General features: G+C 32.7%; 8 protein-coding genes and 1 long non-coding RNA gene across 18 annotated transcripts; 3 read left to right on the top strand and 6 right to left on the bottom strand.

The window, feature by feature from the left end:
* Window positions 1-16,097: 16,097 nt before the first annotated feature.
* LOC139493201 (probable ATP-dependent RNA helicase ddx17) lies at window positions 16,098-38,282 on the bottom strand. Of its 3 annotated transcripts, none has more exons than XM_071281402.1 (5): window positions 38,130-38,282; window positions 25,918-26,013; window positions 24,181-24,315; window positions 20,693-20,758; window positions 16,098-18,805 (listed from the first exon to the last, which is right to left on the bottom strand). In XM_071281402.1, the coding sequence occupies exons 1-5, from the start codon at window positions 38,155-38,157 to the stop codon at window positions 18,621-18,623; spliced, it is 510 nt and encodes a 169-aa protein (XP_071137503.1). In that variant the 5' UTR covers window positions 38,158-38,282; the 3' UTR covers window positions 16,098-18,620. The 3 variants fall into 3 exon arrangements, with proteins under 3 accessions (XP_071137503.1, XP_071137504.1, XP_071137502.1); XM_071281403.1 differs by lacking the exon at window positions 38,130-38,282 and adding an exon at window positions 30,805-31,067; XM_071281401.1 differs by lacking the exon at window positions 38,130-38,282 and adding an exon at window positions 27,548-27,645.
* Window positions 38,283-41,751: 3,469 nt separating this feature from the next.
* On the bottom strand, window positions 41,752-48,626 carry LOC139493200 (uro-adherence factor A-like). Its single transcript, XM_071281400.1, has 2 exons — window positions 47,788-48,626; window positions 41,752-44,602 (listed from the first exon to the last, which is right to left on the bottom strand). Exons 1-2 carry the CDS (start codon window positions 48,337-48,339, stop codon window positions 41,795-41,797), a joined length of 3,360 nt encoding a protein of 1,119 aa, XP_071137501.1. The 5' UTR covers window positions 48,340-48,626; the 3' UTR covers window positions 41,752-41,794.
* An 8,795-nt stretch (window positions 48,627-57,421) lies between these two features.
* On the bottom strand, window positions 57,422-59,218 carry LOC139493199 (DNA polymerase III PolC-type-like). Its single transcript, XM_071281399.1, has 3 exons — window positions 59,015-59,218; window positions 58,542-58,664; window positions 57,422-58,217 (listed from the first exon to the last, which is right to left on the bottom strand). The coding sequence occupies exons 2-3, from the start codon at window positions 58,615-58,617 to the stop codon at window positions 57,430-57,432; spliced, it is 864 nt and encodes a 287-aa protein (XP_071137500.1). The 5' UTR covers window positions 58,618-58,664; window positions 59,015-59,218; the 3' UTR covers window positions 57,422-57,429.
* A 587-nt stretch (window positions 59,219-59,805) lies between these two features.
* On the bottom strand, window positions 59,806-60,537 carry LOC139492282 (uncharacterized). The gene has a single exon (XM_071280501.1). It carries the CDS (start codon window positions 60,535-60,537, stop codon window positions 59,806-59,808), a length of 732 nt encoding a protein of 243 aa, XP_071136602.1.
* A 1,479-nt stretch (window positions 60,538-62,016) lies between these two features.
* Window positions 62,017-63,690, bottom strand: LOC139493198 (uncharacterized). Its single transcript, XR_011656944.1, has 3 exons — window positions 63,539-63,690; window positions 62,642-62,734; window positions 62,017-62,097 (listed from the first exon to the last, which is right to left on the bottom strand). It is a non-coding gene; the product is annotated as an uncharacterized lncRNA (long non-coding RNA).
* Window positions 63,691-66,849: 3,159 nt separating this feature from the next.
* LOC139492281 (cilia- and flagella-associated protein 45-like) lies at window positions 66,850-68,400 on the top strand. Its single transcript, XM_071280500.1, has one exon. It carries the CDS (start codon window positions 66,850-66,852, stop codon window positions 68,398-68,400), a length of 1,551 nt encoding a protein of 516 aa, XP_071136601.1.
* A 7,538-nt stretch (window positions 68,401-75,938) lies between these two features.
* Window positions 75,939-84,913, top strand: LOC139493203 (A-kinase-interacting protein 1-like). The gene is made up of 5 exons (XM_071281406.1): window positions 75,939-76,026; window positions 80,349-80,483; window positions 81,776-81,856; window positions 83,542-83,643; window positions 84,293-84,913. Exons 1-5 carry the CDS (start codon window positions 76,015-76,017, stop codon window positions 84,434-84,436), a joined length of 474 nt encoding a protein of 157 aa, XP_071137507.1. The 5' UTR covers window positions 75,939-76,014; the 3' UTR covers window positions 84,437-84,913.
* A 2,912-nt stretch (window positions 84,914-87,825) lies between these two features.
* On the bottom strand, window positions 87,826-108,940 carry LOC139493202 (protein phosphatase 1 regulatory subunit 12A-like). The gene is made up of 6 exons (XM_071281404.1): window positions 108,283-108,940; window positions 104,184-104,384; window positions 100,004-100,047; window positions 95,936-96,668; window positions 95,270-95,374; window positions 87,826-92,812 (listed from the first exon to the last, which is right to left on the bottom strand). Exons 1-6 carry the CDS (start codon window positions 108,601-108,603, stop codon window positions 92,720-92,722), a joined length of 1,497 nt encoding a protein of 498 aa, XP_071137505.1. The 5' UTR covers window positions 108,604-108,940; the 3' UTR covers window positions 87,826-92,719.
* Window positions 108,941-115,571: 6,631 nt separating this feature from the next.
* LOC139493197 (acetyl-CoA carboxylase-like) lies at window positions 115,572-191,349 on the top strand. Of its 8 annotated transcripts, XM_071281392.1 has the most exons (56): window positions 115,609-115,737; window positions 126,516-126,704; window positions 128,121-128,138; window positions 129,882-130,011; window positions 131,967-132,105; window positions 132,551-132,742; window positions 134,142-134,240; window positions 134,990-135,201; window positions 135,696-135,905; window positions 136,148-136,321; window positions 137,947-138,108; window positions 138,463-138,626; window positions 139,702-139,956; window positions 140,327-140,408; window positions 140,950-141,020; window positions 142,207-142,347; window positions 142,931-143,059; window positions 143,760-144,066; window positions 144,834-144,953; window positions 145,263-145,363; window positions 145,925-146,013; window positions 146,423-146,547; window positions 146,933-147,046; window positions 147,917-148,030; window positions 149,483-149,572; window positions 152,180-152,298; window positions 153,039-153,083; window positions 155,323-155,343; window positions 160,095-160,244; window positions 160,520-160,637; window positions 161,661-161,774; window positions 162,482-162,538; window positions 163,384-163,425; window positions 163,725-163,862; window positions 169,616-169,693; window positions 170,178-170,267; window positions 170,694-170,765; window positions 174,353-174,444; window positions 174,667-174,778; window positions 175,328-175,483; window positions 175,904-176,050; window positions 177,097-177,228; window positions 177,553-177,690; window positions 178,385-178,505; window positions 178,880-178,977; window positions 180,116-180,226; window positions 181,114-181,257; window positions 182,936-183,059; window positions 183,900-183,996; window positions 184,383-184,479; window positions 184,708-184,843; window positions 186,291-186,468; window positions 187,891-188,158; window positions 188,734-188,904; window positions 189,502-189,632; window positions 190,017-191,349. In XM_071281392.1, the coding sequence occupies exons 2-56, from the start codon at window positions 126,526-126,528 to the stop codon at window positions 190,129-190,131; spliced, it is 7,029 nt and encodes a 2,342-aa protein (XP_071137493.1). In that variant the 5' UTR covers window positions 115,609-115,737; window positions 126,516-126,525; the 3' UTR covers window positions 190,132-191,349. The 8 variants fall into 8 exon arrangements, with proteins under 8 accessions (XP_071137495.1, XP_071137497.1, XP_071137496.1 ...); XM_071281393.1 differs by lacking the exon at window positions 155,323-155,343; XM_071281394.1 differs by lacking the exons at window positions 128,121-128,138; window positions 155,323-155,343 and having other exon boundaries at window positions 115,572-115,737.
* The last annotated feature ends 20,861 nt before the right edge of the window (window positions 191,350-212,210 follow it).

The raw sequence follows: 212,210 nt of genomic DNA, 5'->3' as shown, positions 1-212,210 counted from the left end.
TTGGTAAAACCACGAAATGAAACATCCACGAAAATGCAAGTGTTTCTCAATCCACAAAAAACGGGTACACGAACATAACTGAATCCACTATCGCGAAAGCAGAATTTGGACGAATATCCATGCATGCAAAGATACGTGTAATAATAACTGGATATCTTTTACAATATATTTATTTTCTTTTAAAGAATGTCTCTATAACTGGATACAATTGCATTAGGATGTTCGATACTCTGTTTCAAAATAACAATTTGATTAAAAGACTTTTAAATGATATTATATAGATAAAGAAATTAGAAATCAATAAAATATTAAACGTCTGTGTGCTTATTTTTGAGATATAAGCCATTGAAACTATGGTGGACAATAATTCTCTCGTGATTTTTAATTCGTTTAACATGTACCAATTTTCTTTCAAACACTGTGAAAAAGTAACAAGGATTTTATAAGATTTTAAAAATGTCTTTTGAAACTACATGTTACCAAATAATGAATAAATAGTAAGAGTTAGCAGACAAAATTTTGTTGAATAGCACTACATGGATAAAACTATACCATTGTGGATATCTCACAAGACGTAAAAAACCAGAGAAGCGAACATCCTTATTACGATAATAAATATATAAAATATATACCTGCACAACATTGTGTATTGCAGTATGATGAACTGTAGTCAGTATACCTCGACCCAAAAAGACACCACCCAAAAATGTTCCAGCCACTACAGCATGTCCTACTCCTTGTTTTTGTACCTGTACCACATGCCATTGTGCAGGTACTCCAGCCTGTCCATCCTGATACTTCAGAACATCCTTCAACTTGAACTTTAAGAATAATCTGAACTATTATGTTCCATTTATTTGTATATGCAAACCTTGCTTTGCCTAATTCAAATATAATTCAGAGAATGTTTTTAATTCAAACTTCAGTGACATTTCTTATCCTGGGATAGGTAACCTCTCGAATTTTACGTGCGAAATACTCATATCGGATTGAAGAACCAACTTTATAGAAATAATATTGTTTCAGTGAGTCTTGCAAATTATACGGGGCTTGTACATATATGGATTTTGCCCGGACTTCGTCAAAACGTAACTTGAGATTATAAACGTAGGGCATGATAACACATCGTGTTTCTTTTAAGGTAACGGAACAGTAAGTGGGCTATGTCGCAGATTTTTCTTAAATTTTGCATACATCCTTAAGGAGGCTCGAGGGTATTAAAATTTCAGAAAAAAATTAAACATTTGTTTTTCATTACAAATTTTATTTATTACCTTTTGTAGTTGTTATTTTATCATATGGTACAAAAATCATTCAAAACAATCAATTCGTGTTGGCCCAAGATAACTTTTAAAATGTATACATCATTGAAAACGTTCCAAATTATCTCCCTTTGGTGGAAAAATGCCATTTTTTGAAATATCTTTTTTAACTCATCGGTGACCTATATTTTTTAATATAATTTCCATATGAGCTGTACTTAAACTAAATTATTGTAAAATTTGAGCGAGTTCTGTAATAAATTTCGTTTTTTTATTTCGATATTAACTTTATTTCTCCTATTACTTCAACAGAAAAAACCACCTTTACAAAAATGTATGCTTCTTTCGAAGGCAGATTGTGAGCGAAAATGAACGGTGACCCCACTTTTTTATTTAATTTTTCTATTAACTATAAGATAAAGTTCATTTATAGAAAAAATATAGAGAAATCCTATATAAATGATTTATACCCGCGAACCCCCTTAACTCGTTGAACTACAAATGAAAATCAAAAAAAATAAGGCATTTATCTCTTTTATTATCTGAAATATTAATGATTGAATTCTTTCAAAATGGGTGAACATTTGTATAGAAAGCACATAAAATCGGCTAAAAACCTTCTATTGATTGATTGTTGGTTGCTTTACGTCGCATTAGCACAAAGAGCTATATCGCGGCGAGTAAAAAACAAATTAATAAAAAAAAACCTTCTAAAACTTGTCTTAAAATTGTCCTATCTCTAATTCTACTCCATAGATATTTATTAAAACAAAACTATATGTTGTTGATACATAAATGTCCGTTTCAATGGTGCAAAATAAAGATAGGGTCACCGACTTACACCAACGTACATGCATTTTAACGGCTTATGCCCCTTTATATCGATCTAAATTGTTCTACTTTTTTGTAATTACATACCTTTTTTTTTTACTTTTTTCCGAGTTGATTTCGATAGATTTTAAAAATAACACGTAACTATTATAATTTCAAAATTAATCAGAGAAACGCCTCAAAAAAACGTGCCGGTGTTCTCCTATCTTTTTAAAAGCAGAATTTGATTCAATCACATTTCGATGAATTGTTGAACATTGGAGAAGAATAAGGAAGTATTTGTTCTAAAAAATATATATACTTTGACAATTTATCACTTTGAAGGTTCCATTACATATAAATCCTAAATATTTATACATATTTTTTTCATTATTTGTTTTTCTTTTAAAGGTAAATTAAGACATGCATTTCTTACGCATTTGTTTATTTTATTTTTACCTATCACGAAGTTAAAACTGCTGCTGTGAATATCACGTGACTGTATAATTGTTCGGTGCATTTTCCCTAACATAATTTATTCGTACAACAGTAATATACTTATGTTCAACTTTCGTAAATCGTTTACGAAGAGTCAGATGTACCATTTTAAAACAGGAATCGCAGTGACTCCAAAAGTAGCGAGACCCAATAAAGCGACAGGTTACATACTTTTCTCTTTTGATAGATTTTTTTAATATACTTTTTATGAACAAGTAAAACTAAGGTTCCCACTCTCTCAGGCAAAATTGAATACTTTTCGAGAATTGAAAAATAATGATATGTGTATTTCATTATATCAATACGAATAAGAATTATGTATACTTACTATTAAATGTAAAGAAAACAACTAATACACAACACAAGTGACAAAATAGTGTCGTCATTGCGAAAACAATGCTAGAACTAAATGTTAAAACTTAAACCAGAATGTACTAATTTACAAATATAGATTTATTTCATCTTCCAGCCATTGTTCAACTACTAAATTGTCTGTTTTACTTACTAGTACACTTGGTACAATAAAAAACCTGATAATAAATTGTTCAAATAAGGCCTTTGAAAATAGTGGAATTAATTACTTTTGGAGTGTCAAAAACTCGTTGGAAGTACTTGATAAATTGCATGCATATATTGGTGATTTTGAATCTGTTCAAAGTTTTGATTTTTCTACCCTATATACCACTTTGCCTCATATTCTTATTAAGAAAAAATTCACATCCCTAATTAACTGGGCATTTAAAAAGTCGGAATGCGAGTACATATGTTCAAACTCTTTTAGATCATTTTTTAGTAGCAATAAACAAAAGAACTATGTCAATTGGACATGCTTTGATACTATTTATGCACTTGAATTTTTACTTGATAACATTTTTGTTCGCTTTGGAGATTCCGTATATCGTCAAGTTATTGGAATTCCAATGGGGACTAACTGTGCACCACTTATTGCGGACCTGTTTTTGTATTGTTATGAGTTACAATTTATGACTAAAATTAGCAAAGACCCATCAAAACAACATTTGATACAAAAATTTAACAATACTTTTAGATATTTGGATGATATATTGGCTCTAAATAATGACGACTTCAGTATGTATACTAAAGAAATTTATCCTGTAGAACTTACTTTAAATAAAGCTAATGATAACAATGACCACTGCCCTTTCCTCGATCTTGATATCTATATCATAAACGGGAAGCTTAATACAAAAATTTATGATAAAAGAGATGATTTTTCATTTCCTATTGTTAATTATCCATTTTTAGATGGTGACGTTCCCTTGTCACCATCTTATGGTGTTTATATATCTCAACTTGTACGATTCGCTCGTGTATGTAACAATGTATTAGATTTTAGCGAGAGAAATTTATGTATTACTGAAAAATTATTACACCAGGGTTTTCGATATCACAAACTGGTCAAAACATTTACTAAATTTTATCACCGGTATAAGGAAATAATTCGTAAATATAACTCAACATGCAGACATCTTATACGTTCAGGTATTTCACATCCAAAATTTTATGGAAATATTCTTTATAAAGCACAAAAATGTCAGTATTCTCCTCAGAAACTAACAAAACCTTTAAATAGACTTATTAAAAGGGGATATAGTTACGATACTGTTGTCAGGTCATTAAAGATTGCATATTTTGGCTTTAACATTGATTCACTTATAGGGTCTTTGCATCGGAACTAAACACATTTATTTCTAAAAAAAACAGTTGTTGGCATGACACGGGTTATGTTCTTCTCATATATTTTATGATAGTATGATACTAAACCCCTAACGGGAGGATTGTACCTGATATTCATATGATGAAGACATAATCTTTCAATCAGTTTAATTGAGGTCTGGAGCTGGCATGTCAGTTAACTGCTAGTAGTCTGTTGTTATTTATGTATTATTGTCATTTTATTTATTTTCTTTTGTTACATCTTTTGACATCAGACTCGGACTTCTCTTGAACTGAATTTTAATGTGCGTATTGTTATTCTTTTACTTTTCTACATTGGCTAGAGGTATAGGGGGAGGGTTGAGATCTCATAAACATGTTTAACCCCGCCGCAATTTTGCGCCTGTCCCAAGTCAGGAGCCTCTGGTCTTTGTTAGTCTTGTATGATTTTAAATTTTAGTTTCTTGTGTATAATTCGGAGTTTAGTATGACGTCCATTATCACTGTACTATTATGCATATTTTAGGGGCCAGCTGAAGGACACCTACGGGTGCGGGAATTCTCGCTACATTGAAGACCCATTGGTTGCCTTCGGCTGTTGTTTGCTCTATGGTCGGGTGGTTGTCGCTTTGACATATTCACCATTTCCTTTCTCAATTTTAATATATTTATTAGAAATACCAGTTGACCGAAAAAAATCAAGTAAGTTGTTGGACATAATTATGGTAATAAAGATTCAAAGCAATATTTTGAAAATTGAATAAGTGTTATTTCTTCATCATAGTTAAATAAAACCTGTTTCGATTGTATTTCTAGGGCTTATTAGTGAGACAAAAACCTTGCGTGTCTTTTATAACCACAAATTAAAAATCTGTTATATCTTTTTAAAATCTCGGAAATTGCTTCATACTAATGAATTACAGTTCAACATGGGAATTTTCGTAAATTCTGTGTTATTTTTAATTTTCAAATGATCTTTCAGATATACTTTAATTAATCTTTTAGTGAACATTTTAAAGATTTCTATTAAATTGGATAAGTTTTCGTAATTTTATTTACACTCTCTTCAAGCTACCATGATTTATTCTGAAACCTTGAAAACATGTCTCAACACATTTGCTTTTAAGCTCAGTTACTTTATTTTTCTAATTCCCGTTCTTAAAAAGGAGACTTGTAACACCGATGAAATATTATCCGTAAGCGACGTAAAGTACTTTATATTTCTAAATTTAAGTTATAGCAGTTAATTTAATCATTTGCGGTCAAAATTGTGTTCTCCATTAGTAACGCACTAAATTTTGAAAAACTAAGGCTTTTCTACCTCAGGCATAGATTACCTTAGCTGTATTTAGCACAACATTTAGGAATTTTGGTCCTTAATGCTCGTCAACTTCGTACTTTATTTGGTCTTTTTAACTTTTTTGGATTCGAGCGTCACTGATGAGTCTTTTGTAGACGAAACGCGCGTCTGGCGTATATACAAAATTTAGTCCTGGTATATATGATGAGTTTATTAATATCTCAGGTCTAAGGCTACTTTCAGCTATTGTTCTGATTATTAATGTATAAATTGGCCACCATTAGGTAACAGATCTAGAATCCTCCTAGCAAATATTGGAATCCTACTTGTAGAAATTCGGTTATATTCATATCAGAAATAAGATGGGAATACTCATAACAGTATTACATATATATAATAAAAACGGAACAACACAAAACAATGAGATTAAAAGTTTCACTATAAGCGATTTTGGTCGTTCATTCGATAAATAGATAATACATACAAGAGGTTAGCAGATAAACACAACACAAAATAACACTGTTGCGACATGTCGGCAGGAACGATTAAAATAAATTCATTTTGTCGATCCCTCTTAGACAAGCTGCTGAAAACGTTTTGATGCAAATGATGTTGCTTCTATAAGAGAAATGATACCGCATGTTGATCGCGAGATAGCTAACAGTTAAGTAATACTTGATACATAATATTACATTTTGGTCATTTGTCATTAAATAAAACAAAGTTGATAATCAGAAGAAATACAGTTATTTCTTTCCATTGATTTTTAAATCTAAAGATATTAATAAATAAATACGATCTAGATTCAGACTAAATGAGTTTCATAGTCTCTATGTCTAGTCATTTTTATAAATTTACTGTTTGCTAAAGTATGAATTATTCGAAATACTAATGATTTTTCTTATTCCAGGAATAGCCGTATTTTGCACATCTTTTTTAGGTATTTTGGTTCCTCCACGCTCTTAATAGTGATATTAAGATGATAACACAATATTGACTGCTGTACCCCTATTTTTGACATTTTTACTCTTTGAGTATGTTTGTTTTGTTCATGCATCGTTGACAATGTAATGGAATTTGATGCGACTGTCATACAAGTGAGAGGTTTAGCTAGCTATAAAACCAGGTTCAATCCACCATTTTCTACATTAGAAAATGCCTGTACCAAGTCAGGAATATGACAGTTGTTATCCATTCGTTTGATGTGTTTGGACTTTTGATTTTGCCTTTTGATTTTTGATTTTCCTTTTGAATATTCCTCGGAGTTCAGTATTTTTGTGTTTTTACTTTTTTCAACTTTGTAATTATTTGGCTTTCTTGCTATATGTTGATCTGAGTGTCATCTGAGCGTCACTGATGAGTCTTATGTAGACAAAACGCGCGTTTAGCGTATCAAATTATAAACCTGGTACCTTTGAATACTATTCTATGTATTTTGGCGTTAGTTTTTGTTGCACTCCTTTTGTTCCTTTCCTTCCCTCTACTAGTTGATGTATTTCCCTCTGTTTTAGCTTGTAACCCGGGTTTGTTTTCCCTCTGTCAATTAATGACTTTTAAACAGAGGTGAACAACTGTTGCTTTTATTAAAGTAAGAGTATACCTGGTATTCTACTAAAATAATAAAAAGTCAATAATATCTTAATTTTATAAATCTGGATTTCCAACCAACCAATATTTAAAAAAAAAGTGTAATCCACCATTTTCTACATAAGGAAATGCCAAAGACAAGTCAGGAATATGACATTTACCATTCGTTTGATGTGTTTAAGCTTTTGATTTGTGCCTTTGATAAGGAATCTTAACAGCTTTAAATTAACCACTCTGTAGAAGGGTTGGCAATTTAGAAGTAGTAATTTGTCCATGTGTGTTAGTCATTTAATCCAAATAACGTTTCTGTTTAAACTGCAGTTTGTATTTTGTTTAAAAAAGAAATTACCAAAAAATGATTCCTCTCAAGAAAACAAGATGGCAAATATCATGTTAGTAGTTGTATCATGTATAAAATACTAGTTCTCGGATTCCGTGTCATAGCAACAATTGACTCGTCAAGTTACCCATTTATCAAATCAATAAAACACATGGAACTGTTCATAACAAATTGTCCTTGTAATGACGTGAATGCATTTGTCCATGAAAAAGTGCAATTAATATTTTGTTTAGCAATATTAGCTTCCAAATACGTTAATCTGTAAACAAAATTCGTTGATCTTGAATAAAACATGGCTCACATATAAGTTGTTTTGCCAATACACCAGTACCAAAAGTACTTCCATTTGAATACCTCATCATTTCCCTTGTCGTATTTGTAATATACTGAACCGCCAAAGAAACGTCATAGTAATTTAAGGCAAACATAATGAAAGAATAAATGCTATATTTTTTTATTGAATAGGCGTATAAATACCCTTGTTATTTCACAAATACACATCATTTCAGTTCATTCACTGTTCATTGATACAGTTTTTCACCACCATATCACAGATTTAATTAATTCAGGTCACCATAAGCGTTGAGTACTCGGACGGTCATTTGTACTGTTTGTTGCATTGTGGCGTTCACGTAGACGTTAGATGGTGCGTACATTGCAGTTAAATGCATTTCTAACTACCTCAACGTCCTATTGTCTGTTCTCTTTGTCGTGGGTTAAGTCGTGGCATCAGTACTGCATCAAACAGATCATGGTGAAACAAAGACTTCGCACCTCTAAAAGGCATACGGATAATTTTTCATCGATGTTACAAGTCTCCTTTTTAAGAACGGGAATTAGAAAAATAAAATAACTGAGCTTAAAAGCAAATGCCTCTAGAGGCACGGATTCAAATCATTATGAAATTTGACTGCAAAACGTGTCTCACGGACCCAGCGAAACCACAATTAGAACGCCCGAATTAATGAACGTAACGGAGATTTAAACATAATCTTAGCATCATTTGAAGGTAATTTACATAAACCAAAATAAATAAATATTTGTTTTCAATGCATTTGAAAATTTGAGTTTTCGAAAAAAGAAAAAAAAAGACGTTATATATACAATCATATAAATACTCTATTTCAATTATTTATTGTCAAAGGTTTCCGTAATGTCTTTTTTAAACATTCATAAATGTTAGATTCTACTGGTGCTAAGAGTGGTGTGGTGAGTTCGGTTTGGTAAAAATAACTTAAGAACAAATTAAACGGAAATACATTTGTTATTCAACATAATTGAAAGAATTGGGTTTTTTTTTTTGTCGTTTTTTGCATGAAAAAGGAATTATTTCAAGCTACTTACTCCACCAAGTGTTGAAGTTAAAATCGTCCCTCGTTATTTTTACTGACGCCACCACGTGTTGATTTACAGTTATGGTATATCTCTTTCAAAGATGACGAGGGATATATTCCAAATGTTGCAACTACAATACCACCCCCTGTTCCCCTGATGTAACCTACCGAATTAGTCTTTTTCAACGGGTTTTTACCAACATGAGCAATACTATAGGTATTCAATATGCAGCAGGATAAATTGAAGTTTTTAACGACTTTGACTGGCAATACAGCCCTCCCATGGTCGGAACGACAAGGACAACGATGTATGTCGTACACCGAGTGATGAAAAAAGCTCTCTTAGCCCTTTGTGCCAAGTGATCTAAAAATGTATTGTATAGTTTAATTAGAAATGAGGCCAAATTTTGTCCTTGTTTAAAATACCGGATAGAGCTTAAGATCCAAAACTGTCAGGCAAAACACACAATAATTTTCAAGTTCTTATTATCCAAGGGAAGATAAGATAAAAAGTTAGATTCTTTACAGTTTCAGATTCATTCCATCTTATCTGGGTGAATATAGATTGTAATGAAGAGTTTGTTAAAGCAAAAAGCTTTCATTTTAAACGTTGGTGGTTAAGACATTTTTTTGTTTTCTGTACTACTTTCAGAATTCAGAAATTATTGAGACATTTTAACTAATGTGAATAATGGGACTGTGAATTAAGAAATTCATTATTGTGAAAAAATTGTGTCAGGAAGTTTCACTAAAGTAGAAATTCACTTCTCAAGTTTAGATGGTATAATTTGTATATACCATTACCTGAAATAATAATAATTCACAACACATTTTTGTCCATTGGCCAACAATCATAACACTAAATGCAGTAAAAAAAAAATGAATTCTTAGTTACACTTACTCTTAACTAAATGAAAAATACCCTGTAACAGATACATAATTGAAACAATCAACCATTCAAAACTGTCAAGATTTTATCCATAAAACTTATTTATAACTGTGACTTTCTAACTACTTGATGGATGCATTGCATGAAATGTATACACTATCCATACTCCTGTTTCATACAAGTAAAGGTGTTGTCACTCCAATGTTTGTGTTTGTATTTCAATTAACGTTTACTAGCAACTGCTTATTACTTTCATATTGTTTTATGTTGGCTTCATAAAACAGCAAACATGGAAACATTATAGAAATGACTCCATTAAATTTTAGAAGCTTTACAGACAAACAGACCATCTACTTCAGTTCTAATAGTACGGCGGCTTTGTGAAAAATTGTGCACATTCTAGGCATGCATGATTTTCCACATTTACCGTGGACCGTGGTATTGTTTCTTACATCCATAATGTACAAGCACATGATAAGATGAAGAGGCCTCACAAAGATATGCCCAAAAAGGGTTCCCATGGATCATTTTTTTCCTTCGCCATTCATAAGCGTCTGGACTAGGTAGCATAGGGACCAATTCCAAGTTTGTTAAGCAATCACTTCCATGGTATATTGCACGTTTTACATGCTGAAAAAGACTTGACTGAGTCGTGGGAATAGCCTCAATAAGTCTTTCATCTTCCAAAAACACATGTTTTCTTGCTTCGTTATCCCCGTCTGGTAAGTTTGTTCGATCTTACAACAAAACCACGTATAGTTTTATCAATAAAATTATCAAATCCATATCTGGTGATGTTGGCTGATCAATCATCATTCTAAATGATAAAGTCCCATCTTCAAACGCAGTTCCTTTTCCAGCAAACGTGTAATCTCTCAATGCCTAGTGCATTTGAAAGGTCATGGATAGATATATATCTAAAGCTTTTCTCACTTCCAAATGCAATCCAAAGTTCGTCTGCCCCTATGTCACGGAATACCCAAACAGCAATGACAGCAACATCAGTAACAATTGTTCGAGTCATGAATCAGTTAAATCTGTGTTGCACTGCATTAGACACATGCATCTTGATTCTAGTGTCAGCCTCTTCATGTAAACATGGTGCTAAACTTGAAACATCATCATCATGTGGTGGATAACACAGAACATCCTGAGCATTTGTTGCTACAACTACCTTTTCCTCAAAATCTATTGAGCAAGCTGCTGTGAATGAAAACTAAAAAGTTCTTTCTTATTGTCGTCATCTCTCGGAAAAATTTGCCAATTTTGAGGAGTATTCCATTTCCCCTAAATGTAGCTCTTGCTTCTAGTAGCAGCCTTCAAACTACCTTAAACAAGAATGTGTCCTCAGTACACGAATGCCCCACTCGCACTATCATTTTCTATGTTCAGTGGACCGTGAAATGGGGATAAAATCTCTAATTTGGCATTAAAATTAGAAAGATCATATCATAGGGAACATGTGTACCAAGTTTGAAGTCGATTGGACTTCAACTTCATCAAAAACTACCTCGACCAAAAACTTTAACCTGAAGCGGGACAGACGGACGGACGGACGGACGAACGAACGGACGCACAGACCAGAAAACATAATGCCCCTCTACTAGCGTAGGTGGGGCATAAAAATACCTTGGAACTGTTACAAGAGTAGACGAAGTCTTTGATGAGTATGGTAGTTGTAGCAACATATGATCAGGATAGTCTATCTTATCCACCACTGATGTATTTCAAGTTTAGCACCATGATTACATTAAAAGGCTGACACAAAAATCGTGCTGCATTTGTCTGATGCAGGGAAACACGAACTTAAACGAGTCATGATTCGAACAGCCATTACTGAGGATACTGTCATTACTGTTTCGCTATTCCATGACATAGAGGTAGAGGAACCATGAATGATGTGTGGGAGGGCAAAAGGCTTTGGATAAATATCTGTCAATGACCTTTCAAATGCACTAGGCAATGAGTGATCACACACACTTATTGTGATCCGTGTCTTTACCAGTTGTGATACGGTTCTCTGTTTGAAAAGGAAACAAGACTGCGTGGGAAACATTGATGGCGTTTGAAGATGCGACTTTAACATAAATAATGATTGATCAGCTTAAATCTAAAGGGTTTTACTATAAGATCACACAAACGTATCAGATGTGGTTAACATGGTTGACGAAGCAAGAAAAGAACTATTTGCCCAAAAAGGGAAGGCTAATTGAGGCTATTCCCTCAACCTGGTCCAATATTTTCCAGGATGTAAACCATGCAAATTTACTATAGCAGGTGTTGAGGGGGGCGAGCTTGGAATTGGCTCTTATGCTACCCAGTTCAGGCACTAATGGATGGCGAAGGGACAAAGAGGGTCACTTTTAAAAAACTATTTCTGTGGGCTCATCATTTTGTCAGAAGCTTGTACATTGTGGATGTAAGAAAGGATGCTGGGGTCTTTGTTAATGTTGAGGATCGGGTCTCCCTTACACTGCTTTGTGTACATGTGGTGCTACCTGTGAATAAACATGTATGTTCGGCCAAATAGTAGTAATGTCAAAAATGTTTTAGTACTTTAGTAATTTTATTTTGTTTTAATCAATCTATCCAAAACTCGAAGATATGGATTGAGGACACATCTTTGAAATTTGCACCATCTTGTTTTTTTTTTACCAGTAGTGTTATCTTTGTATTTAAACATTTACAACATATTAGAATAAGTGGATTTGAGGATGAATTAAAGCCAAAAGTTTAACGACCAGCACAAAAAAACACCATTTTCTTTACATTTTGAAGCAAGAATGTGTCCTCAGTACACGAATGCCCCACTCGCACTATAATTTCCTATGTTCAGTGGACCGTGAAATTGGGGTAAACCCTCTAATTTGGCATTAAAATTAAAAAGATCATATCATAGGGAACATGTATACTAAGTTTGAAGTCGATTGGACTTCAACTTCATCAAAAACTACCTTGACCAAAAACTTTAACCTGAAGCGGGACAGACGGACGAACGAACGAACGGACGGACGAACGGACGAACGGACGCACAGACCAGAAAACATAATGCCCCTCTACTATCGTAGGTGGGGCATAAAAAGTTGAATATTAAAATAAACAAGAATGTGTCCAAAGTACACGGATGCCCCACTTGCACTATCCTTTTTCATGTTCCATGGACTGTAAAAATTGGGTAATAATCTAATTTGGCATTAAAATTAGAAACGTTATACTATAGGGAACATCTGTACTAAGTTTCAAAGTGATTGGACTTCAATTTCATCAAAAACTACCTTGACCAAAAACTTTAACCTGAAACTCCCACTTTTATTTCTATGTTTAGTGAACCGTGAAATTGGTGTCAAAAGTCTAATTTGGCTTTAAATTAGAAAGATCATATCATAAGCAAAAAGTGTACTAAGTTTCAAGTTGATTGGACTTCAGCTTCATCAAAAACTACCTTGACCAAAAACTTTAACCTGAAACTCCCACTTTCATTTTCTATGTTCAGTGGACCGTGAAATTGGGGTCAAAAGTCTAATTTGGCTTGAAAATTAGAAAGATCATATCATAAGCAGAAAGTGTACTAAGTTTCAAGTTGATTGGACTTCAGCTTCATCAAAAACTACCTTGACCAAAAACTTTAACCTGAAACTCCCACTTTCATTTTCTATGTTCAGTGGACCGTGAAATTGGGGTCAAAAGTCTAATTTGGCTTTAAATTAGAAAGATCATATCATAAGCAAAAAGTGTACTAAGTTTCAAGTTGATTGGACTTCAGCTTCATCAAAAACTACCTTGACCAAAAACTTCAACCTGAAACTCCCAGTTTCATTTTTTATGTTCAGTGGACCGTGAAATTGGAGTCAAAAGTCTAATTTGGCTTTAAAATTAGAAAGATCATATCATAAGCAACAAGTGTACTAAGTTTCAAGTTGATTGGACTTCAGTTTCATCAAAAACTACCTTGACCGAAAACTTTAACCTGAAACTCCCACTTTCATTTTCTATGTTCAGTGGACCGTGAAATTGGGGGGTCAAAAGTCTAATTTGGCTTTAAAATTAGAAAGATCATATCAAAAGCAACAAGTGTACTAAGTTTCAAGTTGATTGGACTTCAGCTTCATCAAAAACTACCTCGACCGAAAACTTTAACCTGAAACTCCCACTTTCATTTTCTATGTTCAGTGGACCGTGAAATTGGGGTCAAAAGTCTAATTTGGCTTTAAAATTAGAAAGATCATATCATAAGCAACAAGTGTACTAAGTTTCAAGTTGATTGGACTTCAGCTTCATCAAAAACTACCTTGACCGAAAACTTTAACCTGAAACTGCCACTTTCGTTTTCTATGTTCAGTGGACCGTGAAATTGGGGGGGGGGGGGGGGGTCAAAAGTCTAATTTGGCTTTAAAATTAGAAAGATCATATCATAAGCAACAAGTGTACTAAGTTTCAAGTTGATTGGACTTCAGCTTCATCAAAAACTACCTTGACCAAAAAATTTAACCTGAAACTCCCACTTTCATTTTCTATGTTCAGTGGACCGTTAAATTGGGGTCAAAAGTCTAATTTGGCTTTAAAATTAGAAAGATCATATCATAAGCAACAAGTGTACTAAGTTTCAAGTTGATTGGACTTCAGCTTCATCAAAAACTACCTCGACCGAAAACTTTAACCTGAATCTCCCACTTTCATTTTCTATGTTCAGTGGACCGTGAAATTGGGGTCAAAAGTCTAATTTGGCTTTAAAATTAGAAAGATCATATCATAAGCAACAAGTGTACTAAGTTTCAAGTTGATTGGACTTCAGCTTCATCAAAAACTACCTTGACCGAAAACTTTAACCTGAAACTGCCACTTTCGTTTTCTATGTTCAGTGGACCGTGAAATTGGGGGGGTCAAAAGTCTAATTTGGCTTTAAAATTAGAAAGATCATATCATAAGCAACAAGTGTACTAAGTTTCAAGTTGATTGGACTTCAGCTTCATCAAAAACTACCTTGACCAAAAACTTTAACCTGAAACTCCCACTTTCATTTTCTATGTTCAGTGGACCGTTAAATTGGGGTCAAAAGTCTAATTTGGCTTTAAAATTAGAAAGATCATATCATAAGCAACAAGTGTACTAAGTTTCAAGTTGATTGGACTTCAGCTTCATCAAAAACTACCTTGACCATAAACTTTAACCTGAACGGACGAACGGACGCACGGACGCACAGACGGACGGAGGCACAGACCAGAAAACATAATGCCCCTCTACTATCGTAGGTGGGGCATAAAAATGATTTTTCTATGTCCGCCATTTTGGATATTACCGGAAGTAAGGGTTTTAAAGATATATGTATTATAAATTGTATCCATGAGAAGCACCAAAGAAAGGTTCCTGCACAATGTAATGATAGTAGTAATACGTTAAAACACATTTCAATAGTCCATTTACCAATTACTGATTTGATTCTGTTATTACACACTTTTTAACTGAATTACTTCCCTTTGTCAATCGTAGACTGGTTCCATACTGGACAAAAATAGCTTTTGCCAATGCAAAGCATGATAAGTTCAAAGTGTTGTATCGGCTGTTAAACTAATTTTTCATGAAAAATAATTTCTGGTGACAAAAGTATTTAGCTAAATCACAAATTAATGTAATTAAAAGATTTGAAAAAAATAAAGGTTACTCACATTACGCACAGGTAAATTTGCTCTTTCCCCTAGCTCTCCATTGTCAATAAAAATGTGTGTCCCTCATAAGGGAGACAACACAAAAAATGGATCTCTAATTACAGGGTCAAAAACTGGAATTGACAAATAGACTATTACCCTCCCTAAAAAAATCGCTTATTTTAGTACAATGTCCGCCAAGTTGGATTTTACCGGCAGTAGGGTTTTTAAAGACATCTAATCTATATAATATATCCAAAAGTAGTACATAACAATGGTTTGTACCATATATTATGATAGTAGCATGATTATTACACCTTTTTCACATACTAGCCTTCCATATTCGGCTGATTTAAGTATGATGTCCGCCATTTTGGATTTTACCGGAAGTGAGACATTTTTTTCAAATGCCTCCCTATCTGAAATCAAAGAGTAATAGTCGAGAAAGTTCTATGCCTAATTTCATGCTTGTAGCAGGATGTGCACATTTCATCTGAAATATGCTTGTAGCCGCTGCACTATAAGAAAAGACTATTTAAAGTTTGACAAACTTGAGGCAGTCTTTGAAAGTTATTTAAATGAAATTATCCAACCTTTTTCCCCTTTTAAAGCTATTTGAATCATAATTTTTTTTTACATATTACTTATGTTTGATTGCAGTGAAGGAAACAAAAAATAATCATAAAAACAAAAATAACAACAGAAAATGGTGTCATAATTATGAGAACTAAATGCAACTAAAATAAAATAACTAAAAGTAAACTTGAAATTCTGTTTTATTTTCTTTCTACTACTCATGCAAAAATTTCAACAGAACATAAATTAAGTTTGATACAACAAACTGGAACAAATGATTTCAACAAATGCAACTAAATTATGCAAAACATCTGATAAGAAAAATATTTCTCAAATCATAAAAAATTTAGAATGACTTGTCAGGTTTTTTGTGTGAAAGCAACTATTGATTTGTAAATATATATCATGAAATAAACCTTCCAAACAAAAAACTAATGTAAAGCAACATAAGTTTGACATTTCTGATATGCAGAAAATTATTTGAAGGAAATTATGTGTAAAATTTTGTACAAATGCACTTGGATATCTTTTTTCTAAATATCTGATCAGTAAATCTAATTGATTTAACATCATACGCCAATATGTTTAACATATTTCAATATCTTACTTTATATTCATATTATTACTATGAAAATATCATGATTAAAACACAAAAATTTAAACAATTTCATTTCATATTTCTGAAAATTATTCCTGTAAAATAGATTTAATTATCATAAAAAATAATTTGAAAAAAGTTTTTAAATAAATAAATTACAACTTTAATCCTGGGACACAAGAAAAATGCAAAAAAGGCAGAAATAACAACATTATGCATGTAAAATAATTGCAACTATTACAGATAATTGCAAGTCATGAGTAGTATATTTCACATCAAGTGAATGTCTACCAAGAAGAAAAATAAATGCACTTTAGTTATCTATAATTTATTCATAACAATAAAAATAGTCGTCTACATGTTGTACCTACAACTATCATCATATCAAATACAACACTTCTTATTCATTATTTAGCAAGATTTCCAGTGACTATTGAAAACATTCTTAAACTTAACTTGAAAACTTTGAACAATTATGACTTAAGTTTCAACATTGCTTCAAAATCTTGTCATACACGACAAAGAGAAAACATATCTAAAAAAAAATAATTTCTTTTTATCGAGCACTTCAACATTAAAGACATACATGTCAACAAATAACATTAAATACTGAGTACTCACACTTTGAATTATTTTCATTTGAGGAACCAGGACTGACTATGTTTGTAAAACATGCCTTTTGAAACAAAATGAACCAGCCATTCTCGGTTTCAAATTATTTATTTTTAAAGAAACAGTCCTATGTCTTGAGCATAGCACTTTTAAAGAAGTTTTGGCAAGGGGTGGGTAGTTAATGTTGAAAGACATTAAAATTCACCTTTGTAAAATATTAAAGACTACATGTAACAAACATCAGATAAAACATTCAGATCTCTTTCCTAATATCTATGATTATAAAAATCCTCAATTAAAAATATCAATTTTATCAAAACACATGAAAAAACAAATATAATCATTATTTAAGCATAACCCAGGTAATAAACAATTGAAGCTTAACTAAATGAAAAGCAAATAATAGAACAAATAAGGACTTCAATCCAATTAACGACAGCTAAATAAATAGATGATGATTCATACGAAAAGAAACATTAAGTCATGGTTCAGAAATAATGTCTTGCTTATCGAAAAGAAGCATATCACCATCTTAAATCATGAAACCAAATAAATTGTTTTGCATAGGACATCAATTTGTGAATTGCCTCTTTATTGAGGAACTCACAAAAATAAGTACCCTTGAATGCATTCAAAATAGATGAAAATGAAGCAATTCAAAAAGGGACATTACAATATGGGATTGGCATTTTTGTCTCGTCAAACTGATTAAAACTGGCAATATCTGAATGGAGGTTGAAACTTCTCAATACAATGTAAACAGATTAAAGTATATTTTCTGTGGTTGTCTTTGGTTTGTGTGTACAATATTGTTTGTTTCTTGTATTGTTGCAAACATTGAAAATGTCAAATGACAATAAATAAAATTGAATTTAAAAAAAATATATATATTTTCTGTGTAAGACCATTTAATCATTCATTATTTGCACCTTGACATTTTCTTGAAAATAAAAATTGAATGTGTAAAATAACTGGAAATACATTTCTCTAAACTTTCAATTTATTGCAGGTTTTATCTGACAGTATAAGAATATTACTATCATGCAAGACAGTTATCTATCATATTTCATTACAAACCAGGAAAATGTAAACATATTGCCATTAAAACCAATAAAATTGAGAATGGAAATGGGGAATGTGTCAAAGAGACAACAACCCGACCATAGAAAAAACAACAGCAGAAGGTCACTAACAGGTCTTTAATGTAGCGAGACATTCCCGCACCCGGAGGCGTCCTTCAGCTGGCCCCTAAACAAATATATACAATGCCCATTAACCTACTCTGTGTTTCAACTCGTCATTAAGCCAGTTCTTTAAGTATAGCACATGTAAAACACTTTCCTTTTCTTCTGCTAGCATAGTAAATAGTAATTGTAATGTCAAGGCAGAAAACTGCCTACATAACTTGGTTCACTTGGCATCAGAAGTACAATGAAGTATGTTAAAGTGAACAGAAATGAATATCTGACAATATTAAAGCTACTACATGCATGGTTCACCATAATGAACTGTCTTGGTTGCCTCTTGCATTGCCGAACGGACTAAATGGGGGAGAGTTTTTTGTACTGTTTGGTGAACCATTATAAGAGTTCATGCCATTGTTTGCTGTTCCAAATGAAGAATAACTAAATCCTCTCTTTTCATAATTCCAGGATTTGTTTGTAGAGTTTGCTGTAGATCCTGTGAACATAAAAATATATAATTATTGCAAAATGTCTTTGAATTTAATTTGATTTTTTGGTGTTTTAACACCACTTTTTAGCACCACTTTTCGGCTCTTTAGTGGCAGCCAGTTTTTAATAGTGGAGGAAGTCGGAGTGCATGGAGAAAACCACTGACCTTCAATAGAACAACAGACAATCCTAGTCAATTAATATTGGAGTCCAGTGCACCCACATGAGTGGGGTTTTAACTCACAACCTCAGTGTTGACTGGCTAATAATTACAGTAGTAACCACTTAGAACACTGGGCCAACAAGTCCCCCAAATGTCTTTGGACAATAAGGTTATGATGCAGTCATTTGTTATACCCTGTTATGGAAGAAATGTTGTTCAAATATGACATTGATTATTAATCTAAGAAAACTGAAATCATGCTCCATATATTTTGCCATGAATCATAATTTTTTTTAACACAAGAGCGGCATTTTGACAAATTATGTCTCTTCAATGATGCTAAAAGTCTGAATATTTGAAAATCCTAATCCCAATGAAAAATTTCTAAGAGCTCATCATAAAACTAAAAAGAACCTAAATAATCTATAGCTAAATACAGACAATTGGCAAGGAATCAGAGCTTTGCATGAGGGAAATAAATTCCTGAATTTCAAATGAGTTTTATAAAAATTTCATAACAGGAACAATATCCTTTAAACATGTAGGTCATAAATATTAATACATGAATTTAAATATGAAATATACACAAAGAAATGAAAAGGTAAACATGATGTCATATTAACACAGTGCACCATTTAGTGAACCAAGATAAACCTCTGTATTGTTTTTAATATCCTCAAGATATCACATATAACTGTCCTAGGTTCTCTCCAAAACACAGATATCAAATCAATAACTACAGGTATTGTTTATACTTGACATATTATCAGGATTTTTTAATCCAGACTTTAAGTTTTAACATAAAAAATTCAATGGAAATCTTATTTGCAAATATACATAGAAGATTATCTAATATTCTGTTCACTATAATAAAACTGCTCTGCATGACAAAAACAATGGTTTTATCATTTGAAGCACATATAATCTTCATTGAACTTTCATTTTATTTATTGCTTATAAACAGGAAAAAGGAGGGAATTTTAATATTTAGCTATAAAAGTGGACATAATACTGTGGATCCATTGATTTTCCTGGGTATCAATTTTTGTGGATTGAGAAAAACTTGAATTTTCCTGAATATTTGATTTCATGGTTTTGCCAATCTCTCCATAAAAAATTTGTAGTTCTTCAGCATTTGATTTTGTAGTTCACCTTTATATATACCAATGAAACCCACAAAATGTGGTACTCAATGAAAAATAATGACTCAACAGTACTTGTTAAGATAAAGAACATATAAACTTTGTATTGTAATATTTCTCATACATGTCGTCATACATGTGTAAGGCTAAATAAAAAAAATTTAAGAGGGAATATATAAATTGAAGTATACTTATTGTTTGGGTTTGGTTTTTACAGGTTGCACTGTACCTTGAAGTTTAATACATGTATTTTTTTTCCATATTGATTATGAAGAACCTATACATACAAATGTATTTCTCTTCAAGACACAAATTAGCCAGGTATATGCCAAATACCACTCAAGGTCTATCATTTACCTGTAATTAGCTGATTGTATGTCTTATCTAATATCATAATATTAAGGTGAATGACATAGGTTTTATATCTCCAGTAAAATAACAAATAAACGTAACAAAAACACTTGATACAACCTTTCTTTTTCTTTTATTTCTGTTTCATTATTTATATTTCCTTTCATGTCTAACATGTCTAATGAAGCATGATAGATAATAGAAGTTATAAATCACAGAGTTGTATCATTTCACTCACCAAATTGGTTTTCATTTCCAACCTTAAAGTTTGATCCTCCAAAGTTTGACGTCAAGTCATCTTTACCTGAAAAAAATAATGAATTATTAATAGGATTGAAAAGGTCAGTCTTATAACATATTTGCAACTTCAGCATACGTTGATACTTTTTCTTCATACCTTATAAATATTATATAACTTGTAAGAGGTACTTATATGCTAGTCCCACCCACCTAGTGAAAACAACACCAGTCTGATAATGAGGACCTTCATGGTGATTCTTTGTGTTGATGATTTTCTTTGCAATATATAGTTTACATGTTTAACCTATCTCCTACTGTTGCTAGTCAAGACTAAAAGGTTTAAACATCAACATTTCAGGAAAAATAACTCCAAAACAGATTGTCCAATTTTCAGATCAGATTTTGTTATGATGATTATTTTTGAAGTTCAGACTTTTCACCTAGCTCCTCTAGTTTCAAAAATAGATAGCAAAAAAAAATCACAGAAAAAAATTTAATTTCAGGGGCAATAACTCCAAAACAGTTTGACAGATTTTTGCAACTTAGAGGTCCCATTCAATTTGTTTATCAATATTTCTAGTGTCTGCCTATAGAAGACATATTAAATAAACGGATAGTCATTTTCAGAATGGCTTTCAGCTCATTTTTCGTACATGTAATATTAGTTTAACTTTCTATATTTACAACACCTGTCTTTTCACAAACTACTTACTATAAATCATTTTCTTCTTAACATGTTGTAATCAAATTAAAATCTAATTAAAGGATAAATACTACCCAGCAGGGATCAATAAAATTCATTTCTTATAAAATTGTAATACCATAGTTTGTTAAGGATTATTCTGCTGATAATATGCAGGCCAATAATGCAGATTAAATTTTATTTGAGACTAATCCTTTCTACTGACATGACTGAGTTTCTTTCACACACATGAATGAAGTAGAATGTTCCTTCACATTGGATAAAGTGAAAAATGTTAAGAGAAATGTTATTCAACATTATAACTGTTAACTAAATGTCACCAAGAGTTCCACTTATACATTTTTGTATGAGACATATAAAAAATAAGTAATACTGATGCAAACAAAGCAATATAACAAATATCTACATAGAATATGTCCACCAGCAAACCATTGTTAGTCTAGTTAAATTATGATCAGTTGTAATACATGAATAGCAAAATAAGGAGTTATCAAAAACTTCATCCTAGTTCTAAAAATAACATCGAGAAATTTAATATTATGTTCAAGTAGTGCTGAATCTCCAAAATATGATTTTGGAAATGTCCGCCAAAAGCTGATGGATACTTGTCATTTCAAGACTTCATATTCTATTTAGATTTTAAGTTTGTCTGACTATTTTTGGCACCCATTTTGAAAATGTTGGCAGAAGAATAAATTATGACACCCAAGTAATTGACAGTATATTATTCTATGCAGTTATCAGATTTCTTAAAATTCTTGTTCTATGAACTTGTTTTATGTATTTGGCATCCATTTCAAAGATGGCAGCCAACAGATGATTTATCAGTATGATACAATGAATAAATTTGGAAAATATATAAATATGTATAACATATTACTCCTATATATGATATTACCATTGCCTTTAGTGTGATACAATTATTCTCAGCTCAACATGCTCAAGACAGCTAAATTTTCAAATTAAAAACACAAGGCTCACTGAGTTTTAACTTTAACTGTTGAGAGTAGAGACATATCACATAGCACAAAATTTGGTGGTGGAATATGTTATTCTAGAGATTTTACAGACAAGTTCATCCTTCTTTTCCAATGATCTGCAAAAAGACTTCATTCAGCTTTCTGTAACGTGGCAATAGAAGATTCAGTAGACGCAGAAAAATTTGATGGTACAAGCAAATTTTTACCAATGAAGAACTGAGTTCAAACAAACCACACTTGTGACAAAAAATAAAATTCAACAGGTCAGGAAAAGAAGGATAAATCAGCTAAGAAATATTTATACATCAATAGAATATATGCTAAAATCATTTCACATAAAGATGTTTCTCAGCATTTGTGAACTTTTATCTCAAATTTTTAAAAATGGTCGCCAACAGATACAATCTTATACTGGGAATCAATTTAGAATTGCATATCTAACCTCATTAACAATTTCCATTGATATTCTATTCTTACCGCAAAAACTTGTTTCTTTTAAAAAAATCTTAGATTAAAATAAAACAACTGAAGTTTATATCCCCAAATTTAAGACAAGAGTTATAACTAAAGGACCCTTCATTCTTTCACCTTTCCTTTGCAGAGGATTTTAATCAGTATGAGTTAATACTTCATTTCCATTCTTCCCTTTACATATATTATCAAAGTGGGGTTCTAAAACCTTTTCATGATGGTGTAGTGTATATTTCTGTTACTGGGAATCCCCTATCTGATTTCATTGTTTTATTTTAATACCAAACAAAAATAATCTGTTCTATTGCAACAAGCTTTTACTTATCTTGGTGTCATGACAGTACTATAATTCACATGATAAAATTAAAATACACCTCTCATTCAGATCTGTGGATTGGTGTTCACACCATGTATGATCAATAAGTTCATGTTAATGTTCACAATTTAAATCTCGGTCTATAGTTTGGTATATATTGTGATTTAAGACAGTGAATCTTTATGTGTACTAAGTATAATGTATGGCTTGTAGTATGAAAGTAAAGGTGACAAAAGATAACCTTTAAAACATGCAATAAGCAGAGAAAATATATTTTAATTTTGATTTAAAAAAACATTCAGTCAATAATATTTGTACAAACTTTGAAGTTGTCTTTAAATGATTTGTATCTTGTATATTACAGATTAAAGATAAGAAATAATTCAACACATAAATGTCCAAATGTTTGCTTTAAACATTTGAAGTAATTTGAAAGGGAAATCATAAACAAATATTGTTCTCACACAAAGAAAATCAGCCAAATTGATCTTTTCAAGGACTTTTTACATAGTTGTCCCGACAGAGTCCAATAAAGACTATGATTTACCTTTTATATATATATATATATACACCAAAAGAAATGGTATATGTTTGTACAGTTATAACTTGCCTTTTAACATGCACCAACCAAGGAACTTTGAAAAGTGGTTTCCTACTAGAGAAATGGAACAGGCAGTTCAAGTCTTTTTTACAGTTTTCTGACTAATTACTTATAGATCAAACTAACAAAAAAAATTAACTTTGACCTGTGAACCTTAAAATTGAGGTATATATGTCAGATGAAACATTGGATAGGGTAGAAATTTGCACTGCAAGAGGCAAGCACCCCAAAACCTTGCAGAGAGTTGTTGAATGGGTTCTTCAATATACCTATACCACAGGCACAGCACTCTCCTTATACAAGACAGAAAACAGTCGAAACCAAACATCACACCAAAAATTTATTCTAGAACTCATGTGTTACTAAATTTCTGCATATGGTTATTTTGAGAAATAACCAGAGTGAAAATTCCTACCTTTAACATTCCCATATCTAGAGTAATAAGTATTGTTTGCTTTCAGATTAAGTCCATCTGTAGAAGGCTTTATATTTTTTCCTAAAGAAACGTTTTTCTGTATACTCCATACATCGTCAACACCAAACTGTGTTTCTGAAATAAATTAGCACAGTTTATTATAACTTTATACATAAATTTTATTGTTCCTTACACTGAAATCAAACAATTGAACAAAGACTTAATATGAATACTTAACTTAATAAAGGCTAAGTCTTTGGTTTACCTTGCTGGGATTGTACCAACCCAAGATCCATGTTTTGGAAAGTATTTGGTCTAAGTTAACAGAATCTAACTGACCTTTTTTTCCAAATAGTTTAACTTTAATTGCTTCTTAAAGAAATCTTTTACAGATATCGAACTGGAAGACAAAATCCCTGGCATAGGAAGCCATCATAAGCTGGCATATCTCTATTTTAAATATCTATAATTTTGCTAGGCTTGCTCTTTCTTGCAACAATCCTTATCAGAAAAAGTTGATCCCTTTAATACTAATTGACTAACACATTTATGCCTGTCAGTGATATTTATCATTACTAATGTCTTCTAAAATCATAACACAAGCATTTTTGTAATTTTTTAATCAATGATACACCTTATCGCTATTTAGTTTAATCCTGGAAAAACAGTCATATATACAACTTCCTTTTTGGGTCATGCCGCTGAAAATAGAGATCATCAGTAGAGAGCTGAGGGAGGAAAAACTTTAGAAAGCGATCATCAAGAAACTTTAATAGAGTATGATCCACTTTTTTCGAAATGGAAATTGAAATAAAAAAAATATTTTGTTTGGAATATTTACGGTAGTTTAAACAGGTCACATTAAAAAGTATCATGCATGGTGAATTGTTTAAACAGGGTCCCAGATAGCTTCAACTGGATGAAAAAGTTGTGTAATTTTAGAACTTGTCCGGAATGGAATAAATAGGGATTAGGTATATTCAGCGACATTAGAAATTTTCAAGTTTTTTGTTATTTGAAATATGCGGGTTTTTTGGGGTTTTTTTCACATATAGATATATATAAGTGTGTGTCAAAGTGTTAAGGGGGCTTGCTGGGCCTAAATCAACTTTTTTTTCTAATACAGAATTTTGCTATTTTTTTCTATGATTAAACTTTTTCTTATAACTAATGGAAATATAAAATAAAAATATGGGGTCACCGTTCATTTACGCTTACAATTTGCGTCAGTCCTAAAGGGAGATAATTTGGAGCTTTTTCATTGATATAAACATTTAAAAGTCATCTGTGGCCAAACCAAATCCATTTATCTGGGTGATTTTTATACCATATTATAAAGTAATAACTAATAGTGTAATAAATAAAATTTGTGATGAAAAAACAAATGTTAATTTTTTTTGCTGAATTTTTGTACCCACGAGCCTCCTTTAGGTAAATTGTTAGCTTTGGGTAAATATTTGTAGGTGGGTTACTTGGTTATTTTTATCTTCATCTCATTTTTCATCAATTTCAAATACTGATCTTCTGTAATCATGGATATTTTAACAGCTTCTATAACCTATGGGGTAATGTAAGGGACATGAAGAGCTGAACTGGCTTTATAATGCCTACTAAACGCATCTTATGACTTAAAAGAGATCATCACTAAATATCTGTCTCATTAATATAACTCCATATTTTATTCATTTTTATGTAAATAAGTATGTCAACTATCACAGTATGACATAATTAAAGTACCTCTAGGAGAGGCCTGTTGTTTACGTGGAGAAAATGTCCATTGTTCTTCTTGGTCTTCTTTCTTTGGACCACTGTACAGAAACTTCTTTGTATTACCTGCAAAAAACAATTAAAATTTTATGAATCTGGAACTTCTGACCACATGAATAACCATTAAATTAAATAATATTCCAAGGTTGTTTTTTTTTGTAACAACCTTGACTACCCAAGAGGGTCTTGCATGGTTGCTACAAAGCAGATAACATAGAAATAAATTAGAAATAATTAGAGACTAAAAATGAAAGGAAACTGAGTTAGTATGCATATCTACTATCATCAATTAACAAAATGATTTGAAGGAAACATTATTTGAAAATATAGTATAGAGCTGTCTGCAAAGACAAACATTGAATTACAATATTGTATTTTAAAAATTGCAATATTAAATATATACAAAAAATTTTCCATTATAAGTTGGTGAAGATTTATATTTTCACATTAAAAGAATGGAAAAGAAACTCGACCAAAGTTCTCAAAACAGGCTATAGCAAACACACAAATAAATATATTGGACCTATTTGTTTGATTATAAATGTAGCTAAAGCTAATTTAACAACACGAACAGAATATAATTGTATGCTTTGTCAGTGAATCAATATCAGTTCTTGTTTTCCTTATATAAAACTGATAACATTATTTTGGTTCATCATTGATTTTTCCTCTTGACATAAAATCTATATTCTATACTTTATAAAGTTGTTATTGAGTGGCTATGAAAACACTCACTTCAAATATCTGCATTCTTTCTTTGACTAGAAAAAAAAATCAGTATTTTTCTTTTCCCTAATACATGTACATAGTCAAATGTAAACCAATATATATTATAATCTTAACTTCTTAAATTTAGAGTACAGCCATGTAAACGGTTACAACTCTAGATTTCAATTATGTGGAAAGGAAGCACTAGCTATAGGCCACCATAAGCTGAAACTTTAGTTCAGTCTAGGTGTCCAAGTAATCTAAAGTGCTTGACACCATATCCCAAAACCATATGATATGTTCGAATCCCAGTGAAGGAAGAACAAAAATTTGTGTCCACATATTTCATGTATTTGCAGATTTATATATAAATCAAAACAACAATACATCAACCTTTTATATGAAAAAAGCTTAGGGTATAACTAGTACTAGATACACAAAATATGGGTTTAACAAAAGGAATGGTGCTTGCTTCATTTGAAACCTTTCATTATAAAATAATGAGAAATTTTTAAATCATATTCTCTGATCCTTTTTTTTAACTGAGGTTGAATTGTAGGTCCTGGACTTTCAAAGCCAATCAAGACTTTTTAAAGGTTCATAAAATACTCTGTTATGCTCAAGCACTTTTAAAGGGAAACAAATCAATATTTTTTTAATAAAAAATATATTAACATGAAGTACATATATTGGTTATTAATTTCTGACTATGAAAGCATTGTTTAGTAAAGTTAAGATCTTCAGTACAAATAGGAAATGGCCTTTGTATGGACTAAAGCTCATAAAAAGAAAATTAGCAACAGTAATTTCATGATAAAAATCTTTAACTGATAATGAGAACTATAACAATGGTAACTTTTTTCGATAATGAGTTTTTAAGAAATCAATTTACCTTTATTATATCCTGAGCTAACAGTCATTATCGACATAACGAGTTTAACAGGAACTACTTTGCTAAACCATGTCCGTGTTTAATAATTATTACTTCAAACTTTATAACAAAACACTATTTATAATTCCTTCTCAACATTTAAATGTTTATGGATTAAAATCAATTTAATACCTATAACCTATGACTAAACAATTATAAATATTGCCAAAAACATTCAACAAAGCCTGTTGTCTTCAAACATGAACCTGAAGGATCAAGTACAGCAAGACTTACTTTACAGTTTGTCCAATAAGATTTATATTAAACCTTTGGTGAAAGCTGATGGTACATATGACATGTCTCTAATACAACTTTCTCAATTGTTTAACTAGGAGTAGGACACATGCCAGGCCTTGCAGTCATAAAAATTTGGAATACGATTATCATAAGTTATAACTAAAAATTCAACCAATCAAAATGTTGGATTTTGTGTTTAGAGCACAAATCTTATACTCCTATTCCATTTTACTTTATAATTTTCATTATAAATTAGTAGGTCCAGATCTTGAAGTTCATTTTGCAAGAGTGCAGGAATTACGCCTACAGTAAACTATTGTAAATTTATACAGCTTTTTCAAAAACCACACCTTTTCAGGAGATATACATACATTGTATATATATACATAAACGCCTAAATAGTGTACATATATATATGGAGAGAGAGAGAATATCATGTTTGTATGAATTTTAAGGACAAAAAATAGACCATTAATCGCTTAATTTCCTCTTTCAATAAAAGTATCTATTTATGTTATTAGATATATTAAGACACTAAGACCCGTTCACACTAGGACATTTTTATCGATTTAAACTAGACCGGTTCACTTTAGATTGGTTTAAAGGCTAATGTGAACGCTTTGAATCGATCTTCAATCGGTCTAAAGTATACCGATCTTACTTTTTAAAAATGTGAACGCAGGGATCGGTTTAAAATAGTATGATTAAATCTAAAATAATTTATGCGCATGTATAGCAGCAAAACTATCTCAAAGGTTCGTTGTTTAACCCATATTTCTCTGTTAAAAGACCTTTAAAACAAACTGAGAACATGTTGTCTTGGCCGTAGCATAGATTTGCGAAATATGTGCCTTCTTTTCTTATGTTGATTTATTTTCTTTGCAGGAACCGCTGTATTTCCAGCGTCATGTTGTTACTTCGTTGCTCCAGTTATTTTTTTGAAAATGAAACAAAACTGCAATAATGCCAGTATCAAAAATTTTAACTTGTGATTCAAGAGAAACAATAACTTTTTCAAATTTTTTTGTGTGTATCAGTGTATCAACACACGAACTTGATAAATCAGTTCAATTTATACACAATGTTTACACGGCTTTTACTGGTAAAAAGGTTAGATAGATTGCGTTTTTAATTGTAGTGTGAACGCAGTGGTTCAGATTAGACCGATAGAGATCGTTTAATATGATTAAAGATAATGTGAACGCTAACTGGTTTTATTTAGATCGATTCAAATTAGATCGATAATAAAAAATGCTAGTGTGAACATGGTCTTAGAACCCTTACAATAACTATTAGCCTACTCTAAACTGATTCCTTTTTTTCTAAACTGTGTCAGATTATTCGAGTGTTAGAGAATTCCTAATGCTGACTGGAACCATTTTACAATAACATCATTTACTGAATTTGAGAAAATCTGAAATGAGCATCAAATTTATGATAATTTACATACTTGCATATAGAAAGTTGATAAAGTTTATCATGTTTATAATTTCAAATTGCAAGTCATTTTGAGTTTAAAGTACAATTATCATGTGTAATATTTAACACACAGGATAGTCATTTTTTTTTTCATTTTAATTTCATTTAAATTCATTACATTGTTGTAAATATTTATTACAGTGTTTACTATTCTAGTACATTGTGTAGAATGTCTACATGCAATAAATTTCAGGCTATTGTAATGGTTTCACAACAATACTGGAGACAGAATTCACAGTACAGACAAATACTCAAAAGGTTCATGTGTTCTCATTGAAATTAACATTGTTGTCAGTTACATATTATATTAACATAACATGTACAATTGATTTCATACAACTTTTACTATAACCATAGATGGGTATTACATCTATGCTATAACCATGACCACATCATCACAAGCATATTGTTTTGTTCCTATTTTAAAAAATGTTGAGTTTGAAAATTCTAAACGACATGTATTTTGATATTTATTAAAGATAAATTAGTTAAAATACATGTTCTTATCATAAAGAAGCTTATTATAAAATTTTCTTCACAACTAAGACATGTAAGAGCTTTGACATCTGACCTAACAGTTTTGAATAAAAATAAGCATTTTCTAGATGTGGTATCATCATGATCATAGCAAAAGTCTTAAATGAGAGAACTATCCACCATAGACCAAAGATGTAACAGTTTACAATTTGCTCCAAATACTTTCCTCAACTCTTATCTTACAATCAAAATCTATACTTATAACCATAGATACTAGGTATACATCTATGCTATATTATTTATACTGAAGAAATTGTCAACGGTGTTAGGGCTAGTGGAGAGGGCTGTATCCCTCACCCACATTATTTTCTAGTAAATTACCATACTTATACTTGCATTAATACCATTTAAGTTTAAATATTTTAATGGTATTAAATATCAACATTTAAGCCTTAAATCTTTTCAGGACAAACATTATTTTAGAATTCTAGTTATACAATAATAAGTCTGTAATTCATGATGTTGCACTTTTATAATCATGATAATTATAAATGCTAAAAGCTATAGCTCAAAATTATTATCAATTTTTAGTGGTTTTTTTCCAAAAAATTGATATGAACATTCCATATTAATACTATTTTCACTTAAATATAAAATCATTAGTTTTCTATTACTATTAGATATATTGGCTAAATTAAGACCAGACCCTAAAAAATTTGAACTATTATAATCTCTTCAAAAACACATCATAACATTTATTGTAAGCCAGTTTTTTTTTTAATGGAACATTAGTACACCAAATTCATAAAAAGCAACAATTACTTGTTATTAAGCTCAAAACTTTTCATTCTTTTCCAACATTCTTTTCCAAAGACTACACTCAAGTCTTTGATAGAAGAACAAATGAAATCATTTGCCTTCCTGTTGAAGTAATCAATCAGAAACTGATTTTCACATTAAAATTGATCAATAAAAATACTGACATTATAATTATATCAATTAAAGTAAGAAATTGTTAACTTTACCTTCAGGCTCCATCATAAGATGAGTTTAAACATGTTACAATTATTCCTTTTTCTCCAATTATATATATATATCCTTTGTGACAACTATCTATTTTCATTTAACACATTACGCTGTACCAAATTTAATATGATTAATATCATAAATATGACACAAAATACACAATTCTGTATTAATCCAGGTGTTCAAATGCTTCAGAGTTTCTTCTAATCAGTGAAGCACAAATGGATGGACACACTATGACGTTCCTGTTCCGATCAATAAACGTGATCACGTTTACTTTTGTGATATATATAAGTATATAGGTAAATAGACCAGTTATATCAACAACTTTAGAGAATTTATAACATTTAAATTTCCAACAGGTAAAATGATCAATGGACTATTTCAATATGTTGCTTTGAAATTTGTGTAATTAAATTACAACCTTATTGTACAAGGATCTATAAACTTTGATATCAGTAGTTTGTTGACAGGAGAAAACAGGATGTCAAAGTTCATCATTACAATCATTCTTCAATGTTCTTATAATTAATTGATTATTAATTTGATGTTGAATAGATATATATTAAATTTTCAGTGTTTGATTTTTTTTAGTGATTTCCTAATTATGTGATCATGGCTTCCCCATTTATAGCTGGCTATGCGGTATGGGCTTTGCTCATTATTGAAGGCCGTACAGTGACCTTTATAGTTGTTAATTTCTGTGTCATTTGGTCTCTTGTCATTGCTTGTGGAGAGCTGTCTCATTGCTGATGAAAATTTTCGTTTTGTCAACAAAATTTCAAAATACATGTAATTAATTGAAAGCCAATAAAATTCCCAATTTTTACTCCTCATTTCCTTCAGTGGTTTATGTAACATAGTTCTAAACAACCGAACAAAATGTTAAATGAGGCGCACAAGAAATTCTAATGTCGAAATCATAGAACAATGAAAGCGACATAGGCTCTTTGAGTCTCTTGTTTGTTAAGTAGCAGGAGTATATTAAAGTAAGATAAAGATTACCCTGACCTTTTGCCTGTCCAATGATATATGTTTTAAATATCTTTTTCAGACTTTAAAATTTAAAAAACAAAAAAATGTCAACAAGCCAAAAATTACATTGTTGACCTGTCCTTTTGTCTTTTAATAACTTTAACTTTCACATTTTATTATATTATTTGAAGATACAAGTTTTCAAGATTTTCATAATAATATGAGAGGATGTGCTAAAATTGTAATGAGACAACTTTCCACCATACGGCATAGAAGAAACTATATGTGACTGTTAGGCCTTCAACAATAGAATACACCTTATTGCTACATTTGTATCTGTTAGTTTAAATTATCATTGACCATCACAGATATTCCTGTTATTTCATGACGTCATATGTTTGACCTAACAATGCAAAAGTGATTGTAGAATGTAGTATGACATCAATAGTTCAAATGTTACAGATTCCAAAATGGTGATTAGGTTTATCAGCAAAACCATTCAAGTATAATAATACTGCTACGTATCACATCTATAGAAAGATCTTGGGAAGCTTATATGGACATAATCCTTTATTCCTAGCATATAAATGAATATTGCATATTTAACATTCATTTATTTATTTTCACAGTAAATCAAATTATTAATTACATGAATTAATAAGGTCTAGTCCAAAGTACAGGAATACAATTCAAAACTTATATAACACATTAGACTATAAACTGTGAGGTATCAGGGTATAAATACTAGTGTTAAATTCTACTGTTAGATATATCTCTGATAAGAACTTGTCAGGTGAATAACACTAGGTCTAGTCAGAAATTCAATCAGATTGAATACAAAAAAATATCAATTTAAATCTGTAACATTAAATGGTTCTTTTTAAATGACAGGAATAATTGTGTTTGAGTAACAGACATATCTGTTTACGAATCTTCATTTAAGACTTAATGGTCATATAAACTAAACCACACTATCCTTTTTAATTCATATAAATATGCATTGCATTAGATGTCAAAATTATTATATACATTTGTACATGTATTAGGCCAAAAAACATTATATGTCTGTTTACGGTTACCCGACCGACCCTATTTTGAGCGCCGACCCTAAGCCATCTTATTTCCGTGGTAAAGTGAAAAATAAACTGAACTCGTGTCAGAAGTGAAGATAAGTGTTGCCTGATACATCCCAATGTTCATAATCGTGAATATGATAGCTGTTTTAAGGAAATTCGCAACTCGTGTGATGTGATAAACATTTTGCCGCCATTTTTTTTTCAACCAATAACAAAGGGAAATAATCCAATCATTAAAGTTACAATAAACTCGGCACATGATCAACTCCGACCATAACAAGACGAAACCGCACTCTCAAAATCATGTCACAAAAAATAAAATAAAATGGAAATACCGACTTACCTACCCTATCCTTTCAAAGCATGTAACTTTAAACAGACATGTATCTTTTTTGGCCTTAGATACGGTTAACAGTTCAAACTCCTAAATATAAAAAAGAAGATGTGGTATGATTGCCAATGAAACAACTGTCCACAAGAGACCAAAATGACACAGACATTAACAACTATAGTTCACCATACAGCCTTCAACTGATATGACAATGTAAAACATTTCAAACAAGAAAACTAAAACCCTTATGTAAATAAAAAAATGAACGAAAAAAAAATATGTAAAACATAAACAAAATTCATCATTGTTCATACTGTAAAATATAAAGAGCTAATTTTTATTACAACACTTGAGTGGCATCAAATTACTTTAAAAGGATCGTGATGAAAATGAATCATAGAATTGCACAGATAAAGCACTCTCCCATGTGATGATGTGCATGAGAAAGAAATTTCAAAAGCGATGCAAAATCTGTGTTGTTCACCTAAGTCTATGTGTGTCTTGAACAATGAACAGTTACACTATTAAATTGAACTAGCATAAATGCATTGATCAGTCAAAAAAAGGGGGGTCCAACCCCAGGACCCCCCCCCCTTGATTTGCCACTGTGTGGGCAGTATTTGGAAGAAAAACTGAACAAAGTGTCTAGGCCAAAAAGAAATATATGTCTGTTTCCTGTTCCCGACCGACCCCAACTTAAAACCTCTGACCCTAGATCTTTTTATTCAATTCTGGAAAAAAATCATTTCCGGTCCAATCCAGATCCGTATCTTCCTATGCCCAAACAATCAGAATAGCTGCTCCCAGCACAAATGTACTACAATTAAGGGAGTGTATCAACAAAAAAAATACGAAAAAAATTAAAATCCCAACCTACCGACCCTGATTTATTTGCCTTGGCAGCAGAAAACAGACATATATATTTTTTTGTCCCTTTCATGACTGTGATATCATTATGACAAAATATGTCCATGAATTTAGATTACTCAGGGTCTTCAATTTTCTTTAATGATTATTGAAAATAAGAGGACTCTTTTATAACATTTGTTCAATATACATGTATAGGGTGCACATGCAGCCTATGAATCTGTGCACATAAGACCTATAACTTCACTTCATTCAACTGAGAAAATGATAAAGCCAATAATTGAAAGACATTCATAACATTAATTATTTCATAAAATCATCTGTTTGTATGGTTGCACCCTCAAGATTTGTGAAATGGGTGTTCAAAATTTGGGAAACCCCTGTTTTGAGAGTTCATTTAATTAATTTGCAGATGTCTTTACTAATCATTTAAGTGTAATTTCATAGACGATGAAAATCCCATTTGTCTGTTATCTTCAGAACACTGTTCATTTACAAGCACCCAAGGAGCAAATTTTGAAGGCCTTGCGCAAATACTTGAGATCTTTGCGCAATCAGTTTCTTTGTTGAATTAATGAGATGAAACATTGAACTCTAATAAAAAAAATTGAGCAAACCTGGGAAAAATCATTAAAGGCATGAATTTACATCTCAAAACTTGAGAACTTTTGTGGGATTGTAAGAAAAGTTTACTTATACAAGTAAAGTTTTGAGAAAATTAAGGGGAGATTATTCAAACATTATTTATTTACTTATAGTTATTATGGTTATATGTGTTTATTTTTATTACTTCTTCAAGTAAATAAAAGTAACTTGTACAAGTAGTACCCCTGACTGAATGTAGTGGAATTTGAACCAAACATACTAGACACTGCTAATGATGCAGAACAAAATTTATTTCATTCTGATATAAATATGACCTAAATAAAACAAATTTTATATGATAATGTGATTTTTTTAATGGAAATTGGCTAAATATGGTACAATTGTAAATCACAGGATTGCAGTTATAAATAAACTCTTGAACTTTTTCTATCCCTTCAGAAGGCTAAAACAATTATAAAGATAATTTTATTTGTGTTACTGTGCGGATATGACAAAATCAGCTAATGCACGACCTCACCTGCCGCTCAGACACTGGGGACTCCACTGTAATAAATTTCATCTAGAAAGTTAACATAAAAAAGTTTCCTTTTTCTTTTCTGAAGAATCCATGCCCCACTGGCAAATCGCCCCACACCTTATTGCCCCACTTTTTCACAAACTCGCCCCACTCTTGTTTACAAACTCGCCCCACTTATGAAAAAGGGTAAAATCCCATTGCAAATAGGTTGAATAACATACGCCACTCATGAAAAGAGTTAGAATCCCGCTGAAATAAGGTTTGCCAATTCGCCCCACTCATGACAAATAGATAAACCATGATGAATTTGTTAGTGCCAACTTGCCCCACTTTATATGAAAAAAGATGGAATCCTGTTGTATATCTACATGTTTATGTCCCTGCCCCACTTCAATACCTATACAAATCTTAGTGAAGTGCTATAACATCAAATTGCTATTAATTGAAATCCTTCAATTGAATGATTATAATACAACTAACATGTTTCTTTTCAATAGACAACTTTCGAGTTCGATGCATTTCCGTCAAAAACTCTGAACGTTGATAGTGCAGGGATACAGCATAGCCAGAAATTAGTAGTGGTTTTGCTAATTAATATTCATAATATGTAAATGAGAATTGTAACACGTGATAGTAGTTTGAACTGGACTGGCTTGATCATGTTGATATCATTAAAACCATTAAAATCTTTAAAACACGGATATTATAAGTTGCCCGTCACAGAGTCCTTATTTACAATCACTTTGATATTTCTGTAAAGTTGTCAGGCGGTCAAAATCAAAACAATGAACGCGAATTTAGTGAATTTTTTGTGCTTTCGTGAGTTTACTCTTCTTGAAATAGTGACATTTTAACTTTACGCGGGAACCTAGAGTTCAACGACTACACATACAAGGTTTGGACTTGCTTATTCTTTGGAAATTCAAGTTTCAAATTTCACCCCGGCAACCTGTTTTTGTAATGACCTCAGTAGCCAATTTTCAACACGAAGTCTGCAAATTGGACGTTTCAGCCATTTTAGCCTGTATTTTACACTGCAATATTAAAAGCCTTTCGCTTCGATTTTTAAAATACCTCAGGAACCTGTATTTTTGCAACAACAGTCATTATGCTTCGTTTAAATGGTGTATATTGTTGTGTATATTCATTTTCTGCCCCGGCAACCTGTCTATCCCTTAAATTAAAATTAAAACAGACATTTTTTTCTCCCTATCATTTTAATGTAATTTCCGTGACCCGTATCCGATTTCTTTAGTATAGAGGCCCCTCATGGGGGGGGGGGGGGGTCCTAGTAATCACATAATCACCATTTTTTTGCCAATATAATCACATAATCATTAAATATTTGCTTATCTTTAGTAATCAAATAATCATAAACTAAAAATACAGTCCTAGGTAATCAAATAATCATGAAATATTTGGCTTAATAATCAAATAATCATTAAAAAAACGGCCAAGTAATCACATAATCAAAAACCCCATGAGGGCCCTCAGTATAATATTCAAATAAGCAAAGTGGCGTTGATTTCTGGATATGGGCGATCCCCTCTACTTGTAAACGAAGTCACAAAGGTGCGCCTAATTGACGAGTTTTTTCCGGTGACGGATGAACTCGAAAGTGGTCTATTGTTATACAACTAAAGCTTACAAGTATAAAGTTATTCTCCAATGATGATACGAAAATGTATTTGCAATTATATTTTAATAATGTTAAACATCATTTAACTTAAAAAATAATGGTTCAATAAATTTCGGGTTTTTTTTGTATTCTGTGTAAATTAGTTTTCATTTTAATAATTGGGGCTAGTTGGAAGACCTGAAAATTTTATATTGAAGCAGATTTTACCTTTTTCAATAAGTGGGGCAAGTTGACTGGGGAAAAATTAACGGGATTTATCCCTTTTCACAATGCAAGTGAGGCTATTTTTTGAAAGTGGGGCGAGTTGGTAAACCAGTTTGAGGCTCTCTTAAAAGTGGGGCGAGTTGGTGAAAAAGTTGTTGGTGTGGGGCGTTCTGCCAGTGGAGCGACTTGTCCTGCTTCCCTAATACAACCCATATTGGAGGGACTTTCCCTTACCTAAGGGCTATCCCTTTTTTTGAGTAGTGTTTTCAGCCTGCATGATATCAGAATCAACATATTTTTTAAAAGAAAAAACAAGATGATGACCCCTCTGTTTTTACAGAAACAGGTGCCTGTCTAAATTATAAATGTGGTGTATTTTATAGATGTGTATAGACCGAATAATCTGTCTCTTGTGTGGGTACATTTGTCATTTCATATTTTCTTTTCATCATTTGGCTATTTATTAATATGAGGCAGGCATTACCTGTAAATGGGGACGAAGTCTGTATAAATTATTTTTTTGTAACTTGAATAAATATTTGTTAAAAAAAGAAACGGAAATACCGCAACGTTTCCGATTTTGGTTCTGTTGTTAGGGATTTTAGTTGTGACGTTATTTATGTTATGACGTCATATGCAATGTAAACAAAGAAACGCTATCATCAAGTAACGTTTTTTCATATCAAGGAATTATTAAAAATGAAATTGGTATTGCGTTCCTTCCTATTTTATACTAGACTGATAAATATATATTTTACTCAAAGTTTCATACAAACGAGACCGGGAAAAGGAGTACATTGTAGATTTCTGCGCAGATGCGGGAATTCAAAACATGACATCAAAAAAATTGAACGATTTTGAGTTCATTAGTACAATGAAAATTTCGGGAAAATTTTCCCAATTTTCTTTCTTTTTTTTTTTTATTGATTTTTCTACTGTTTTTGGGGACTTCGTCCCCATATTATTTTTTTTTTTTTTTTGTGTCCATAAATAGCCAAATGATGAAAAGAAAATATGAAATGACAAATGTACCCACACAAGAGACAGATCATTCGGTCTAAGATGTGTAGTGTTTCAATGTGACAAAAAAAATCGTAATATGATCATACTATACGAGGGATTGCCGTCGTTCCTCATTTATGGTATAAAAGTATTTCGTTAATCTGTTAATTTGACATTATCAACAATATATTCCAATCGTCTGCCAAAAAGTCCCAAAAACTGTCCTTGTCATGAGAACGAGGCAAATGGAGTTACCTACCTTTCAGCAATAGCGGGAAACTGCGCAAACTAATTACCAACATTGTAATAATCATATTACCAGACTATAACGTACAAAATCAAAAGAAAGCCAAAATGATACCTCATAGAAGTCAAAGGGGTCTCTTCCTATAGAAAGGTTTACAGACTTCCAACCTGTATGGATAACTTATTGAAATGTCATATGTCAATGAGGTAAAATTTCAGTAATATATCAATGTAATTGGTAGAAATTCAATTGTATTATATATGTCTCTGGTCATCCGAACATTATTCAATCCCCTGTTTGCCGACTTGTCCATTTGGTCAGTTTATTTTCTATCTATGAATTTGACTGTCCTTTGGTATAGTTCGCCCCTCTTTTCGTACGGGTTGTTACTTGAATCTATCCTATTTAACTTGAAACAGAAGTTTCAATCAAGATACGGCCTAATGCATGTATGTAAAGCAAAATTATATCCGGGTGAAATTTGATCCGGAGGAAAAAATGTCACAGGAGTTGTTGTTATTTTTTTTATCCGGAGGAAAATGTTTCCCTGTGAAATTCTATCTGGGTAGTTAACTTATTGAATAATTATTAGAAAAAATTTATCCTTTACAAATACTATGAAATAATAATTGTGTATTTGAATTAAAGCTAAATTGTCATTGAAAAAATTTCCTGAAATATTCAAGTTAATATCATGCTTTTAAAAAGAAAATTATCATGAAACAAAAGAAAGAATTTCAAAAATCGTAATTGTGAAATAATAGCATTATTAAATAAGGTACCGGAAAGTGAAACGCATGTAAAAGTGAGTTGTTTTCAGATTTCAGTACAAATATCAATTAAAAAGTAAAGGTAGAAATATAACAGTGTGCACCACATTTTTTATGTTATTTCGAATAGACAGAAAAAATATTACAGTCATTTCTTATAATTTAATTCTAAATTCCATTTCAAACCGTAGAAAACCACGAAAAAACGTTGATGACGTCACGGCCACATGGGCTGATAACAAAATAACGTCACCCATTACATCCAAAATTAAATTATATTAAAATATCTGAAATATAAATTGCGTATAATTACCTCCTTTTGATAAATTATGCAAGTTTGTTCTACCTTTGTGAAACATTTTATAATTTCAGGTAAATATTGATTGCGAGTAACTTCCATAATAGGTAATGGGACTCTATTACACAAGGTTTTGTAAAAAAAATCTATTACACAAGGTTTTGTGAAAATACGGTACGGCAAATATATACCGGTACATACTATCCGCAAAACACAGATATATTTTCACTCCTAAGGAAAAAATATACCTGTGAAATACCATGTCTGAGAAAAAAATACTGTGACAAATTATCCCCAAGATAAAATATCACAGAGGAAGTAATAAACCGTTACATGTACACGTCATAATTTACGCTAAATTCATCAGGTGTAATTTTTTTTATTGTGTCTTTAAACTAGCTGTCAGTAACTGCTAGTACTCTCAGATCGGTTCTTAATGTCTTTTTGTAAATTGATGTGCAAGTTCGATTCCCTGCCACGTCCGCTCTGTGTTTTTGATATATGTACTTCTGCTTTCTATAGATCTTGTGAGGTAAGTCCTTTTCAACTGATTTTTATGGTGTGTTCTTATGTTTTATTGTAATACCCTTTTCCCAGGTAAAGCTAGGCCTTCAAACTAGTTTAACCCCGCCGGCGAATACTATATATACCTGCATGCCCCAAGCCAGGAGCCTATAATTCAGTGGCCGTCGTTTGTTGCTATATATAATTATATATATATCATTTTTTTTATATTTATGCATGTATACACAAGTCAGTCCGTTAGTTTTCTCGTTTGAATTGTTCTACATTTGTCATTTCACGGCCTTTTATATAGCTGACCATATGGTCATTGTTGGCTTGAAGGCCGTACATACATGTAGTTGCTACTTTCTATGCCATGTGTGTTGTTGAGAGTTGTCTCATTGGCAATGATGCCGCGTCTTCTTATTTTTATACCTACAGATATAGTTTATTTTCTAGTAAAACCGGTACTGCATGGAGTAGTCTAACATGATTGTATGCCGCGTACATTATTTAACATACCAATACTTCCAAACAACCTTATATTCCATTCAAAGAGGAAATTCTCAATATAATTGTTTCACACTTTTCATGTCGGGGCCTTTAATAGCCGACCATACGGTATTGGTTTTTTCTCATTGCTGACTGGGCCGTGCGGCTGCATTGGCGGACCCAGGGCGAGGGTGGGGTCCGGAACCCCCCTTCCCCCTATTTTTGGATGCCTATAATTTCTTACATCCACTTTATTTTAACTTTGGTGAATAGTAGTGTCACCGGGGAAACTGGGTGACTTGTGAGTTGTGTAACAAGAGCCTGACTGAATGGCCTCTTGTAACTGAAAATGTGTGATGCACCTGATCACACAACGAATGGTTGCTGTGAATAGCAATGAGAACTCTGACACCGAAACTCTGGTGAAAACAAACTCTTGAGACTCTGGAACTAGCGATGAATAAACCAGTAATTCAGTAAGGAATACGAATACTTTTATTACAGATGGACTGTGTTCAGTGTAAAGTCTAGTAGTCTTATTGGCGATCATACCACATCTCTTTATTTTCAATTTTTATATTTCTTGCTCCAATTTAGTCATGTAATCTACATATACCCGTCAATGTGATCTAAATATTTTTAAATTATGTTCTACTTATACTAGTATAGGACTTATATAGAGACTCGTAGTGTTTTGTATGACGTTGGTGACACGACAGCTTGTACTTTTCAAATTTGAAGCTTTATAGGTATGAACATCGAAATACAGTAACTTCTAGTAAGAAATGGTACATTTTACTCCTCTCCACTTCACTATATAATTTAAAATAAGTCAGCAGTGGATCAAGAGGACAGCGAACACTTTTCAGTACCAGTTTTAAGCACTGGTACATTTTTATTCACTGTGTACTACTCATTTTTTTTCCGGATGGTCCCTGCGTTCTTACTTTTTAACCTCCTTGATTTGATCAACTGGAGTATACGGATATGTAGTTCGTCACAGGTAATTTAGTAGGAATAAAATATAATAGAGAGTAAATTTTCCCCTTAAGGATTGTATTTCATGAAAATGAGTTAAATGTTTAAAATGCTGATGTGTAAGTGGTCAGTGAACGTCTTCAGTATTTAAAAAAAAGGATTTTGGTGCAAATATTTCATATATATTCAGTCGGGCCTTTATCTCGTCTAGAGTAACACCCGAGGACTTTAGGCTATATCGAATGTTTTAGTTACTTTATCCGGGTTGAACACTCAAACTGATCTCATGTTTAATTCATTTGTGAGCTTGAGTCAATAGAATTGCTGTCGCATAGAACTTGTCTGGCATGTTTTCATTAGTGTTACCAATGCACTAAATGGATGCAAGTTTAAGGGTTGCTTTCACCACAAGTTTTTAGATTCATGATTAACAAAGCGAGTTTAAATAAATAACAAGTATAATTGACATCTGAAATTGTAAATTTACACTGAAGATTCGCTGTTAGTATCACTCTTTTCGCTGTCTGAATCGGTGTCGTCAAAGTTAATTTTGGGACTAGCGATAACTTTAGTGCTTGTTTCAGCGTCATAAAAGTTTATTTTGGGACTACTAATAACTTTGGAAAATCTTTGCTCTACCTCTGCATTCGTGGTAGAACTAGATAACGCTGTATCTGTCTGGTTTTCATATTCACCGAGTTCGCTATTAGTATCTGAGATAGAAACGACATCGGAACCGACATCGGATTCCTCTTCAATTTTTGTAACCAGCTGAGGATTTGCAGGAGTAACGTAGGACGACCCGGGCATGAGTTCATCTGGATCTGATGAAACTGGTATCAAGTCATCGTTAGTGAGAACATCGTATTCATCGTCCGTATCAGCCATAGGCGAGCCATAGTGTTTGGTTTGAGATTGGTCCTCAGTATGGATGTCACCTGACTTCGTCATTACTGTGAACGAATCGTACGGGAATTCTGGTTGGTTCTGCTGGACCATTGGCGGCGGGGATCCTGGTATTGGAGGTGTAGGTGGGTTTTCACTCGGGTCAGATTTGTTGTCGCTGTCAACGTTTAAAATCGAATGGTCTTCAAAAACATTATAACTAGCGTTTGTGTTCGTTCCATTTATTATTTCGAATGAGTCACTGGACGCTGGATTTTGTTCAAATGTTGGGGGAGGTTTTGATAACGGTAATGGAGGTATAGAGGTGGTTTCAAAAATTAGTGAATCAGCATTTATTTGTTCTTGCCTTTTATTGGAAAAGGACGCTGAATCGTCGCCTGAACTGGCATCTGCTACGTCCTTCGGTGTCTCTGTAATAACATAATCAGGAGAAATCATCGATTGAAAATTTTGTATATCTGGAGGTGGAATATTTGGCAATGGCGGTATAGATGATAGTTCTTTATTGTCATTTTCTTTGCTGCCATGTTGTCCAAAAGTCTCATTCATATTATTTAGATTTTCAAATTCACCCATAGACCCGTCTTCCGATGAATCAGAAGTACCAACTGATTTTACACTGGGTTCCGAAGAACCTTCATAAGTATTCAAATATGTTTGATTAATACCCGTGTCGTCCGATTTGTGACTATCTGTATCATTTTCTGATTCACTATCATCGGAAACGACATTAGATTTATTTTGATTCACGGCAATTTTCTCACGGACGTCCGATTGAGTAGGAGCAATTGGTCTGTTTTCTGTATTTGCGCTAGCCTTAGACCCAGGACGTGATTCAGATTTGGCCAATGGTTGAAGCAATAAAGGCATTTCACTTATTTTTATGACTTTCGGGGTTTCAATAATATCATTTTGATTAGTTTCTGAACGACCACTTCCATGATTGTTTGTTTCAACAACATTTTCATCTTTGACGGCAGACAAATCAATACTGTCAATGCTTTCCTCATCTGACTGAAGTGTTTCGTTTTCCTCAAATGTTACCTTGACCTTTTTCTTCTTTCCTCCTTCAACAAATGGACTATGAATTTCATTGCCGTCAATTTCGTCTAACTGTATTCCCCCGATAGATATGCCCTGTTCATTGTTTTCTGATCTCATTTCAAAATTTTCGTAATCAGCATCGGAATTGTCTGAATTTTGTTCTGTTGTTTGATCGATGATTTGAGTTGCATTACTTGTTTCCGATTCATCTACATTAACAATATCGTATTCTTCATTTTCATCTGACAAGTTTTTTTCTGTTCTTACTGTTTCCACTTCCTCATAATTATCTTCGTCATCGCTTGATTTCGTTTCCACATAAGATTCTTCTGGTACCGAATTCGCTATTCCTTTCTTACTTGAAATTGTAATATTTTCATAAGTTCGTTCATCAGTGCTTTCTTCGTCACTGGTATGCAAATCGTTTTCACTTTCAACACTTTCTACAGAAACTCGAGAAACATTCTTTCTCATATCAACATCAACTGATATTTTCTTCTTAGTTTTATTGCTTTCGTTTGTAGAATCACTTTCTGAATCGGCCTCATTTATTGCCTCTTGTAAAAACGCAGACATGACTCTACCGTCGGTAGACTCCGTTGACATCGCGGACGCTCTTTTCTTCGATCGTGGAGGTTTCTTTGGGACGTCGTCTATTTCCGTTATAGACTCAGCATTTTCATAATTTGTACTGAAACTTACAGGTTGTAAATCTCTATATTCCATATCTAATGCTGGATTGTCATGGCCGCCATCTTGATCAGTACCTGAATACGGAGCGTCATACGGAACACTCCTGACCAATGATAAGGTCGATGTCTTTTTGTTATAAACAGGATTTTGAAATTTTGAAAAGTTTTTACCAAGGACCATGCGAACAGGATATTTTCGCCTGTACCATTTATAAACAACAACTCCAATTATTGTTAGAATTAGAATAGGAACGACAACCCCGACAGCAATGGCGACTGGAGAACCACCTTTCTTGCTTTTCGGCAGAGTGGCACCAATCTGCTTTGTAGTGTTTTCTGTTTCGCTTGTAAATTCGGACTCTGTCGATAACACCTGGGGATTGTTTGTTGTAATTATTGTGTTTTGGTGATTATTTGTTGTAATTATTGTGTTTTGGTGACTTGCTTGAGCTTTCTGACTGGTTACGGCTAATTGATTGTCTGTAGTTGTCACATATTGACTAGTTTTTGTTGTAAGATGTGGTAATGTACGTCCCTGTTTAGTCGTTTGTGTTTTCCTTCCAGTTGTTTCGGTTGAACCCTTTGAGAGTATGGAGGTCATCAGCTTGGTTGTCATTTTATCAGTTAGTGATGTGGTTTCAACTAAAATCTTAAAAAACAAAAAATAGAAAATTTAATATACATGTAATGTTCTGAAACTTCAAAGCTTCTTACTGTTAGAAAGCATTATTACAGGAAGGGTGTAAGAACACATATGATCGTTATGATCTATAGTTTACTTGATCCTTAATCCCCTAGATAGAAACATTTATGTTAATGCCGGTGGAGTAAAATAACTTTAATTTTACTTTCCATTTATATATTTGCAAGCTATGTGACAATTGCATGATACTGCTTTCAGGATATAAGGTTATTTGTCAATCTCACGGCATGAAAAGATTTAAAAATCTTTATCCTTTTTTTTAAGTCTCTCTTCTGTATGTTTTGTCGATGTTTCTGTCAGTACATATGAATATATATATACGATTTTGAGTATAAAAATCGTCCTTAAAATAATTCGCTCGAGCGGTATATATGTCGTGTACATGTTGCGATTTTGTACAGGTTATAACATGTACAAAAATATTGTACATGTTATAACTTGAATAATGCAAAAATACAAGTTATAACATGTACAAAAGTACCTCATACATGTTATAACCTGTACAAAATATTGCTTAAAAATGGTTTTAACTTGTACAAAATTTAAGATAAATCTTAATGAAGTAAAATATACATTTAAATTCACCAATGCATAAAGAACAACAATAAATAGGCCAGAACGTGTCTTATTCTGTAGAGGATAATGCTCACAAAGTTTCAGAAATATATGTTTCATGACTTATGTTGGCAAAATGTGTTTTCATGTAATTGTATGTTTTATCCAGTCAATCATGGCTTAAATAAGTGTGACACTATTTACTAAAAGCTTGCATTCCCTCAATGACAATTACATTAGATACTAGTAACTAAATTCTTCCAAACATTTTAAGAACGATGCCTAATAATTTTTGGTAATACTCCTCCCTCTTGTTTTATAGCATGCAAAGACTAAAACAATGTCTTATATGCTTACTCTGTAAAAGCAAGAGAGAGCTGAAATAGTTTCCATTGGACCACGCTTCATTATCAATATCTTTGGATCTACTCTTCAACATTTTTGGCCTTCAGCCTGACTTATGTAAATTTATAACTCAATTTTTTTTTATAAACTATAAAATCATTGCATGAGGCGAATGTCATTTTGATGTTTTAAATATATATCCTCTACTTTGAAAGCATGTATTTGTGGCCTTTGGATGTTATGTGCTCCAAGGGCGGTTGTTGTCTTTTAAACACATACCCCATTTCCATTCCCAATTTTATTTGTAGACACATCTATCCTGGCTATCCTCTTATGTCTTTTAGTGTCACAGCACTAGAATGAACGTATTTTACTATGCCTTTAAAGGGGACACTCACAATTATAATTCATCAAATAAAGATATGTCCATAGATAGTCATGAGAGGATCATAAGACATGTCCCAAGATATATCTTATGACAGGTCTTAGGAATGCTTCGTAATACCAACCCCCGGACATTAACTGTATCAAAAAAGGACAAAACACACTAACAAAGTTACACAAAAGAATAATAAAAAAGTTATGAAAATATTATTGAGGTCAATAACATCTGTTGCAATAATAGAAACATATCCTTATTTTTCGATTTTGTACAAGTTAAAACCATTTTTAAGCAATATTTTGTACAGGTTATAACATGTATGAGGTACTTTTGTACATGTTATAACTTGTATTTTTGCATTATACAAGTTATAACATGTACAATATTTTTGTACATGTTATAACCTGTACAAAATCGCAACTTGTACACGACATATATATTATATAAACGCCTTAAAAGTGTACAAAACAACACCAGTAACAAAAAAGGAAACTAAATATGCAATTATTTATAAATATTTCGGATAACAGATGTATGATTGTGATGTTAAATGAATCATATAAGTCTACTTTGATTACTAGTAAACTATAACAATCTTGAAATTTATACGACAAAAAAGTCAAACCGAACATAAGTTACTTATAAGACGCTTGCACCATTCTAAAAAAAATGTTAACCATAACCAAGGATTTGTATACAAATCCTTGTTAACAACAGAGACTGCAAATATATGCTTCAAATATACATTTTTTTTCTAGAATTACGCTGCCTCTTTCAAAAATCATGGATCCGCCCCTGTTTGCTGAGTCTCTAAAATATAGCCAAAAGACCTTCTTTTGTGCATGCTTTTTCGTACAAGGTTTGTGGTTTCTGTTTCTGTTAAAATTACAACTTTATGTTGTCACTGATCGAAGTACATGTACTTAATTTCATAGAACTGCAGTACACACATATATATTTATACGATGCATATCTATTGTGGGTTGAGGATTTATCTGTAAATCTCTTTTCTGACGACATAACAAATAAAGGTAGGCGTATCAATTATAGATATCTGCCTGCTATCTTTTATATCAAACATGAACTGATTGATCCCTTATAAGTATATCTTATTAAATTCGAATCTGCCCATTCTTGTCAACCGCTGAATTCACTATAGATTTTATCATCCTATTTTTATTAATTTGAAATCATAGTTTCCAAAACAGCAACCAAACAACATAAATGATAAATAGACTATAAAACAGCAAATCAAAGTCCAGCATTGACCACATCTGTCTATTGGCAAAGACCATATTTAGACATGTGTGTCTTATTTTGTGTGTAGTTGGGTTGCTGTCTCATCGACGTTTAATCCCATATCTCCTTTTACTCATATTAAACGATTCTATGCGCATTTTCTTATTGAGAATGAATATCGATCAATAAAACTATATTATTATTTACTCTAATACTCATATATCAAGGATTCAATTATTAATTATGTCATAACTAAAAATTGTTGGACTAAAGCATCATCACTTGAAATGTCAAAATATAATTTGTTTTGTCAGGTTAATGCATAGTAAATGTTTTTCGTGTTGTTTCAAAAATTGTAATGGTGAAAACATGTTATATCGGATTTATTTTACCAAGCCTTGTCAAAGCAAAAGAAAACAAACCCAATAACTGGCACTGGACAGGTTTAATAGAGGAAAAAAATACCGGTCGCTGGGGGTAGGGTCAAGACGTTATAAAACCCCCATTACGTATTCTTTAATTATAAAAAAGCATATACATTCCTGCACTAGCTATCGATTTGCACGTTAATGGATAAGATAATTAGCACATATATGTAATCAATATTTACCTGGGTAGTATTAACAATATCATCAACATCTCTCTTCACCCTGTCATTCCGCGGCACCAATGGAGATTCCTGGTTTCCATTGTCACTCAATGTTAAATCCTTAGAACTCACTGAATGCCCAAGTTGATTGTCCACTGGCACATTACACTTACATTTTACTCCAAGTCCATATCCTTTACAGAACAATTCAATTCTATATTTTGATACTCCCTTATAGAAAGACAAAGAGATGCAAGAACGATTTAAATAGACTTCGTTTGTGCTTTTATTTTTTTCCAAAAGAATGGTTTTTAAATTACTGTCTTTACTGGAGGAATGTTTGCAAACAAATTCCATCCAAACATTGCGATCAGTTCCAGCACTTTCACATTTGCATTTAAACAATTTAGTCGTTTTAATTTCATTTGAAGTTATGCATGAGCAATTATCTATAATTTGGTTCCTGGAAATAATTTTATTCATGCATTGAAAACTGTAATGATCTTCACGTCCATGGATTTCAGATATAGCTAAAGTCTTTAGAAACAGAAGAAACAACCATTTCGGGTTCATTTTTGAGGTCCATCCAATTCATTAACCATCCTATGTACAGTATATGCTGACGAAAAGTGTAAAGTTCGAATGATATCATGTTTAATGATAATATTAATTTTATTATCAATTAAGACCACATTTTACATTTACTTATATGTGTACACGCACATGCATCCGGAAGCAATATAAGTAACATTTCAAGTACATATGGCACTTTTTGCTACAACTTTTGTGGGGTTTTCTCTGGTTTTCTCTTAGACACCTGGTTGTCCCGTCATCGGTTAACATATTGTAAATCGAATCATAGTGTTATTTTTGTGTTATTTGTCATGTAGACTAATTACGATAATAAATAATGTTTACTATATTTAGTTTTAAACATGCTGTGTCAGACTAAATTTTGTTTAGCCAGCAATGATTAAACTAGAAAATGAAAGGGCGGTGTGTATTTTGCATTACAACATGTTGGTGTACACTACAGAACTATGCAAGGTAACCGATAAACTTTACTTGCAAAGAAAGTTTAGCAATCGCCTTCCTACACGAGGTGTCGAATTAAGTGTCACCGTTTGGACGGGTCATGGCTGAGGATTTGTATATATATCTGTTCCAGACCGTATGAGTATTTGGACCGTACGCGTACGGTCTGGACCGTATGCGTATTTTTTCAAAATACTCATACGGTCGGACCGTACGCGTACGGTCTGACTAATATTAAAAAGTTGGTCAAGTTTATTAGTTACAAATGCATATAGCAGATCAACATAACTTAACTATTAAATTAATATAAAAAAGCTCAATTGTACTTGAAACAAAAACTTTATATATTAACTTCTTTTTAAATTCACGCTAATTAAACCTGTTAGTCTCTTGAATTAAGCATGTCGATCAGTAATACATTAATTGAATTATGATCACTGAAATTGAAGATATTGGAAGTAAACATAATGTGGGAGGTCAATTGTTTTAGAATATTTAGCAACTTTACAAAAAATGCAAATGCTAAGGAACATGCATGAACTGCATACATGAAAATGTAAAAAATATTACGTTACTTGACTTGTGTCCCCTTGGGCGAGAGTACCAAAATAGGGTTCAGATATAAAATTAAACAAATACTTAATTTCAAATGTTCGTTTGTTCATTCTATCTATCATTGTAATAAATTATCAATAACAATTTGTAAAACTAAAAATAAAGGTTGTGATAAATGCTTGTTTCAATTTAACCCATATGATCAAATAACATGTATGGTCAGCTCGTACTGGACCGTACGCGTATACTCATACGGTCCGACCGTACGCGTATGGTCGGACCGTACGAGTATACGTATACGGTCCGGACCGTACGCATACGGTCCAAATACTCATATGGTCTGGGACATATCCACCCAGTCAGAATGAGCGCCTTTATCAGTAATTTGGTATATCTGTATTTGCATGGTTACGCAGTACGGTGACCTATAGTTGTTTTAAAATTTCTGTGTCATTTTGGTCTCTTACAGTTGTCTCATTGGCAACAACATCTTCTTTTTTTATATTTACGCAGAGCAGGTTTGAAAGCAGAGCAGCAATACTTATACTCCAACTGCATGTAATTCACGGGGACCCCGTAACTTTCTTTATAAGAATACTATCCAAGTGGTTCCAAATCTATTATAATTTTTGTATAGAACGAGTGTTTCTTTTGGGGGGGTGTGCAGGACCTGTTTCGGGACGTCGGGACGTCGGGATCGGGTGTTTTTCAGCTCCGGAATTGGGGATTGATTCTTTCTGGATCCGGGATTTCTTTTTTCAAATTTCGGGATGTCGGGGATTTTTTTTTTTTTAAATTCGGGACCTCGGGATTTCATGTTAAGTTTTTAGCCCGGGATTTCGAGATCAGGACCCTTCCGACCCCTTCTTTCTTTGTTTCATTGTGGTACTGCTTAGTTTGATATTAAAACCTTCGATTTTGTTTCTTGTCGTTCTTCAATGTTTGAGCTTCTGTAGTAACTAAAAGATTTTGACTTGTTCGGTTAGTTCCACAATCATCTTGTAAAGCATAACAAGGTCTTGTTGATTCCCTTGGTCTAATAGGACTAGTGTCATGCAAGCTATCCAGCAATTCTCATACTGCAAATCTCTTTATAAAAAGCTATCCTGCAATTGCGTTTGGAAAACTACTTGAGCGACAATTTTATTTTTCTTTAAAATCTCAGCTATAGTTTTTGATTCGAAAAAAAGATTTATGTAGTCTAGGATGTAATTCGGATTAACGCATATTTAACCTTTATTGGAGATTTTCACAACTCATATTAACCAGTGGCAGATCTAGAAGTTTTCATAAGTGGGGGCCCACTGGCTGCCTAAGAGGGGTCCCGCTTCAGTGATTCCCTATATAATCACCCAAATTTTTTTCTCAAAGAAAGGAGGGGCCCTGCTCCCTAAATCCGCATCTGTTAACCATTGACTAGAAAAATAGAATTTTGATGTGAATTGAAATTTTTCATGGTATACCGACAATACAACTTCTATTTGAAACTGGGTCACTCACCCACTTTCCAAAGCATTGCCTCAGCAGTTCTGTATGGCTAGGGATTATAGACTCTGCTCTACTGAATAGCTATTGGATGGAACTACAGCGGGAGGATAAAGAAATTCTGGGGTAAGCATTTTTACAGGCAGAAAAATTCGCCTGTAACACGAAAAACAGTCAAATTAGAAAATTTGATTATAGACTCTGCTCTACCGTCTACTGAATAGCTATTAGATAGTACCATAGCGGTAGGGTGGTGAAATTCTGGGGTAACTTGCGGCATTCTTAAAGGCCGAAATTTCGTCCGAAATATGGAAATAAAGCCATATTCGATCAAATACGCATTGGGACACCCTCTTTCCGACCCATTGTCTGGGCAGTTCTTTATAGCTAGGCATAATGGAGTATGGCGGCTGTCCTAATTTATAGCTATACACCTTATCGCTATGTGTCCGCCATTGCTGGAAATCACACAGGTTCCCGTAAAATTTTGACGTCATAAAACAAAATGTCTGACGCCACAATGGAAAAGTGATTGTTGTTGACGTCAAGAGTTCAAGCGGACGGGTCAGCCGGGAATAGCGATAAGGTGTATTGGACAGTACTACAATTTGAGGGCAAAGAATTTCTGGGATAAGCATTCTTAAATGCCGAAATTTCGTCCGAAATATGGAAATAAAGCCAAATTCGATCAAATACGCATTAGGATCACCCACTTTCAAACCCACTACCTCGGCAATTCTGTTTGGCTAGGGATAAAAGACGCTGCTATAATGAATAGCTTTATAGTGCTACCGTTGAATATGAGGGTAACAAATCTCTGGTGTAAGTATGTTTTAAGGTGGTATAGGTGTCTAAAATAAAAATGATAGATTTTTCCAAAACTTTGCACAGTTGATCCCTACAAGGTAAATAGTGAAAATATAAAAAAAAATGGGGGGTCACCGGCCATATAAGAAAATTACGTGAACTTCAAAAAACCATAAATTTCGGCTTATTTTGTATAGATATATAGGGAAATTAGTCACCTTCTATGCTTCAAGTCATATTTTCATTAAAAAACAAATGATAGAAATTTGATATATTTTAGAGATGAAGTGCTGATACCATAAGCTTTAAAAAAACACGAAAAAAAATATAGGTCACCGTGCATATAAGAAAGAAAAATATCATTTTATTTCGGTTTCCATGGAAACTTTACTGATATTTCTTGAAAATATTCAATTAAGGGATAGTTACAGGCTCAAATGATGGAATTTTATTAATGTTTTATCAGTTATGTGAAGGTGCAAGAGTATAGACTTTAAAAAACACTAATAACAAACGGTTGCCATGGAAACAAATGAAACAATCACATTTAAGTTGGTAATTTTGTCCCTATATTAACATGCAAAATGAAAATACTCAATTGAAAATGCCGTTACATCAGGCCTGGAAGGATTTTTTTTAAGGAGTTCTAAAAAACAATAAAATAAATGCACTATCGAGGAAATATATCTGTATTAATGCTTTGTTAAGGGGGGTGGGGTGGGGTCAGACTAGTCCTGATCCCGAAATCCTGGGCTTAAAAACATGAAATCCCGAGGTCCCGAATTCAAAGAAATTTAAATCCTAAAATTCGAAAAAAAAATCCCGGATCCCGAAAGGATCAATCCCGAAATTCTGAGTTTAAAAACACCCGATCCCAAAGTCCCGAAAAGGGTCATGCCCCCTGTTGTTTCTATGTAAACAAAAAAATATAAAAACCAGAAAACGCGATTCTATGAAATTTGATGATTTTCTGCATTAGATTTTTTTGGTTTAGTTGAAAAATTTATATATATCAGCTGCTTTATTTTTCGTATAAATTGTTATATTTCGGCCCTATATAACTGATTATGCCACATGGATTTGGCTCATTGTTGAATGCTAATTATGACCTTTATTGATAACCTCTATGAGAGTTGTCTATATGACAGGATTTTTTCCTTTATTTGAATATACTTAGTTATCCGTAGGCCGTTGAGCTTAGGAAACTAAAAAACAAAGACTGACTTTTGTCACAGAGGTCTTGGGTTTGAGTCCATGGGGAGAAATCGATTTTGAATGTAGAATTGCTTACATGGTGGATAGTTGTCTCATTGGCAATCATTCCACAACTCCTCATTTTCACATTTTTCTGCAAGGTTCCCAATTCAGCATTGTGTAGAATCATGCTCTCTGGTTACATATTCTAATTGAAAATCATACCACATCTTATTATATATATACTGCACAATAATAGAAATGATGGTTCAAATTTAAATACAGGCTTCAGATGTATCAAATTGTTAAAATAAAACAAATTGAGTATTTTGTTCGCCATAAATGAAAACAAATATGGGTATAAATACTAGTTTTTATGATTATGATTATTATCAATTTTGTTATGTCGAACATTTACATTTAGATGCACTGGTATATTTCCAGGTATAGGTTCTATATCTTTGTTGTATATTTGTGTTGCTTGGTTGCTGTCTCATCAAGCTATTCCAACATGTCCTGTAACTTATATTTCTAAGTGTAAATAACTGCACATATATTTGTGTGAAGGTTGAAAACTGACAGGTTGTGTTATATACAACCAGAGCAGACAAATTATGTATTATTTGGAGTAAAGTGTTTTTTGTCGAGCCTGCGACTTTTGTGGCAGAAAGCATGCCATAGGGGTAGTGATCCAAAGACCGCAGCGGCATAAGATAACTTCTTAAAAGCTTTATATCTAAATTTTTAGAAGGTGGATACTTCATACTTTGTATATAGATACTCCAGTCTTCATGATTTTAAGTTTCCGTCTGTCCATTGTCCTTGACCTCATTTTCATGGTTCAGTGACTACTTGAAAAAAAGTTATGATATTTGTAATGTTAATTACTTTTATTGTGAGTAACTATATTTGGAATATGCGTAGCTTTGCAAGGTCCTCATGTCTGTCACATAGTTTTCACTTGACCTCGACCTCATTTCATGGATCTGTGAACAAGGTTAAGTTTTATTGGTCAAGTCCATATCTCAGATACATTATCAAATAGGTCTAGTACTATTTCCGGTCTATGGAAAAACTGTAAGGTGTACATGAATAAATGAAAGGTGTTATCTGACCTTGACCTCAATTTCATGGTTCAATGGTTATAGTTCAGTTTTTGTGTTTTGGTCTGGTTTTTTTTTATACTGCAATAGATTTACTATATTTGTTGTATGGAATGTTTGTAATATGTACTGTCATTCTCACAGGTTGTATTTGACCTTGGCCTCATTTTCATGTTTCATTGCTGAGTGTTAAGTTTTTGTGTTTTTTGGTCTGTTTTTTCTTAAACAGTAAAGCAATAGGTCAACTTTATTTGTTGTATGAAGGATTTTAAGCTGTACATGTATGCCTGGTGGGATTCATCTGACCTTGACTTGTGTGTCTGCACTCTTGTTTTAAAGAATTAAGAAAATATAGAATAAGGCAAAAAGAATGATAATTTCTTTTTTATTGTCAGTACTATAAACACAGGTGTAGTCCAACACAAATATGACCAAGTAGACAACAGACTGTTAGTACTCAATGTTATAACTACAAACATAAAAATAAAAAATGTATATGGTTCTGTAGCATTTTTTTATGAATTAAACATTATAAAAATGCTACAAGTAAGTTGTCAATGTTGGATAAAGCATGTAAATGTCATATTACATTAAAAAATTTACCAAGCCCAAACAAAAAGACTAGTAGCTGAAAAATTAAACACCTGCATATAATTCCAATTTACAAGAAAAAGAACTGACAATGATGATTCAATGTATTAACAGTTAAAGTTGGAATAAGTTATTTCTTAAAAGGTCGTGTGAGAATTAAATTTGTTTTAATTATCCTGTACCGAGACTGAAAGTCACTGTATGTAGTGCTATTATATTCTTTATCATTTATAACCAAAAAAAAAATCCTTAAAAATTCATGTTTGTGTATAGAATAAACAAAATTATCTATTTATGTACCAGTATACATTTTCTCCAGCCAGTTAAATATTTTAAACAGCATCAAATACATGTTAGAAATCTACTTAACACATTTCACAATATTTTAAAAATAAGTTTTATAATCATTTTAACAATTCAGACCTGGACATATATAGGCCAAATGAAATAATTGATATCAACATTCTACAATGCCAATGGACAGGCAATTAATTACAGGCTAAATTAGATAAAAATATTATATACACAGTCTTATATAACTATCCATAGTACATATATTGTCCTATATATAACCAAATAATTGATGTAGGCCAAGCAAAAGAATTATCTCATATCCACTGTCTTATATCATCATATCTGCCTCGTCATGCAAGTATTTAGTATTTATGACTGATGTAGGCAAAGTAAAAAAACTCGACATACACTTTTTTTTATCAATCTTCTCTAACATTGTGTTACATAAACAAATAACTAAGAGAAAAAAAAATCATATCTAATCTGTCTTTTATCATCATCTCTTAGTAATGCAGTCCAATTAAAAAAAAATCATATCTAATCTGTCTTTTATCATCATCTCTTAGTAATGCAGTCCAATCAAAAAAAAATCATATCTAATCTGTCTTTTATCATCATCTCTTAGTAATGCAGTCCAATTAAAAAAAAATCATATATAATCTGTCTTTTATCATCATCTCTTAGTAATGCAGTCCAATTAAAAAAAAATCATATCTAATCTGTCTTTTATCATCATCTCTTAGTAATGCAGTCCAATTAAAAAAAAATCATATCTAATCTGTCTTTTATCATCATCTCTTAGTAATGCAGTCCAATTAAAAAAAAATCATATCTAATCTGTCTTTTATCATCATCTCTTAGTAATGCAGTCCAATTTAAAAAAAATCATATCTAATCTGTCTTTTATCATCATCTCTTAGTAATGCAGTCCAATTAAAAAAAAATCATATCTAATCTGTCTTTTATCATCATCTCTTAGTAATGTAGTCCAATTAAAAAAAAATCATATCTAATCTGTCTTTTATCATCATCTCTTAGTAATGCAGTCCAATTAAAAAAAATCATATCTAATCTGTCTTTTATCATCATCTCTTAGTAATGCAGTCCAATTAAAAAAAAATCATATCTAATCTGTCTTTTATCATCATCTCTTAGTAATGCAGTCCAATTAAAAAAAAATCATATCTAATCTGTCTTTTATCATCATCTCTTAGTAATGCAGTCCAATTAAAAAAAATCATATCTAATCTGTCTTTTATCATCATCTCTTAGTAATGCAGTCCAATTAAAAAAAAATCATATCTAATCTGTCTTTTATCATCATCTCTTAGTAATGCAGTCCAATTAAAAAAAATCATATCTAATCTGTCTTTTATCATCATCTCTTAGTAATGCAGTCCAATTAAAAAAAATCATATCTAATCTGTCTTTTATCATCATCTCTTAGTAATGCAGTCCAATTAAAAAAAAATCATATCCCCTGTCTTATAAAATCATATCGAACATTGTCATACATGTACTTATAATTGATGTAGGCCAAGTACAGAATTCTTCATGTATACGCATTCATACATGGTCATATCTAACATTATGATACATTTACTAATATTTGATGTAGGCCAAATAAAAAAATTCTTCATGTATACACATTCATACATTGTCATATCTAACATTATGATACATTTACTAATATTTGATGTAGGCCAAGTAAAACAATTCTTCATGTATACACATTCATACATTGTCATATCTAACATTATGATACATGTACTAATATTTGATGTAGGCCAAGTAAAAAACTTCACATATGCATTCATTCATTGTCATATCTAACATTATGATACATGTAGTAATATTTGATGCAGGCCAAGTAAAAAACTCCACATATGCATTCATTCATTGTCATATCTAACATTATGATACATGTACTAATATTTGATGTAGGCCAAGTAAAAAACTCCACATATGCATTCATTCATTGTCATATCTAACATTATGATACATGTAGTAATATTTGATGTAGGCCAAGTAAAAAACTCCACATATGCATTCATTCATTGTCATATCTAACATTATGATACATGTAGTAATATTTGATGTAGGCCAAGTAAAAAACTTCACATATGCATTCATTCATTGTCATATCTAACATTATGATACATGTACTAATATTTGATGTAGGCCAAGTAAAAAACTTCACATATGCATTCATTCATTGTCATATCTAACATTATGATACATGTAGTAATATTTGATGTAGGCCAAGTAAAAAACTTCACATATGCATTCATTCATTGTCATATCTAACATTATGATACATGTACTAATATTTGATGTAGGCCAAGTAAAAAACTCCACATATGCATTCATTCATTGTCATATCTAACATTATGATACATGTAGTAATATTTGATGTAGGCCAAGTAAAAAACTCCACATATGCATTCATTCATTGTCATATCTAACATTATGATACATGTACTAATATTTGATGTAGGCCAAGTAAAGAATTCTACATTCAAATTCATACATTGTTATATCAAAAATTCTCATTTACATGTATGTCTGTACTGAAAGTTGAAGTAGGCCAAGTAAAAATTCATTGTTTTTCAAAGTAATCAAATATTCTTTGTAATATTTTCTTGTTTTTTGTCACTCTGACATCTCCTGTTTTAACTGACTTTTCTGACAGTAATGCTATTAGCCCCATTTTACCACCTCTATCTATAGACATTTTCAAATGGCATAATTTCAGATTTGATTTAGCTGCTTTCAGTGCCATAGCTTTTGAAATTACTTTTTCCTTTATTACTTTGGAATATGTTTTCAAATTGCACAACTGCAAGTGGTACTGGTCAGGATAGTTTGGTGAAAAAGCTAAATCATCAAGGTAATTTGAAATATTTCCCTTGTCAGTTATTAGTTTAAGCAATAATCTTGCATCATGGACAGCATTATGTGACTCATACTCTTGTCCTAGTAAGTTATTAACTAAAAAAGACTGACTGTATGATGCTAAACCAGGAACAACCTGTTTAAACAAATTCAAAGAATCTATAAAACAAGATATTTGGGAAGAAAAATCATTCCACATATTTAGAGAGCACAATGTATTAAATAAAACATGGCAATCAAATCTCTTAATGTTATGTCCTATTAATATAGGTTTGTCTTTAAATTCGGATATATAACTTAAAAAGTCAGTCAATCCTTCATGGGGTAGTTTGTACGGAACCAATGAACCATTGTGATACATCTTATTACCAACTACAGTTAATCCAGTAATTCTAGAGGCTTCTGCTGATATAGGCTGGTTAGGGAAAATATAACGACTGAATATTCTGTCTACATTGCAAGCTGCAATTTGAGTAATATCTGAATATCTACCTGAAAAAAAAAATTTAGAATAAGAAACAGTTTTTAATTTCAGATTTTCTTTTAAAGCATTAAAATTCATTCATCATAAGTTTTAAAACTGCAATATTAAGTCATGAATATATAATCAAATGTAAGAAGTTCTAGTTCTACGTTGAAAAACTTATTTACTCAAAACTATATTTTAAAATGACTGATTTTCATTAAAAGGGAATCTTGACATATCATTTAACAAAACAATGTTGACCTACAGATAAGCATAAAGAATGCATATGACTAATGAGAATATCTCCTTTTAGTCAGACCAGTGATATGATTTCTGGGCTTTCTACTTACTGAGACCAGTCGTCTCCAAATCAAAAACCACTAATGGTGCATCAGTAGTTACAACTTGGTGGCTATCATCTGGCATATCTGGTATATTTTCTATGTCTTCTTTCTTCTGATCAACCTGTAAACCTGGTTTTAAAAGCAAATTTCATACTATAAAGGTATATTGATTTTAAAAGAATCAGATTTTTTTCAAAATGCTTCTTTCTTCATACTCTTATCACCAGAATGTTAGGTATGTATTTCACATGTGGCATGCAAATGACCCTGTAGTTAAATGTTTTCATATCTTTCAGGTCAAGGCCTTTCATAGCAGACTGTAATGTTTGAGTTTTTCTCATTGTTGAAGGTCATAGATTGTTAATAATTGCCTATATCAACATGGCTTTAACTTTGGTTGATAGTTGTCACCTTGGTGCAAATAAAAAAATGTAAATATTCCAACATTTTTATATGTGTTGAAATCTTTCTTAAATTACCGATTGAACTTTGGTATGTTGTTCCTTCCTTCGTTTCAGACAATACTGTTCTTTTAGCTCTTTTCTTTTTCAAAAATATTCTCTTCTTCTTCCATTCCTTACTTTGGGTCTTTGCTTTCTTCTTCGATCTCTGCAGGTTAAGCTTTGAACCCCTTCGTATTGTCTCATTTCCTGGTGATAGTCCTATAGATGTATTTAACTGAAATTAAAGAAAGGTAATCCATACTCACATCATATATATGTGTCAATATAAGTACAAGACACCAAACAGAATATTTTGTTTCTTGTCCATATGATTACTTTATACTACTTACAAAATTATTATATAGTGTATACATGAATACGGTTTAGATAATGTGCACATTATAAAGCATCATATGATGGGCTGACTGCTTATAATGTTGTGTGAACTATATTGGTAATTAATTTTAATGATGCCTTAGCTGTACTTGATATGGCTTTTTTTTCTAAACTTGATATTTGAAAAAGTTCTGTAATTTGTATAGATCTTGATAAATTTTATCATTATTCAGAAAAAATAATTATTGTATGGAGATATTTAGGTTCAGTTGACAATTTCAGCCCAGCCAACAAATCTGTGTGGATCTTGTTAATTATGTTTATTTGTTGAAAAAGTAAGTATTTCAAGGGCAATAACTTTTATAATTGAAAATTCCTCCATTTTAACATAATTTAAGATAATATTGGTTGAACTATTTTTATTAACCAAAGGTACTCTCTATCAACTTTAATTTAGGTTTAGTTTCCTCAAAGAAAAAAAATTAAAGGCATCAACTCCTGTAAGAAGATATCTTCAAATGAAGGTCATGTGTGCTAGAACTAAATGTAATACAGGATTTAAATAATTCTATTACCTCTGATATGTAATGATATCCCTCGTTCTTTTGCAGTACAGCAGAGCTGACTCTGTAGTTAAGGCTGGAAGATGAGGAAAAATGTTTAGTTTTTGGAGCTTTTAAAGCTATTATATTGTTAACGCTCTCATTTGCCTGTGAAGACCCTAATTGGGATAATTTGTCCGACTGTGGTACCATCTGCTGTATAAATAGCTTTTCTAGGTCTGATTTAAGTGATGCGGAAGATAAATCTTTTCCATAAGGAAGGTTTGAGTGGACATAGTTGTGTTTGTTTTTCAAATATCCACACCAATTTTCTGTGCAGTATTGGTGGTCACCATACATATGGTTGACTGTGGCATGAAAACCTTTTTCAATTCCTTCAGGATTACCAATATTCTGTTCCAATACATATGACACATTCTTAACTATTGATTCTGCAACCATCCCTGACAACTCTCTATGCTTTGACTTTAAATCATTTACTTTTTTTATTATATTGTGTTTTATATGGTTTTTGTCACTGATTTTGACCATTGAGGAACTTGGCATTAATACTTTTGCCCTGTCAAAGCCAGTAGAGTCGTCATCACCTACAACCTGTGAAATTACTATGTCTTTGTCATCCAGTCCTTTTAGCATTTCTACCACCATATCTGGCTCCATACCCTAAGAAAAAAATTGCAAGAACGTATACCAGAAATTGTCTCTCTTGTATATATTTATTCAAACAAGAGAAAACAACCTATGGACAAGTAATATGAAGAAATGTATCCATAATCTGGGTTTCTTATGTTTAAAATCTTTTAATGTAACTCAAAAAATCAAACCCAACCTTGTGTTTAAATTTCATAGATTTCTATTCACTTATACTAAAGTTATGGTGCGAAAACCAAGAATAATGCTTACTTTGGCCCCTTGTTGGCCCCTAATTCCTAAACTGTTCAGACCTCAACTCCCAAAATCAATCCCAACCTTCCTTTTGTGGTCATAAACTTTGTGTTTAAATTTCATTGATTTCTATTTACTTATACTTAAGTTATAGTGCGAAAACCAAGAATAATGCTTATTTTGGCCCTTTTTTGGCCCATAATTTCTGAACTGTTTGAACTAAAACTACCAAAATCAATCCCAACCTTCCTTTTGTGGTCATAAACCTTGTGTCAAAATTTTATAGATTTCTATTAACTTAAACTAAAGTTATAGTGCGAAAACCAAGAAAATGCTTATTTGGGCCCTTTTTGGTCCCTAATTCCTAAAATGTTGGGACCAAAACTCCCAGAATCAATCCCAACCTTCCTTTTGTGCTCATAAACCTTGTGTTAAAATTTCATAGATTTCTATTCACTTTTACTAAAGTAAGAGTGCGAAAACTAAAAGTATTCGGACGACGACGACGCAAACGACGACGCCAACGTGATACCAATATACGACCAAAAAATTTCAATTTTTGCTGTCGTATAAAAATCTTGAAATTGAAAGAGGTAGATACGTGAAAGTTAACAGAGAAGAAAGATTGTGTGCAAATTTCATGGTTAAAAAAGTGCCCAATGATATGCTACATGTATGTAGTATTGTTTAATTGCTGCATCATTACTATTTGTATACTAGTTGTATGGGCTGTTGCCAATTATTGTAATTGAGTTTGTGCCAATAAAATATTTGTATATATGTATTGGTATAATTAACTAGGGAAAATTAAAAGTGAGTTATCTCCCTTTGAACAGAATTCTATTTTAAATAGTTAATAAGTATTTCATCAAAAATTCAATTATTATGAAAGGGCTTTAACTGAACAAGGAGAAAAGCTAAAATCAGGAAAATAAAATTTGACCTTTATTCTTAAGCTCTATGAAAGTTACGACTTCTATAAAAAGATGACAATCCCTATATATATAATTCAAAATACACATCTGAGCTTGTGAATGACAGTACTTCTAATTTTGATGTGTACAATGTCTGTATTTTTTATAATTTATTTCAAAGTCATAATTTTGCAATTCTTGAACTTCTGAAAACTTAATTCTGAACATCAGTGTTATATAATGATATTTGTTTTGTATTTTTGGGAGACTACCTTAGCAGATCCACTCCAATTTTTTCTACATTGATGTATCCTTGGAATCATCTCCTTTGATTTGGCCTTTTCACATATTTTACAGGAGGAAATTCTTAACCGATGATCCACCACTTTTCCTGTTTTCGTCCCTATCAAAGTTGAAACACCTGTAAATAGTTAAAAAAAAATCTCCATGTGTATAAACTTATTTTTGAAAACAGGGAAGTCGTTGTTAGAACAACAGTAATCCCTATTTGTCATAAATGCAAACCAATGTAATGTTATCGCAACCAAGTCAAGGTTCATTTATGTGATTCAGAATTAAGTGTACTTTCATTTTCACTCAACTAGTATGGATAATGGTTAGAAGACCAGCTAAATCCCTATCTGCTGTGTTGAAAAATTATATAGGTGGCCTTGGGCTGTATTTGCTCTTTAGTCATGTTGTTGTCTACATGATACTTTTCCCATTTTAAATCTCAATTTTATGTTCGACAAACAAAATTTTGTCTATGAAATTTCCTATGGACACATATTTTTTAAATTATATATTAATTAGCTAAGTTATTGATAATTATGAAATCCAAAATCCAGGTCAGTGGAATATTTATAGATGTAGAATCTCAATTGACTTCATTTTGTACATAATTCAATAGAAATAGTTTATGAGTATTTGTACAAGGAGGATATTACTTGTCAAACCATATATACCTGACAAACTATTGTAGGATCTACCAGAACCTTTCTTCTGCCAGCATGTGTCGGTTGATACAGATATACCTGTTTGTGTGTCACCATTTTCCTCTGCACGAAAATACATATATTGAAATCATGATAATTAAGAGAGAAATTTTTTTTTTCCTATAGCTAAGATATATAGTGGTTATATGATCACTGTTTGTACTATAGTGTAATTAACAGTCACTTCCAAATTAGACAACTAACATGACTATGAGAATAACAGTACCGTAGTAAATTAGATAAATAAATATTTATTAAAGAATTTTGGGAACAATAATATGAAAGGTTTAAAATAATGTACTGCTGAAAAAGAAAACAATGAAATTCATTTAGCAATATTTTATAACACTTAACTCATAAAAATAGTAAAATTTCTGAACCATGTCATGACTGAAGGAATATGGACAATAATATTCAATAATAGTTTAGAAATATGATATGGCAATAATAATTCTACTGCATACTAAATATCATAGACCTACAATTAAGGGTTCCCTGTAAAATGAACTTTAATATGTAAGATATGCAAAAGTTTCAAAGTCAATGGACCATGCCCAAACACTCTCCATGGAAAAAAAATGTAAAGGCTTCTTAATCATGTGAATAATTAAATTTAAACACTGGTTAACGTTCCATTTTGAAAAATCTAATGACCTTTGTCTGAATTCACTTCAAAGTCTGTATAAGATGTAAAAATGCTGAAGTTCCTTTTTTTTTTATCAATTTTCATATTAAAATTATAATACATATAGGTGAACTTTTTTAAGTATTCAATTTTAAATTCAAGTAAATCTTAAAATAAGTAACAATTCAACACAGATGTCCAGTTTAACATAAGCTTGTATCTGGCTAATTTAAATGTTAAACCTGTAAATGACTGGTTTATTTCTTCTTGTAAGTATCTTTCCTCAGATATTTCTGCTTGTGCTTCTATAGCAGCTCCAGTTTCATTTTCTCTCTCTTTTAATGCCTTGAAATCTATGCTATGTATGTTGAGTACAGACAAAAAGTTGCTCAACTGTGTTCCTCCGATGCCGGAATGTATCATACCTGGATATTTTGAAATACAATGAATTACATGTATCATGATTATGAGAACTTTATATGTAATCATTTAAATCTGGACACATTTCAACTTTTAGTTGCACTTAAAAAACATAAACCCACTTTTTTCATTCATATTAAATTCAGCATAGTGAACATGTATGTATTTGCCTGCCCCAAGTCAGAAGCCTGTAATTCAATCATTATTGTTTGTTTATGTGTTACTTATTTGTTTTTCGTTCATTTTTTAAATAAATAAGGCTGTTACTTTTATCGTTTGAATTGTTTTACATTGTCATTTCAGGGCCTTTATAGCTGACTATGCAGTATAGGCTTTGCTCATTGTTGAAGGCTGTACAGTTACCTATAATTGTTAATATCTGTGTCATTTTGGTCTCTTGTGGAGAGTTGTCTTATTGCCAATCATACCACATCTTTTTTTTATATTCAAACATACCCATGAAATTATGGCATATAATACACATGTATAAAAAAAATTGGGATCTCTTAGACATTAGGATGTATATTGAATCCATGAAGAATCATCACACTGGCAAACCGCCCCATTTTTTTAACTTGCACCACTTTCTGAATTGACCAAATTAGATTTACCAAATGGCCTCACTTGTGAAAAAGAATTGAAAATGGTTTGTTTAACTTGCATCATTTATGAAAAGGGTAAAAATCACTCTGAAATAAGGTCTGTCAACTCGCCCCACTTGTGAGAAATAGATTAATCCTGATGAATTAAGTATTGTCAACTCGCCCTTCTTGATTAAAAAGATGCAATCCTGTTGTATATTTATCATGTTCCCATCCCACTAGTTAATAAAATTAATATCTATGAAAACATTAGATAAATAAATATTGACTCTGTCATGTCTGTGGTTAAAGTTTGTATTTGTATTTTATATTTGTATAATATAATGTTACTTATATATATATATGGACGTAGCTGGTCTTCCAGTAAACATGGTAAATATTACATGCAATCTGCAGTAAACGTTCCTCAACTTCATAAATTAGGCGAGATACTGGGTTCTGTGAAGGGATGTCATCATTGCTCAACATACCACATCTTCTTATATTTAATTTGTAGTTCTTTTCTTTTTGTTGAAATAAAGCATAAAGAAGTGACTATCAGTATTTATTTGACTTGAATGCCAACAAAAGTTGGAGAGTTAGCAGACATCATCACATGAAAATTATATACATCTAGCATTTGCCTTTTTCATTAAGTTGGACAAGTTGGCCGAAGGAACATTGACATGATTGACAGGATTTAAGTTAACACGTTTCACAAGTGGGACGATTTGTTCTGCTCAATGAATATCATTACAATTAAAACCTGGTAACGGGAACTGGTGTCCCTTGGCCTTACTGTTATAAACATAAAATTAAACATTTTTAAATGCATGTTAACCTGTAGCTATTTTAGTGTTGACATCAAATACACCTATGCCTCTCTTGTTTTCACCAGGGTAATGTGTCTTCCCTAATTTAATTTTGTTTAAACGACCACATATTGGTCTATGGCAGACAATATACAAAATTCCTGAAACGCCATAGCATCTAACACCCCTGGCATCGTGCAAATGAAGGGGTTTGTTACACCCGATACAGCTTTTCAGCTGACTAGCCAAATACTCCAATTCACACAGGAATCTACAATGGTCTAGGGGGACAAGATCAGATGGAATATATTCATTAAATAAATCATCTCTGTCATGTTCGTGATAGCTTTTGTTGGTTTCAGGAGGATATTTGGTTAATGTAGATGATGTTTGCAGTGATGATGAAATAAAATAAGGGTGGTCTTCTAAAACTATGTCTGAGACAGAGAACTTCTTTGGTTGTGTTTTAACTTTTCGTCTACTTTCAATAAAGTTATGTATTCTTTCTACAGGTTTCTTAGTTGAAAAGCGCCCTTTAACACTCCTAATGGTAGGCATTTCTAGGAGGCAGACGACATATAAAGATATTACGATAGTCGCATTAAACATGAAATTATACCTTTTTCTTCTTCTGTCGACGGATCAACACGACTGTTTGAGGATTCGTTCTATGTATGTGACTTATGTGAAACTGCCTCATAGTACACCAAAATGCTGCTCATGTTCTATATTTTCTGAGCAGCAAGTTAGTTATTGTAAAAAGCAGTTCACCGTTGAGCAATGTAAACATCTCCACGTCTTTTGTTGTGTCCATTTTTGCATTTCCGTGCATGCCGGAAGTGATCACTGCCAAATGTTATTATAAAAAGATGTGTATTTGAATTTTTTTCAATAAAAAAAGTGAACCCGATTAATTGAAGGACATAATGAAGAGAATTATGTTTTATTTTCATCTTGGTACAAAGTATTGTAGTAAATGTCCGGAAAGTGATTGCCACAACCAGATTTGTTACCGGAACTTCAGTTAGTATTTACTGCGCAACCTCGCAGAATATATCCGGAGCTCAGACGACCCACTTGTGGTGAACTCCAGCCCTGGGATTCCTGCCCTATCAGTATATTCTACCAAGACAACATCTTATATTAGGAAAGGTATATCGAATTATTGCACCTTTACAACATTGGTGTCAGAAGTCGGTTCGAATTTACTTTAAATCGACTCGAGACATTCATTGTTTCCTGACATTTTGGCGGCAAAACTGAAAAATCACAACAAAGAAAACAAACAGTTATTGTACCTATAGAAAAGAACATTACATATTTCATGAGTATAATAATCATGGAAATTTAATATCAGAATTTCTGATAACCGATTGCCCATACATCCATTTGTTTTCATAGAAATATCTACTTTGAAAATTTTTGAAAATTTGGAAAATTCCTGGTGTCAGTTTTACTGACACTCCGCAATACGGCTAATCACTGAAAAATTATTGCATAGTTATAAAACAGTGTCAGTGTTACTGACAATCCGCTACATTGTTATTCAGTAAATAATAAACTGCATATTTATATTATTGTGTCAGTGTTACTGACAAGCCGCTACATTGTTATTCAGTAAATAATAAACTGCATATTTATATTATTGTGTCAGTGTTACTGACAGGACCGCGACAAATCGCTACACGGTTATTTTGTAATTAATAAATCGCATAATTATAAACATTGCGTAAAGATAAAATGGCAAAACCTATTAATATAAACAAAGCTAACTTTACACAGTTAAAAGCGATTAAAAAGATAGGTGAAACTAGAGCCTTAGCAATAATTGCAAAGAGAGAAGAAGACGGATTACTTAATTTAGATAATTTAAAGGAGATTCCAGAAGCACCACAATCATTGTGGACTGCACTGTTGAATGAGAAAATAATTTGTTTTGAGGACCCAGAGGAGTCTGATGAAGGTCAAGAGGTCCTGAAAAATACCATTGAATCATTACGTCACAAGATTTTGTCGGTAGAAAAATCCAGAGATGATATGGCAGAGACTTTTCAAACAAAAATAGAGAAAATTTCTGAACAGAGTAAAGCACATATAGAAGAACAGAGGCTTATGTTTGAACAACAAAGAGACGTTTATACAAAACAAAAACAGGAACAAATTGAACAAATGAAAGAAATGATTAAATCACAGAATGAAGAGATTAAAGATATACATGAATATTCAAAGAAAATTCAGACTCAACTACAGCAGAAAGAAACTTTGCTTAAAGTAGAAAAAGTAATAGCCGAAAAAGAGGAAAAGAGTAGTCCTGTTCAATTATTGAAAGGAAAATATAATGCTAATGATCATAAACACTCAGATTATGGTGGTCCCACAGCACCAAAGATGTCAACATATGATGGCAGAAATGACTGGCGTCCTTATTATCTACAATTTAGCACTATAGCTGATAGATGCAAATGGCAGAGTGAGCAAAGGTTGTATAAATTGATTGAATGTTTGCGAGATAAAGCTTTGAAATTTTACAGCTCAAGACCAAAGTTAGTACAAACTAATTATGAAAGCTTATGCAAGAAAATGGAAGAGCGTTTTGGTAGAAAGGAACCGCCACACATTGTAAGAAGACTTTTACAAGATCTTAAGCAAGAGCAAGAGGAATCGTTAGAGGAATTTGCAGAAAGAGCACAGGAGCTGGCTACCGATGGCTACCCGGATACACCAGATAATTTCGTACAAACTTTGGCAACAGATGCTTTTCTTAAAGGTTGTGTAGACAAGCGTGCAGCTTTGACTGCTATGGACAAAAATCCAGATGCTCTGGATCAAGCGGTACAATATGTACGAAGTGCAGTGGCGAATCAAAAAGTCATAATGGGTACACGAAGAGCAGAAATTAAAAGGGTTTCTTTTATGGAGCAAAATGATGAGAATGAGGATACACAGGAAACATCAGTCCGTGCAATTATGAAGTCTGACGAAGGAACAAATAAGATGAATGTGTTCGAGAAAAGATTACAGAAGACAGAAGATGATTTATTAGAAACTAAGATCATGGTAAAAAAAGTATTGAGCATAGTAAGTCAGAATATGAGGTCAAGGTCACCACAAAGAACAGATCGAGCTTTTTCGCCACAAAGAAGGTACAATAGTCCTGCAAGAGGTAATTGCTACAATTGCGGGGAAGAAGGTCATTTTAGTAGGGATTGCAAGAAGCCCAGAAATAGTTCTCCCTATCGTAATAGATCTCCATCACCAAAAGCTTTAAACGACTCAGGGCCAAGGATGTAGGCCAATCCTTGACCTTTTCAGATGATACAGGCCAACCGCCAACAGAAATGTCTGGTCAAGAACAGAAGTTTTCGATTCAAGAAATTTTTTCATTTGATAAAAGCAAAAAATCAAAAACTTTGTTCATTGAGATGAAAATTTTAGGAAGAACATTTAAGGCTGTAATAGATAGTGCAGCACAAATATCTGTTTTGAGTACTTCAATTTTACCACTTTTACAGTCAACAATTAAACTAAAGGAACATTTAGTTTTGCGAGGAGCTGGAAAAAATTCTAAAATTGATGCTAGATATACAGAGGAGATACCTATCGAAATAGGGAAGTTAAAATCAAAATGGAGGTTTGTAACTGCTAACATAAATGATAATATCATTCTGGGTATTGATTTCTTGGAGAAATTTGGAGCAGTTATTGATATGGCAAACTACACAGTCCACATAAACAATGAGGCTATACCAGCGGTCTGTTTTGTTGGGAACGAGGGAGAAGAAATAAACTTATACAGGATTAGTATAAAAAAGAAAACAGTTGTGCCACCTCATAGTTTAAAAATAGTTGATATGGAAATTGATCATCCCCAAGCAGATGATATCATCATTCAGCCGAAATCCAATTTAAAAGGTCTTCTGTCCCCAAATGCTTTAATTGCTAAGGATGAATCCGTGAAGGCTGTATTTCGAAATGACACAGACACTTTTATCACATTGAAAGGAGGTCATAAATTTGGTATTGGTATGGAGATATACAATGTTGTAACTGATCAGGGTGATTTGGCTGAAGACCCCGAAGTACATAGTGACAGAGTTTCTGTCAATGTCGATAATGCAAATTCGTGTAAAACGTCAGAAAACATAAGTGACAGATTTTCTGTCAGTTCGCCAACTGGTAATTTCGAGACATTGGAAAAGGTACGTGTAGGTGACAGGGTTTCTGCTGGTCCATCCCAAGGTGACAGATTTTCTGTCAGTCCGCCTCAAGGTGACAGATTTTCTGTCAGTCCGTCCCAAGGTGACAGATTTTCTGTCAATCCTTCCCAAGGTGACAGATTTTCTGTCAGTCCGCCTCAAGGTGACAGATTTTCTGTCAAACCGCTCAAAGGTGACAGATTTTCTGTCAAACCGTCCACAGAAATTCGTACTATACTAAAAGATGGAAATTCTGTAAATAAACTAAACAAATTAAAAGAACTCAATTCTAAGATTCCAGAACACCTAAAAGATTTGTATACTCGAACAGTAAAAGATTTTGACATAGATCGTAGCATAAAGATTGCTGAAGTACTCATTGAATTTCAAAATATTTTTTCTAAAGGCGACATGGATCTGGGATTGTTTAATGGGGATATTAAACATCGAATTCACACAGGGGAGGCAGCTGCAATTAAACAACAAATGCGTAGAACTCCACTGAAATTTGAAAATGAAGAAGAAAAACATCTTAGTCAAATGTTAGATAAGGGGGTTATTAAACCTTCTATTTCAGATTGGTGTTCCTGTCCTGTTTTAGTAAGAAAGAAGGACGGCAGTCTGAGGTACTGTATTGATTTTCGTCCCCTTAATAAAGTGACAACTAAGGACGTGTTTCCTTTGCCAAAGATTGAGTCTTGTATGGATACTTTGAGAGGAAGTGCCTACATGAGTACGTTGGACATGGCTGCAGGTTATTGGCAAATAGAGATCGATGAGAAAGATCGACATAAAACGGCTTTCGTCACGAAATATGGACTTTTCGAGCATGTCCGACTGCCTTTTGGATTATGTAACTCACCAGCTACTTTCAGCCGAGTCATTCAGTTGGTTTTGAAAGGTCTGACATGGAAAGAATGCCTTGCATATTTGGATGATGTCATCGTTTTAGGCCACAGTTTTGATGACCATTTGATTAAACTTCTGCACATCTTAAAAAGATTTCAGTACTACAATTTAAAACTTAAACCGTCCAAATGTTTCTTATTTCAAAAAGAAGTCAAGTTTTTGGGGAAAATTGTAAACAAAGATGGTATTTCAGTAAATCCGGAGAATATGCAGACTGTAAAAAGTTGGCCAAGACCAAAGAAAAAAAAGGAGCTGGAATCTTTTCTCGGGTTCACAAACTACCACAGGGAACACATAAAGAATTATGCTGAAATTGCTGTGTCTTTGCATAAATTAACAGGAGGAAAATCAGAGTTTGTATGGACTGAAGAACAGGAAAATGCTTTCGAACAACTAAAAATAGCACTAGTAAATTCTTCTGTTTTAGCCTATCCTGATCCGGAAGCTACCTTCATACTTGATACTGATGCCTCGGACAAAACCATTGGTGCTGAACTTAGCCAACTACAAGATGGAAAAGAAAGAACGATAAGCTTTTCGAGTAAGGTTTTAACACCAGCTCAGAAAAAGTATTGCACAACTCGAAAGGAGTTATTGGCTATTGTCACTTTTACAAGGCAGTATAGACATTATTTACTAGGTAACCAGTTTGTTGTCCGTACAGATCATAATAGTCTTACTTGGCTGTTAAATTTCAAGAATATTGAAGGTCAACTAGCTCGGTGGATTGAGGAACTATCACAATATAACATGTTAGTTCAACATAGACCAGGTAAAAAACATGTAAACGCAGATGCTCTTTCACGAATCCCAGATACACTTAATGAATGCAATTCATACTTGCCAAGTATTCCACTTAATAATCTTCCATGTGGAGGTTGTAAATACTGTACAAGAGCCCGGAGTCAGTGGTCCACATTTGAAGAAGAAGTAGACTTTGTTAAACCACTAACCGTACGTGCTGTAAGCATTAAAGATGTCACATCCACAAAAGGGAAGATATTACAGCCTTATACTGAAAATGAATTAAGAGACGCACAAAAAAATGACATAGATCTGAGTACTGTTATTGCCTGGTTATCTACTGATTTCTCTCCTTCAAAACAAGACTTACAGATGAGTAGTCCATTGGTAAGGCATTTGTGGCAGTCAAAATCTCAACTTGAGTTTAGAAATGGTATACTCTACTATTTTTGGGATGATGCAGTTGCACCAAGGCTCTTGTTTATAACACCAAGGAAATTAAGACAGGAAATGCTTCATCTTTGTCATGATTTACGATCAGCTGGACATTTAGGACAAGATAAAACCTTGGCAAAATTAAGACACACAGTTTACTGGTATGGAATGACAATGGACTGTAAACTTTATGTTTCAACATGCCATATATGCAATAGATACAAAAAACCTTTGAAGAGAGCCAAAGCAGAATTGGGTAGGTACCATTCAGGCGTTCCCTTTGAACGTATTCATTTGGATATACTTGGACCATTGCCAGTCACTCAACAGAATAATAAGTATGTTCTGGTCATCATAGATCAATTTACTAAGTGGTTGGAATGTTGTCCCTTGCCAAACCAAAATGCTGAAGTGGTAGCAAAAGCTTTGATGGATAGCACTATATCTAGATTCGGTTGTCCCATGGAGCTACATACAGACCAAGGCAAAAATGTAGATGGGAGGGTTATTAGACAACTATGTGATCTTCTTGAAGTTTCCAAGACAAGAACATCTGCATACCATCCTGCTTCCAACGGTCAGGTGGAGAGATATAATAGAATAATTACTCAATTAATCCGTTGTTTCTTAAAGAAGAATCAAAACAGATGGGATATCCACCTACAACAACTAGCAGGTGCTATCAGAGCAACAGAGAATCGACAGACTGGTTTTACACCGAATTTTATGGTTTTCGGACGAGAGGTAAATCAGCCTATTGATCTGGTTTTAGGACAAATAAAGGAACGTTTTCCAGATCAAGATATTTGTAAGTATGTTCAAAGTTTAAGAAATTCTTTAAAGGACGCTCATGATATCGCCAGAGATAATCTAAAATCTGCGCAAAAACGTCAAAAGCAAGATTATGATTTAAATCTCAACTTTAGAAAATATTGTGTAGGAGATATTGTACTAAAATTAGATACAGCCAGGAAAGTAGGGATATCCCCAAAATTAAAAGCTCCATGGAAAGGTCCATATGTGGTCATTGAAGTTAAGTCTCCAGCATTGCTAAAGATTAAAGACAGAAAAAGAGAGGAAGTCGTGCATCATGATAGACTCAAGCTGTGCATTGACAGAGAAATACCGTTATGGTTACAGAGACTTAGAAATGATATTCTTGGACGAGCTGAGAATAAATTGGAGCGAGACACTAATATGGAGCTGGAGGATTTATATCTGGATATTTTATTTAGTGGTGAGAATCAGAATACTCAAAATGGTTTGAATCCTCTGTCAGAATCTCTGACTGACGATCTTGATAACAATGATCCCTTCTTGGTGTCAGATTCTCTGACAAACAATTATAATAATGAACAGATAATTATTAAAGATCTTCATTCACTTATTGATATCCCGTCCGATTTAGACGCAACACTCGCTTATGACTTGAGTCAAAATTCGCTGCTTCCGAATAGTGATGATATAAATCGCGATACAGACAAATTAGATAATGGGTCCAAACAGGGACAAGTAGGTAGGCGCAAAAGACAAATGCCATCCTACTTACATGATTATGTACAGTAGATATTTTGAAATAGTGTAAATAGGATTATTATGTATATATTTACATGTTCGTTAATTTATTTTAAGTATGGAGGATGAGCTTGATTATGGTCCATTTGATGGTGAAATCCCTGAAAGATTGGAGGAAGATACCAGGATAAAAGGCAGTAGTAGGAATCTGAGTAAGGCAAGACTCTGTCCGGTATGTCCAGGTCGTTTCACTAATGTAAGAAGGCATGTATTTCACCAACATTTGCCCTGGTACACTAATCCACTAACTGCATGTTGGACTTGCCATAAACAATTTGGTCAGAACAAGATGTTAGAAAATCATTGCCTTGAACTCCACAACTGCAATATTGCTGATAATATTTTCAAAGAAGAGTACCAGTCAGTATGGACAGAATTGATGAATGGTCTCCTATTGGAACTTTGCCAGCGCTATGACAAAAAGACCCTTGATCATCTGGTGGAGTATGTACGAACAGAAGCTGTCTTTAAACAATGTCAATCAGCTGTATTCCATTGGACAGATATACCCTTATTGAATTTCTACAATAAAAAAAACAGATTTGATGTGGAAGTCATTCATGCTGTATTTCCTCCATCTGCAATATATTCTTTGGTACATTGGAAAATTTTGGCTTTATTATTAAAAGGAACTGAGGATGCCGAAAATCTTATTACATTTGAAAAGGAAATATCCCTCTATCAATGCAGTATCCAAAAGGCTATTATGGTTACTGATTCTCATTTCCATTTGGATAAGATGAAACAACAAGCCAGATTTTCTGGCTTACCGATCTACAAATGGAAAGATGGAGAATCAGTATACCAAATAAGACATCTGATAGCTAATTATGCCTTCCCAAGACGCTGGCCAACAATAGAAGAGATGGGAGAAATCAGGAGAGATCGACGTATAAGAAGTACTGCTGGTATACATCCACGGATAGTGAAGGGGGAGGAGATGAGTGTACTGAGTTCATGGATTACCGATTTAGAGATGTTAATCTGTGTGAACAGAATGATTGCAGTTGGAGAATGTGGGTTAGACTCCTCTGATAAACCAAATAGCAAAGAACTCAAGAAACAGGTCCACGTATTTGAGGAGCAGCTTAAACTAGCTAAGAGGCAACATCTTCCTGTGGTGATTCATTGCAGGGGAGACAAGAAAATAATGAATATGTGCAGGGATTCATTAACCAATTTCCTAGAGGAAGATCATCCAATACATTGGCATTGTTTTAATGGTGACACTGAAGAATACAGACAATGTAAAGCCATGTTTCCAAACGGTAAATTTGGTATCTCTCCGTTCCTACTCATGGATAACAAGTATCCAGGATATAGAGCAACCGTTTGTGAGATGAAGTTGGAGGATCTAGTTTTGGAGACCGATTCACCCTATCTTAAACCTCAAGGACACAATGAGGCATCTCCTGGACTACTTAAGGAAATCATCTGGAAGCTCGCATCCATGTTTGACGTACACTCCGAGGAAATAGCTAGGGTGACAACTCGGAATGCCAGTCAACTGTATAATATAAATTAAATGCAGGATGAAGGAATTTGTATATATGCTTTTAACCAGATTATTGATTGATTGACAGTTATGAATTTGTTTTTTGGTTCGGTGAAGGATTTTAGCATATCGTTATTAGTGCCAGCATTGATGGCTGACGTTTTAATAAAACGGGGAGGAATGTAGTAAATGTCCGGAAAGTGATTGCCACAACCAGATTTGTTACCGGAACTTCAGTTAGTATTTACTGCGCAACCTCGCAGAATATATCCGGAGCTCAGACGACCCACTTGTGGTGAACTCCAGCCCTGGGATTCCTGCCCTATCAGTATATTCTACCAAGACAACATCTTATATTAGGAAAGGTATATCGAATTATTGCACCTTTACAACAGTATTTCATTTACGACAACAGATCGAATGTCGATATCAGATGCGCAACTTCTTGCGCAGAAGGCGCGAAAATTTAAACTCCTATACCACCTTAAGGCTGAAAATTTCGTCCGAAACATAGAAATTAATGTATGTTCTGTATCTCCCTCCTTTAATAGGAGCACCACCCTGGGTTGTGGTGTAAAAGGGAAGACATTTAGCACACTGTATCGGTACAGATTTAATGTGAGCATTTGCCTATCCAGTTTCACTGCCTGGCCGTGACGGGTCTTACTACCAGAAAGTTAACCTTCCCCAAAACAATAAGTACAATGTAATAAAGCATACAAACACACACACTCACCTGACTTGCTCATCCTCAAAAAAAAAAATGCATAATATAAAAAAACATATACAAAATAAAGGATACGGTCACCCCGGATGCCGCACAAATGCCTAGACAACGAACGGGAAACCGGAGAGGACATACTTGGAATCAAACCGATACCGCTAAATGCCCAGCTGTATTCCTGATAGAGGAAAGCCGAAAATCCTATGATAAGGATCTCGGAAAGAAACTACCGATCGATTAGGGGAACAGCTAAAACCTTCAAACATCAAATAGATTGGTCTGATAGTTTCCCACATGGAAACTACTGATGGATTCCATCTGACTACATGTCTCAAACAAACCTGAAATTATCTGCCGAAACCTCTCTCAACAAAAAAATATAATACAAATGATAAAATATACGATTTAAGGATAATAGTATTTATCCATGAAATCAATTTGACAAAACAATAAATTTCAATGATGTTGAAGGATTGTCTCTGCAAAAATTTTCACGTCCGCTCTCATCATGCGCTATGCTCGACTCATTTGACTTAACAATCGACATAATGCCAACTTCGATAAAATACGTATTGGGATCAACTGCAACGGAAATAGAATTATTTACCAACTAAATTTTATCCAACAAAAGGGCAGCCGTGCCCCTCAGGGCCTACTTGGATCCACCTATGATAGTGCCAGAAAAAAAGGAGGCCATATTTTGTCAGTGAACTTTTAAAAAATACCGCCAAAATTACTATTTCATGCGCATGACAGAAACGCCTAATTTCACTTCCTGCAATTTGAAAACAAAAACATCATGCTTTTTTAACTTTTAAAAACATCACATGGCGAAGCAGGTGAACACATCTAATCTAACACAAAGCTTACACATAAATAATCAATTTTTTAAACAATGTTACTCTAAATGATGAAACCGACTCGTCCTTACCTAGAAAAAAAAGTATTGTGTCAGAAGAGAATCAGTTTGAGAAAAAGGGGGAGGCGCTGATAAACAGTCGGGGGTACTACTTGTACAAGTATTTTTATTTACTTGAAGAAGTAAAAAAAAAATACACACTTAAGGTAGCACAATACAAAGATTTTATAACTCCAACTCCCAAGTTTTAAAATGCTGTAACTTTCTTAATAATGCTTGAAAATTTATAAAAGTGTTAGTTTTGGCAGAGACATATAATATATGTCTCTGGTTTTGGATAGCTAACAGATTACTCTTTCAAATTAATGCAATGTTAGTATTATGCAACAATTATGTAACCAATTATAATATTAACTGTGTCTAAAATATTTTTCACCAAATTTCCACTTTCAAATGAAATTAGCTTCTTCATAGGTATCCCTAGAGGGTCGATTTTATTATATGTTGTTCTTATGGCCATTATCTACAAAAGGGTGTCTCAGATTTCAGATAGAATGTATAGAACAAATTTTACACCTAATTAAACATTATCTTCTTTTATGTGGTTAGGATGTTTACACTAATTAGAGATTTATGAGAGAATGTAATACCATAGAGACAATCTGAGACACCCTTTTGAAGCCCATGATGTGTTGATTAAGATTTCGTTAAAATTTTCTGTATAGTTAAAAAGATGATAGAGCTAAATTCATTCAAGTGAACTTATCCACATTTTGCAACTAATTACATAATAATTGATTACATAATGATTGCATAATAAAAATATTGCATTCATTTAAAAGAATTATCTTTTATCTATCTGTATATACCTCTTTTGTTATTTTCTATGCATTCATAAGAAAGTTACAGCATTTCAAAGGTTAGTGATTGGAAGTAAAAAAATCTTTGTATTGTGCTACCATAAGTTAATAAATAATGTTTAAATAATCTCCCTTTAATTTTCTCAAAAATTTACTTACAAGTAAATTTTTCTTACAATCCTACAAAAATTCTCAAGTTTTGAGATGTAATATCAGGGCTTTAATGATTTTTCCCAGGTTAGCTCATATTTTTAAATTAGAGTTCAATGTTTCATCTCATTAATTCAACAAAGAAACTGATTGCGCAAGGCCTTCAAATTGCTCCTTGGGGGGCTTGTAAGTTGTAAATGAGCAGTGTTTTGAAGATAACAGATAAATGGGATTTTCATTGCCCATGAAATTAAACTTAAATGATTAGCAGGGGCGGATCCAGGAATTTATTAGGGGGTGGTCACCTTTTGAAATCTTAAATTAAATTTTTTTTTATGGCCCCTTATAGGAAGATTCTGTTTGCCACAAAGCAAAACACACTTGCATATAGATTTCAAAACAGTTCTGTTTGCTTTTATACGTTCATTCATTGCTTTATCAATACATGTTTGAATATCAGTAGTCCTTTGCATGTGCCAAATCTGTTAGTGGTTTGCATGATAATGTTCCCAAACTATCAACCACAAACAGAGCACAGTATATGCAGTAAGCTCCTTCTTGTGAAGGTGAGTACACTAGCCCATCATAGCGATTTAGCCAATTCAGCTGAAACAGTCTGTTCTTTCCTGCATATTTTTGTATAGGAAAGTTATAGTTTATTCCAGGTTGGAAATGATTTCTTATCAAATTAAATTTCTCTTCGTTTGTTAATTTACGTGTTGGTTGTTTTACAAAACCAATGTCGTTTGTACTTATATGCAAGCCGGGGGTTGTTTCTTTAATCTGATCACTTTTATTCGTATCAATGCTAGGTCCATTACAAGTCGTTGGTACATATATATGTACTTCAGAGGGGGCTGATTTGTGGCGTTTCCTGAAGGAAAGAGGGTATAAGTTACTAAAAAATTGGAATGAACGAAACTTTTAGACAAACAGATGATGGAACGGGGTATTAATTCAATATAGAATATTTATGTGACTTTTAAACTTTAAAATTATTTTTGAATTTTGGCATCATATACATGTATTATATGTCTCTGGCATCACAGTAAAAAAAATATTATTGGTCGAGAAAAGTTATTATACAAACTTTAAAAATTTAGATAAAAGTAATGTAAAAAAAGTATAAATTACCTGCTAAAAACATCTAAGATTGAGGACTGTCTCTTCATTTTTACACCTTAACATCAAAGAAATCGACCAAGTAATTAGCGATTGATGATTACATGTTCATTGTATAAACATACCTGTCAAGGTACATGTATTTAGCCTTAATGTAAGTAATGACAACTTTATGACTGGTGATTACGATAGACAAATTGATTTGATCGACGAATTTATTTTTCAAAATGTTCAAGGTGCACCATTTTTTGGTACATGGTGCACCATTTTTGCAAACCCAGGGGGTGGTCACCGGCACCGGATGACCACCCCCTGGATCCGCCTCTGATTAGTGAAAACATCTGCAAAGGGCAGATAACTTAAAATTATATAAGAGAAAAGAAATCTTGAGAATTCAATAAAGGAAGATAGGATGACTTTTTTACTTATACAAGTAAAAAAATTTGAAGGTCTAAGGGACATAACTCAGCCAATGTTTTTTTTACCTATACAAGTAATTAAAATTCACTTGTATAAGTAGCCTACAAATTTACTTAATATTACTTCTTCAAGTAATTAAAAATAACTTGGACAAGTAGCACCCCTGACTGATAAATAGGATTACCTATAATTTTTGCATTCAAAACATTGATAGAACTATAATGAACCAAAATAATAATTTGTCCGAAAACATATTTCAGAAATCAATAGACACAGAAAAAAATCACAGGTCAAACAATTGGAAACATGCAAATGACACAAATGACCGAATAACACTTAAAACATTGATTATTAAATAATAATATATAATCGATGTATTTTATAACTTGAAAATGATTTCAGATAGCAGATAATTTCATAAAGATCATTTTAAATTTATTATTTAGTGTGTACATCGAACATGGGGGCCATTGTGATTTCCGGTATCAGGTCCGTTCGCACCCATTTTCGATGTGCACACTAAATTTAAAAAGTTTTTTATGAACTTATCTGCTTTTTGTTAATCATGTTAATCATTTTTAAGTTATAAAATACATCATTAATATATACTAATTCAATAATCAAAGTTTAAAAGTCACCAATGTGTGCCAATATTAAAAATGTAAGTGTTATTCGGTCATTACAAGAATACAAAGTGTTATTTGGATAATAACTGTTATTCGGTCATTCGAGGTACCGGTTTGTCTAGACCGAAATTATTAATCTGTCTCTTGAGTCTTGTGCGGCTACATTTGTCATTTCATATTTTCTTTTTATCATTTGGCTATTTATTTATTTTTTTTGTCTCCACACTTGTGTCCACAATTTTTTTTAGCCAAATGATAAAAAGAAAATATGAAATGACATTTGGCTACTTTTTGTTTATTTTTTTGTGTCCACACCTGTGGCCGCTCCAGTCATGCTTCAGTAATTCCCTATATAATCAAACAAATTTTTCCCACAAAAAGGGGGGGGGGGGGGGCTGGATCCGCCTATGGAAGACTAAGAAAATGACTGAACTTTTATTTAGATATATATATATTTAACTGTAAACATGGTAAATAAAAACTAAATACCCCACACATTGTGACATAGTGACAGCAGTGCCCAGCACATTATCAGTATGTTAATGGAGTGCTGAACTATAAAGCAGATTGAAAAACGACCAAGGCTGAACTGGTGACAGTAGTGTACAACTGAAACAACATACTGCCAAACAGTTTCATGGCCCATTGGCCCCAATACTTCTTGAAAGCTTGTCATTTTACATTATAAATCTTAACACTTTTACAATTGTCATTTTACATTCTGACATTATATATCTAAACACATTTATAATTGTCTGTATTCATATTTGTATTGTAAATACGTCAAAGTTACCAATTCTGGCTACAATGGGAGACCACTTGTCAATTTACATTATAATTCTTATATAACTGGAGGCCAAGATTCTTCATACAAAATCATCTTTGTCTCCACCAGGACTAGAACCAGGGCCCTCTGTGCTACGAGGCAGTTATACCGACTGAGCTAAAGAAGTACTTCCTTAGCTCAACTGCTTACGACTGACAATGTATCTACCACATTTTCTAAGGAAAGCAATTGTGTCAAACTTTTGCTGTAATACATTTACATTTGTTATTTTTCATCTATAATTACAAATTTGAACACAACTTTCATTTGTTATTTTATATTACACATTTATATTTAGTACCCCGTTGGAGATGTATGGGCTCAGAATGCATTACATAGAGCTGTAACAGTAGGTCAGAATGTTTATCTCAGAGCTGCTTCAAGGAAAGTTAATTGGCCAGAATATAAACCAAGAGGTCACAGACCTATTGAGGTAAACACTGTCAAAATATTTTTTATGCCCCATTTATAGGCATTATGTTTCTGGTCTGTGTGTTCATTCATTCGTCTGTTTGTTTGTCCATTTGTCCGTCCGTCTGTCCCGCTTCAGGTTAAAGTTTTTGGTCGAGGTAGTTTTTGATGAAGTTGACGTCCAATCAACTTGAAACTTAGTACACATGTTCCCTATGATATGATCTTTCTAGCTTTAATGCCAAATTAGAGACTTTCCACTGTTTTTATGGTCCACTGACCATAGAAAATGATAGTGCGAATGGGGCATCTGTGTACTGGAGACACATTCTTGTTTGAATGTCATTTTTTCCAAAAAAAAATGAAAATTGGTTTAAATGGACAGGATGTATCAAATCAAGTTTGCCTTAAAAATTCAGAATGTATTAAATATTAAGTGGTCTAATATTTCACCATGAACAATACCTTTTGAAAATCTTTTAAATTGAAAAAAGAACATTTGACATTTTAACAAAAAAAATGTCATAATGGTACAATCAAACACATGACAAAATGAAATTATGGACATTTTCTTTCTAAAATTCTTGTTTCAAAGGAAGGTATTGCTGATTAGGCTAAATTTAAGGGGGAAAACACATTCTCATTAACAACTGAAATAATTGATTACATACATGACATGCTTCAAAGAAAGGAGTAGGTCCAGTAAGAACCCTTTTTGGCCCCAAAATATAGCATTTTTACAAAATTGTTGAAATGTAAACTTTAAGTTATTTATTGGACAGTAGAATGCCTCTGCTACATAAATATGGGCTGTTTTTGGCAATACAATGCACATATATCGGGTACTAGCACCATAAAGTCATGCTTAATTACTGAAATCTTCACAATCTAGCGTTTTAGTTAAATTTTAGAAGGTTTTTGTGTAAAACGAAAGTGGCCGGATTTGTGTTCATCCTTAATATTGAAATGTAAGCTGCATTTTATTATAATACATAACATATATAAATGTTTAGGATGAACACGGATGCGGCCACTTTCATTTTTGACAAAAACCATCTGAAAAGTGACATTTTTCGGCATATTTGATTGATTTTTCATATTTGAGCTTGAATTGGATCGTTTTTAATGACTAAATCAGTTATAAAATCTTTCACATAAACTGATTGATTCAAATGAAATAGACACATAAGGGTTTAAAAAGTTGTCAAAATCTTTTGTCAGATGAACCTGAAATTTGAGGCCAAAATCGGTCCTTACCTGACCTACTCCTTTGTCACAAAACTAAGTTTATCCTTTATTGACTTGATTTTGTAGGAATCAGACTCATACACCAGTATAGATGACGCCTTTAGTACTATTGTACAGTTCATGTCACACACCTCAAGGCAGTGTAAGGTGAGTCCTTGTGTTTTTTTTAGAGAGAGCATGCTTTAAAGGGGTATTAGCTACAAGATATAAACAAAAATAGAATATGATTTTTAATGCCCCATTTATTGGAATTATGTTTACTGGTCTGTGTGTCCAATCTCCCACTTCAGGTTGAAGTTTTTGGTCAAGTTAGTTTTTGATGAAGTTTAAGATCAATCAACTTGAAACTTAGTACACATGTTCCTTATGATATGATCTTTCTAATATTAACGCCAAATTAGAGTTTTTACCCCATTTTCACGGTCCACTGAACATAGAAAAGGATAGTGCCTATGGGGCATCTGTGTACTAGGGACACATTCTCGTTCTAGTTTTCAATCATTAATGAACAATGATGAAAGGGAATAATAATTTTGGTTTAAGAAGCCAGTTTGGTTCAATTTGTTGTAAATAAGCAAAGAAACATTGCTGATGAATTATTCACATGCAAGAGAAATTCAACCTCTTTGAATCTGTTTTTATGTGACCTTCAATATAACCCCTTAGCTAGAGATGGGTTACGCATGAATATGGCATGTTCAGTTTTTAAAAGAATAATAGTGTCAACATTGAAAGTAAAACCAAGGATAAACAAATGATTGACTGGTTCTAACAACAAAAAACCTCATTCACATACAGGTAAAACTAATTCTTATACAGGTAAAACTCATTCTTATACAGGTAAAATGATGATTAAAATATATTGTTTACCGATAATATGAAATCAAACTGATCTAAAATAATCTAATTGCACAATTTATCTATTCATGTTTATATTGCTTATAAGACCATTTGACAACAGTCATCCGAGGTCACCTCAATGGTTTAATAACTAGATTGTGTCTAGACAACATACAAACCAATGCTGATACATTTTATGTTAATTAGTTTTTTTTTTCTTTTTTTCCTATAATTTGGATATACATTTTAGTACAGGTACACAATGTATGTAATAAATCAAATATGAAAATTTTAGTCAAATTGGTAAACATGAATTTGACAGCTATTATAAATGCTCCATTAATAATAATATTTTATAAGCTGTATTGCTTCTGAATAAAGTATTATTATTATTAACTGATTTATATACATCAGAAATTATTTAGTGATAGAACCAAAATAAATGTAATGTTTCTGGTATAAACCTTTAAAAAGGATTTCAGCTTGCTGCAATGAAAGTAGAAAGATCATTTATCTGTTTATATACTGTATGCCATAATTGGTTCTCGGGGGCGGATCCAGCCATTTTAAAAAGGGGGGGTTCCCAACCCAGAGTAAAGGGGGGGTTCCAGCTATATGCTCCCATTCAAATGCATTGATCGGCCAAAAAAAAGGGGGGGTTCCAACCCCCGGAACCCCCCCATCTGGATCCGCGCCTGGTTCTCATGCTACTCTGATAATAGGGGGGAAATGATAATTTATTTGAGTTGACAACTTTTTCTTGCCTAGAAAATTTGTAGAACTAGTCAAAAATTGTTTATAAATAACAAAAGAAAAGAGAATTTCACCAATCCAACCAATATACTTACCATTCATACAGGTTGTATTATTGTGACTAACAATTTCCAACCTCTACATGTATATGATAGATTATTTGTTATTTCATTTTTAGAGATACATGATAATCTATATAAATGCTACATGTACTAAACTATGTTTAATTTTATTTTCAGAAATACTATGATACTAACAAAACAAACAGAGACCATTGTGATTCCCAACACTGTAGAAGATTCCACAATCCAGGATATAGTGAAATACAGAACAGTAGCCCTGTATGTAGTCATTATAGGTTAAATAGTCAAATATAAAAAGTTTGTAAATTTTAAAAGATTCAACGAATTGTACCCATTTTGTGTAATCAGATCTTTTTCTTAGTCCATCTCATCAATGATCATGCATCATGTTTACTTATAACTTAAATATTTTAAATTGAATCCAAACAGTTTTTCAGGAGGACATTTGGACTTGATTAATATAAACCCAACCATATTTAAAAAAATCGAAACACCAAAACACTACATGAATCTGAAAACTTGTTTTTGAAGGGTAAGCAGTTTGTATTTCACCTATTTATACTAATGTGGGTCTCATTGGGGTCTAAGCGTGACACGGGATTGCCGATTTTTTGTAAGCGTGACACGGGAAAGTCAAATTATTGTGTCGTGAAAACGGGAAATGAGGTCTTGTGGGACCCGGGAAATGACAAAAAAATAAGAATTGCTTATGTACATAGTGTAAGCGGGATACGGGAATCTGACAAAACAGTAAGCGGGATTCGGGATCTGAACCCCCTATGAGACCCCCACTAATTGCACCCATTGTTACACATTAGAATCAAATATTGTTTTGTTTTCTGTTTACAGTTTTGAGAGATACATATATGTTAAAGACCAAATGAATAAATTTTTGTTTATTTTTCAGTTACAAAGAACAGAAGACGTACATGTAGTTGTTCAGCCTGGGACATACTCTGTCACTGCAGGATGTTGGGGTCAAGGTCAACAACGAAAACATGTAGTGCATGTCGACAAAGGACAGTCAGTTGACCTTGACTTTTGCTTGTGAAAATATTTTCCTTATTTTGAGATATATTTATTTTAAACCATTGTCTACAAGAAAGATATTATTTTCTCCCATTAGCAATATTTAATGGTATGAAATTTAAATCTTGAATGTAATGAACTGTTTGAAAATTGTGCAATGGTGGAAGGGTTTAATGTTAGATATTCATTCAATGTACTTTTGAAAGCAAATAATTAATGCATTTTTATCTAAAATTCTTACTTGCAATATATGTGGGGTCATATTCTAGTCATATGGGTTTTGCACAACAATAGAACACAGCCCAATTGTTTTATTATTAGCTATCACATGTTTATCTTCTCTACATTTAACCATATATTCTTTTTATATGTGTACATATGTATGTGTTCAGTAAAACAACAATCTTTTTTGAAAAGTTTTATATATTTTATGTGGTTTTCACGTTTATTGTTTTTATATGCATTTAAATGAGATTAAAATAAAAGTGTTTGTTTATTATTTGAATGTTCATTTCCAGTCCATTGTTTATAGAATGAGGAGTGGTTTCACAAAAAAACTTGTGACTAAGATTGACTAAGATGCTTTACACCTTGTATGCAGATGCCTGCCTTATGATAGGAAAATTCTGTTTGTCATATTGTCCTTAAACTCATTTTCACGGTTCATCAATTGCTTGAAAAAAAAAGAGATTTTATTTTGTCATGTGAGGTACTCACTTATGAGCAATAAAATAACTGTATTTTGTATATGGGATCCTTGCTAAGTCTATATGTCTGTCAGACAGGGTTCAAGTGACTTCAGCATCATTTCATGCATCAGTGATTTAGGTTGAAACTGACCTTATTTCAGTTTCAATGTTAAGTTTTTATGTTTAAGTCTGTTTTTATGCCCCAGCCATGGTGGTGGGGGCATTAGTTTTACCCTTGTTTGTCTGTTCATACGTCCGTCATGTCCGTACTTTCCAAAGTTGGTTTCCATTCTCTAACTTTAGTCTCCCTCAACTAAATTTTATGAAACTTTTACACAATGCTTATTACCATTAAAAATACAGATCAAGTTTGAATTTTGGTGGTGTCAATTTTCCCGATCTAGAGTTATGCCCCTTTACAAATGGAAAAATCGTTCTTAACTTAAGTTTGCCTCAACCAAATGTTATGAAACTTATACACAATGCTTATATTATTCCACAATATACAGATCCAGTTTAAATTTTGGTGCCATCACTTTTACTGTTCTAGAGTTATGCCCTTTACCAATGGAAAAATCATATTTTTTTCATTTACCATAAGCAACTAAATTTGATGTATTGAATTGTTCAGTGAATGTGTCTGTCTGACAGGGTTTATCTGTCCTTGACTTCATGTTCATAGCTATTTAAAAATGTTAGTTAAAAGTCAACTAAATTTGGTTTGTAGAATGGTTGCAAGGTGTCCATATATTAAAGAAGATGTGGTATGATTGCCAATCAGACAACTCTCCACAAGAGACCTTGGCGGTATGACTGGCGTCACTTGACCTTGAATCTATCAATGATTGTTATCTATTAATCCTAAGGTCAGTTTCTCATTTACTCTGTGCACAAAATGTCAACTTCATGGTCTTTAGTACTGTCATAATATGTCATTGTCCACCTATTCAGAATAACCCGACCATAAAGTTTTGAAGGGTTATTGATCAATGTTCATTACTTGTGCTCGAGACATTTCTTCACTCAAAATGAGTAACAGGTAAATTTTATTTGATATATAGAACGGTTTTGTAGGTGGCTGAGTGGTCTTTGTAGTCCATGTAATGTGTCACTAGCATGTCAACTTGGAGGTTGAGACTCCAAGCTCTGCACTTATCAGGCATTTTATTAGGATTTCCAATTTTCCAACAAAAGTTCATTGTTTCTATCTAAACATTTAAGCTTCCTCCACCAATATATACTGGCAATCATTCATGATATTACCAATAAAATCAAGAGAAGATGAAATGAATTTTATTGTGTTAATAATGCAGTGCCAATGAATATCAAATAACATTGAATTATCATAAATCATTCTCTTTGAACAAAGCTAAACACCAACATTTACTTGTAATTTATGTTAATTTTCAGTCAATGAACCATGATTAGGGGGTTGAAGTTGTAGATTTCAGCTGTCCAACAACTAATTAGCCTTGATTAAAATTAGAAGTATTGAAGTAGATGTTGTTTTGATAGTAATTAATCATCATGTCACTTTTATGACCGGAAATGTGTGGATGATAAAGGCAAAAGGTTGAGTCAAAAAGATTATTATGAATTGTTTAAATGACAGAAAAAGCCTTGAAAACTAAAAAGTAGATGACCGTTTCATGCTTTGCCCAGCCGGACTTTTACCGGACATTATACAAATGACCAGAATATATGACCGTTTTGGAAGCCCTGGGTTGGACTATATAATCTCAATGGAAAGGAGACTTACAAATGCAAATAAATTGGCACACCAAATACCATTGACTTTATAACACTAGTGGTTCCTCTGATCATATCACAAACCAGTACATGTAAACTAAGCAAAAGTTTAAAAGTCAATAGACTAAATGACTAACGAGGCAAGGTCAAATATTCTCCATGGAAATGAGATGTGCTAATGCCTATACAACTGCATACCAATCCACATTAGCCTACCAGTAAGGGTTTGCCTTGAATTGACCTAATCACAAACTAATACACAAGTTTCAAAGTCAATAGACCATAACTGAGGTAGCGGAGCCAAATAATATCTAAGGAAATGAGATATACCAATGTTCATACACCTGCTTATAAAAATATCACTGACATATACCACTAGTGATTCCCCATAAACTGACAGAATCATTAACTAAGCAAAAGTTTCAGTCAATAGACAATAAAGTACGGAAAAGGGCCAAGTATTCTCCATTGATATCTGCCAAAGCTTATTCAACTGCATACCAAATTATTGACCTACCACAAGTGGTTAACCATAAACTAGACGTAATCACAAACTAATACATTGCTGATGACCCTGCTGCTGGAGACACCAGTCTCATATTTTAATCTGTCAAGGATAAACAAAAAGTGAAGATAAAATGAGTTTTATTGTGTTATTACAGCTGTTTTAGGGAGTTGATAGACCAAAAAAACAAGAGAAGATAAAATGAGTTTTACTGTGTTATTACATCTGTTTTAGGGAGTTGATAGACCAATAAAAACAAGAGAAGATAAAATGATTTTTTTTGTGTTATTACAGCTGTTTTAGGGAGTTGATAGACCAATAAAAACAAGTGCAGATAAAATGAGTTTTATTGTGTTATTACAGCTGTTTTAGTGAGTTGATAGACCAATAAAAACAAGAGAAGATAAAATGAGTTTTATTGTGTTATTACAGCTGTTTTAGGGAGTTGATAGACCAATAAAAACAAGAGAAGATAAAATGAGTTTTATTGTGTTATTACAGCTGTTTTACAACCTGAACACATTCTGTATCACAACCATCATTTATCACAAACATCAAGTGCTACACAACATCGTCTATATATCTATATATAGTGATTCACATTCATTGTTTGAACACAACTAAATTGTTATAAACTCCTTTTTTCACATGTATCATATACTACATTTATGCCATTAATACACTAATTGCCCACAGCTGTTAGCATATGAAGCTACATGATTAAAACCTTGTGTTTCCTGAAATATCTGAGATTAATATGTTTGTACAACAAGCCTGTTGTCAAGTCTGGTTATATAAATTTTGGAAGTTCGGATTTAAAATTTGTTAAACCTCACAGAACAGAATTATATTAAATAAACATTTCATTTAACTGATAATGAAATTTTGATATTTTCTGTTATAAAAGGAGTTTATCTAAAATCATTATAAATAAATGAGAAACAGCAGGCTTAAATTATTGAGGTAAATTCTAAATACTGAGATTTAACAAGTCATGGATGAATAATACCAACATAGATGACCCTATAAATCTAGTTCTGATTACATTACACATTCTCACTGGTTATTAATGGATTGGTCAAATTTTTAAACCAATATTTCTCTGCACAAATAAATCCCTGTCGGAGATCAATTCTTATTTATTTATATGCGAATCCGAAAATCCTATAATCTGTTTGATTACTCCATTTTAAGGGTCATATATTCAAACATTTGTTAGCCAAATTTGTATGCAAATACAGATGAATATAAAGCCAAGATAAATATCATATTAATCATTCATATTAGAGGAACTTATTGACTATATATATCACACTGAAATTTTTTCATCCCAAAAGATTCATTATATAAAAAGAGCATTTGTTTCTAAGTCAATAGCTACACATACCTCATTCCAGAATTTCAACATGTACAAACTTAGTTACAAATATGTTATTCCAGAGGTACCAATGTACAAACTGAGCAACACATATGTCATTCCAGAGGTACACAATGTACAAACTTAGCTACACATATGTCATTCCAGAGGTACACAATGTACAAACTTAGCTACACATATGTCATTCCAGAGGTACACAATGTACAAACTTAGCTACACATATGTCATTCCAGAGGTACACAATGTACAAACTTAGCTACACATATGTCATTCCAGAGGTACACAATGTACAAACTTAGCTAAACATATGTTGTTCCAGAGGTACACAATGTACAAACTGAGCAACATATATGTGTTCCAGAGGTACACAATGTACAAACTTAGCTAAACATATGTCATTCCAGAGGTACACAATGTACAAACTGAGCAACACATATGTGTTCCAGAGGTACACAATGTACAAACTGAGCAACACATATGTGTTCCAGAGGTACACAATGTACCATCTTTCATTGATTCTGACAAAATATTATGTTTTCAAAATATACACTTAACGATTGTAGGCCAAAAAAACAAGGATTACAAGTTAAACAAAATTATATCCTAAATAAAAGTGTTTTTACCGAACTCTATGTTATAATAAGTAGATACAAAGTGAGTTTGATTTGATATTAGACGTCTTATATATTATCACAACTATTAAAATCACAGTGCTTGTACATCAGGTATATCTGAATATCTACCGTTCAACAGAAACACGCAAACTTAACATTTAAACAATAATAATTACTGTAGATTGCATCATTCAAGAACACATAATAATGTAAATTCAGAAATTATTGTGAGGTTTTTATTATTGCAAAAAATGCGACAGAGTTGTAAACACAATTTAAACTAGCATATGAAATATTTGTATGAATTAAACAGGATTTTTCTCAACATCGTAGAAATTAAAATCGCATTTAAGTCAAAAATGACAAAATCACAATAATAAATGCACGCAATTATTAATGCATGCAATAATTTCTGAATTTACAGTGCTTGCGTTAGTGATTTCTTGGTTAAATAGACATTTTAGATTAAAAAATTTCACCTTAAATCCTATGCTGGTATATGTTAATGTTACATTAGTCAAAAATTATAGAAGTTCAGGTTTCTTACATTGTAACATCTTTAAAATCTCAGATCAACACAAAAACTGTTTCTTTTAAAAATTTTAAATTTGTATTTGAACTCAAATCTGTGAACAAAATTTGGAACTACTCTCCAGTGTTTCATCAACAGGATGGTAGATATCTTATACTTTCTATACATCATTTTTGAAATGGTCCTACCATGTAAACATATTTTAGAAAAAAACTCAAGTGCAATTATACACTGTACAGGTATTAAATACTTCTATATTTTGATAAAAAGCAGTTCAAAAATAAGCATTATTGATTCATTCTCCCAGTTTCACAAAAAGATACAACATAAAATACTAGTTAATACAAAGAAGGTTAATTAAACAAGCAAACAAAACAAACTAGCACTCAATTTGGAACAAATTTTATATGTAAAATCAAAGTAAACAAAAATATGAAACACTGATTAAAATATCTAGTTCCTATACTGCTATTAAATGAAAATTGCTAAGCATCTGACGAGCAGATTATAAACCCTGAAAGCTACTAGGTAGCAGACACTCTACAGGCAGTTCTAGAGCTAATAACCCTACAGGAGTTATGTCCCCTTGATATGTAATGGTATCTAAGGCTTAAAGCCAAATAATGAAAACAATCTTAAACTACAAATCAGAATGAAAACAAACAAGAATAATGCTCCTAATGTTTATGGCTAAATGTTTTAGGTATTAGACATGCCACCAACATAAATAAACATGCTGATTTGTATACCTTTTTTGTAGATGGACTAAGAAAGATAACATTTTATTTGTAAAATATGTGCAGATAAATATAAACAAACATTTCTATACACTAAACAATCTAATGCCTGTGTATCCACAAAGTGAATGTTACAGAGCTTCCTCTATAAATCTTTCCATTCTACAGGTGTTTATTGAGCTTCCTCTTAAATGTCATATTCTGATTAAAAGGTGAAATACTTTTGTTAGGACTCTATTGTTATCAAATATGATAAATGCCATTAATAAGATGTATTGTGCCAATGCCGATTGTTGGAAGATATGTTTGTCAAAATGACCAGTATTATGAAGGTTTATGGATTTTATGAACAAACCTAAAAAAAAAAAAAAAACACTGTGGATTTATTTATATTTTGATGGTATAAAAGTTTTTGTTTAGGTACATGTCTATTTGAAGGGTTTTCAATTAAGGGGTAGAATCATTTTTAATCAAGTATATGAATATTTATATTTTGTTGAGTATTTTAATTTACAGTTTCCCCTATTACCCCTCAAATCCACAAAATTGACGAATGAATCCACAAGTATTTTAATATCTACGCTTTTGCACTGTGTAAAGAAACACCTGAATTGTTTACAATAAAATGAAAATATGACTGTTTTAAATAAATAAAAAAGATTAAATGCATTTTCCACTTCTACGTTTTAACAAATATATCTATCAAATGGACCCTTAAAATACAAACAACAGAAAACATATTTATAATACAAGAAAGTTTACTAGAGCAGAAGAGGCTTTATTCTGACAGTATAAGAGACAGTTACAATGACTAGTCAAAGATTACAATATAAGGGTTCAGTCAGTGTGTACAAAATTATCTTCTGACTACACAAACAAATAAATTCATACTGCTCCTTCACTCAAATTTTGATTAATAAAAAAAAAACATATTCTTTTTTGGTTTTAATGATAATGTATTAAAACATATTGATGAATCCTAATATTATTTTATAAAAGCACAAACAAAATAAACTGGCTTGCAAGAAACTTTCAAAAAGCAATAAATTTTATTTTCAAAAGTTTTAAGATCAATTTCTTTTTACAGAGAATACAAAAACAAAATGATCAATAAACAAGAATGTGTCCCCAGTACACTGATGCCCCATTCACACTATCATTTTTCTAAGCTCAGTGGACCATGAAAATAGGAAAAAATCTCTAATTTGGCATTAAAATTAGAAAGATCTTATCATAGGGAACATCGTTTACTAAGTTTCAAGTTGATTGGACTTCAACTTCATCAAAAATTACCTCGAACAAAAACTTTAACCTGAAGCAGGACGAACGGACGAATGCACAGATCAGAAAACATAATGGGGCATAAATGGGGCATAAAAAAAAGTCAAAATAACTCGGTCAGATGTGTATTTACCATTACACCTAACCAGTATTCTTTACACCAAATATAGTTGTCTTTTACTTTTAGAATCTGAACAGCCAACATTATCACAAAAAAACCACATTAAACAAAGAACCAGGATAAATCATGATCACTTTTTAGCGGGATATCAATAACACCTCTCAACCATCATATAATAAGGTCAAAGTCAGATGAACCCTTAGTCTCTGACCGACATTCATGAGGTCATACCTTAAAAATGCATTTATAAGCTACTGCCATAAAATATCAACCAATATTTTTAAAACATCAATAAAAAAGCAAAATGGAGATTCATGATAGAGATTAAAAGGGTACAAGAAATATCATTCAAAATTGAATCTATTGATTCGGTTATTATATTTGAAAAAAGCTTGATAATCTATCTTCCATCTCTTCTAGGAAGTTGATAAAACTTTCAGTACGTTTGAGAAACAATGGAGCTATTTTGCTCATGCTTCAAATATTTTAATTATTTGGCTGAGGCTGTGGAGCTGTTCTTGAAACAGAAAGACAATAGTTTGGTAACATGATTTACATTATCATATACATGATACATGTATAACTATTCATTAAAAGCAAATATCTTAAAATAGATAACCAAAAATGATTCATAATAAATGGGAATAAAAAGTATTTGTTCTGTGAACTGGTATATATCTACTGGTCCCTCAACTGGTATCAAACTCTTGTACTAAGCTGTGATACTGTTCTAATCAATGCATGGTTCTCTACTTGTAGTTTCTGATAGTCTTCATCCAAGTCCTCAAGATCCTAAAATAAATGTTTTTAATTTAATATGTTGATCAATAAACGTATTTACACTTTTGGTATTTAGCTGAATCTTGCCTCCGAATGACCTTAGATCTACTCCGAATCACCTTTTGACGTCAAGCAACAATCACTTTTAAATTGTGAAGTCAATTAATTTAAATTATGATGTCAAAGTTTACGGGAACCTGTGTGATTTTACGGAATGGCGGACAAATTTGCATACAAGTGTAAATACGTCTATAGATAAATAATAAATAAATAATTAATCATTTTTGCTCAGTCGACAACTGAGCTTACGAGGGACTACCTTTAGTTAAAGGCTTTAACCTTCATATGTGGTACTGACCACATATATTAATTCATAAGAAGAGTTATTAGTAATACATCCTGAAGAAATGTATCATTATTGATAAAGTACAGAGTGTGGCCATAAGTATTCCTGACTTGAGATTTTTCACTGTATAGTTCATATAAAACTACATTTTTTCACCAAATTATTTTGGGGTCATTTCTGGATTGACCTTAAGCAACTGGTATCAATAGAAGCAGAATTGTCACAGGTTTATTTGGTTGTATTTTTGTTGTTTGTCATTCCAGTTTTCTCAAGATAAAAATAAAAATATTATTTTTTGTTCAGACATTTGCTATAAATTATATCTCTTTTTATTTGTTTTGCATTTTTTTTTATGCTTTTATAGCTAATTAAATGGCATACCTGTAAACTGTCACTATTTGTGGGGGATTTCCCCCATGGAGGTTCCCAAATTGAAATTTTGAAAGAGCAATTTTGTCCACAATTTTAAACAAAACAATTAATTTTACAATGACTTTAGACTTATTGATGTTATTAAAGTATGAAGAAGCCAAAAAACAACATTTAAATGTATTTGAAGGCCCCCTTGAAGGTTTTTTAGGACTAGGACAGCCATCTTGCACGCAAAACCCCCATGGGGATTTTGAAAAGTTGGCAGGTATGAAATGGTATAGGTTTTCCTAATTGTTGAAGGCTGTGCATTATCACCTACAGTTGTTTATGTCCTCATCCCTTCGTCTCTGGTGGACAGTTGTCTCATTCTCAATCATACCACCTTCTTAATTAATATTTTTTTGTCTGTATTATTTTTCATTCTCATATGACACTTTTGTGTGCTTTGTAAAAAAATCTAACAAAACATGGTATTCTTGTTGTGCCTCAGATGTCTCCATTAAAGTTATAACATCTATAGTAATCTAAACAACTCCTGAGATAAAAATAAACATTTCTGTTTGTTTAGAAATTTAATAAAATTACATCAATTTATAGTTATTTCAATCGATTAAACTGATCCTTTTTTCAGAAATGTCAACTAATTTGTACTTCATTACAGAATATGCAACACACAATATTACATGCTGGGTACTGCGTAAAAAATGTTACAGGCAAATCAAGATGCACATTGATGTTTACAAAGTAAATGGTTAGATAATAAACCCTCATTCATGAAAATAAGCATTTTAATTAATAAACTAAGGAACAAACTGAAGATTAAACAATAATTTATACATAAAATTAAATATTATCAAAATAAAATTCTTCAAATAATAAGATAAAATACAGCTCATTTAAAGAAACTTTGGTTGCAAAGCTTTTTTTTAAATGTGTTGGTTATTCATATCCCTGATATATGTTGCCACTAAAATCTAGGACGAGTATTAAAATCCATGACAACTGATGTTTACTTTAATATTAAAATCCATGACAAAAGGTGTCCACTTAAGGATTGATCTTATATGTGTCAATATAGAAATCAGAAGATGTGGTATGATTGTCAATGAGACAACTCTCCACAAGCAGGGGCAGGCAGATTCAGGTGGATGTGTGGCCCCCCCCCCCCCTTTAATTTGCAAAGCATGGGTTGTCCCCATCCTAATAAAGGATATTTCTATAATCTTGCCTAAAAAAAAAAAATCTCTGCTGTGCTAACATTTATGTTTGCTCCCCCCACTCTTAACCTCAAATCCTGTATCCACTGCTGACAAGAGACTAATATATGGGTGCAGCCTGATAAACAAAAATTTCAAATAGTCTAAACAGATTCTCTTGCAATCTATTAAAACAAAGGGGGGATAATTCAAATGATAATGGTCATGCTGAAGCTGACAACAGGTTTTCTTACCAGTTCACATCTGCTGGAATTTCAAAGCAAAACTAGACTTAGTTTGGAGAGAATATTGATTATCACAAACTATGAAAGTTTTTCCTCTTTTTGATTTAAACAAATTTGTATTTAGAGATTAATTATAATGTTTTATGTCCTGCTCCAATGGTATTCCCAATTAGTCAAAGCTAATGGTGTGCTCACTTTTGAATTTTGTATGTTTGCTGCGCTTCCTATCATTAATTTTTTTTAACAATCATAAATTTATAAATGGTTGCAAATATTTAACATAATAAAGTGTGATTTAAATATATTTTACCTTGTTCAGACAATAAATTTCTCGTTCTAACTCCACTATTTTCTGATCTCTGTTTTCTAGCATAGATTTCAACTGTCTGTTTTCTTCTCTCTCTTCATCAAGTTTCTAAAAAGTGTTGGCATAATTTAACATTCAATTACTTTAATAAGAATTAAATATTTTCAATGGATTAAACTGTATAGATTAATTTTGAGTAGATAACACAATATACATATATAGATATAGGAAGATGTGGTGTGAGTGCCAATGAGACAACTCTCCATACAAATAACAATTTAAAAAGTAAACCATTATAGGTTAAAGTACGGCCTTCAACACGGAGCCTTAGCTCACACCGAACAACAAGCTATAAAGGGCCCCATGAATGTTTTAAAATAGATTAACACCATTAAATAGTGTAGATACATTGTCAATGGACTAGAAAATAACTTCTGCAAATAATGCCAAATAAGTAAATATCTAATGTTTAAGTATTCTTTGCAAAAAGTGTAATAACAACATTACTGAACTCTGAGGAAAATTCAAAATGGAAAGTCCCTAAGCAAATGGCAAATTCAAAAGCTCAAACAAGTCAAATGAATGGATAACAATTGTACTACTCCTGACTTGGTACAGGCATTTTCCCCATTTTCTCATTTGAAAAATAGTGTTTTAAAGCACACCAACCTTTTCTAACTTAGTCTTTTCCTCTTTGAACTTTGCTCTTTCCTCGTCTAATTTTGATGAAGAATCCTCAAAATTATGTCGAGGATATCGTCGTTGATTAGAACTGTTCAAATTTTCCATGAACTTTTCACGGTGATGAGATCCTGTTTGGTTTTCTGTGATACCATGGTTACCACGATATGAAGGTGGAGATTTAGTTTTAGTCTCCACATCATGTGTCCTTGATTTGCTATCAAGGTCACGATAAGTGGATCTAAACTGACTGGAATCATGATATGACTGTTTTTGACTGTCTTTTTCTATATTTGACTGTGACTTGTTCTCTTGGTCATGATTTGACTGTGGGAATCGTGAAAGCACCGAGGGAAATGATTTTGGTTTATTTGATAGGTCAGAATCTTTGTTCTGGTTTTGATTAGCCGCAAATGGGAATCGATTTAACACAGTATGAGTTGTTCTATTGTCATGATCACTTGAAGGAGATGATTGTTTATTTGTGCGTGGTGACTCCCATAGAAGATTGTTTCTTGGTGAACTTGGTTTATACGACAAGGTGGGATCAGAGGGGGAAATCCTAGAATATACAGAATTAGGAGGACGAGAAGTTTTTGGACTATAGGTGTTAGAATCAGTTGATTCAGATTTTCCAATGACAGATAAGTTGGTTTCTGAATGACTGACTGTACTGTCATAGTCCTGGTTATCTTCTAAATCTGCCTCAAGATCGGAAGGACTGAAAAATACAAAGTAATTCAAACTATTTAATACAAAAATATCATGGATCTGCAACAAGGTCTTGAGAACAGAAAGATAAAACTACGGGTATCATACAATACATTTAGATTCAGGGCTGATAACTTAATATAAGGATGTTGATAATTGATTTACTTTATTGAACAATGGAATTATTATTTGAGCATAGTGTTGAAGTCTAATGATGAAGCTGTATGCTTTTTTACTTATATTTCATTTTTTCTTTATGAAAAGCTATTGTTTGTTATAGTACATGTATCAACTATTCTAATGTTTGCATGGCTAAAAATCTTTATTAGACTGCTGAACAAATGTTATTTTCTGAACCATATTGAAAACATATAAACTATAATATTTATTATATTCTTCATCAGACAGTTGACCAAAGTCCTCATGGTCATGGCCAAGTGTAAAACGCTCTATCAGTCCCTTGACCTAGTGTTAATTTATTCTCATGTGTATAAATGAAACTTTTAAAACAAGTAGATCAAAGTGTACTTCTTTAAAGTAGAATACAGTGTTCTTCACTTGAAAGACGTACACTGTGATCTACTTGAAAGAAGTACACTGTGATCTACTTGAAAGAAGAACACTGTGATCTACTTTGATCTACTTGAAAGAAGTACACTGTGATCTACTAGAAAGAAGTACACGGTGATCTACTTGAAAGAAGAACACAGTGATTTACTTGAAAGAAGTACACTGTGATCTACTTGAAAGAAGGACACGGTGATCTACTTGAAAGAAGGACACGGTGATCTACTTGAAAGAAGGACACGGTGATCTACTTGAAAGAAGGACACGGTGATCTACTTGAAAGAAGGACACGGTGATCTACTTGAAAGAAGGACACTGTGATCTACTTGAAAGAAGGACACTGTGATCTACTTGAAAGAAGGACACTGTGATCTACTTGAAAGAAGGACACTGTGATCTACTTGAAAGAAGGACACTGTGATCTACTTGAAAGAAGGACACTGTGATCTACTTGAAAGAAGGACACTGTCATCTACTTGAAAGAAGGACACTGTCATCTACTGGAAAGAAGGACACTGTCATCTACTGGAAAGAAGGACACTGTCATCTACTGGAAAGAAGGACACTGTCATCTACTGGAAAGAAGGACACTGTCATCTACTGGAAAGAAGGACACTGTCATCTACTGGAAAGAAGGACACTGTGATCTACTGGAAAGAAGGACACTGTGATCTACTGGAAAGAAGGACACTGTGATCTACTGGAAAGAAGGACACTGTGATCTACTGGAAAGAAGTACACTCTGATCTACTCGAAAGAAGTACACTATGATCTTTTTTCAAGGAAGATCATTCTTCTTTCGAGTAGATCAGAGTGTACTTCTTTCGTGTAGATCCCAGTGTTCTTCTTTCAGGTAAAACAGTGTTCTTCTTTCGAGTAGATCAGAGTATACTTCTTTCGAGTAGATCAGAGTGTTCTTCTTTCGAGAAGATCAGAGTGTTCTTCTTTCGAGTAGATCAGAGTGTTCTTCTTTAGAGAAGATCAGAGTGTTCTTCTTTCGAGTAGACCCCAATGTACTTCTTTCGAGTAAACCACAGTGTACTTCTTTCCATTAGATCACAGTCTACTCCTTTCGAGTAGATCACAGTGTTCTTCTTTCCAGTAGACCACAGTGTAATTCTTTCCAGTAGATCACAGTGTACTTCTTTCCAGTAGATCACAGTGTTCTTCTTTCCAGTAGATCACAGTGTTCTTCTTTCGAGTAGATCACAGTGTACTTCTTTCGAGTAGATCACATTGTTCTTCTTTCAAGTAGATCACAGTGTACTTCTTTCAAGTAGATCAGAGTGTACTTCTTTCGAGTAGATCCCAGTGTTCTTCTTTAGAGTAGATCATAGTGTTCTTCTTTCGAGTAGATCACAGTGTACTTCTTTCGAGTAGATCAGAGTGTACTTCTTTCGAGTAGATCCAAGTGTTCTTCTTTCGAGTACTTTCAAGTAGAACACAGTGTACTTCTTTCATGTAGAACACAGTGTTCTTCTTTCAAGTAGAACACAGTGTACTTCTTTCAAGTAGATCACAGTGTTCTTCTTTCAAGTAGATCACAGTGTTCGTCTTTCGAGTAGATCACAGTGTTCTTCTTTCGAGTAGATCAGAGTGTACTTCTTTCGTGTAGATCCCAGTGTTCTTCTTTCAAGTAGAACACAGTTCATTCTTTCAAGTAGAACACAGTGTACTTCTTTCAAGTAGATCACAGTGTTCTTCTTTCAAGTAGATCACAGTGTTCTTCTTTCAAGTAGATCAGAGTGTTCTTCTTTTGAGTAGATCAGAGTGTTCTTCTTTCGAGTAGATCAGAGTATACTTCTTTCGAGTAGATCAGAGTGTTCTTCTTTCGAGTAGATCAGAGTGTTCTTCTTTCGAGTAGATCAGAGTGTTCTTCTTTCGAGTAGATCAGAGTGTTCTTCTTTAGAGAAGATCAGAGTGTTCTTCTTTCGAGTAGATCACAGTGTTCTTCTTTCCAGTAGACCAGAGTGTACTTCTTTCGAGTAGATCACAGTGTACTTCTTTCCAGTAGATCACAGTGTTCTTCTTTCCAGTAGATCACAGTGTACTTCTTTCGAGTAGATCACAGTGTAGATCTTTCCAGTAGATCACAGTGTTCTTCTTTCCAGTAGATCACAGTGTCCTTCTTTCGAGTAGATCACAGTGTTCTTCTTTCGAGTAGATCACAGTGTACTTCTTTCAAGTAGATCAGAGTGTACTTCTTTCGAGTAGATCCCAGTGTTCTTCTTTCGAGTACTTTCAAGTAGAACACAGTGTACTTCTTTCAGGTAGAACACAGTGTTCTTCTTTCAAGTAGAACACAGTTCATTCTTTCAAGTAGATCACAGTGTTCTTCTTTCAAGTAGATCACAGTGTTTTTCTTTCGAGTAGATCACAGTGTTCTTCTTTCGAGTAGATCACAGTGTACTTCTTTCGAGTAGATCAGAGTGTACTTCTTTCGAGTAGATCCCAGTGTTCTTCTTTCGAGTACTTTCAAGTAGATCACAGTGTTCTTCTTTCAGGTAGAACACAGTGTTCTTCTTTCAAGTAGATCACAGTGTTCTTCTTTCAAGTAGATCATAGTGTACTTCTTCAAGAAGATGTTCATCCAGTAAAAATTGTGTCACATTTTATATTGTCTTAGAAATATCTTTTAAATAATTTGCATTAGTCACTTGTGTGTGTAATCAGGTCATGTTGCCGTATAAATTAAATTGACTACATAGCCAGTGGCAGTCACATCTTACGAGTCAAACTTAAAATAACAATAAGAATTCTTCAGTAAAGAAACTATACCTCTTATTTCTGACCGCATTATATGCACTTCTGCCACTAAATCTCTGTAAAAACAAGTTCATATATTAAAATATGGCATACATTCAAATATCTGAATCTAATTTTACTCAACATGCTCAACATTATAATAAATTGATGTTAGTGTAGTCTGTCTATGTGACAAAACTGAAATCAGGTACTGAAATCATGGAAATACTGTGCATTCATAAATATTTGTTGTATACCAAATTTTCTTTGATTTCATTGGTACAGGGGAACCACAATGCAAATGTTCTACAAATAACAATTTTGTTATGGAATGTGTGCAGACTTGGCAAAAAACCATGAAAGCAAAAACCGCGAAACTAAATATCCACCTATATGCAAGTTTTCCTCAAACCAAGAAAATTGGAACCTACAAAAATAAATGAATCCCAAAGACCAGTTTAAATAATCAGCATAAATATTTTAATTCCTGGCTGCAGCTATTCTGGTATGCTTCACATAAAAATGCCAGATTTAACTTTAAAGACATAATGCTCCAGTGTAAACCTTATTCAAAGATCATGAAGATTGTTTTCTTCACTTTAGTTCCTTTTCTAATGACTGTATTTGCCAGTGTTAGGTACTTGAAATCTTATTTTATTTATCTTTCAATATAAAATTTTAAGAGACAATAATGACAGAAAAATTAAAACAGTCATAGGGGATAAAGCAGATTGTTCCCATTTAAAAGACATTATTTACATTGGCTTCACCTCAGTTTACAATGTTGTCTTGGGTTATTATGAGAAGATCCTTACCCAATGACTGGCCCATTTGAGATAGTTAACTGATCCAATAATACTCATAGCAAGGCCAGCTCCAATGATTAAATAACAATCAGTCAGTTCAGATAGAAGGAAAATTATACATGATATAGGGCTTAAATTAAAATATTGTTTGTTTGCAGTTTACCGACCGACCCTTGAAAATCCTCCCGACTGTGAAAATTTTATTGCTTTAAATTTGAAGAATTTTTTTTTAAAACTTCTATTGACGCAATCCGGAACTTTGGGTCCTTTCCGGAAATGATTTAAAGTCTGGGTCAATTACGCATTTCAAGTTCGGTTTTTCTTAGCTTCCCGTCAAGCGTTCATGTGACCATTTAATGATAAAGCACATGGAAATTGTTTACAGGTATCCATGAAGTCACGGAGGAGTACTTTACGCTGTCGTCTCGTGTCAATTTTAAGACAAATAAAAAACAAAAAAGTTTATTAGTAAACTGTTTATACAGATTCAGGCACATGTAATGATGTGTGATGATATCATTGACGATGATGCAGCGGATATTCATAACTGACACAATAACCATTCTGTCTCAAACAAATCGGGTACAGAATCTGTGGAGCCTGACTTTATGGAACCAATTTCAGTGGTTAAATAATTCGACAGCAGCTTGAAGTATGGCATATTTTCTACAAATCGTTGTGAAGACGACAAAGATGAAACCACTCCTCCGTGACTTACATCTTCATGGATATCTGTAAACACGCCTGTACGGAGGAAGGGCTCATTTGAAATGTTAATGGATATAGATCATGCCAAATCAATAAGAAGCAACCTTAACTACACAAAGATGTAGAGAAAATGAATGGTTAGCTTGAAAAATAAATATACTCTCTCTATATTAAATCTATCTTCGATTGCAATGAGTATGCTCCTATAGGATAAGGGGGGGGGGGGGGGGGGGGGGGGCTGGCCCACTCATTGCAATTATTCTCTTTCTTACAATATTAAATATACCCAAACTGTGTGGCCTGTGTGAATTCAATTAAAACATGTACTTAGGAGCTATGCTGCCAATTTTTTTTATGCATTAAAAACATTTCAGTACAGACCATTTACTTTTAATGGGGTGCTATGGATTTCACCCCAAACTTTAGATTTCTTTGGTTTTCATTAAAGCCTGGCAAAAATATAACCTTATCACATATAATTAAATATTGTTAGAAATATGAAAACAGTCGAATGTCTTAATACTTTTTTTCAAGTTGCCTTTTTTTCAATTGAGGAAGATTCAATGGTTATTTTTTTTTTATTAAAAATACACTCTTTAATACATTGTTTTATAAATCTTTAATATCTACATTTTTCTGATGAAAAAACTCTACTCATGAAAACATTCTAGTCAAGAAGCATACATGTCTGAATATATTTCTTTAAAACAGTTCTAGTCATAATGACATTCCTTGTTTATAAGTGTTCCAGTATTTAATAATTATACCATATTTTATGTCATAAATTGGATAATGACACTATGTTAAAGTTTCAGTTTTGGTTAAAAAGTTTTTTATCTGAAAATGCCTGTTCATTTGATGTTGGTTTTCAGCATGTCCAGTGTTTGTTGTTTTAAAATGTTTTTTTTTCTTCACAAGAAACTTGGTTTAGTGTAACTGCTTGTTTAAACTGTATTTTGGCTGATAAAATAAAATATTTTTCCTACCTACCGACCCTTCAGTCTGAAGGTACAGTCGGAAAACTGCAAACAAACATATTTTTAAGGTTGGCCTAGTCAATGGTGGATCCAGGAGGTGTCAATAGGTGGATCCAGAACTTTTCATGAGGGGGGCACTTACTGACCTAAGGGAGAAAGGGGGGTGGCCCGCTCCAGTCATGCTTCAGTGATTTCCAATATAATCAACCAAATTTTTCCCAAAAAGTGGTGGACAGGGCTCCCCAGGGCCCTCCCCCCTGGATCTGCCTTGGTATATTCAGGGTGTTAGAACCTCCACTTCCTTTCTTCCCATTTTATTTTAGTATTTATTTTATTTTTAAATTATCTGAACATTTCATGGTGTTCGAGGGTTTGGAACCACCCTATTCTCCCTCTTTGAAAAAGACTGGATCTGCCTTGGTAGCAATTACAAATGAATGTTTTCATTATTAACTCTCCTCACTTGCAACTTACAGGACATTTTATTTTTCAATTTTTTACTACCAAATAAGTTATACATTTGAGTTAATTATTCACCCCTAAAAACATATCCCTATGTGACACAATAAGTGACTAGGACAGCCTTGTATTCAGTTTTGTGATGAAAACCTTTACTTAAAGATCCAGATGTACTTATAATTTAACACTTGTGACCTGATTTTATCAATGACCATTTAACATGTTTTACATATGGACAGTTTTCAATGGTTAGCTCATTACAGGTAGACAGATACAGGTAAACACACCTTCATCTGTTGTTTCACTTAGATAATAGTATTAGTCACACTTGTTTAACATATTTAAATCCATCAATTTAGGGCTATTTAAAGTATAACTTACATTTAAAGGCATCAACAAATATTTATTGAAAAAAAGGTCATGTCAACAGTTTTGTAATTATTTCTTTGATACATTTATCATTATTATAATATATAGCATGCATATGATACTTTTGGATTTAAAGGGTTGTCATATTTTACACTAGTATTTCAGTAGGGTTTTCTGAGTTGATTTTCATTGCGAAAGTCTTCTAATTTTGCATGCCTCCATAATAAGTTGCCATCAGTTATTAAAATGTGCTTCAACATACAAAATGCTTAATTTTTTTGCAAATGCTTTCATATTCTGACATGTACTGTTAAACCAATTTGATGACCTTCCTCCGTCATGTTCATTGTGCCATGAATTTTGGATACTGAACTTCAGCAGCATCAGTACAATAACAAGTTTAATTTGGATTTTTAGACTTTGTTCCCATTAATGTTTTGTATGCCCTTTTCATCTCTTTAAAACTGAATACCGGTCATATTAACCTTGAGCAAAATAATCATGCATATGTGTTATAATTTCATCCAGAATAGATACAAAGTGTACAACGTTGTTCCACATGAGCCATCGCTCCATGTTGTAGTTGTACTTTGGCCTATAACTGTTTACTTTTTTACACAGTGTGACTTGGATAGATAGTTGTCTCATTGGCACTGACATTCCACATCTCCTTATTTTAATGTATATAGTTTGCTGTCAATCATGGTCAACATAGTGCAAAAGGGAGATAATAATTTAATTACAAAGTAAGTATAAAATAAGGACAGGAATTTGCATAAATGCTATAATTTTAAATTATATTATGACTTAGACAATACTGGATGGAGAGTTGTCTCATTCATGTCATTGGCACTTAAATCTAATAACCATGATAACAATCTCCAAAAAACTTACATCAGAAGGAGATTGAGGCTGATTATCATCTACTCTTTCATTGTACAATGCTGCCTTACGAGCCACATCATTGGTCCTGTGTCGTCTTCCCTCAACTGAGAAAGCCTCATTATATGAAGTATTTTGTTTTGTTTCTGATACAGTTTTCAGTTCAGTTCCCTCTTCCACTATATCCTCATCATCTAGTGTATCATCAGTGCTCTGTAAAAACAATCACATAACAAATAAAACATAGCAGGTAAAGCATAAGCAATGTCAAACTGAGTATATTTTTCCTGGTTAATAATAACTGTGTACCAATGTCCATCCATATGCAAGTTTAGGGGAATGGGAAACATACTGATTAATTTGACTTCTTTTTGAACATTTTGGTTAATAATCGAATGTCAAAAATTGAGAAAAAAAAACATTACGTTGATATGTGTCAAATGCAGAAAATTTGCAACTGGGTGGGGGCTTTTTGGGGTTCATGTTTAACTATAAATACTTCTTACCCCACTATTTTTTTTTTTTATTTTGGACAGCATAATAATAATGTTCTTTAAAAAGAGTAATAACTTTATCACTGATTTGGTGCATTTTTATAAATTATAGCCTTAGAAATCCATTCAAAATTTGACATTTCAAAAAAATGAAAAAGGGGGGTGATCTTCTATATTTTTTTTATAGTAAGGAAATATCGAAACTTACCAATAAATGTATTTATGTCATGATTAAACTTTATTAAGTTCATGTTTTCTTTGTTACTCGCAGCCCTATCAGTTATGCATAATGAGAATTGTATTACAGAAAATGTCAAAAAAAGGGGTTTTTCCATGTAAAATGGACGAAAATAAGCATGAGTGGTTACTATGGCATCCATACTGAAACTATGATTTTTTTTTAATGTTTAAGTTATTGTAGGGTGGTAATAGATTCTGTATACAAGTTTGACCAAATTCTGAGACTATGCATGTCTGGCCCCCCCTCATCAAAATTCTGGTCCTTACAGCATGTAAAAAGAATTCAAATTAGCATAGATCTGTAACTCAATTAATGGTACATTCTACATTGTTCTATGATCAAAGAACCCTAATTATTATATCAATAGGACAATAAATGTCCATCAATTCTAATAAGAATTCATTTCCCAAGAGTAACAATGTAGGCAATGCATCAGTATTATATTCAATAATGGATGATCTGAAAATGTTGTATACTCATAGAGGCTGCTTTATGACATAATAACGAACAAAATTTAAGGCCCCTCTCTGACATGTCTGAAAACAATTTTGTCAGGCCATGCAGGCCAAATACATTTTTTTTTAAATAAATTACAAAATATTTTGGTTAGGCTTGAGTATTACTATCAGGACTATCATGACTATGGAACAAATTGCAAACACATATTTAAACATCTACATCCATGACATCTGTATGTTTTTAAAAATTATTATTATAAACAAGTTTCAGATATCTCTGTCAAGTGATATGTACTTTTAAAATTATACAAGACAACCAAACATCAGCTACAAAAATTAACAATTACAAAATCAGAATGCAGAGAATTAGGACCAAAGCCAAAGACTGAAATTAGGTCAAAAGTAGGTCATTGTAGGTTGAATGGTTACTGTTTGCTAAGTGTTCAGTAGCAAATATTTCATGCATGTTATATAAGAATTAAGTGTAGGGAATTTGGACTGCCAGTAGATTTTGATGGTATATTGGTCCGATACCACCATTGTTGTCCCTTGATTTTCGTTGTTCTTGATTTTCGTTGTTCACAAATATAGTCCCTAGTGTTGACAGTGGGTTACTTGCCATTAATTTTTATACCCCTTCCAAATTTATTTCTCCATGTTTAATGCCTCAAATTGCAAGTAGGGGGGTGAAATTACACTGTAAAAAAAATTGGGTCCAGAATTTTAAAGGAAAGTAGTGATTTGGTCCAGCTGAAAAAGGTTGAAAATTAGCACTTCGGAAGCTGTCAAAAGATTTCAAGACGCCCTTAACATAAAATTGTCCATATTTTGAGTTAGAGACGATGAAGTTTTCTATAATTTTGATATAATTTGTCCCAAAAGTAGTACAACACACTGTAAAAGTTTCCTTGAGAAAGCGCAGGTGGGATTTTTTTTATTTCCATTTATGTTCTAAAAGAAATGCACTACAAAATAATTGTGGTCTCGGACCTAGGCATGTTAGATAGAGATAGAAATTAAGCAGGTGCAACAATCTACCTACCATGCCTACAAACTATTTGAATAGTTCCTGTAAGGGTTCTTAAAGTGCAGAGAAAGTGGCACAGCCTCTACTCGAATCATCAAATTTTATGCCCCCTTCTGACCAATCATGGCTTCATATTTATACATTGTATGAAACCAAACAGAAGTGACAGGTCCATCTACAGCAAGAGTTTTCATACGGTCAGTTGACCACAAAAAAGACCAAAAGTGGCCATATATATGTAGGACTCTAAAGTGCAATGGTCACGCTAAAGTGCGATGGTCTATGCTAAAGTATGATGGTGTATTACACTAAAGTGCGATGGTTGTTTGTTTGCTAAAGTACAATGGTATATCACGCTTAAGTGCGATGGACCAATATGATAAGGTTCGACAGCTTAAAATGTACATGGATAAAAAAAGAAAGTCTTTTTGCAAAAGCTAGTATGCTAAAAGACGGAAGAAAGATACCAGAGGGACAGTCAAACTTATAAATCGAAAATAAACTGACAACAACATGGCTAAAAATTAAAAAGACAAACAGAAAAACAATAGTACACATGACACAATATAGAAAACTAAAGAATAAGTAACACGAACCCCATCAAAAACTGGGGGTAATCTCAGGTGCTCCAGAAGGTTAAGCAGATCCTGCACCACATGTGGCACCAGTCGTGTTGCTAGTGTTGTAACTAATCCGGTATGTTAAGGTATAACATATGTGATGACTTAATGATTTACCGGTAGGCTTAAGTGATAGTTTCTAAATTCAGAAGATCGACCACATTGTCAGAATAAGTAACATTTGTATAAGGCATTAAGCTTTAATCTAAAATGCGAGAAAACGCGATATTCGTCAAGCTTTCTCATTTTCCGTGAAAAATACATGTTATATTTTCCTACACTGTACAAACTATGTTTTAGCCGACAATTTATAATTTACGCTTAAAAGCACTAACCTTTATTTTACTGACGTTTTTTTTCAATAAAATCGATATTATTTTAACTGGGACTGTTTTCTACCAATAGAAGCAGGATACACGATACCTATGCGTAATTCTATTTTTATCTATATAGTAAAATGGTCGACTACAGGACACACGGTCTTCTTCCAGCATCCGAAATAAATAAACATAGTTGCTTCAGCCGACGAAGCACGATTAGGTCTGAAATTAAGTCATGGACATTTGGTTTAACAGTTGTCAATCAAATATTCTTAATTTATCTTCCGGCATATTCATTTTTGATTTGTATAAATAACTGTTAACGTCATAATCCAAGTACAATTCTTACGTCTATACTTTCGCGGACCATCGAACTTTAGCGTATGGAGGCATAGCACTTTAGCGTAGACCATCGCAGCGTGACCATCGTACTTTAGCGTCCCCATCGCACTTTAGAGTCCTACATATATATCATGTATATTTTCCCTGTAACTACACATCATTTAATATCAAACATCTGCTGTGGCAGATCAAGAACATTTTTATAAATAGGAGGCCATTACAATCATGCTTCAGTGATTCCCTATATAAGCAACCAAATTTTTCCAATGCAAGGGGGGGGGGCATAGGTCCCAACCCCATCCCACCCTGGTTCAGCCTTTAATCTGTGAGCTGAAAATTGAAAATCAGGTAAATTAACTAAGAAATTCATGAAAATACCTTTACCATTTTCGTCCTCATTTTCTGTATTTAGGAACATGGTCATCACCAGAGTGCCTAAGGAGATTCGGAATCACAATATTGGTTTGATCTGTATCAAAATGCCCCCCCCCCCCCCCCCCCCCCCCAAGAACAGAAAAAATATCCGAGCAATAACAGGGTCAACGAAATGTTTATGTTTGCACCCCACCTACCCTAACTTCAAATGTTGGATCATACCTGTAACCTTACCTCTGTTGATTGGAGGTGTACAACACCTGTACTTCTTCTCTTTTCACGTAATTTCCTTTTGTCTTTTAGACCCATCTTTCCTTTCAAATGACTGGGTCTGGTCCTTTTGTCTTTTGCCCGGCCCACCCCTCCACGAGAGGGAGATTCGTGTTCACCACTAAAACCTTCATCTCCATTCTCCTTATCGTTTGGATCGGCTTCTCTTTCACTGCTTCGTGGAAGTACACCTTTCGCCCGCAGAGACCGGATTTTACTTTTTCGTGCACTCTGTTCATAGTCGACTGTGTCCAGGCTTTCCTGGCTGACCGAACTCGAAGCCATTTTATGTAAACAAACTGTCACTTCTTATGTCCGATACACAATCATTTTCACTGTGTATTACGTTTTCCAAATGACCGGGTACCTACTAATTAAACTCCTTCCCCATGCTGTGTATTGCATGCCTCGTTTTGGGTAAATTACACCTGTAATGTGACAGCACAATTACGTCATAACAACATATACATGTATATTAAAAGTGAAATACACAAATTCTTTGTTGATAATCCCACAATCGTTTAAAATCCCGACACTGTTTGCGTATTAACATTTTTATTGATCAATAATCAATAAACCAGCTACTGCGGGGGAGGATGACACATCGTTCCACAAATTGTGACATAGTAATTATTTTTAGCCATTTTCATTCACAAGTTTATTTTATAGACACACAGTAGGAACTTCTAATTAATTATACAATAAACACTTTGAATGTTAATGTGTTTCCGTAATAGACAAACTAAAATATGGATTCTACTCCAATGCACAGATACTGAGCAACGAAACAAAAACATAAAACATATAACAGAACAGCAAAAAAAAATATTTTATAATAAAAAAGATAAAAAATTTAATAAAAAAAAAATAAAAAAAACCTGACTTCAATAAAAAATTATTTGTTTATTCCGTTGAGACTTCTGGCGTTTCACTTGCATGGATGTCAATTTAGTATTCTAATTTTTTTTGGCAAATTACGTTTAACATGTTTAAGTTTTTGAATATCAATCATTTTAAACATGTTAAACTTCCTAAATTATAAAGATATTTAAATTGATTATCTCATTATAAGTTTCTGATTTATACCAACCTTAAATATACAATTTCTTTAAAGAAAGAAAACTGAATACATTAAAAAAAACTAACACATAAAAACCTGAAGCTTATATACATTCGGATATATTAATTATAAAAAATGCCTTTTTAGAAAATATTGTATATAATTAAAAAGCCGGACATGTTGCATTCGTGCTCAGTTTATATTATTTAAATTTTTTCAGTTTACTTTGTGTATGTTGCTGACCTTGCCTTTGCTGTTTTATGTTTCTCTTATTTTATTATAATAGATTTCAAGATAAAATTCAGAAAAATCGACAATGACAATATTAAACTTCTAAAACATTTAATACTTCAACATCACATTATCACGTTGATCATGTGTATCATGTCAGTTTTTCCGTACTATACTTCCAATGTTTCAGTGGCGGACCCAGGGCATGGTTCCGGAGGTTGGACCACCGGGCCTTTTTCTTTGACGATCTGAACACATTAAAACAGGGATATAAAGTTGGGATATTTTCCAAAGTTTGGAACCCCCTTTTAAAATGGCTGGATTCGCCCCATAGAGATAAAAAGAAAAGTTCTATGTTCTACATTTTTTCATAATTACGCAGTTCTGCAACTTATCTGTCAGTGCTCAGTTTATCGAATTCTATAACTAGCTACTATCAAGCTGGAGCTTATCAACAACTTTTGTAATATACCTTAACATATGAAAATAGTGAAAATTAAGTATTGTTCAGTGATGTGTAATAAAATTCTTTTGATGTTTTAGATAATTTAATTACGTGCTTTTGGAAGTCTGTTTGATTCTGCTGAGTTTTGACTATTAAACTCGCAACACTACACTTCCAAACAATCTTATCAAACAACAGATTTCCTATTTAATTAAATGCTCGTTTGACCTGAAAACTCTGATTGCATTTTTTTCCGTTTTTGGACCGATTGTTTTGCGCCATCTTACTATGTTAATATATCACAGCTCGTTCGCCATGTCTGTGCTTGTAGTGACTATTAATTTCAATATAAAAATGAATTGCTTCGCTGAGCGCAGCTGGATACGACCACAGAGGTCCAACCCTAAACAGTTGGGGCAAAATTGGACACAATATTCGCGCATGAATATCTTCTTCTTTAGTTACAGAAAACCATCAACATTTTGAAGATTACTTTCTGGCGCATGCCTGATTGAGGTTGCTTTTTAAAATTAATTTCATTTTTCTTTTATTTTTAAGCTTTACAATTTTTATTGAACTTTTAATTTTTACATTTTTTATTTTATTTTTTAAATTAAGATAAAAACAATAGGTACATTTAGTTTAAGTGAGAAAAGGTTTTAAGGAGTACTTCATGGGTAAGTGCATCCTTAAAGTTGTCTGTAGAAGTTTTGTTTAAAATTTCAGGTGGTAATTTATTCCAGTCTTTGATTGTTTGGCTGAAGAATGAGAATTTAATATTGAAGGACGCCTCCGGGTGCGGGAATTTCTCGCTACACTGAAGACCTGTTGGTGACCTTCTGCTGTTGTTTTTTTTCTATGGTCGGGTTGCTGTCTCTTTGGCACATTCCCCATTTCCATTCTCAATTTTATTTATTGCATTGGAGCTGTCTGAATGTTAATTGATGAGTAGATCTTGTTTTGGACTGGCTTTTTATGAGAATATCTTGAGATGGTATTGCAATTTTGTTATTTATTACTTTGTGGAACATTTGTAATCTGGTTTTAAGCCTTCGTTCTTGTAGGGTTTGCTATTTCAGATTTTGAAGCATATCAGATACACTGCTTGTGTTATGAAATCTGTTGCAAGTATATCGTGCAGCTCTTCTTTGCACTTGTTCCAGTCTGTATATATTTTCTGATGTGTGTGGGTCCCAAACTGTACAGCAGTACTCAAGTTTTGGTCTAACTTTTGTTTGATATGCTCTTTCCTTCGCTAATTTTGAACTAATTTTTAGATTGCGTCTGACGAATGATTAAGATTGATTTGCTTTTGCTGCTGATTGTTGTATATGTTTGTTCCATTTGTGATCTGAAGAGATTGTAATGCCAAGATATATTTAGCTGATTGTAATTGGATTGTAATCAAATATTTAACACATAGTAGGTTTTTGTCACAGAATTACTGTGGTCAAAGAACTTAGAATTGGTTAAATGATTTGAATTTATTTTGATTTTTTTGTTTTATGCAATACACTATGCTGTTGAGTATTGACCCCCCTACCCCCCAAAAAACCCACCTTTTTATCCCACCAACACTCTTTTTAATTTCTGAAATCTGAAATGAGAAGAAAATGCCCTCCACGGACACCTTACAATTTCTTATTTCCCTCCCCCTTTTCCTTTTTTCCCAAAAAATAACCTTTTCTCAAGATATGGTATAATATTTTATAATTGCCCATTTAAATACATCATAAAAGTCTTAAAATAGAAAATGACATACATATAAGCATGACTAAAATTGATATTAATTAATAATAACTTATAATATTAAATTGACAGCTATTTATCTCAAAACAATACAACATTTCTTTATACATAATTTACAAGTAGTTATAAGGGAGGTAAATCAAAACATAGTTACACACATTGTACTTTAAATGTGATTGGATTACCTCCCTTACACTGCTTTTAAATTGTCTTATTTGTCCATTGTTTTCCCAACTTTTTGCCTCTAATTCTTAAAAGGTTTGAGCCATGACCCCTCAAAGTCAATCCTAACCATCCCTTTATAGTTTGGAAACTTATGGTATAATTTTAGAGAGATTTATACACTTAAACACAAGTTATTGTCTGAAAACTACAAAAATGCTTATTTGGGCCCGTTTTTCTCAATACCTAAACTGTTAGTATCAAAACAATCAATCCCACGCTTCCCTTTGTGGTTATAAACTTTGTGTTAGATTTCATAGTTTTCTATCTACTTATACTGAAGTTATTGTCCGGAAACCAACTGTCTTCGGACGACGCGGATGACGACGACGACGTGATACTAGTAAACAATCGCAATTTTTTCCCGGTCGTATAATAAGAAGATGTGGTTTTATTGCCAATGAGACACCTCTATACAAGTGACCAAATGGAACAGAAATTTACAACTATCGGTCACCGTACGAGGTTTTATACCGTATAGTCGAAATGACATAAAATTGAGAAAGGAAATGGGGAATGTGTCTAAGCGACAACAACCCGATCGTAGAGCAGACAACAGCCGAAGGCCACCAATGGGTCTTCAATGTAGCGAGAATTCCCGCACCCGTAGGTGTCCTTCGACGCATATGTTACAATTCAAACGAGAAAAGAAACAACTTCATTTATGCACGAAAAACAAATATGATATACCCGGCAATTCGCTGAATTACTGAATTCACTTGTGACACGTACAGAATGTGGCAGCCTGGGTTTAATATGTTTTGCGGACGCATAACTTCTCCTAACCTAGGATAGTGGTAAAATAGCACAACACAGGAATTAACAAGATTTATAGAACAATAAACGAAAAACAAATGTGATACATATGCAGAAACGAAACGAAAAAAATAACCACTAAATTAAAGGTTCCTGAGTTGGGACCGGCACATACAGAATGTGATGGGGTTAACATGTCAGCCCACCCTACCCCCTGACCTGGGACAGTTGCGTAATAGTACAACATAGGAACAAATTATAAAAATCAAATGACAAGTGCTTACATTGTTTTACATTGTCATTTCTGAAACTTTTATATCTGACTATGCGGTATGGGCTTTGCTCATTGTTGACGGCCGTACGGTGACTTATAGGTGTTAATTTCTGTGTCATTGTAGTCTCTTGTGGAGAGTTGTCTCATTGGCAATCATATCACATCTTCTTTTTTTATATTAACTCATCAGATAGATGACCATAGACACAAAGCACAAAATAAGTTAAAAATATGAACGTAATCTATGTATTGATGGTAAATTTTTGAGTTAAGGATTTTGTCACAATTCTCTCTTTCACTAAATTCGTCAATTGATACAAATATTTAGTATGCTAGTTTGGCTGTATGTCTTATAGAAGACTTCTTACAAACGGGATAAATATACTTACTTACTTACTTACTGCCCTTGTACGCCATAGCACATCATAATGTTTACGGTGATGTTGTTTACCAAGTATGAAAATTAGATCCTTGAATATTGTTTTTTTATTGGTATAAATATTGATTCTGTTATCAGTAAATTTAATCCATACAACTAAACATTATACAAATTTAATCCATACAACTAAACATTATACACACACTATACACATTCAATGTTATACATTTAATTCTGTAGATACCTTTAAGTTGGCATTGCACAATGTCATGTTTTTCTCTCAGACTGTGAATGACATATTTACACTACTACTAAATTCATTGGATGTTGTATGTGTACTGATTTATATTTTAGTCTTCGACACTAGTACATGAAGTTCTTATTGGCTTTAAATCATCAGTTATGATAACGAAAAACATTGATATTTTGCATAAGTGGACGTGATTGCGTACCAATGTGTGTTCGTTTTTTAACAGTGATCAACAGTGGGAACACTCATCAGAAAATTAAAACGGACTTCTTTTAAACTGAGATTTACTAGCTCTGCGTATTGCTGTGTGTTTGTTTTTTTCTACATTGGCTAGATGTATAGGGGAGGGTTGGGATAAACAAAATAAAAATGTTTCACCCCGTCGCATATTTGCGCCAGTCCACGGTCTGGAGCCTGTGCCTTTGTTATTCTTGTATGATTTTTAATTTCGTTTTTTTTTATATATATATATTTCGGAGTTTAGTATAACGTCCATTGTCAATGAACTAGATACTTGAAGAAGATGTGGTGTGAGTGCCAATGAGACAGCTCTCCATTCAAATTACAATTTATAAAAGTAAATATTTTAGGGGCCAGCTTAAACACTCCTATGGGTGAGGGATTGTCTCGCTGTTATGAAGACCCATTGGTGGTGGCTTTCGGAAAATCAACTTTTTTTTTAATGAATAAAACCCCATAACTCGGAAACGTAAAATCGAATATTAATAAAAATAGAAAGGGAGCTCATGTCAATAGATATTTTAAAACAACTGACCAAAGTTTTTTTGCAAAGGGTGAAAGCATTTATCAGTTCTTGTCCGAAAACTTGAAAATCCCCCTTTTTTAATGAATTAAACATCATAACTCGGAAACGGAAAATCGAAAATTTATAAAAACACGAAAGGGAGCTCACATTAACAATTCAACTTTGCAAAAAGTAAAATCACAAAAATACTGAACTCAGAGGAAAATTCAAACGGAATGTCCCTAATCACATGGCAAAATCAAATGACAATACACATGCAATGAATGGACAACAACTGTCATATTCCTGACTTGGAACAGGCATTTTCAAATGTAGAAAATTGGTTAAAGCGTTTTTGAGTTAATGTCCGTCATGTTGACGACGGACGGACGGACAACGGTAAATCCATAATACGTAAACGGGCGTATAAAAATAATTTAAAAAAAAAAACCCAAAAAAACTAATTGGCAAGTATTCGGTGTGCTCGATTTCTTAAATTGTTTGTTGGAATGTGTAGATTTCGGGAAATAAAATCATCCTTTCGAGACCTCGACAAGATTTACTTTGTAAAAATTTGGTATATGGAATATGATTTTTATCACTGATATATGCAACACTATTAAAATCTAATGGAAATACCAGTTTTAAGCTTCTACTTATGTAAAGGCATTTTCGGAATTACATAAGATAAACTGAATTTGCATACATAAAAGGATGTCTATAGATTTTAAAGTAATTAAAACAGTCATATGTGTGGTTTCAAAAGAAGTTTTATTCAACGATAGTAATGTCGAAATAAACCCTTTTTTAATCAGTTACCGAAGTCGCATTCTGACAGTTTAGAATATGTACATCTTACGAAAAAAAATACTCTTTATAATCCCTGGATTGAAAAAAAAACTAATCTTACTATCAAAAGAATCCAAAGTGTTTTGTTTTTTTTGCAATACACACTGATTTTTTTCCAGTTTATACAAGTCACTTTTCTTTGTAAACGGACAAATATTCCATTTACATCATATCAAAAGACTGCAGTTTAATCATTCAGTGAATAGAGGTCTTTGGTTGCTCTTTCAAAAATGCATTATCATTATCGGTTGACAAAACGGGACTGTATACGGAAGAGACAAGCTTAATTTAGCAGGTTTTCTCTTTTGGAATTCTCTTGCCTTTACCTTAAATTTCCGAAGAGATCCGAAAATAACTACTCACGCCACCGATCAGCCGATGCAATGAAACTTTATTGGAAAACATAATTTCCTTTAGAATAACCACCATTCATATACAAGACACGAACAGCTCATATTGGTAGGTAAACGATAAGACATTATGGGTCCCTTTTGAATACAAAAATGATGACATGCATGTCTTCCTACTTTTATATATCTTGGCATGACTGTTGTTAAGGTTCATCAGGTTGGGAAATTATAACCCCTAAGATGAGGGATAACCCCAGCCAGGCCCTCAAAGTAATGACTATCCCTTTCATGAGGGGTACATTTCAATCGATAAACATATTTTATTATGGTCAAAATATGTCCAAGAATTTTGTAATATTCCTGGACTTGTATATATCGTCTGTATTATTAGAAATAAGAACCCTCTTTTTTCTGTTTAGAAAAGTTGTTCCGAATATAATGGATTTCCCCCCTTTTTAAGTTAAAAATTCTAAAAGTTTTTCTTTTTTACAACACAGTATATTGACCCCTTGTCTCAGGGACAGTTCCTCATTTGGGAGGTTGTTCTCAACCTTGTCATGTGGACCCTTTGGCAGGGTGGGTACAACCTTCCAAATAGAGAACTATTATTTAAAATGAGATACAATCATTCGAGTAATTTTCTGGTAGGAATAAGTGACTGGTGTCTGACTCAATTTACCTGACATGCCTTAATCCTTGTGAAAATTAATAGAAAGAACTTTAAACCATTTGACAATTTAGATAGAAGAATGACAACCGTGCTGTATTATTATCCAAAAGCTACTATTTCATGTATTTGATGTGTTTCTCAATTCTATAAGCAGTAGCTATTGGTCGGCTATATTTGGCATATGGAATGCTTGTAACATTGTGTAATGGGTACATGTCAGTCTGGCAGGTTTCATCTGACCTTGACCTCATTTTCATGGTTTTAAATTGGTCAATATTAAGTTTTTGTGTTTTGGTCTTGTTTTCAACTAATTTAAGCACTAGTCTATATATATATAGGTCAACTGTTTTTACTGTTTAAAAAAAATGTAAGGTGTATATGGACCATAATTTGGTATTGGGACCGTTTCCGATAACGATAGAAAAGTGATAAAATATTGTATTTTGGTGAGAGAAGTTGTTGCTCCACCATCAAATGCTATTATTTCTATTAGAATAAAGGTGCTTTCGACTCTCCCCTAGAGAGAATTTGAAATAAACAAATGCTTCAGTTTATCCGGCCGCTTTTCTGTGTCATTTCTTAGCGTTATTTTCGCTTCCGAAGTGTGTAACTCTGGTAAATTTAAAGATAATCGTCGCCTGCAAAATCGTAACTTTTGCTTTCAAATAATAATGAACATCAACCAATAAGAATAGTCAGAAGAAAATGCCGAGAACTATAAGTATTTCTGTAGCAGGTGTAAGAACACTAGCGTTACTTTGGTTTCCGATTTCGTAACGCAAATTTTAGATGGTGTAATCTGCTTTGATGTAAAAGAATTCTTTACAACAATATGCAAATATGAACTCTCGCGAGATGTTCAAACAGGTAAATCAGAGATGATTTACATTCTAGTTTTGTTCTTAGTAATAATTAAGTTAAAAAATGACGTAATCGTTATGCGTTACATTTCACAAGAAACAGAAGTCCAGATATTTCCTTTTTTTATTAAAATTGTTTTTGTCGTTAAGTTCTAATCATTTCCGGTCATATGTGAAACATGTGACTAACATGTGATCATGCGCTTACGGCCGGATATATATTAAATACTAGGTCTAAACATTGGTTTTGTTTCCAACCGGATGTTAGCAAGCATATTCTGTAGACTTGTTTCATATTGTTTAAAAAAGGAAAATACAATTTTCAAAGAGATCGCGCCGGGGGTCTATTATTTTTCCTATGTGCATAATGTTTCATACGATTTTGAGTGAAAATAAATGCCCAATGACTTGACAAAATCGATTTCAGATTTGACGGACGTAATAACACACTATGTTTCCGTATAACGATGAAAAAGGGTCCTTGGAAAATTCAATCGACATTACGTTTCTTATCATTGTGCCAATGCTCGTTGAATTGATTTTGCTTCAGCAGTAAATATTACTGGATATTTTAGGTGATTAAAGATAATTTGATCAAAAATACATGTTAATATACCGTTACACTTGGAATGTACAAAGTTAGTATCTTTGTCACAATTTATGATTATTTTTTTTATGCCCCACCTACGATAGTAGAGAGGCATTATGTTTTTTGGTCTGTGCGTCCGTCCGTCTGTCCGTTCGTTCGTCCGTCCGTCTGTCCCGCTTCAGGTTAAAGTTTTTGGTCAAGGTAGTTTTTGATGAAGTTTAAGTCCAATCGACTTCAAACTTAGTACACATGTCCCCTATGATATGATCTTTATAATTTTAATGCCAAATTAGAGTTTTTACCCCAATTTCACGGTCCACTGAACATGGAAAATGATAGTGCGAGTGGGGCATTTGTGTACTGAGGACACATTCTTGTTTAATCATGTTCTGCAAACACTTTTCAGAAATGCAATAAACTTGTCAAATTAGAAGTTAACTTTTACCATGCATGACTTGAAAGGAAGTACTTTATTGATTTTAGCCCACTAAAGTAGGTTAAAATGTGGAAACCATGTAGATGGTGTACAGGTCACAAATATCACATGGTGCATATTTTAAAGATTTTAATTCCAAGTTAAAAGTTTTTTTCCTTACTGGATTTAAAGAATTTTACATTGCCAATGATTTGGAATAAATTGTATATAACTGGAATTTCAAAACCAAATATAAATACATTTTTTTGGCTAAAACATCAAGCTACAACGATTATGCCATCCTGTATCAATAAAGAAAATATGGAAATTTCTGTATAAATTGTACTAATTGTTTTCAAAACAAGCACATATTTAGGAGTGTTATAATACTGTTACATTTAAGATGGATTTTAAGAAAAATTATACTGTTCAGATTATTTTAAGCAGATTTTGCAATAAAATAAAACTCAACAAAATGCTTTCAGTTTCTTATGGTTTCCTGTCACGTATAAAAAAAACTTTAATTTAACATAGAGAATAGATTTTAAATATTAACATGAAGCAAGTAACACCAGTTATGGTGTTCATTTATGTCTTTTGAAATATATTGTGCAAAATAAAGAAAATAAAGATTGGTTTCCTGTTTGGTTTCCTGTCACGTAAACGGTGAATCAAAATGTATTTTTTTTCTCGAAAAACTCAATTGTTCCATTAATACTATTCTAACACCAACACAACCCACAGAATAAAAGTTAAAGTTTTAGAACTTATAAAAAAGGATACAAAAAGAAACCAAAGGCCGAATGCCAAATTATGGTCCATATATGTCTGTCTGACCTTGACCTCATTCTCATAGATCTTTAAAAAAAGTTAAGTTTCTGTAATAATTTTAGCAATAGTAAATTAACAAAGCAGGTGAAACATTTTAGCATGTGCACTCTTGTTAAAAATAGTCTTATAAGATTTTATAATCTGCAATCTGATTCACAACTAATATTTCATACTTGCCAACCTCTGACAATAGGAAATCATGTCATAACATGACATGACATGTCAAAAAGCATGTGAAAATACGTGACGTAGATGCAGACTTTTTAATATGAATGTGGTAATGTTCATTATTTCACATTATACAAAAGTGTTATTATAAAAGAACAATATATATTCTTCTGTAAACTTTTATTGTATCCTACAGTGGTCTGTTATGTTGCTTTTAAAGCAACACCACTAGCTATATACAGGGGCGGATGCAGGAATATTCAAAAGGGGGGGTGCTAACCCAGGGCACCCAGGGCAAAGGGGGATGCAAAACATATGTCCCGATACAAATGCATTGATCGGCAAAAATAAAGGGGGGGTGCGCACCCCCGGAACCCCCCCCCTGGATCCGCCACTGATATATAGGCCCTTATTGAAAACAACTGCCAGTTTCAAGTTTAGTGAAATTTATTTGATACATTGTAACAGCACACAATATAAATGTAACATTGTCAAGTTCTATTAGTGTGAATTTCTTTATAATTGAAAGTGCTCTCTCTCAGTAAGAATGAATTCTAGTCAAATCGGCACCTGGTTAAATCGGCACCCGGTCAAATCGGCACTCAGTATAGTCAAATCGGCACCTAGTCAAATTGGCACCTGGTTAAATCGGCACTTTATATAGTCAATTCGGCACCCATGTTAGATTTGTTTTATATACATATTTTAACAGCCTCGCATTTCCCAGTTTCTAAGCCTGATATGTCAAGTCAAGGCACTATTATTGTCTATATATATATACAATGATCAAGGATTTGTATAGTTCTCACTATACAAATCCTTGCAATGATACATGTATATGAGGTACGGTACTGGATATTTTTTATGCACTTTTTAACAGTTGAACATTTTGCAGGATTGTTGGTTTAATGCTGTTCAAACTCGCCTGAAAAAACACCTTGAATTGCTAATTATTTTGCATGAAAGTTTGAATTATTGAAAGGGACTCATAGTTTTCCATTCTATTGACTATTGCTTCTATTTGTCTCATTGTTAAACATTAGGTTGTGTAAGGGCTTCTTTGTTTCTTATAAAGTTTTTGAAAAATAAAACATTAATAAATACCTTTAACATTCTACTGTTGAGTTAGAACCACAACCATATTAACCATGTACTTGATTTAAGTTATTAAAATTAATTGAAAAGAAAACTTTCCAAAACATCGGTCATAGAATGTTGTGAAAACATTAAATAATTAACCTATGTTTTCTAACTGCTTGATGCTTTTTAATGATGTAATGCATGATAAAAAAATCCTATTAAAATTATTTATACATATATAATATCAAATATTTTTGGATGCCGATTTGACTATACTGAGTGCCGATTTGACCAGGTGCCGATTTAACCAGGTGCCGATTTGACTTTTTCTATGGGTGCCGATTTGACCAGGTGCCGATTTGACTTGTACCCAGTAAGAATTGATATTTGGCTCAACTCAATTAGTTTTATCAAGCTTTGGAAGAATGTCATAATGTTGTTTTTTTTGGCAATGTAAAACATGTAAAATGTCATCTATTATCTCTGACATTGCTCCCATTGGTATTGCCTGGTAAAAACTGGTAAGTTTATCAGAAGAAAGCTGGCACTATGAGAGCTGATCCAACAGTTCTGCGATATTTTCATCCCATGGCCCGTGGAAATCTTTATGCTAGATTTGAAACTGAAATTGAAAAAGAAAAATGTTTTATAACTTGATTTCCATTTAATAAACATGTTGAATGCTTATTCAAATAGCTAAATTGTATTTCCCCCTCTCATGTGCATTGTTTATATAATTGCAACATACTCCAAAATATGATTTATAAATCTTGAATCTTGGTATGTACACATCGTTTTGGCTTAACAATCAGTGGTTTAGACAACAGTACAGACCATAAAAGCGATCTATTTCTGTGTACATTTCCCCAATGAAGTGAATTTGAAAGAAAGTCACAAAATCGTTAAAACTAATCACAAACGACTAACCTTTTGCTGTTCGTTCATATAGAAAAACAAACAATGGCAGCCAAACAATTACTTCGAAATTTTCGGTATTTATCGCTGAATAAGAAAAAACCCTGAGAATAGCGATATCACTAACGACCAAAAAATGAAAAGAACGAAAAAGCGTGTAATGTTATGATGTAAATAGCACATAATTTTAAACAATTGTTCTTAAAATTCACAGTTTTACCTGTATATAAGGTTTTTTAAACTTGAGCACCACACCACACTGTAAATATCTGTAAATATTTTAAAACCATATATCCCCAAGTGGGAGTGCTCCGATATATAACGGAGGAATCTACCTGAACAGAACAGAACAGAACGTGTAATCGCGTGTAAACATTGTGTAAAGTGGTGAAAAGCGTGTACACGCCATGTGACAAAATCCATGCGTGTAAATCGTTGAAAAAGCGTGTATTACACGCGAATATCATGTCACTTTGGCAAGTATGTTCATTAGGTCAAGTCTACCTGCCTTGAAATTATCAGCCTTTCTGTAATTTAGAGACTGACTATTAGCTATATATAGAAAGTGCTATGAGCAGTTATCATGAAATTTTGGTGACTGGTTTATATTTTTTTAGAATAATCTTCCATTAGAATTTAATAAATATCTGATATGTGGATCTTTATTCTTTGAAAAAGCGACAGATGTATCATTCACTCGTGGCCCATCTATTAAACCTTTCTGAGCCAGCATGGACAGCAATCTACTTTATTGTCAATTGTTCCAGAAAATTAAAATCATCCTTGAAATGATGGATGCTTTCCTGTATTGTTTTCTTATTCAATACTTCAGACAAACATCAATAATTAAGAAAAACTCAACACCTTTATTTGGTTATCAGCTCCGCCCAACGGCACAGAAAGCACACAATAAAACACAAATGTCCAATTCACTGTCTTTGACCACTGCCATTACATATAAACATAATCTATAATAGAAAAGAATTCTGTACGTTGGAGAAAAAAAACTTGACAGTAACATGAGTAATACAGATCATATATATTAGGGAGAGCAACGAGTACTCGAGTACTCAGGTACTCGCTTGGAAGGCTGAATACTCAAGTACAGTTTTAGTACTCGGATACTCATTTGCGTATTAAACATCTTGAGATATTTCTCTTCACATTTCCACTCAATTTAGTTCCGTTGAAATATCCCCTTCGTAATACTTAAAAAAATCAATTAACAACATAAATATGTTTATCATGAGGAGACTATTTGTTATAGTAGTACCGGCAGCAACGTCCTTTTCTTCCGAGGGAATGTTTTCATGTGCACAACTTGTAACAAAAAATAAAAAGTCAAATATTCTATCTTCTGAAATTGTTGACCAGATCAGATTTCTAAACAAGAACAAAATGAAAGTGACCTGCGGTGAATCCTACGTAACTGATTAGACATTTGGACAGTGTTTGTACATGGATCAACACTTTTATGGATTAATAATTGACACATCACAAGCCGTATAAACTTACCTTTGTTTGTTAATCAAGACTTCTGTGTAAATGTGATTGGTATGAGATGTACATTTACATTTGAATTAATTTACTCCTTATTTGAAACTTACTTATATTGTTTAATTTACAATTTATAGATAGGCCAAAGTACAAGAGCGACATTCAAACCCATAAATCGAAAATAAACTGACAACGTCATGGCTAAAAAAAAAAAAAATCAGACAAGAAAAAGTTGGAACGAGCATTACGAAAAGACACAAGTTATTTGAAGTCCAATATTGTTGTTGACAAATTAATAGACAAGTCATATTATAAAAAGTACCAACTCCTCAGGAACAGATGATACATATATTGCCTACTTTGTCGGACTTTACATGCATTTATCTTTGATGTTATTGCAGGTAGTCATAATAATATATACATATGTCAAGAATATAATACAAATGAAATACAAAGTGATCATAGATTATAACTGACAAATAAACTCTGAATTAAAGAACTACTAAGTAGTATCTTAATAAATTTAAAGAATGAAGCATAACAAATTAAAAATTCTATGAAATACAAATGAAATATAAATTTCATACCCGCCTCATGCAATATGTAATTTGGTTCATGAACACGTACACAAAAAATATTTGCTATTATGATAGGTTATTTGTAGAAACGGCGGTCTGTTCGTTTTCTCTGTAGAATTATTTTACATTGTCATTTCGGGGCCTTTTATAGCTGACTATACGGTATTGGCTTTGCTCATTGTTGATTGCAGTACAGTGACCTTGTTTCGGTGTCATTTGATCTCCTGTGGAGAGTTGTCTCATTTGCAATTATCATGATTATAGTGATACCACATCTTCTTTTTTCTTATATCTTTACAATCTTTGTATCTATGGAAGAATTTTGTGAAGGTTTTAATGAATTTGTGGTTATGTCAATTCCCCGACTTAATAATTTAACCTATTATCTTGAAAGCTAATACCATTCTGATGTATAGAGAATGTACACAACTGCAATGACCAATAGAATTTCTATAAATTAACCATCAAATAAATCTTTTAGGAGTTATTCCCCCTTTAAAAAAAGAAGATGTGGTATAATTGCCAATGAGAAAACTCTCCTAAAATAATGATTTTTTTCAAATATAAGTCTCTTCAAAAAAGTGATTGATAGACAGAATTTAAGATTTAATTATGAAATGCAGCATCTTTGAAACACTTAAAACAATTTTTATCCTTTCGATAAATTTCTATTTCTATTAATGGTACACATTACTATTGACCAATTTTCTCCAGTATTTGGGTTGTGATATTCTCATAACATGATATATATATATATATATATCTTTATTCTCATAAAGCCAATGCATTACATCGGTACAGAGATAACAGATACAACAATAAATATTTACAATATGTACAAAACAAGCGAGAGAGGTTACAAAAGTTACAAGCCAGGAGTACAAACACTAGTATTTATATTTTTTATAAAAGAACAAAGCTTCTTCAGAACTGGTTTTCTTGTACTTAACATAAGTTCAGAGAATTTAACTGTATTTTGCCGTTTCGTAAAATATTCAGTTAAAAACTCTTTGCGTTTTTGATGGAAAAAATTGCATTCAAATATAAAATGATATTCGTCACCTATTTGTCGATTGTTACATAGACTGCAAAAGCGGTTTTCTCTGATCACGTTTTGCCATCTTCCTGTTTCAATCGACAGCTTAGTATTAGTCGTTCTAAATCGACAAAAAACAATAGCGTCTTTGAAGTCCAAAATATTAAAATATTCTTCGAATTCCAAGTTTTTCTTAAAAATTTTGTAGTTAATACCTTTTGGTGAATTTTGAATGAGGGAATTCCAGTTCTGAATATATTGATCTAGCAATCTCTGCTTTATAACAGTTTTTAACCATTCTTTATTAACAAAATTTTGTGACTCCCATATGTATGAGAAACCACAATCTTGAAATATTTTTTGTATAAACAGGATCCATTTTATCTGGACATTATGGTGCTCGTTCATATGACGAGAAAGTTGATATAATATGAAGGAAAACTTTGCTTGTTTACCGGATATCAAATTTGCCCAGAATAGTACTGTTCGAACTTTAATATCTACAGTTGAATCATCTATGTATACAATACTAAACAGGGAACACGGTTTTAAACACTATCCAAATGAAACATGTGACAAAAACATTTAGTATGCATACTATACATGTTAGTAGTTATCCCATACTGTAATAAATACTTTTTACCAAAGACATTATAAAGGCATAAATCCTTCAGACTGACAGTTATTACTATTTACCTTTTTACATAAGCAAACATAAACTAGTTATATATTTAGAATGCATGTGGACTTATATAAGTATAAGTTTGTGGCATATGGACTGTTGTGAATTTGGAAGGGTAAATTTGTATGTATTCGATATTAAATTGGACTGTATTTCATGGTATTTGCAACTGAAAAATCAATATTTATTATGTTTATAAGTATGTGATATTCGTACTGTTTGGGTGATTTTGAAAAAGGTAATATCTGAATGTTATCCTGTTTATAATTATTTAAGTATTTGGATGAGGTTTGCTTTTTAAACATGTTAAAAGGATTTTTAAAATATGATATATATACATATATATAGATGTATAAATAGATATAAATATATCATGTATATAGATATATGATATGTATCTTAGTACTGTTGATTGATTTAAAAGTGTAATATTTACGAATTGATATACATGTGATATATACATGTATGTACTTTTTTGTGATTTACATTTATACATGTGTGGTAAATGGACTTTGTATGATTTAGAAGGTCAATATTAACATTATTATCAACAACATGTACACATATCTATCCTTCATTGACCAGCTGTACATGATGAAAGCCTATTAGTTTTTTTCATCTCAAAATCTTGTTTTTGTTGATTGAAGGAAATTTCAGAAAAGGTATAATATCTTTTTTTTTATATGATATTTATCAAACTTTGCCAAAAATTAAGTCATACTAAAGTTCTAGTTAAACAATGATGTAAGATTGCTCAGACAGAAGTCTATACTGATATGTGTAAATAGAATTCCTTTACAAATTTAAAAGTTCCTTTAATGACCAGACTTTTTAAATGATGAAAGTATCTTCTATATATAAAAAATACATAGTGTAACTGTGTTTAGGGACAAGAAAAAGAGCAATAGACTTGAGGTTTATTTCCTGTCTGAACCATCGATCAGATTGACTTCTTCACTTCCACATCCTATCTTGAAAATCTCAATTATAACCTTAATCTATTCACAATAATGCAAAACTTTAAAATCTGTAAATCGTAAGAGTATACCGAATGAACTAAATGTTGCTGAAGAGTTCATGTTCAAATATATATTATTAAATCAATGTATTCTTAACTTTTAATTCATTTTTTTAAACCACAATATTTCAATAACCATTGCACAATATATTTTTTTTTGGAAAAAGGAGTCTTCAAGTTCAAATAATTTTTGATAAATGAAGGTTACCTTTTGTTTTGTTTTCTTTGGTATTGTCAAAGAAATGTTTAAAGGTGTGAACAATAAATTATATTTATATATACATTTGATTTGTCCTAGTTTTGAGATATACATTATTTACTATTGAATGTTTGAGATTATTCAAGGAAGTGTGTTAAGATAAAGCTGTTATGGGTATGTCTCTTGGGAGTTGAACTGTTATTTCTTTGACTTTGTTTGACTTTTATATCCATCAATTTTCATTTCTTTTCTTTAAAATTTCAGGATCTTAAAAATTTTGAAAGGAGTTTTTTAGTTAAAAATGTTTCATTTTTCACAATTGCCATATTATTTTTATTTATTTTCACAGATTGGGCAGTATGGCCAACAGTGAAAAGAACAAAGTGAAGTTTGAGGTTGGTGATGACGAGGATAAATCTGAGTCTGAAAGGATGGAAACCAAGCAGTCAGAAAGTCGGCTAGACGGTGATGAAGAGAAGACTCCAATCAACTCCCCATTGGCACGAGACAATCGTCAGCAGTCACCAGCCAGATTAAAGTATGGCTCAAGTCTGAGTGATCATTGTCTGTCTCCAAAGCGACAGTTGTTTCAGCCCCGTCTGATGTACAGCATGTCCACCAAGAGAAACTCACAAACCGATTTCTCTGAAAGCATATTGCAAGTCATCAAATTTTGTTTCCTGTTGCATTGTTTTAATTGGGATGTTTGATGGTTTTGCAATAAATTATTGATGAATGGTTTTGTAAACAAACTTCAAAAAATGTCCTATAAATGTTAGAGATTAATTTATGTTAAATAGAGAGTCTTACACTTTTCCTATTGTTCAGAAGTAAAAGAAATGTATACATGAGATATTGAATAGTTGACAAGTAATGGATAGAAGTGCTTCTCAACAGTAATCTTTTTTATTATATAAATTCTTTTAAAATAATGCCTATTAAATCTTAACTTATTTGACATGCTCTATTCAATCTGGATTCATACTATTATAAAATACTTTAAAATAATGGTTAAATGTAGCATATATACTTTTAAAAAATGACGCAAAGTTACAGTCACCATAGGTTGAACTTTATCTTTCTTATCCCTCTTATTATTATTAACTGAATGGCTTAAGTATTTAGAATTTACTATTATTTGTCAATCATGTGTCTGTGTTTGATATGTATGAGCTTTTGATTTTGCCATTAGGGCCTTTTTTAATTTTTATTCAAGTTCAGTATTTTTGAGATTTTACTTTTTACACAGTTGGATACACCTATATTGCATGTATTGTCATTCTTATGATTTATACTTACTTGGGTTAATATATATTTTGATGCCATAATAGAATTTTGACAATTAATTTAATTCCAATTGTAAACGAAAATTACATATTTCCCACAATGCATTGATAAGAACTAAATTAACTGCAAGTCAACTTGAGATTGATTGATGATTGCTTAATGTTTTTAAATAAACAATTTAAGATTTACGTTTTGGACATTTTTAACTATATTACTGAGAGCCAAAAATTGGTTAAGGGGATTATATTTTTGTTGTTGTTTTTAATACTTGATAATGTTCTTTTGATTTTTATGCCCCACCTACGATAGTAGAGGGGCATTATGTTTTCTGGTCTGTGCGTCCGTCTGTTGGTTCGTCTGTTCGTCTGTCCGTCTGTCCCGCTTCAGGTTAAAGTTTTTGGTCAAGGTAGTTTTTGATGAAGTTTAAGTCCAATCAACTTGAAACTTAGTACACATGTTCTTATTGATATTATTTTTCTAATTTTAATGCCTAATTATATTTTTTTATTCAACTTCACGGTCCATTGAACATGAAAAATGATAGTGCGGGTGGGGCATTCGTGTACTTTGGACACATTCTTGTTAATCATAACACATTAAAGTTCTTATTATCCCAGGATCAAAAAGTAAGATCTTGATACACTTTGTGAATTATAATTCATTTTAGGATCTACATGAACAAGCAGTGAGTTTTATCATTTTGCTATGATATGCTTGTAGATAATAATTGTATAAATATATATCAAGACCTATCTTGCTTGTTGCATCTTGATAGCCACTATAATGTTTATATTCATTATCAGTGTTTTAACAGGAAGGAAAATACTAAAGGTAAATAAAGTAAACAAGCCCCGACTTTATTAAATCAATAATTATTTGTAAAGTTGATTTTAAGTTCAAGTTCTGAGCACGATAAAAAGTATAATTTATATTATTATAGTTTATTGAAATGCAAGTTTAATTAACATTTAAACTCTGCTCCAATGGAGGGGGTTTACTGTTTGAACCCTGTATACCTGTCTCATGAAAGGTCTGTCTTAATTTTTTGGTGGAACTATAAATCATGGCTTCCCAAAACTCATTTCCAGCTTCATGTTTGTATGTTATACTGTATGATGTATTTCCCCTTTCATAACTCAAAGTTATAGCTTGTTTATCTGATTCCTACTTCACATTGTGTTTACTTTAATGCAAAGAAACAGGTTAAAGGATCTGCAAGAAGTAAATTTGTTTTGTTAAACCTATACCATGTATACATGATTATAAAGCAAAACTTTATAATTTTGGTTAAAATTGTGATACATTGTATTTAAAATAATTTATTATTATAATAGCTTTTAACAGATAAACACAAATATATATTCCTAACTAATTAATTTCATAACTTGCTTAAGTTAAAGATACTATATTAAAAATATCACTAAAATTGCATACATCTTCAAAGGCACGAAGGTAGATGTTAATAGTCACATTTGTACAGTTAATCAGTAGAGAGTTTTTGCAGTATTTGTGTAGAAAACCTTCATCAATATCAAGCTTTGTTGATCTAAAACTTGCATGAAAGTTATCTTTCTTTTAATATTTGCTAATGTTACTGACATGAACAAGCCTCAATGATTTCATGAACTATTTCCTATCTTTAACATTATGATAATGTGTATGAGAACTGAAAAGGAATAAAATACAATAGCAATGAATATAACTCACAAGGGGAATGTTCATGTCAGATGAATATTGTTATTTCCTCTTTGGCTTAATTAGTTTAAATACTTTGCACTTTGCTTGTTGGTTTGACATTGTTTTTGTTTATTTATTTACAGGTTTTTGTTTGACAGTGAATTTGTATGTGTTGTGATGATGAACTTTTATGGAGTAGCTGGTATCACATTTTACATTTTATTTCTGCATATGGCTAGTCAGTAAAATGCAGCAAATCTGAAATAAAAGCACAAAAAATGATTTAAAAAACAATCCAACCTTAAATTGTATGTTACATTATCCAGAATACATGCATCTAACCCTTTTGTAAGAATTCTTTTCACAAGGTGCCCATAATGGATTATTTTGGATTTACATGAAGTAAAATTTTAACACTTATGTCTGGTGTAAATTGTATTTTATTTTACTGCAAATGTATAAATATAAATAGAAATATATTGTAGTGAATGCCTGGAATTTTTTTAGCAACAGATTCAGGAATAAATGTAATTTTTAGAATTAATTAGAATTAATTTTAAAGAAATGATCTTAAGTGTGTCTTGAACCATTGTTGAATGACCAGTGGCTAGTTTTACATTTGTTTCATGTTAGTTACATAATTTGGTGATGGTATTAATTATTTTCCTTTGATAATAACACACCTGATGTCAATGAAATATTCATTGTAATATTGTACAAATTTTAATGACTTAATTCATTTTATAAATAGGCACTCGATGTCTGGAGCTACAAACTTGGACACCAAAGGGAAAAAGTTGAGTCTGTCCCCTAAAGATTGTGTGGTAGCAACGCCAGAGGAATTTGTCAAGAGATTTGGAGGAAATCAAGTTATAAATAAGGTGAGTTGTCTTATCAACATCAGAGGAATTTGTCAACGAATTTGGAGGATGTCATGATATGAATAGTACATCTGTCTGTCATTTCTTGTAAAGCTCTATGGAGTACAATGCTTGCCAGATCACGTTTGTTTTAAAAATTTATATCCACAATGTAGAGGACAAATTAGAAAATCAGTGATGACTCTTTGAAATATATGGAAAATGCATTGTAAGTTCTCTCAAATGTACAATGCTAGCCAGATTATTATTAAATTTATATCAAAGATACTATTTAGAATGGAAATGGCCAATGTGCCAAAGAGACAACAACCCTACTAAATAGCAGAAAACAGCAAAAGGCCATCAATACTTCAGCTACACTGTAATACTACAATTACACTGTAATATTACAATTACACTGTAATAATACAACTACACTGTAATACTACAACTACACTGTAATATTACAATTACACAATAATACTACAACTACACTGTATATTGCAATTTTAGTTTAATCTAAAAGGCAGTCCTACTAGGCCACCATCGCACTACGATCTGTGAAAAAAAAGCAAATTTTGACGATCATAGTGCGATCGCAGTAAGGTCATAATACGATCATGGTAAGGTCTTCAAGATCGTGATGAGCATGGCCAACTTTGAACATGTTCAAAACAATCTTGGTGCGGTCGTGGCGAAATCAGGTCGTAGTAGAAGCGTAGTGAGAGCGCAGTAAGGTCGTGGTAAGATCGCGAAGGTCCCTGTACCATCGTAACGAGAGCGTAGCAAAAGCGTGTTTCTATTTTCAGAGACTGTGCTACGATCTCACAGCGACGTAACTACTACCTCACTACAACCATTACATTATCACTACGTCCGGTCTCAGCATGCTCTTCTCACGACCTGACTATGTTCATACCACGACCATCATGCTCATTGTCATTTTTACATGAAATACATAAAAGCTCTCCATGTTTTGTTTGTCTGTATGTAATTTGGACCTCTTGTCCTTTTTCTCTAACGGCTCAAGCATGCTTGACACATCTGTGTCATCCCTGCTATCGTTCACTAAAACATTGTCATTTGAGCTTGATGGACCAGCAGTAGGTTTTGATTCAGGTTGCATTGGTCAGTCCGAAATCTCTGCTAGATCATGATTTGTTACTATTAGAGCTCCCTCTGCCTCTACATCTACTCCTACTACCACGCCCACGTGTTCTGGTAGATTTTGGTGGCAAGACTGTGTTGTTTCCTAGAAATTTACGTGTTAATCAGAAATACAAGGAATGGAACAGTATTTATATGAAACAGGATGTTGACGTTATTGCTGAGAACGTTGTTAGATCGTGGTATGAACGTGGTATAATCATGGTAAGACCATGCAGAAGCGTGGTAAGATCGTGATGCAATCGGATAACTTGTGGTGTGGTCGTAGTGAGAACGTGATGAGAGCAGAAAGATCTTGATAAGCGTAGTGAGGTCGCATAATAAGCGCGGTGAGAACGTGGTATAATCGTAGAGGGATCGTCGTAGAAGCGTATCGGTAATGAGGACGTAGTAGTATCGTGAAAGCAACCAAAACTCACATTTTCATGCCGCTCATACCGTGACCTCATGACGATCTGAATTTATTTTAGAACACGGTGAGCGTGGTGCGATCATGGTCTAGTGGGACTGAGGCTTAAATCATCATTTGTAGAACAGTACTATCTTTTAGCAAAATATCTTAAGGTAATATTTTCTAAATATAGCACAGATATAAATAACACAAAAGGGGAATAAATTGAGCAAAACAAAAAGCTTGAATGTTTTATAAAATGTTAATTTTGCCTTGTGAGAAATATGACTGGATGTTTTAAAAGAAGATACATTTTTGAAACATATTGACTGTAAGATATGATTTAGTAGTCTATTATTGAACATGAAACAATACCTTTTGGTTTCTAAATTTATTAAAATATCTTATTTGTATATAGGTACTGATAGCCAACAATGGTATAGCTGCAGTAAAATGTATGAGATCAATCAGAAGATGGTCATATGAGATGTTCCGTAACGAGAAGGCTGTCAGATTTGTTGTCATGGTTACACCAGAAGATTTAAAAGCAAATGCTGGTAAATGTTTAAGTGTACTTAACATCAGTGGGTTTCAGCTCTACCCTTGAAAGATGATATGATATAAGCTGGTTTGCATCTGAATAATAATACCCTTCCTCCAAAGGAGGGGGTAAACTGGTTATCCCCTGTCAGTCTGACTGTTCATGTTTCTGTTTGTTTTTTAATGAAATTTTTGTAGCATTCATTTATAAATAAGTGCCTTCTTTAATTTGAAACGTTTTATGTGAGTATAATATATCCTATGGTATATTTCCATATTAATAACTTCCTGTTTACTGAATACTTATATATTCTTAGACATTATTTCCATGTATGAAATTTTCATCTCATTTTTAGCCGGAATTAAAATCACAGCTTCCTGAAATTTGGTGTCAAGATCAGTAATTACTCCAAAGTTTCAAAATTTCACAGAAAATCCAAATTTTTATTTCTTGTTTTCCAGAATATATCAGGATGGCCGACCAGTATGCACAAGTTCCAGGAGGATCTAATAATAATAACTATGCTAATGTGGACCTGATTCTAGACATTGCTAAACGAACACAAGTACAGGCTGTATGGGCAGGATGGGGACATTCATCAGAGAATCCAAAACTACCAGAACTTCTACATAAAAACAATATTATATTTATTGGTAAGTTATCTCAGAAGGAATTAAACAACTTGGTTATACACCTAGCATGTCAATGAATAATTCAAAGATAAGCGTTTATATATATATGTATCATAAAGCATCACTGAAATGCATTAGTATTCAGGTAAAATACATTTAGATATTAAATAAAAATGAATTTCACATATTATTTGCAATTATGGCTTATAATGTTGAAGTAGTTTTAATGAATTTTATTGAAAATCTATTTGAACCACTAGTTTAAATGTCCTGATAAAAATCAGTCAGAAATAACAAAACCTTGAAATTACTTTAATATGAAATGACATCCTTTAACCCCACAATTAGTTAAAGTTTTCTGTTAACCTAGAAAAAGGAAATTTGTTAAATTTCATACAATAATTTTTTTATTAAATATTCAAGCATTCAAAATTAAATGTTAAAGTTATAGGTCAAAGGAGAAAATCATTCTTTGCTGAATAAGACATAATGTTACCAATCAATATTGATATTACTTTAGGATGAGATTTTCAACACCTTACAGGAAATAAAAAGAAAAATGGAGTAACCTCGCCGCAATTTTGCGCCTGTCCCAAGTCAGGAGCCTCTGGCCTTTGTTAGTCTTGTATGATTTTAAATTTTAGTTTCTTGTGTATAATTCGGAGTTTAGTATGACGTCCATTATCACTGTACTATTATGCATATTTTAGGGGCCAGCTGAAGGACACCTACGGGTGCGGGAATTCTCGCTACATTGAAGACCCATTGGTTGCCTTCGGCTGTTGTTTGCTCTATGGTCGGGTGGTTGTCGCTTTGACATATTCACCATTTCCTTTCTCAATTTTATCCTTGATATTTTTAGGTTTTACAGAATAATTATGAATTGCCAGTTAAGTTATTTGCTGATTTTATCTTACATATGTTCCAATACTACTCCATTGCCATATGAATTATTGGTTGATTTGGGTTGAAATGTTTAAAGAATGAAAACAGCACATTACATAAATTTCATGTGCCTGAAGCTTTTTTCTAGATTTACCTTCATCAGGAACGCTCAAAGCCAAATATTTGAAATCCAAGGATTTATAAGAACCAAAACAACTGGAGAGCTATATAACCAAAAATAATCTTATGAAATAGCAGAATTCATCTAAGGCCAACTTCATGAGGGTGTATAAAGGATATGATGTTGTAAGGAAAGGAAAGTAATTTCAATGAATTCGTGGTTTAATTTTTGTGTGTGAGACTGACAATCAAACAAGTGAAATATCTGAACTTTCAGCCTTTTAGATAAGCATGTTTAACTGTTACTGAAGGCTTCTTCTTGGACATGAAACTGGAAAAAAACTGAATTGAACTTGGAGAGACATAAGATAAAATGTATATCTGTTTACTGATTAATGATTTATTTACTATACAGGACCACCAGAGTATGCTATGTGGGCATTAGGAGATAAGATAGCTTCATCCATAGTGGCTCAGACAGCTAATGTACCTACACTACCATGGAGTGGTTCAGGTCTGTACAGAATAATAGCCCAGATAGAGATATATATATATATTGGCCACAAGTTTATTGTTTTCAGTTTAGTATTAAAGTTATATTAAGATCCATTTTGTTACATCTTGTGATCAATTCTATTAGACAATCGCTGATGGCAGTCAGCAGGGTTGAAGAACATCAGTTGTTCGACCTGTTAGTCAGATGAGTTTTGTTTAAATATACTTTTTCACTTTTTTGGTCTTTTGAAAAATGTTGTTTGTGCAGTATTTAGACCCTTCTATGACGAAATTTGTTTTACATAAAAATTGCGGTTTTTATCCAACGCAATCATAGGTTTGAATGTAGTTTTCAATTGAGACTTGTTTATATATATATAAATATATTTATATCATATACCAAAGGTTGTAGATTTTATTAATTTTCTAATTTACATCATCCTGAATGTATGTTACAGCCGATTGCATTGAGTGTGTAGGTAAAGGTAATATCTTTGGTTAGCTTGCTTGCTAGCTGAACCGTGAAGTCACTATTTGGTTAGGTAAACTACACTCAATTTATCTTTCTGCAGGACTAGCTATAAAGACTACTTCGAAAGGAGAGTAGTATACCTGACCTTATAATGACTTGACAATTCAGCTAGCAAGCAAGCTAATCAAAGATATTACCTTTACCTACACACTCAATGCAATCTGCTGTAAATATTTGTTACTTGATGATGAAGACAAACTACAATCAATCCTAAAGTTATTTACTGTATGTTTCAGGTTTGACAGTAGAATGGGATGAAAAGAAAGGTCACCGTGTGACAGTTCCTAATGATGTCTTTAAGAAAGCTTGTGTAAAAGATGGTGACGAAGGATTAAAGGCTGCTAAAAAGATTGGATTCCCTGTTATGATCAAAGCCTCAGAGGGAGGAGGAGGGAAGGGTATAAGAAAGGCTGAGAGTGAAGTAGATTTCCATAACTTGTTTAGACAGGTAATTTATATTATAACCTATGGGCATATTTACACTTGTATGTAAATTTGTCTGCTATTACTTAAAGTCAAACAATTTCCTGAGAAATGCTTTGTTATAGTTTAAACATTTGAAATCCTAATTAAAAAAGGAAGTGTTGCATGAAGCCAGAAGGTTATTTCAGAAACAGATTTAGGGTTATTTCAAAGTGAATTCAGATGAATAGTCAAAAGTGTGAATATTAAGATTAGACACAGCATAAAACTAGAAAAGAACAGATGTTTTAATTGTTAAAACATATACATGATATAAGACCATTTGATCTATCATAAAGACTAAAAATGAAGTATATTTGATTGCTGTGCTACATGGTTATCAGCTTTTGTAGAGAAGTGGTATACTTCAGTTAGAAAGTAATCAAGAACACAAATACCAAAAGAAATCTATTTTGTCCATTATTCAGATGTTATCTCACACAAAGTTTTACCTTAAAATAATTTATTCCTTTATTTCAGGTACAAACAGAAATTCCAGGTTCTCCCATCTTTATCATGAAGATGGCGTTATCAGCCAGACATTTAGAAGTACAGATTTTAGCAGATAATTATGGGAATGCTGTATCCCTGTTTGGTCGTGACTGTTCCATACAGAGAAGACATCAGAAGATTATAGAGGAGGCACCAACAGCTATAGCTAGTCCTGATGTGTTTGAAATGATGGAAAAGGTATAAATTACAAAATATAAGATTAAGTTTTAAAAATCAAAACAATGAAAATTTCCTAGTTGAACCTGTAGAAAGTATGTGTATATTGATGATGGAAGTTTTTAACAACCTTGACTGGCTATACAGCATCGTCGTCTCAATGTTTTATATTCTGCTCATGTTTCCTTTTTTATTTCAGTAGCTAAGATAAGATATTATTCCAAGCTAGACTTGTAGAAATTTGATATTTGTTTATATTTCAGGCAGCTGTCACTTTAGCTAAGATGGTTGGTTATGTCAGTGCTGGGACAGTAGAATATCTCTACAACTCAGAAGATGACACTTTCCATTTTCTTGAATTAAATCCCAGATTACAGGTGGAACATCCTTGTACAGAAATGGTGGCAGATATCAACCTCCCTGCTGCTCAGCTTCAGGTAAGTCAGGCTTCAGATAGAATGTTCCTGCATAGTAATGGTAACAGATATCAATCTCTCTGCTGCTCAGTTAAAGGTAATTCAGGCTTCATATAGAATGTTCCTGCATAGTTCCTGTAATGGTGGCCGATATCAATCTCTCTGCTGCTCAGTAACAGGTAATTCAGGCTTCAGATAGAATGTCCCTGCATAGTAATGGTGGCTGATATCAGCTTCCTACTGCTCAGTTACATGTAATTCAAGCTTCAGATAGAATGTCCTTGCAAAGTAATGGTGGCTGTATCAGCCTCTCTGCTGCTCAGTTAAAAGTAAATCAGGCTTCAGAAAGAATGTCCTTGCATAGTAATGGGGGCTGTATCAGTTTCCCTACTACTCAGTTACATGTAAGTCAGGCTTCAGATAGAATGTTCCTGCATAGTAATGATGGCAGCTATCAACCTCCCTGCTGCTCAGTTACAGGTATGTCAGGCTTCAGATAGAATGTTCCTGCATAGTAATGAAGGCATATATCAACCTTCCTGTTGCTCAATTACAGGTGAATCAGGCTCCAGATAGAATGTTCCTTCATAGTAATGATGGCAGATATCAACCCCCCTGCTGCTCAGTTACAGGTAAGTCGGGTTCAGATAGAATATTCCTGCATAGTAATGATGGCTGTATAACATTCCTGCTGCTCATTTACAGGTAAGTCAGGCTTCAGATAGAATGTTCCTGCATAGTAATGATGGCGGATATCAACCTCCCAGCTACTCAGGTATGTCAGGCCTCAGACAGAATGTTCCAAAGAATACAACAATGATGTTAGAAACAAAATAAATAATGTGGGGTTCACACATTGCCGATTATTGCTCCCGTTTGAGATCAGACAGCGATACGACACGAAAAGTGAAAAAGTCCGATTAGAATCCTCAATTATCTGGAATGTCCTATTATTGTCTGAACGCAGTCGTTTTAGTTCGTAACAGATTCCTACTGGTCGGGAAGGGTCCGAATAGTTAGGCAAAGCACCCCGACAGTTAGGTGCGTCCCGTAACATTCGAGGAAACTCAGCCGATTTTGTCTAGTCAGATTACAATCGTGCCTATGTCGTGACAGATTCTGCTGTATCGGATCGAATTCCTAACAATGTTCTGTGTATTCGGGACGGTGTCCTGTGGAACGGGAAGGATCTGGAGAAGTCCCAACAATAACAGAATACAATACGACCGAGACCAGACAAAGCCGTTTGCAATGCGATAGAGCGGACCATGATAGGATTACGTTCCAACAGTACCTGATCATCCCGATTATGCCGACAGTTTTCGAACGGATAACTTCCGTCAGCGTCGGTTCACTGTCTTGTCACTATCTGATCTCTGTCGGATTACATTCGGTAGAATCGGGACGCAGTCGTGACAGCCTCTGTCGAATTTTACCTGGCGAAAGATACAAATTGAATTTCCATCCACGATTCACAGGATCTTGATCAGACTTTTGACAAATTTTAATTGGGAATGGTCCTGTCAAGGACGGCAGTAAAAATCGTGAATGTGTGACCCCAGCTCAAGAGAAGAGTTTGTTTCATTTAATAGAAAAGTTTAATTGTTGTTTATAGTTGTAAACATTGAATGCCTATATTTTTACAGATTGCTATGGGTTTACCACTATACAGATTGAAAGACATCAGAAGTTTGTATGGCTTGGATCCATGGGAACCTACTATAATAGATTTTGAGCAACCTACCTATAAACCAAGCCCCAGGGGTCATGTGATAGCAGCCAGGATAACCAGTGAAAATCCAGATGAGGTATGCAAAATAAAAACAATTGGCTGTTATTTAGACTATAAAAAAAGTATGATTTATACCAAGAGAATTGAAATAGTTAAAGAATATTTTTGAATTTATTTTAGTGTTACTTTTTCAAATTAATTCTTTCATCTAGAGTTATGTCCATTTATTATGTTGCCAGCATGAGTATCATCTGTATCCCATTAACACATATTACAAAAGGTCAATATCACAAAATCTCAGGTTAAAATGGTTCAGAACTAAAAAAAATCAGTATGGTCTATTGGCTGGAATGTTTAGCAAGTTTAAAGTCATATGGATGAATTAAAATGTAATTTGTCATTTGAATTATATATCTTTATTTTATTTTAGGGATTTAAACCAAGCTCTGGAACTGTGCAAGAACTAAATTTTAGAAGCAGCAAGAATGTCTGGGGATACTTCAGTGTCGTAGCATCAGGAGGGCTCCATGAATTTGCTGACTCACAGTTTGGACATTGTTTCTCCTGGGGAGAGGACAGAGACGATGCTAGAGAGTAAGTAATGACAGGAAGTTTCTGTTACCCAGGGGGATACTTCAGTGTTGTAGCATCAGGAGGGCTCCATGAATTTGCTGACTCACAGTTTGGACATTGTTTCTCCTGGGGAGAGGACAGAGACGATGCTAGAGAGTAAGTAATGACAGGAAGTTTCTGTTACCCAGGGGGATACTTCAGTGTTGTAGCATCAGGAGGGCTCCATGAATTTGCTGACTCACAGTTTGGACATTGTTTCTCCTGGGGAGAGGACAGAGACGATGCTAGAGAGTAAGTAATGACAGGAAGTTTCTGTTACCCAGGGGGATACTTCAGTGTTGTAGCATCAGGAGGGCTCCATGAATTTGCTGACTCACAGTTTGGACATTGTTTCTCCTGGGGAGAGGACAGAGACGATGCTAGAGAGTAAGTAATGACAGGAAGTTTCTGTTACCCAGGGGGATACTTCAGTGTTGTAGCATCAGGAGGGCTACATGAGTTTGCAGACTCTCAGTTTGGACATTGTTTCTCCTGGGGAGAGGACAAGGCACTAGAGTTTAAGTTATAATGAGAAGGAGGAGACTGCTAAGTGAGACAAGAGACTTCTGTTTCTCTGTGTGATATTTTTCCATTGAAGTCACAGGAGAATTTTAAACTTGAAATGTTTGTTTTTCTCATGAAGAATAAGAAGGTTGCTGGTAATTTCTGTATGCCTTGCAACCAGAATAAGTGTTATAAGAATGGTATTCTGAATTTTCATTAAGCATAATATTCTAGAATTTGCACAGAAAAAACTTTTATATGAATGTGTCTTTTGCACATGACCTTAATTAATTATTGCAATGAATAGAGGAAAAACTATATGTTTTTTTGTTATACCCCTTGCTTTCTGATGTGGCCACTATATAGTGATTGGGGAGGGGAGGCTATTCCTTAATTTGTCTTTCTTTTTTGGACCGTCATTTATTGGCCATACTGTCCTATTTTTGCATCCATAGCTGTTTCAGGACAGAATTTTCCTGAGCTTGCACAGAACCAGACACACATGATATTCATTTGCGTCTCGTATTTAGGAAAATTATTTTCTGTCTTTCAGAAATTTGGTTGTAGCATTGAAGGAACTGTCCATTAGAGGTGATTTCAGGACAACAGTAGAATATCTGATCAAACTTTTAGAGACTGAAGAATATCAGAACAACAGAATATCTACAGCCTGGTTAGACAAACTGATCTCTGAGAAAGTCCAGGCTGAGAAACCACCTACCATGTTAGGGGTCATCTGTGGGGCTTTACATATAGGAGATCAAACCATAACTACTAGCTTCCAGAACTTCCAGGCTTCTCTAGAAAAGTTAGTTTACCTTTTAAACTATTTTGCTTTTGTCCTTCAAATTTTTTTTTTTTATATAAAGGTAGATAGGACTTAAAATGTAAAAAGGAAAGATGATTCTAATGTGAAAATTAAAATAAGATGCCATTAATTTTTAGTAAACATAAAGATTGCAGAAAAATATAATAAAGTACAATTTTATTCTAAATTTGCTTGTGTTATGTTTTATATAGTTTGCATGTTATTCCAGTATTTTGAACCAAATTAAATAAAATAATGGAAATTGTAGTTCAATTTTTACATAGCAAAAATATTAATTTAGAATAAGAATGAGCCACTTTGCCGACAGAAATTTTTGAATCCTGTATAAGATAATTATTGTCCATTACAGAGGACAGATCTTACCAACACATTCCCTGAACAACAAGGTGGATGTAGAGTTTAACTATGACTTTATCAAATATCGTTCACAGGTATGGTAATTAGTTGTTGGACAATAAATGTTTATCTATAAAGTTAATCTACCAATTATGCCATATTAAATTTTGTGAGGAAGACAAATCCAATAATTTGATTGGTTTATGTAATAATAACACTGAACAGAGTTCACTGTTTTTAGTTCATGGTAAAATTAACCTGAATATACTTGTTACTTTGTATTGTGGATTCAGTTATTTTCGTAGGTATCAATTTTTGTGGATTGAGGAAAACCAGAATTTTCGTGGGTATTTAATTTCGTGGCTTTGCCAATCTCTACATACAAAGCCTACAGAAAGGTGTATTTCCTTGAACATTTGAATTTGTGGTTCCCTTGTACCTACGAAAACCACGAAAATTGGTATCCAACGAAAAATAATGAATCCACAGAATGATAAATATAATCAAATAGTCAAATTACGTTCAAAAGTTTTGATATTAAAGAACAAGTAATATTGCAAATTTATAAGATTTGCTTATCAATCCTTTTATTTTGGTTAACGGATGGGAAAGTTGACCTTGTGTTTTATTTTTCAGGTTGTGAAGACAGGAGTTAGTACTTATTTCATCAGTATGAATGAATCATTTATTGATATTGAAGCTCACAGGTATAACAATCTGTCTTAGAGTTCTGTCAATGTATAATTGTTCTGCCGAACAGAAGTTCCCCTGGAAACTTTGTTATAAACAATGTCATAATATTTGTTCTTCGGAAAGAAAAAAAAAATACCCTTTATTTCATAAGGAACAAATATTGTTATATATATTCCAGTAGTTATAATAGAATATTTACTCCACTTGGAACTTATATTAGGAAAGAACTTTGATTTTGTGACAGTTCAACATGTAAAATTTGACAAATACTTGTGTGACATAAATAATTTTCTGTTTTTTGACTCTATGGTGCATTCATATTTGCAGTGAATTCTTTAGATGTGTTTTTTCACTTTAGGGAAATTTTTGCCTCTTTTATCAATGTTCAAATAATGTGTCTTAAAAAATAATTAAAACACAGACTATGGTGAAATTTTTTAACTAACTGGATATGACTATTAAAAACCACTTTTTATACATTTATGAGTTAAAGAAATCAATGTTACTCCCATATTTTTGCCTGTCAGAGAAATTTTGATTTCGAAGAACCATTTATTTTTAAACAGTTCTTCACAGATACTACCATTTTCAAGTAAATGTGTTAACCAGTTTATGTTTGGTGGAAAATTTCAGCGTAATTCATACTTCAAACCTGATGTCTGAATGCAGTTGACTGGTTTACTACACTTAAATAAGGAGACACTTCGATACTGACAATTTCATTTGTAGTGTTGTATTTGGTCTATTTGTATCCATCTGATGAGTTAAGCCTTTTTTGACTGATGTTGTAATGTAACACCACTGTCCAATCTTAGGGGGAGGGTAGGGATCCCGCTAACATGTTTAACCCCACCACATTCTGTATGTATGTGCCTTTTCCAAGTCAGGAGCTTGTAGTTCAGTTGTTGTCCTTTGTTGATGTGTTACATATATGTTTTTCATTCATTGTTTTGTACATAAATTAGGCCTTTAGTTTTCATGTTTGAATTGTTTTGCATTTGTCATTTTGGGGCCTTTATAGCTGACTATGCGGTATGGGCTTTGCTCAATGTGAAGGCCATATAGTGACCTATAGTTGTTAATATCTGTGTCATTTGGTCTCTTGTGGAGAATTATCTCATTGGCAATTATACAACATCTTCTTTTTTATATTAACCAAAAATTTGGTCACAATTTGACCATTCTTTGAATATTTTACAGACTAAGCGATGGAGGGTTGCTGATATCATTTGATGGATCCAGTCACACGACTTATATGAAAGAGGAGGTGGATAGTTACAGGATAACTATTGGGAACAGAACATGTGTTCTACATAAAGAAAATGATCCAACAGTCCTCAGGTAGCTATTGGTAACAGAACATGTGTTCTTCATAAAGAAAATAATCCCACAGTCCTCAGGTAACTATTGGTAACAGAACATGTGTTCTACATAAAGAAAATGATCTAACAGTCCTCAGGTAACTATTGGTAACAGAACATGTGTTCTACATAAAGAAAATGATCCCACAGTCCTCAGGTAACAATTGGTAACAGAACATGTGTTCTACATAAAGAAAATGACCCAACAGTTCTCGGGTAGCTATTGGTAACAGAATATGTGTTATACATAAAGAAATTGACTTAACAGTTCTCGGGGTAACTATTGGTAACAGAATTTGTGTTCTACATAAAGAAAATGATCCAACAGTCCTAAGGTAACTATTGGTAACAGGCTAGACTTGTCATACCACATCTTCTTATTCTTGTATATTACAAATATCAATATGAAGAAGTTTAAAACCAGCAAAAAATCAATTGAATATTTTAACATTGAAAGAAGAACCACTTGTTCCTGCATTTAACTATACCATATATGAGAAAGGGGACTTTGGAATATTGTTTTTTTTACTTGTACACATTTCCATTTTGTTGTATTTGTCCAGGTCCCCCTCAGCAGGTAAGTTACTGAACTACACTGTAGACGATGGTGGACATGTATTTGCTGGTGCTACCTATGCTGAGATGGAGGTGATGAAGATGGTCATGGAATTACGGGTGTCAGAAAATGGCTGGTAAGTATGGTCCATAACATATACTGTATATTCAGAAACTTGTTTATGTATTTATTATTGTTATTTACAATGATTATATGTTGCAAGGAATGGAAATGTTGCTTATGAGTAAATCAGTAAAATTCAAAACGTGTGTTTTAATGTTTGTGAAACCTTTCCTGTCAGTATTTTCGAATTAATATAAAAATCTTAAAATTTTCAGAATTTATAGTATTTGAATCACATAAAATAATAAGACTGATGTATTTATCATGGAATACATAGTATTTTTTGTTTTAGTGTGAATAAGCCTGATTTTCTAAGCATGGAAGACAAAAGTCACGTAAATAAGGTCTTTATTTAATGATTTTATTCAGACATCTATTAGAAAGTATAATGACATCGGATTGGAAAAAAGGGAGTTGATTTGAGACCAGACATGCATCTCATGCATCTCATTCTTGAATGAATGTATATTTACATTGTACTAAGCTTCCAACAAAGTTTATTGCCCGTTATATTAAATTTGTAATCTTATTGGGTCTGCCTTCCCGACAAACTTAGAGGCAGGACACAATTAGCATTTTTTATTTTGACAGTCTCTTTTAATAATTTAATTTGTGAAGAATGATTATTTGTTATTGGACAAGAAATAGTGGTTAATTTTAAATATTTACGTAACCAGTACTTCTAAACATGATAAACATCTTGACCATTACAGTGTCCACTTTGTCAAGCGACCAGGAGCTGTATTAGATACTGGTAGTTATGTAGCAAGGTTAGACTTGGATGATCCTAGTCGTGTACAACAGGCTGAACTGTTCATGGGGTCATTACCTACATTACAAAACCCACTGAACCATGGAGAAAGGATGCACCAAGTGTTCCAAAGAACACGAACTGAGTTAGAGAACTTATTAGCAGGATATGTACTGCCAGAGCCTTTCTTTAGTACCAGGGTGAAGAAATCAGTAGAAACTTTAATGAAATGTCTCAGGGATCCTTCATTACCACTACTTGAAATGCAGGTACTTGTAATTCTAAAGAAAATAACAAGGGGATCCTTTGTTGCCGCTAGTTGAAATGCAGATTTCATGTTTGTTGTCGTATGTGAAGTGAGGAGCTATGAGCGATATTTTAATATAAAAATTACCTTTTGTGAAGAAAATGTGTGGAAATTAATCAAAAAGTCAGTTTAGATACAGTTATGTTAAAAATTAAAACAACTGTGTGGAAATTAATCAAAAAGTCAGTTTAAATACAGTTATGTTAAAAATTAAAACAAATGTGTGGAAATTAATCAAAAAGTCAGTTTAAATACAGTTATGTTAAAAATTAAAACAACTGTGTGGAAATTAATCAAAAAGTCAGTTTAGATACAGTTATGTTAAAAATTAAAACAACTGAAAAAAGTATAACAAAAATACTGAGCTCCTAGGTTAATTAAAAAATGGGAAGTCCATAAAAATTTTCAAAATCAAATATTATCAACCAACATAAAATTGGAAAACAACAGTCATATTCCTGACTAGGTACAAACTTTTTCTGAAGATGATATTGGGTTAAACCTGAATTTAAAGCTAGATTAACCTCTATAAACATTTATAACTTTGACTGCTCATACAAAATTTTAAAATATTGAAAAAAGATATGACCATTAGAAGTTCTTATATCTTTTAAACTTCTTATGAAAGCACCAATACCAATCATATGTTAATGCTATGATATATGATGTGATTTGTAGGCAAAAATAATATATATTAAAAATTTGCTTATATGATTTTGTACTCTACAGGAATTGATTTCAATTATCTCCGGACGAGTACCAACAAATGTAGAGAGATCAATAAAGAAGTTACTACAGACATATGCCAGTAATATTACATCAGTACTGAATCAATTTCCAAGTCAACAGGTATAAATTATTTGTTCTATTTCATCAGTTTTGAATCAGTTACCTATATAGTCAACAGTATATTATTGAGAAGAAAGAATATAAGGTAGCTATCCTTGACATAAAACCAGATCATGCACAAAACAAAAATACAAAAAGCAAAGGAACTCTCCATCTTCATCTCAAAATCACAAGGCCTTCAACACAGAGATTAAAAAAACTCCCCTGACTGAGATGGCCCTAGAACCTATAAACAACAAAAATTAGGGTGAGTTATGATTTTCCTGCTTCAGTCAATATTTCAATCTTTGTTTTTTTACTGTTTCATAGATAGCTACTGTGATTGATGGCCATGCTGCTACGCTTACAAAGAAAACAGAAAGAGAAAACTTCTTTATGACAACCCAGGGCATTGTACAGCTAGTACAAAGGTAATTATTAATAAGTAGATGAAAAGACCATTGGATCACTGGCTTTTACATTGGAACGAAAAATATTGTATATGGAATGAATAAACATAGTCCTTTATAGATTGATCATGATTTGTTATTGAGAGAAAAGTTGAAAGAAATCTATTTAACTTGAATTAACCTAGTGATGTAAGCAGAAATCTATACTAGTAAAAAAATTAGGTCCAATTTGTTAGCTTGCATTATGTTAAAACAACAAATCAAATAATACTTCTTTATAAATGACTAATATAGGACAATGGTGTTGATTTAAATATACTCTGTTTAAGGATCTTTTGTTTTCCACTTAATGAAATAAAACCTATACCAACAGTATATGTCACTTCAGGTTGTATGTATGTCTCTTCCTCCTTTATAAGAAGCACAACCATGTGATATCATATGGTGTAAAAGAGGTCATTTAACAAAATGTATCGGTACAAACTTGATGTGAGCATTTGCCTACACAGTTCCCTGGCTGTATCATAATTTTTCTGAAAAACTGTTCGAGGATAACTTATAAGTTCATTCTAATAATTACAGATACAGAAATGGTATCCGTGGACACATGAAGACAGTTGTTCAGGATTTACTGAAACAATATCTGAGAGTAGAACAACAGTTCCAACAAGGTTTGTATTGACATTTATAATGTATAAGTAACAAATGTATAAATGGAAATGACCTTAAAGAAGAAATGAGCAAGGGACAAGAGATGGGGAATTTTGCCCTTTCAAAAAATCATCCATTTGCTAGCTGATTTTCCAGACTATTTTCAGAATGACTTGTTAAAAAATTGGTGGGAGTATTTTTAATCCCACCTGCTCTTTATAGAATATTTTAAATTACTGTTACTCAAATTTCTGTTAGAGAGATTATTCCGATAGATATAGGAAGATGTGGTGTGAGTGCCAATGAGACAACTCTCCATCTAAATAACAATTTATAAAAGTAAACCATTATAGGTCATTGTACAGCCTTCAACACGAAGCAAATCTTGACCAGTTCTATATATTATTAAACATGTTTTTATATTTGTAGGTCATTATGATAAATGTATCACTAAGTTGATGGAGAAGAAAACTGATGACATGTCTGCTGTAGCTGCCAGTATTATATCTCACCTGGCTGTCAAACCTAAAAATAAACTCATTATCTTATTGATTGTAAGTCAACACTTTATGAATTACAGATAAACAATGTTTTTTTTGAAAGAAAGGCTGTTTTGAGCTATAATCACATTGAGAGGTGAGAGACTCAAGATGAGTTGTGACTGAGAAACCTCCTTGCTAATTTGCATATGATGTCGTTGATGTTTGCACATGCACTGTTAGTTTTTTGCAATAATTTTCCATCTTCAGTGAGTAGCACGATATGCAAAGTTATCACAAAGAAAGGACAGCTTGATTGATATGTGATTATTTCAAGTATTTTAAAGACAAACTATTCTTTGACCCATTACTACAGGAGTCTTAAAAACCATGCTTTTACATGTACTTGGTATTTGAATGCCTACAAAGAATTTTATACATTATTTTAATTTGATTTTAGGAACATTTATTTGGCAAAGAACCAGGTTTGACCGATGACTTGGCTTCCATCTTGACAGAACTGACCACCCTTAACAGACAAGACAATAGTAGTGTAGCACTCAGAGCCAGACAGGTATATATAGTTTAGATGTGTTGTCTGTAAAATACTTCAACAGATACAATAGGTGATAGTTGTAAGGTCAATATTTAAAAGTAATGATTTTTTACACTGATAGCTTATTCAAGAAAATGTAACTCATCAAATTCATTACACACAGTTCATATAAATAAAATTAATCAGATATCCACTAAAATACAATTCTAAATTCACAAAAAATTGGTACCCACAAATTACAGCCCTCTTTTGAGTGGAACAAATGTCTTCTTTCTGAATGTATGCATGCATATATAAACAATTTCTGCCTATCAATTGAACTTTTTCAAGCAGTTACAGTTTTAATTCATGTTAAAAGTCTAATGCAGTTTACAGCTAATTGAAAACAAATCCTGTTTTGATGTGCATATGGATATTCTGTTATTGTTAAAACTGCTCTTTGTAACTTTATAGAACATTTGTATATGCAAGCTAGACAATGAAGCACATGTTGTTATGTTATTAAAAAAAACTCTTATTTTGATAATTTAAACGGTATTTCAACCCAAGAAAAGAGACAGTTTTTTAGTGAACCACAAATATTTATGAAACTAAATGTTAGAAAATTAGTTTCTTTGTGTTTTAAAAAAAGGAAGCCCTAGAGGTCAGTATTTGATAGGTATTGATAGCAATATGTCTTACTTTATGAACTAGAATTGAGACACAATCCAGTGGTGGATCCAGAATCTTCATAAGGAGGGGCCCATTGACTACCATAAGAGGTGGCCTGCACCAGTCATGCTTTAGTGATTCCCTCACTAATAAACCAAATTTTTCCCACAAAAGTGGGCAGAAGGCCTCCTAAATCTGCAATTGATGGAATCTATATTGATTTATTGAATTTTATAGGTACTAATAGCAGCACATCTTCCACCATATGAACTTAGACACAACCAGATGGAATCTATTTTCCTGTCTGCCATAGACATGTATGGGCCAGAATACAATCCTGATAACTTACAGGTAAAAAATTCATACAGTACATTCAAATTTACAGATTTCTTAATTTTACGTGGACTAGTAGTAGTTGACTGGTTCTGATGAAAAGGTAGCAAGTAGGTATTTGCATACAAAAAATATAGATTTTGAAAGGTGCAGAAAAGAGTTGAAATTAATCCTTAAAAGAATCATATTTCTCAAAATTAGATTTATTTTCCAGTAGGTTTTAAGTCTCCATTGTAAAAAAAATTAAAACAAAAATTTGCTCTAAATACTGTTTAAATGTATATATTAGAAATAAATGTTGTCAACATATATCAATTTGATGACAACTTAGAAATATAACCATATACTTAGTACATTATACTTGCTAAAGGTTTAATATAACCATATACTTAGTACATTATACTTGCTAAAGGTTTAATATAACCATATACTTAGTACATTATACTTACTATAGGTTTAACCATATACTTAGTACATTATACTTACTATAGTTCTCTATTACAGATGTTACTCTACTTCTTATTTTCACTTTCAGTTTATGAATCTACAGCAAAACAATGATATATATGATGTAATCAGTTAATTTGTTCACTTTTTATATATACAGTAAAACAAAATTATCAGAATGTTTTTTTTTCTGCCTGCTATTTTTCCTTTTATATCAAATACATAGTACACAGTTCAAATTATGAGTAAACTATTAAAATGTTCAAGTTTATATGGTAGGCTGCTCTAATCTTGTATATCTACCATTTGTTATTAAAACAATGCAACAGTTTCAATTTTAAGCTAGGATTCTATAATTTATGATAAGAATAATTTTTTTAAAAATAAAATGTGATTGAGTTTTACTGTATATTTGATTTGTTCTTACAGATTTTTTTTTTTATCTTTTAAAAATAGTTGTGTTTTCATTATTTGTGTTATATTTTTATTTTTTTAAAAGCATAGTTTTTTATTATTCAGGGCTATTACAGAAATAAATGTATTGGATCAAAGGAACCTTTAGTTTTACCTACCATATATGTAATACTTAATTATTCCCTATAATTGTTCAGGCTACTGTACTAAATTAGTCATAACCCATTTATAAATAGAATTGCCTTAAGTAGGAAGGATATATATCTAGGTTTAAGACAATTTAAGAGTCATTTTTGGATTAAAGATCTGAAACCATAGAAACTGTAATAATGGAAAAGGGCTTTAATATGTGGATAACATAAGCTAGCTCTCTAAAAAGTTCTTTTGTTTAACAACTTGATTAAAAATGATATAAGCTTAAGTTTTATAATGTTTATAATATTTATATTATAAAAATTACCACCATGATATTTATGTGTATTTTTACGACACAAAATGAAAGGAATACTGTAATGTTTCAGCTGATCTGATATTTAGGTCTTATACATGGTGATACAATGAGAGATAGGTGAATGATATAAAAATGTTTATGCTTTGTTTTTATTTCAGAAAATAATTTATGCTGAGACTGCAATCTATGATGTTCTACAGGATTTTTTCTGGCATTCTAACTCCCTTGTCAGAATGGCAGCTTTAGAAGTAAGTAAAAAGTAGACAATGGAAATAATTTTACTGCTGGGTAGGGCTTACGGTGTTGCTTCATGCTTCAGTCCTTCCTCATTGATAATATAGACAAACATTGCAGTATATATTGTGTAATTTGTTTATATAGTTACATTTGAAGTAGTCACATAATTTTGCCTGAATACAAACTATTAAACTAGAGTAGTTTAATAAAACCCAGAGTATTACAATGTTCCATATATGTTAAGGTGTAAATTGTTTTTACACTGTTTACGATGAGTCATTTTTATATTTAAGGTGTACATACATTGCCTATGATGTGATATGTGTATATTTTAGGTTTACATACATTGCCTATGATGTGATATGTGTATATTTTAGGTTTTTGTTGGAAGAAGACTTCAAGTCTTCTGAAGGCCAATGGTGCCGACTTTAAAATCATTTGACCTCCGTATGCCGCATTCATTTCTGTGTATTACAATTTCATAACAACTTCCGATTTCTGACACCGATTTTTACTCATTATTAAGCATCTGAATCATTTAATTTGTGAATTAAGATTGAAAAACAATCACTATCGTAAATATGTACCCTTTTATTTATGTAAATTAAAAGATTTCATCTCATCTACATGAACGTCATTTGTTTACTTATAACCGGATGTTTTTACTGTAGATATTTGAACTACTCATGCATGAATTTGGTATCGGGACAACTCGCCTTGTTAACATGTATTCGCTCTTGATCTGTTCGTCCTGAGTTCTTTTGCCCGTATAGTACGTTCGCCCTGTGTTCATTCTCTTTACTCTTATCAAGGACGTTTTATTATACGTCCATGCATTTATTAAAAAATATTAATATTAAGGGTATCGTTAAAAAAACTCTAAAACACGATTTAGTGAAAATCATCTGTTCCTTGTAAGACAATCGTGTTCAGCCAATCAAATTCTGTGTTTCTCATGATCAATTAATAAGCCAATCAAAAACGTTTTCTCTGAAGGTTATTCTAACATGCTAGATTTTGAACTTGTGTTGGTTCCTCTAGTCGTTAATCGTGAAAATGGCATGTGAATTTTCATCTGCAAGCAGGTTCTTACACAGCTTAAGGATAAAAGCATGGCTGATTGACAAAATTCAATGATGCAGTACTACCATAAAGATAATAAATAGGTTTTTTTTCACTAATTTTTTGACATAATTTTTGTTGCAATGTACTATTCTTTTCACTAAGACCAACAAACAGGTTGGGACCCCCCCCCCCCCCCCCCTCATTATGAGTGGTGTCCTTTAAATGAGGGACTGTCCCTAAAACAAGGGGTCATTTTACTGTTGAAAAAAAAAGGTGGGAAAATTCATTATATTAATTATTTTGAACATCTTTTCTAAATGAGGGGTCAAATTAATAAAGAAGATATAAGTTTAGAAACATCACCAAATTCTTTTGACATGTTTTGACCATTTAATACTTGATAGATGCATAGTTCTTTGGGAAAGTTTAATCAAACAATATGAATATAAAGGTGCTCATTTTTTACAGTAGGTTGTAATGTACTTCCGATGAGGGTTACCCCTGATTTGGAGTGTTGTTCCCAACCTGTTAAATGTCCATCTTTGTGCATAATTCAAAATTGGAAATTTCAACAAGCGTCTAATATTCTTTCACAAGAAAATAAACCCTGGTCTGCTTGCTACATGTTCAGCTTTTCTACCGATTTAATAACTAGAATCATGCAAACAGACGTAAGAAAAAGGCATGTAAGTTCATCATACAAATATGACACTTTTTCTAGGCAATCCAGATCGTGCAAAATACTTCGCTAAAAATTGTAACCTTTAAAATTGTTGTCACGCACTAAAAACCCCAAAAGTTGGCGAGTATGTAACAAGTCTTACTTTTTTTATGGCCAATTTATGGGCATTATGTTTTCTGGTCCTGTCTGTCCTGCTTCAGGTTAAAGTTTATGGCCGAGGTAGTTTTTGATGAAGTTGAAATCCAATCAACTTGAAACTTAGTACACATGTGTTCCTTATGATATGATCTTTCTAATTTTTCTGCCAAATTAAAGATTTAACCTAATTTTCACAGTCCACTGAACATAGAAAATGTACTTATGACACATTCTTGTTTGAAAAAAAAAAAATGTCATTACGATAATGGAACAAAGCAGGCTGGGGTAGTGGGGCTGCTTTTATGGTAATTAAAGTTACCTTTTATTCACCTTCTTCCACCTCAGAGCTATCAGCTCTTTGATTATAAATTGTCTAGGATATGACAGACATATATTTTAAATTGGTATACAATGGTTTTGATGTGACATGTGTATATTTTAGATATATATAAGAAGAGCTTACATTCCTTATGATGTGACATGGGTATATTTTAGGTGTATATAAGAAGAGCTTACACTCCTTATGATGTGACGTGTATGTTTTAGGTGTTTATAAGATTATATGAATGGTGTGACATGGGTATATGTTAGATTTATATACATTCCTTATGATGTGATGTGTATATATTATGTATATATAAGAAGAGCTTACATTCCTTATGGTGTGATATGTATATTTTAGGTATATATAAGAAGAGCTTACATTCCTTATGATGTGACATGTATATTTTAGGTATATATAAGAAGAGCTTACATAGCCTATGATGTGAATTGTGTACAGCATTGTGAAATAGATGAAGATTTATGTATAGTGGAGTTTAAGTTCTTACTTCCCCGATCTCATCCTAACAGGTTAGTAGTTCTGAAGTAGTGGTACTGGCACATTGCACTCATTTGTTTAAGCATAGTCAATTTTAAATATTTATATAATGTTTTAGAACTTCAGTTTGTACACTGCTCACACTTTCTTTTATTGTGATATTCATCAATATTTACTGTTTCATCTCTCCAATCTCATTTCTCTGTTTAGTAAAATTTATATTTTGAGACACCTGAATTGAAAGAACAAATCAGACAAACTAGTTTTGGTATTTTTTTTTATTTATTCTATAATTTTATATTAAGTTCTTTATAACTATACAAAAATCCAACAACATTATTGTCCAAACAAAATAGGATACAAGTTTTATCTTTAGAAGGAAATTGCTGAAAATACAGCTGAATTTATTTTAAATCCAGCAAACGGAAGTTCTAAGATGTTTTTTTTTTTAATTTTATATAATCTTATCAGTATGCACATTTTATACTAATGCTCTGAAGAAACTTGTTATTTCTAAAATGCCTCCCTTTAGCTATTCTATAAACAGGAAGTTAATTCACAATATATATTTGTCTACTGTAGCTGATATGTACAAGAACTTTTTTTCACTTGCTTTTTATTTAGGTGCTTTCAAATTCCCCAAAAAATCTGTCTCTTTATACAAAATTATATGGCTGATTAGAAACAAGTGCAATATCTACAAGATTTTTTATATGGAGATACAGCATGTTGCATTAAAATGTCTCCAACTAACTTTACTAAACTATTTCAGACATGACAGTTGTTTATTTGAGGGATATTTTTATCCACCAGCTAGGTTTGTACTTCTCTGTCAGGGTTAGTTCAGGCAAAACACTTTTCCTTAGCATGGCTGCTTTATATGTTATTTCTTTGAAGCAATATTCCACTTGATTTGTTCTCAATCTGATCAATCTTGTTTTAAGAACTTTGCATTTCTTGTTTTTCAACAAATGTTATTCTGTTACCTCATATTTATTTGGGATTTTGATTCAAACCAAGTCCAGTTTGATACTTTTATTAGAAAGAATCTGTATTAACTACAGTAATTCTTTTTCTTTGTATCTGTAATTTATATCCTGAACTGTTGAAAAAGGTGGGACATAAGGGGTAGTTTGAAAAGTAAATAGGAACTAGGAAACTTTCTGATAAGAAGATAATACATACAATGCTTATCTTAAAGCAGAAATAAAATATGTCTTGGATATATACAAGTATTGTAAAGTGGTATATTGTAGTCCACATGGTCCATAATATAGTCTTTAAAGTAATAAATACTGTATAAAGCTTAAACTAATGGCATATATACATGACATTTAGTTATTTGTAAGCTGAAAGGAAAATGGTCTTGCATGAGTAGATCCTATATTGCTTTGTTAATTGCTAAACTAATTTCATCAATTGCATTTTCATTTCGATTCCTGATTTAGATAAAATGAAACAAATAATGACTTTTAGTAAAATAAAACTAAGCTCAAATCATATGGCACCTCAAAACAACATTTGAATTGGAAAGTTCTTGATAGGGGCATCAGCTATGATTTACACCAAACAATCAAAATACCATTTGTTTTGTTTCAAACATTTAAAAAAAGGGGAGAAGTGAAAGACTGTTTTGCTATCCGTCAATTTAGTTCAACATCTCTGACATTGTTTTGACTGCGAAGTCAATAATTTCTACCTCGTTTGAATCCATATTTATCTAACCTTTAATTTGAGCGTTTGGGCACATGTGTTCAGCAGGTATTGGGCGTGTTCTTCATAAAAAAGAAAACAATGTCATGATTGTAAAGAAAGACAGGGCACTTCTAAGGAAAACCATTTTGTTGATGATCAGGTCCAGGTAAAACAATGTTTAAATATATTTTCAGTCTATAAAAAGAAATCAAACAAAAATAGAAAAAAATGTCATTATAAAAGTTTCTACTATAGAATTTTAACAAAATTGTATTTTTCTTGATTTTCAATTTATGAATTTGATTCTTTATAATCAGTGAAGTGTGACTGTCAAATCTACAGTTAATGGAATATAGAGAAAGTGTACCATAACAGTTAAATCTACTATCAGTCTCTAATACCTGTCTTATCTTCAGTCAATCTAACATGGGAGGTTACATACAACCAACTTATTGAAATAGTTTAAGTTGCACCCCGGTAGTTGGTAATGGCCTGATGCAGGATCAGTCTATCATAGCTGTGTAGCTTGACAATTGAAAACAAATAATTTAGTAAAAGAAAGTTTATCATGACCTTGTAATCTTCTGTCTGTCTTTTATGAAATTTGATTAAATATACAGCCAATCCATCTTGATGTTGTGTTCTAGTCTGTCTGATATAGAGCCATTTCTTGCCATCTACCGTCTGTCTATAATGTTATCATGATCACTCATCTGACTGCATGTACATGTAATACAGTAACCTGCATGATGTGTCTATCAGTATACAGACTACTCATTAAACAAAGTGGATGTTCTGTTGTTTATTTGCATGCTCAGTTAACAATTTAGTTAAGAATGTTAAGCTTTTTAATCTGTGTGATATGTATTGCCGTTATAGTAAAACTAATTAATAAAAATTGGAAGAACATATGTCACATTTAAGCACAGACATTTTGTATATCTGAGTATTTGTATTTATTTATATCTCACAATGAAGGAAAATCTATCAGATGTAAAGATTAGATTTTGCCACCAGTTAACTAGTTTTAAAATGCTAGAAGACAGTATTGTATGTAAAAATTCTGTGAGAAAAGTTGTTGATATTTATTAGTAAATGTTGATATTACAATGTGTATATGAACAGGAAGTTTACAGGTTGGTAATGTAAGATAGTTGGTACTCAATTAATCATAAAGAAGTAACAAATCAATCTCTTTGAAAAGTTCATGTCATTTGGATAGCTCTTCCATTGGAATCTTACCACATCTCCTTATTTTATAAGTGTAACCAAAGTTGATGTTTTGATGGTAACCATATATAAATAAATATTTTAAGTAAATCTTATTGGTATGTATTTTAATGGCATGCTACTTTTAATAGAGATATGGCTGCATTATCAAGGTAAGGAGAGCATTGTGGAGGAATATCAACACTTTATTCTCTTATGCACTGCTAAGTTGTTTGTTGCTGTTATTGAGATGAAAATCAACAGTTCATTCTCTGCATCAGCTAATTATTTGCAGCTGTTATCTAGAAGATTGGTTCTTATTAGCTTTTTTTATATGAGTGATTTTGAGATTAGCATCTTTAACACCACCATATAGTTTCTGGTATATCTTATGTAGAAATCTTATATATTTCATATGTTAAAAGAAAAAATAAGTAACTTGTTCTGATCATTTTATAAATATTATAAATTATACATAGGCAGGACTGAGAGAAATGGTCCGCTATTCATTCCTTTCTTGAAACATGCATTTAAACTAACACTATTCTTTTAGTATTTTATTGGTGATTGGAATCACTTTTACTTAATTGTGAAAAATAAACTTCCTCTTAATATTAACAACTTCTTTTCATTATTTTCCCCTGCTTAATTGTTATATAATGTTAAAACTTATAAGATGGACTGTAAGTTGTATAGTAATACATTTAGGATATACTGAAGGTGTTGACTTATTGCATAAACACGAGTGAACATTGTTTAGAGGAGAGAGTATGTACTTATGGAAGTTTACATAAGTTACCAATACACTGATTCAAATGGTCTTTTTTGTGTACACCATGAAACTTTTAATAAAATTGAGAATGGAAATGGGGAATGTGTCAAAGAGACAACAAGCTGACCATGCATGGAACAGACAACAGCAGAAGGTCACCAACAGGTCTTATACATTATAAGAAAATGTACCATAAATACTGAAATTCAGCTCGAAAAAGTTCGTACCATTATGACCTGAGATTTGATTCTTCAATGCAGGTCATGACCTGCATTTTCATCGTCACAGGTTGACAGGTATGCTTCAATGCAGCCAGAAACTCCTGCACCCGGAGGCGTCCTTCAACTGGCCCCTAAACAAATATATACTAGTTCAGTGATAATGAAAGCCATACTAAACTCCAAATTGTACACAAGAAACTAAAATTGAAAATAATACAAGACTAACAAAGGCCAGAGGCTCCTGACTTGGGACAGGCGCAAAATTGCGGCAGGGTTAAACATGTTTATGAGATCTCAACCCTCCCCCTATACCTCTAGCCAATGTAGAAAAGTAAACGCATAACAATACGCACATTAAAATTCAGTTCAAGAGAAATCCGGTTCTGATGTCAGAAGATGTAACCAAAGAAAAATAAACAAAATGACAATAATACATAAATAACAACAGACTACTAACAGTTAAGTCACATGCCAGCTCCAGACTTCAATTAAACTGATTGAAAGATTATGTCTGCATCATATGAATATCAGGCACAATCCTTCCCGTTAGAGGTTTAGTATCATACCATCATACCATATATTAGAAGAATATAACCTGTGTCATGCCAACAACTGCTTTTTAAATAAATGTGTTTAATTCCGATGCAAAGACCCTATAAGTGAATCAATAAAATAACGCCAAAATATGCAATCTTTAATGACCTGTTGAGCTATATTTAAAAATGATGTCCTTATACATTATGTCCTTTAAGCATTTATGTAGTATAATGAAACTGTTCCTTAATTTTTAATTTGGATAATTTAAACATTCTACTGAATTAAAGACATTATCATGATTATAGGAAAGCATTTTAAAGAATGTGTCATATTTGTATTAAGTTGCTCATCAAAGTGTAAACTCAGGTTTAGCTAGGTTTTCTTTTTAGCTCACCTGGCCCGAAGGGCCAAGTGAGCTTTTCCCATCACTTTGCGTCCGTCGTCGTCCGTCGTCCGTCGTCGTCCGTCGTCGTCCGTCGTCGTTAACTTTTACAAAAATCTTCTCCTCTGAAACTACTGGGCCAAATTAAACCAAACTTGGCCACAATCATCATTGGGGTATCTAGTTTAAAAAATGTGTGGCGTGACCCAGCCAACCAACCAAGATGGCCGCCATGGCTAAAAATAGAACATAGGGGTAAAATGCAGTTTTTGGCTTATAACTCAAAAACCAAAGCATTTAGAGGAAATCTGACATGGGGTAAAATTGTTTATCAGGTCAAGATCTATCTGCCCTGAAATTTTCAGATGAATCGGACAACCCGTTGTTGGGTTGCTGCCCCTGAATTGATAATTTTAAGGAAATTTTGCTGTTTTTGGTTATTATCTTGAATATTATTATAGATAGAGATAAACTGTAAACAGCAATAATGTTCAGCAAAGTAAGATTTACAAATAAGTCAACGTGACCGAAATGGTCAGTTGACCCCTTTAGGAGTTATTGCCCTTTTTAGTCCATTTTTAACCATTTTTCGTAAATCTTAGTTATCTTTTACAAAAATCTTCTCCTCTGAAACTACTGGGACAAATTAATCCAAACTTGGCCACAATCATCATTGGGGTATCTAGTTTAAAAAATGTGTGGAGTGACCCGACCAACCAACCAAGATGGCCGCCATGGCTAAAAATAGAACATAGGGGTAAAATGCAGTTTTTGGCTTATAATTCAAAAACCAAAGCATTTAGAGCAAATCTGACTGGAATAAAATTGTTCATCAGGTCAAGATCTATCTGCCCTGAAATTTTCAGATGAATTGAACAACCCGTTGTTGGGTTTCTGCCCCTGAATTGATAATTTTAAGGAAATTTTGCTGTTTTTGGTTATTATCTTGAATATTATTATAGATAGAGATAAACTGTAAACAGCAATAATGTTCAGCAAAGTAAGATCTACAAATAAGTCAACATGACCAAAATGGTCAGTTGACCACTTTAGGAGTTATTGCCCTTTATAGTCAATTTTTAACCATTTTTCGTAAATCTTAGTAATCTTTTAGAAAAATCTTTTTCTCTGAAACTACTGGGCCAAATTTAACCAAACGTGGCCATAATTATCATTGGGGTATGTAGTTTAAAAAATGTGTCCGGTGACCCGGCCAACCAACACAGATGGCCGCCATGGCTAAAAATAGAACATAGGGGTAAAATGCAGTTTTTGGCTTATAACTCAAAAACCAAAGCATTTAGAGCAAATCTGACAGGAAGTAAAATTGTTGATCAGGTCAAGATCTATCTGCCCTGGAATTTTCAGATGAATCGGATAATTGGTTGTTAGGTTGCTGCCCCTGAATTGGTAATTTTGAGGAAATTTTGCTGTTTTTTTTGTTATCTTGAATATTATTATAGATAGAGATAAACTGTAAACAGCAATAATGTTCAGCAAAGTAAGATCTACAAATAAGTCAACATGACCAAAATGGTCAGTTGACCACTTTAGGAGTTATTGCCCTTTATAGTCAATTTTTAACCATTTTTCGTAAATCTTAGTAATCTTTTAGAAAAATCTTCTCCTCTGAAACTACTGGGCCAAATTTAACCAAACTAAGCCATAATTGGGGTATCTAGTTAAAAAAATGTGTCCGGTAACTCGGCCAACAAACCAAGATGGCCGCCATGGCTAAAAATAGAACATGGGGGTAAAATGCAGTTTTTGGCTTATAACTCAAAAACCAAAGCATTAAGAGCAAATCTGACAGGAAGTAAAATTGTTGATCAGGTCACGATCTATCTTCCCTGGAATTTTCAGATGAATCGGATAATCGGTTGTTAGGTTGCTGCCCCTGAATTGGTAATTTTGAGGAAATTTTGCTGTTTTTTTTGTTATCTTGAATATTATTATAGATAGAGATAAACTGTAAACAGCAATAATGTACAGCAAAGTAAGAACTAAAAATAAGTCACTATGACCAAAATAGTCAACTGACCCCCTAAGGAGTTATTGCCCTTCATAGTCAATTTTTAACAATTTTCTTAAAATTTGAAGATTTTCAATAACATTTTCCACAGAAAGTACTGTTATAGATAGAGATAATTGTAAGCAGCAAGAATGTTAAGTAAAGTAAGATCTACAAACACATCACCATCACCAAAACACAATTTTGTCATGAATCCATCTGTGTCCATTGTTTAATATTCACATAGACCAAGTTGAGCGACACAGGCTCTTTAGAGCCTCTAGTTTATCTTGTGATGGTTTTAAGTAAGAAGTTTTACCTGCAATGAGGACTAATAGATTTGGCCTAAAATTGTCCTCTATAATATAAAAAGTTGGATTTTGGACCATACTTGGTCATTTTTATAGAGTGCCAATCTTTGCTTTGCTAAAGACCTTTTTTAAATGCAAAAAAGGGTTGGCTTATTTTAATTATAACAAAACAAAAGAATTTACCACCCCTTCCTTCCGCTGCCTTCTTCTTTACCAATGGATTGACTATATTTTTGATTGACAAAATTTTATATCAAGTAATTAGTGATCTTTATGTTAATTATTTGAATCTGGAGATATTTTGATATTCAGAAAAATTGATCAGAAATATTTGATGAAAACTTACCAAACTAGATAGGGTTAGACATGTGTGCATGGCTTAGGGGTGTTTCTGAGTTCATACTAAAATATCAGTAAAAGTAAATAAAACATTTGCCATGCATGCACCACTAACCGTCTAAATGGGTTAGTTTTCATATACATTTCTTATTCATTTTTCAGACTTCTAAATTATTCCACATTGAAATAATTCCTTGCTTGTATTTGAATGTTTCTTTTACTGGAAATGTTGATGATATTGACATAAAAATTTCTTTGTAATTTTATTAATGTGATATTTTATCCTTAATTACTTTATAAAGTAAAGAAAATAAAGAGTACCTTGTGATTGTTAGTGTTGTAATGTTTCAGGATGATGGTGATGAGGTTTGATAGTTCAGATAAGATGACTGAGATAAAGGATGACCCTACTGCGGCCCACATTGACCAGTTACATGATACACCAGTATGTCAGAGAACAGGAATCATGGCATCATTTAACTCTCTAGAGGACTTTGATAAGTATGATTGCTTGTTTCATTATGTTTTATTACATTATTCCATGCCAGCAATCTAAAAACGGTGCTGTGATTGACAGGACATGTGGTTTAGTTGACAGTTGGTATTTAGAGTTTCACACAAAATTTCACTGGATAATCTGATGTAAAATTTAATTTTGATAAAATGTTTAAAGAAAAGCTTTTATTTTTTAGAATCTGTATGTAAAACTGTCATTGATTATTAAGAATAAATTATCCTTAAACTATGGTGTTTAATGATTCTTAAACTTTTTCCAGTAAATTTGACAAAATAATGGAGAGATTTTCTATGGATGGTAGCCCGTCAGACAGTCCTAACTTGTTTACAGATATAGGATCTCCTCCCACAAAAGGAGAAGATACAATTTCAATACACGTAGGTAGTCCTAGAACTTTTTTCTCAAAGAAAATCCTTTTTCATTTTATGTGAAGACTTTTGAAATCCAATAATAAATGATATCTGGCCAATTTATAACTGATATGTTTAATGAAATAGTAAATTGTATTGACTTTATAAACATTCACTGACCTTTCAAAGCATTGTTTGTTAAGTCAACACTATGTTTCTGTAGAAAGTATTTTATGACATTACAAGTGAATACATTTTCAGACTTGTTACTTCATTCACTTCAAGTTCAAAATTCAAGATTTTCACCAATAATATTTTGCTTTGAATGTTTCAGTATAATAAACCATACCTTTGATATACATTTGATTTGTTCTCAGCATGAAATAGGATAGAACTTATCAGCAAGCCTAACATTTCTACCTGGTTCTAAGCCAGGTACAAATACATTTTACAGTCTGAGACAATGTATGATTATTATTTATTTATTGTATAATACTGTTCATGAAATACAATGTGTACTAAGACAATGTTCTTGTGTGTGTTTGGGCTGTATTTTTGTCACATAGTGTTTTAGCTATATTTTGTAACATTGTCATAAAGCAGGAGGTTCATAAAGCGGGAGGTTTTGCATGCCATTAAAATGTTCTGTACCAAGTATCAAGTCAGGAATATGGCAGTTTTTATCAAATAGTCCATTTCTATGTGTGTTGGCGTTTGTTTTTATCAAATAGTCCATTTCTATGTGTGTTGGTGTTTGTTTTTGTTGCACTTTGGTGTTCCTGTTCCTTTGTTTTCCTCTTAACAACAACAACAACAACAACAACAACAACAACAATACTTTATTTTAAGAGGGTTACACAGTTAGCTTTATAAATAATCTTCCCTGAGGCCCTCATCATCAGAAATCAAACAAAATGCAAACATATACTTATAGTTGATGTGTTTCCCTCGGTTTTGGTTTGTAACCCGGATTTGTTTTTTCTCAATTGATTTATGACTTTTGAACACCGGTATACTACTGTTGCCTTTATTTATATTTTACATTTCTAGAGTCTGTCAGATGTAGATGAACCAATACATATCATTAATGTAGCTATCAGATCATCAGAGGTGTATGAAGATAATGTACTGTCCACCATGTTTGAGAACTTCTGTAAATCAAAGGTAATTACAGTGATCACTGATTTAAAACATTTTAAATTATATTTCACATTTCATAGGAAAATATTACCTTAGCTTTGTTAAATGATAAACTGATATAACTTGTAGGGCAAACCCCCTGTGTAGTGAGCTGAATTTCACAAATGACAAAGTAAAACAAATGACAAAATAAAGGCTAAAAAGGTAAAAAATAAAAGGAGACAGAAGTCAGAGCACAATGTATAGTTAGAAGTTCATATACCAATTGGTAAGATATGTTAATGTGTCCATGATAAAATAGATCAAAGCTATAAATATAATGATGAATGTTAGTATCACCATTCCCACTGTTAAAGCTTTGGGCAATTTTAGTTATGTTATTTTTATGCCCCACCTACGATAGTAGAGGGGCATTATGTTTTCTGGTCTGTGCGTCCGTCCGTCTGTCCGTTCGTTCGTCCGTCCGTCTGTCCCGCTTCAGGTTAAAGTTTTTGGTCAAGGTAGTTTTTGATGAAGTTTAAGTCCAATCGACTTCAAACTTAGTACACATGTCCCCTATGATATGATCTTTCTAATTTTAATGCCAAATTAGAGTTTTTACCCCAATTTCACGGTCCACTGAACATGGAAAATGATAGTGCGAGTGGGGCATTCGTGTACTGAGGACACATTCTTGTTTTTAGATATTTGAAAATAACATGAGTATTTTGGTATATATTTTCTATTTTCAGAGAGAAATGATGAATGAGAGAGGCATTAGAAGGATTACATTCTTCATAGCATCTAAGGTAAAGGAACTATCACATTGTGTTATACTGGCACTAGGAAAATGGGTGGTTTTTGTTATACTGGCACTAGGAGAATGGGTGGTTTTTGTTATACTGGCACTAGGAGAATGGGTTGTTTTTGTTATACTGGCACTAGGAGAATGGGTGGTTTTTGTTATACTGGCACTAGGAGAATGGGTGGTTTTTGTATTTTAAATTTAATTTGACCCTTGAACATGAAATGTTTTGTCCATCTTTTCTTTCCTTTTATATACTAAATGATCATACACCTTATCACTATTTGGAAATCTGTGCCATTTGAGCTATTGACTTCATACAACAATCACTTTTCCATTGTGGCGTCAGTTATATCCTATTGTGACAACAAAATTTTACGGGAACCTTTGTGATGTCCAGTAATGGCGGACAAATTGCGATAAGGTGTATTACTTGTTAAAGAGCTAGATAATGCATGTATTGAGTTTTACTTTCTAAGTCATTCTTCCATTGTCAGATCAAGTGCTTTATGTTCATTGATAGTGTAAATGATGGTGGCACACATGTTCTTTGATAGTGTAAATGATGGTGGCACACATGTTCATTGATAGTGTAAATGATGGTGGCACACATGTTCATTGATAGTGTAAATGATGGTGGCACACATGTTCATTGATAGTGTAAATGATGGTGGCACACATGTTCATTGATAGTGTAAATGATGGTGGCACACTATGCACAATATTGTAACAAATTGCTATAATAACATTAGTAAAACAGAATAGACAAAACAAAAATATCTACAATTTCTTTGTCAAGGGATATGTTGTATGTTTTATTATTCAGAGATATTTCTTTCTCACTTTCAGAAAAAATTTCCAAAATATTTCACATACAGAGCCAAATTCAATGTAAGTATACCAATGTCTCAGAAATGTTAAGCCAGGTTGATTAAATAGATTATTATATTATATTTGGAAGTTCAATATTTAAACTGGGTGAGATGTTGGATTTAATCTAATTTAAATTATTCAGTGTTCCTTGAAATTTAGTAAAATCTACCTCTGCAATTTATTTAGAAATTATTTTCATAAACTATTTAAGCCATTTTTAAAGCAGAGTATATTCTTTATTTTAATTAGAGTTTTTTTATTTTTTATTTTCCACTGATTAATCACAACAAAAATTTAAACCTATTATTTTTTTTCAGTTCTCAGAAGACTCAATTTACCGTCACTTAGAACCAGCTTTAGCTTTTCAGTTAGAGATTAACAGAATGAGAAACTTTGATTTAGAGGCTATTCCTGTCTCTAATCACAAGATGCATTTATATCTTGGTAAAGCTAAGGTAGGACATTTGAAGGTTGACTTTTATGAAGACGTAAAAGAAAGTTGTCCAAGTTCTGCAAAAATCAGTTTTTTGTCAAGCCTGCGACTTTTGTTGCAGAAAGCTCGACATAGGGATAGTGATCCGGCGTTGGCGGCGTTAGCTAACTTCTTAAAAGCTTTATATTTTAGAAGGTGGAAGACCTGGATGCTTCATACTTTGTATATGGATGCCTCATGTTATGAATTTTCCGTCAGTCACATGTCCAATGTCCTTGACCTCATTTTCATGGTTCAATGACTACTTGAAAAAAAAGTTTAGATTTTTTGTAATGTTAAAAATGCTCTCTTATTATAAGTAATAGGATAACTATATTTGGTATGTGTGTACCTTGCAAGGTCCTCATGCCCGTCAGACAGTTTTCATTTGACCTCGAACGCATTTCATGGATCAGTAAACAAGGTTAAGTTTTGGTGGTGAAGTCCATATCTCTGACACTATAAGCAATAGATCTAGTATATTCAGTGTATGGAAAGACTGTAAGTGTACATGTCCAACTGGAAGGTGTCATCTGACCTTGACCTCATTTTCATGGTTCAGTGGTTAGAGTTAAGTTTTTATACGACCGCAAATTTTGAAAAAAATTTCGTCGTATATTGCTATCACGTTGGCGTCGGCGTCGTCGTCGTCGTCGTCGTCGTCGTCGTCGTCCGGCGTCCGAATACTTTTAGTTTTCGCACTCTAACTTTAGTAAAAGTGAATGAAAATCTATGAAATTTTAACACAAGGTTTATGACCACAAAAGGAAGGTTGGTATTGATTTTGGGAGTTTTGGTCCCAACATTTTAGGAATTAGGGGCCAAAAAGGGCCCAAATAAGCATTTTCTTGGTTTTCGCACTATAACTTTAGTTTAAGTTAATAGAAATCTATGAAATTTTGACACAAGGTTTATGACCACAAAAGAACGGTTGGGATTGATTTTGGGAGTTTTAGTCTCAACAGTTTAGGAATTAGGGGCCAAAAAAGGGCCCAAATAAGCATTATTCTTGGTTTTCGCACAATAACATTAGTTTAAGTAAATAAAAATCAATGAAATTTAAACACAATGTTAATGACTACTAAAGGAAGGTTGGTATTGATTTTGGGAGTTAAGGTCCCAACAGTTTAGGAATTAGGGGCCAAAAAGGGACCCAAATAAGCATTTTTCTTGGTGTTCGCACCATAACGTTAGTATAAGTAAATAGAAATCTATGAAATTTAAACACAAGGTTTATGACCATAAAAGAAAGGTTGGGTTTGATTTTGGGAGTTTTGGTCCCAACATAATAAGGGGCCCAAAGGGTCCAAAATTTTACTTTTGTTTGATTTCATCAAAATTGAATAATTGGGGTTCTTTGATATGCTGAATCTAACTGTCATGACTGTGTATGTAGATTCTTAACTTTTGGTCCCGTTTTCAAATTGGTCTACATTAAGGTCCAAAGGGTCCAAAATTAAACTTAGTTTGATTTTGACAAAAAATGAATCAGTTAGGTTCTTTGATATGCTGAATCTAAAAATGTACTTAGATTCTTGATTATTGGCCCAGTTTTCAAGTTGGTCCAAATCGGGGTCCAAAATTAAACTTTGTTTGATTTCATCAAAAATTGAATAAATGGGGTTCTTTGATATACCAAATCTAACTGTGTATGTAGATTCTTCATTTTTGGTCCTGTTTTCAAATTGGTCTACACTAAAGTCCAAAGGGTCCAAAATTAAACTTAGTCTGATTTTAACAAAAATTGAAATCTTGAAGTTCTTTGATATGCTGAATTCAAAAATGTACTTAGATTTTTTATTATGGGCCCAGTTTTCAAGTTGGTCCAAATCAGGATCTAAAATTATTATATTAAGTATTGTGCAATAGCAAGTCTTTTCAATTGCACAGTATTGTGCAATGGCAAGAAATATCTAATTGCACAATATTGTGAAATATAAAAAAAAAAATAATTAGAGTTATCTTTCTTTGTCCAGAATAGTAAGCAAGAAATATCTAATTGCAAAATATTGTGCAATAGCAAGATTTTTTTTTAATTGGAGTTATCTTTCTTTGTCCAGAATCAACTTAAATCTTTGTTATATACAATATACAATGTATATTCACTTTTTACTACCAACTGATAAATTAAAATAATCTTTACCATTCAGTGATAACAAGCAATTTTTTTACATCTTAATATTTTATGATGTATTTAAATGAGTAGTTATTGTTGCAAACTCCATTAGAAATTTTAATTGAGATTAGTTTTGGAATAAGGGAAAGGGGGATGTGATTAAAAAAATTGGGTTCAATTTTTCTCATTTGAAATTTCATAAATAAAAAAGAAAATTTCTTCAAACATTTTTTTGAGAGGATTAATATTCAACAGCATAGTGAATTGCTCTAAGAGAAACAAAAATTTTAAGTTCATTAGAACACATTCATTCTGTGTCAGAAACCTATGCTGTGTCAACTATTTAATCACAATCCAAATTTAGAGCTGAATCCAGCTTGAATGTTGTGTCCATACTTGCCCTAACCGTTCAGGGTTCAACCTCTGCGGTCGTATAAAGCTACGCCCTGCGGAGCATCTGGTTTGTTTTGGTCTGTTTTTGGGGAAGACGGCTTCAAGCCGTCAATCCCCAATGGGGTTGACCAGAGTGACATTCCCTCACATCATTTATTTTGTTTTTATAGCGTGGAAAACCCCCTAACAAATCTTACTGAGAGTGATCAGATGGGGAGACACAAATGAATAAATTGACTTTAAACACTTTTTTTACACATTTCCCTTCTGTTTCTCTCGAAATTATCTTATATTGAGCTCTCCTTTAAACTATTTACGTTTTTTTATAATCCGGAAAAATCATTATGACGAGATATTCTAAATAAATCCAACCTACATTATATTTTATAGTGACGTCATTGTTGGAATGCCACACTACGCATAAGCAGGGATATCCTTCACTGGTTATTTAAATCATTCTCAAAGATTGTGCACTTATTAAAAAATAGTATTTGTTAAATTTAAACATAATGATGTTTGCTGTAGATGATTCAAACATCAACATGCAAAACTTTAATTTGTAGGTCAACAACTTTCAAAGTAAACAGGAAGTCTGAGGGGCTACATGAGATGGGGAAGAGAAACGATCTTTTCCATTTTTTTCTGTAAATCTCTGTTTTGAGAATCTTCCTCCAATTCAGGAGCACCTCAATTTATGAGCTAATTATCCACTAAAATAAGTACTTAAAATGTGACATTTAGTATATGATAAGTAGTCTTCCATTAAAACTAAATTTTGTGTACCAACATAATCATTGTAATAGTTACAAACAAAATTACAAATCTTGCATTTTGTAGTTTAAACCTCTTTATTCATGAAGTTTTACAAATATTTCAAAATGTAGGATTTGGAAACAAGCTTCACACAGTTTACATCAATAATATTGTTATTTTTATTAGTACCTGTACCCCTGTGATGAGATATGTAACTGGGAACTTTATCAATGGAAATTTAAAACTGAATAGATTTTTCCGTCCTAACTTTCTTAAGAAAAAAATTTAAAATCTGAAGAGTACTGTCACAAAAAATGGAAAATGGCCCTGGCCTGCAGTTCAGTCGTACACTATTAAGATTTCAAAAATAATTATAGTTGTTGTTAAATGACAGAATTCAACTAGTTGGATTTTAGATAATTAATTATCAACTTTAATTGTATGTTTAGATTTAGAAGATGCAGATCTCTTCCATTGGTCTAAATTGAATCCTAAACTAAAGAAACGAAATTACATTAAACAACAATTGATTCCAATAGTGTCAACCTTCCACATTTTCTAGCTGTTCTTTTTTTTCATTCTTTATATGAAGACTATCAAAAGATAACCCCCTCCCCCCAAAAAAAATGAAATAGAAACGAGGGCCGTCTTTCCCCTCAGAGCTATTCAGCTCTTTGGTTCTTATACTGTATGCAATAGGACTACTATATTTGATGTATGGAATGATTGTAAGGTGTACATGTCTAGCTGGCAGGTGTCATCTGACCTTAACCTCATTTTCATGGTTCAGTGGTCAAAGTTAAGTTTTTGAGTTTTGGTCTTTTTTTCTAATACTATATGCAATAGGTCAACTATATTTGGTGTATGGAAATATTTTATGATCCATATGTCAGTCGCACAGGTTTTATTTGACCTTGACTTCATTTTCACGGTTCATTGCTCTGTGTTAAGTTTTTGTGTTTTGGTCTGTTTTTCTTAAACTATAGGTTGCATTTTTGTAAATATTGACAACGGAACTCCCTTTACAGCTAAAACTGTATCACTTTTACTATGAAGTTTTGAATAAAATCATATCCTAGAATGGAAAGTTCATATGCACTACTATTTTTTTCAAAGGTCAAAAAATAGGGCTGTGCGGCATATTTTCAACGTTTATATGCCCCGAACTTCTAAGAGTTTAAACTAACACTAAATTTCTTAACTGTCCCTACCTCGACTGTAGGGTTACCATAGATTTCAATATAAACAATATTCACATGTATATTTTCTGGTAACTTTCCCAAGTTACATCTCTATGAGATGCAATCTACAGATCAGAACTGGGAACCAGTATGTAAACAAAATTAATTTTCTATGAATATTCTCAATCTCCCCAAAAGAGGCATGGTTTGAGAAACAGCTGTATTTACAAAGTGCAACCTATAAACAATAGGTCAACTATATTTGTTGTATGGAAGAATTGTTAGCTGTACATGCCTGCTTGGCATGGTTCATCTGACCTTGACCTGATTTTCATGGTTCATTGCTCAATGTTTAGTTTTCTTGGTTAATGTTGAGTTTATGTGACAGTTGTAATAAAGCTTTATATTTAGGACTATCAACATAATATCAATGATTAGTAAAGAAGGCGAAACATTTCAGGGTGTGCACTCTTGTTTAACTTTAATACCAATGAATTATGAGAAGTTATTAACTATTTATCTTTTACGTTGAGGAAGTAGCTAGAGTTAAAAATGTACAGAGATTATTTTTATTATGTATGTAAATATAAGACCACTGCCTCTCGTGAGATACAATATTTTTGTACAATACAGGTTGAATTTTCCCTTTAAAGAAAATAACGATTGCCAAGGATTTCACTTAGTCTCAACTGTTTACTGTTAAGAGAGTGGAAAAGTGTGGTATTTCAAACTATGCAGTTGTTAAATCATTTTTCTACAGTGCTTTTTAGACAGTTTGTTGGCAAAATTTAGTAATTTAATTGGTGATCTGTCAAAAAATATCTTTGAGACAGTGTAAATCTTTCTTGTATCATGAAAATTGCCAAACACAGAACAACATTAAAAATTTACATTATGATCGAAAGTTTCAGAAAAGGAATATAAACTGAGGACAAAAAAACACTGTTTATCAAGCCTATGTAGAATTAGAACAAGACATCATTAAACAGGGATTTGATTATTAATAAAATTGAGAATGGAAATGGGGAATGTGCCAAAGAGACAACAACCCGACCATAGAAAAAACAACTATTATACTAGTTTAGAAGTGAAAAGTTGTAATCATAGAAAGGTGATATAGTAAAATAATAATACTTTATTCTCCAGTTTACAGGAAATAGATTTGAACACAGTCTGCTAAAAATATAGATAATAAATGTTCTATTCACATTTGTTTCATTTTAAATTTCATTTTAAATTTTAGACAAATTATAGCTTTACTTATACAATACATGATATTTACATTTTGTTCAGGTTGCTAAAGGTCAGGAGGTCACAGACTACAGATTTTTTGTCAGGGCTATTATACGACATTCAGATCTTGTAACCAAGGTAATTTCTTTCCTAAAATTTATTGTATAATCATCAATCAGTAAAGATTGCCTTACAATCTGAAAACTAGTCATTTAAAATTAGTAACTGGTAGCTGATATAGAAAGAAAAGTGCTATGATATGAATGAAATTTATCTTATTTATCTCTATCATACAAACAAATTATTTAATATCTTATTGACATCAAAATGCCTATGATATAGTTGGGGCTATTGTGTTTTCCAGCCTGTTCCTCTGTCTACCCTATGTCAGGTCAAAGTTTTGGTTTAAAGTAGGTTACCATAAAGTTGTCACATCAATTAGAAATTTGGTACATATGTTCATAATGAAATTAACTTTCTAAAAATATGTTCTGAATTAGGGTTTTGACCTAGATTTTGAGGTCCACTGGAAATGTGATAGTATGAGCAGGGCATGGTGTCCTATGTACAGATTTTCTTGTTTTTGATAAATGTAACTAGCAATAATTATCACACATTACAGGAAGCCTCATTTGAGTTTCTACAAAATGAAGCAGAAAGAACCTTGTTAGAGGCCATGGATTCACTGGAAGTGGCTTTCTCTCATCCTACTGTGAGTATAGATCCCGTAATATTTCCCAGTAATTTTATAAGAACAACTGTATTTGTTAAAGTTTTATTGTATATCTTAAACTGTTCCAAATGGAAGTTTTTAATGACCTTGTCTGGCTATACAGCCCTTGGATGGTCGGCTAAACTGTTCAAAACCAGCAAGTTGTCATAAAAAGATATGCAATTGATGCAAAATTATTGTATTTCAAAATGGGATAGTTGGCAAATTATTTGGAACCCAGAAGGTTAGATATGTCAATTTGAAAAATTAGATTCAAAGGAAATAAAAAATTCCTACTTTTTAAAACTTTTATAATAGTAACATATCTTATTTGGTGAAGTTGATTTTTTGCAGTTTTCCACAAAAATAATAAAGTATACAAATTATCAAGTTGATGACAGCAAATTTTTATTTTTTTTTTTTCAGTCCAGGAAGACAGATTGTAATCATGTATTTTTGAACTTTGCTCCAACATTGACATTAACAGAGCCAGGAAAGGTAATTTGGTTTTAAGTGTCTAATAAGAATCACAACCTTGAATCACTTTAAAGGGGGAGATAATCCATTTGATGTCTGAATTTTCTTAACAAACTACTCATTTTGGTTAAGAACAGGTGAAAGAAGACGATTGATAAGTTGTCGATATCTTTAATTCTGCAAGAAAAAAATTAATTGATTTTTGTTTGTTTTACCTCAACAAGAACAATATTGTATGTGTAAAAGTGTTTTTTTTCAGAATTGAAACGTTGTTGTCCGTCGTCGTTAACTTTTACCAAAATTACTCCTCTGAAACTACCGGGCTAAATTTAATCAAACATTGCCACAATCATCATTAGGGTATCTAGTTTAAAATATGTGTCCGACAACCCCCCAACTAACCAAATTGGCTGCCATGGCTAGAAATAGGACAAAGAGGTAAAATGTAGATTTTGGCTTCTATCTCTGAAACCAAAGCATTTAGAGCAAATCTGTTAGGGTTAAAATTGTTTATAAGGTCAAGATCTATCTGCCCTGAAATTTTCAGACAAATCTGACAACCGTTGTTGGGTTGCTGTCCCTGAATTGGTAATTTTAAGGAAATTTTGCAGTTTTTGGTTATTATCTTGAATATTATTATATAGATAGAGATAAACTGTAAACAGCAATAATGTTCAGCAAAGTAAGATCTACAAATAAGTCAACATCACCAAAATGGTCAACTGACCCCTTAAGGAGTTATTGTCCTTTATAGTCAATTTTTTTAATCTTACAAAATCTTCTTCTCTGAAACTACTGAGACAAATTTAACCAAACTTGGTCACAATCATCATTAGGATATTTAGTTTAAAAAATGTGTCCGACGATCCCGCCTGCCAACCAATATGGCTGACATGGCCCAAAATAGAACATAGGGCTAAAATGCAGTTTTTGGCTTATATCTCTGAAACTAAAGCATAAATAGCAAAGTTGACGACAACAAGTAAAAGTGCCCCTGAATTAGTAATTTAAAGGAAATTTTGCAGTTTTTGGTTGTTATCTTGAATATTATTATAGATAGAGATAAACTATAAACAGCACTAATTTTCAGCAAAGTAAGATCTACAAATATGTCAACATAAACAAAATGGTCAATTGACCCCATAAGGAGTTATTGCCCTTTAAAGTCAAATTCAACAATTTTTCGTAAATTTTTGTAATCTTTTACAAAAGTTTTCTGCTAAAACAACTGAGACAAATTTAACTAAACTTGGCCACAATCATCATTAGGGTATCTAGTTAAAAAAAAATGTGTCTGTTGACCCTGCCTGCCAACCAACATGGCAGACATGGCTAAAAATAGAACATAGGGGGGAAATGCAGTTATTGGCTAATATCTCTGAAACTAAAGCAAAAGTATAACGGTTGCATTATTTCATGCATCAATTGTAAATAAACATAGCAGGTGAGCGACACAGGCTGCTTGTAGCCTCTAGTTCAAAAACCCTAGTACTTAACTTTATAAGTGTTATGTATATGCAAGTTTCTTAGAATTGACTATTTATTACAAAATTAGAAAAGCAAAAAAGTTATTTGAAACTTTGCCCCATGAGTGGCTGGTACTTAGCAACTGCAAGAAAAGGTAATAGAATGGAATAAAATGATACATATGAAAATTATAGACCAAGTTTCCAAGTTTGGTTTTATGAATGAACTGCCCTGTTTGATCTAGGGTGATTTGTGGGGAAAGGCGTCATTGAACATTGTGACGTGAAGATATTTGTTACTGTATTCGGCTGTGTATAGTACACAGTTATGTATAGTGCACCCCCCCTTTTCATCCCCCAAAATCGTGAAAAAAAGTCTAGTAAAAAAAAAAGTTTTAAAAAATAGTTAAGAAAAAAAGAAAAAGAAAAGATAAAATAAAAATATAAAAGTCTAGTTCACGGTTAAAATTCATTGATAGGGACCTATTAATCGATGTATTTAATCTAAATTTAAGTCAATTATGAAATATAAAATAATATAGAAAATTGTTTGTTCAATCAAATTTTTGTTTGTTATATTTTTTGTTTAATTAAATAATTTATAGTCATAAACAATGAAATGGTAGAGCTTTTATCATGTAATTAACATTTATTAGTTTTATAAAAGTTAAGTTATTGATCAAAGATCCCTTTTAAAATCAACATTTGTCTAAGTATGTCCAAGATAATGCACTATTCAAATAATATAAAGAAATAATTGAAATATTATGGAACAAAAGAAAATAGAGATCAAACATTTATCTAAATTAATTAGCAGTAATTACAATTTTAAAACTCTTTAATCCTAGATAATCTTTTCATTGATCATATTGATTTTAAGAATGGGATTATTATATTCATCTTCACTACCCAAGTGTTACCATCCACTTCATTCCTCTCCACCCTTGGCGGATTGAGATAGAATATTGGAGACACAAGGTAATGATTTTCATTGGTTGCAGTCAAAACTCGCTGCATCCAATCAAAAAGCGCCTATAACATGATCACGTGTAAATGTAGAAAGTTTATGTAAACAATTGCCACATGCTTATTGTGCAACAAGTCTTTACATCCCTAAACATACAACTAAATTTAGTGACAAATGTTTTTTATCAACTAATAGAAGTTCCTGTGTATGTTTCTTGCACAAATGTACGAATGTCAACGTATATTTTCGTTTCCTGCTTTACCAAGTGTGTAGAATCTAGACGCTACCATGTTTTTACCTCCAAATTGAAAAGTTCAAGTGCTACCATTGGTCAAGAATAATGTATTCGGAATGGGCGTGACTTTAATCTACCGATAGATGGCGCAACATTGTTATCACAACAAATGTTGGCTTAACCTGCCAAGGGTGGAGATGAATGAAGTGGATCGTAACCCTTGGCTAGCGAAGATGTATTATATTGAACACCTGTCAAAAGTTGACATGATTATTTAATTGCTACACACCCATACTTAATCCTTAATAACCCTGATTACTTATACAGGATGTCACACCTTTACCTTGAATATTCAATTATGAAGAAAATAAATTAAAAAATGAATGAAATAAAATAAACTCTCGAATATACGATATATATGAAGAATAAAAATATTAAAGAAAAGAAAAAGAATAATAAAAATCGAAAAACTGTCTGTAGTTGCGTATAATCTGCACCCCCTGTACCAATTACATATTTTGGTTAAAAAAGTGCGGACTATACATGACCAAATACGGTATGGCTCATCAAATTTTTCCTGGAAAAAACACCATTGTCCCATTCTATAGATTATTGTGGAATAGTTTGGAATATATAATTTGCTAGTTGGAATGTTAAAATAATGTAATATTAATAGTAGAAATGAATATGAGTAAAAAAAATTAAGCAACAATTCCTTTTAACCTTATTTTTTAAAAATAAGCTAAAGTTATATTATATACATAACAATAAATAAAATTATCATAAAAATAAAATAAAACATTAGGTGTAGTTTTTGCTTGACAAGAACATTTATTAAAGAATTATTTCTGAAACTTTGATTTTTTTTAATTTCAAGTTTTTCAGTCTATGTCTGTAAAAAAATGTTACATGTCAAAATCTGATTTTTCTCCCCTGACAGTTAGAGGAGACAGTTAGAAGTATGGTTATGAGGTATGGTGCCAGGCTCTGGAAGATGAGAGTTTTACATGCAGAACTTAAATTTGTCATCAGGTATCTATCAATAAAAGTAGTAGGTTAGGGAAAAAACAAGAATGATTTTCAACCGGTCAAATATATACTTTTTGAAAGATAACTTTTAACAACCTATTTTAAACCATCTTATTTTCACATCATTTGTAATTCTGTGTTTCAAGCTATTTTAGCTGTAATGTAATGATCATTTTGAGGAAGTTACTTCCAAGAGAAGATACTGTACTGTAATATTTGTTGTAGACTTTCACCTGGAGCACAGAGACTACCAATCAGATTGTTCCTTACAAATGAAAGTGGATACTACTTAGATATCAGTCTGTACAGGGAAGAAACAGATTCTAGGACAGGTCAGGTGGGTACCAGTTATTATCACTCTAGTCATGGAAATGAGTTATTTTATTTGTACAGTATGATCTGCACACGCACAGTTTGTATTTCAATTTTAAATTATCATGAATTACATATTGGTTTCGTTTATGGTTAAACATCCTATTGTATTTGATTAATGCATGTACTATTAAACAGGAAAACTGTATGAACATGACAAGTAAAGAGAAAACGATTGGATGTTTAAAAAAGATATTGTAAAAAATGCCTACCAGACTTTTAATATACAGCAAAAAATCTTTTTCATGGTATATGACATTTATGAGTCAATCAGTTTTCTTCCAAATGGTCATTTTTTCTAATTTAATCTAATCTTGAGCTATTTAAAAAAAAAAATTGTGGTGTGGAAACAAGAACTTGCTACTGAAATCAAACAAAGTCACACGAGCAATATCTTGATTACCTAGCAATTGTTTAATTTTCTGACCAATTGGAAAAATTGGGTAAACCCATGAATGGTTTCTGTTGTAAAGGATAAAACAGTATTATATTACTTATATTCTTTTGTTAACAGATTATGTTCAAGGCCTATGGGACCAAACAGGGACCACTACATGGACTGTTAGTCAGTGCACCGTATGTTACAAAGGACCATTTACAACTAAAGAGATTTCAGGCCCAGCAGTCGGGGACTACATATGTATATGATTTCCCAGAAATGTTCAAACAGGCAAGAACCATTCATTTACTTTTAAGATTGATTTGAAAAGACAAGTGGTTATTAAACGGATTTTAACTCTATTATAACACCTTAAAACAAATGATTAGTTGGCAGTATGATATATCTTTATTTACCAAAGCTTGAACAAGAATTTTGCTGAATATATCAAACTATATATTACTTGAAGCAATTAGTCAATTAAAAAGTTGAACCTTTTAAATTGATACACTCTCTCGAACCTTTTAAAATGATACACTCTCTCCAACCTTTTAAAATGATACACTCTCTCCAACCTTTTAAAATGATACACTCTCTCGAACCTTTTAAAATGATACACTCTCTCCAACCTTTTAAAATGATACACTCTCTCCAACCTTTTAAAATGATGCACTCTCTCGAACCTTTTAAAATGATGCACTCTCTTAACAGGCATTACTGAAGCAGTGGAAAGAATATATCCAGCTCCATAGGTTAAAAGAGAGTGATATACCAGAGGATCCTTACTCCTGTACAGAACTGGTGTTAGATAACAGAGGCAACCTACTGATGCAAAACAGGCTACCAGGTCAAAACGAGGTACGTGAGATACCAGTAAATCTTTAAAATGTCCACTTTGTAGATAAGATTGGCATGTGACCACACTCATGTAAGTTGCTATCTGTATGATATTCATTTGTCTATCTGCAGTCCACAGAATGCAATATATGTCCTACTTTTATTAAAAACTGGGTTTTGATGAAAAGAACACAAAATTAAAAAGTGAAATATGTTCAATAAAGTTAAATTAACAAGTAGAACTTGTGTGCTGAAGTAATCTACATTTGTTCTGACGTCATTTGTTACCTCAAAAACAACTGAATATGCGAAGAATGAAAATTCATGTATTCAAAGGGTTTTCAAAAGTTTAGAGCTTCAGAGTTTATAAATATATGGAAAAGGGAAGAATGAAGGTATAACTAATTTTCTTGGTGACTACAGTTCTCTGAAAGTAAGGCTGTATTACCTTGTTTCAACCGTCTCAGTTGTCCTTTGGTAGCATACTTGTCATGATTGAAGGATGTCTTTGGTTCTATCCCTGTCTAGGTCAAATTAAAGACTTAAAAAATTGGTACTTGTTGTTTCTCTGCTAAGCACATGCCTTCAGAAGTAAGAACACAGACTGGTCACCTCGGAGTCAGAATAATGTTCCCTTGAAGGGTGACAGGTCTATCTGAAGACTATTATTTCTTGAACTACGATATTACAAACATCTAGCTAAGATATCACATTTACATATTCTCATCTTGTTATGCATGTAACTGTAGATTAAACACTTATCAATCATCATATTCAAATGTGCATCCTGTCTATCATTAGATTATCAATTAACTTTGTATTGAATACATTGTATAGTCTGTCATTCTTCCATTAAAAACAAGGTCATCTTCAACAACATTCTAAAAAAAGAAGGCTGTAAAATATAGATATTTATTGAGTTACATTTCAGATGTATATTGTGGTTCACAGAATTACATACAATTAACAGTTTAATTTCTTTCAGGATTTTAATAACTGAATAAAGCAAGAACACCCCCAAAAAATCTTAAAATTAAAATCTTAATAAATTTTTTTTTTTGTTACAGGTTGGTATGGTAGCCTGGCAGTTAACATTGAAGACCCCATTATACCCCAATGGTAGAACGATAATTGTAATTTGTAATGATATCACATATAAGATTGGATCATTTGGACCACAAGAAGATGTATTGTTTAAGGTAAATTATGTTTTCTTCCTTGATTCAATAAATGATAGCATTAGATTAATTTTATTTGCATAAACAAGTTTGTTTCGATCTTGTTTTACTATATAGTAGCATCAGGCTAAAAGATATACATATTTTGAATGAAGCTTGTCTTTGTGGTAATTTAACTCAACTGTTAATATTATGCCATTTGTATTTAGCAAAATCTAGCAGAAACTAGACACATTTAAAACACATGTTCTCCAGATAGGTACTTATTGCAAAAAAAAATTACCATTTTTTAACTATTAAACGGAATTTAAAAGTTGTCTATGAAAAGTTCTTTTTGTTTTACAGAGAGCTTCTGAGCATTCAAGAAGACATGGATATCCCAGGATTTATATATCAGCTAACAGTGGAGCTAGGATAGGTCTGGCAGAGGAAGTTAAACATCTATTTAAAGTAGCATGGGAGGATAACACTGACCCAGATAAGGTATGTCAGGTCATACAAAGGTTAAACATCTTTTAAATGACCTTGAAATATAATATTCTTCCTGATGGGGGAGGACATGTGGAGAAGGAGGTCTAAATTTGATTTGAAAATGGTCTTTGTAAGTCATGCCTACATTAATAAGGAAGGGCAAATGAATATTTAAGCATACTTTTTTGCTTTATCAATAGCATAATGGATAAATAAAATTAAACATATTGTATGGATCATGTTTCATGTACCATAAAACTCAGGCCATTTATTAGGAGGCGGTACCCGGTACTTTTACCCTCCTATGCTATTGACAAGTACCGCCTAAATGTAGGAATTTTTATACAAGATATTCATGGAATAAATTGAAAAGTACCACCTAGAAACGTGGAAAGTACCAGTAAACATGAAAGATAATGAAACCCCTGATTAAACTAAAAAAATATAATTTTGAAAAAAGAAATATCCATCACAGAAGGTATTGAAATATATTTTTCATATCTAAGACTTTCATTGTCAAAAATCTCTTTAACCTTGCATAGAAATATGTGCATGGAAATAAATGAAAGTCGAAACTAGTCTATTACAGACACATTCAATTGGTAATGCCATTTGAATGGAACACTAATTTATAAATTTATGTGCATATATTTCTGTCTTATTTTGACCTCTAACTCATTATATAGTAGACCATTATTTTTTGCAGGGTTTCAAATATTTGTACTTAAGTCCAGAAGATTTTAAGAAAGTGAGTGCTATGAACTCTGTCAGGGCTGAATTAATACAAGATGGAGGAGAATCTAGATACAAAATTACGGACATTATAGGTATGTTAGTATGCATAATTATTGCCCTTGAACCTGAAACTGATTTTTGGTAATTTATATACATTGAAGTGATACATTAAGTCAACATCCGGTTTTAAAAACGAAAGTAAAGTTTTTGACAATGTCATTTTGCACAAGTAAAGAGTCTAAGGCAGATATGAGCACGCTGATATGCACACTTTGAATGATGCACTGCAATTTAACAGTTTACATCTGAACATCAAATTCATATCAAAGTAAAGAGATTAAAATCGGGATCAGATATAAAATGTCCGGCTGGCTCAAATATTTTTTGGAAGCCCTGCTGTTTATAGACTTTATAGCATTTCTATATTATATAACATAGAAGAAATGAGTGAATTTATGTTTAACAGGTAGAGATGATGGACTTGGTGTAGAGAATTTAAAAGGTTCTGGTATGATAGCTGGAGAGACATCTAAAGCTTATGATGAAATTGTTACAATAAATCTGGTAAGATAATCTATATAAACAGAAAGATATCCCTTTTATAGGCTAATCAAAATAATTGCTTCTAGATCTCTTTTTAATAGGAAAGAAAAACTAGTGTTTTAGAAATTTATGTCACTAATTGTTTCAAATAGTATTCCTGCTTTGTAAGCTCACCGGGCCCAAAGGGCCCCATATGAACTTATGCAATCAATTGGCATCCGTTGTCGTCTGTTGTTGTAAACTTTTTGAAAAATCTTCTTCTCTGAAACTTCTGGGCCAAATACCTTCAAACTTTAACTAATTGTTCCTTAGGGTATCTAATTTATAAATTGTATCCAAAATTTTAATCCATCGACAAACATGGCTGCCATGGCTAAAAATAGAACATAGGGGTCAAATGCAGTTTTTGGTTTATATCACAAAAACTAAAGCTTTTACAGCAAATCTGACATGGGGTAAAATTGTTCAATTGGTCAAGATCTATCAGCCCTGTAATTTTCAGACGAATCGAAGATTAAAGACAATTTTTCACAATTTGTTCATCAAGTTTGCTTACATTTAAAAATTTTCTCTGAAGAACAGGTGAGCAATTCAGGCTCTTGAGAGCCTCTTGTTTCAGAATCTTAACTCTCCTCAGGTTAGTTAAAGATAATATTTGTATGGCCATGATTACATTTATATACAGCTTTTAAATTTTTGTAATTTTGCAATTACGTGTATTAATTATAGATCATCATTGATCATCTCAACGAGATTGATTTTCTCACTTAAGATGATCATTTTGAGATGACCAATGATAATCTGTTTATGGCTTTTTTACCTATGACGACTTTTTCAATTTCATAAGCAACGCCACGTGCCCCCTTGGTTTCTAGCAATAATTTTCATATCACTGGTCTCCGCTGAGAAAGAAAATGATCAGTTGGCAAGATCAAAAGAAAATTTCATAAAATAGCGATGTATAAAGCTTTAACATTTATTTTTTGGCTGCAAGACATATATGAAACTACTGTTCTTTATGTAAAATGAAAGAATAAATCTTGATTTCTCATGATGGACAATGAAACATATCATATAATCAGTAGTGATACATTTAATTATACTTATATATTTGTTGACTACTTTACACAATTCTATAATGATATATTTATGTTTATAGGTGACTTGTAGAGCTATTGGCATAGGTGCCTATTTAGTGAGACTAGGGCAGAGAACAATCCAAGTAGAAAATTCCAACATCATCCTAACAGGTGCTAGTGCCCTTAATAAGGTAAGATATTAAGTCATCAATGAAATTAGTTGTCAGATTAACATCAATGAGGCAGCAACTAAACAAAGTTGACATTGGCATAAATATGAGATTGATTACAAAATATATGCTCTTTCACATATGTTTACATTTGATTAATCAAAATGGCAACAGTGTTGATAGTTGTGTACAGAATAAATCTTCAGCTCTGAGCAAGCCTTATGATCTACATAAAATAACTGATAATTTCTATAAAAAAGAAGGTATTATATGTCTGATAGAGAAAAGCTAATAAAGCATAGATTTGCTATGGATTTGTACAATTACAATATTGCCATGAGTAAAACACCATTGAAATAAAATTTAAGTTATACCCCAGGGGGTTATTTCCTATATTTTTAGTGGTATGAATTTGCTGCAAAACAGGGTCCCTTTTCATGCCCTGCTTGTTAGAACAGTGTTCCTTTTCATGTCCTGCTGGTTAGAACAGGGTAGCTTTTTCATGCCCTGCTGGTGAGAACAGGGTCTTTTTTCAAACAAATTATTTCTCTAGTACAGGATCGCTTATTTAACTGTTTAAGATACTGTTTAGACCTGTTTCTAGAACAGCATCTATTTTATACGGTCTTGAACAGGCCGGTATTCATTTTCTGAGCGTGTCTAGAACAGGGTATGTTTTTCAAAATTTCTGTTTAAAACAGGGTATGATTTGCCAAGTGCTGTCAGCAAAGTCATACCAGAAAGAATAGTCAGTAACCCCCATGGGGGTTTATACCAATTACAAAATTTTGCATTAGCATAGCTGTTCACTTGTACAGAATTTGTTTAAAAGTAAAAAAATATATCAAATTTCATTTCTTAAAAAATGTCACATGAAACGGTAGCTTTTTACTTGATGTGCTTTACAGGTTCTTGGTAAAGAAGTATACACTAGTAATAATCAGCTAGGTGGAGTACAAATCATGTATAATAATGGAGTGTCACATGACGTGGTAGCTAATGACTTTGATGGTGTTGTCCAGATATTGCAGTACTTATCTTATATGCCAGAGGTAATATAACAATACTCAATTACTTGTTAATAAATATTACCGTCTTTTGGGGTGTATAGTGCGCATTTGTATATAGTGTACACCCTTTATGTTCCAAGAAACTTGAGAAAAAAAGTTTATTGTTCATATAATACCCATAGACATTTTTGGAAAAGACTCATCTACAAAATCGGCAAACAGGAAGTTTACCAGTAAACAGGATTTTTTTTTAAATGGACACTGATGTCGAAGAATTCCGTACAGAAAAGGTAATTAAAATAAAATTGCAAATATTCTGTCAAATGAATAAGAATTTCAAAACCCAATTTGATAAATTGTTTGAGTCTCAAAGACGAGATTAAATATCCAAATTAATGTTCTAATTGAAACAATAACATTATTATGAATAAGTCAAATAATTATCAAGAACATTATTATTTTTATTTTTGTTTGTTGATTCTATCCGTTAATCTGGATTATCACACCTTAGTAAATGGGTCTAATCGATGTAAAAAAAAAAATCAGTGACAGGTTGAACTTGTTCCTTATTAAATTCGTTCAGGTTACAATTATGGGATTATGTTTTCAATCATAATTTATTGAACGATTTTAAACAGTTGTTTACAAGCAACTAAGCAGAAATGTTTTTAAAAAAAATTCTCATAAACTAAATCATCATTTTACTATATAAGGTCACATGACTGACTCACATAACTGGCGATCACCTGATACATTAGAAAAAAATGATTTATCTTTTGAAAACGAGCGTGGTTTATTCAATTTTCATATACTTATATTCTACTCTCCATGATGAACACATACAAACACAGTAAGTTATGACAACAAATTTACAAGATAAATGTAACTACAGAGATATTAAATGTATTTATTTGAATAAAACATGACAAATCAATTACAATAAGATACATATTACAAATATAACATGTAAAACATAAAAACAATTGAGGTTTTAGCAGAAAAATTCTGTACTCTACACTTCACCTGGTATTTTCTTTGTCAGAGTTTGAACCTGAAAAAAAGACTTAGAAATTGATTGTAGGCTTTTATAACAAGCACCCCTCTTACAAGAAACATGACCCAGGGTATAAATGTGCACACTATACATACCAAAAGATGGTAAGAAAAAGGAGACGTGTTATGATTGCAAATGAGACAACTATCAATCAGAGTTCAGATGACATGGATGTTATCTAATATAGGTCTCAGCTCTTCAAGAATGAGGAAAAAACACAAACAGTATAGGCTGCTACAAAATTCCATTATATGATAAATGGGAAACAATTCAGAGAGAAAACTAACAGCCTAATTTATAACAAAACAATTTACAAAAAAAAACCAAATATGACCAGATGAACCCAAAAAAATGTTTTGTTGTTTACTTTTCACAGTTTTGGCTCAACTAGCTTTTTTTCATACATGTAAGTGTAAGCTGAGAGCTAACATTAATTCTGTTTATTGTTTTTAAAGAAAAAAAGTAGTATATACCAGAATTATTGGTTATATTTTATGAAGAATGCACAACTTAATGGGAAAAAGGGGAGCTAACTATTTGAAAATGCAGTTTACTTTTGATAGACTTTTTAAAAATTGGAAAATCATTATAATAAAACTATTTAAATTGTGGTGAAATTAGGCATTTATCTTGAAAAAAAGTCTTAATATATTGTTCTGTTTACAGAAACATGGCGGTCCCTTACCATTAATGAGTTTATTACATGACCCTGTAGATAGGAATATAGAGTTTGTACCTACAAAGGCACCCTATGATCCTAGGTGGATGTTAGCTGGAAGGCCTCATCCAGGTATGTATTATTAATGAGTTTATTACATGACCCTGTAGATAGGAATATAGAGTTTGTACCTACAAAGGCACCCTATGATCCTAGGTGGATGTTAGCTGGAAAGCCTCATCCAGGTATGTATTATTAATGAGTTTATTACATGACCCTGTAGATAGGAATATAGAGTTTGTACCTACAAAGGCACCGTATGATCCTAGGTGGATGTTAGCTGGAAGGCCTCATCCTGGTATGTATTATTAATGAGTTTATTACATGACCCTGTAGATAGGAATATAGAGTTTGTACCTACAAAGGCACCCTATGATCCTAGGTGGATGTTAGCTGGAAGGCCTCATCCAGGTATGTATTATTAATGAGTTTATTACATGACCCTGTAGATAGGAATATAGAGTTTGTACCTACAAAGGCACCCTATGATCCTAGGTGGATGTTAGCTGGAAGGCCTCATCCTGGTATGTATAAATAGATTTTACCGTCCCATTGTGTAACTCTAAGATAATGTAACAAGTACTCAATGTGTTGAGCAATGTATTTCCTGGTCTGCAAATCTGTTCAAAATTCTGTTCAACCTTTCTGTGTCAGGTTAAAGTGGTCAAGAAAGTTTACCATTAATTTGTAGTCACATCAAATTGAAACTTACTTAGTACACATCCTCATTTTGATTGTTGTTTCCCTGTGTAGTTCTGCTGTTTCTAAGCTCTTATGGATTGTCAAAGTAAGGTGGTTTATGCTTTTAGATGGACGATAAAGTAGAGATGTCAATTTAGTTAGTATTCTGTTTATATGACTATTTATGTTGATGAGTTATGAGTTAATGTTTTCATTTATTATGCATTATAGATAGAAAGACCATTTGGCAGTCTGGTTTCTTTGACCAAGGATCGTTCAGTGAGATAATGGCTGGATGGGCACAAACAGTGGTTGTAGGCAGAGCAAGGTACGAACTATAGGAGTATATATTTACAATATGAATCTATGCTGAGATAATCATCCACTATATGATACATTTGCAGCAAAATAAAATAGAATTAGAACTTAACAAGCCACTATTTTGACTGTTATGCTAATAAATTGTCATCAATTAATGACATGATATTAACTGTCAGAGAACCAAATTCATTACAAACAATTGAATAATTAGTCATCTTAGTCATATGATGTATATCTTACTTATACACCTATTCTTTTCTTAGACAAATTGGGCTCAGCACATTAAATACAATCAGGCTTATTACCCAAAAAACAGAAAAAAACGGGGTGAAGTTGATCTGTACAAAAAAAAATCCACTGATTATACAATGTTTAAAAATATTTTTGTCGCAGGTTAGGAGGTATACCCATGGGAGTTGTTGCCGTAGAAACGAGAACTGTAGAAACATCCACACCGGCAGATCCAGCCAATTTAGATTCAGAACTCAAGGTAAAAAGTATCATTGAATTTAAAATATGCAAAATGTTCATCTATGACAGATGTTCAGTTAATGATGGCCAAGTCATTTAGTTTTACCATCTAATTTTGAAATAATGAATTTTGATCATTGCCTGTTGTTGTTTCAAGACAGAATATTTTATAAATTATTTTCTTTTCCATTTTACTTTGTGTAAGATCCTGTAAGGAAATTATTAAATCCTGTTTCTGTTATTGTAGATTTTACAGCAAGCTGGTCAGGTATGGTTCCCAGACTCAGCCTATAAAACAGCTCAGGCACTTAAAGATTTTAACAGAGAGGAATTACCATTAATGATCTTTGCTAACTGGAGAGGATTTTCTGGAGGAATGAAAGGTAACATCCATACCTCATACCTGTCAACCTGTGACGATGAAAATGCAGGTCATGACCTGCATTGAAGAATCAAATCTCAGGTCATAACGCGTACGAACTTTTTCGAGCTGAATTTCAGTATTAATGGTACATTTTCTTATAATGTATATCAAAGATACCAAAACATCAATGCATCTTCACTTTGTTAAGTCATTTTAAATCTTATTAAATATTATGTCATTGCACTTTTAAAGATTTTTATAAATTTGTGTAACTCAGTTTATGTGCTTTACTTTTTGAAAAAAACTAATGCAATCATCAAACACTAGAATTTAATGTAATTTTTAAATGTTTGAGACTATTCATTATGTAGCCTTTAACCATACTATTTTTGAATTAACAAGGAAATTAGACTATGATAAAATATAGTAATACAGTTAAAGAAAGTATAAATGTAAAAAATAATTTTCAACTTTTTTTAAAAAATTGTATAAAGGTATAAAAATAATGAATAGTTATTTTTCAATATGTATTTGAATTTTATATTTTGAATGATTTAATCTTTTTCACCCATAAAACGTAAATATAAGGAATAATTTTGAATAGTGACAAATAAGGGGAAGTAACTCTAGTTCAGTTTGTAACCGATGGTGCAATTTATTTACGACCTAAAGCTAAGGTAATTGGTGTTAATTAACAGTGTGTTTGACACCAAAGCTGTCAAGTGAAGCCATGCACTTAATGGGTCACTTAATTTGACAGTTTACATAGCTAGATGAACTTCCTGTTCATGGAAGAATTACGAATTTGCCGGTATTTCAAAGGAATATTACTTATGAAATCAATCTCAAGGCTAAGAAATACGGGTGAAATCGGGTCATTTTTCGGAATTCCCGGGTTATTTCAATGACCAGGAGGGTGTTCCAGGTGATCCCTCAGAATTGTGAAAATCTCGGGTCACACCCGCAGAATATGGGTCAGTTGACAGGTATGATACCTGCCAACAAGTATCATAGGGGTTTTTAAGCACAAGAGGACATAATTCATACCTATACATGTCATTCCTGTATTGAATAAGAATATCTATGGTTTTGAATGCATTTTTTACTGCTTTCCGTGTCTTTTTAAAACAATTTAGTATAAATAATTTAGTTTTATAAGGGTCTTGTCAACATATTTCATGGGTGATATCCCTATATAAAGTGGGAAACAAGCAGGTTTGAACATCAGTTTAATTTATTCCACATTTATTTCAGTTTAACTCAATGAATTTGTATTTTGATGTTTGCCAGATAAAAGACAAATAGCAAGTGGTTGTGAGAGTGGCCCATGGGTGAGAGAAAAAGTTTTCAGAATTAAATTATAGTATAACCAGTAGATTAACAGACGGAAAACAATTTTATTTTAAAGTATGATACAACAAATAGAATGTCTATTTAATTGATAATGTAATTATTTATGTTTTCAGACATGTATGACCAAGTGTTAAAGTTTGGATCCTATATTGTTGATGCTTTAGTAGAATACAAACAGCCAATCATGATTTACATTCCACCAAATGGAGAGTTGAGGGGCGGAGCTTGGGTTGTTGTAGATCCATCAATCAATCCTACCCACATGGAAATGTTTGCTGATCAGTTATCAAGGTATGTATCTAATAAAGGGGAGAAGTTTGGGTTGTAGTAGATCCATCAATCAATCCTACACACATGGAAATGTTTGCTGATCAATTATCAAGGTATGTATCTAATAAAGGGGATGAGTTTGGGTTGTTGTAGATCCATCAATCCATTCTACCCACATGGAAATGTTTGCTGATCAGTTATCAAGGTAAGTATCTAATAAAGGGGAGGAGTTTGGGTTGTAGTAGATCCATCAATCCATCCTACCCACATGGAAATGTTTGCTAATCAGTTATCAAGGTATGTATCTAATAAAGGGGAGGAGCTTGGGTTGTTTTAGATCCATCAATCAATCCTACCCACATGGAAAGGTTTGCTGATCAGTTATCAAGGTATGTATCTAATAAAGGGGAGAAGTTTGGGTTGTAGTAGATCCATTAATCCATCCTACCCACATAGAAATGTTTGCTGATCAATTATCAAGGTATGTATTTAATAAAGGGGAGGAGCTTGGGTTGTTGTAGATCCATCAATCAATCCTTCCCACTTGGAAATGTTTGCTGATCAATTATCAAGGTATGTATCTAATAAAGGGGAGGAGTTTGGGTTGTAGTAGATCCATCAATCCATCCCACCCACATGGACATGATTGCTGATCAGTTATCAAGGTATATATCTAATAAAGGGGAGGAGCTTGGGTTGTAGTAGATCCATCAATCCATCCTACCCACATGGACATGATTGCTGATCAATAGTCAAGGTATGTATCTGATGGCCAGAGGAATATTGCTAAATTGATATTCCATTGTTATGAAATCGCACCAAATCAATTCTTTTAGCTAATCTTTAGTTTTAAGTCCAAAGTAATGGTGATTTATATTAAAACTAATTGATTAAGTGTACCACTTGGCTTTGAATGCTAAAATAAACTTGTGCTGCACATTTGTTTAATCCATGTGTCCTTAGGTCAAGCTTTGTCTTACTTTCTCTTATTTAAAAACAAACAACTGCATAGAGAACAATGGCATTTTTGTTTATGATACCAACTTAATTGTCAAGAATATCAAATGAGGGTGAGCTGATATTCCAGATAATAAAGCCAGTATTGAAATAATAAAATGTCATTGTTCTTTTTATCTGCAATATGTTTCTTCTTGATGGAGACTATGAAATAGAGTAAGTAAACTATTTCTACCCATACAAAATTTGTGATTGTTGTTTGTTTGCATTTCTTTGATGTGTTAAATTAAAGTCGATAGACATGACATGTGACTTCCCTGCACTGGTACATGATTGCATCGCCTAATTTTTGCTAGTATCAGGTTGTATTCATGATGTTAAAATCATAAGGCAGTAAGATCAAAGGTAAAATTTACAAAATGCAGATAATAATTTCTATTAGAAGAAATGGTGAAATTGAATTCTTGTTTGATTATATAATTGTAGGGGTGGTGTTCTTGAGCCAGAAGGCACCGTTGAAATCAAATTCAGAGAGAAAGACTTGCTGACAACAATGAAACGTATCGATTCAGTAACGAGGAAAATTGTAGAGAACTTAAACAGTCCTGATTTATCAGAGGAAGAAATAAAAACTTTGGAAGATCAGATGAAAAAGAGGAAGGATTTATTACTTCCTATGTACCACCAGGTGGCAGTATTGTTTGCGGATCTCCATGACACACCTGGTCGTATGGATGAGAAAGGAGTTATTAGTGTACGTAAAAGGATTTCTATTTATATGGCCCTGCAAGGAAGTTGTTTGGGCCATATGTTTTACCCTTATCCCTTATTCTGCAACAAACAGTTATGCAGTTTCATGAATATAGTAATTATAATGACTTTTCTTTTGAACACTTTCAGATATTGAGCTGATTCTTAGTATGCAAGTCTACTATGATGAGTTACAGATCAAGTTGATGTTTGGTTCTGCTCGGCAGACTTTGGACTTCAACATTTTGTGAAAATAACAATTATATGGACTTCTTTTTTAATATGATACACCTGTATACATTAAGCTGATGTTTATTATACTTCCCTCTTTTTGGAGAAGTCTAGTCCTACAAACAGATAGATTAGTTATATGTCAAACTAGTCTACTCTTAAAGAAGGATAGTATACCTAACTTAAAAATGACTTCACGGTTCAGCTTGCAAGCAAGCTAACCAAACATATTACCTTTACCTTCACGCTCAATGCAATTTGCTGTAAAATGAATCTAAATATAATTTGCTATTTAAATTCAGAATTACACCAAGAACTAGCTCTTAATATGTTCCCTTGTATTTGTAGGATGTTTTAGAATGGCCGAGAAGTAGAGAGTTTTTCTATTGGCATGTTAGACGAAGATTACTAGAGAATGAAGTTAAGAACAGGATTCGTCAGATCACAGACAGTCAGAGTGAAGGACAGTTGAAGTCTATGATTGGCCGATGGTTTGTTGAGGATCAAGGAGCTATAAATGTAGGTTAATCAATGTTTGTCGCATCATAAAGTTCAGTACAGAACAGCTATGAAATTGAACACTTTTCTGTTTCGATTTGCTTACTTTTAGACAAAAACATGTTCAGAAAGCAAATATTATAAAAATTTTGAAAGTTAATGAACCAGTTTTTTAAAGACAAATTATAGTCATAAAAATGCTTTGTTTGAAGTGTTTATGACACTTGAACCATGCCTCTTTAAAATGTTATATGCACAATACATAGTTAAAATAGGGACCCAAGTAAGCTTCAACTGGTTTGTGACATCATTATAAAGTTGCATAATTCAGAACCTTATTAGAATAAAAATCTATATCTGTTTCTTGATGCACATTATGTTTGACTTTTGACTGTCAATAAGAAAAAAATAATAGAAGTTAAAATAAATTCTAAAAACTTTCAGACCATCAAACTTATTTCTTGCAGGAGACAAAGCAACACATATACTTTTATGGCCTAAGTAAACCATATTTATATTAAAATTTCATTGACTGATGTACTTTAACATTTGAACACGCAAAGGTTATTTTCATGTTTGAGGAATAAATTTACTGAATAAAATAATTTTGAATTACAGGCTTATAAATGGGAGGATGACAAAGCTGCTGTAGAATGGTTACTAGAACAAAAGAAAGATGGAGCTGACAATTCAATAGATGACAATATCAGATGTTTACATAGGGAACACGTGTTACAAAAAGTTAGAAGGTGAGTAAGACAAAAAACAACATAAAAATGTATATGTATTATGTACTAGAAGTTAGATGGTAACTTTTTAACAGACAGAAATTTCAATTGGGCATGATAGTTCCAATGCAATCTTTTTAAAATAAATGAAGCTTTAAGTAGAAATTGTGGAATGTGTCTTGAGTAGTTGATATTTTTTTCAGAGTAAAGGAGAAACAGCAGTTCTATTTATGAAAATAAAGGGACATGTTAATGTATACCTAAATGAGACAGCAATACAAGGACACAAGTAACCAAATTATACCATTACTTCTTATATCTTAACATATATAGACACCTTTGTTTACTTGAAAACTGAATTCATAACCACATATTTAATTGAATATCTTACTCTGATTATTACAGCTTGTTACAAGATTATCCAGAGGTTGCCATGGATTCAATTGTACATATAACTCAACACATGACAGCAAGCCAACGTACAGAGGTGTCCAGAATTCTAGCTAGCATGGACTCTTGACCAGGGACAAAAAACATAGACACTTTATTCTATGATTTATATTTATTAATTATGAAAAAGAATTAAATATGTTGCCAGTACTTAATTAGAATGATCTTAGCAGTAAGCTGTGTTATATCAGTGATACTGCTTGTCTGTGATAAATGATTAAATCAGTTGATGCATTTAACATGGAATCGTACAGTGCTATAATGCTGCTCATAACCTAACAGTGCTGTCAGATTAGGTTGTACATATCAGATATTTATATTATAGTATAAAGCATGCAGTGTGTTAAATATGGGCATTTAAATTCAGAAAATTAATTTTCAATCACTTTCAATAACATTTTATAAATAGGAACATTGTAAATAACTTTGTCATCATACCTCCTTTGTAAGTTTAAATTCTATTTTGTATCATTATTGTGATAAAAGCCACCATGACCAATGAATACTTTTTATATTTGTATGTTTTGTTATTGTTTTTTGTACTAAAGTAATTATGTGTAAATTTTTGTTTTTGTGTTGATTTTCAGGACTGTCACTTGTTTTGAATAAAATTAAATTTTATTGTATAGGAAACAAGAAGCTTCTTTGAATCTTTGGATGGCTATTTTATTATTAACCAACCATCTCCTTTAAGAATTAGGATCCTTCAATAAATCTAGATAAAATATTACAAATGAGAAATATCTAAGTCAGTGGTAGTAAACAGTTAATTAAGATATGAAGTTATTTGTGTGTGCATTTAATTCTATTAACATCAATCTCTTACCAAAGTCAAGGTAGATGCATATATTTAATGCAGAAAGACACACTTGTGTCACCAAGTTTATATTTAGGTATGTTGTAATATATGACAGTTTATCAGATATTATGACATTTGTATGATTTCTGCTCTTTGTTGATCTTTTGTTTTCTTATTGTTATTAGAATTGTCTCTGTTTATTTTTTCACGTAATAAATATTTAGTGCTAAGTTTATCATTCAGATAATGTCATCAATATTTACATGTTTTATAAATCTATATTTCTATTCTTGTCTTATTTATTATTTATAAACCAGTATTTATCTCTATTGTTGTTGATTTATAGGAAGCAGCTAATTATTATTTATATTATTCAAAACATGTTATAGTTATATTACTGTTTAAAGTGACGGTCTCTTTCACACCAATCTCCATTTGATAAGATCTTTTGTATCTATGGAAATGAAACAATAAAGTTTCATTGGAATATCTTGTATTTTGTCACACTTATAGTTTTGACACTCTATTACACTATGCATTGTCAAATGTTGCTATTATTAATCAATTTTGCACAACAGCAAGTATGCAAAAATCATTAAATGGAATTTAGATAATAAAATATAACTTTTGAACAGCATCCTACTTTTGTGTTAAAATAAAAATTTGGACAATGTATATTTTCCTTTTTTCTAAATATGACCGTTTTGAGAAGTAGACATAGGTGATAACTAATTTTTGATCCATTTTGGATAATAGATCTATGTGATCTCTTCTGATTTTAGATGTTGCACAATTCTAAGTTGAAGACACATGTCAAAGCTAACTATGAGTTTTTCTTGCTTACAGAAACTTATACACAATTTTAGTCATCAAATTTTGACTAGTTATTTGCCCTTAAGAAAGGATTGGTCAAACAGCTAAATTTTTCATATATACATTCTTTTTAAATAAGCATCAGATACTGATAACATACTTCCATTATCAACTGCTTCTTTTCTATAAAATTTTCACATCAATTCATAATTAGTTATTTTAATATAATTTGTATATCATTTGCATATCTATAAATACTTGAATTGGATTGGTCAATTGGGAATTTTTCTCTTGGTTTACACTTCGATAAACCATGTTTCCGAAACTACTTTCGTAATCTATTCATGCGCGATACACATTCTTACAGGGATACTGGGATTTTCATCAAATTGAGACTATAAAACAATTGCATAACAGTTGTTTCTATTCTAATGCATATTTAACAAAAAAAAGAAATAAAATAAATGCACAAAAGCTTCAAAAATTTATAAAAATAAAATTTGAATAAAATTCCGCGAAATTTCATGAAGGATTTGGCAAATTTACGTCATGGAAAAACACGACGTCATACGAATGAAAATATTCAAGGGAGAGATTATTTCGTTACGCGTACGCTTCAAATTTGGATATCATTTAATTTAAATGAAGTTTTTGAGGTGCTAATTCATTTTAGATTCTGTTGCATTTATCGGACATTTATGGTTTTTAGAAACTGAAAGTCAAAATGGCGGCCACTGCTTAGTTACGACATGCCATTGTGCTTTTGATGGTAAATATAGCAGCCATCAATCAAATAATGTGAATTAATAATTGCGTATGTTTGGATGCAGAATTATAAGGATTAAACACATTTTTAGGCAGTTAAGCTGCCTTATGCGAGCACCCTGGCTTTATGTTCTACCCAATAACTGCTGAAATATGTGCCATTGTTATTATCTAGCTGGATATTATGTTATTTATAACTTATTGGACAGTTTTTCTATAATTTTAATTCTGGATTACAAAAAATATGACCAGAAAAACCTTAAATGATCGTCGATTTTCCCAAAAAATTTGAACTTGCACATAGGAAGTAGAGCACATAAAGATTCCTTATGTAGTTTATTATGACCATAGCTTTTAGCTAAGATGTCAAAGAACAAATGTATGAAATATTTAATCGCCGAAAATCTCTACAGACAAGTAGTTTAGATTTCCCAAATGGCAAAAGTCATAGGAATATTGTTGGTCGTCAATACGTAGTCAACTATGTGTGAGTTCATGGTCTAGTGGTTAAGACCGATGGCTACAGTGCTGAAGGTCCCGAGTTCGATTCTCACTCGGGGTGCTAAAAATATCAGTACATCAGAAGGGCGATTTTCACCCTCTCACACACATCTCTGGTACCCAGACCGGAGTTTAAACTAGAATGGGTACTATGGGGGCCTCGGTTGGTCAAAGTTGCTCCCGACTTTGACCTGGAGATCAATCTACTGATATCTCTTCGGTTTGTCTGTTCCCGCCGAGCAGCCCGGTGGTTCTCTCCGAGTACTTCGGCTTCCTCCACCATAATAACAGACTCTGCCCGGTGTCCTAACACTCCCTGGTGTTGGGTGGGGATTGTCCTTGTAAATATTGAACATTGTAAATACGTTAGTGACACATCTCCATTAATCCCGTTAGGGAGTGTACACGGATTCCACTGTACCCTCGCAGCTCTCGAGGGGTGCTCCGTAAACGGAGGGATCTACGTACATACATACAGTAGGCTTAAAATAAGTTCAACTGTTCACGCTGTTGGCGGCAATTTTGAATATTAGACGAAATTTTCGTATCTTTTCAATTTGGAGGCAGGGGTTCAAATTAGCGGTAGTCCGAGGTCTGCTACCTTCCACTTAAGTCGGACTTTCTACTTGGTGGAAGGGTCTATCAATAAAATTTGTATCCGTAGTAGCTTTCCAAAAAAGCGGTATCAAGATTTCATTTAAAACAGAACTAACCAAGCTAAACCTATACCAATTTATATATAATTAACACTGAAACTATAACTCATACAGCATCATTACATGGTAAGTGTGTTACCACGCTATACCAGATATAATTAATCAAAGGAGGTAATTTTAAAATCATAATCTTCGTGAAAGATAGAATACTTCTGTGGCTCCCCTCGAAACAATTATAGGACACATTAACTCAAACAGCATCAGGTATTAGACTCAGGTGTTGTGGTAAGTGTGGACGTCACCACGCTATACCAAAGATACACATATAATCCAGGAAATCTTCAGCTAGCCTCTCATTCTAGCTAAAACACAGCTGACTCAATATTTACACAGACCTTCTTATTGTGGACATTGTTAATATCTCTAGTGGTAAGTGTGGATGTCACCACGCTATACCAAATACCTCATCAGAATACGGGAATATATAGTCTAAACGCTAAGCTTCTTATTTCAAACACATCTGACTGCAATTACACTTAACTCCTCTCTTGTGGATATCAGTATTACGTTAAGTGGTAAGTGTGGACGTCACCACGCTATACCAAAATATTCATCTTTTCACAGATATTATTCTAGAGGTCCGACCTGTTGTGGAATTAGGCGAAATTTTCTTGTCTATTACAAAATAAAAATAAATAAATAAAAATCAATTAACAGCAGCTCTAAACAACGTGGTAAGTGTGGATGCTCCCACGCTATACCAATATCTTACCTTCGATACAATCCAACTTCAACTTTGTTCAGAAACAAATATTCTCCTTGGTAAGTGTGGATGTCACCACGCTATTCCATCATCTCAAGCTTCATCTGATAAAAACATATATCTAAAATCAATCATTCTACTATGGCAAGTTTACGACCAACTAGAGACCGGATACCTACCTACACAAGTCTTCACTCCATCTAAAGTCAACGTCTCAGTAAAATCCTACTTATTGAATGAGCAAAAAGCCATCGGGAAAATAGTGGACGCCACCATACGACCAACGGATGTAGACTTACAATATAAACATGGTAACATTATCTTGGAATTCTCTGCAGCAACCTATCTGCATTTCAGCAAAACTCTACTTCAACATTTTGAGGCACATACTGATCTCACATGCAGCATACATGATAAACAGGACAAATCTGGTAAGGTGGTAGAACAATCTATTGCAGTTAAATGCAATCAAAACTTGCGTCAACATTACAGAATCAACCTATATAATACCACCTGCAGAGTGGAAGTGAATGGACGTAACCACCACATGTTTTTTGATGAATTACAGGCTATATCCAAACAAATGGACAGCATCAAAGACTACTCATCTGTCAATAAGAAAATTAGGGAAGAAAATATTAAATTGCAACAAACATCTGCAAAGAAAATAAATAAAACATCTCCTACTGCTATCCTGAACAACAGTGCATCCGAAGATCAATCTGTGACTACCAACACATTCTCTAAAGAGCTGACTGTGGCTAACAAAAACCACCAAGACACAGTTAACAAAGGCACTGACAGATCAGTTCCAGACAATATTTGTCCTAAATGTAACCGAACACTACTTTCACGAGGCGTCTTCTGCATTAAAGGCAACCATTGGATTCACTATGCCTGTGAAAAGCTAAAAAAATAAGAAATTGAAGAACTGGAAAAAGAGTCGAACAACATCCAGTACACATGCACCATATGTAATGCAAGAGACTCTATACCAGCTGATGGAAATATACCAACTAAGCAAACACAAAAAGTCAAGAAACTTATGCCAGTTGTCATTCCAGATGTAGCATCACCACTTTCTTGTGTCTCCGCTGCCAGGGCTATCTTAAATGAGGAAACAGTCATCAGAGATCAAATAGAGGACCTGCCTCAACCAACTGAACAGTCACATCTGTCACTTACAAACAGAGTCCCAATAACAGGCACAAGAAATGACATTTCCTTATCTGACAAAGAATTACGGCATAAGGAAGGCAAACTGCGTAAAATGGAAGAGGAATTAAAAAAGGAAAAAGTGACTATTAACGATGCACTGAAAGACCAGGCACACCTAAAACATACTCCCTCAGTCTGGAGGCCAAAGTAAAAGAACTGGAAAGCTCAAATAAGATATTGAGGATGAAAATTGTAGGTACACAACATTCAGGCTCTACTGAAACCATGAACAAACAACCTCCACCTATCTTTCAAGAAAATCAACCAGTGTATACTCCTCAACACACAAATAGTATGGATACTTATATCTCATCATTGGAAAATAACATCATCAAAGATAGAATAACCCAAATTGAAAATACTCGTCAGTTATATAGACAAATACACGACATGAAATTGCAGTCCATTCAACAGAGGCTCAGAACACAGAACACTAGAACTGACATTATCACAATCAGCTAGGCCACACTATCAGCCATATCATACAAGCCACTTCCAGTACCCAATTCCACAGGGCCCTGCCTACATGGCTAGATCACCTACATATCCCCATCAGTGCAGACCAATGAACACCAATTGGTCAGGTCAACCACAGCACATGCCAGCTTACCTTCCAAACATGCATGGATTACCTCCACATCCTTCCAATATTCCGCCTCCATCTTATTTCCATCATCAAACAATGGTCAACAACCAGCATAACCGTCAGCCAGCCCAGCAAACATTCACAGGAGCAAACCTGCACTTCAGGCATGACAACAAACACAATCAAACCGTAAATACCGATATTAATTCCACAACAGGGCCTCAAGCAACCAATACTGTCAATCATCCGCATAAATCTGTCACAACTACACCTCCGACAGAAAATGCAACTTCAAACATGGCAACATCTCCAACTATTTTAAATTCTACAGCTACATCTGTACTTCTTAACACAGTAAATGAAATCAAAATGTCACAACAAGAACTCCAAACAGAACCTGAGGAAGTCAGCAGTACATTACACAAGGATCAAGACTGCACAAACAAAGTTAAGAAATCTATACCTGACAAAGAAGTTCCAAATGTTGATAGAAATCAAATATCACTGGAAGTTATTGAGCCCAGCTCAAACACTGAGGATTATCCAACAAATAAGCCGGACACTTTTTTAGGACTTTGCCAGAACATCCAGAGGATCACATAGCACATGATGCCTCTACTTCAACTCTACTTAGAATATCCTCCTTCAATTGTAAAAATGTATATAACTCCCAATCTTGTATAAAAGACATTTTAGATTTTACCGATTTTATATGTATTCAGGAACATTGGCTATTCAAGTTTGAACAGGACAATATTGGAGAGCTCTTTAACAAAACATCTTGGACATGCAAGTCAGTTGACGAAAACAACCCTATACCTCCAACACAAAAACCTAGAGGATATGGTTGAGTAGCCATACTTTGGAAACAACATCTAGATCATCTTGTAGAAAAAATTAATGATGGCTCAGAGAGAATTATATGTATAAAGATAAATGTAAAACCAAAGCCTATCCTGTTAATCTGTGCTTATATGCCATGTAGAGGGTCAAAACAGGCAAACGAACAGTTCAAAGAATGTCTCGACCAGCTACACGAGATAATTCTCAAATACTCCGACACATGTACACCTGTCCTATGTGGAGATTGGAACTGTGATCTGATGAAAACAACTAATAAATCAGCACGGATAATGGAACTCGAAGACTTCATAAGTTCTAAAAAGCTAATGTTTAAACCAACCCCATTAACATTTATTCATCCAAATGGCAATGAAACATCAACAATTGACTATATCTTTGTACACGACAGCCTAGCCGAAAAAGTCTACAACACCATTAGACTGGATATGTTGTCAAACAACACCTCTGACCACTATCCTCTTTTAACGGAAATTGAAACCGAGATTGTTAGCAAGAAAAAACAAGACCAACCAGTAGTGTCAAATAAAATCAAATGGGATAAAATAGATTTACAACAATACCAAGATAGTTTAAACAAATGCCTTCAAGAAAATCCCATAGACTACTTGAATGATTCGACCGCAATAACAAGACTTATGGAAACCATAGTTACAGCTCAAAAAAATATAGTACCACCATCTAAAATTTCAACTCAACGAAACAGACATATCTGGAATGATGAAATTGAACACTCACTGAAAATGAATAAATCATCACTTGATAAATGGAAACTGGAAGGAAAACCAACGGCTGGTGAAACTATGCAAGAAAGGAAAAAAACTAAAAAGCAACTGCGCAAAGCGCGAAGACAAGAAATTGCGCGACAACGAGATGAATCGCTACAGAAGATCATGAACGCTAAGCAAAGAGATAGCAAAATATTCCATAAACTTGTAAATGCACAAAGGAAAACCAAAAAATCTTCCATATCAGATCTGACTGTTGAAGACAAAACCTACTCTTCTCGGGAAGAAATACTAAAAGGTTGGAACGAGCATTTCAGCAAGCTCGCAACACCTGAGTCTAATACCACAAACTCCAATCATACCAACAAAGAATTTGACATAGACATTATCGAAGAAATCTGCAAACAAAATGCTGTACCATTAACTTTCACAGCTGAAGAAATTGACAAAGCCATACACCAACTGAATACCAACAAGGCACCTGATATATACGGTATTACAGCAGAACATATCAAATATGGTGGAGATACATTACTGCAGGCAATTACATCTATAATCAACAACATCTGCTCCTCTGCAACCATACCAGACTGCATAAAACATGGAATCTTAACACCAATATTCAAAAACAAAGGACTACCAAATGAGGCAAAAAATTATAGAGGAATCACTGTACTCCCAATTATTGGAAAAATCCTGGAAATACTACTGAGGAAATTGCTAAGAGACATCATTGATATTCTCCAAAACCGATTACAAAGAGGTTTCACTCCTGGGGTATCTCCTCTATACAGTGCCCTCATCCTCCTAGAATCCATAGCAGAATCAATGGACCAAAAGATGCCTGTTTTTGTTGCTCTGCTAGACGCCAAATCAGCATTTGATGTTGTCAATCTTAACAGCTTACATCGTAAACTCTTTCTATCAGGAGTAGGTGGGACCCTCTGGCTACTTATCCGCCAACTGAGTACATACGCCACAACCTCTATTTAATGGAACGGTCTAATGTCAAAACCATTCCCTGTACAACAAGGAGTAAGACAAGGTGGGATATTAAGCACTGAACTGTACAAAGTTTACATCAATGATGTATTGGACCAATTAGAAAACAGCGGCCTTGGTACCTACATCGGAAATATATACTGTGGATCCCCGACTTGCGCAGATGATGTTGCTCTCATTGCCAATTCTCCTAATGACCTCCAAACAATGATAAGCACGGTTGAGAATTACAGCATGCAAGAGAAATACTCACTCCAACCAACCAAAAGTGTCATTAAAACACGAACCACCTTCAAAAGATACAGGCTTCAACTTCAAAATTAATAATATAAAAATGAATGAGCCAGATTCAGCTGTGCATATTGGCATAAAACACAGCTCTGATTTAAAAAAAACTATCAGCATTCACGTTGATGAAAACATCTCAAAGGCAAGACGAACTATGTATAGCCTGATAGGGGCTGGTCTGCATGGAAAGAACGGGCTAAACCCACTAACTTGTCTTCACATTTTCAACGTTTATGTTCTTCCAGTTCTTATCTGTGGAATTGACATTCTTCTTCCAGACAATAAACATTTAGAGCCACTAGAAGTATTCTATCGAAAATCAATTAAACAAATCTTGTCGCTTCCCAACAACACTGCGGATGCAGCAATTTATACTATAGCAGGAGTTATACCACTCCAAGGCATTATACACAAAGCAGCCTTAAACATATACAACAAGATTTGTGGTATGGAATCATCGGTCGAAAAAGATCTGGCAGAAAGACAACTCTCGATATCTGGATTTAACTCCAAAAACTGGTTTTCTAAAATACGTTGCTTACTTGCACAATACAATCTACAATCAGCTCATGAACTTATACAGAACCCAGTCAGTAGATACAAATGGAAAGCAAGTGTTAAGAAGGCAGTGGACAACGTTTGGCATGAACAACTCAGGACAAAAGTATCATTATTCAGCTCTCTTCGCAATTTATCTGCAAATAATATTCTATGGCACAATACTCATCCATGTCTTGCAAGTGTTGGTACCTCTGCACAAGATATTAGCCGCCTACAACCAAAATTAAAGCTATTAACAGGAACTTATTACCTGCAAAGCAATAAGGCTGCATTTAACCAAAACTCAATAGATCCAACGTGTCTTCTCTGCAATGAAAATTCAGAAACTGTTGAACATTTTATTCTAGACTGTAAACCTCTGAATAACACTCGTATACCATACTTGCATGAATTAGACTGCTTTCTTCGTAGCATTAAAAACTGTGATAAATGCTTTAACCTAACCAGCTTAGTAATAAATAAACAGCTTATTTTAGATCCAAGTAGATTATTATGCGCATGTGGCTGTAGATGCAAATGTATGGACAACTGCTTCAAAGTAGAGTATATAAATAGAAAACTGTGCTATGCTTTACATACCAAACGAAATGAACTTTTGAAAGCTCTACCGTCAAACAAACGAAAGGGCCATTGAATGTAGCCAACATTCACCCCACGGGCGTAGATTTTTGCTTTTCTTGAATACCGAAGACCCCTGTAAATATAGTCCTGTAAATATATATTGTGAACTTTTAAACCGATTCTGAAAAGAAGTGCTCCTTTAAAGGAGGGAATTCCTTATACAGATACAGATACAGACACAGAAACGCGGAAGTGGAAAACGCGGAAGTGAAAAATGGGTGTATTATAACTAATATCTCTGGAACTGCTTAAGCCAAATCGATAAATAAAACTGATTCTGAAAGCTATTATAATAGGCTATAAGATGAAATTAAAAAAATATTTATTTAAATATGCTTTTTTACCGAAAAGTTGACCGGAAGTCTTTCTTAGTGTGACTCTGGCAACACATTTTTGAACATGAAAACTTAAATTCACGAAAAAGCATATAACCCGGTCAAAGTCTGTAAATTGATTCTTAAAGATATTTAAATGACAAATAATATGATATAAACAAAAAAATAAATATATTACTATAAAAGGGCAAAAAGTTGACCGGAAGTCACCCTTGTACACAAATGTTGAAGTGAAATTTTCAACTTTGAATTAAAATTCACAAAAATATAAAAAGCCCGGTCAAAGTCTGTAAATTGATTCTTGAAGACATTTAAATGACAAATAATATGATATAAACAAAAAAATAAATATATTACTATAAAAGGGCAAAAAGTTGACTGGAAGTCACCCTTGTACACAAATGTTGAAGTGAAATTTTCAACTTTGAATTAAAATTCACAAAAATATAAAAGTCCGGTCAAAGTCTGTAAATTGATTCTTGAAGACATTTAAATGACAAATAATATGCTATAAACAAAAAAATAAATATATTACTATAAAAGGGCAAAAAGTTGACCGGAAGTCACCCTTGTATACAAATATTGAAGTGAAATTTTCAACTTTGAATTAAAATTCACAAAAATATAAAATCGAGAACAAGATTCGAAAAGACAATTTGATAACAAATGATTTAATATGAATAACAATAAAAATATATCAAACTAAAATTGCAAAAACTTGACCTGTGGCCTAGCTTGTGTTTTAATCTTGACTAAAACTATATATAAAATACTTGCTATTTTTATTTCATTTAATCAAATTTCAATAGTATATCATTTCCATTTATTTCTGGAAACTCAAATTTCAAAAGATTTAGCGTTGAAATAATGATATCAGAACATAGATACTTATTATTTAAAATATTTTGTGTGTGCTGTTGACTGCAATACCCTATCCACGGGAGATCTGATAGAGTTTTTGATTTTTTAGTGGGGGTTTCCATTTCATCTAAGTTGATATCGTCTATCTTTCTTTTTTTTCACAGGGAGTGATTTATTAATTTCGGTCGATTTTTTTGTCTCATCTATAATAAGTGTTTCCCCCGCATTTTCTTCAATTACACTTAGTTCAAGTTTGTTTTTTTTTCGATTTAGGAGTTGAAAATTCTGTTGATATTTTACGCCCGACATGCCCTAAAGAAAGAAAATAAAAAAAATAACTTTACAAACATTTTTACCAAAGTCTCCTCATAAACGATCTCAAAACTTATTCTCATCATTATTATTCATGACAGCGATGTTCATTTTGTTCAACCGCTAGCTTTATACAGAAAATCGCCGACAAATAATGTGTAGATCCGAGTAAAATCGTATTTCACGGAAGCAAGTTAACTCGTACCAACGGAAACTCGTACCATGTTAACTCGTACCAAAAAAGTGAACTCGTACCAACGTCAAGTCGTACCACTGGGAAGTCGTACCATTAAAAATATATTAAAAAATACAACACTGACAACAAAATGGCTGCCGCGAGAAGACAATTATAATATCGGATCCGATTCCGGAAGCGGATAACGGTAACCCCGGATTTTGGATGGTAAATAAATATAAACACCAGAATTGAAAACCAAAAGATACATGTAAAAAAAAAGAAAAAGCAGAAAATATTTTGTACACAAAATCAAGATTACTTTTTGTCAAATTTCAATGTCAAAATCCAATACAATGTGACAGCTGGGAATAGTATATCTAACAATATATATGTTTCTGGTGACAGTTTAAATTTTCTTTATCAGTGATAAATGCATGTTAGATGCTTTTAAAGTTAAACATACTACTGCACTTTCAAGGGGTATTTTTATGCCCCTCCTACGATAGTAGAGGGGCATTATGTTTTCTGGTCTGTGCCTCCGTTCGTTCGTCCGTCCGTCTGTGCGTCCGTTCGCTTCAGGTTAAAGTTTTTGGTCAAGGTAGTTTTTGAAGAAGTTGAAGTCCAATCAACTTGAAACTTAGTACACATGTTACCCATGATATGATCTTTTTAATTTTAATGCCAAATTATAGTTTTGACCCCAATTTCGTGGTCCACTGAACATAGAAAATGATAGTGCGAAGTTCAGGTTAAAGTTTTTGGTCAAGGTAGTTTATGATTAAGTTAAAGTTACATCAACTTGAAACTTAGTACGCATGTTCCCTATGATATGATTTTCAACCGGATTTTTGTGACAAAAATGTCGGTTATTGATTTGGGGATGTACGGCGGGCGGGCGGGCGGGCGGCAATCAAATGTTGTCCGTGCATTAACTCATGAACCGTTCAACCAAAGCTTTTAAAATTTTAATATGTTGTTACTGACAACTAAATGAAGGTCAAGTTCAATAATGGCGATTTTGACTTTTACCGTTCAGGAGTTATGGTTCTTGAAAGATTGAAAAATGGAGTTTCCAGTCGTGTCCGTGCATTTACGCATGAACTGTTCTACCTAAGCTTCCCAAATTTTAATATGTTGTTACTGATGACAAAATGGAGGTCAAGTTCAATAATGACGATTTTGACTTTTACCGTTCAGGAGTTGTGGTTCTTGAAAGATTGAAAAATGGTGTTTCCAGTCGTGTCCGTGCATTTATGCATGAACTGTTTTACCAAAGCTTCCCAAATTTTAATATGTTGTTACTGATGACAAAATAGAGGTCAAGTTCAATAATGACGATTTTGACTTTTACAGTTCAGGAGTTATGGTTCTTGAAAGATTGAAAAATGGTGTTTCCAGTCGTGTCCGTGCATTTTCTCATGAACCATTCAACCAAAGCTTTTGAAATTTTTATATGTTGTTACTGATGGCAAATTAGAGGTCAAGTTCAATAATGACGATTTTGACTTTTACCGTTCAGGAGTTATGGTTCTTGAAACATTGTGAAATGGCGTTTCAATTCACGTTGTTGCATTTACTCATGAACCATTCAATCTAAGCTTTTCAAATTTTAAGATGTTGATACTGATGACAAAATGGAGCTCAAATTTGATATTGACGATTTTCACTTTCACCATTCATCAGTAATGGTTCTTGTGATATTGCCAGGACACAAATAAATATTAATAAATCCGGTTTGCTGTCGTTGTGACAGCCTCTTGTTCTAATTTTAATTCCAAATTAAAGGTTTAACCCCAATTTTCACGGTCCACTGAACATAGAAAATGATAGTGCGAGTGGGGCATCCGTGTACTATGGACACATTCTTTTTTTCTTCTCAATTTTGATGGGTCAGTTATAATAGCTGGAAGTTTCTTACTTTATTTCCACAAATAGTGCAACTATAATACCTGAATGTAAGCAAATCGTATGATATACAGGTGGAGGAGTCCATTAGGCCTCTCTACCCCCTCCTGTTTGATAACTTTGAAACGGATGAGATCCCCACCCCTCGACCATATACATTCATGTGTGAGACTAGTCTAAATAACTAATTAAATGAAATATAGGGGAAGTCCCAAGGGTCACCCCACCCCCTCCTGTTTGAGAACTTGGAAACGGTCGTGATTCCCACCCCTAAACCATATACATGTATCTTCATGTATGGGACAATATAACAAATCAAATAAAATATATAGGGGGAGTCCTTGGGGGTCACCCACCCCTCCTGTTTGATAACTTGGAAAAGGTCGAGATCCCCACCCCTAAACCATATATATTTATGTATGGGACAATATAACAAATCATATGAAATATAGGTGGAGTTCGTGGGGCAACTCTTCCCCTTCCTGTTTGAAAATTTGAAAACGGTCGAGATCCCCAATCTTAAACCATATATATTCATGTATGGGACAAGATTACAAATCACAGAAATTATAAGGGGGTCCCTAGGATCACTGTACACCCTCCTGTTTGAGAACTGGAAAAATTCGAGAACCTCACCCCTTAACCATATATACTCATGTATGGGACTATATAACAAATCAAATGAAAAGAAGTCCCTATGGTCACCCAACCCACCTGTTTGAGAACTTGCGAACAGTTCGGATTCCCACCTCTAAATTAAATGATATATAGGGGAGTCCCTGCAGTCATCCCACCCCTCCTGATTGAGAAATTGGAAACAGTTGAGATCCCCACCTTTAAATTAAACCATATATGTATTCATATATGAGACTAAATAACTAATCAAATAAAATATATGGGAAGTCCATAGGGTTACCCTACCCCCTCATGTTTTAGAATTTGGAATCAGTTGAGATCCCAACCCCTAAACCATATTTATTCATGTAGGGGACAATATAACAAATCAAATGAAATATAGGGGAAGTCACTGGCCAGGGGTCACCCTACCCCGTCCTGTTTGAAAACTTGATAACGGTTGAGATCCCGACCCCAAAACCATATATATTCATGTATGGGACCAGTTAAAAAATTAAATGAAATATAGGGATAGTCCCTAGGGTCACCCCGCCCCCTCTTGTGTGTGTTTTGAGAACTTGTTAAAGATTGAAATACCAACTCCTAAACCAAATTCATTCCTGTTTGTCATTTTTTTAAAAAGATTGAATGACATACAAGGTCAATCTCATAGGCGTCACATAGTTATGCATATCACATTGCTAGACCTAACCAATGTGTACTAGACCTTGCCCAATTTCAGGCGACCATGGAAATTAATAATTATGGGAACTTTGTTTGGGAGACTTTTGCCAGTTTTCATAATTATGATTGCCTTGGTTTTTGGTTAACTGCCTACAGCGCTCACAGTGCTTTGATTTCTAGAGGTTATTGATGTGTAAACCGGGTCTCTTACTTACAAACTTGACATAAAAGTCCTTCGGACTTTTATTCAGTTTGTGAGTTAATCGCCCCGGTTTACACATCAATAACCTCTAGAAAAATGTGTAATCCTATAATAAATGTTGCTGTAGAATGGAACTATATTAATGCATTAATTGAAGAGTAAGCAGATCCTGCTCCACACGTGGCACCCATCAGTTAATTGTTGGGACCACCATCCACCCTCTCTCTGTGATAGTAATAAATCAAAACCACCGAACTTATACCTACCATGGCCACAATGCTTACAAATGCTTTTGATTGAGAAAGATTTGTTACCCATCCAGTATCATCTGGAATCGCCACAGTTTGGTAAGGTTCTTGTTCTGTTTTAAAAGGTTTATGTTTATTGTTTTGTTGGCGTTTTTGTTTTTGCCATGTTCTTAGATGTCTCCCATAGGGTCTTAATGTCTGAAGTAGATTTTTGTTGGTCTGTTTGTCTCATTCTTTGCTTTTTAGTTTAATCTGTCTGGCTTATCTTTAGATGATTTCCCCCCTTTTTGTCTTGTTGGTTTGGTGTATTAAAACCGTTGTGTATAAGGAGGGGTCAAATCTATGTTCAGGCTCAAATCTTTGTCTTTTCCTCAGATCTCTGTCCCATGACGCCATGTCATTCATATATGTGACCCTTTGTCCTGCCTCAAATCTATGTGCCGTGAGGTTATGAAACTCCAATGTGTTAATTCCAATCTTCCTTTTTAAAACATAAATTTTCAGTAATGTGACATGCACATATAGAATGTTGATGAGTTAATTCGCTCAACTCGGAGACAGTTGTCCATGTCTAACAACAACATAAGAGTTAACTGTTGAAATAATTACCGTAGTCACAAAAAATCAAAGAAACAAAAGACCAAAGTAATGATCTATCTATAATCGTACTCGAATCTGTTTTACTGTTTGTCTTTTTTAAAATGCTTCATTTTAAGCTTATTAGACGAACTACAAAAAATAACGAAAATACCAAACTCAAACGAAAATTCCAAATTGGAAAGGCCTTTATCAAATGGCAAAAACAAAAGCTTAAAAACATCAAACAAATGGAAAACAACTGTCAGATTACTGAGTTGGTATAGACATTTCCTTATGAAAAAAAAGACGGATTTAACCTGGTTTCATAGTTCGCTAAACCTCTCACTTTTATGACAGTCGCATAAAATTCCATTAATTAGACAACAATTTGTGAATAAAACAAACAGATATAATAGGTAAAAATGTTAAAAAGGGGTACAGAAGTCAACAATGTGTTATAATCTTAATCAAAATAAAAACAAACAAATATGTCAACAAAAGAAAAACAAAATGGATACAGGACCGTGCTCCTTTCGCAGAAACTGCTCCAACAGAGTTATATGGAGGAAAGATTAAAAATGACACTCCGTAAATTTTATAGACACCTTCATGAATTGGTTGATCTATGTGATGTGTTTGTGTCTAAACTAACTAATGCCATTTTTGGAAAGTTTGCTATAGCTTGCTATTGCTACTTTCCTTAGGCGTCGGCCTCAAACTTCCGGTTGACAGATTATCGCAATATATTCTGCTCCGAGATAGTGTAGTACTAGTGTTTGAGTTCTGATTCTTGGAAGATTCTTTTAAAATTTTGAGTAACTACTGTTTTGACTGAAAAGATTACAGCTTGAATAAAAAGAAATGAATATTCACTGACGATTCAGATGAATTAAACTTCATTTTAAAAATGAGTATTACAAACACTACTTCGCGGATCTGCATGCGCTGTAGAAAAAATCACAAGAAATCTACGCGAGATTGCGTTTTCATTCATTCATGAATATTTGATGAATGAACATTTCCCCGCTCTACTTTTACCTGTTTACTATATGTACGTACGTAAACGTGGTAAAATCCCGAGTGTATCGAAAGAATCGGGAATGACTGATTAAAATGCGAGAACAAGTTGACATTTTGACCAAGCCGTCGGATAATTGAAAAGTAATAATGGTTTGTTTAAACAAAACACAGGTGAAAGAATATAAAATACTCGATAATTATATTATATGTCTAACGTCTCACGCCAAGGACGAGTAAAGGTAAAAATGACCGGCTTTAATAAAAAAAAAAAAAAAAAAAAATGCATTGTTTTTGTTTAAACATCGATCGGAAGATTTTGATGCCAAAAATCATTTGAAAACTTAATTCCGTTACTTAAATACTAATTGTTTCACATTCCAATGTGGATATAAGGAACTTTACTCGTTCAGCATGCTCAAGTGGATCAAATTGACAGCAGAACAACGTCAGTTCTTCTTCAGTCTTCTTCCAATAATTTACATCATACCACTTCTGGTGTATTATTGTAAATTCGTATCATATAGCATCCGTATTCAAAGCAACCGAGTCAGCATCCACTTCTTCGAATATTATAGCTCAGGGTATCAAGACAAGTTCTATAGAAATGATTATAAGGTTCATGATGTGTACCCTTTGGCTAAAATGGCTGCATTTTCACCTCAAAATTTAGACAGATTACAGACAAACAGCGGCCTGTACATCTGGAAAAGTTTTAAGGCATACCATGCCCTATATTAATAGATTTCAATTGCTTTGTCACCCAAACACAGAGGCAATGATTACCGTAATATATCAAATGAATGGCTTAAAACAAAAATTATCAAATGTTCTTAACTCATAAGACAATGCTTAATTTCACAACAGCAACTAAATGTGTTACAGGTTATAAGCACCTCTATGAATCTATTGTATATAAACTTTTTATTCCTGTGGTCATACTGCTGTTGTTATGCTCCCATCGTATTGAGTTTTATCCTTGTTCTGCTGTAAGTATGTATGTCCTTCCCTTACTTGTACGTACATGTACCTCCGTACATCCCAAAATTCGTTTCTGTTCTCTTACTTTAGTTTGCCTGAACCAAATTGTATGAAACTTATACGCAATGCACAAAATGTGGTATTTTTTGCTAAGAACCAATGCTATCCAAAAGAGTTCAAAGGAGGAAAATGTATTAATAACTATAGGCCACCATATGGTCGTCAATAATAAGAAATATCTGTACCATATACATGAAGAAAGCTATAAAAGGCCCCGATAGGAAACATGTGGAGCAATTCAAACAAAAAAACTTACGTGTTAATTTACTAAAATCAAATATGAAGGATCTAAACCAATAGAAAAATACTAATTCACAGGCCCTTGACGTTGACATGGCATGGGTACTTAAAAAGAAATTATCAGAGCTTTCTGTATATTTCAATATTTTAGATCTACAGTTTTAGGTTGCAATAGAAAATATCAAAACTTTTTATGACAAACATGAAAAAAGTGATTTTTGATAATTACTGACAAGACAATGGTTTAGTTTAAAACATCCAAGCTGTGATGAAATACATTTTTGAAATAACACACGTCTATAACCTTTTTGGAATAATACACAGCTACAGTTGCAAACTTTCCAGAGGTGCTATCCAGCACTTTGATTTTACCACGTCTTAGATTGTGGTTAAACATCTATGTCGTCTGTTTGCTAAGTTCTGAACGTGAACTGTTGCCGAATATGACTGCTACACCGAGAGTGAATTTGTATTGCTGTATGACGTGTCTCGGTAATTATACATTCAACATGTATGCATTTATTTTTAATGTTTTTGTTATAGTTTCGTTGAATAATGTGTTCTGTCATATTGTTTGTTTTCTAAATAATTATAAAATTGTTAAGATAAAATTTAAAAAAAAATGTTATGAATGTTCTTGCGTGTGTTTGTGTTGTATTTCTGTCATTATAGTGTTTTAGCGATATGTTTTCAACATTATAAGCAGGAGATTTGGAATGCCTTTAAACCAAGTTCAACCCACCAATTTTTCTTAAAATGTCCTGTACCAATACAGGAATATGTCAGTCGTTATCAAATAGTTCGTGTCTATATATGTTGGCGTTTGATTTTGTTGCACTTTGGGGTTCCTGTTGTTCTTTTGTTTTCCTCTTAAAGATAATGTGTTTCCAGCAGATTTTTTTCTCTCATCGGTTTATGACTTTTGAACACCGGTATACTTCTGCCTTTATAGACATAGAACATAAAAATTAAGCAAAAATAAAAGACAATAATACAAAAATGACCATAGCACAATGAAACAAAAGCGGGATGTATAAGTATCGAGCCACGCAAAAAGGTGAGTATCAAAATTGACTGAAAAACAAGCTTTGTTCAATGAGATGGTGAAGTTGATTTTTCGATTGAGCATGGGGTATAGTAATGTAAAGAGTAGCGAAAAGAGTAATAATATCAAAGGTCTTAATGCTGTTGCAAAATTGAGGAGATTGTGATTTTACAAGCAGTAGATCGTTAGAATCTTATAGAATCTACATCGGATCGTCCTACTGGTTGAAAATAGTTCATCACAATATTTTTGAAGGCCATCTTTTACTGTAGAAAGAATAGAAGTCAGTTCTTTAGAAACATATTTAGTCGTACCTATTAATGATCCAGCTACATGAATATATATTTCTTTATTCGAGCTTTTAATTTATTTTTGATTCGAGCGTCACTAGTCAGTCTTGTGTAGACGAAACGCGCGTCTGGCGTAAATACAAAATTCGAATCCTGGTTTCTATGATGAGTTTATTTGGTATCCAGTATAATGACAGTAGATTGTCTTTCGTTTTCTTTGATGTAAATACCAAAAGAAACTAGGACAGATTTGTGTCTGAGTTTGTAAATTTCATCCCTTGTTGAATGATGTTATAGACCATTTATAATAACCAGTTGTGCTTTTTATTCAAAGCTCTTTTGTGAAACATTTCAAATAATAGTTTTTACACGAGAAGACAATATTGTTGAATGAATTATCTGCTGGAACTGCTCAATATTAACACATTCCCCATTTTCATTCTCAATGTTATTGTCATGTAAAGATAAAAAGAATCCACAAACCCAACCTTAACAATACATTGATACCAATTTGTATTTGCATTGTAATTAAGTATTTCAAACTAACCACAGAAATCGCATGTCTTCTTGCAACCAGCAATTTTCACTGCATCAGGATCCTGGCAAATGCTGAATGTTCTGTTTAAGTAATCACAATCATAAGATGTATATGTACATTGTGATGTGATTGTCGTCGTGGGGATACATCTTCCGCAGGATACAGGACAAATATCTATACCATGCTGATCATCACCAAGTTTACTCACCAGATAGCCACAGTTCGAATGATCTTCGCATTTAGTTATTGCCACTATAAATACACATGCATATACGGTAAATATACTTTCAATATATATCTGTATATAAAAACCCTCTTATTACTTTTGCATTTAAAAGTAAATGGATTGACTAAAGGTAAATCGAATTTCATCATCCATCGTGGACAATCGATCGGTTTAGATCCTTTATGAGATATCCGAATTTAGACTAGAGAGTAACACCGGTAAATGTAGGTGACATTAGTTTGCATGAAGTCCAAAAAGAGAATAGTGCGTCGACAGGGTAAGCACTTCTGTCAATACATTAATCATCGCCTCGCATAAGTGAATCCACACCAATTCATAAACGTAAATAGGACACAATCGACAACCGCGAGGAGTTGAGACACCGAAACACCATATTAGTTATCCGACTCGTGTTGATGAGCGTAAAATTTATGTTGTATCGATTTCAGATATTCTTTCTCATAACTCGGTTTTTAATTAAGGAGCACACCCTTGTTAATAACAATCGAAAAGTATGCACATGCACGAGCATAGCGTATAAACTAGGAAATGTAAACACCGTACAATTGATCAGATGGTTTGTAACTTCTCAAAAATGGGAAGTTGATTATTTGAACGTTCGTTTGTCATAGATTCAAATAACAAATCGCCAGTCTTTTTCAATATCAAGGAAGATAGCAAGATAACAGAGCTTCCACTTTCTGTAAAATGTTTAACATAAAAACCTATAGGATATATGAGATGTACGCACTCACGGAGATGTGTTTATTGAATGACAGGAACTTCAATATATCTGAAAGTGAAGACGGTTGCCTTTTTTTGGGTGTAATTTTTGTGAACGGCCAAACGGTACATGTCATCATGGAAAAGATCCAGACTAACCATCAAATAATTGCTTAATTAAGAAACTGCAAAAAATAGTGGACGATATACTGAAATGTTTGTAACTATCGTCAAACAAAGGCAGGAAGATATCATACATTATGGTTAATGCGACGTTCGACAACAAAGTAAGAAATATTTATTTCACTAAGGTCAAGATGACACCCGACAACAAGGTCAGGACAATATTTTAAACCACGTAAAATTCCAACAGTACCAATACAGCGGTAAAGAAGCTATCGATCATATATATATGTTACAGGCATTTTCTAAATTTAGGCATTTTGTAAAATGACTGAATTTTCCGGCAGTTTACAAAATGCCTAATCTTGACAGGCATTATACAAAATGACTAAAATTACCTAGTCATTATGTAAAATGACTGAAATTTTTAAACAAAATTCAACAAATTGCCTGTCCAGTTTTAGGCAATTTGTAGAATAAAGATATCATTGAGATGCAATAAAAAAAAAAGGACAAAAACGGAAATAAAATAACCATGATAACTAATGATTCGAGAATTAATTCATTTTGCAAAAAACAGATGGGAAGGTTTGTATGTCATATGATATGTCCTTTAATTGAAACTAAGTTAAGTATGTCCTCACTCTGTATTTAGTTACTGAGCGTCACTGATGAGTCTTGTTTAGACGAAACGCGCGTCTTGCGTACTAAATTATAATTCTGGTACTTTTGATAACTATTTACTAGTAGTAAATTTATTATTATGTTGTCAAAACGACAGAAGGACAAATTGTTCTATCAATAGAATAACATTTACAATGAATT

Source organism: Mytilus edulis, chromosome 10, assembly GCF_963676685.1.
Source record: "Mytilus edulis chromosome 10, xbMytEdul2.2, whole genome shotgun sequence".
Lineage (NCBI taxonomy): Eukaryota > Metazoa > Mollusca > Bivalvia > Mytilida > Mytilidae > Mytilus > Mytilus edulis.
This window is presented reverse-complemented; position numbering and strand designations above follow the sequence as displayed.

Excerpts from the sequence above, each read along its gene's own strand:
- LOC139493201 (XM_071281401.1), bottom strand. The coding sequence starts at position 27,584 with ATGTCGATAATGACTGTTAGCTCAGGATATAATAAAG. Across the intron at positions 24,316-25,917 it reads ACAACAGGCCTCTCCTAGAG|AAACACAGTTTGGTGTTGAC; the intron begins GTACTTTAATTA and ends AATTTATTTCAG. Across the intron at positions 18,806-20,692 it reads TGGAAATGAAAACCAATTTG|GATCTACAGCAAACTCTACA; the intron begins GTGAGTGAAATG and ends TTATGTTCACAG.
- LOC139493200 (XM_071281400.1), bottom strand. The coding sequence starts at position 48,339 with ATGAACCCGAAATGGTTGTTTCTTCTGTTTCTAAAGACTTTAGCTATA. Across the intron at positions 44,603-47,787 it reads ATATTGTTAATACTACCCAG|ATTTTAGTTGAAACCACATC; the intron begins GTAAATATTGAT and ends TTGTTTTTTAAG.
- LOC139493199 (XM_071281399.1), bottom strand. The coding sequence starts at position 58,617 with ATGCCAGATGATAGCCACCAAGTTGTAACTACTGATGCACCATTAGTG. Across the intron at positions 58,218-58,541 it reads TTTGGAGACGACTGGTCTCA|GTAGATATTCAGATATTACT; the intron begins GTAAGTAGAAAG and ends TTTTTTTTTCAG.
- LOC139492282 (XM_071280501.1), bottom strand. The coding sequence starts at position 60,537 with ATGGAGCCAGATATGGTGGTAGAAATGCTAAAAGGACTGGATGACAAA.
- LOC139492281 (XM_071280500.1), top strand. The coding sequence starts at position 66,850 with ATGGCAAAACCTATTAATATAAACAAAGCTAACTTTACACAGTTAAAA.
- LOC139493203 (XM_071281406.1), top strand. Across the intron at positions 80,484-81,775 it reads GAGGTCACAGACCTATTGAG|GAATCAGACTCATACACCAG; the intron begins GTAAACACTGTC and ends TTGATTTTGTAG. Across the intron at positions 83,644-84,292 it reads AAATACAGAACAGTAGCCCT|TTACAAAGAACAGAAGACGT; the intron begins GTATGTAGTCAT and ends TTTATTTTTCAG.
- LOC139493202 (XM_071281404.1), bottom strand. The coding sequence starts at position 108,603 with ATGGCTTCGAGTTCGGTCAGCCAGGAAAGCCTGGACACAGTCGACTAT. Across the intron at positions 100,048-104,183 it reads AGCCTCAATCTCCTTCTGAT|AGATTTAGTGGCAGAAGTGC; the intron begins GTAAGTTTTTTG and ends TTGTTTTTACAG. Across the intron at positions 92,813-95,269 it reads AAATTTATTGTCTGAACAAG|GATCTTGAGGACTTGGATGA; the intron begins GTAAAATATATT and ends CATTTATTTTAG.
- LOC139493197 (XM_071281390.1), top strand. The coding sequence starts at position 126,526 with ATGGCCAACAGTGAAAAGAACAAAGTGAAGTTTGAGGTTGGTGATGAC. Across the intron at positions 143,060-143,759 it reads CGGGTGTCAGAAAATGGCTG|TGTCCACTTTGTCAAGCGAC; the intron begins GTAAGTATGGTC and ends TGACCATTACAG. Across the intron at positions 186,469-187,890 it reads TTTGCTGATCAGTTATCAAG|GGGTGGTGTTCTTGAGCCAG; the intron begins GTATGTATCTAA and ends ATATAATTGTAG.